The 288,358-nt window shown below is 39.4% G+C and overlaps 1 protein-coding gene and 4 pseudogenes across 1 annotated transcript; 2 read left to right on the plus strand and 3 right to left on the minus strand.

Annotated features, from left to right (window-relative positions):
• Nucleotides 1–4,043: 4,043 nt before the first annotated feature.
• On the plus strand, nucleotides 4,044–4,168 carry LOC133768683 (small nucleolar RNA SNORA51; annotated as a pseudogene).
• A 9,575-nt stretch (nucleotides 4,169–13,743) lies between these two features.
• On the minus strand, nucleotides 13,744–14,531 carry LOC133765851 (small ribosomal subunit protein eS1-like; annotated as a pseudogene).
• Nucleotides 14,532–57,829: 43,298 nt separating this feature from the next.
• LOC133765860 (U1 small nuclear ribonucleoprotein C-like) lies at nucleotides 57,830–58,349 on the plus strand (annotated as a pseudogene).
• Nucleotides 58,350–92,997: 34,648 nt separating this feature from the next.
• Nucleotides 92,998–219,627, minus strand: NXPH2 (neurexophilin 2). Its single transcript, XM_062199433.1, has 2 exons — nucleotides 219,564–219,627; nucleotides 92,998–93,785 (listed from the first exon to the last, which is right to left on the minus strand). The coding sequence occupies exons 1-2, from the start codon at nucleotides 219,612–219,614 to the stop codon at nucleotides 93,042–93,044; spliced, it is 795 nt and encodes a 264-aa protein (XP_062055417.1). The 5' UTR covers nucleotides 219,615–219,627; the 3' UTR covers nucleotides 92,998–93,041.
• On the minus strand, nucleotides 193,939–194,124 carry LOC133768764 (U1 spliceosomal RNA; annotated as a pseudogene).
• Nucleotides 219,628–288,358: the final 68,731 nt, after the last annotated feature.

Genomic DNA, 288,358 nt, shown 5'->3' on the forward strand with positions numbered 1-288,358 from the left:
AAGACTTGGAATAATATATCTCTCCATTCTCTCCTAGCCTGTACGGTTTCTGATGAGAAGTCCACTGTGAGTCTAATTGGAGATCCTCTGAAAGTAATCCTCTGTTTCTCTTGAGCATATTTTATAATCTTTTCTTTATGTGTTATTGTAGAGAGTTTGACTACAATATGTGTGGTGAAGATCTTTTCGGGTCATGTCTATTAGGAGTTTTTGGTGCTTCCTGTACTTGACATCCCTTTCTTTCTCCAAATTAGGGAAGTTTCCTATAATTATTTCACTAAAAATGCTTTCTAATCCATTCTCTCTTTCCATGCCTTTTAGGAACTCCTCTAAGACCTGTATGTTAGCTTGCCTGATGGTATTCCATATATCTGCGACACTGTTTTGTAGTTTTTTAATTTCTTTTTTTGGTTTGACAATAAAATTTCCTAGATTTGTCTTCTAACTTGCGTATTCTTTGTTTTGCTGTTGTTAAGGCTTTCCACCACATTTTATTTTCTATTGAATTCTTCACTTCCAATATTTCATTTTGATTTCTGTTTATGGTAATTTTATTTTCTTTTTATCTATTTGCATGCATTTCATAAATACAACCTTAGGAACACAGTAATTCTTCCCACTGTACCTACACTCCTACCCCTCCTCTTCCCTCTCCTGTTCCCAGTCTTGTTTTAACTTCATTTAACTTTATACACATAAGATTAACTCTATTCTGGGTAAAGAGCTCAGCACTTTTATGAGGGAGGAAAAAGAAAAGAAAGAAAGAAAAAAAAGAAAAAAAAAACTAAAAACATAAAAAACATAAAAAAAAAAAAAACCACCGCAGCTCACTAGGCTAATCCTCCGCCTGTGGGGCCGGCACCCCAGGTTCTAGTCCCGGTCAGGGCGCCGGATTCTATCCCTGTTGCTCCTTTTCCAGTCCAGCTCTCTGCTATGGCCCGGGAGTGCAGTGGAGGATGGCCCAAGTGCTTGGGCCCTGCACCCGCATGGGAGACCAGGAGAAGCACCTGGCTACTGGCTTTTGATCGGCGCAGCATGCTGGCCGCAGTGTGCAGGCCGCAGCAGCCATTTTGGGGGTGAACCAACAGACAGAAAGACCTTTCTGTCTCTTTCTCACTGCCTAAATCTGCCTGTCAAAAAAAAAAAAAAAGAACAAAAGCTGTTCCTCAGCAGTCCAGACAAGGGCTGTTCAAAGTCTTTGCATCTCAATAATCATTTTGCTTTTTTTTTTTTTTTAAACTTTATTATCTTTAAAGAGGAACTCAAGAATGATACATCTTTTGGGAGCACTTAGACATAACTATAATTTGTGAGACATAAGAATATGTCTTCCACTTAATACACTAAAATGAAGTAATTCTTTGAGAATGAGTTTTACTATTAAGTCTCAATACAACTCTTTGAGGACAGAGGTCCTGCATGGTAAGTTGTTGCACAGTGACTCCTGTTGTTTATTTAACAATTAACACTCATGACATCAGTGATCACCCGAGACTCTTGACAAGAACTGTCTAGGCTATGGAATCCTTTTGAATCCACAAACTCCAGTATTTTCACAAGCCCATAGGCAAAGTGGAAGCTCTTTCCTCCCTTCAGAGGATTTCTCCTTAAGATCTCAATTTCATGGCAAAAATGTTCATTCATGTCATATATGAATGTCTTAAATTTGTGAATTTGCATCTGATTACTTCTAAGTAATTCTGTGATCAATTTTTCAAATTCTGTTTCCTGCATTTCTTTATCTCTTCATTTTCACATTCTAATATTGAAGTGTGATTGTGTTCCTTTAGAGGTATCATGTTGTCTTCCTTACTTTTGTTTCTTGAGTTGCTGTGTTTATTTTGGGGGCATTTGTGGAAATACTTGTTGTCCCCCACCCCCCCCCACCCCCGTGATGGCTTTTATTTTGAGACTAACTATGCCTCTGTGGATTAGTGGTCTGTTTGCTCTTTCAGTAAATACCCTGAGGCATGCCAAGGAGTGGCAAGGAAGCTCTGTTCAGTGCTCCACGGGGTAAGGGGAGTGTCCAAGGTGATACCCAACATGGGCATAGTAAATCTCTTCTTTTTTTTTTTTTTTCTTTCGTTTAATCAGAGGGGAGGATTAATCAGCTCTTTCGGCATAGTCTCTTGCCCCCCCCCCCCCCAAGGAGACCAATACCTGGTTGCTAGCTCCAGTGAGTATAATATTCGTTTACAGTGCCACAAGAACCACACAAAGGATCTGTGCAGTCCTCAGTGTGAGCATGACTCTGGCAGCAATGACCCTCACCAGGGAATCAGGGAGCCCCAGCGTGTGGAGCTGCCCGTGATGACAGCCCAAAGACCCAGCCGCACCCTGTGCCCTCACATGCAGGCACCGTGCATTCACAGTCAGGAGTGCCCAACCCCGGTCAGATCTCCCAGCCAGATTCAGGCATCTCTGCTCAGCTGGTTGCAGGGCACATGAACACAACCTGGCGCCTACCCTCTCTTGGCTAGTTCCAGGACAGAGGTGCTGGGTAAAGAATGAAATATGCTCCCTTTTGTTTTCCCTCTAAGTTGTCAGGTACACTGTCCGTCACAGGGCTGCAAGTGCGACTCACACCAGGCTGTTCTGCAGCTTTATCGCCAGTGGCTTGTGCTGCTGCAGCCTGGTCTCACCTCATTCTCCAAAGCTGTTGCTGAGGCTCTTGGCTGCTGGGGTCCTGAGTTGTGTGTGTCCAGACCCTTCATGTAGATCCACAGTGTCCCTCTAATCTTCCATTTTCTAACTCTTCCCTGAGATTGAACTGTCTCCATTTTTTTTGTTTGTTTGTTGATTTTTTTTTTTTAACTATCTTTCCCTAGACTAGAGCAGAAAGCTCCCTCCCTATTCTGCCATCCTGGTGTTTCCCACTGATCTCAAGCAGTATCTTAACTGCATTGACAGTACTTTTCTCTAAAGGAAATAAAAATTTTTTTAACTTAAGGAGCCATAGCTATTTAGCACTTCATTTCTAAAGTTAACATTGAAATTATAGGGAAGTAATTTTTAAGTATATTAACCAGAAAGCATAAGGAATCATATCAATTGAAGCTTAGGAGGTTGAAAGCTTGACACTGAAAATGAAACTGTTAGAAGGCAGTGTAATTTATTATAACATTGTTTATACATACAAATGTAAAAAACAACATGGTCATCTGTTGCATGTAAAAGAGGGGATCTGAGTTAGGGAAGTAAAAGTGCAGATTCTTCCTCAACCATAAATTAAAATTTTTTAAAAATTTCTTCCTGTTTTTTAAACACTGAGTCATAAATAATTATCAGATTACCTCCATAAGAGGCCTTAAAGTAGGATGGCTTTATATCAGAAGTGTTTTGAATGTTCTAGGCACCAATAATTGCCATGATGAGTTAAATAAGGATGTTTAATCTGGTATTTTTAATCATGCTAGTATAAGCCATGTAACCTTTAAAACTCAAAAATCATATATGTAAGATACTACATATATGGAAGATACTACTGCAGTTCCTTAGGGGGAAGCAATCACTTGGAAGTACCAGTTGCCAGTCCCTTTCCTGAATTTAAGTTTATAATACCAAAACAGTGAAACTCACAGATCTGAATGTTAAAACTTTAACTAACAGGCTAATCCTCTGCCTTGCGGCGCCGGCACACCGGGTTCTAGTCCAGGTTGGGGCACCAGATTCTATCCCGGTTGCCCCTCTTCCAGGCCAGCTCTCTGCTATGGCCTGGGAAGGCAGTAGAGGATGGCCCAAGTGCTTGGGCCCTGCACCCACATGGGAGACCAGGAGAAGCACCTGGCTCCTGGCTTCGGATCAGCGAGATGCGCCGGCCGCAGCGGCCATTGGAGGGTGAACCAATGGCAGAAAGGAAGACCTTTCTCTGTCTCTCTCTCACTATCCACTCTGCCTGTCAAAAAAAAAAAAAAAATCTAAAAAAAAAAAACTTTAACTAAAATGCTAATAGCTGGGCTTCAGCAAAGGAAAGAAAAGCCAGGTGACCAAAAGGTTAACCTAGGAACCTGAGGATACTTCAATATTAAGAATATTGGCTTCAGGGCCTCCTTGTGCTTAGCACAGGCTGTGTTCTTAACACTGTATGTAGAAAGAGGAAGCAGAGTAGACCTTCCCCATATACACCTCAGCTCAGCTCTCATTCCTGCTTGTGAATGGGGGGACATGGAGTTTAGGAAAAGGGGGGGGGGGCTTTAAAACACTATCAAAAGATAAACTATAAGCTGTGGTGATCTGATTCCCTTCTACTGAATTCCATATCCGCTTAAAGTATGGGAAGAAATTCTTCATATATCATAGAAGTTATCACTCTAATCTCAGTAACTGAAAATGTCATAATTGTAACAAACTAGAGGTGGTTCCATTCAAATCAAGACTAAGGAGAACTTGTGGCTCGGTGGGTTAATCTACCCCTGGAGACAACTGCATCCCAGAGTACCTGGTTCAAGTTCTGGTCACTCCATTTCTGATCCAGCTTCCTACTAAGGCACATCCTTGGATGTAGCATGTTATAATTCAAGAATTTGGCATCTGGGGCTGGTGTTGTGGCATAGTGAGTAAAGGTGCTGCCTGCAATGCCAGCATCCTATATGGGTACCGGTTTGACTCCCGCCTGCTCCACTTCCAGTCCAGCTCCTTACTAATGCACCTGGAAAAGCAGCAGAAGGTGGTTCAAGTGCTGGGCCTCTGCACACACATGGGAGACCCAGAAGAAACTCCTGACTCTTGGATTCGGTTTGACCCAGCCCTAACCATTGCAGCCATTTGGGGAGTGAACCAGTGGATGGAAGATCTCTCTGTGTCTCTCCTTCTCTCCTTCTGTAACTGCCTTTCAAAGAAGTAAAATAAATCTTTTATAAAAAGAACTTGAATCCCTGTCACCTACGTGAGAGATCCAGATGGAGTTCCAAACTCTTGCCTTCAGCCTGGCCCAGTCCTGTCTGTTTTGGGTATTTGAGGAGTGAACCAGTGGATGGAAGATTTCTCTATCCTTCCCTCCCTTGCCCTTTCAAGTAAATTAAACATTTATTTCAAAAATACTAAGTCAAGACCAAAACACAAGGAGGTTGATAATGTGCTTATTATTTAAATTAGTCTAGAAATTTTAATCTATGAAATATATATGAAGCAAGTAACATAAATATGGGAAAGGAACATTTGGAAATTATATATGTTTATTTCCCTAGGAGACTCAAATTAAATTTAGAATTAATGCTAGTTTGGTGTAATGACTAGGAAAATCTGGATACAGTTTACAAGGTAAATGTACTGGCAGAAACTTTTTATGGGAGATAAGATCCCAATTGCTATATCAAATAATAAAATGGAAAATGTGTAGGGAATGCTCTTGGATTGAGATGTATGGAATCTGCAGGGGAAGCCTACAAAATTATACTAAAAGCAAAATGATTTCTACATACAATAGAAAGATAAAACATATTATGTACCAATATTTAATTAAAAATATGCATGAGGAAATTAACATTGGCAGGTGTTTGGCCTAATGTTTAGAATACTGGTCAGGACACTGGCATCCCATATCAGAGTGCCTGAGTTCAAATCCCAGTACATCTTCCAATTTCAGCTTCCTGCTAGTGTGCATCCAACAAGTGATAACATCCTTCAGGTAGTAGCACAAGTAGTTAAGTCCCTATCACCCATGTGGGAGTGCTGGATTCAGTTCCCTGCTCCCAGCATCTTTGGCCTGACCCAGTGCTGGTCATTGGTGACATTTGGAGAGTGAACCAACAGATGGGAGCTCTAAGTCTCTCAAATAAGATTTTTTTTAAAAAAATTGTCTTCAGCTTATGTACAGAGGATCATTTATTCTAATGTTCTGCATTTTACAAGATTTTCAGAAAAAAGGTATTACATTAAACAAGAAAAAATATTTTAAAACAAATACTAAGAAAATCAAATTTTTAAAAAATACTTATTTTAAAATAAATTATTTATTTGAAAAACAGAGTTAGAGGGAGAGACAGAGAACTTCCATACGCTGGTTTATTCCCCAAATGGCTGGGGGGGGGGGGAGGAGTGGGGGACGGGCAGGCCAAAGCCAGGAGCTTCCTCCAGGTCTCCCACATGGTTGCAGGGGCCCAAGCACTTGGGCCATCGTCCACTGCTTTCCCAGACACATTAGCAGGGAGCTGGATTTGGAGTGGAATAGCCAGGACTTGAACCAGTGACTGTATGGGATGCAGGAGACTACACTGCTCTCAACTACTGCTTCACTCCCCAAATTCCCACGACAGCCAGGGCTGGGCAAAATCAAAGCCAAAAGCCAGAAACTGAATCCAGATCTACACAGGAAGCTGGGATCAGGGTGGAGCCCAACTCAAACCCTCACTCTTTGATGTGTATATGGGCATAGGAAACACTAGACCAATCTCCTGCCCCAGTACATTAATTTTTGAAAGTACAGGATTGATGATGGTGATAAAATTGAGAACAATAAATTAGACATGGCTATCCAGCTTGGGGAAGGTTTTATTTATTTATTTTTCTCAAAGAAACCTTTTATTTAAGGAATACAAATTTCATAAGTACAACTTTGAGAATATAGTGATTCTTCCCACCATACCTGCCCTCCCACACCCACTTTCACCGCACCTCCTCCTCCCTCTCCCATGGGAAGGTTTTAATAAAGGCCATGTCGTTGATTTGCTAGTTTGTAGTTCACTATCAGCAGACCATCATTATAGATGAGACATCATCATTTGGAAGTAAAGTGACATGTAATTGCTAGGATAAATGTACATTCTTATTATAAGACATTTTCCATAAAATGAATGATAGTTAAATGTCATATGTTTGTCCCAGTAATACCTAAGTTTAAAAGAACGTGGCATATGCAAATCTTGATCTGATCCATTCCTCTTGGGATTTAAGATTTTAGATTGAATAGGCCAGTGTTTTATTTTAGTTACAATTATACTATTGAGCCCTTCATGACTGATTTTTGTATATTGTATCCTGCAATTTTAATCAATTTGTTTATTCTGACAGCGTTTTGGTGGAGTCTTTAGGGTTTTCTATATATAAGATCATGTCATCTGTAAACAGTGACAGTTTGACTTCCTCCTTTACAATGTAGTTGCCTTTCTTTCTGTTGCCTAATTTTTCTAGATGGGACTTCCACTACTATGTTGAATAGTGGCAAGAGTGGCTTCCTTGTCTTATTCCAGATCTTGGAAAGCTTTCAGCTTTTCTCCATTCAGTATGATGTTAGCTGTTCACTTGTTTTATATGGTCTTAATTATGTTGAGGTAATTTCTGCTATACCTAATTTGATCAGAGTTTCTTGTGAAGTCCCCTACTATTACTGTGTTGGAGTCCATTTTGATTGACATTTACTTGATATATTTGGGTACTCCAACATTGGGTGTATATGCATTTATAAGTATTATTTCCTCGTGCTGAAGTGAGCTCTCTGTCATTTATAATGACCTTCCTGGTCCTTCTTTACTACTTTTGATTTTTATCTGATAGAGGTCTTCCACTTCTTGTTCTCTTTTGGGTTCTGTTTGCATAGAATATCATGTTCCATCCTTTTGCTTTAAATCTGTATGTGGCCTTAGAGGTGAAGTGAGTTTCCTATAAGCAGCATATAGTTGAGTCTTTCTAAAAGAATCAATTTAGTCATGTCTTTTCATTTTAGTCCACTGACATTTAAGTAAATTAGTAATAGCCAAGGTCTTACTTCCATTTTGATGCTTGTTTTGTATTTTATTGTAATCCCTTTCTCCCTTTATCACAATCTTCATTAAGTGAATTTCTTTAGTGGTATACTTTGATTCTTGCCTACTATTTTTGGTAAATCTATAGGTTTTTGATTTGTGGTTACCATGAGGATTATAAAAATTTGTTTTGGCTATGACAACATATAATGAAATGATAACAATGAAGTTGGGAAGAGGGGCAAAAACCATAAGAAATTCTACACTTGCACTCCATTACTCCTCACATTTTTAATTTATGATGTTATAATTGATCTCTGATATTATATATTTTAATATTTTAATGTGTTGATTATAATTTTTATAGTCTTCATACTAAAGATAAATTATTCATACACCATGTTCACAATATGAGGACATTCTAAATTTGTATAGTTACTCTTGTGAGTTTTCTACCTTTTGATATTCTTACTCCAAAGCATCTTTCAGGTTTTTGTTTTTTTTTTTTTTTTTGACAGGCAGAGTGGACAGTGAGAGAGAGAGAGACAGAGAGAAAGGTCTTCCTTTGCCATTGGTGCACCCTCCAATGGCCGCCACCGCTGGTGCGCTGCGGCTGCGCATCGCGCTGATCCGAAGCCAGGAGCCAGGTGCTTCTCATGGTCTCCCATGCGGGTGCAGGGCCCAAGGACTTGGGCCATCCTCCACTGCACTCCTGGGCCATAGCAGAGAGCTGGCCTGGAAGAGGGGCAACCGGGACAGGATCGGTGCCCCGACCGGGACTAGAACCCGGTGTGCCTGCGCCGCTAGGCAGAGGATTAGCCTGTTGAGCCGTGGCGCTGGCCATCTTTCAGTTTTAAGAACTACCTTCAGCATTTGTTACAAGATAGATCTAGTAGTGATAAATTCTCCAAGCTTTTGTTTGTCTGGGAATGTCATTATTTTTGACTCATTTCTGAAAAATAGCTTTACTAGATACAGTATTCTTGGCTGGAATTTAATTTTTCCTTCAGTGGGGCAAAAGTCTCTCTCCTGCCCTGTAAGGATTCATCTGAAAAGTTTCCAGTCAGGTGAATTGGGACCCCTCTTTGTGGTATTTTCCTCTCTTGCAGTGTTGAGAATCCTCCCTTTAACTCTGGAAAGGTTGATTATAGTATATCTTGGAGTAGACTTTTTTGGGTTAAGTCTGGTGATCTTTGACCTTCCTAGACTTGAGTAGCTGTATCTTTCTCTAGGTTTGGGAAGCTTTCTGTCATTATCTCTTTGAATATGCTTCCTACCCTTTTGACATTCTGAAGTCCTTCCTGAATCCTAGTAGCTCAGCTACTTTCTCTTTTCGTACTATCCTGCATTTTCCACCAGCTTTCTTCATTCCTCTCCTTTTTTCTCTCCCAACTGTGTATTTTCACAGTTGGAGTTCAATGATTCCTTCTTCTGTTTGATCTATTCTATTATTGATGTCTTTTAAAGCATTTTTTATTTCATTTAGTATACTTTTCAATTTCTGCTCAATTTTGTTTCATTACTTCCATCTCTCTATCCAATCTCTGTGTTTGCTTGAATTTTATTCAGTTTCCTTTAACAGCTATTTTTAAATCTTCATCAGAGTATTTGGAAATTTCAAATCCTAAAGGGTTAGTTTCTGGCACCTTATTTTACTCTTTAGATTCCCAGGAAGTTCTTGATGCCTGTTGGTGTATGGTGCCTGCACATTGAAGGACTACTTATAAACTGGCTTTGTTTTGGGATCTTCTAGAAATTCTAAGAAATCTGTGATTATTTGCTGTCTGTTCTAGGTTATAAGACACATGATAGGGGAAGCCCATCAGCTACACATGTATGTGCTTGATGGGTCACACCTGGGTCTCACAGTCACCAGACTGCAATCTTAGCTGTGCACACAACATCAAGAGGCTGGTGGTGATATACACCAAAAGAAATGTGTCTCACCAAAGAACAGTTCTCTGCTTGATCCTGGAGCAGGTCCAGAGACTTAGTCCACAGGACTGTGTAGGGACAGAAACCATTCAGATCTGCCAAATGTTGGGCTTTACCAGCCCAATTCTGAGTCCAAGATACAGTTCTGGGGTTCCTTGCTGTCCACTCAGAGTTGGAGGAGGGTGATAAATGCAGTCTTCTTGGTGTCCAGACTGGCCCCAGGCTGGTCACAACTGGGTCTCACAGTCATTGGTACCCACAAAATCTCAGGGGTGTTCACCAAACCCACTGAGGCCAGCAGTGACACACTCCATAGTAAGTCTGAGTCGCTGGAGCATGAGTCTATGCCTGATGCCAGGAAAGTCTGCAGACGAAGTCTGTGAGCACCAGGCAGGGGCAAGACGTCTTTGTGCTTTATCAGGAGCTGGGTCTTGGTGGGTAGACCCAACTCCAGGCTTTAAGGCATGGTCCTAGGCTTCCTTTCTTGGCCTCTCTGCATGACTGGAGTTTCACTCTGTTGGTGGGTGGGTGAAGGGTGGCAGAATCCTCATGACTGTGGGACTCCACATAGTCCACAAGAACAGGGCTGGGGGTAGAGGTGCGTGGGGGTCTCTGTTCAGTGAGACTCTTTTTTGCAAAGGCTTGGCAGTGGACATGAATCCCAGTAGGGATTCAGTTTGCTCCCTCTCTGCTGAGTGGGTAGCAACTCTGCATGTCGCTGTACTCGGAGCTGCAAGAAGGCGGATGGGTAACTTTTTCCTGCTTGCTATCTTCAATACTTTTCTCAGAACAAAGCAAAGCACTGTGATCTCTCACGTGGCTTCTGCAGCTTTTATGAAGGTAATTTGGTGTGTAAGTAGCTGTTCAAATTGGTATCTCTGTGGAGAGATGTTTGCTGGAGCATCTTAGCTGCCTTTTTGGATCCTGTTTGCTAGAGTTTCCTTCATTTAGGTGTTTTGGGTTTGGTTTGGTTTGGTTTTGGTATCCTCAGTATTCTGATGGGTTTAGAAAATTATAGTACCCTACCTTGACTGGCTGATTTAGGTTGTTAGGAAGAAAGTAATGGGCTCTTGCTACAATCTAAATACTAGCTGGAAGTGGAAATTTTGGTATTTTATTTTACATTGTTTGCTTCTAAGATATGGATATCTAATTTTTATATTGATCTCATTACCTTAGCATTTATTTAACTTTAGCAGTGTGGGTTTTTTTTTTTTTAAGATTTATTTATTTGAAAGAGCCACACAAAGAGAGAAGGAGAGGCAGAGAGAGACAGAGGTCTTCCATCCGATGGTTCACTCTCCAAGTAGCCGCAACGGCCGGAGCTGCGCCAATGGAAAGTCAGGAACCAGGAGCTTCTTCCGGGTCTCCCATGTGGGTGCAGGGGCCCAAGGACTCGAGCCATCTTGTACTGCTTTCCCAGGCCATAGCAGAGAGCTGGATCGGAAGTGGAGCAGCCAGGTCTCAAACCGATGCCCATATGGGATGCCAGCGCTTCAGGCCAGGGCGTTAACCCACTGCCCCACAGCGCCGGCCCCCACCAGTGTAGTTTTCTTCTTTTGTTTCATTTTCTTTTCAAAAACCTTTTTTCCTCCTCAAGAATGTTTGTTTTATTGTTTAGGATCTCTAGTGCAATGTGGACATTATTTCTTTGTCGATGTCTTAAGTAGGAAAACATTTACAATTGTGTGGTTAAGCATGATGTTAGCTGTAATTTATCACAGATTTTTTTTTAACAGACAATTTCTAGCCCTTCTTTCTAAACCTACTTTGCTGTTTTCTCATGAATTGGTGTTGAATTTAGTTAAATGCTCTATATTTATACATTGAGAAATGTTTTTCTCATTTACTCTTTTAATGTGGGAAATTACATTGAGTATTTTTAAACCAACCTTTCATTTCTGGAATAAACTCAACCTCACTTTGATGTAGTTACTCATTCTCTGTGTTGCTAGATTAGATTAGCTAATTTGTTTAAGGAATTTTGTGTGTACGTGTGTTCATGAAGTGCAGTGTGTGTCCTGTAATGGCTATATTAGGTTTTGGTATTCTGATTATCTGGAATCATAAAATGGTTGGGATACATTCCCTCTCCTCTATTTTCTGGAGGAGTTTGTGTCACATGCTAATATTTCCATCTTCATTATCGAGAGAGCTCATTGAAGTCCGAGCCAGAAATTTTCCATTGCAGGGCTGTTTTTATTACAATGTGATAATACCTCTAAAGCTGTAAGGTTATTCAGATTTTATACTTTTTTGTTTTCATTTTGATTAGTTGTGTTTTTTACTGGCATAAAAATCTTCATTATATTCCCTTCCTATCCTTTTACTGCTTATAGAATCTGCAGTGATAGAATGTTTTGGTTGCTAATTTTGGCATTTTCCCCCCTTTATTTTCCTGATTGGTCTTGCTAAAAAGTTCTCAGGTTTAAATATTTTCAATAGTTAAAATATGTTCTCAAAAATCTTTCACATTTTCCGCCGGCGCCGCGGCTCACTAGGCTAATCCTCCACCTGTGGCGCCGGTACTCTTTGCTCTAGTCCCTGTTGTGGCGCCGGTTCTGTCCCAGTTGCTCCTCTTCCAGTCCAGCTCTCTGCTGTGGCCCGGGAAGGCAGTGGAGGATGGCCCAGGTCCTTGGGCCCTGCACCCACATGGGAGACCAGGAGGAGGCACCTGGCTCCTGGCTTCAGATCTATGTGGCGCGCCGGCTGTGATGGCCATTTGGGGGGTGAACCAACGGAAGGAAGACCTTTCTCTGTCTCTCTCTCACTGTCTAACTCTGCCTGTCAAAAAAAAAAAAAAAAAAACTTTCGCATTTTCTTTTTCTATTACTTATTTTTATTTCATTTATTTTCAACTTATTATTTTCCTTCTTTTTAGTTATAAACTGTAGACTTAATTTGCTCATCTTTATTCAGTTTTTTAAGGCAGAAACTTAGTTCTTAGATTTTACACCTTTATTCTTTTCTGACATAAGCATTTAAAGTTGTAACTTTTCCTCTCAAAAAATCTTGTAACTGCTTCTTGCATATTAATTTTTATTGTTTTCATGTTATTCTATTTTAAAGATTTTTTAATTTCCTTGTGATTGTTTTCCACTTACCAGTGAGTTGCTTAGGTGTGTTTTACCTGGATTTCCAAATAGTGGGGATACTTTTCATGTATCTTGCTTTTATTTTTAATCTAATTCTGTTGTGGTGAGAGAAAATACTCTGGCCATTCATATTTATTGATACTTGCTTTATCATTCATGTCATCTATTGATGTTAATGTTTCATATATGTTGTAAATAATGTATAGGCAACTGACTTGTATAAACCTATTAATATCTATTCAAATCATAAACCTTTACTAATTTTTGTCTTGTTTTTCCATTCAGTTACTGAGAGAGGAATGTTAATATCACTAATCAAAATTATGGAGTTGTTTGTTTCTTCTTTTAGTCCTATCCATTTTATTTCTTTATTTGAAGTTCTTTTGATAAGCACACATTGATGGTTTTTATGTTGTTCTAATGAATTGATCTTTTCATTTTATAAAACATTCCTCTTTATCTCTGCTAACACCCTTTGAATTGAACTGTTCTGAGTAATATGAATATAACCACACCAGCTTTTTAACTTATTTTTGCATAGTGCATGTTTTCCTATCCTTTCATTTTCAGCCTATTAGTGTTTTTATATCTACAGTGCATCAAGAGTAGATAACATACATGTGGGTCTTGCATTTTTATTCTGTCTAATAAGTTCTGCCCTTTTTTCCCCAATAATTATACTCTTTATTTATTTATATTTCTTGTCATTGCATTGGCCAGACAATTCATATCAGTGTTAAATAATTAGGATCATTGTGGGCATACTTGTTTTGTTTCAGTTTTTTTTCAATTTCCTTTCTTATTCTTTTAATTTTTACAATGACATATTTTCATTTTATTCTATAATCATAAGCTTAACCCTCCACTAAGTAAAGAATTCAACATATAGTAGGAAAAAGCATTGTTCCCCAACAGTAGAGACAAGGGCTATAAACAATAATCAAATATCAAAATGTCAGTATCACTCATATACATTACCTTTTTTTTTTTCCCACAAATAGGATATTTTATTTGTCATTATTAAAGTCTAAATTTTAAACAGATTCTTGGACGGGTGGCTCATAGCCATCAGCTCATTCGACTTTAGCACCCGTCTTATCCTCAGTGGCTTTTCCAGAACTACTACCTTCTCTGTGAAGCTCCATGAGTTTTCCCAATTCAAACTTGGGCTTCTTCAGCATCTTCACTTTTCTAATGAAGACATCATGGAGAGGATAAATAGATTGGCAAGCCTTCTCTATGTCTTTTCCAATGCTGTCTGGGATCAATTTATTGACTACTTCTTTCAAGTCATCTGTTTGCACCTCCTGTGTCATGATTTCCATCATCTTCCGGATCTGGCGGACCTGCTGGTGCTGAGCATAGGAAGTCTTCCATATATGATTGTTGCGTTTTTTGGTAAAACCAACACAGAACAGAGGAAGCAAATAGCCATCGGTAGTCTTGACATCAACATGAGCTTCAATCATGGTCTGCCATTTTTTGACCATGGAGCACAGTTTGTCACAGGTAAGATCCATGCTGTGGAAGTTAGGCAGTTTTTGCCCTGAACATCCTCAGTAATCAGTTTGAATTTTCTAAATGCAACTTCATCGTTCTGCAGGTCAGCAAGACTCCAAAAACACGACCCTTGAGACCATCAGACGCAATTTTGGTTCCTTGGGTCCTCGTGACCAGTGTTTTCCCAATATTTCGTATGTTGAACATAGCAGGTGCTTTCACATCATACCAATCTTTCTTAGAAAATGGGTCCACCACTTTCTTCTTGGCTCCCTTTTTGCCACCTTTCGTAAGGCGCTTGTTCTTGCTGACCGCCACGGTGATGCTCAGAGAGCCAAAAGGGCGGAAGTCCATTACCTTTTTTTGTACTCTGTTACCACAGATCAGGGAAAACATGATATTTATCTTTTAACTGGTATGTGTTAAGTATAAATATATTACAAAATTGCATAGGTTATTATCAGTATGTTTGAATTTGCATATATCTTGACTTTTTTTAAAGATTTATTTATTTATTTGAAAGGCAGAGTTACAGAGATGGGGGAGAGAGAAAGAGAGAGAGAGAGAGAGATCTTCCATACTGGTTCACTCCCCTAGTGGCTGCAACAACCAGGACGGGTAAGGACGAAGCCAGGAATCAGGACCTCCATCTGGATCTCCCATGTACTTGGGTCATCTTCTGCTGCTTTCCCAGGTGCATTAGCAAGGAGCTGGACTGGAAGTGGAGCAGCCGGGACTTGAACTGATGCTCCTATTGAGTGTTGGCATCGCAGGCAGCTTAACCTGCTGTGCCACAATGCCAAACCCATTGATATTTCTTCTCTATATTTTCATTCTTGTTCCTTTCCTCCTCTGTTTTGTGTGTGTTCGTATTTAAAAGTCAAGAGTTACAGAGAGCGAGGGAGACAGTGAGATGTTCAATTCATTGGTTCAAACAACTGGGGCTTCGCCAGGCTGAAGCTAGGGGCCAGGAGCTTCTTGTGAGTCTCCCATGTGGGTGGCAGGATCCCAAACATTTGAGCCATCTGCTTTTCCCAGGCCATTAACAGGGAGCTAAAACAGAAAAGGAGCAGCCAGGACATGAACTGTGGCCCATATGGGAAGCCAGTGTTACAGGTGATGGCTTTACCCACTGTGCCACAATGCCAGCCCCAGTTTTGTATTTATTAGAAAATATTTTTAATATTCTAATTTCTTTTGTTTGCTTTTTATATGTACCTTTTTGCCTTTTTTTCAAGGCTATGCTAAACATTACAAGATGTACTATTAGCAAAAAAAGTTCACGGTCTACTGAGATGTCGCATCATTCCACATCAGCTAGAAAAAGCATACAACTGTTTAATTTCATTATTTCCTTCTCCATCCTTCGTGTGACTGCTGTCATACACTTGATTTCTAAATACATTATAAGATGTACAATATCAAGTTATAGTTACTGTTTTAAACAGTGTATATCTTTCTTAAAAACTGAGAAGAAAAATGAAAGACAATGTTTACTATTTACCCTGAAAGAGGGTAAATACATACTTAGTATTTCAATGCTGTTATTCTCTTAGGTGTGAGTTTTTAATCTAATATTCTTGCATGTATTGAGAGAACTCTGGCAGCAAGTCTGTGGATAGCTTAATGATTAATAATAACCAGAAACCTCAACAAATATCCAGACAAAATCATTTGCTAATTCCAAAGGACCAACAAAGTTAAACAGAGAATATGCAATCAGAACACATTATGTAGCTCAGGTGGGAATAATGTTCTTAAATTAACATTAATGTAAATACTAAATATCACCATAACCAGAGGTTGTGATTTCATACTCCTAAACTTTCTTAGTGGGAAATCCATAGATAATGTCTGAAATTAAGAAAATAAATATGTAGGTCGGCACCGTGGCTCACTAGGCTAATCCTCCGCCTGTGGTGCCGGCACCCCAGGTTTTAGTCCCGGTCAGGGCGCCAGATTCTGTCCCGGTTGCTCCTCTTCCAGTCCAGCTCTCTGCTATGGCCCGGGAAGGCAGTGGAGGATGGCCCAAGTGCTTAGGCCCTGCACCCGCATGGAAGACCAGGAGGAAGCACCTGGCTCCTGGCTTTGGATCGGCACAGCGCGCCGGCCGTAGCGGCCATTTGGGGGGTGAACCAACGGAAAAGGAAGACCTTTCTTTCTGTCTCTCTCTCACTGTCTAACTCTGCCTGTCAAAAATAAATAAATAAGTATGTAAAACATCAAGAAATACCCACATCAGCAAGTTTGGAGTTTGGAAAGAGGAAGGCAAGTTCCAAAAGGAAGATCTGCAGCATTTGCCTCTGGGAAGCAGGAAGTGGCAGTCATGTAGGGGGCTACTCTCTCTCTCAAAAAAGTCTGCTTTTACTGCTTGACTTTTCATACTTTGTACATGCACTCCCATGATAACAAGCAAAAACTGTTAGGCTAATGGAATATCGCAGTGAGGGAAAGCATGAGGATTTATCTAAGAAGCAAGCTAGTGGGTTGTGTAAGATTTCTGAATACACATATTGGGATGGTATTCAATAAAGTGGTTGCACTTATGCAGACAACAGGACAGTTACTCTACTCTATTTTAACAAGAGAAAAGAAGGGTATGATCAAAGCCATGGTAGGTTTTATATTTTGGAAGTAGGAAACCGACGGTGTTCTAGTTCTATTATCTCTGTGAAGGAGTCAGCAGAAGAGTGAAATGAAAACACAAAGAATAAATTATTTTAATCCAAGGCCAGTGATGAAGGGATTTCTTTATCACTTAAAAATTTTCCATTAATTTATTTTAGCTGTTTTTGTTATGTTCATCCTTGTAGAGTGATTTGTTATTTTTTCGTTTGTTTTATCTGTATTTCCTTTCATGGTGTCTCTTTTTCTTCCACTTAGTCTGAGGCTCACTCCTCTGAAAGGCGTCTGTAGGCCTTTGAAGGTGTGTTCCTTTTATGCTCTCTGAATAACCCAAATCAGCTTTATTTCTGAATATCTTAGGGCTATTAGCATCTGAGAAAAAAAGGCATAAAAGTCCATGACATCTTCTATAATTTCTGAACTCTTTCTGTGCTTTGTATATTGTCAAGATTCTAAACAAGCTTGGTATCTAGTGGGAGGATAGAATACAGTCTTCTATGCGTAAATTCTGTCTTATTAAAGAGCTAGATTTGCTTAGGGCTTGAAGGAAGAATTTATTCAACCTGAGAGTAGTGACTGCAGAGAGCTGCATTGATGTTGAAGGGGTTCTCAATCTTAGGCAAATGATCTAGGACATGAAGTGACCAACCAGCTCTGTTTTCCTGCTCTAGTTTTGATCAAAGCTACTGAAAGTGTCACTGCAATTGAATGTTCCGCTACTTACTAAGTGTGTGCTCTTGGGCACCTCATCTTTAAAAATGTTGATAATTACCTCCTAGGAATGTTGTGGGAACTGAATGACAGTGGATATGAATACAGCTGGCATAACTGGCATTCATACAGGCACATTCTGTGTGTAGGAGAAAACACTCTCAGACCCCTCCGTCACCATCAGTTGATCAATTAGTAGTTTATGGAAACACCAGATCTTCTGAATTGAAGGAAAGTTACTACTTAAAGAGTCAAGAGTTTTCATTTTTCATTGAGGCTACTGTCAATCAGTTTAAGGGTCTGATGCATGGAATGTGGAGGTAAAAAAGTTGAGACCAACCTGTAAAATCAGGAAAAGGGAGAGGTTGGAGTTGGAAACAGAAAATGGATGAGAGCAATTGCAGGACAATACATGTTGAGGTCATAACATGAGTTAATCACTGTGAGCATGGATGTAGGGGGAGATCCAATATTTCCCAAACTGTGCTAATGTGGCTAGTATGTAAATGTGGATTTACCATGAGCCTAATAAAACTTCAGCACAGGTGAATATCCTTCAAAGGCTCTAGGAGAGACTATCATAATACAATTATATATTTACATGTTTAATAAAATTTGCAAAATAAAATATTTTGACTGCAGTTGATTAAGATTGCTGCCTCTTCTCACTCCAACATTCTCTCACTCTTCCCCTAGTGTTGGGGGATATTGGAGCGGCCACAAGGATTTTGAGGTTCCAACTAAGGAAACTGAGTTGAGAACAGACTTATATCTTGTAGGATCTATGTATATGGGTCATAGAAACATTTATGTATACTTACTGTCAGCTCTTCTGGTGTAAGCATGGCTTCTGGGAATAATCCTGCCTCCCGTGCCAACTTCCTGAAGCCATGTTGAAAAAGGTGCATGGCCAGATGTTGTACCATGATATATGCATGTCCTATGGTATGTGGCATTGAAGTAGTTGGAATTGATGGAGAAGCAATATTTGAAATATCTTGAGCCAAATGACCTATGGAAAAGTCTTCTAACTCTCAGATATGTAAAATTTTAAGAGGGAAGTTCAGTTCTCAGTAATACCTTGACAAAATGGAAGTTGAAAAAAATGGATATTGTGTTTTATAAGAGTATATACCATATACAATTACCAGTGCATGTTCATTTTTTTCCTTTTTCATGAAATTTGTGTGAAATTCATCAAACATTTTGTGTGTGTAAGACACAAAACCTGCAGAAATACTACTGGAAGCAGTTTATCTGGGTGTGAAGTCATGTTTTATGCATCCTGACATACCGCATATCATTACCAATAATAAGTTGTGAAGCGACAAGTTTTTTAAATCTGTCCATGCTATAACATAAATTTCATCAGCCGTGTTTCAGGCTGAATTTTGTTCCTGTTACCTTCTTAGAGATAATACATTACAAAACGGTCAATATGAAGAAATATTTAAAAGTTATACAGATAAAGCAAATTATAGGGAAGAAAGTATAGTGTATGGCAGACAATAAAAATATCGTATTGTTTACATTGGTCTTGCGATGTCTATTTTTCAGCTTTTAAAAGTTTGTAATTTATTGTAATTCCTTTTATCATATGAAATAAATATTCACTTTTCTAAAAAATTTTGTATTAATTTAGTTTTTTTATTCCTAAAGAGACCCTCTCAAATTGCACATTCTGCAAACCTCACAAAGCTTTTAACAACTCATGAGATAATGTAAGATAGAACAGTTTTCCTGGGAAGCGACATTCATTCACTTCTTAGGCTACTGACAGTCACTAAACTGGATTGAATTATTCCCCAGATGAGACTACTCAGAAATTGACTTCTTTGCCTTTAGTACCTACCTATGGACTCTTTTGTTGTTGTTGTTGTTGTTTAAGCTATGGACTCTTAATTCCCCATAAGGTATCAACTGTCTCCTAGAGCAGATGTTAGCAAAAGCCTTTGGGCATCCTTGTGCTAAATGACTTTCTCCCAAATGTTCATGAGACGTCTCAAACCCTCCTGTTCCCTCCTAGCAATACGTGGCAGTCAGGACATCAGACCTTGAGATACCAAAAAGAGTTTGTGATGCTCTTGTTGCTGTTGCTCCAAGGAAACACTTTACCTTAGTTGTGGTTTTTTTTTTCCCCCAAAATAGAGTGTACACCTAGGAAATCCCATTTATGTATTACTAATCAGAAATTCAGTTTGAAATGTTTCTGAGATAAAGCTAAGTACATTTGGCAGCAATGACTACAAGTGAAATATTGATATGTTTATTCACAAGGTAATGTTTTAAGTGCAGACATCTAATAAGAAATTTGTTTGACTCATGATACTACTCCTCAAGAATTTTTGTAACTTATTTTGTTGTTAATTACACGTTGAAAATTGAAAGCAAGGAGAAACTAGGTTTCTACTCTGGTATTTTTTTTTTCCTCATGGAATTGTAAAGAGCAAGCCGGCCCAAATAGATTGCTTCACTATAAGATCAGTTCTCATTTAAGGAGTGGTTGTTATCCTACATTAGAGAGTTTCCTATGATCTTGATTCAGAGTTTTTTCCTGTTATCAATCTCATACTTTCCAAAGATAGGACTTTGATAATTCCCTGGGAGAAAAAAAAATTACTTTTAATACATAGATAGTGAAGAAAATTATGGAGATGATCAAATTCATTTAAAGAAAGACTTGACTTTTAAAAATTTGTCTTGCAACTATTTTATTCAGCTAAAATAGTCTATCACTCTATTTTAAAAAAGATTTACTGGGGCTGCCGCTGTGGCGTAGTAGGTAAAGCTGCCGCCTGCAGTGCCGGCATCCCATATGGGTGCCGGTTTGAGTCCCAGCTGCTCCATTTCCAATCCAGCTCTCTACTATGACTGGGAAAGCAGTAGAAGATGTCCCAGGTCCTTGAGCCTCTGCAACCCATGTGGGAGACCTTGAAGAAGCTCCTGGCTCCTGGCTTCGGATCAGCTCAACTCTGGCCGTTTCGGTCATTTGGGGCATGAACCAGCAGAATAGAAGACCTCTCTCTCTCTCTCTCTCTCTCTCTGGCTATACATCTCTCTGTAAACTCTGCCTTTCAAATATATAAAATAGGCCGGCGCCACGGCTCACTAGGCTAATCCTCCGCCTGCAGCGCCGGCACCCCAGGTTCTAGTCCTGGTCGGGGCGCCGGATTCTGTCCCGGTTGCCACTCTTCCAGGCCAGCTCTCTGCTGTGGCCCGGAAGTGCAGTGGAGGATGGCCCAAGTGCTTGGGCCCTTTCCTGCATGGGAGACCAGGAGAAGCACCTGGCTCCTGCCTTCGGATCAGCACGGTGTGCCAGTAGCAGTGCACCAGCCGCAGTGGCCATTGGAGGGTGAACCAACGGCAAAGGAAGACCTTTCTCTCTGTCTCTCTCTCTCTCTCATTGTCCACTCTTCCTGTCTCTCTCTCTCTCTCTCTCTCTCTCTCTATATATATATATATATATATTTTAAACTTTGCCTTTCAAATAAATAAAATTTTTTAATATTTATTTTATTTATTTGAAAGGCAGAGTTTATAGAGAGAGAGAGAGGAAGGACAAAAAAAGATCTTCTGTCTGCTGGTTCATTCCAAAAATAGCCATAACAGCAGGACCTGGACTGGTCCAAAGCCAAGAGCCAGGAGCTTCTCCATGTCTCCCACATGGGTTGCAGAGGCCCAAGGACCTGGGACATCTTCTACTGCTTTCGCAGGCACATTAGTAGGGAGCTGGATTGGAAGTGGAGCATCCAGGACTCGAACCAGTGTCCATACGGGATGCCAGCATTACAGGCTATGGCTTTACCCACTATGTCACAACATTGACTCCCAGTCTATCACTTTCATATGAAGAAGTATGCTTGTTTCTCAAGTCTCTAAAAAGCATGTTGAACCAACTTGTTGAGCCAGAAGCCACAGGAATGAAAGGGCAGTGGAGCAAACAGACGAGGTTGCAGCATCTTGGAAATCTGTAAGTTTATTGTTCCTCACTTGATCTGTGTACCTTCTGCCTGCATCTGACATCTGTTTGTTTGCATGTTCCATTTAGGCAGCATTTAATTCTTTCTCTTTCCCTCCAAATTGTGGCCTGAATGTTGGCTGAGCACATAATGCCTCCTGAACTGAGAAGAACGCCTAAGACTGAAGAATGAAAACGGAATCTAATCTCCCTGTAAGAATAGGAGTTTATTAGGGCAAGTTACATCCAGCACTCACTTTCTTGTTTCTCTTTGTTTTCCAATTTGTGGTTCAAAAAGGGCTTTTTAATTAGCACCATGTTCACTACCGTATGTATGTGGTTTCTGAGGAACATTTTGTAACATAAAATAATTCAAATACATATACACACATGCATGTGTATCACACAGGAAATTTGACATTTCTTCTTCACATTGGCAACCAGAGGACATTGAAAGAATCGTTGGGGCCAGCACTGTGGCGCAGCTGGTTAATGCCCTGGCCTGAAGTACCAGCATCCCATATGGGCACTGGTTCGAGACCCGGCTGCTCCACTTCCGATCCAACTCTCTGCTATGGCCTGAAAAGCAGTAGAAGATGGCCCAAGTCCTTGGGCCACTGCACCTGCGTGGGAGACCCGGAAGAGGCTCCTGGCTCCTGGCTTCAGATCGGCGCAGCTTGGCCGTTGCGGCCAACTGGGGAGTGAACCAGCAGATGGAAGACTCTCTCTCTGCTTCTCCTCTCTCTGTGTAACTCTGACTTTCAAGTAAATAAATAAATCTTAAAAAAAAAAGAATTGTTAAACTTTAATTTATAAAAAATGTAATTAAAATTAATACATGAAAAATAGCTTTTTAGAATAAATTAAAAGATTGCCTGTGAGAAACCTATAATAATAATGCTTATATGATTGGTAAAGGAAAACGTACATGAATCAAAAATTTGCCCCAAACCCACTTTAGTACTTGATATTCCTTTGTGTAATATATCTGTACTTACTGGTGGGAGGTGTGGTATTCACTGCACCTTTATCAATGACATTCTTTGGAAGGGTACATAGCTCATTTGTAATATTTTCTGGTTCTCAAAATTTAGAATATTTTGATGAAATCTTAAAGCTACTCTTAGACATATAAGGGGATACAAGGTGCAAAAGAGCCTCAAAGAGAAAATCACAGTTGTCAAAGAAAATAAAACTAATTCATAATTTAGTCACAATTATTTTGTGTAAATGAACATGCTATTAACATTGCTAACGAAAGCTTACAAAACCCCAAAAAGATCTAGTTTTATTTTTTAAAGATTTAACATATATATGTGTATAGTAGTATTTAAATTAGAGAATGCATTTTTACAATGAAACTGCATGTGAATTATGCAAAAAAGTGACATGTCAAAAAATATCTGAAAATTAGAAGTTGGAAACAAAAAACACTCTTAAAGAGAAGTAAATAACCCTGAAACTAGTTTTTAAAGAAGATTCTCTTCTGGCTAGTATAGATTAAGTACAATTTTGGTTAAGCAATTATTTCAATAAATTTTACAAATACTATTTTCAGCTTACCTTGTAACCATGCCAATAATGAAATACTTGAAATAAGAACTCAAGAAGTGTGAAATCACTGTTAATCACTTTAAATAATGGTCCAAACTATGATGCAAGTGACAGCAATTTTTGTGTTGAAATTCGATATAACTTTTTTCTATGAGAATGATAAATCTGCATATGTAAATGCACTATAATATTTTTAACATGATCTATAAAATTCATGATTCACATCTGAATTTAGATATTGTCCTAGAGCATTTTGTTGAAATACCATTGCTCTTGCTTCAGCAAAGCAATGTTTCTTAAAGTTCAAATGCATCAAACTACCTCAGAACAATAAGCATTTGAGAAATTGGGACTGACTTGGCAGTCCTGTTAGTAAAACACAAATTATATGAAAAACTTGATAACAAAATAATATGTTTTCTGAAATTAAGACAAGAAAAATAAATTCTATGCAATAAGTATACAACTTCTGAATTATATATGTCTTTTTATTTTTTATTTTTTTGACAGGCAGAGTGGACAGTGAGAGAGAGAGACAGAGAGAAAGGTCTTCCTTTCCGTTGGTTCACCCCCTAATGGCCGCTACGGCCGGCGCACTGTGCCAATCTGAAGCCCAGAGCCAGGTGCTTCCTCCTGGTCTCCCATGCAGGTGCAGGGCACAAGCACTTGGGGCATCCTCCACTGCCTTCCCAGGCCACAGCAGAGAGTTGGACTGGAAGAGGAGCAACCAGGACAGAATCCAGCACTCCGACCGTGACTAGAACCCGAGTGCTGGCACTGCAGGCAGAGGATTAACCTAGTGAGCCACGGTGCCAGCCATATGTCTTTATATTATTACTCATTCCAACATCATCAGCCCTTCAATAGAACACCCAGGCAGATCATCTTTGATGTTTTCCTGACTTTCAGTAAATCAAAACCATTGCTTTCCAGTTTCTTTAAAAACTTTGTAGTAAATGAAGGTGTATTCATCAAAACAGGAGAGTAGAACGTGTTTTATTTAACAACTGTGGTATGAAATATAACTTTGTACTATGTTTCTCCATTTGTTTTCTTTCTTTTTTAAGCTTTATTTATCGAAAGGCAGAGTTAGAGAGAGAAGGAGAGACAGAGATCTTCCATCCACTGGCTCACTCTCCACATGGCTGTAATGGTCAGGGCTGTTTCAGGTGGAAGACATTCTGGTCTCTCATGTGGGTGGCAGGGGCCCAAACACTTGGGCCATCTTCCACTGCTTTTCCCAGGTCATTCACAGGGAGCTGTATTGGAAGTGGAACAGCTGGGACACAGAGCAGCACCCATATGAGATGCCTGGGTCATAGGCAGCAACTTCACCTGCCATACCACAATGCTGGGTCCTCCATTTGTATTCTTATCATGAGCCCTGTGTGTGTTAAGGGTGGGCTGGAATATTGTGATTACACCAGTGACCTCTCTACACATGTAATAAACAAGCAATCTTAGTGGCACAGTTCAGACCATGGAAGCAAGGCATCTTTTGGGAGTAAAGGGGTTGAGGAAACCAAATGACTGCATTACTGCTTTCTTTCTGAACAAGCTTTTTTTTTAAACTGTACATCTGTTTTTTTTTTTTTTTTTTTCCCCAAAGACTTATTTGAGGGGCAGAGTTACAGAGAGACAAAGGCAGGGATGGCGGGGTGGGGTGGGGGAGGTCTTCCATCCACTCCCCAGATGGCCGAAATGGCCAGAACTGCGCCAATCCGAAGCCAGGAGCCAGGAACTTCTTCAGGGTCTCCCACACGAGTGCAGGGGCTCAAGTACTTGGGTCATCTTCTAGTGCCTTTCTAGGCCATAGTAGAGAGCTGTATCGGAAGTGGAGCAGCTGGTACTTGAACTGGAGCCCATATGGGATGCCAGCACTGCGGGCTGTGAATTTACCTGGTATACCACAGCGCCAGCCCCCCTCATGATGTTTTAAGACCCTAGGCCTAAATCATGATATTCTTTCTATCTAAGAATAGAGAAATACCCTCTAAATTCCATAAGACACTTCCTATTCATTCTTCACTTGCCAATATTATGGGCTTAACTGTCTCTTCTAAAAAGATAAATATGTTGAAATTCTAACCCTTGTATCTATGAATGTGACCTTATTTAGAAATTTCATAATTACAACTTTAGTAACAGTAATTCTTTCCACCATACCCACACTCCCACCCTTCTTCCTCCTCCCTCTCCTATTCCCATTCTTATTTTTTATTTATTTATTTTTTTGACAGGCAGAGTGGACAGTGTGAGAGAGAGACAGAGAGAAAGGTCTTCCTTTGCCGTTGGTTCACCCTCCAATGGCCACCACGGCCGGCGCGCTGCAGCCAGCACACCGCGTTGATCCGAAGGCAGGAGCCAGGTGCTTCTCCTGGTCTCCCATGTGGGTGCAGGGCCCAAGGACTTGGGCCATCCTCCACTGCACTCCCGGGCCATAGCAGAGAGCTGGACTGGAAGAGGGGCAACCGGGACAGAATCCGGCACCCCAACTGGGACTAGCACCCAGTGTGCCGGTGCCACTAGGCAGAGGATTAGCCTGTTGAGCCACGGTGCCGGCCTATTTTTTTTTTTTTACTAAGATCAATTTTAAATTAAATTTATACACATAATATTAACTCTATACTAAGGTAAAGAGTTCAACAAATAGTATGAGAAAATAAAAACTGTTCCTCAACAGTTTTAAATCATTTTTAAAAGGAATTTACTAATACATTAGATTTGCAGGGTCACAGCAGTACAACATAATTCTCATGTTAATGTGATATGAGTATAAAGAGAACTGATTCAATTAGACATAATTCTAAGTATATGGAAGTAGAGTCTTTACAGGTGTAACAAAGTGAAAATCATTCTAGAGAAGGGTATGTTCAAAATCCAATGACTGCCACCCTTATAAGAATGCCCTGAAAAACACAGAGACACAGAGAGACATGAGAGGAAAGGCCATATTGGATGATGGAGGCGGAGATTGGAAATTTGCTGTCACAGGCCAAGGGATACCTGGAGCTACCAGAAGCCGGCAGAGGCAAGGAAGGGTTCTTCCTGGCAGGCTGCAGAGGAAGCATGGGTCTGATGCCTCACTGACTGCAGAATTTTAGCCTCCAGAAACATGAGAGCATACATTTGACTGGCTTTAACCCAGCCAATTTGTAGTTGTTTGTTATAGCAGCCCTAAGAAACGAATACAGCAAAAATCAGTATTTTCAGCCTATGGGCCTAACTCTGTCAGAACTACCCTTTCCTCTGTATTCACTTAGATGGTTTATCATTTATCCTGAACATTCTGTGCGTGGTTTCCAGGAAGACTTGGCAGGCCAGGACTAAACTACTGTCAGAGGGACTAGGCTAAGTATAGCATAGGGCCAGGCAGATGGTGATGCTTTTTCTTCTAGCCCTGTTTCCTATTGCTTTTCCACTACAGTTTGGAAGCATCATGTGTAGGCTTATGGTAGTTGCAAGTTTTTCTGATATGTTCCTGGTATCAAGCTGCTTAACTAAGAAGACAAGTATAGCAGTGCTTGATTCCTGTTTTCTTTCAACACCCTCTTGGAAGGCAGCAACCTTGGGCAGCAGCTACTGATGGTCTAGGAAGGACAGCCATCTTAACATTGATTCATTTGCAGAAGGAAACAGCTTTTTGGCTCAGCGGATGGTTCCACCAGATGCAGTGGCTCAGCTTCTCTGTGAGCCCTGGAGTCTGAAATCTCCAGTGCCACCTATCTGGCATTTTCAAAAGGACCCTGATGTCAGCAGCTGCTTGTGTGGTAGCACTGGGTGTAATCATCCACTTATGCTCTCAGATTAAGAGTTGATTAGGCCAATTGTATCCAGATCATTTTTCCTTTATGAACAATGGCAGCTGCAGCACATGTTATTCAAAGTTTTAGTCTAAAATGTGAGAAGATTTTTTTTTCTTTCACTTGGAAATGGGAATATAGATTTGGACTCAGCTCCTGAATTATATTTTATCGGCCCCTGAGTTTCAATAGCAAGCCTAATGTAGCAAGTGTGTAGAAAAGAAGCATTTTACTCCGGAGGGAAAGAGTTTGCCCTCACAACAAATCAGCATTCTCTTCTCCGCAAAGCACTTGAGCTTGAATATGCAAATAATCCCCTGGTAGGAATTATCATTAGTCATTCTTTCACAAAGAAATAATTGATGAACATTGTAGTATATGGCAGACAGCGTTAAGATTCATCAGGTCTCAATTCTCTGGATCTCTCAGCTTGTCAAAAAGCAGATGTCTGATTTTGTGGCCCTGCTGGTAAAACATTGGACTCTTTCTTATGGTGCACAATTTAGTCACCTCATATAATTTGCTTTGAAATGAACAAGATCTGGCACAGTACATCTTCTGTGTAATGGGCAATATTACAAATGAGGTTAAAAGAAATGGCTCTGAAGCTGTTGTCTTTGCAAATTGAATTTGGCAAGATAATATTATGAACAACTATTGAACTTACTAGATACATTATCAGAACTGATCATTAAATTCAGGAATGGCACAATGCTCTTTACAAACCTTAGTAAATGTATGAGAACTTGTCATTCAAATATTAACAATTATAGAGATTCTAGTATGCATTCCAATAAGATCATGTGATTCAATTTTAGATGCAAATATAAGGAGCTCATTATTCAGCATTACTTTTATTATTAACTAACCTTTGGGATAAAGTTAACAGAGATAGGAATTTGTAAACTTAAAATTTTATTCTTTATTGTTATTATCTTGATCTGTTTGGGCTTATTTTTATAAGATTTATTTATTTGAAAAGCAGAGTGACAGAGAGAGAGAGAGAGAGAGAGAGAGAGAATACCACCTACCACTTCACTTCCAAATGGCTGCAACAGCCAGGTCTGGGTCAGATCTCAGTTCATGTCTCCCATGTGACTGGTTGGGATCCAAGTGCTTGGGCCATTGTCCGCTGCCTTCCCAGGTGCATTGGCAGGGACCTGGATCTGAAGAAGAGCAACTGGGACTCAAACTGGCATTCCCATATGGGGGAAGCAGCTTAACTCACTGCCTCACAGTGCTGGCCCCTGTTTGGGCTTCTGTATCAAATACACCATGTACTGAATGGCTTTAATAACAAAAATATTTATTTTCCACAGTTCTGGAGATCAGAGGTCTAAGATCAATATGCTAGAAAATCTGGTATCTGGTGAGGTTTGCTTCTTGGTTCAGAGATGGCTGTCACCTTGTTCTGTCTCCGGAATGGGTGAGTGACTTCTCTGGGGCCTCTTTTATGGAGATACTAGTTCCATTCAAGAGGGCTCCACTTTCATGGCTTAACCATGCCTGTATGCCTGCCCCCAGACAAGATGATACTGGGGATTAGGTTTCAACATGAATGCCTTAAAAAAAGAGTTATTTATTTGAGAGAGCAACAGGGAGAGAGACAGACAGACAGACAGAGATCTTCCATCTGTTGGTTCACTTGCCAAATGGCCGCAGAAGCCAGGTCTGGCCCAGGCTTGGCCCAGGCCTAAGCCAGAAACCAGGAACTGCATCCTAGTCTCCCACAAGGATGGCAGTTCCATTTTTTACTTCTGTCTCAGGTACATTAATGGCATTTGGATTAGAAGTGGAGTGGGGCTGGTGCTGTGGCATAGAGGTTAAGCTTCCACCTGCCGTGCCAGCATCCCATATGGACACTGGTTTGAGTCCGAGCTGCTCCTCTTCTGATCTAGCTCTCTGCTATGGCCTGGGAAAGCAGTAGAAGATGCCCAAGTGCTTAAGTCCCTGGCTATCCACATGGGAGACCTGGAAAAAGCAACTGGCTCCTAGCTTCAGCCTGGCCCATTCCAACTGCTGTTGTGGCTATTTGGGGAATGAAGCAGCGGATGGAAGGTTCTCTCTCTTTCTCTCTCTCTCTCTCTCTCTCTCTCTCTCTCTGTATCTGCCTTTCAAATAAACAAATCTTAAAAAAAAAGAAGTGGAGCAGCCAGTACTCTCATTTGGCATGTAGATGTTGCAAATGATCGCTCAACTTACTGTGCTACAATGCCAGGCCCCTATTCCTCAAGATGAATTTTAAGGAGAAATAAACATTTAGTTTATAGCTACTACTAAGGTTAATGCTAACAGTTACCATTTACTGCATAATACTATATGGCAGATATTCTATTTAGTACTTTCTTTTTAATCTTCACTGTGAAACAAGCAAGTAATTAATGCTGTTATTCTCATTTCTAAATGGGTAACATGAGGGTTTTAAACATTAACTTGCTCAAGATGAACAGTTAAAAAGAGCAAAGTCGGAATTCCACTATGCTCACATGACTCTAGAGCCTGCACAGTCACTGGGTTAAATACCTCAGAGTCCAAGAGGAGCACCCTGTGTTGAGAATATCCATTTACAGAGCCAACTGAGTCGCTGGACTCCTTGGACCCATAACCTAGAAATAGGGAAGACAGCCTCAAGGAAGAGGCATGGATATGCACTTGACTTTTTTTTAAAGATTTATTTATTTATTTGAAAATAAGAGTTACAGAAAGGCAGAGACAGAGAGAGAGAGAGACAGAGAGAGACAGACAGATGGAAAGACAGAAAGGTGTCTTCCATCTACTAATTCACTCCTCAAATGGCCATAACCAATCCAAAGCCAGGAGCCTGGAGTTTATTCCGGGCCTCCCACGTGGGTACAGGGGCTTATAGACTTGGGAGATCTTCTATTGCTTTCCCAAGCCAGAGCAGGGAGCTGGATCTGAAGTGGAGCAGCCAGACTCAAACCTGCACCTATATGGGATGCTGGCACTGCAGGCAGCGGCTTTACCCGCTACACCATAGCGCTGGCCCTTGCACTTGACTTTCTATTCCAGTTTCTACTTTCTCTGAACAAATAGAAGTTTGGCATCTCTGGAAGCACTGTATCTTCACTAAAGGAAGTCTTAGATATGTTGATTCATGTGATTTTAATTAAAACATTTCTATGGCAGAGAATTCTAAATGATTCTCTCCCAAATATTCCCAGTTCATTGCAGTCTCCCTCAAGTGAGGTGTGGCCATATGACCCACATAATGAGAAACAGGTGCAAGTTTGTGGAAACGTGTTTTGGTAAAGATTCTGCTCTCCTGATGAAAGAAGAAGACACTCTTGGTCCCCTGAACCAATCTAGTAATTGCCTAACTTAGTCTTGGTCCATGAGAGAAACAAAACTAATGGTTACTGTGAGTAGATCCATTTGTTTCTGTTGCCCAAGTACATTCCTAACAGTTACAGCTCTTGATATTTAACCATATTTTTTTTTATTCAGCTTGATTAAGCTATCAATCACGTACACTAACAAGCATGTCATTAAAGGAAGAGAAAACTATCTTGCTTCCCAATACATGAACTGGAGTTGAAATCAGGACTTGCAACTCCTGCATAGGTGCCCTTTAAAACCCACAGTGAAGAATCCTGATGGTAATGATGGGATTGTTGTGATGTTTCTCCTGATTTTTGCCCTGAGGACCACATGGGACTCAAATACCACTGCAGGTTGATCAAAAACTTAGAGGGACAAACATTCATTGGAAACATTCCTCTGAAAGGGAGTCATTAATGGGATAGAGTGAATTAGATTACCCAGTATGAGGAATATGAGAGAATTCTTCAAACACAAAGAACAGAAGAGTGGAGGAAAATGGATATAAGTTTTACTATGGTAGTGACTAAGCTAAGGAAACAGCAGAGGGAAAAGTAAAAAGGAGTTACCGAATGTTCCAACGTGCTCCCTTTATTCAAATCTAAGTAATTAAAGCTTTAATTCATGAGTGGAGTCTGAGTGGATAAAGAGAAAAGAAATGAGAAACACAGAAAGAAAAATAACACAACAAGAGTGGATGAGTTAAGAGTAGGAGAATATGAGATAGTTTTGAAGGGTGTGAATCCTTTAATTTGAGGAACTGTAAATCAACATACATAGTACAAATATCACCTTTTATTCCTCCCATCAAGAAATTTAAATTGAGGATTCCAAAGGATCCTGTTTCAAGTCATCTAATAGGCATTTGGAGAAAATTGAATATAGGCAGTATTCCTTGGGATGTGGACAGACTTCCTTTAGCAAGATGTCATCTCCAAGTAGCCTGATATTATGTTTGCTTCTAGACCAAGGCATTGAAGATTCCATTGAAATTGAAAATGTTTTATAAGTCATTGATATATAAAGACAAATCAAGTCCAAGTGCATTGTTGGCATGTAAACCCAAAGATTTGTAGAGAATAAAGGGATTGGGTAGGAAGAAGTGACACACATTTGGAGCCTGAGGTCCTGATTAACAGGCCTTGTTGGAGTGCTTGCTTTGGAAGAGAAAGCTAAAGATATTAAAATGTACAACCTGGGCTACATGACTATGGGATGCTCAAAGAAAGCCTGGTCCAGCTTTACTGAAGTGAAGATATCTGAAAATTCCATAATTAACAAGATTCTTGTGACTGTGGTTACTATCTACATGCCAGTGACTTTCATGTGCATTATCTGTTGTCTGGTGCTTTCCTTGGAGCTACATTTTTCTGTAAAACAAACAACTTCAAAAGCTCAATGATTTAAGACAATGCTCACAGGTCTGCAGTTTGGATAGGCTAGGTCATGGTTAGCTGGGTCAGGATGGACCTGGACTTCATATTGTGTTTGGATCACTCCTATAAGTCTTCATTCTGAGCTTAAACTAGAGGCAAAGTGGCTACTAAAACATGCTCATCCCAAGGAAGATCACAAAAGCACTAAAAGAATAAGACAAACGTAAAAGTATGTTTGACATCTTGGCTTGAATTATATCCAGTAGTATTCTGTCAACCAAAGCAAGTTATATGAACAAACCCAAGATCAACGGAGTGAGGAAATATGCTCGTCCCACTAGTAATAGGCACTGCAAAGTTACATGGCAAAGGGTGTAGTTATAAAATCCTATTACAAGAATTGGGAACAATAATTCAAACTGCCACAGAGCCCTAGCCCTATCTGTCTAGGTGCCTACTAGAAACAAATGTATTTGGGTATGTCTAAGTCACTTTTTTTTTTTTTTTCAGACAGAGTGGACAGTGAGAGAGAGAGAGAGAGACAGACAGAGAGAAAGGTCTTCCTTTACCATTGGTTCACCCCCCAATGGCCGCTGCGGCCGGCACACTGCAGCCGGCGCACTGCGCTGATCCGAAGCCAGGAGCCAGGTGCTTCTCCTGGTCTCCCATGGGGTGCAGGGCCCAAGCACTTGGGCCATCCTCCTCTGCACTCCTGGGCCACAGCAGAGAGCTGGCCTGGAAGAGGGCCAACCGGGACAGAATCCGGCGCCCCGACCGGGACTAGAACCCAGTGTGCCGGCGCCACTAGGCGGAGGATTAGCCTGTTGAGCCACGGCGTCGGCCTAAGCCACTTTAAATTCAATATGAGCAAAGCTAAACATATGATCCATCTCCTGTTTTTCATGCACACATAACCCATTTCTCCTTCAGTGTTTCCTGTCTTGGTGAATGGCACCACCATCCATCCACCTATCTGTGATATCCAGACTACAAAGTTCAATGCTGACATCCCTCTTGTCATCACTCTTCCTAACCAACCAATCACTAAGTCCTGTTGATTTATCTCCTAAATATCTCTTGAGTCCATCCATTTCGAATACCATTCTTTGCTCAAGTTCCCATCTCCTTTTGCCTGAATGATTGCAATACACCCTAACTGGTCTCTTTAAATCCCTTCTTACCCACTTTTACTATATCCTTTGCACTATATAAAAAGTGATTACTTTAGAATGCATATATACCATACTATCCATTTATATATCCTATACTATCCAAAAATATATATATCCATATATATCCTATACTATCCAAAAATGGATAGTATAGGGGACAGTATTATGGAGTAGTGAGTAAAGCTGCTGCTTGTGTCATAGGCATCCTATATGGGCGCTGGTTCAAGTCCCAGCTGCTCCGCTTCCAATCCAGCTCCTGGCTAATGGCCTAGGAAAAACAGTGAAAGATGGCCCAAGTACTTGGGACCCTGCCACCCAAGTGGGAAACGCTTATGAAGCCCCTAGTTACTGACTTCAGCCTGGTCCAGCCTGGTCCAGCCTGGTCCATTGTAGCTGGCCTTCTGGGGAGTGAACCAGCAGATGGAAGAGCTCTCTCTCTGTAACTCTCACTTTCAAATAAATAAATAAATCTTTAAAAAATAAACAAAACCTCTTCAGTTGCTTCCTGTTGTCCTCATGATGCTACTAAAATCTTAAAAATCGCCCATAGGGCCTGCATCACTCACTCTGTTTCTCATTCTGCTGCCTCTTTGTGTGACACTCTCCTTGCTTCCTGCTCTAACCCAGCCCTTGCCCATGCTGTTTTCTCTTTTAGGAACCTTTTAACCACAGTCTCCACCTTTTAACTTTGATTCATCCCTCCTATCCAAACTTACATGTCCTGTCCTCAGAGAAGCTTCCTTGGATCACGAAGGCTCTGACAGGGCCTCCCTGTGTTCTCCTGGTACAATATACTTCACTTCTTTGGCCATCCTCACCGTTTTTACTGTTATGTGACTGCCCAGGAAGGAAACCCATGCCAGAGGGAACTTGATGAAGGGAACTGGTTACAGAAATTTGGACAACATGGGCAACAACTCTTGGGAGCCACTGGCATCTTTAGGACTGGAGCCACTGAGAGGAGTTATCTGAGATCAAGCACTGAGAAATGCCTGGTGGGTGCTGGAATCTTGGGGATGAAGTCACGCGGTGGGTGCTAGACTCAACCTGGGGCCGTCTGGAGAAGTACTCGTCGGGGAAACACCCTGCGGCTTCCCCCTCCTTCCACCCTCCAATCTCCTGCCAACCCCTTCTGTCAATGGAACCTAGCAGAAGGGCAGAGGTAGCAGAACTGCCACAGAGCAGAGGACAAGCAGTAAGTAATTAGAGAACAAATTAGCATAGATCCATGGATAGCAAATTCTGTATTTCTTTATGTGGTTATTTGCATACTATTTTGTCTCCCACACTAGAGTGGGCTACTTGAGTAAGGACCATGCTAATTTTACTCATCACTGCTTCATTAGTGTCTTCCCTAGGGATTAATATGGATACTTAGTGTTTGTTGAATGAATAAGTGAATGAATGTGAGACATACAAGAATGCTTAAGACTGAAGAAAAAAATTATTAAAGATTTGGCTGGCACTATCCCAATAATGGGCATACTTTGTCCTTTAGCCACTTTCTTTCCCCCAATCCTTCCTTTTCCAGAGGTTTACAGTTAGGGCCTGCCACCTGCAGTTGTGTTGCTGGAGAAATTAACAAAAGTAAATAATACTGTTGTTCCCATTCTCACACACACACACACACAAATGCACAAGCACAAACGCTTCTTTCTTTCCTCAGCCACAGGAGCAAGACCCTTAGCAGAATCTTCTGTTGTATGCAGAACCTGTTCATGTCACAGCAGACTGCAAAACTGGGAGGATGCCAAGTTCCTGTCTCTAAGATGAGTATGAAATAGTGACAATAGATCTGAACAACATGCAAAATAAAATAAATATCAAAATGCTTAAATTTATAACTATGTTACAAAATGTACCATGTTATTTACAAACATGTTTTCTTTAAACTTTTATTTAGTTAATATAAATTTCCAAAGTACAGCTTATGGATTACAATGGCTTTTCCCCCCCATAACTTCCCTCCCACCCACAACCATCCCAACTCCCACTCCCTCTCCCATTCCATTCACATCAAGATTCATTTTCAATTATCTTTATATACAGAAGATCAATCTAGAATATATTAAGTAAAGATTTCAACAGTTTGCACCCACACAGAACATAAAGTGTAAAATATTGTTTGAGTATTAGTTATAGCATTAATTCACATTGAACAACACATTAAGGACAGAGATCCTACATGGGGAGTAAGTGCACAGTGACTCCTGTTGTTGACTTAACAAATTGACACTCTTGTTTATGGCGTCAGTAATCTCCCTAGGCTCTTGTCATGAGTTGCCAAGGCAATGGAAACCTTTTGAGTTCGCGGACACTGATCTTATTTAGACAAGGTCATAGTCAAAGTGGAAGTTCACTCCTCCCTTCAGAGAAAGGTACCTCCTTCTTTGATGACCCAACAAACATGTTTTTGGCTCTATTTCCAGAACTTGTCATGAAAATCTTTTAAACTGCTTTGGGGAAGCATTATTGTAACCACAATCACAGATGAAGGGGTGGTGGCAGAATCTAGGGAAAAGTGAGAGAAGACTTCATGTATTCTTTCCAACTATCTGCTTTGTAAGACTGTGTAAGAACCTCCCAGAACCTACATCTTGGTGTAGGTAGAATACCACACGCAAAGACCAGGACTGTGGGCCCAGGAACTCCCCTTGCTTCCTGTGTTCTTTGTTTGATTCCCTTAGTGACAAATATATGACAAACTGTGGTGTGCCTCAAAAAATTTAATTGCTTCCCTACATTTCCCAGAATTATTTTTTATTTTATTTTATTATTATTTATTTATTTATTTATTTATCTGACAGATAGAGTTAGACAGTGAGAGAGAGAGACAGAGAGAAAGGTCCTCCTTCCATTGGTTCACCCCCTCAAATGGCTGCTACTGATGGAGCTGTGCCGATCCGAAGCCAGGAGCCAGGTGCTTCTTCCTGGTCTCCCATGCGGGTGCAGGACCAAGCACTCGGGCCATCCTCCACTGCTCTCCCGGGCCATAGCAGAGAGCTGGACTGGAAAAGGAGCAACCGGGACTAGAACCTGGCGCCCATATGGGATGCTGGCGCCGCAGGTGGAGAATTAACCAAGTGAGCCACGGCGCCAGCCCCACCCAGAATTCTTACTGGTGGGCAGGATTATAAAATAGGTTCTGGCTTAGGGGCAGTAGTAAGGAATGATGTGTGTCATCTCCAGGCCAGGCTTACACAAGCCACTGCAGCTCATAAATTGGACCGATGTTGAGATGCACAATGTGATGCTGAGTAATACAATAGGGAGAGCTTTGTCCTAGAGAATTATCTGGACCCACAACAGACTTTATATGAGCAGGATGAAACCTCTGTTATGTCAGGCTACTGAGATTTTGGGATTATTTGTTACTCAGCATGAGATAGCCTATTCTAAACAATAATGTGTGGAAATAATAAGAGGAAGAAAATATCTGAAACCCCTGTCTGGCTGTATTGCTTTGCTTTATATTCTATCTCTTTCCTTTGAGAATGTAAGGAGTATATTGGGGGTAAAAATTAAAAAGTCTAGAGGGTACATTCAGTGTGATGGCCCTTATTCCAAATATAATTCGGAATATAATTATAACTGGGTATAATAATAATAATAATAAATGACCTCCTCATTAAGGTGGACAGACAAAATTCTTCCTCCAAAGCCAATGACCTTTATTGTAGGACACCTCCTATGGAACAATTTAGACAGACATCCCTGGGCGTCCAGTGATATGTATGTGTTTTGGGGTGGGGTGGGGGTAATGTTGAGGTTTCTTTACCTCAGTGGCCTCCTGCCAGTTCTCAAGAAGATCCGTTGTTGGACTAAGACCTTGTCTCTTATTAAAATGCACCCGCATGGGAGACCAGGAGAAGCACCTGGCTCCTGGCTTCGGATCAGCGCGCCGGCCGCAGCGGCCATTGGGGAGTGAACCAACGGTAAAGGAAGACCTTTCTCTCTGTCTCTCTCTCTCACTGTCCACTCTGCCTGTAAAAATAAAAAAAAAAAATTCAACACTTAATACTTAAGTAAGCCCTTAGGAAGACACTGAGAATGCAAAGATGAAAGAACTCTTTAATGCTCTAACGAATCTCACAGGGCAATACTGTTAGAGTTGTAGCAAAGCATTAAAATCACAGTCAACCATGGATGAATGTCAGATTCCTAGAGCATACAGACTGACCCTATTCCATTTTATTTCTCTTGTGTTCCATGTCACAACCTGAAATTTTTTATGAGCTTACCTGTTTCTACTATCTGTCCCCTCTATTAGTTATCTACAGACATTGTCGAATTTCAGAGCCGCAGTGAGTGTTTGGCACAGAAGAGATGCTCAACAATACATTTGACGAATGAATGAATGGCAAGACAGTAGTGTTACTGTCTGCACACATGGGCTCAGAATCTGGGGAAGCCAAGGATGGATTGAAATGGAGCAGCATGAGAACTTTGGTAGCCCAGGGGTCTGGCTGATTGAGAAGGTGGAAGAATCATTCTCAAAGACAAAATTTTCTGTCAGAATGGCTATTATCAAAAGACAGAGAGCAACGAATGCTGGCAAGGATATGGAGAAAGGGAAACAATCACACACTGTTAGTATGAATGTAAATTTGCGCAGCCACAGTGGAAAACGGTATGGAGATTTCTTTAAAAACCTAGAAATATGCTTGCCATATGATCCAGAAATCCCACTACTGGGTATGTACCTAAAAGACCTGAACTCACCCTATCAGAGAGATTCCTGCACCACTGTGTTTACATCAGCACTGTTCACACAGCCAAAATGTGGATTCAATCAAGGTGTCCATCATCAGATGAATGGATAAAGAAAATGTGGCACATATACACAGTGGAATAGTATTCAGCTATAAAACAATTAAATTCTATCATTTGCCACAAATGGTTGGATCTGCAGGACATCATCTTTAGTGAAATAAACCAGAAACAGAAAGGCAAATACTGTATGTTCTCCCTTATATGTAGAAACTAAAATTTTAAAAAAAGGAAAATGAAAGAGAAAGGAAAAATTGGGAATGGAAAAGGAAAGACCATTCTAAGTTTTGCCTTAGAGCCAATCCTAGAAGTTTGACCACAGTTAAGTAGTAAGTGCTAAAGAAATGTCTAAAGCTGCTAGTTATCACTCTGTACCAGGTCACCTATCCTGATGGAGGCACACAAGACCAGTGGATGTGGAGAATAAGCAGAGGAAGTTCCACTTTAAAGGTGGCAGGAAACATGTCCCCTGAGGCTCTGCAATATTTCTGAAACCATATGGGTTTCTGTGTGTTCTATGTTCATAGAAGATATAAAAATTCTTCAGTCACTTTGATAAACTACTTATTGGCAACCTTCTTATGAAGAATGATAGAGAAAAAATACATACAAATTGGCTATGTTAAGGCAAATAAAATAATCCCGGGAGTAAATATTAAGAATGTCATGAGCTGAGATCTCTTAAGCACCATTTATGATCCTGGAAGCCTTGCCTTCTACGGAGGCTCTTTGGCAGTTGTTGGGTCCCAGTGAGTGTGGCAGCTCTGCCTGAATTCACAAAGGTCCTACCTTACAGTGCTTAGCTTAGCCCATCACTTTCTTGTTGAAAAAGGTCCTACCTTATAGCGCTTAGCTTAGCCCATGACCTTTTTGTTGAAGAGTTGGTAGATGCTTGGACTATCCAGGGAGTTGCCACCTGGATAGGATGGAAGAGTTAACAGAAACCTGGGAGACAAATCTTTGACCACTGAGAGACAGGAGCAGAGAAAAAAATGCACCCCTCCTTTCTTTCCTGGATAGTGACTGGACCCAAGTATTAGTCATTTAGAAGTCCACACAGAAGAATGTCCCTAAAGATATACGAAGTGACAGGCAACTTACTGGCTGTTCCTTCCCTGCCTCACTCCCTTCTTCCTGCTTCTTTGGCATTATTGTTCACTAACAAATGTTAGCAAGTACATTTTGCATCAGGCTCAAACTCATGGGAACATAGGATAAAACCCTGTCTAGATATTGCCCCTAAGATTATGGTAAACATCACAAGAAAAGCAAACCTTGAAAGTTGAATATTTATTTTTGCATTTCTAATACTTACAAACTAATATAAAGTCCAACTACTTTCAGAACAATTGTGGGGATTCAGTTGAAATAAAGTCCAAATTCTTGCCCTCAGAAGCATTCTTAGGGATTACAGTAAACAGTGAAAGACCATATGAAGAGAATCAGCATCTTCCATTAGTAAGCGTTTAATGTTTTCAACATTATTTTTTACTTTATAATATCTTAAACCTTTGTAACAGCACTACCTTTAAGCTGAAAATAGAGATTTAACTGAAATGTTCAAAGTCAGACAACACGAAGGTATGAGCAAGGGCATAAAGTCCAGATTTTCTGATCTTCAACCAAAGTTTCTTTCACTATAGGTCTCAGCTTGCTTCTCTATACCTAACTGTTAAAAAGTACACAGAGATACACACAGGGGTACATGGCTGTGAAAAGAACATTGGCTAAAATGGGTAGAAAAGCCCAAATGATTTTTAACTTAATAATTCTAATTTAAGTATGCCTGAAATTTAAAATACAATCCTGCTGCCTGGAAGATAACTTCAGTGCTCCATCTGAGCAGTTTCTATTCTGGATGCTTTGTCCTATGACACTATGTTAATAGCTTGGCTTGAAACTTGTGGGTATAACAAAATAGTCCAACTATTTTGTCAGATTATTGAGTGTAAAGCATGAGAACCAAGAAAAAGGAAAAAATACTAATTTAGAACAAAAAGAGAAGAAAGAACTGGTAATCTTGAGTTATTTTAGGATAAGGAGTCATGAGTCTATAATTTTTCTCCATTTAAAATGTTGCTCAAATGATAGTATTTTCAAGTATGTTCCTTACTAGGATGCCTGGCTGGCATCGACTCTGAAACAGAGGGAGTGATTTAGGGATCACTGTTGAAGGTTAAGAATGGCTGGACTGGGCTGGGCTGGGCTGGGCTGGAGGGTGCTTGGATATCCCTTCCCAGGGACTCAATATCTCAACTCAGAGTCCTTAGAAGGACATGTTGGAATCATGGCAGAGGTTTATTGACTGCTTTCCTTGTGTGAAATACTAAGGTCCCAGGGGGCATCAATTGGAGAGATTGGGGACAGAGGTTCTCTGCACAAAGGAGGCAGGGCTTCCACTGCCCGCATTAGCATGAGCCAGAGAAAGGCACAACCCCTTCCCAGGGGCTCCTATTGCTGCTACCCCCATGTAATGGATACTCTGCTTGTCACATCTCTTCTCTAATAGAGACCACAGCTGAAATTCTAGTAGTTTTATGGGAACAGACAATATCCTTGGTAATTGTCCCAACACAATTGAGGCATACCTTAATGTGATTTCTAAATGGACTTGACTGTAAACTTGGGGAGAGCAGAAATACAAGAAGAACTAAACTTATACAGATTAGTCTAATTGCAGTGCCCTTTGAGACAACCTTTGTCAGCTAGGGCCTAACCTGCAGCCATGAGATAGGGACCACTCAAAATTCCTATCTCCCAAGAATGTGCCAAATAATCCACTTCCCTTGGCATGTAGGTCAAACAATCCTCTTTCCTGCTTCCAAAATACAGTATAAGGAAGAGAAAGAGGACTTCCCTCACCTTGTTCATGTCAAAGGATGAGCATTTGTAAAGGATGTTCGACAGTGGGACAACGTGCTCCCCTTGAGGTGGAAGACTCACACCCCCACTCTCAGGATGGGATGTCATCTATGATTTCTTTCCTAATATTCTTTCAACTTTGAAGTGGCACATGCAGAGACCAACAGTCCCATTTCAGAAGCAATGTGCCAAACACCCCCATAATCTCCACCCTCTTTCTTTCTTTTCTTTTCTTTTTTTTTTTTTTTTTTTTTTTTGACATGCAGAGTGGACAGTGAGAGAGAGAGAGACAGAGAGAAAGGTCTTCCTTTACCGTTGGTTCACCCCCCAGTGGCTGCTGCGGTCGGTGCTCTGTGGCCGGCGCACCGCGCTGATCCGAAGCCAGGAGCCAGGTGCTTCTCCTGGTCTCCCATGAGGGTGCAGGACCCAAGGACTTGGGCCATCCTCCACTGCACTCCAGGGCCACAGCAGAGAGCTGGCCTGGAAGAGGAGCAACCGGGACAGAATCTGGCGCCCCAACCAGGACTAGAACCCGGGATTAGCCTATTGAGCCGTGGTGCCGGCCCTCCACCCTCTTTCTTCTAGCACCAAGGATAGACAGCAAGTTCATGTTCATCTTCTGAGATTGACTGGTCTTGGTACTTATCCCTCATAGGTAACTGTTAATTGAGAATTCACCTGTATGTCTCAATAAGAAGCCACAATTTTTAAGCACAGGACAATCTAACCTTCTTTTAGGGTGAAGAATTTTTTTTAATACTTCAGTAACACATGTTTCTAAAATGTCCAACTTAACATTACTATTCATTTTCCTTAATAATTTGGTCCTAAGTATTTATATTTGCTATATTCAAGCCTTCCCTCGGGCAATATATGAGTACTTACCTTATATTTGCATGACTGGAAAAGGTTCTTCTCAAAACAAAGTGAGAGGGGATGGAGGTGTTCAGGGAGTTTATCTGCCACCTGCAAATGCTGGCATCCCCAGTCAGTAGGAGAGTTCAGTTTCCAGCTGCTCTGCTTTTGGTCCAATTCCCAGTTAATACACCTGGGAAGGCCCAGTAAGATGGCCCAAGTACTTGGGCCCCTGCCAACCATGTGGGAGATCCAGATGGCGCTCTGCCCTCTGGCTTTGGTCTGGCCCAGCTCTGGCTATGGTAGCCATTTGGGGAGTGAACCAGTTGACAGAATATGCCTTTCTCTGTCTCACCTGCTCTCTGTCTCACTTTGCCTTTCAAATAAATAATCACATCTTAAACACACACACAGAGCAAGGATAGACTAGAAAATCAAATTTGAATTGTGGCTCAGAACCCCAGAAACTGCATAGATCTGCAAAGTGACAGATTTCCAACATTAAAGAACAAACAAACAAACAAAAACTGAGTCTCTTCTGGCAGTAACACATTCATTCTAATAAGGGTGTTAGGGACAACCTTCATTATGGCTGACACAAAAGGATTGTACCCTCTCTGTCTTGTCAGATGCTCACTCAGGCTCTGTATTTGATTTCATTTTCAGTGTCCACCTGGTCTATATTTCACACTGTTAGCCACTCAGGTATTAACTTCTTTGTATTGGAACTAAAATTGGACATGTAGAGAATTTCCCCCTACCTCTGACACTAAGTACAGAGTATATATCAATTCTTGATGTCTCCCTACTTATTTCTGCCCTCTAGCTACGGTGCAGATCCACACAATTATCAAAAATAAAGATGCTCACTATCCTCTAACACATGCTGGGTAAAATGTCTCATCCAAATACCTATTACTGAATGATTCTTGACAGGAAAAGTGTAACTTCCAAATTCAGTATCTCCTGAGGAACCTCCTCTGGGTACAGGAACAGCCCACTGAATTACTTCCTGGTTTATCCAACTGGACATTTTCCTCCGGCTTTAGCACTTTAGACTTCATTATTTGACCATTTTAAGCTAATCTATACATGAGATATAACATCTGATACTTCACATCAATGAAAAGCCTACACAAACACGGTTTACCATACTTCCATCCCTCGCTTTTCTTTCCTGGATTCCAAGCTTTCCAAATTTTTTCAAGGCTCTTTAAAGGTATTTCAAACCCAAATGTCCAGAACCATGCTTACCACCTGCCATAATAAATAATATTTTTCTGGGTATGGTGTCATGGCATAGCTGATAAAGCTGTTGCCTGCAATGCTGGCATCCTATATAGATGCTGCTGATTAGTGTCTCAGCTGCTCCACTTCCAATTCAGCTTCCTGCCAATGTGCTTGGGAAAAACAGCAGAAGATGGCCCAAGTAGTTGGGCCCCTGCCACCTGTGGGAAACCTGGAAGAAGCTCCCAGTTCCTGGCTTCAGCCTGGCACAGCCCTGGCTACTGAGGAGTAAACCAGCAAAAGGAAGATTCTCTCTCTCTCTCTCTCTCTCTGCCTTTCAAATAAATAAATAATATTTAAAAAATAAATAGCAAATAGTCTTCTTCTGAATCACTTAAAAATTTACTTAAACTAGTCACTGATTTGTCATGTTTCCCAACTCATTGTAGATGTCCCTGTTATCACTATGCATATTTCCTCTATAATCAGGCCCTGATATATCTGCTTGCTAACTATCTTTTGATATTCTTTGCTCATCTCTATTGCTCAGGTCTTCCTTGTGCCTCCTGAGGACTACTTCAGTTGAGTTATGGTTTACCATGAAAGATCTACACATGCAGCCTGGGAGTGACACTGCCTGGATTCAGGTTGGCTCTGTTCTGACACATTCTGGCTGGTTTGGGTCAAATTATTTTATCTCACTAAGCCTCAGTTTGCTATTGTATAAGCTAGATATTAATATCAGTTTGAGAATATATGAGACAATGCATATAGAAATGTTTATAATATTAGCCTAAAGTGCCACGAAGCCAAAGAACTTGTTTGTTTTATCTACCACTTGGAGGATGAGCTCAGCAGATTGTATGCTATATAAAAATTACTCATTATTGTGTTATGACAAATAATACTTTATTATTACTATGATATCCCTCCAACCTATTCGTTTCAAGGCAGCCAGAGTGTGGTGAATTGTATTTTTTTTTTGCTTTTTTAACTTTTATTTAATAAATATAGATTTCCAAAGTACAGCTTATGGATTACAATGTTTTTCCCCCCATAAAAAGGAGAGAATTGTATTATTATTTAAAAATGTTTCTGTCCATCCCTCTGGAAGGATTACTGTTCCTTGTTCCATGGTGTCAGGCTGGGCTGTGTATTTCTTTGGTCAGTGAAATGGGACTGGGATATCCTGTGATATATGCAAGCAGAAGTTTTAAGGCCCTGCGTGTGTTTTTCAGTCTGTTCGATCAGCAAGTCCTGCAGTGAAGTCCAGTGGAACTGGGCCAGGATCTAATCTTATCAGACATGTAGGATGCATGGGAAATAAACCTACACTGCTACTCACCACTGAGAATTCTTGGTCTGTCCTAATCCCAGCTTATCTTGGATAATTATTCAGAAGCACATATATGAATAGGTTGCTCTCCATCAGCCACAAAATAAGGGTTTAAAGTCCTTAGCATGATACACAGGGTCCTTATAATTTGTCCACAAATCATCTTCTCAACCTACTTCTCCTGCCAGTGTGTTCTTAGACACTGTGTTCTGTATACACAGAACTTTTTTTAAAAACATATCCTAAACATTCATCTGAAGATCTGCTCCCTTGTATCTGAAGTCCTCTGTCTCCTTGACACCTGCACTTTAGAAAAACAGAAATATCTTCTGATTCAAGTTTGTTTACAACCTTGAGAGCAGAGTGTTGACTAGTTTACACAATTTTTTGGAATACCAAGGAAATTAACTGCAGACTAAACTTCCAGGAATGACCCCGAAGCCACACAACAGTCCCAGGCTGATGAGAAAGCTGCTGCTCCCACTGCCATAACAAAGCTGCCTCTATAGCTGCCAGCCCCCAAACCAGCAAAGCCAGGGCTCTTCCCTTCATCCACTTCTGTACTCAAATATTTCTTGCTTGTTATTCTTCCTTCTTTCCTCCCTCTCACTCTCCCTTTCTTCTTTCATTCTTCCTTACTTTCTAAAAAGATTTTTATATTTATTTGAAAGGCAGAGTTACTGAAATATAGTAAGAGAGAGAGACAGGGGAAGAGATAGATAGATAGATAGATAGATAGATAGATAGATAGATAGATAATAGCTATCAATCTTCCATCCTCTGGTTCACTCCCCAAATGTCTGCAACAGCCTGGTCAAAGCCAAGAGCCAGGAATTCCATCTGGGTCTCCTACATGGGTGGCAGGGGCCCAAGTACTTGGGCCTTCTCTGGTGCTTTCCAAGGAGCATTGGCAGGGAGCTGGGTTAGAAGTTAAGGAGCTGAGATGCTGGTATCACAGGAGGTGGATTAGCCTTCTGTGTCACAATGCCAGCCCCTATTCTGTTCTCAAATCTTTCATAAAAATGTGTGCTCAAGTCTTTTGGCAAAAACTGAATCACATCCAGAACACCAGTTGAAGAATTACCTGAGAAACATTTTTTGACTGTCTAGGCTTTGCAACACAACACAGAGAGGTATCTGCTATAATTGAAAATGTCTTGTCCCCATTGAAACTCCTACTGAAATTTATTCTTGAGGGCCAGCCTTGTGGCATGGTGGGTAAAGCCCCAGCCTGAGATGCCGGCATCCCATATGGCTGCTCCACTTCTGATCCAGTTCGCTGCTAATGGCCTGGGAAAAGCAGCAGAGGATGGCCCACGTGCTAGGGGCCCCTGCCACCCACATGGAAGAACTGGATGAAGCTTCTGGCTTCTAACTTCAGCCCAACGAGCCCTGACTGTTGTGGCCATCTGGGAAGTGAACCAGTGGATGGAAGATCTGTGCGTGTGTGTATGTGTGTCCCTCTCCCTGTAATTCTAACTTTCAAATAAATGAATAAATCATTTTTTTAAAAAAAAGAAAGAAAATTGGGGATGGCGCTGTGGTGTAGTGGGTAAAGCTGCCACCTGAGGGGCTGGCATTCCATAGGGGTACCAATTCCAGTCTTGGCTGTTCCACTTCCAATCCAGCTCTCTGCTATTGCCCGAGAAAGCAGTAGAAGATGGCTCAAGTCCTTGGGCCCCTGCACTCACGTGGGAGACCCAGAAGAAGCTCCTGGCTCCTGGCTTCAGATCAGCCCAGCTCCAGCTGTTGCGGCCATTTGGGGAGTGAACCAGCAGATGGAAGACCTTTCTCTCTCTCTCTCTGCCTCTGCCTCTCTGTAATTCTGCCTTCAAAATCTTTAAAATAAAAAAAGAAAGTAAACTAATCTCCATTATCATGTGTTAAGAGGTGAACTACCAAGGCTCTTCCCTCAAGAATGAATTAATCCACTTTTGTGATTAATGGATTGGTGAATTAATGGGTCATTTTGAGAACAGATGTGCTATAAAGAGTGTGTCTGGTTAGATCTCTCTAACACTGTTTCTCTTGCCAGGTGATGCCCTGTACCACTTGAGGCTCTGTCAAGCAAGACGCTCATCACCAGATATTGCCCCTTAACCTTGGACCAGAACCAGGAGCCAATATATGCCTCTTTTATTGATAACTCATCTTGTCTGTGGTATTATGTTATTGGCAAAAGAAAATGTAATAAAATGGTACTCAAAAAGTATTGGAATAAATGTCAAATAGATCATTTTCTGTTCCCATATCAAATTTATTGATTTTCATAGCACTCTATGGCCATTGAAGACTCTTCATGCATCTTTTGAAGGTGATTTGGGAATTGTAGAACAAAGATCATCATTCCTATCTTTAAGATAAGAATCTGAGACTCAGGCAGGACACACAGTGAAGCCAAGACTAGAACTCAATTGTCCTAAATCCTAGCCCAGTGTCTTTTCCATTGCATGCAGGACTCTAAGTTTTACTAAGTCCGTAGTGCACCAGCTGTAGTGGCCATTTGGGGGGGTGAACCAACTGAAGGAAGATCTTTCTCTCTGTCTCTCTCTCTCTCTCTCTCTCTAACTCTGCCTGTCAAAAAAAAAAAAAAAAACGAAACAAAAGAAATGATTCTGTTCTTGGTCAAAGAAGAAATGAAGTTTTAAAATTCAAGCATCTAGAGTATTAATTTCATAGCTTTTAAGTCTAGATATTGAATCCTATAATGTTTGAGCTGGAGGAAATTATCTTCTAGTGGATTTAGCCAAAGTTACAGAAAGAAAACTTTTGTTTCAAATAAGATGCTATGGCAAAATGCCAACCAGAAAGGCAAACATGTTCTAAATGGAAGGGAGTAAGATGGTCAAGGTGGCCAGTCTTTCACAATGCTCCCTCTCACTCCACATCCCCAAGGAATCAGGGTTCCAAAAACCACAGTTTAAAGGCCAAAAGGATTGGCCAATTGAAGGCCATATTGATAGTGCCAGCCTTGGGATTGAAGCCTGGTCTTCTGACTTTCATGTTTCCCCCTTGAAAAATTCCTTGGACAAATTCTCCTTCCCAACTTTTGTAGGTCTCCCTTGATCTCATCCTAATCACCCACACCTTCTATTCCATTCTTGTGGGTCTTCTTTCCAGGCCCAGCCACCTGGTTAGGCATTAAGGATATTATATTGAGGAAACATTGTCCCTAACTTTAAGAAAGAACAGAGTACAGTGGGTTGTTAAATAAAGAAAACCAGAGACTTCCAGAAAAATGAAAACATGACTTTTAGAGCAAATCCTAATTAACTTTGGACAACTCCTGTACAACTTTTGTACTCTCCTTCCAGGGTCTGGCTATCTAAAGGAATGGAACCAGCAACTCTACTGCTTTCTGTCTTCTCTACCCAAGCACTGCTCTTAACCCTTCCAGGCAATGGTTTTCAAACTAGTCCTAAGGTTAAATGTTAATAGTAGCATGCATTTGCATAGAAATTAAGTTAATTGATAGAATTTTTCCAAACTAAAGTTTATCTCCCAAAGTGTTTTTTTAACCTTTGGTGTCTACTACCACTGTCTGTCATTGAGAGCTAACAGATGGCAAAATTAATGAACATACAGCAGAGAAATATTTATTCAAAATTTAGAAGCAACTAATCCTGCCTGGGTTGGCAACTTGTTTCTTTGAGGACCCGTGGTCTCACAGATTGATGTTGCATCCAACAGTGCAAGGTTTTCAAATGTTTGGTGGGGGTAATTTTTCACAATTCATATGTTAACAATAAAAATATCAATTTTATATGTGCTTAGAATATCTCCACATTATTATCAAGAATCTGACAATAATGATAGCATCCGAGAAAGATAAACTATCAAACAATAAGAAGTAATATAGATATTACTCCTCATTGTATATCCTTATTTATGCACTGCAATTTTTACCATGTTCGGTTTTTCAGTTTTCAAAGAAATTAAAACTGAAGTACATGTGCTTTAAATACATTGATGCTGGCATATCACTCCATGCAGTCTGATTTACTTGGTCTGGAATATGATCTGGACATTGAGGCTTTAAGAATTCCTCAGGGAATTAGAATGTATAGCCTTGAAAGAGAACGATTGCTCAAGACTATTACCAGAAACTTTCACTATCTTTTTTTTTTCTTTTTCTTTTTTTTTCCATAATACTTTAATATTTTCCACTTTTAAATACTGGTTTTAATTTTGTGATTGTAACATGGAAGATCCCACTTTATTATTTTAAAAAATCATCAGAATGGTAAAGCTATTTAGAAGTTACACTCCACACTCCCAAGGTACTTTAGCGATTAGGTTTCGAGCCTGCAGATGAACAACGATGACCCCAATACAGTCTGTACAACCTGGCTGATGGCGGTGAAGACGCTAGACTGGACAAGCAACTGAGAAGCCCAGGGACCCACAGAGCCAGCGGAGCCCAACCACGCTGTTTGGCTGACTGCACAGGTGGGAAGCCCAGCCCCTCCCCCTCCTGGCTTCTCACACCTCCCTTCCAGACCTCGTGTCCCAGTCAAGGGTCCTGAATTCTGAGTGATCTTTGTGCTCTCCTGGCCTGTCCAGCAGGCACACAGGGACAAAACCTCTACATGATCAATGAGTTTCAAATTTCCAACAGCACAAAAGAGTAGAAAAGAGAATAAAAGGACAATATTTTTTCTTTTTTCCTGGGGATGAGAAAGCATCGTGAACACTCTACGCAGCAATGAGCCGCCAGGCTCTGAGTGCCGTCTGCAGGGCCAGGCCCTCCCAGCCCTGACCTCTGTGGACTCTTTCCGTGTCCCTGAATCACTTCCAAATCTGACCGGGTGGGATTAACACCGTGAGAACCGGTACAGTTCTCTCCGGGTAGGATGCGTCTTTCCTTTTCTTTTTTAATGCAAATATTTTTAGTATAATCATTTCATTTACAGAATAAATTGCAAAGTGTATCATCATATTTAACGCAAAGACAACTAACGATACTGGGTTCTGGGCACTGTTTTGTAAATTTCCACACTTCTGGAAAACACTTCTAGAAAACTGATTCAGGCAAGAGTTCCTGTGTGTGCACACGAGCTACCAGAAACGGCATGGAGACATTCACAGTGAGCAAAGTGCTTCTGGGATTCCCGACAGCGGCTCTGCAAACTCTCCCCACCCCACCCCCATCCTCCCATCCCACCCACAGCTGATTGTAAAATAAAATACACTTTGAGGTATAAATTTTTTTTTAAACATCACAATATAAAATGCTGCCTGGGGATGTAGTAACTGATAGATCACTTGTCTTGTCTGCCCAACTGGCACTCCCACCGCAGAGGCACTTCTCTATGTAGTCATGAGTAACGATTCTCTGTAAGGCATATTCCATGCACATCATGTAAAGTAAATTAAAAAATAGAAAAGATTTGAGTGTGAGATCTGCGTGCATGTAATGTAAGCATCTGAGAAACTTTCACTATCATATACTGATAATTGTAAATTTTTTAATGTAAGCATTTGCATCATTTTTGAGCAGGAAAGGGCCTGTTTCATGTAAAAATCTTTTGTGATCTCTCATACCACACTTGACATATTTCCAGTGTATGTTGATTGAGAGAATATCAAAGTGACCATGAGAGGTGGACATCCAGTGCAGCAGATAAGGCACTGCCTGGAATGCTTGCATTCCATATCACAGTGCCTGAGTTTGAGATCTGGCTCTGCACCTGATTCTAGCTTCCTGCTGATGTGCACTCTGAGAGACAGCAGGTGGTAGCTCAAGTAGGTGGGTCCCTGCCACACACATGGGAGACCCGATTGAGTTGCTCTGGGTTTCTGGCTTTGGCCTGACCCAGCCCTGACTGTTGGGGGGCATTTGAGAAGTGAATCAGCAGATGGAAGACATTTCTTTCAATCTTTCTGTGTCTCCTACTCTCTTTTCCTTTCAATAAGTTTAAAAAATAAATAAAAATTAAGAAAGTTACTATAAATTAATCACAACACAATTGCTTTGCATTTTAAAAAATAGTGTATGTTTGTAAATGTAAGTGAGAAACAATATCAAACCTTACCAAGTAGTATTGTTCATTTTTTAAATATTTCTTTTATTTATTTGAAAGAGTCACAGAGAGAGGTAGAGACAGAGAGAGGTCTTCCATCTGCTGGTTCACTCCCCAGATGGCCGCAACAGCTGGAGCTTCTTCCTGGTGTCCCATACGGGTGCAGGGGCCCAAGGATTTGGGCCACCCTCCACTGCAATCCCAGGCCATAGTAGAGAGCTGGATTGGAAGAGGAGCAGCCGGGACTAGAACTGGCTCCCGTATGGGATGTCAGCGCTTCAGTTCAGGGCATTAACCTACTGTGCCACAGCGCTGGCCTTATAGTATTGTTCATTTTTGTAACTTCTTATATAATATTTGTGTTTCTATAGATATAAGAGCCCCTGACAAAATCTCTGGATCCCTAGAAGTCCACAGCCCACAAAGTAGGAAGCCTTAAATTTAAGAATTAATTTCCTGAACAATAGACAGCATACAGCAAGTATTTCTATAATATTGACTTGAGTTCTACTTGCTTTGTTTGTGACTGCTTTGTTTAATGTACTATACCTGTCCAAATATTCTCAAGAATATAAACCCTGCCACTTGCCAATCTTACTACGTGTGCCAGGCCTTTCTCCCTAGGTGACTAGGACCATTTGCTTTGTTTTGAATGAGGGCAGAGTGCGACCTTCCTTCTCTCTGACCTGTACCTCCTCCCTCACGATGATGTCCCTGCTCAACTGAGCTGTTGGGGAAAATCCCTCTCTGCACCCTTTGTTAACGTTGTGAGGCAACCAGCCCTTTACCTACCTGAAACCAGCCTGACTTTTTTCTTTGAAGATAAAGATAGTGTCCTGATTCCCTTTCATTGCAGGTCCACGGAGAAGGACTTATGAAGAGGGACTCTGATGATTCTTCAAGATTGCCGGCTGATGCTGGAAGTCCAGGGAGCTGTTCACCCTCTTTTGCAAAATGGTAGTTTGAATATGAGACCTTCATCAGAAGTTCATTAAGGCAGTGACATTGCCAATCCTGAATGCTCTGTGCTGTGCCATCCTCGACTTTTGTGGGCATGGATTATGTTTACTCCTTTTCACCTTCAATCAACTCAAATTTCATTCAAGCAAAATTAGCATACATTGGTCTAAGGAGCACTACTCAACATATATTTTTTTTTCTTCCTCAAAATGTTATCAGATTGTGGTCCTTGGCATGATTGCCACAAGCCTTATACATTTTTTTTTTTTTTGGTCAGTTCTGAAAACTATGGATTTTTCCTCCCTTGTGACTATCTGACTCTAAATTTAAAAATCATTAAGGAAACAGAGAAGCATTTCACTCCTTGAATGTGTGATAAATACATAGTGCAAGTTTTACCCATTTTGCAAACAAGCGAGATTCCAGCTATCAATCAACCTGTAGTACTTTCATTTAGTTGTATTTTAAAGGCCTATGAGGTAACTGAAAATAGTCTTTCTTCCCACACAGCCACATCATAGCTAACTAACAATGCCAAATGACTCACCTGCATTTTCCTCTAAGTCCTCAAGGAGGATGGTTTGTTTTTCACATTTTCCTTTGTGGCCATTCCTCATTCACCCTTGTGAAATTCTGAATTTATGTTAATAAAGTTTCTCCTGTCTGTTTTTGTATTCTACGCTATATTATGTATATTCTACTCTTTGTCTATATTATATGTTACAAATCTAATACATATTCACTTAGAGCATTTTAGAATAAAAATACATTTTTAAAAAAACCCTTGATTCACTTGTACTATACAGAGATAATTACTTTTTAAAAACTATTTATGTATTTGAAAGTCAGAGTTACAGAGTAAGAGGGAGAGAGATCTTCCATCCACTGGTTCACTCCTCATATGGCCACAACAGCCAGGATTGGGCTTGTTGGAAGCCAAAAGCCTAGAATTACATCTGAGTCTCCTGTGTGGGTGGCAGGGGTCCAAGAGCTTGGGCCATTTCCTGCCACCTTCTCAGGTACACTAGTAGTCAGCTGAGTTGGAAGTGTAGTAGCTGGGATACAAACCAGCATCCAAATGGGATGCTGATGTCACAAGTGGTTGCTGTGCCACAATGCTTGACACGGAGAAATAATTATTTTTAATATTGGGTTTTCCTTGTTAATGTATGTGTATATATATATATATACATACATAAATCTACAAGTGAAATAAAACCATTATATACATATAGATTTTTGTGTTCTGCTTTTTTCTTAAATTCTGCCATTAACATTTGTTTTCTCACTCCCTGTACCCCCTTGTCTCTGCACTAGCATTCATTGTCCATAGTCCAGCTTTTATTTCCTCTCTTCTGACTTGTTACAGCAGCCTCCCTATTGCTAGTTTCTGGTCCTCGCTTCCTACTCCCCTAGTGCCTCCTCAGAGCAGCAGTCAGGAGCATCCTTCTATATCATGCTCATAAGCACAGCACTTCCCAGTGTATTGCAAGAGCCAGGCTGAAGTAAGGAGCCAAGGACTTCACTTGGGTTGCCCATGTGGGCAGCAGTAGCCAAGTGCTTGTGCCATTTCCACTCCCCTCTCAGATGTATCAGCAGGGAGCTGGATCAAAAGCAGAGCAGCTATGACTCTTTAAGGGATGATGCCATTGCAAGCAGCGACTTAACCTGCACCAAAACTCTGGCCCTCACTCCCAAGGTTTTTCTCCCTTTTTTTCTTTGAATATTTCTTTATTTATTTGAAAGGCAGAGTTGCAGAAAAACAAGGAGAGGGAGAGAGAGAGAGAGAGAGAGAGAGATTTTCCATCCACTGGTTCACTCCCCACATGGCTACAACAACTGGGGCTAGCTAAAACTGGGATCCCAGAACTTCTTCCAGGACTCCCATGTGCGTGCAGGGGCCCAAGCAACGTGGGCCCATCTTCCACTGCTTTCCCAGGCCATTAGCAGGGAGCTGGATTGGAAGTGGAGCAGCCGGGACTCCAACCAGCACCCATATGGGATGCTGGCACTGCAGACGGCAGCTTAACTTACTCTACCATAGCACTGGCCCCAATTCCCCAGTTTTTAAATGCTGTTGGTTCCCTCTGCCCACAGAGTAAAACTAAATTGCCCTTAGTTTACTGTAGAATCTTCACACATGATTACTAGGCCTTTCAGTCACATCTACCCACTCCGTCTCTCCCCACCTCGGTCTCTTCATAGATTCTCTGCTATTGCAGCAATTCTTAAAGTATTGTCCATGGTCTACCTGCTTAAGAATCACAGGGGAACTTTTGAATTATGCAGAGTCTTAGGTCCCATTCCAGGCATCCTGAGCCAGAAACTTTAAGGCACAGGTCTCAGAACTCTGTATGTTTCATAAACTCCCATGTTGAATACATTAAATCATGGGAACTTGTAATAGAAAAAGCTAAAGTCACCTGCTGAAAGGCATTTATCATCAATCATATATCTCATTTAATCATCAGTGAATTGCTCTGATATCAGTGTTGTTATTATTCCACTTATTACAGAGTTGAGGAAACACATAAATGACATTAAGAGATTTGTCCAAGCCGCACAATCAAAAAGTCTGGAGATGATTTTAAGTCTGGGAGCAGCTGTTGTGGCACAGTGGATTAAGCCGCTGCTCGGAACACCTGTATCTAATATCAGAGTGTCTGTGTAAGTCTCAGCTACTCTATTTCTCATCCATCCTCCTGCAAATGCTCCTGGGAAGGCAGCAAATGATAGTCCAAGCACTTGGGGCCCTGCCATCCTTGTGGGAGACCAGGATTTTGTTCCCTGCTCCTGACTTCAGCCTGGCCCTGTCCAGGTTGTTGTGAGCATTTGGGGGGTGAACAAGTGGATGAAAGATGTCTCTGTTTCTCCCTCCCTGCTCCCCCTTACTCTGTCTTTCAAATAAATAAATAAAACTTTTTCTGAAAAAAAAATTCATGTCTGCTCTTTCCAAATCCAAATCTATGAGCTTTCTACTCTACAAGACCTGCCTCTCACATCTCTCTGTAACGACAGTGACTTTGTGTATGTGCCTTTGGAAAATGTCTGATCATCCTGGAAGGCAGATATCGTAGGGGCTACCATGCCCATCCCCTGGCACTCAGTTTTCCAGTACCTAACAGCACATCTTTGTCACAGCTCTAGTGAGGGGACGCCTAGAGGAGCCAGAGAGTCAGTGCCAATGACAGCTGAGAGCTGGAGGGTCGATATTCCAGCTCCCTCACCTGGGCAGGGTTAGGGGACTGGAGGTATCTTCTACACTGCTCCTGAGTCCCTTGGCACAGTTCACCCTGAGGAGCCACTTTATAAACATTCATTTTATCTTATCCCTTCCTCTCCATCTCACAATCCTACTTTGTTCCCATACCTCCTGGGATCATCTCTCAAGTACACGACTTGAACTCACAGCCATGGTCTCACAGAATCTACTTCAGCATTGAAGACAAACTCCCAGCTTAAACTTGGCCTTTGAATTTCAAAGTACAGAAACACAAATCACAAGGATGACAACAACAACAACATAAATGAGTGCTCACAATGGTGATAAGCACCTACAGGTTTGGCTTCTGATAAGGCCAGCAGCACACATGCCAAGAATATTATCGAGCCTTTCTGTGTTTCTCTGACTCTGCTTCTCCCATCCCACCCCGGATCATTCTGTTTTGTTTTCTTTGTGTGGAGTTATTCTCAGGAAGTAGTGTTGTTTTGAGTCATGGTAGAGGCTGAGACACAGGGAAAAGTGAGCCCTCCTTAGAGGTTTTTATACATTTTAATGATCATTTTTTCCAGAGTTATATTTTTAAAATATTATTAATGAACTTATTTCCATTAAAGTCAAATTTTAATAAATTTTGTTTTGAGTTTAAATAAAATATTTGTACTTAAAATGTGAGTTGGGCTAATGCTGTGTCATAGCTAGTTAAGCTGTCATCTGCAGCCCAGCATCCCATGTGGGCACCGGTTCGAGTCCCAGCTGCTCCACCTCGATCCAGCTCCGTGTTGGTGCACCTGGGAAGATAGTGGAGGATGGTCTGAATCCTTGGGATCCTGCACCTTCATGGGAGGCACAGTGGGTCTCCTGGCTTCAGTCTAGCCCACCCCTGACAATTGTGACCATTTGGGGAGTGAATCAACAGATGGAAGAGCATGCTCTCTCCCTCTCTCCCTCTCTCTATATCTCTCTCTCTCTGTCTCTGTCTCTCTCTCCGTCTCTGTCTCTGTCTCTCCTTGCAATTCTGACTTTCAAATAGATAAATAAATCTTTTAAAAAATGTTGGGGGGGTGGCCCGTGCTATGTAGTGGGCTAAGCCTCTACCTGTGGCACCAACATCCCATATGGGTTCCAGTTCGAGTCCCAGCTGCTCCACTTATGATCCAGCTTTCTGCTTTGGCCTGGGAAAGCAGTTGAAGATTTTCCAGGTGCTTGGGCCCCTGTATCCATGTGGGAGACCTGGAAAAACTCCTGGCTCCTGGCTTTGGATTGGCCCAGTTCCAGCTGTTGCTACCATCTAGGGAGTGAACTAGCAGATGGAAGACTTTTTCTCTGTCTCTCCCTCTCTCTTTCTGTAACTCTGCCTCTCAAATAAATAATAAAAAATCTTTTAAAAATGTTGTGAGCTTTAATATACCTACTTTTCAATTTTTAAATATTTTTCAATTACATTAGTATTCAGAGAAAATATTTGTTAACATGGCCTAGACTTCTCTTCTTGGGAGCCAGAACTACTCACATGGTCTTGTCCCTCCAGATGTGACTGTCTACCTCCTCCCTTCCTTTTGAGTTCAGTATTCACTCCAGAACTCAGAATGCTCAGCCCTGGATTTGTTAGCAGATAATCACTAACACATTAGAATAAACCAAATTTCTCAGTGGAATTGGGCATACTGCATTCTTGGGGTTACTCCTAAATATCCAGGGTTGCCAGGCAGCCAATGCCCAAGGCTATACTCTGGGGTGCAGGGAGAAGACAGTCAAAGGTTGTCCTTGAACAGTCCTGCCAACCATCTTCTTTCTCCAAGGTGGTTGTAGTTTCTAGAACTTGCCATACCTGGGAAACTCCATTTATTTAGTTTTCTTAGATGTAATTGTGTATTTCTCTATGCTAGCATCCAATGATCAGAACTTAAGTTTAAAAAATTTCATTTACAATAACATGGAAAATATTTTATCCTTAGGGATAACTCTAATAAGAGACATGATATTAACTGTAAATAATAACATTAATCACGAGGCGAAGCAGGAATTTAAACCTATATTTCTAGACCCTGTAGTCTGTATATTCTATGCTTTTAGTATGCTCATCATCTCAATTGTGGTAATAGTTTCACCACTGTATTCTTAGGCCAAGAGATATCATATTGTGTATTTTAAACATGTACAGTTACTTAATTTGATCTTGGCAAAACTACTTAAATAAACAAAAACATGTACATAGAATATCATAAACCAGATTACTCTGTGCTTTCCAAAGGTTTTGATAGATCATAATATTATTTGCATACCAATTAGCTCATTTGGTTAATTTCTCTTCTGTTTATAGCAGGACTAAACACTAAGTAGTGCATTAATTTTGAATATATGTTCCAGGAGGTCTCGGAAAAGTGATATACTCAGGGATCACTGGAGTGGGTATTTCTCATAGTAATTAAGATAGTGCTTCAGATGCCTGCTTTCCACATCAGAGTGTCTGGATTTAAGTTCCTGTTCCACTTCCGATTCCTGCTTCCTGCTAATGCGCACCCTGGGAGGTAGCAGGTGATGACTACAACCCTTGTGTGAGACCTTCCTGGCTTCTGGCTTCAACCTGCTCAGCCACAGCTGAGGAGTGAAATGGAGTAAATGTCTGTCTCTCTGCTTTTCAAATGAATGAAATAAATAAGCAAAAGCCTTTTTGGAAAATTGGGGGATCACTCTTGTTTCTTACTTAAAACATAAGAAAAGCTACAGTTTCCTTGCTATATCCAAATGCTACAGCTGCCCTCTTTTCTCAGAGGTAACATCTCATATTCATAGAATGCTTTCCATGTTTTCTCCAAGTTCTTTTAAAAGATCTATTCAATCCAGTAGTTCTCACAGCTTTGAAGAGAATCTAAAGCAGTGCCCCCCAAATATGGTCTGCAAACATTTGCCAATGCACAAGATAAGCAGGAAAACTGAAAAGAAGAGCATGAGAATGATTACAGCATATTAGGAGCAATTTTACATCTGCTGAATCTAATAACAAAAAACAGGGACTTTATGTCTTTGTATTTTGCTTTTTTCCCTAAGTTCTAAATTATTTTAATGAGGAATACATTGCTTTCTATTTTGTAGAATAGTTAAACTGAATATTGACAGTGGGAAACATTCATTGCTCCAAAATGAAAAGATTATCCACCGACACCCCTCCCTTTTTTTTAAACACATAGGCTCCTGAACTCTGCATAGAAAAAATCTGTTTGCCGATCCAGACAGGAGCAGTTTCAGAATAATTGAAAGGGTTTAGGATACTAGGTCAGATCCCAGATTACTACCTATTCTATACCTTATTATTAGCTACTAAATAATAATAAAATAATTATCACTATCAAGCCTGCCTTATAAAATTTCTGTGAGTATATGAAAATGGCTTAGAAGAGGATGTGGCACATAGTAGGTGCTCAACAAAGGGGTTACTAGTTACTTTTTTATTGAAAGAAATGGTGTTAATAGATATATTGATCTATTTAAGTTCATATGCCTGTATCAGACCATATTTTAAATAATATCAATGATAAAAATAAAAATGGAATGTTTGAGCTCCTAATTGTGTACTTCCAGTGAGTGTATACTTCTTTTTTTATCCATTAAGTAGCTACTATTTTTATTTCAGTTTTACAGATGAAGATGTATATAAATTTGTATGTATATTGAGTTACCTGGCTCAAAAAATTGTTTTTAATATTGCAATAAAGTGTAATGCCTGTTTGTGCTTTGCTTTGCATTACATTGTTGCCATACCCTTTTTTTTTTTTTTTTTACAATAAGAAAAAAAAGTTGTCATTTCTGGGCGGCAGGGAATGGAGTGGCCAATGGCCTGCAGAGCAACATGCCCAAGTTTTATTGCGACTACTGCGATACGTACCTCACCCATGACTCACCATCTGTGAGAAAAACGCACTGCAGTGGTAGGAAACACAGAGAGAATGTGAAAGACTACTATTAGAAATGGATGGAAGAGCAGGCTCAGAGCCTGATCGACAAAACAACGGCTGCATTTCAACAAGGAAAGATACCGCCTACTCCATTCTCTGCTCCTCCTCCTGCAGGAGCGATGATCCCACCTCCCCCCAGTCTCCCGGGTCCTCCCTCGCCCTGGTATGATGTCTGCACCTCATATGGGAAGCTCTCCCATGATGCCAATGATGGGCCCTCCTCCTCCTGGAATGATGCCAGTGGGACCTGCTCCTGGAATGAGGCCATGGGAGGCCATATGCCAATGATGCCAGGGCCCCCAATGATGAGACCTCCTGCCTGTCCCATGATGGTGCCCACTCGTCCAGGAATGACTTGGCCGGACAGATAAGTAGAGAGGGGAGGTCTCTTCCTAGCAGTTCTGTATTGTTTGTTCTGCTTCACCAGGAGATCATGGTGCTGTGACTCTGGGTGTTTTCTAACAGCATGACAAAGAAGACTTGCTCCCCCTTCTTATCAAAGAAAGAATAGTTTTGGGGGGAAGTGGGATTTCAAAAAGTGCAGTTTTCATTTGTATTGTGAAATGTGAGAATAAAATTGTCAACTCTTTTAGTTAAAAAAAAAAGAAAAGAAAAAAGTATTTTTGATTCAATAAAAAGTAAATCTTTCTGAGGTTTAATTTATATATTATATATATATATATATTTCTTGAGAAACTTAATTAACTTTGAATAAGAACCCAAGAATGGTACTTCTTTTGCAAGCACTTAGACGTAACCATAGCTTATGAGACATAAAAAAAAAACTTCCACTTATACATGAAAACAAATTAAATCTTTGTGAACAAGTGGAAATGAAATCATCATATGAAAGAGTTATCTGTACCCCCATGTTTATTGCAGCTCAATTCACAATAGCTAAGACCTGGAATCAATCCAAATGCCCGTCAACTTAAGACTGGATAAAGAAATTATGGGATATTACACCATGGAATACTACTCAGTGGTTAATAAAAAACAAACCCGGTCATTTGCAACAAAATAGATGAAACAGGAACACACCATACTTAGTGAAATAAGCCAGTCCTCTGTGATAACTAATAGAGCACCTAAAAGGCAATCTGTAGAAGTGAAATTGACACTTTGAGAAGCAATGACTCTAAACAGCCCTTGTCTTGACTGTTGAGGAGCAGGTTTTTTGTTTTGTTTTTTTTTTAAATTTTTTTCATACTATCTGTTGAACTCTTACTTAACATAGAGATAATCATGTGGATAAAGTTAGTTGAAAATAGATCTTAGAAAAAAATAAGAGTGGGAACAAGAGAGGGAGGAGGAAGGGGAATGAGAGGGTGGGTGGGAGTGTGAGCACCGTGGGAAATCAGCATGTTCCTAAAGTTAATTTGTTTTTTTTTTACAAGCAGAGTAGACAGTGAGAGAGAGAGAGAGAGAGAGAGAGAGAGAGAGAAAGGTCTTCCTTTACCGTTGGTTCACCCTCCAACGGCCGCTGCGGCAGGGGCAGTTAAGTCACTGTTTGGGATGCCTGCATCCCATATTGGAGTGTCCGATTCAAGTCCTGGTTATTCTGCTTCTGATTCAGCTTCTTGCTAAAGCACACCCAAGGAGGTAGCAAATGATGGTCAAGTACTTGGATCCCTACTACCCATGTCAGCTGCCTGAATTGAATGCTTGGCTCCTGACTTCAGCCTATACCAGCCCTGACTGTTATGTGCATATGGGGAGAGAACTAGCCAATGAAACATCTGTTTTTCAAGTAACATGAAAATGAAAATAAATACATAAAAATTTAAAAATAAAGCAGTTGTCAAATCATGAGGTCAACAAAATGACCTGATTCCCTTAAGTTAAAATATTCCAATTATTTGTGACTATTAATTTTTAAAAGACATCCTCAGAACCATGGGCTATGCCACATCAACCTATGCAGTCTTGGTATCTTCAAAAGTGCCTGGCATGCAGCCACCCAGAAAATATACCTGGACTTCCCATCCCCAAGAAAGTATGCCTGAATCTTCACCACCCAAAGTCCTGGAATCAGAGACCCCTTTGGGGACCACCCTGTTCAAAGCAGCTTCACATTCTTCAATGTTCTCGTCCATTGCCTGCCTTATTTCTTCAAAGCTCTCATTACTGCTTCCCCTACATGTTCTTTTCCTTATTTGTTGACTCATTTACTATCTTTTTCTTCCCAGTAGAATACAAGGGGCATGGGTTTGGGGACCTTGCTTGCAGTCTCATTTGCTGTATCATCACATGAGTGCCCAAAATTCTATCAGGAACATAGTAGCTTCTTTTCATTTTTAAGTTACCTTTTAAAATAAAGTATCCATTCACAACTAATTGAAAACTTTTAGGGAAAAAAAAACAGTAAAAGGCACATCTAGTCCTTCAATAAAGACAGTCTGAGGGACACTGGCTTAATGGGGCTTATTTACTGTTTCCAAATGTTTATAAACTGAACCATAGGGACATTCGATGACTTATCCAAAGGCTGATAAGTGGTTCTATCACAGGACCTGAATAAAATCCAGGTCTTATGTTCTCCTGATGCTTTTTCTCTGCTCTCTGCTTGTTGCTAAATCCCTTGTTTTAGCAAGAGATTCTCAGGGCATAGAGGTGAGTTGTTTCACTTTTTGCTTGCAGGTGATTGGTTCCTCTACTCTTTAAATGTTTCTTGATACTAGGGGAAAAACTGATATCTGTAAGGTTGTGCCCAAACCATGGGAGTTCAATGCCTGGCTCTCCAGAGCAAGACCGCAATTTTCATTACTACTGGATTTGCCTTACTTAGTAAACATGCTTATTTGGTTTTAATATATTAAGCTGTCCTATGCAGAACTAGATTAAATTGTCAATCATCTCGCTCATATTTCATATTGTTTCCTCCGGCCAGGGGCATGTGTGGTGTTATGCATGTCTCACCAATAAAACAGCCCTCTGGATGGAAATCTGTTCAAGACGTATAGCAAGATGTCAAATTAATTGTACCGAAATAATGAGTTAGCACCAAATGCTAATTAAATATTGATGAAAGTCATACTTTCAATTATCTTCATTATGTCACCATGTTTTATGTTGGCATTAAATGCTGGCAGGATGGGTATGTCTGGTAATTAGCTGTGCACTATGGAAAAAAAGGCTCAAATTATTGCCCTCCATATTAAAAGTGCTTAGCAACCACTTGAAAAAATGACACTCTGAAAAGAAATGGTGTTTTCTTCTGAGGATACTTAAAATCTTCTAAATTCAGTATTTCATATTTGTAGTAGTGTATATTTATTTATTTTAAACTGAGTGGCTTAGGAGTCAGAAGACCATTGAAATTCCTGGTGAGCGGTTGTGATTCACGACATTTTATGCCCAGGTTAGCTTCTGGAATCTTCTTAAGTGCCGCTGACACTGTATTTACCCTTTTCCTGTCTGTTGGCCAAATGGCTGACTTTGGCTAATATAATTGTTATTGACATCTGTGGAATTGTGATTCTAATGGTTCTCAAACTGTTGTTCCTCTCTAGCACTGGCCTTAGAGCCACCTGTGTATTTAATATGCAGATTTCTGGGCTCCCTACAAGTGAAGCAACAAAGGAGGAAGTGGCCAGAGACATGGACAATGAAGTTTGAGAATTAGTATATAATTCAGCATTTTCAGTCCTGGCTGTGTGCTAGAATAGACCTGAGATCTTTTCAAACATAACTATTCAATTGGTCTTACGTGGGGTCTTTAATTAATCCATTTGATAGGCAGAGTCATCCTCCCACCATACACACATCTTCCATCTACTAGTTCACTTCTCCAGATGCCTGCACCAACCGGTTTTGGCCAGGCTGAAGCCAGGAGCCTAGAAACTCCACCTGGGTCTCCCACATAGGTGGCAGGGATGCAAGCACTTGAGCCATCACTTGCTGCCTCTCAGGTGTGCATTAGCAGGAAGCTTGTTTGGAAGTGGAGCAGAGACTAAAACCTACACACTGATATGGGATGTGAGTGTCCCAAATCACATCGTAACTGCTGAACCACAATACCTGCTCCCACCACATACATTCTTAGTAATTCTAATCTGAAGCTGTGGTAGGGAATCACTATGATAGATCCTTTAACAGTATGAGGTTAATTCAAAGAGTCCTTGGAAAAATGGAATGAAATGATAAATTTAGGGGAAAGCAGTTGGCATAGCAGTTAGGACATCCGAGTCCCACATTCGAGTACCTGGGTTGGATTCCCAGCTCCAGCGCTTAGCTCCACCTTCCTGCTACTGTGTACCCTGGGAGGCAATGGTCAGGGTGTGCTGCTTCTTTGAACTCTCAATCACTTCTTCATTTGGCTGATACCGAGGTTCTCAAGGGAGCTGGGCTGGCTGATCAGCCAAGTGCTGTGGTTTGAGGGATTACCAGATGTGCTATGACCAGGAATAATTTCTTCCTTTTATACCAGAAATGTTCATGACCTGCCAAAGGCCTTTTACTTTCTAATAGGCTCAAATATCTTCTCTAAAAACACAGCTATGAGATGGGACTTGATCCACAGAATTTGTATGAGTATGAGAAATAATATGGGCTTGTTATCAGTGAGAATTAATGCTAAGAAGGTTATTCATTTAGATTGAGTTACAGATGAAAACAGGGATCAGACTAGACGATTTCTCAAGATAGTGTTCTTGAGTCATCTGAGGAATCAGAACCTTGTCCCACCCAGCCATATATCAGTTTGCACACACACTAGAGTTGGATTTCTGGGTATGAGTCAATTTCCATCACACTCTGAAAGAACATGCTTGCTTGATTTTGTCCATGTTTCTCCAATTGCTGGCAAGTTGTATCAGGATGCAAAACAAAGAAACAAGCAAAACAAGAATAACAGCAGCAACAACCTATCTCATTAAGGAGGACCCTCCCCCCCCAATTTGCTACCTATAGAATGAGGTCATTAACAACTATATTACATAAAGGATTGTTTGAGGTCATTTCAAAGTGTAGGGGCAGTGACTGACATTATTCAAAGAAACCAGGCCAGGGGTCACAGAGTCTGCCATTCAAGTGTCCAATTCTCTTACCCTCAAACATCTCAAGGCCAGAAATTCTACTCTTGAGTTTTTGTTCTTTCAGGTCAGGTGTTGCTCTCAAAGTCTCCATGTTTCAAAACAATTCTATCATAGCCAAGAGAGTCACTTATTCATATCTTTAGGAGTGAAGGGCAGGAGTTAAAAAGGTCATTGAGATGGTATCTGAATAGGAGAGCCTCTGCTATAAGGGGAGGCAGGGAAGGGGAGGAGCAGTCAGAGCAAAGGACACAGACTTAAGTTATTTGTCAACTTCTATGCAGAGCTATAATTAATTGTCAAATAAATGAAATGACACCATCTGGGGATTAGGCCAAGCTGATACCTACAGCAATGAAACTAGTCACCTGTTTGATGGGAGAAATAATAAGGGAGATGAAAAGTGTGCCAGACATACTTGATTCAGAATAGCTGAGTGCCTTTGAAAAGATATTTAGCTTTTTTTTTCTGCCTTAATTTATTCATTTGTAAAAGTGAGAAAATGAAGTATATTTTCTTTCAGTAATGAGAAAGAAAGGGACGGTATATAAAAAGTGATCAGAACATAGGACACATGGTCAATCCATATTTGGCAGACGCTGCTGTGGTCATTTTATCCCAAGGAAAGCCATGAGAATTTAAAAAATAAAGATGTTTCACTCAGGGGAATTCAGAGTTGCTGATTTTTTTCTTCATTACGAATCATGGAAAAGGAGTGTGGAAGCCACGGTCAGGAATCCCAGTTGTGCCACTGTGGAGTTTGCTGTGTGACTTTGCACAAATTTCTTCCTTTTTTTTTTTTTTTTTTTTTTTGACAGGCAGAGCGGACAATGAGAGAGAGAGAGAGAGACAAAGAGAAAGGTCTTCCTTTACCTCCTTTACCTTTGGTTCACCCTCCAATGGACCGGCTGGTGCACTGCGCCCATCCAAAGCCAGGAGCCAGATGCTTCTCCCGGTCTCCCATGCGGGTGCAGGGCCCAAGGACTTGGGCCATCCTCCTCTGCCTTCTCGGGCCATAGAAGAGAGCTGGCCTGGAAGAGGGGCAACCGGGACAGAATCCGGCGCCCCGACCGGGACTAGAACCCGGGGTGCTGGTGCTGCAGGCTGAGGATTAGCCTAGTGAGCCGTGGCGCCAGCCAACAAATTTCTTAACTTCTTTGAGTCTCAGTTTCCTTATCTATATAATGGAGGTAATAAAATCCACTTCCTAGGTTATTCTGAATGAAAGCATGCTACTAGCACTGTGGCTGAACTGATTTCCAGCAAAGGTGCAATGTTAAGAGGCCATTATTGGAATCACTTGTAACATGTGAATGGCTCTGGTACATACTCTTCATAAATGCTCGATAAATGTAAGTTTTTAAAAAAATCCTATAGCTATTTTATATTCACTCGCTGAGTTTGGACAGAAATAGAAGAAAGCATTAGAGTTGGTTTTGTCAGTTCAGGCTTCTGGCTTTTTGCATAGACTAAAACCCTCATCAATTGTCTCTCCCTTGTTCCTGTCATTCTTCTACTCATTCTCCAGTGGCTTCCACCTCACTCCGAGTAAAAGGCAAAATCCTTACCTTGCACTGCAACGCTTCATAACCTATATCTGCCTACTTCTTCGACATCAACTCCTACTTCATTCCACTTGCTCAATGAGCTCCAGGCACTTTAGTCTTTGTACTATTTCTAGAACAAAGTAAACAAGAGGCACCCAAGGGTTGTTACAATTTTAAGTGCCTTCTGCCTGGAGTACTCTTTCTCATCCCCATCTTTATGGCTGGCTTCCTCACTTCATGCATTCCTATACTGAAGCACCACCTCCAGAAAGATTTCCCTTGATCGCTCTATAGCAAAGAGAAAGCCATCCTTGCATTTCTCTCTCTCCTCCTCTTCATGCTCAATACATCCTCCCAATATATAGCTAGAGTTCAGATCTGCTGATTTTATCAGCTGTCTAAACCTGTTGGAAAGGACATTCTGCAAGAGCAGAAACTTTGTGGGTTCACTCATGTATTTAGAAGAATACTTGACACATAGGAGAAAATTGATAATATATGTTGAATGAATTAATGAATTGAGACACGAGGTAAGAAGAAAAAGGGAAGTGACAGTGTGGAGTGCTTGCTCTTTGCTTGACAATGCACCAGGCTTCAAGCCCACTCTTCAGGAGAGGCATGTTCTCACTGTTACCCATATGGACTCAAGACTCACAGAAAATAAATAACTGCCACTGAAAAGCCAAAAAAGCCAAAATGTCCAAATTCACAGTCATCTTCCCTTGAATCTGCATTGTTTCCAGTGTAGACTAACATAGGTGCTCCAATCAGACATCTAGCAGTCTTTCCATGTGGACTCATTTCTCTCACTTGACTACATCCAACACATCACCAAGTATTACTGATTTTCCTTCCCCCTTTCTCAAGTCATCTCCTACTCTATGGCTTCACTGCTAACAATCCAGTCCAGGAAATAATCATTTTTCACTGGGATCTTTCAAAAGCTTTCTAATTGACATCCTATTTCTGTGATTGTCCTTGTACTAATCAATTCTTTTTGATGACACTGGAGCATTTATTAAAGAATATCAAATTGATTATACTCTGTCCTCCGTCTCTTGCTTAAACATTTCAGTGATTTCCCATTGTTCTTAGCATAACACCAACATCCTAGATTTGGTCCACCAGGCTTTGTACCATCCTACCATTACCGGCTTTCTGCCAGTTTCCACTCTGCTCATTATGTGCTGGCCACGGCGGCTTTGTACTGTACCTCTAAATACACTTGGCACCTTCCCAGTTTAACCACTGCACTCTCATGGCCCTCTTTTTGCACAGCTTTTGTTAGTTAACCTCATCTTTTAGCTTTCAGTACAATTATATATTTTAAATGTTTCCTGATCCCACAGAGTAGATTGTTATGAACCACCACAAAAAAGTGATTTCTCTGTTGAGAAATTTATTACCACTGTAACCAGGAGACTATGAAGTAAATGCCTATGTTTACCACTGGGATATTAGCTCCTTGAGGTAGCATCTTCTACATTTTTAAAAATAGTTTTCAGAGTACTTTTGTATAGTGTTTCACCCAGAAAGCAGTCCAGTAGTGTTGAATCAATTAAAAGTTCTAATGGAAGACCAGATGGGGTTAGACACTAAGTTTGAACCTAAGACTGGTACCCAGGTACCACAGGTACCCAGGTCAAAAGACAGCCAAGGGGCCAGAAAAGCGAAGGACTTGAAGTTCTGGCTGGCTGCCAAGTTGAACCTGAGAGCAGTGACTAGGAAACACCTTCACATGGGGCCAATTTCCAACTAGGCTCTTGGAGATGCTCGGTTCTCTCCTTGCCACTTTCACAAGTAGTTTAAATTCTCCGTATTGGGGTAAGTGTTTGGATTAGCAGTTAGGATGCCCACTTGCCATATCAGAGTGCCTAGATTTGATACCTGTGTCTGGCATCTGACTCCAGCTCACTGATGATGCAGATCCTGGGAGGCAGCAGGTGATGGCTCAAGTAGTTGGGTTTCTATCACCTAAATAGGAGACCTGAGTTGAGTTCCTTCCAGCTATTGCCTGGCCCAGTTGAGCTTCTGGGGAGTGGACCAGTGGATGGGAGCTCTCTGTGTCTATGTCTGCCTGCCTCTCCAATAAATAAATAAAATTTTTAAGAGATTCTCAAGGTTGGAGTTTACTTTTTTTTTTTTTTTTTGCTTCTTTCAACTTCCGATGCTGTGACAAAATATCCCCTTACAGGAGGTATGCTGCCTCATTTGGAGCTGTTAATATAAGGGAAGTGAAACTTATGGGTTGAGAGTGATGAGATAGGTGCCAGTATGCATCTGAAAATGGGGAAAACTAGATTTGTGATGGGAGCAGCTGAAACAGGTCCAAGCTGCTAAAGAGCAGTTATACCCACTCATTCATTCATTCATTCTTCCATTGATAGGGTCCCTACTCTGTACTAAGCACTGATCCAGCAAGAAATATACAAGAAGGGACAGGGAGAGAAATATATGACACTATCCTCATGGGTCTTTTATGTTAGTGTGACAGAGACAAACAATTACCAATGAAATACATAACAGTATTAGGTCATAACAAATACTTTGAAGAAAAATAGTATTAGACAAGGGGGATAATAGACAGGAACATACATGGAGGTAAATTATTTTAGATGAGATTATATACAAAAGAAATGATGTGCTTGGACTTAGACTTTTAAAATTACTTGAAAGCTCTTTGGAAACTATGTAATAGAGAATGAGACTGCAATAATAATTCAAGGGAGAGATAATGGTAGCTTGGAGAGGTTATCACTGTGGCAAATGGCCAAGAAGCAGTCTGATTTGTGTTAAATAGAATAAAGTTTGGCTCAAAGCTGTGTCTGTACATACGTTTTAAGTTTGATATAAATGTCTCTTGCACATAGTGAACTGTAACCAAACTTGATGTGTGAACAAACTAATCTACTCTTTTTTAAAAAAATAAAGATTTATTTATTTATTTGAAATTCAAAGTTACACAGAGAGAGGAAGGGGGAGAGAGAGAGAGAGAGAATCTTCCATCCACTGGGTCACTCCACAAACAGCCACAATAATCAGGGCTGGGCCAGGCAGAATCCAGGGGCCAGAATCCAGGTCTCCCTTGGGGGTGCAGGAGCTTGGGCCATCTTCTGTTGCTTTCCTAGGCACATTAGCAGGGAGCTGGATCAGAAGTAGAACAGCTGGGACTTGAACCGGTGCCCATGTAAGATGGCAGCATTGCAGGCAGTGGCTTTACCCCCTCTGCCGCAACGTTGGCCCTTGGAACCTACTCTTGTGACAAGCATCTGAGTCTCAGCCAATCACAAGTAGCCAATGCTCAAATAAGACAGATAAGACCTGGAACCACTTGAGCTGTTTCTGTGCCTAATGTCCATTTTCTGTATGTTGCCTCTTTTTCTCTGGCTGTAAATATAACCTGCCTGTGTGGAGACATGGAACTATCTGAACCATTTTTGGTTCAGACTGCTGACCTACTCTCATATAACCAATAAAATTAATTATGATCTGAAAGACAACATTTGTTGGAATTCTCTGTTAAAATTTGAGAGGTATTTTTGAAGGAAAAACCAACTGGAGCTTTGGCTAATTTGGGGGTAGCGAGTAAACAAAAGAGAGAATCAATGAAGTCTGCTGAGGAACTAGATAAATTGTATCATTTACTGAGATGGGGAAGACTTGAGAAAGTACAGGGGCCATATGAAAAGTTCTATTAATTGTGGGACATGTACTCTATAGAATACTATACAGCAGTCAAAAACAATGAAATCCAGTCATTTGCAACAAAATGGAGGAATCTGGAAAACATCACGCTGAGTGAATTAAGCCAGTCCCAAAGGGACAAATATCATATATTCTCCCTGATCGGTGACAACTAACCAAGCACCAAAAAGGAAACCTGTTGAAGTGAAATGGACACTATGAGAAACAGTGACTTGATCAGCCCTTGTCCTGACTGTTGATGATCAACTTAATACTTTATCCCTTTTAGTATTTTTTTTTGTTCTACTTAATACTATTGGTTGAACTCTTTAATTAACACACAATTATACTTAGGTGTTTAAATTTAGCTAAAAAGTGATCCCTGTTAAATATAAGAGTGGGAATAAGAGAGGGAAGAGATGTACAATTTGGGACATGCTCAATCGGACTTGCCCCAAATGGTCGTCAGAAACGTGCCAAGGGATTCCAATACAATCCCATCAAGGTGGCATGTACCAATGCCATCTCACTAGTCCAAGTGATCAATTTCAGTTCACAATTGATCACACTGATAGGTCTAAGAGTCAAAGGGATCACACAAACAAGACAAGTGTCTGCTAATACTAACTGATAGAATCAAAAAGGGAGAGAATGATCCAACATGGGAAGTGGGATACACAGCAGACTCATAGAATGGCAGATGTCCTAAATAGCACTCTGGCCTCAGAATCAGCCCTTAAGGCATTCAGATCTGGCTGAAGAGCCCATGAGATTATTTTAGGCATGGAAAGCCAAGATACTCTGGGAAAAAAAAAAAGATCTAAATGAAAGATCTCTGCAAGTGAGATCCCAGTGGAAAGAATGGGCCAACAAAGAAGGAGGTACCTTTCTCTGAAGGGAGGAGAGAACTTTCACTTTGACTATGACCTTGTCTGAATAAGATTGAAGTCGATGAACTCACAAGGCTTCCATAGCCTTGGCAACTCATGACTAGAGCCTAGGGAGATTACTGACGTCATAAACAAGAGTGTCAAATTGTTAACAACAGGAGTCACTGTGTACTTACTCCTCATGTGGGATCTCTGTCTTTAATGTGTTGTTCAATGTGAATTAATGCTATAATTAGTACTGAAACAGTATTTTACACTTCATGTTCTGTGTGGGTGTAAACTGATGAAATATTTACTTAATATATACTAAATTGATCTTCTGTATATAAAGATAATTGAAAATGAATCTTGATGTGAATGGAAGGGGAGAGGTAGCAGGAGATGGGAGGGTTGCGAGTGGCAGGGAAGTTATGGGGGGAAAGCCATTGTAATCCGTAAACTGTACTTTGGAAATTTATATTTACTAAATAAAAGTTTAAAAAAATTAAAAAAAAAGAAAAGTTCTATCCTTGATGTTAAGTTTTCAACCCATTTGATAACCAAATGATGTAATCAAGTGGGCAACTGATGATGAGAAACTTTTGGTGAGAGGAAAGGAAAAACTGGGCCTGGATTTTAAATGTGTAGTTATTGGTGTTATGTTATAAGAAACCAAGAAACTTCATGAGATCACCTGGCGTCAGAAAAGAAGAGAATCTGAGGACCATGTCCAGGAGTATTCCCATATTAAAAACTGAAATCCCAGGTCCTAGACTCAGAGACTCGGAAACAAAAAGGTTATAACTGGTTATTGGGTCCAAGTCTTTATTTTTTCAATGAAGGAATTAAAGCCCAAATGATTAAGTTGCTCATGTGAGGTCACATAAATTGTATTGGCAGCAATTCAGATCTTTGGGCTACTTGTCTACTTCTGCACCTAATAATTAAAACATTAATTACAAGGTGAAGGATAAGAGAGGGGTATCAAAGGGGATGAAAGAAAAAGCAAGGAAAACACATTGCCCTGGATACTCTAGTTGCCCCTCCATCTCTGCGCTTCATCTTTGTAACAGGTGCAGAGCACATAAGGAGTAGGAAAGTCCTTAACAGTAGCTCATCCTGCAAAAACATTAGGAGAAACACAGTTCAGATTAAGTGGCATGAAGGCAGAGGAGAATATGATGAGCTGCTGAAAGAAAAAGAAGAGAAAATGACACCCACTTTCCTCATCTTATGAAGCAGAAGTTTGCTTTTGCCCAGTCTGAGGGCTCTAGATATGGGGTGTGGTTGGAGGTGAGAGAAAGTGAGGCATAGCAGAGACATGATGTAGGCAGTGAGCTGAGAAGAAAAAGGAAGTATGGACTCGAGGTGCAGTCCCACTTTATCAAGCTGGAAGGAGGTCAAAATCAGGCACCAAAAAATTACTGCAGAAAGTGATACCATAAATAATATGCCAAGAAAATATTCAGAATGATGAACAAGTGCGTGTGGTAAAGAGGAAGGTGAACCTCACCAGGGGAGAGTGGGAGAGTATTATCTGCTGTCTCTGTTGGCCACATGGTTGAAACCAGGAAAAGTCCAATGATATTTTTATCTCCATCATTTCTTCTGGATTTATTAAATAGCAGTCTATTTCAGGAAGCTCCCCTCCCATTTATTTATTCATTATTTCAGTGTGCCCTCATGGATTCCTATTTTACTCAAGGGGTTACAATAATTTATTTTTACACTTACACTGTCCTGCACTTCACAAATGGAAGTCTATTTAAGCAGATTCTGAGTCCCTCTGAGGTTCCCATCATTCTTAAATGTTTATTACTTTTTAACACACACAAAAAGAAGGTTTTATTCTCATTATGAATTTTTCTTGTCCGAGCCCTGAGGAGAGCCATTTCTCCAGGAAGCCTTAGTTCTTTTTGATAGAGAAAGATATTCAAGGGACCAAGTTCAGACCTTGGATATTGTTGCTTCTAGAGTCTCTTTATAGGGTAGAAGTAGGAAATCTATGCATGTCTGCTCATGTAGGCAGCTCTATCTACTACTATCTATCTATAATCTATCTTATTTACCTATCTACTATCTATAATCAATCTATCTGCAATCTATTATCTGTCTGTCTGTTTCCCTCTCTCTCTTGCCTTTTTAATCCTGTACCATAAGGTTTATTAGTATTTCCCATTTAATTTCATCTTAACTTCCTTATCTGACAGTGAAAAACTCAATTCTCGTTATTTTCAAAGCACTTGTTAAATTATTCAACTCTTGACCCTTCAAGCTAAAAACAGGACCCTGGGCACAGAGGTCCCTCCCATCACGCTCCAGTCTCACTCTCACTCCCTCCCATCACAACTCCAGTACACTAGCCAAGGGCTTGGATCCACTGAAGGGGAAGGGGCAGTGACAAGGGAAGCCCCTGTTATCTTTAGGGTATCACTGAGGACCCAGCACCTCACTCTCACTTTTCTGTCTCTGTTTACCACTTAGCTCCAAGGCCATAACCCTGAACTTGGAGGCGCAGGGTTCCGTTAGTCTCTGGCTCTCACCCTGCTCTGATGCCTCTAAAACTTTCATTAAATAACAAGCACACCAACAAAAACTGTTTCATCTGTTTCTGCTTACATTTTTAGTCCTAGAGAGTCACAAGAGTCCCCTTGGTTGAATAGGAGGTGATGTCTTTATGCTCCCACAGGGCTTCCTCATCCACCCACCACTCTACCCTGAATAGCTTTCAAACTTCCTCCTCTTCTCTGCATAACACAGCACGTGCCAAGCATCCTGATGGATGCAAATAGATCCTGGAGGAAAGAGGGTACAGTGACATCTGGTCTCCTACTCAGCCAACCTCAGGTCCCAGCTTCTCCAGTCTGATGATCTCTTGCTGCTTTTAATAATACTTCAAGAATGGACTGAGACCCCTCTAGCAAAGCACTGTGGTTCTCTCCAGACAAACAGACAACAAAACTGGGGACTGAAGGGATCCCTTGGATCATACTATCAGGGTAGTCAGCTTCCATGTCTCTTGAACTTAAAGCACAGTTCTATATTCTTGTACTTCAGATAACGTGCTGGGTAGTGATGTTATAGGCTGGAATATTAATAGTAAATAGTCCCTTTCCTCAAATAATTCACTGTCTAGTTTCACAGGCAAACAAATGAGGGAATAATTGTAACGCATTACAGTTGGTGGGCTTTTGGGAAGCTTGCAGGGATGGTGAGGAAATGCTTTCAATACCAGGTCATAAGCACTGAAATGGGAGTAGAAATTACCCAGACTGTGAAATACAAAACGGCCTATTTGACAATGGTGGTGGTGGGGGTTTGTGTCAAATAGCAAGAATATCAAGCAGCACAGTTATATACTGAAGGTGGCTGTATAGGATGGACTGAGTCTTTTTGGGGAGACGATTTATGTTTCAGAAGTCCTAACCTTTGATTCATTAATTCTACCTTTATGCAAGTATGCTAATGCACTAGTCAGAAAAAACTTTATGCATAAAAAACGTTTAGGTCAGGATTATTTATAAGTCAAAACATTGGGAATAACATCTTTGCCTAAATAACAAAATCAGGGTGGCATACTGATGTGGTGGAATGCAACCACACAGTGACTGTGACAACATTAAGTGTAGTGTTTTATTTTTTATTTATTTTCTTAAAACACTCACTATCATCATAGATTAGACAGAGGGTATAGAGAAGATCTCTCTCTCTCTCTTTTTTTATTTGACAGGTAGAGTTATAGACAGTGAGAGAGAGAGACAGAGAGAAAGGTCTTCCCTCCATTGGTTCACCCCCCAAATGGCCGCTACGGCCAGTGCGTGCCAATCCTAAGCCAGGAGCCAGGTGCTTTCTCCTGGTCTCCAGGCCACAGCAGAGAGCTGGACTGGAAGAGGAGCAATGGGGAGGAGAATCCGGCGCCCATATGGGATGCCGGCGCCACAGGTGGAGGATTAACCAAGTGAACCACAGTGCCAGCCCCAAGTGAGTGTAGTGTTTTAGCACACAATTAGATAAGATAGGGAAATTACACTGTGATGCACAGTTGGTTGTTTTACTTCATCCAAGCTTCTGCTCCTTCTGCAAATGTGGTCTGATCTTCCATGTCAGAAATTCAGGAATAGGCATTTGACTTGCATCTCACATCAGAATATGAGTACTCAAGGTTAATTCCCTATTTTGGCAGCTGATTCCAGTTTCCTGCTAATGCAGTCTCTAGGAGGCAGTAGTGATGGCTCAAGTAATTGGGCTCTTGCCACCGATATGGGAGACTTGGATTGCATTCTTAGCTTCCAGCTTTGGCCTTAGCCCAGCTTCAGTCTTTGAGGGAAGCTGGAGACGACACCAGTGGATGGGAGTTCGTCTCTCTTCCCTCAAATAAATAAAGTAAAATAATAAATTAAATCCTGCACCTAGTGAAGCAGCTATAGAATTAGGAGAGAAGAGAACTCACCTCCCTGTCCCCAGTTGCCCACTGCAAGGTGGGTTCTGATGTAGATTTAAGGCTCAGCTCACCCTCGTGTGTACTGGGGAGGGGCACCTCACCTAATTGGCCTGTGAGAATGAAGCCAATGGATTCTTTCTGGTGATTTAGAAGGAACTCTTTTTTGACTCCCTTCTGGATGGAGTGTCATTTAGGCAGAAAGCCTGAAACTAAGGTGGCTGTTTCTGCTGCTACAAAAAATGAAGTCAGCCCATGTGAGAAAGGCAGAGCTGACAGAATTGCAGCAACTGGACTCCTGAAAAAAACCCTACTTCTGGAATTTTTTGTTTTGTGAATTAAGAGATTTCTTTGATAGTTAAAACCTACATGATTTGCAAGTTTGGTTACTCACATAAGAAACATCCTACCCAATAAAATTAAATGAAAAGAGAAGTAAATGAAACTATAAACATACATGTTAATTTTCTAATTTTGCATGTTATGATCCTCAAAATGTTTATAAAAGTTAAATAATGGGATGAAGTGCTAATTTTTTAAAAAATTTTATTTAAGTTATACAAATTTCATGTATTTCCTATATACAGATCTAGGAAGATAGTGATACTTCTCACCCTACCCTTCCTCCCACTCAAGCTGCAATCCATCCTCCTCCTACCTCTCACATTCCCACTGTTAATTTTTACAAAGATCTATTTTCAGTTTACTTAATTGTTGTATAGTTAACCCTACACTAAATAAATAGTTCAACAAATAGTATAAAGAGAAAGAAAACAAAACACTGGTCCTCAAAAGTAGAGACAAGGGCTGTAAACAATCATTGAATCTCAAAATGTCTGTTTCACTCCAATACATTACATTTCAAGTAATCTATTAGTTAACTCAGATCAGGAAAAACATGATATCTGTCTTTTTGGGACTAGCTTATTACGTTAAGCATAATGGTTTCCAGTTGAGTAGATTTTTTTTTTTTTTGCAAAAGACAGAAATTTATTCTTTTTATAGCTGAGTAGTACTCCACAGTGTATATATACAGTAATTTCTTTATCCAGTAAAGAGTTGATAGACAGCTGGGTTAATTTCATATCTTAGCTATTGTGAACTGTGCTGCAATGAACATGGAAGTACAGATAACTTTCATGCACTGATGTCTTTTGGTTTGGGTAAATTCCCAGGTGTGGGATGGCTGTGTCATATGGTATTTCTATATTCAGATTTCTGAGATATCTCCACACTGTCTTCCACAGTGGCCGCACCAGTTTACGTTCTCACCAAGAGTGGACCAAGAATTTTATTTAAGATATACAAGTTTCATGTATTTCATATACACAGATTTAGGAACATAGTGATACTTCCTACCCTACCCTCCCTCCCGCCCATGCTCCCGCCCTTCTTCCTCCTCCATCTCCTGATTGAACTGTAGCAGGAAGGTTTAACATGAGCTAATGAAGGGAAAATCAGAGGGAGGAGTGAGAAGGCAGCAATGGGAACAGGAGGGAGGCCTCTGGTAGGACGCAGCTTGGTGAGTAGACACTAAAACAACTGGGAGATGAGCAAGCCAAAATGACAGGAACGAGGGGGAGGGTGGGGCAAGTAGAGCTAGGAAAGTTGGGAAGATTTGACCAGAAACACACTGTCTTTTACGTCAGTTAATTCTTTTTTTTTAAAAGTAATGGCAGTATTTAAACAGGAACCTCTGGACTGCTTGCCCCACTTCTCCCCCCGCAAAAAAAGACTGGGAAGGTATGGAGAGATGATCAGATCTACATTTTGAGAGAAAGAGATTACTCCTTCTGAAAAGTCAAGAATAAATTCAAGGGGAAGGTCAAGAGGAAATGCGGTAGATACTTAGGGCCCATGTCCCAATACATAGAAGTGGGCAATGGTTAGGCAACATGTGGCTGGTGGAGAGTGAAGAGGTATGAATGATTTGAGAGTAAAATCAACAAGACCCCCCGCTAATAGGGAAATGAGAGAGAGCCCTTGGTCTGTACTCTGAAAGACTTCAACTTTTATTCAATAATTAAGGAGAAAGCTATGGAACATGAAACTGTGTGGCAAGCTTCCTAGAGGCTGGAGAGAGCTGGGGCATGGGGTGTGCTTTTAGCTGTATGAGCAGAGTGGCCTCAGGGGAGGACTAGGGCCTCATAGGAATGGTAGAATTTGAACAAAGGGTGGAGTTATACGATTAAAATATTGTTGTGAACTTCCTGCTATTTTAAACTAAGTGTTTTTTTTTTTTTTTTTTAATCTGAGAGCGACTAACAAAGCTAAGATTCTATCCAGGAGAAAGAAAAGAAAACATAGTTCATAGAACAGGCTAGATGGCAGTGAAAGAAAGAATGAAGCAGATATCTACTTGCATCCTATTGATTCTATCATATTAAAAAATTAACTGCCTGTGAATCTTTTAGAAGAGCTAGTAATTTGTGGGAATTCATATCCCAGGATTTGCAACCAGTCTGCTGGGATTTCAACTGAAGAGGGGTTGGGAAATCAAGGTCCAAAGGCCACATATGGTCTGTGACCTGCCCTTATAAATAGAATTTTACTGAATCACGGCCACATCTCTTCATTTAGTATTGGCTTCTGCTGCTTTAGTGCCTTCTGCGGCTTTAGAGTTGAGTATTTGCAGCAGAGACCCTCTGGTCTGCTGCTCCCTGTCACCCCAAAATCATGCCTCTATGGAAATAGTTGCTGATCCTTAATCTAGAGAAACTTCAGAATGAGAAGTTCCTAGTGGGACATAATTTTAGAAAAAAATGTACTAATTAAAGTGAAACAAGATACAAATATGTTTTATTGAACAGAATTTGAGAAGTCAAATAACCAGTATAGGGGAAAAATGAATATTTGACACAAACCTTTCTATAGCAGTTAAGTCTACTATTTACTCAAACTTTCCTTCATTAAGTGATTATTTATTGATTACATACTATGTGCCAGGTACACAGCTAGTTGCAAAGGGTTGGCTAGGAAAACAAGACATAGCTTCTTTTCCATTGGGACTTTATTCTTGGCACTGGGGGACAGAAACAACAAAAAAGAAAGTAAAAATGTAGACTGTTGATAGTGTGGCAAGCTATGGAGAATAGATTGGAAAGGCAGAGATAGTGAAGGTGAAGATGGCTGTTTACATTCAGGTGGCTAGGGACAGCCTCACTTGATAAGAGGACTTTTGAGCAGAGACTTCCTGGAAGTGAGGGAGAGAGTGATTGGTTTACTGGGTCAGATGTCTTCCCCAGAGGGGAGAGGAAGACCAATGTCCTAAGGCAGGAGCATGCCTATTAAATTTGTAGAACAGGTGAAGGTGCTCGTAGCTGCAGTGGAAGCACAAGGAAGTGAGGTTAAAGAAGTAAGGGGCTGGCTTCAGATGATGAGAGGTGACTTTAGGCACTTTGGCTTTTTCTCTGAAAAAGCAGGTCCTGAAAAATTTGGAGCAGAGGAAGGGTGTGAGCTTAGACCTTAAAGGATCACTCTACATGCTGCTCAGAACTAAGAGGCCTGGATAGATGAAGGTGAACCAGATAGGATGGCGTCATCCAAGCCAAAGTGATGTGGTTAGGAACACGGTGGTTCAGTTGAAGTGACAGCTCCCACAAGACTTGCACTAGGACTGGTTATGAGGTATGAAAGAGAAAGATGTCAAGTAAGACTCCCAGGTTTGAGAACTGGGCAACTGGAAAGGCAGTAGGAGTAGCAGACTTTGAATGGAAGCTCAAAAGTTTGAGCTGAGATCTGTGATGATTTGAGATGTCTGCTGGGCATCCACGTGGAGACGATGAGGGGGCAGTGGGGTTCAGGGTTGAGATTCCCTATATTTGAACCATAGGCATAACTGTTCTCCTGAGAAAGTTGAGGTACCGTTGAACATGATGGACTTAAAAGGCTTCCAAACTTAAGGACCACATAATAACTTCTCAGGTACCTGGAGGCTTCCTTTCCTTTAGAGGAACAGAATATTGGAAAGAACTTAAAAACTAATTTTATGTAATTATTAAAACTATCCCAGCAAATATAGCCTCCATATCTTCGTATCTGCTCATTTTGGAAAGGCCTGTAGCTTTATTGTTTATTGTTAAGTAGAATCCCTAGTTATTGGAAGTAATCTCATTTTGAGTGATGATTATAAGAATTATCACTTGTTGGAAATTAAAGAGTCTCATTAGTAGTCAACTGCTTTCTTACACAGGGGTACTCTTCCAGGTTCACCTCAAGTAACATTTTAGAAAAGGATAGCTTAGAAAGGTAGTAAAGTTAGAGTAAAACAAACAAACAAACAAAACGCACAGACCAAGAGGCCAAGAAATTGTAGCTTATCAAAAGCCATCATGGAAGGTCTTGCAAAGTTTAAAGCATATTATAAATTGCTGTAAAAAATTGGAATAAAACCTCCTGGGGAACTTGAGTTTGGATTAATCTATATTGACTGCTACCTTGCCCCAAACCAGTCCAATCTTTGCTCTTCTTTGCCTTGTTTTGCACAATGAGAATCTGACTTCTATACACTGTAACCTGTGTTCTACACTGCTCTTTGGCTTATGGCTGGGTTGATCAATGGGAGGTACCAGCAGGAGACTGGAAGATGGAAGGAGAGGAAGGACGGGGTATTTCTTCCTCAATTTTCTCCCTGCTCCAAGCTAAGGTCCTGATAGTGTAGGGTGTGTTTTGCACACCCTTTCTGGCTGTATCTCTTGTTGAGCATGTCATCTTCCACAATTCTAGCTCCCCTGTCTTCTCTAACACATTTTCTACTCCCAACCCTTCACACCTGGGACTATCAGGGCTTCCCACTAGAGCTCCTCCTAGTGCCTCAGTGCCCTTTGGTAGTTCTTCTATTCCTGCATTACCCCTATAAGTAGTCCCTTTATTAATTTTCTTCAAAATACCTATTCAAGGTATATTTTGTTTCCTGTTGGGATACTGAATATCATCTAAGCTTTTTTTTTTCTTTAAGATTTTTAGAATTACAGACAGAGAGAGGGAGAGATAGAGAAAAAGGACTTCCATCCACTGGTTCACTCTCCAAATGGCCGCAATTGCTGGATTGGGCCCATCCAAAGCCAGGAGCCAGGAGCTTCTTTCAGGTCTCCCATGTGGGTGCAGGGGCCCAAGCACTCAAGTCATCTTCTACTGCTTTCCCAGGCCACAGCAGAGAGTTGGATTGGAAGTGGAAAGCTGGGACTAGACCCAGTGCCAATACGGGATGCCAGCACCCCAGGCAGAGGCTTAGCCCACTATGCCACAGGGCTCGCCCATCTCAGCTTTTTTTAAAGAACCATTTTGATGGGAAATTTCAGTAATTCTACAGTTAGGGTCTTGAATGCATGCACCTAGAATGTAGTACCTCATATTTTCAACTGAATTAGATACATATTGTTGACTGTACTAGGGATCACTTTGCTAAACGCCAGAAAAAAAATAAAATAGTTAACAAGAATTGTGGACAGAAAATAGTGGCTGTCAAGACTAAAGGAGCTAACAGCCTAGTTAAAAGGTCAACCCTGGAGCTGGAGCCATGGTGTACTAGGTTAATCCTCTGCCTGAGGTGCCGGCATCCCATATGGGCGCCGGTTCTAGTCCCGGTTGCTCCTCTTCCAATCCAGCTCTCTGCTGCGGCCTGGGAAAGCAGTAGAAGATGGCACAAGTCCTTGGGCCCCTGCACCCACATGGGAGACCAGAAAGAAGCACCTGGCTCCTGGCTTCGGATCGGCACAGCTCCAGCCATTGCAGCCATTTTGGGAGTGAAGCAATGGAAGGAAAACTTCTCTCTGTCTCTCCCTCCCACTGTCTGTAATTCTACCTGTCAAATAAATAAATAAATAAAATATTTTTTTTTAAAAAAAGGTCAGCCCTTTGCTTATATACAGATTGTATACCCATTATTTATCAGTGTACCATGAATAGCTATCCTGTAATTAAGATTGTATCTCATGGAAACATCTATGAGGTAGCACATGGTCTTTAGACACACTATTTCTGCCATTCATTATCATCTTTAAAGAAAATCAAGTTAAAACAATAGTTGATTATTTGTGGTGTTATTGACTTGTCCTTAGACTAAGGTGCTGACACTCAGTGTGGAGCCCTCTGTATTGATACTTAAACAGGATCTGGATACCAGGCAATTTGGGAAGGCTTGGAGATGAAAGAGTTAAAATTTCCCAGTTGGATGTGTTGTGAAGTGTTCTGTCCTTCCCTCATTTCTTACATACTTATATTATTCTTGAGCAAGTTAATTGCATCTTGCACCCCTCACTACTGTGAAGCGAAAGATAATCATTCTTTTATTTGTGGTCAATAGGGTTTTATTATACTGAGTTAGGAAAGACCTGAACAAACAACTTCTTCCTGATTTTTGCCAGGAAGAAATGTGACAATCTTATTTTTTTAGTTGAAGTCATTATTTTTGGTGAATGTCCTCAATGAATAAGTTGTTTTATTCCAAAATAACTTTATTTACTTTGGCATACATTTTGGAAATAGTTGATTTTGTAGAGTACATCAGAAAATGGCCTTGCTGAAAGTTGGACAATTGATAGGTGCTTTACTGAGCACTTGACTGGGGAGGGACGCTGTCTAAATTCCTTTGCCTTAAAACAGTTTTCAGGTTCAAACTATTACAGCTATGCTTTATGCAATAAAATGCTGAGGACACCAAAGCTCACTATTCTATGTGTTGGTGTGAGCAACTTCTGTTAGGTGTTGCTCATCTGCCTTCAAGTGACTTGTCCCAACAAATTCTCTTTCACATCATCATCTTATATAATCGCACAAGATTCTATTGTATAGATGTGACTCACTATTCTCAATCTTCTGTCTGAAAGTTCCAGTTGTTTCTAATACTTCCATATTAATGCTGATGCTCCAGTGGAAATCTTTATCACCAATCATTATGCACATCTATGATCAACTCCTTAGATGTGCTGTAGCCAAGTCAAGAATCAGCAGTCTGTAAGGCTTTTGGTAGTATTACCAAATTGTCCTTGAGAAAGGCAAATGAGAAAGTTTGCCTTCCTGCATCTCTCTCAATTTAACTTTTTTCTTAAGTTTCCAGCTTAAGTGAAAAACAATACCTTAATTTGACTAATTATAAGGATGAAAACTCTTTTCAAATATTTATTAGGCATTTATCTTTCTTCATCCCTCCCTCCTGCCCTTTGTTTAACAGGTGCATGATGATGGAGGAAAGTAACTTACTACCCCAAAATCCTTTCTCATTTTTAGTGACAAAACTTCAACTAAACCCAGAGCCATCATCTGCCAAATTAAATGGCAACAGTAACAACCGCATTTCTCAGTTCACCATGCAGCAAGAGTTGGCCATGTCATACCACAGTGCAGGCTAATGAGAAGTTATTAGAAGTTTGTTAAGAGGCCCTTGGGGAAACCCCTCTAAAATGAAGTAGCTAATCCAGGTTGTTTCTCTTTTTACTTTTTCCTGTGTCTTTTCTCTTCATTCTTCTTGATATAAGACTGCATTGCAGCAGATCTTGTCACCTTCAAGTGAGAATGGCATAAAAGCCAGCTACTAAGGATGGCACAGCGGGAAGAGCCTGGTCTCTACTAGCAAGATGGTATCATGATGATCCATAGCAGACCAGACACCTTACCTCCAGAAATCTCTTGCACAAAAATGTAAAACCTTCTTTACTTAAGTCATTCTAAGTTGGGTGATCTCTTAGGTGAAGCTGATTAAATGTTCTCTATACATAATTAACTGTGGAGGCTATATTTTGGTTATTTACCCAAAAGCAGTCTTTTAAAGTGCACAAACACTTTATTTAAAGAGTGTTGGCAAATAATTCCATTTTCATTTCCTTTTACTTTGTTTATGGTCTGCTTTGATATTTTAAAATTATTATCAAACTTATCAGTCTTTTGTTGTATAGCTTCTACCTCAGTGTAAAATTCGTGAAGACCTTTTCCAGTATATGATTAACCACATATAGTCATTAAAACCTTGGTTTCCTTTTTTTTTTTTTTTTTTTTACATTAAACTGGAATGGCATATCCACTATTTTCCCCTCACATATTCACGGCAGACACTGCTAATTGATTATGGCACTCAGTGTGCACCCATGTAAGCTAAAAATTCCTTTTTGCTAGATACCTTAAACACTTTCTTGGGCAAGACGGAGCACAAGTAAATAAATAAAGAAACTGATCTGCTAACTTTAATAATATGGTGAACATCACTGACAACAGATAACCTAAATCAATGTTTCATATGCTAGAAAAGAAGCTGAGAGGAAAAATTGTGTAGTTCCAGTCTAAAGGGAAAGTCAGTATAATTCCAATGATGATATCCCTCAAATGACAAAACCCCTGACTTACCATCAGCAACACTTATTCAGATAGACACATAAGCTTTATTTTGGTCTCTTAGTTCCATGATATAGGATAGTGACTGGACAATCTAGGTAGTTGTGGAGTACCTGGGATATTCACAACCAGATCAATTTAATTGACAGAACTTGATATGAGTTTCTACGAAAAATACCTCAGAGATAAGCAATAGTTATCTATGAAAATATTTAAGGAGCAGAATCTTCTTCAGCATGATTTAAAGATTAAGGTTTAAATAAGGTAAGGGTCAGTAGTGAATCCTATAAATAAGTGATCAACAGCACATTTGAGAGTAATATAGATTTTTTCTTGACCTTCAACTTAGCCCATTCCTTTCAGTATCCCTCTTATGACCTGCCAACCTACTCTTTAATATACAATATGCTGATTTCTGCTATCATTGTCCTTCTAGCCCTCTGCTTGGAATGGCACAAGGCGAACTGGAGGTGAAACTGCACATAACTTTAAATTAGATATTTTTAAAAACTATACATCCTATAGTTGCTTTCAAGATTTAATTTATATTTTGAATCCTGAGAGGAAATGCCTAGACAACTTCTCAAAGCTTCCCTCCAGCTGGTGTCTGCCACTTTGCCACTAACTGAAGATGAGTGGCTGGCTGCTCTGATGTTATCGATGGTGATACCGCAGCATAAAGTAGGAAGAAATAAATGGGACTGGGCTTCATTGGTTTAACCTCTAGAAGAATCATGGAGCTAAGAAGAGAGGTTGTGGGAGGGGATCAATAGTTGACAAATGAAAAGAGTCTCAGTCAGTTGGAAAGGCATTTATTTTCCTGTGACGTAGCAGAATAAATCACTTGTAGAATCCAACTCTGGATTGTCTTTTGCAAAATAACATGCTCTGGTTTTCTTTGTTCAAAATCTCTGAGAACTACAGTACAGTTTTTTCCCTACATTGTATAATTGGAAAAGTAGAAATGCAACTATCGAACTTGATTTTGGATGAATAGCAAATCTATTGTTATCATCCTTATCCTAATTATTTATTGTACCACTTAGAATATGTGGCACAATGTTACATATCATGAAGTCTATTAAAAATGATTCTTGTTCCCATAAAGTTTTACTCCCAGTACAAAAGTTTATAGCCTACTAGTAGTACAAGCTCTCCATGCTCTTTTTTAGTGGAGAGACTAAAATCCTTATGTTTTCCTCACTAATATTTTATTTATCTATGACTTTTGGTTGCTTAAACACTTGAAATGTTTTGGGATTACTTCACATTTCCCCTCCTCCTCCTCTTCTTCCTTTCCAGCCATTCTCTACAATATTGGCTATGGACAGGAGCTGAGAACAACAGGCATTTGTGTTAACATGAAAGATTTGGGCTATGGGTTGGCTCTGGCTCAGGTTCCAAGTGTCTCTTCCTTCTGGACCCCAGGCTGAAGGCATATGGTATTCTTATTTTGCAGGGAAGAAACACAAGAGAGCTAACACAAACCCCACAATTACATGTTAAATTTCTCCTCAGATACGGCAAAATCCAAGTGCCTAACACATATCATGATCAAACCTCAAGTCAAACAAGTGGGGAAATGTACACTTCACAGGATTCTCAGAGCTTCTGTGTGGTCTTAATCTCCTGCTAGGTCTCTACATGACTAATACAGTTATCTAAAGGAAAAACATTTACATAAAGGAAAGTTTGTTGTATTGATCCATAGAACTGTGTCACTGAGTCCTAGGGCAGGGATTGTGGCCAGTCTTCAGGAATGAACCAAGTGAGAGATCTAAGTACTTTCAAGACTTGCCTTTTCTTATCTCTGCTCCTTTGTGAGTGCTTACTTCCTTTTTTTTTTTTTTTTTTTTTGACAGGCAGAGTTAGACAGTGAGAGAGAGACAGAGAGAAAGGTCTTCCTTTTCCGTTGGTTAACCCCCAAAGTGGCACTGATCCAAAACCAGGAGCCAGGTGCTTCCTCCTAGTCTCCCATGCGGGTGCAGGGCCCAAGGACCTGGGCCATCCTCCACTGCCTTCCCGGCCACAGCAGAGAGCTGGACTGGAAGAGGAGCAACCGGGACAGAATCTGGCGCCCCGACCAGGACTAGAACTCGGGGTGCCAGCACTGCAGGAGGAGGATTAGCCTAGTGAGCCACGGAGCCGGCCCTGTTGCTCTTCTTACCAATGAGTTGGAAAACATCATGGGCAATAACCCCTAAGGGTAATGTCCCAAGATGAACTGTCTGTTGGCTTTAACTCTTAAACTCTCAGAGAAAGCTTCTGACTATTTAGTGTGGGTAATATGCTCATTCCCAGTGCTGTGGACAGAGCACACTGGGCAAGGTCTTACTGTACAAACAATATGCTGGGATACAGCAATGTAACTATATCAGTTATGCCAAGGTAAAATTAACAACAAAGAGCAAGACCGTCTGCCAGGTGCCAACCATCTAGATATCATGGTGCTCATTATTTTAATAAATAGCTTAGGGGCCGGAACCATGGTGCAGTAGGTTAATCCTCCACCTGCGGTGCCAGCATCCCATATGGCTGCCAGTTCTAGTCCCAGCTGTTCCTCTTCCTAACAAGTTCTCTGTTGTGGCCTGGGAAAGCAGTAGAAGATGGGCCAAGTCCTTGGGCTCCTGCACCCACATGGGAGACCGGGAAGAAGCCTTTCTCTCTGTCTCTCCCTCTCACTGTCTATAACTCTATCTCTCAAATAAATAAATAAAATCTTCTTTAAAAAAAACAAAAACAAAAAAATAGCTTATATTAAAAGTAAAATTAGCTTTGTTTAAAAAAGTAAAAAAAGTAATATTAGTTTTCTTTTGTTCTTTTTATATTTAGTGAAGTACTTATTTTCTACTTAAATCTGCTATATCATATATATATTTTTAAAATCTTTGGTTTCTTCTGTACAGGTCGTTATGTCTGCATTCTCAATTTCTTCTAAATACAGATAGAGAGAAAACAACTTAGACAGCCATCTCTCTGAAGATGACTGAGAATTCTCACTGCCTATCTAAAAATATGGCTTTTTGAGCCCAGTAATATATATTTTTACAAAATTCCAGGTGATTTCAGAGAGAGTTATTCTGAATACAAACAGTGAACTCTATTTATACTGGTGTTGGTGGGTTTATGCTGTATAAAAGTATTGCTAGCAAAAAATAACCGAGTATTTTACTTCAAATTTCTTACCATCCTTTATTGCTCCTGACTTACGTGATATTGTCACCTTAACAGCAGCATGAGGTAGGGATTATTACTCCATTTTGCAGATGAGAAAACTGAAGCTCAGAGAGGGTAACTGGCTAAGATCACACTGCTGTTAAATGACAGATTAAAGACTTACGTATGGGCTGAACTATTCCAGTACCTGTGTTTATCTGTAAGGTATCCAGGAGGGTGATGAACAGAGTAGGCATCAATTAGCAATAGCTCCTTTTCCCTGTAAAGATTCTTTCATATCTGTAATGTTAAGACTTGGATGGCTCTTTCGTAAATGGAGTGGAGTGGGATTATGATAACAATAAACTCCATTTACTACAGTGGATGCCACAGGGGCATTGAGAATGAATTGGTTTCCCACACTCTATCGAGAGTGATATCAGAGTTTATGTCTGTTAAACAGAATTTATAATTTCTGTTTGGCTCCAAGTTCGGCAAAATTACTCTGTTTCAGCGGCTATTCTATTGGGCCTCTACTGGTCATAGGGTGGATGACAAGAAAGACAGAAGGTAGAAGGCATCCCATTACTCATAGAACCTGAAGGCATCCATTACTCATAGAACCACTGCAGCATTCCATGCAGGACTTCATATTGAGCCTCTAATTATTTACCATATGATTTGCTTAGGTGATATTCTTGGCATCTTTTTTGTGCCAAATGTTTTACATATCAGATATAATGGTGTATTTATTTTATGACCATTCTGCACATGATTCCAACTCCATAAAATGATATATGCCTGTGTTTGTGGGTATGTACACACATTTATACAAATGTCTTTATATATTTGGATAAAGATGAGAAGAAAAACATACACTAAATATACTTAATTTATTAGTGATGGGATTTTGGGTAGTATTTTTAAATTAAAATTTTATTTTTATGACACTTTAAAATGATTTACTAAATTTAAGAATGAGAAACTAACAAATGATTGCATTGTTTCAGTTAAGCAGAATACTCAAATAATAGAGTATTCATTATGAAGAAAATATCCTTAAGCATTCAATATATTTCAATGACAGAAATTTGCTAATATGCCAATTAAGACACCTGTGTCCCATATCAGAGTTCCTGGGCTCAATAACCAGCTCTGGCTCCTGATTCCAGCTTTCAGATAATTCAGATCCTGGGGCAGCAGCCAACGGCTCAAGCTGTTGGGATCCTGCTACCCATGTAGGAGACTTGGATTGAATTCCTGGCCCAACCCAGGGATACTGCAGGTTATCTGGGGAGTGAATCAGAAGATGGGAGCTTATTCTGTCTCCATCTCTCTGCCTTTCAGATAAATTTGAAAAATACTTTAAAAACATATTAATTTACCTCTGCCAGAATACACAAGAAATTTATACTATGATTTATCTCTGGACACAGAAACAGAACTGCTATACAGAAAGAGAGAGAGAGAGAGAGATCTATCATACACTATGTCAGTACCATTTGAATTATGAACTCGTGTGAGTGCATTTCCAAAAAACAAAGATAAAAAAATTAATACTTTTTAGTGAAGTTGAACTACCATGATTCTTGATTTTTGGTTTTCTTTTTTTGTTTGTTTTAAGAATTCTCTATTTTGTATGGGTAATGTGTAAAATAATGTTATTATTAAAAATAATTTTCAAAGGCAGAGAGATAGGGAAAGTGGGACATAGAAAGAGTGAGGTAGACAGAAAAGTAGAGAGACAGAGAGCTCCCATGCTGATTCACTTTCCAAATGCCCAAAATGACCCCAAGCTAGGGCTGAAGCCAAGTCTCCTAATGTGGGTGGCCAAATCCCTATTACTTGAGCTATCATTGCTGGTTCCTAGAGGTCACATTAGCAGGAAGCTGGAATCAAAGAGTGAAGCTGGGCACGAACTCCAGGCACACCAATATGGGACATGGGCATCTTAAGGGATATCTTAACCATTAGACAAAATGTCTTAACAAAATAATGTTTTTAAGGAAATAACTTCCCCTATTATCTTTAATTTTTTAAAGTTTAATTATTTTTACTTATTTGAAAGGCAGAGAGAGGGAGAGAGACAGACAGAGAGAGGGACCCTATTCACTAGTTTACTTCCTAAATGTCCTCAACAGCCAGGGATTGGCCAGATTCAAATAAGGAGCCAGGAACTCCATCATCTAGGTTTCCTTGGCAGGGATCCAAGATCTTGAGTCATTTCCTGCTTCCTCCAAGGGTGTGCATTAGTATAGGGAGCTGGATAAGAAATGGAGGTGATGCTTGATGTTAGGCACTCTGATATGGGATGGGTGAATCCTAAATGGTGGCTTACCTCACTGTGCCACAAAGCCCAATCCATTTTGCAACTTAGCACTGTGTATACATTACTTAAAAGACAATAGCTTTAGCCTGACATCGAGGGGCATTAAAAAATGTGAAGTGTGATCTCTGGCTTTGTGAATCTGTATCATTTTTGTTGACAGAGCACATGAAACGTTCAATGATAAAGCAAGATAAAAGTGCAAGTGAAATTGTTACTCCAATGTCATACACTAAAAGTAACAATTCAAAAAGACAAAGATGAGAGTGGGCTAGAGTACATATGAAACATCTCTATTAGTTAGGTCATCACAATCTGTAGTGACAAATTCATCCCAACAATTCAAGGATTTAATGAACAATGTACAAGCATTTTCTTCTCTCTCATTGAGCAATCCAGGTTGGGTTTTGGGTTAGTTGAGTAACTCTTTTCCATAATCAGAAAACCACTCCAGCATCTGTCTTGCTTTGTGTCTTTCAATTTGTGCCTCTGAGCATCTGTCAGAGTCAGTTGTAGGGAAAGCGGCATGAGCACACCTATGTATGTTTCCTCCTGGAAGTGTACACGTATCTTCCCCTCACATTCCATTAAAGGAAGCTCATCAACAAGGCCAACCCTCACTGCATGAGTGAAGAGGCATTCAATCTAGTTGGCCAGCTTTGTACTTGATACTATAGTTTGGATAAGCCAATAAATAGGGGGCCTGGACTGTACAGTCTAATGCAAATGGATTAAGTGTTGAGACAATCTAATTATGGCATCTAGGAGGTAGGCTCCATGAGTTTTCTCGGCTACCTGGGGCTTTAGAAGGCAGTTATCAGGAGCAGGAGTTCTCACAGATCAGCTTCCACGGCTGCTTTCTGACCTTCCATGTGATCATCCCTCGGCCATCCTCTGGCCACAGAGGGCGCCTGAACCAATGGGGTTGACTGATCTCGCACTGAAACTCCCAAATTGTAAGCTGAAATAAACCTTCCAAAGAACTTCCTTTTGGGCACTTGTTATTAGAATAATGAGAATCTACCTAATACACTGACCCTTCCACTGCAATGGGAGAAGCAGCATACATTTTGGTGGACAGCTGGGATTTCTGTTGCAAATATGGAATATCAGTGATTTGGAGGAGTAAGGAACAGAAAGAATGGCTTTAATCAGGGCAGTAAGAACAATTAGGCTGTTGAGCCATGTCAAACTTGCATTTGTTTAGCTGATAAATAAAATGTACCCTAGATGATTTCTAAAATCGTTTTTAGCTTCTAAGGTTTTGTGTTTCCAGGAGTTAATATTCAATGGGCAATATGTTTAGCTGGGGCATGGTGTTCATGGTGGGAACAGTTTAAGATACTGTCATATTATGTGAGTAGAGTGGGTTTTGAATAATCATCTATTGCACTGGAGATTTTAATAATTCAACTGACAGATTTTGATCAGGTACCTGCTTGTGACAGTTAATTTTATGTGTCAACTTAGTGGAGCTAAGGGATACCCAGATGGCTGATAAAACATTTCTGGGTGTGTCTCTGAGGATGTTTTTGGAACAGATTAACAATTGAACCAACAGACTAATGTAAAGGAGATCTGCTCTGGTCAACATGAAAGTGCATGATTCAACCCACTGAGGGCCTGGATATCGCACAAAGGCAGAGAAAGGGCAAATTCACTCGCTCTCTCTTTAAGCTGGGGCATCTATCTTCTCTTGCTCTTAGACATCAAATTTCTTACAACTTTAACTTTGACCTCATCAGGTTTCCTGGTTCTCCAGCTTATGCATGGGAGATCCTGGGACTTTTGGCCTCTGTACTCATGGAAGCCAATTCCCATAATAAATCTTTATCTCTCTCTCTATCATCTCTATCCCTTCTACTGATTCTTTTCTTTGAAGAAACCTTACTGACTATTACAGACCAGATTCTTTGCCAGGTGCTTTGGTGGGAACAAAGAAATCAACTCACTCTTTTACAGAATATATGAAATATTATTTATGGGGGAGTTGACTTGGCTGAAGAAAGGGGAAGATTAAAAATGAAGCAGAATAGGATATGCTCCCAGATTTCCACCTCTCACAATAAGGGGTAGGAGGCTGGGTGAATATGAAATCATCCTTGAATATATGCTATAAGATTTCCTGAAAAAAAAAAAAAACAAAAAACAAAAAACAATTCCTATTAGGAGCTTGTTTTCCTGTGACTTGCCTTTTACAATTTGTGATACTAAACGAACATTCATTGAAAGTTCTGACTGACTGACTTTGAGTTAACTACAGTTTTACTGCAAGTAATAATGCATGATTCCATTCTCTATTTTACAGACTAGTTAACTAATTTAATATTCTTTATGGGGTAAAATAAGAGTTTAGACAGTCAAGGAACTCCATATAATTTACCAATTTCTTTGAAAATATTTTCTCAAGTGCTATAATCACTTGAAAACTGCAAATCTTGTTCTGTGGTTAATTTGTAGCCAGTCATATCTCGAATATATAACAGCATGCATTTCTTTGGCTCTAACAGCTTTACCCTGACTTTATTTCTCTATAGTTTTAGTTCTTTAAAAACTCTCTGGTCATGAGAAATTACAACCCTGAAGATTTCAGAGGGAGAGCATCTCCCAAATTTCACATTTAGTTTTGGCTTTTGGGTCATGCCTTGCTATAAACTCACAACAATTATTTCTATTGTCTTGATTACCTCGTTCAGTTTTCCTTTGTTATGTGGTACAAGATCTGGTATTGGGAGTCCTGAGAAACACATTTCAGCTGGGTTTGCCACTGACTAGTGGACAGATCTTTTGCCCTCATGGAGACTTGTCTGTCCAATGAGGGAGACTGAGACAGTAGTGTAGTTTGTATTCTCTTTGAAATATTGCTCTATGTTAATGGTGGGCTGATAATTTTTTGCAATCAATCTGCTTATTAAATATTTAAATATTTACCAAGTGAATTGAGAATTATATACTACTGTAATATTAATGATTTTATGACTTCATTAAAATTTACTTTATATACTTTATACTTTATATACTTATATATACTTGTATATATATAAGTATATGTATATACAAATATATATACTTATATTTATACTTATATACTTGTATATATATACTTATACTTTACATACTTTATAATGTTGAATATCATTTCCTTTGATTATTGTTTATAGCCTTGCCTATTTTCCTGATGGAATATTGTCTTTCTACTTGTTGAATTCTTTATTTAGTAAAGTCATTAAGCATTTTACTATAATTTAAGTTAAAAATACATTATCTCAAAAACAATACAGTTAAAAATAATTTTAAAATTTAAAAAGGGGTGTTCCTTTATCTTCTGAACTTGTGACTGTATACAAAATTAGCTTCCATAAAAGTCCTTTTCCTCAACTACAGTACTAAAAGGCAAAACTCATTTTGTATAAATGTGTGCATTTGCATGTTTAAATGGGGTCTGATTTATGTTGTGCCAAGTACCACTACTGACAATTATGTAGGCTTTGAAATGAAATTATGACTTAGGAATATATGTGACATATGTTCTACTCCAAATTAAAAATATGCCTATGGGAAACTTTAAAAAAATCCACCAACACTGCTAAAACCTAAGAATTTTATAAATCGATTTACAGTATTTTTACTTTGCATGGGAACAATATTTCTGCCTCTCGGCTTTTGAACATCAGATAGTTTTAAATCTCATTTCCAGTTGTAACAATAACAGCAACCATATCGGCAGTTCACATTTACAGAGTTCTTCCCTGATGCCATGCTACATACCAGATGTTTTATGTGAATTATCTTTTACTTTACTTTTTAATCTTCACAGCCAAGCTGCTGTATTTAATATGCACATAGGGAAAGTCTTAATGCTCAGCTGGTATTACACAGAAGCCTACCCACCTACCTACCCACGCACACACACACAAAATAAGCACCCTGAAGTCATGGGACAGATCTAGCAAATTCTTTTTATTTACATAGAAATGTGTACACATACTTTCTCTGTACACAGAAAACTCGCTAAGTGTATATACATATATGGGTCCCACATATTTTACAATAAATAGTCTTTTACTCTTGTGTCTAGATGAAAATAAAAACATGTCTCAAAATGTTACTCACCAACCACAGAAAATACAAAAACACCCGATGAACTCAGAGAAAATATTTCAAGCCTGCACTACCACACACTAAGCCTAGTACAATTTTACAAAGGACAAAATCAAACACTGTGCAGATTTCACCAGTAAAAAGAAAGGAATCGAGAGGTAAAATAGAGAACAGAGCTGCTTGCTGTTTGAACAAGGTGGAAAATGCTTTTTTGTTGGTTAGGACTTAGCTTGCTTTAGTCTTCAATTTAATATTTTACCTTAGTTGGTATTTTACAGATAAGAGAAGGGAAAAAAGTTAACATGTATTATAAAATGAGTAACCACTCCATGACTCTCCTGGGTTCTAGCAGCCTCTTTCCTGCCAACCACATCTTCATTCTGTGTTAATTCAAGGATCATCCAGTTGCACCATACAGGATTGCCATTTACTCCCACAGAGATGATGAGAGGGGCTTGGGAAGTGACCTTAATTTGAAAGTAATTCCAAAAGCCTGGCAAAGTAAGCCAGGTATCAGGGTTGTTAGCACTTAATTAGAAATGTTTAAATATACCTATATTTCCTTACAGAAGTTGATCCCTCATTCAAATAGTTAAATGCAATGAGAACTTAGTCTGAGATGCTAAATACAACAAATCCAGCCAGAATCCTGGAATTTTTCCTGTCTCCACTTCCAATTTTTGTTCCCAATCTCAGCAAGGAAGCAATTACTTCCTCCAAATTTCAGAATTACTGTACACATGTATATAAAACCACACTATAAGACAAATAGAATGAGGTTTTAACAGTGAGGGTGAACACAAGCTTTGTCATTTTTGGTAACCCCACAGCACTGAATTTGACAGAAGAATCTAAAAACTACTGAGCTTCATTACTGTGGAACTGACTTATACCCAGATGTGCTTTCCCAATAACACACCAGGATTATCACTCAGATGAGAATACTAAGGATTGCGATTAACTCGCAGCTAAGTGCTTAGATCACATTCCACTCACATCCAGCTCAGATGATGCACTCAGTTCCACTGTGACACTGTAACTCCACACGTGGATTTGGAGACAAATTGTACCCTTTCACTTCTGGTATCAATGCTGGTACATATGTGGGGAGAGAGTTAGGAATAAAAAGGAATTCAATGTCAGAAACACAATTCATTTATCAAATACAACATTTTTGGTTACTACTGAATCTCCTAGTTTCAAGGTAACTTTTCAAAACATATGTCAGATTCAAGCTCATTTTCAGAGCAACATGAATCACATGCATCATTCGATTCCTTCTTGTCACATGTGGCTGTGCACCCTTGATGCTTCTTTTAGAGAAACAATGATACTTCTAGAACTTGTTCATCTTACACAAAACTGATGGTTCCATCAACAGTTTGACTCCTTAGTTAAAAGTACTTATAATCAAAACAAAACAAACACATTCCACATTTGAAGATGTTTCTTTTTCTTTTTTTAATTAGAAAACTTGATAGAGAACTATGGTTCACTGCCAGAAACAGAAGGGATCCTTTACCATGAAGAACTTATCATGTTTTGTGGTCATTCTACTTAAATATCTATATATCTATGTCCCTCATTTCCATAGCTGCAGAAAGATTCAGCCAGAAGATAAGTAGGGGGTCTCACTATGGTAATTGTAGTCAGGACAGACCTTCTGCACAAGTTTGTAATCAACACTGTAAAAGGCAATGTAGATGCAAATGACCTTGAACGGCTTGGAGCACAGCCAAGACACATGGCTCTGAGTCTGCTCCTGGTAGCAGATCTTGGACGGGTCAAAGTTGCACAGGGCAGTCTTCTTCGCCCTATCTGTTTTTTCATACTCAATGCGACAATTGAAAGACTTGGATTCCTTGGTCTCCAAGGTAGACTGGGGAGAAACTTCAAATTCCACTACTTTGGAGGGGGGTACCAAGCTCACTGAAACATTGCCCAGGCCTGTTGAATTATGTCGGAAATAAACACTGAATGTTCCATTCCCATGGTCGACAATTTTCCCTGTGATAAGGAGGTTGAGTTTGACAGTTTTAATGTTGGAATGGAAGTCACCCCATCCAAACATTTTTTTAAATTTTCCTGTTTTTACTATTGGCCTCCGTTTAGTTCTGGCCAATGGCTCCTGAACCTCTGTGATGTTGGCCAGCCAATCCCAAAAGTTTTCCATGCTGTCTGCATACGTCACGGGGCCTGGCTTTGGCACTGGGGATTGCTTAACAAACAGGCGCAGGGGGCTGATGATCCGTGAGTGAACCACGTTTCCAACCAATGTCCCCGGAGCATCTTTGTCTTCCCAGTCTAGTCCCTCTGCGACAGGCACCACTTCTTTACTGTCACAGAAGAGCTGTTTGAAAGAAGGAAGAGAAACAAACTTCAGGTTAGGCTTTCAGCATGCACGCAGATTGAAGTCAAAGCAGAAGGGGAATTCTTTCAAAATTATTCAAATTCTTGCGAAGTAGCATTTCACACACACACAGTTGGGCCCCACAGTGTAATAAGATGAGCGTTTAATTCAAGTAACACAAAACTGAGTACAAAAATTAGATGGTGAGATAAAGAAGATTGTATTTCATTTTGACACACTAATGTAGTTTTAGTCTCTGTTTCCTAATTTTTACAATTCTGTTTTTCTAGATTGGTGAATGTAGTGCTTTGGCCTCTCATTTAAAATCATAAAATTTGTGAAGTCTTTTCCTTCAAGAGGAAGAAAACTCTGAAATGCTTAAAGTTTCTACCAAGGAGGTAAAAACCGTATGAATCTGAGATACTGATAAGTCTCTTAAATATATTTGGAAATATTCAGGGTATTATTATATTCAAAGGCTTATGACATAATTTCATAGCTTTTAATATAAATCCATCTCACACTGTAAAATAAGAGGCCTAATCAGTTTTAGAAAGTTCTATAAAAATTTCAGTTGAAAAAATATAATTACATATTTAATTGCCTTCATAGAAATAAAAATTAACACTGAAAAGTAGATTTTGACTTAATTAATAGACTGCCTGTGATTTAATAAATGTGTTACAACTGAATTATTCCCAGAAAGACAGCATTCTTAAGTAACAGTTACATGCATGTGTTTTACAGATTCTGCATATTTTGGGCTGAATAATAGCCACTGAAACATAGCACTTTATTTACACTTGATTTTGCTTCTTATTCTTTTTGTAGTATAAGATTCTTTGTGATATAGAAAAGTCATTTAATTAGGTTAATATGGATTCTGAGGGATATAATCATTATATATGAAACTGTCGACATAAGTGAATATTTATAGATGAATTAGCGAAATGAAGGTTCTAGTGGAAACACAGATAGCCTCTTATCTTTATTGGCACAAACCACTCATGCAATCATTCCACAGAAAGCTTTGTCAGCATGATGGAAAGGGTGAGAAAAGAAGTGAGGCTATGTTTATGCACTGGTTCTCTGGCCCTTTCAAATTTGGCAAAGCTCTTGGTGAAACTGGCCTCAGATTATTCCAAAAATTATAGCTTTCAATCCAATCTTGAAAAAGAAAAAAAAAGAGACATAAGCTGGATTATAAATTTTTTGTTTACCTATATGATACAGTTTGATAATCTGAGGTTCTCTTCCATTGGTTCACAAAACTTTAGACGTCAGTGCTAATAGAATTTTGTGGAGTGTTTTCAAGTCTCAGGATTACTTTAGAGCAGGAATCCAACGACCCAAAATGCATGGGTTGGGGTCCTTTTTGCTTTGAATGGGGGGGTCTTACATAATCTATTTCTCCCTTTGATTAATTTCCTTAGAGCTTTTTTTATTTCTGGAGTTTAAAAAAAGGTATTTTCTCTTCACTAAGATTATGAGGTTGGTGGAACACATAATGTGATAGAATACACATTCCTTTTTTGAGAACCTAAATCCATATACCTCTTCTTAGAGGCCTTCACATCCTGAATTCATATTTCTTTCTCCTGCTGTGGAAAGACTGGCATGTTCAACAGGGGAAGAGAAAGTCATTACTTTTGATTCCTGACTCAAAATGTTTCTGATACTTAAATGTCCACAAACTTCATTCTCATCCACTGGTACTTGTCCCTGGAGTACAGTATGCTGGTCTAATTCTCCCACCACCACCCTCCTGCCCCAAATTTATTTTATTTATTTGAAAGGTAGAGAGACAGAGAGACATACAGAGGGAAGGCTCAGAGAAGGCTCTCATCTGCTGGCCTACACCCAAAACGCCTGCAGTAGCCACAGCTGGGCTAGGCCAAAGCCAGGAGACTAGAACTCAATCCAGGTCTCCCACATGGTGGCAGGGACCCAAATACTTGAATCATCACCTGCTGCCTCCCATGGTACACATTCACAAGAAGCTAGAATCAGGAGTAGTCAGACCTCAAACCCAGGCCCTCCAATATGCGATGCAGGCATTTCAAACAGCATCTTAACTGCTGCATCACATGGCCAGCCCCAGGTCCAGCTGAGACTTGAGATCTGGAGCGCTGGCATAGCCTGGCCCCTTCTCCAAAGAGAGGGACAAACACTGATGAACAGATCAGACACCCTTGCTGATCAAGGTCCAATTTCTCCTCTCTGTGATCATGATCCTTGCAGCCCAGAGTCTGTGACCTGTTTTTTCACCTGTTTCCGGTATTTCACAAGGACTCCCTTGCTTGGTAAATGTTGATGGGACACACCTTGGCTTTGAGGAATGTCTGGTGTAATACAAATGCTCACTTACTCCCTCACCCCTGTTCTGATTCCGCACAGCTTCCGCAGATCTTCCTTCACTCCTGCCTGCCTTGTTCTCTTTTGTAAATTTATCCATTCTGGCATCTTCCCCTTCAACTGGCTTCTCTTAAAAAGAAAATCTTAATTCTTACCTTTATACTACATGCTACTGATTAATACTTTATTAACAGGACTAAGCTGTATTTTCCATTGAAAAATAATTTTTTCTTTTTTCTTTCTTTCTTTCTTTCTTTTTTTTTTTTTTTGACAGGCAGAGTGGATAGTGAGAGAGAGAGACAGAGAGAAAGGTCTTCCTTTGCCGTTGGTTCACCCTCCGATGGCCGCTGCGGCCAGCGTGCTGTGGCTGATCCGAAGGCAGAAGCCAGGTGCTTCTCCTGGTCTCCCATGCGGGTGCAGGGCCCAAGGACTTGGGCCATCCTCCATTGCCTTCCCAGGCCTTAGCAGAGAGCTGGACTGGAAGAGGAGCAACTGGGACAGAATCTGGCGCCTCGACTGGGACTAGAACCCGGAATGCTGGCACCGCAGGTGGAGGATTAGCCTATTGAGCCGCGGCACTGGCCCAAAAATAATTTTTTCAACTGCAAGTATGAAACACTCTTTGCTACCAGTAGCAACATGCTCTATCTTTTCTTAAAATGTTTGCTTTACATTATATATTTTTCTGATTCAGTTACTTGTTCTGTTCTCTACTCTCTTCTCAATTACTGAAAACTTACTGAACTCATTATTCAATGATGAGGAAATTTTGTGACGTTAACTCTCAGCTGATCTTGGTTCATTTTTTATTATTTTTATTTATTTATTATTGTTTTTATTATTTTTTATTTATTTGGGGGAGGGAGGGAAGGAGAAAAGAGGGAGTGATGGAGGAGTGGGAGAGAGATATCACATTAGTGAGTTATCTCCCCAAATGTCCAAACAGAAGGCTAACCTAATTCAGGTCTCCTCCGTGGGTGGAGGCATCACCTGCTTCCTCCCGGATGCACATTAGCAGAATTCTGAAGGCGCCAGGAATGTGACCCAGGCACTCTGATGTGGGGCACAGGCATCTTCAATGTTATGCTAAACACCCACTCCCTGGCACATTTTAGAATACATGATAGACTCAATGATGAGATCCTTCTCTTATTTCTTAGACTTCCATTGTGATGGTCCCGAGATTCTCAATAAAATAATATCATATCATAAATGGCTTGTTACTAAAACTTCTTTTTAAGATCTGTGGATTTTCCTGGTAGTAATTTATGTTGTAATGGAACTTGACCAAACATACATGACTCACCTAAGAAATATGAGTGAAAAAAAAAAAAACAAAACAAAACCTTGAAGCTTATCAAACAGATGAATTGGATGGAATTATTTGATTTTTTTTTTTTTGACAGGCAGAGTGGACAGTGAGAGAGAGACAGAGAGAAAGGTCTTCCTTTTGCCGTTGGTTCACCCTCCAATGGCCGCCGCGGTAGGCGCGCTGCGGCCAGCGCACCGTGCTGTTCAGATGGCAGGAGCCAGGTGCTTCTCCTGGTTTCCCATGGGGTGCAGGGCCCAAGGACTTGGGCCATCCTCCACTGCACTCCCTGGCCACAGCAGAGAGCTGGCCTGGAAGAGGAATTATTTGCTTTTACAAAGGCTTCTTAACTCTTCAGAAAATATTCTCCATATAAGAATTTAGAATACAATTTGGTTTCTAGAAAACTCATTCTAGTAAACTATACTTCAGGTCCAAACCTGCTTAAGCAGCCCTTAATTTAAAGGTTCATCTATGTAAAACATAATAAACTTGGCTAACATCATTGATCTATGTTTCTGTCACCCAGTGAAAATACTCACAGATGGTTTCTTAGATAAAAGGTGTGATATGTGCACTAATTTTGTTTGGTTTCCCCATACTATCATATTTCCCACTAGCATTGATGACAATATTAGCCAAGTAGAGAAATAGATACATGGACAAGGATGAGCATTGGCCCAGCAGCTAAGCGATCACGTGGGATGCCCACATCCGATATCAGGATGCCTGGGTTTGATTCTCGGTTCTGCTTTCAGTTTCAACTTCCTGCTGATCCACGTCCTGGGAGGCCTTCGGGTGATGGCCCAAGTACCCGGTCCCTGACACACACATGAAAAACCTAGATTGAGCCTCTGGCTTTGCCCTGGCTCAGCCCCTGCAAGCATTTATAGAGTGACCCAGTGGATGAAAGATCTATGTCTCTCTCTCTCATTCTGCCTTTCAAATGAAATGAAACAAAACAGTCCTTCTATGTACTGATTTCTCTATCAAAGCCAAAATTTCACAAAGTTATCAGTAAGGACTGCTTGACTAGCATAGTAGTATAATTAAAAGGATGAATATATTTCTTGGTGTCTTTAAAAGCTGAAACCTGCACCCCCTTTTTCCACTTCCTCTCCCAGCACTGTACTTGTTCAGCCTTCCTCTGGTCATAAATCGCCACATGGTAGCCTCCCGGCTGAGAGGGCAGCCATACCAGATGGTTGTGTGACCTAGGTCCCCAAGACTCATGCTCAACCTCAGGAGACCTAATCAGGGAAGGCTGGGGACCAATTAGCCACAACCCTGTCCCCCAGTTATCTATCACTGCCAAAAGGGAAGCAGTAGAATACGGAGGGAAAACCATGTATCAGGGGGCCTGATGATGTCATTATCCCTTGCTAACATGTAAAACCTGAACCCGTTTTCACACCTGTCTCTCCCTGGCTGGGGGCTTGTGAGGATTAAATAAAAGGATGGAAATTAGTGAGCTTGTCCATTCCCAAAAAGCATTCAATGGCTGATCGACTGCTCTTTGGTCCAATGGACAGCCTTGGTACCTTCTGCTAAAGAATCACCTCCGAAGGGTTCTCAAGCCTCCAGAAAACTGAATAATGGTTGGTTGAGCAACTTACTTAATGCAATGTGATAAATTAGTGACCAAGTGGCAGTCAGCCTTCTCAACTTCACAACTTCCACCACATGTTTCCTTGTGTTTCCTCTCTCACTGCCTTCTGAGTCACATCCAGATCAGACACAGGTGAGCTCTCTATGCCAACAAAGTATCTGTGATCTTTGATTCCAACGTACCAAGTGAGTCAGCAGTGGGAACTAAAAGTACAATACATCTGCCCAGTGTTCTCATCTCTGAACAGTTTCTGTGATACAAAGTGCCAGGAAATGACTGCAGGTGGTTCAGAATCTGTGGGCAAACCACTCATTCCAAGGCAGAATTGTTAGATGTAATTCACAAAACACAGGGCTAGATGCCCTGCTTACTTTTGTCCCTGCTGGGCCCTTCATGCTAATTTCAGTGTTACAGCTGTTTTTGTCCCATTATATTACAATAATAATGCAAAAACATTTAACCACCTTAACTACCCCAAGCACAAAATGGAGTTTTAAAAATAAAAAGAGAGGAATTGCTGTGCTTTATCTGTTTGAACATTCCCTGATTTGGACACATTTATCAAAGCTTAAGTAATTTATGTCTTGGCAGGGTGTATCAATTTCACAAAGCACACACATTAGCTAGATACAATGATATCATATTAGCTTTTTCTGCATTTTACAGAAGAGCTCAAAAAGATTAATAAAAGCTCAAACCTTCATCAATTAAAAGAAGCAGGTGGAAGGAAGAGTGTAGAGGAATAAGACTGTATTTCATCTCTGTTCTTTTGTTTTTGAGGGGGGAAAGCTGACAGGTTCAAATCATTCATCATAACAAGCTGAAGTTGAATTTCACTGATAATTAAATGCATTTTTTCCCAAGAGGCAGAGAAGCTGCAATGAATTTTATAGTAGCAGATGTGAGAACTGTCACGAATTATGAAAATAATCTATAAACTAAAAGCATCTTCCTCTGCAAACATTATATCAGAAGAGGCTTTTTCAGCTGTATCCGTAGCTGCCATATATTTTAATAAACATTTTATTTTGAAATAATTTTAGTTTATAGAGAAGCTGCATTGTACAAAGTTCCCATACACCCTGTATGCAGTGTCTTCCGTTGTGACCATCAAATACACAACAATTTGTCACATCTAATGAAGCAATATTGACACATTAACCAAAAATCACACTTTACCAGATGTCCTTAATTTTGCTTCAATGGCCTTTATCCGTTCCAGAATTCCATTCAAGATCCTACAGTACATTTGGTCACTGTTGGCCCTTAGGCTTGTCTTGAGCACCAGAATTTCTGACTTCCTTTGTTTTGGACCAATGACTGTCAGTGTTGTCAGGAGTACTGGTCAGATATTTTGTTACATGCCCCTCAGTGTGGGTTTGCCTGACATTTTTCTCATGATTAGACTGTCTTAAGAGTTTTTAGGGGGAAGAACACCTAGGTAAAGTGTCTGTATCCTTATTTCATCTTGAGGGTACATGCCAACAACATGACTTGTCACGGTTGGCATTGACTTGATTTCCTGGCTTAGGTAGAAAAGATTTTTCTTAAAATCTTGCTTCCACAATTCTTTTAAGACTTCTAGACTTTTGCTATAATAAACTTAGTTAAAAATGCATTTAGTTCAGCAGCACTTGGTTTGGGACTGTTTATTTTATTTTTTAAAGATTATTTTATTTATTTGACAGAGTTAGAGAGAGAGGTAGAGACAAAGAGAGAGAGGTCTCCCATCCAGTGGTTCACTCCCCAGATGGCCGCAACAGTCGGAGCTGCACCGATCCAAAGCCAGGAGCCAGGAGCTTCTTTTGGGTCTCCCATGTGGGTGCAGGGGCCCAAGCACTTGGGCCATCTTCCACTGCTTTCCCAGGCCATAGCAGAGAGCTAGATCAGAAGAGGAGCAGCTGGGACTAGAACCGGTGCCCATATGGGATGCTGGGGCTGCAGGCAGAGGATTAACCTACTATACCACGGTATCAGCCCCAGAATTGTTTATTTTTGTGTTTTGTTTAGATTTCTTTTTTTTATCTTTCTTTTTAGAGGATAGAAAGAGAAAGAGTAATCTCCCAACTGCTGGTTTACCTCTAACCCCCTACTGCTGCAGGAACAGAGTTTGGGTTCTGAGAACTCAATATAGGTCTACCATATGCGTGACAGGAACCCAAATACTGGAGCCATCACTGTGGTTTCCTAGGATCTGCGTTAGTAGAAAGCTAGTCAAGAGCTGGAGCTTGGGGCCAGCAGTGTGACACAGCAGGTAAAGTGATTGCTGGCAGTGCCTGCATCCCATATGGGCACAGGTTCGAGTCCCAGCTGCTCCACTTCAGGTCTAGCTCTCTGCTATGCCCTGGGAAAGCAGTGGAAGATGGCCAAAGTCCTTGGACTCCTGCACCCATGTGGGAGACCCAGAGGAAGCTCCTGGCTTCGAATCGGCGTAGCTTCACCCAATGCAGCCACCTAGGGAGTGAACCAGCAGATACAAGATCCTCTCTCTGCCTCAGCCTCTCTGTAACTCTGCCTTTCAGATAAAATAAATAAATCTTAAAAAAGCTGGAGCTGAAAATTATAGCCAGATAATCCAATATTGGATGTGAGAATCTTAACTGCTAGGCCAAATGCCTGCCCCTGATTATTATCTTTTTTAAGTCAGAAACTCTCAAATATTCCAATTTATAACTACAGCATCATTGGATTATCTAAAATAACCTCAGAGTTGTTCAGGTGTTCACAGACTATTTTTAAATTATCCTGGAAATTTTACATGCTGTAGAGCCCACCATCATCATTAGCAGTGTTGCTCCTCTCTTTGTATTTAATACTGGTTCCTTAAAAATTCAACCCCATTTCATACCTGATAGCTCAATAAAGAAAAACTTATTCTATAAATGTCTTATATAGAATTAGAATTACTGATAGCCTACATTAGAATTAAATGCCCCTTCTCAATTTAGAAGCCATTCCATTGTACTTGGTTCTACACATCCAATGGGAACCTATCAACTATTAGATGGGCTTTTTATGCAGGTTATCCTATTTACCAAAGTGAATGGAGCTAGTGAAAGAAACCTCACAAAGAATGATTCTATGTGTATAGTGTGCCCTGGATGGGGCAGCACAAGGAATGCTGCTTGGTTTTCTTTGGTTTCTGTTACAATCCCATTTTTGTCATAATTTTAGGATACCTCTCTTCTTTATGACCATTGTTGTGCTAGCTTTGCTCCTTTGCTATAGCTACATGTTGGGGTGGGTCCTAGACTTCAAGGGGAAAAGATTTCTCTGAACTCAGGGAGTGATGAAAAGGAAATGAAGAACATTTAAAACAGAATTTCTGGACTTCAGATTCCATTCCACATACATGAGGAGTCTTCAAAGAACTCACGAAAAATGTGTATAATGAAAAAAAGTATGCATGGGTTTCATTTTTTGTACCAAAATAAACTTATCTTTTAATTCAGTTTTTCAATGAGCTTTTTGAAGTCCCTCCTATCATGCCATGATCTGTATATGTAGTGCTCTCCTACAGCCATCCTAACAGATGGTATTTTTCTTGAAGAGACACCAAGGGAAGAGATGTCACCCTTGTTGTCTCAGGTTGGTGTTTAACAATTCTAATTGACATGTTGATTTACCATCTATTGTCTCTTCACTTACAAGGTATCAGGAGAGGATACACCTGGATTTCCTAAGTAATTCAAGCTGAACCTGGTAAGCCAGTTGCCTCTAAATATGCTTCTCTTAGCCATGAAAGAATAAATAGTGTTAACACATCCTGTTTAAGAAAACAGGAAGCCTTAAACAGTTTAGTAATAGTTGCACAAAGATGGTATTTTATTTTTCCATATTATGTTTACTGCTCCATTGACTTTTGCCTACATCTACAATCATCGGAATGATACTGTACTCACACACTGTATTTGCGAATCATTGAACTGGGAAGAGAAGTGGAGTGTTCCAATCAAGTATGTGCATTACAGAAAAGGATCTGCTGCTACATCCTCCAGTGGCTAAATTTGCCCAATAAGAAAACTGGTAGCAAAGTGAAGGAATTAATGAAAGAAGCAGGGGAAATGAACACAGGTCAGATAAAGTCCAAAGCAGAGAAACTGCTTTGATTTATTGGAAGGTCTTAGGGTCAGGACAATAGGAATGAATGTCTGGCAGAGTCACTTAACCATCCCAGCAAACTGTGCAAGCCATGTCCCCTCTCTGAGTCTAATTTTCTTAACAAAGTAGTAAAAAGCACTAGGTAGAATTTCACCTCAAGAAGGCTTTGGAGCAGAAAGTGAATTCTAACGAGGCAGGTGTGCAGGCAGGAACAATTTTAAGGAGGTGGATTCTGCAGTGTGGAGTAAGACTGAGGAGACCCTGAACCTTGCTCACACAGGCAGGCATTCATTTTCTCTGTCATTTATTCAGAACGCACTTTTCAAACACATTGCAGGTGCAGCACAAATGCCCCTAGAATTGAGAGTACACTGCTGAACAGCACATAGTTCCTGCCTTCATGCAATCTGCATAAGAATAGTGAAAGAAACATTAAAGAAATAATCATACATAAGTAGTGATTCACTCATCTATAGTTGTTACATATTTACACTCCTATGTACACATCTATAGAAGGGGACTTTAAAAAGTTCAGAGAAGAGATAGGCATTTAGCCTAGCAGATAAAACTCTACATCCATACCAGAGTGCCTGAGTTCCATCCCAGTTCCAGCTCTTGATTCCAGCTTGCTGTCAATGCAGACTGTTGGATGCATCGGGTATTGGCTCAGTAACTATTCCTGGCACCCACACGGGGGCCTGAGTTGACTTTCTGGCTTCCGGCTTCAGCCATCGCCCAGCCCTGGCTGTTGTGGGCATTTGAGGAATGAACCAACAGATAGGAGCTTTCTCTGTCTTTCTCAAATAAATATATAACAACTTAAGAATAACCAACCTGACAGTTTCTGTTATTTTTTAAAAAGATTTATTTATTTATGTAGAAGTCAGAGTTACACAAAGAGAGAAGGAGAGGCAAGGAGAGAGGTCTTCCACCTGCCGGTTCACTCTGCAACTGGCCACAATGGCTGGAGCTGAGCTGATCTGAAGCCAGGAGCCAGGAGCATCTTCTGGGTCTCCCACAAGGGTGCAGAAGCCCAAGGACTTGGGCCATCTTCTACTGCTTTCCCAGGGCATACACAGAGCAAGATTGGACGTGGAGCAACAGGGACTTGAACCGGTGCCCATATGGGATTCTGGCACTGCAGACAGGGCAGCGGCTTTACCTGCTACACCACAGTGCCAGCCCTGGTTTCTGTTATTTTTTTTTTTTTAAAAAGAAGTTTATTTTGGTGGAAAAAGATTTTTGAAATCCATGAACAAAAGGGATATTCAAAAAGTTCATGAAAATGTGTATTGTGAAACACAGGCACACACACACATATACACAGATGCCCTTTCCTGGTTTACTTCCCACATGTCTGTAACATCTGGGGCAGGGCCAGGCCCCAAGTATGAGCTGCAAATTCAATTTAGGTCTCCAGTGTGGGTGGCCAGAATCCAACTATTTGAGACATTGCAGCCGCTTCACAGGATCTGCAACGGCAGAAGTTGGAGTCAGGAGCTGGAGCTAGAAATCAAACCCCTGTATGTCAATGTAGGATGTGAGTTCCCTGGTGTGTGTGTGTGTGTGTGTATGGGCACATGTGCAGAATGAGAAATGGTAGCACTAACAGGAGGAAGGAAACAGGGTAAGCAACAGGGCAACAATGAAAAGAATTGAGCAATAAATCTCTATTCAGATGAGAGCAATGAAATCCAAGATTTACCAGTTGATAGCTGATAAATAATGAATTAGTCGCAAGAAAACAAATCGATCGTGGTATTTATATTTCTTTATCACCTGTTCCAAATTGTATATTGATTTGTTTGTAAACTACTAATGAGAGTGGGATAACATTATAACACAGCATAGTTTTTCTAGTGCAAGGCTAATTTAGTGATTTTTTTCCAGAACCATAAGCAGACTCTGATGGTGAATCTGTGCTGAGTTTCTGTTAGATGTAGTGTTGGAAAATGATGACCTCCACAGGCCTTGTCTTCACCCTTAAACCTCCAAAGAGCTCGGTTCTGGGACAGTGAAAACTTTGCTACTATTACAATATAGCCCTCTCCTATAATTCTATATAATGAATATAATATAGGTTAATGCTACTTGACAATGGACTAAGTGTGCCATAGATAAATAAGAATATTCTGAAATGATATAGGTTTGACTTTATATTTATAGATGTGGGGAAAGTATGCTAAAAGGCAACAAATTTAGCTAATGTCCCTGATTTTCACAGTGACTGAGAAACATTTTTCCCTCTACAGTCACAACATTGAGGAGACATCTATACTTCAGGTAGATGTTTTTTGTGTTTACAATAAACAAAATATTTACAGTTTATATTGGCTGACTATGTAACACTTACTGTAACCTACACATATATAACATGCAATGCATCAATTGCATAGATCACTCACCATTAAGAAGGAAGACCATGACTAATTTATAATATATAAAAGAACTGTAGTCTTCTACTCTTCAAAGAAAAAAAAAATTAACTTTCCAGCATCAGGCAGAATGAGTTGAACAACCAGCACATGTGGATTTCTAACAAGCTGAGTCTTGCCTTAATAACAACCTGTATATGCAACAAGAGATAAACTGATACAGATCTATACAAATTTTTTTAAAGGCAGTTGGCTTGTCCCTCTTGAATTTCCTGGACGAATTTAATAAGGGAAGCACTTATTAATTTATTAATGACTAAGTGACAACCTTTGCTATGTGACAGTTTGGAAGAATACCTGGCTTGCTTTGTGGATTTGCTCATGGTGTTAATGTAGAATCTATATAGCCAGTCATTAATTATTTCAAAGGGGTATTAATTTAAGCCATGAACCACAAAATAACCAATGTTCTTCAATTTAGAGGTAGTCTGAAGATCCCTTTACAGATGAACTACAGAACCAGCAATGAAGGGTGGTCTTAAGCCTTGCTTTTGTTGCTTGCATAGAATTTATATATAATTGGGTGTTATAACAGCTCTGTCCTGTATGCTGCAGGTAAAACTAAAGCAACCTGTTCATCAGCAAAACAAAACAAAAAACTGTGTCATGATCACCAATCTCAGCAAGCCATTAAATTTTTGGCTGTAAATGAATCTTTTTTTTTTTTTTTTTTTTGACAGGCAGAGTGGACAGTGAGAGAGAGAGACAGAGAGAAAGGTCTTCCTTTACCGTTGGTTCACCCTCCAATGGCTGCTGCGACCAGTGTGCTGTGGCTGGTGCACCGTGCTGATCTGAAGGCAGGAGCCAGGTGCTTCCTCCTGGTCTCCCGTGCGGGTGCAGGGCCCAAGCACTTGGGCCATCCTCCACTGCACTCCCGGGCCACAGCAGAGAGCTGGACTGGAAGAGGAGCAACCGGGACAGAATCCGGCACCCCGACCGGGATTAGAACCTGGTGTGCTGGCGCCGCAGGCGGAGGATTAGCCTATTGAGCCCCGGCGCCGGCCTGTAAATGAATCTTAGAAAGCATTTTTCCTCGGTAGAAATTCTACAGAATACCATCCTTGCTGACAAAATAGGAACACGTATTTGCTGGACAACATGCAATACTTTATTGATGATTAGTCGTGTGGCTTGCCCTAGAGTCATATTTCTGAGGCTCCATTACAGAGCTGTCACAGCAGATTAAAAGAAGAACGACAAGAAAAAGGAATGAAGAATGACAGAATCAAACATATATCAATGTATTAATTGTACCTATTAATATTTTGTGGCATAATGCGGCATTGCTTCAAAACACATTTTGCAAGTTGTAAAACAAATGATTGCTTAGGAAAAGAGAGAAAGCTAAACACTGGACTACATCCTTTCTGCTGAGAGCGGCAAATTCATTTTACCTTCCAGATATCTTTTAATAGCTACCCTTTACATTTTTCTAAATTGATACAGGAACTAACAGGAAACATAAATGTGAAGACAGAACTCTTAGCAGAAAGAGCCAAAAAGCTAGATTGCAATGCTTGGCAGAGTTTTATTGCTAAGGTTAAATATGGCAATCCTTATTTTATCTTGATGACAGTGATATGGAAAGTCAGCGACACAAGCCTCTGCAAAAGAAAAAATCAGTGCACATATACTTGCACAAAATACATGATGACACACAGAAATATTGTGTGTAAACACACGTGTGCATGCACATGCCCATAGTTCTATTAGCACTTAGGGAGAATGTCAAAGAAAATTTAGATCATTGGAGTTAGAAAGCTAAATAAAAGGGGCTCTTTTTGAAATTATGAACAGATTGGAAACAAATGTTACAAATGTCTTGTGGTAAGGGGCTGCTAAATAAAACAGGCCATGTTTCCTTACAACAAGGTCAGATGCAGTCTCATTTTAATGCAAGTTTTACAAAGTCAAACAAGGTGCTTTTTTGATACTCTAATACAGTGGATTGAAATTGTCCTTTCTTCGCTGAGAAGTAAATGACTCAGCATGTTAAGTAGCACTGTGTTGTCTTCACAAATCCCATGCCGATTTTCAGTGAGATGACCCTTACATGATAGGAACACATAAATATTTAGGAAATACTCTGGCCTGGGAGGGAGACAAGAATCTGGGTCTTGACCACTCAAAATTCGCATTTAAAAAGGAAAGCTGCCACAGAGGGAAGAGCAGTTAAGTGAATGGAAACGCCAGATTATTCCATTTCCACTTCCGTGCAGGCAGGGTTTCTATAAGGGGTGAGAAAATACATGGGGGGAAATGTGGAGGCAGGAGTTGGGGAACAGGGGATGTGCACATGTGTAGGGCTTTGTATTTTACCACCAAGTCCAGCTGACTTTCAATCTTCAGGTGTCATTGATTTGGCAATTAGCATACTGTGGCTGTGACAGGCAACTTCAAGAGTCAGTTTGACTAGGCTGTAGCTCTCAGTTATTCAAACACTTATCTAGGTGTTGTGGTAAAGACATTTTGTAGTGTTAACATCTATGATTAGTGGGCTGCTTTTTAGTTATTTATTTTTTTGTTCACTATTAGCATTTATTGGTTACACTCTTTTACCAAACATGACATTGGTAAGGTAAAATATTTTTTTCAAGTTGTTTTATAGACATTACAGAGTATTTCACTTTAAATGTAAATATTCACAGTCTACTGGAGATTTCCACAACCTAAATGTGCTGTTTGATACTCATTCAACACAAATATGTTTTATAACTTTGCTGCCAGAAAATACCTATCCTATAAAAAGTGTAAATGCATTTAACTGGTGAATATGAAACTAATAATTCTGTTAGAATTATTCTGGTAACCATCATTCCTGGACATTTATACTATGAATTATAGAGTTCTCATAAATAACCACATTTGAATCTGATATCTACTTTGTGAGAGATGTAGGACAGGAAATAGCTTGGCGAGGTTAAGAGGCTTGTCCACAGTCCAAGTATTGAAAGGTAGCAATAAATCCAAAAGTTAGGTTTTTGTATAAGGTCAAGATGCTCTTTCCTCACTAATATGCCAATGGGCTTGACACCAAAAAATGTAACACAACAAGACAAAGCACTTTGATGAATTTAATGTATATTTGCCTAATAAACCAAAAATGAGGTTTATTCTAAAAAAAAGAAATTAGTAAAACTAAAATTCTCCCTATTAATATTTAAATATTTAATTCATGTTGCTGTGTAATGTAAACACTATATATTTTATATTTTTATTTTAAGATGCCTTTATATTTGTATTTTATTTTTTGTATTACCTTCATTTTTAAAGAACATATATTGCCTTTAGTTGTATAATAGTTTAAATTCTCTGGAAGAATAAAGCTTTGCACTGCAAAAGGAAACACTCAGCAAAGTGAAGCAACCAACAGAATGGGAGGAAATATTTGCAAACTATGTAACTGACAAAGGGTTAATATCCAGAATCTATAAAGAGCTCAAGAAATTCAATAACGACAAAACAAACAACCCAGTTAAGAAATGGGCAAAGGATAGGGGCCAGGGCTGTGGCTCACTAGGTTAATCCTCCGCCTGCGGTGCCGACATCCCATGTGGGCACCGGTTCTAGTCCTAGTTGCTGGTCTTCCAGTACAGCTCTCTGCCATGGCCTGAAAAGGCAGTGGAGGATGGCCCTGGTGCTTGGCCCCTGCATCTGCATGGGAAACCAGGAAGAAGCACCTGGCTCCCGGTTTCGGATCGGCACGGCTCCGGCCATTGCAGCCATTTGGGGAGTGAGCCAACGGTGGGAAGACCTTTCTCTCTCTCTCTCTCTCTCTCTCTCTCTCTCTCTCTCTCACTGTTTATAACTCTACCTGTCAAATAAATAAATAAAATCTTAAAAATAAAGGAAATGAGCAAAGGACTAGAACTAGGCTTTTTTCAAGAGAAGAAATTCAAATGGCCAACAGACACTTGAAAAAATGCTCAGGATCACTAGCCATCAAGGAAATGCAAATCAAAACCACAATGTGGTTTCACCTCATCCCCATTAGAATGGCTTTTATTCAGAAATCAACAAACAACAAATGCTGGTGAGGATGTGGGGGGAAAAAGGTACTAATCCACTGTTGCTGGGAATGTACAACTGGTGCAGCCACTGTGGAAGACAGTATGGAGATACCTTAGAAATCTGAATATAGACCTAACATAGGATCCAGCCATCCCACTCCTGGGAATTTACACAAATGAAAAGAAATCAGCTATGAAAGAGTGATCTATACCCCTCATGTTTATTGCAGCTCAATTCACAATAGTTAAGATATAGAATCAGCCCAGATATCCAGCAACTAATGAATGGATAAATAAATTATGGTATATATATATATATATATATATATACACTATGGAATACTACTCAGCTGTAAAAAAAATGAAATCACTCTTTGTGTAACTCTGACTTTCAAATAAATAAATAAGGCTTTTAAAAAAGAGACAGAAACAGGGGAGAGGAAGACAGGGGAGGGGGAAAGAAGTGGGATGAACTTAGACTTAAAAACAAAAGAAACTTGTATATCTTAAATACAATTAGAAAGAAAAATAAAACTTTCAATTTTATGAAGAGTAAAATCTAAATCCAAACCAATACTCATTCTCTCTAGATTTCCCCCCTGCATTTTGAAGAGTACTTTCCTGTTCCCTCATCTGTACTCAGAGTCCCAACTGCAAGGCCTGGAATGGTCCTTGCTTCAGCAAGCCGCTGTTCTTTGCTGTCCCCCCTCAGCCCCAGGAGGTCCCATCACCTTTGTATCCCTGGCTTTGCCTACCAAGGCATACTTTCTTCATCTCTTCCCTTCTTTGTCTCTTTCAGTCTGGACTGGCAATATTTCTGGTGACTCACATGGGTCTTCCACATACCCTTTCTAGATAGCTGCATCTCAGCTCCAGAGTTCTGCTGAGACACTGGATGACATGCATGAGCCACACACCTAACGTGTTGACCATAAGTTGTCCAACCTAACCTTTTTTTTTTTTCTTCTTATTTCACCAGAGCCATTTTCTGTCCCTAAGATTCTTGATAATGAGGGTGGGCCTCATTCAATCACGGGAAGATCTTAAAAGCAATACTGAGATTCCCAGAGGAAGGCGTAATTCTGTCTCCAGACTGCAGCACTCACTACTGTTGGAGAGCTCCAGCTTGCTTGCCTACCTGCTGGAATTTGGACTTGCCAGCCCCCAGTCACAGGAGCCAGTTTCTTGAAATGTAGCTCTTCAGTGCCGATCTCTATCCTACTGGTCTCTATCCCTAGAGAATGCCAATGATTTTAATAAATTGGATTCAGGTGTGAAAATCTAATTTCCATGCCTCAGTTATGCCTCCTCGTTTCTTGTATCTTACACAGAACATACGACAGTGTAGAGATAGCTGATGGTAAACTAACCATAAGTTTAGATTTACGTCAAGTGCCTCTCCATGTCACATGCCAGAGTGCCCCATGAAAGCACAGGTTAGCATACTGGCTACATACTTTAATATTGCCATTTTTGTGTTTTTTTTTTTTTTTAAATCTGGCACTTCTCCTTATAAACTCCTTTTGTCATATTCTTTTTATGTCTCCAATCTCTTTCACACTGCTTGAATCACAATAAACCACTGATAAAAAAACCGAAAACCTAAACTCACTTGTGGTATGAAACTTCCAGGACTTTTCAAAGTTTTTGCTTCCCTAGATTTTACCTTTAGGCCACTTTGGGAAATATTTTAAATCTTAATTAAAGTTTGTCAATAAAGCAGTCAAGTAAGGAAAATAATGGAGAAGGGGTAAGGGGAGCTAAGTCAGAAGTTGGAAGAATGGAATAGAGTAATAAATAATGATAATTTAATAGAAGAATAATGAAGACTAAATCAAAACATTTAAAAAATAATATTAGGAAATGTTGGTCATAACCATTAAATGGATTAGTTTATAGGGTGTTATAAAATAATGAATTCTGTTACTTTCAATGGATAATCACCCACCACTTACACCTAAGAACTCAGATTTCTGACTTCAGCCCGGACACACTAGGATTCAAGATCTGTGAATCTAGTTTGCTATAGACAGGTTCATTTTAACTGAACCACGGAAAGTTACACAATACCAGTTTTGTACCTTGTAAAACACAATGTAGGTACTCTATGATTGTGTAACCAGTAGTTAAAAATGAAGATAAAAATTTTTAAAAGGAGAGGGAGGTACTGTGAACACTTTGTTGTAACTCAACTGACCGTAACACTTCCTCACACAATCTCCACCAGGCTGACAACTCTGTTTCCACAGCTGCACAAACTTTTTCACCTGGCTGACAACTGACAGGGCCAGGTGTACATATGGGGAGCTCTCTTTCAGTCATCTGATACTTGGCTCACATAGCTTGTGGATTCCTTATTTATAAATGCAATTATTTGCAAATGAGATCAAAATCTCTTCTGTCTCTCTGGAAATCTAAGGAAATTCTCTCACCCAAAAGTTCTCCCTGCACTTAGCGCAAAAGTAGCAGGAAAGGTCAAACTGTACTTTTCCAGGATTAGAAGATGGCTCAGGACCACAACCCAAGGTGCAGGCTCTGCCTTGCCGGTATTTTATATCAAACCACATGTACTGGGCATCTGGCCCAGCAACTTTTCTTGTTGCTTGTTCAAGCCCTTAAATAGCCACCTATTACCTACACCAGTGTTTTTATATTCTCAGAGCAATGGAACTACCCGCCCCATATAAGCTTTTGTAAAATTCCAGTATATACAAGAGACACCAGTGTTATTCATTAATGAACAATTATATGTGAGTTCAAATGTGTAACATTATTATTATAAGTTACATGAATGACAATAAGGATGCTATAGCAAATAAGAAAAACGTGAAATCAGAGGTTACAGATTGCAGTCACATCAGTCTCACACAGCTAATGAGAGCATCTCTTCTCTAACGTGTGCTTTGAAACCCGAGGCACTTGGTCTTTCCCCGAGTTTTGGGCCTCCACCATTATACTTATTGTCTGAGCTGATTTAGTTCCCTTCGTCAGGCTGAATTCCTTGAAAATTCAGACATTTTCATATCTTGCAGCATTCGCAAGGTCAAATAAAAAGCACACGCCTTTAGGAAATGTACTTGGCTAAAAGGAGTGCAATCCTCCTCACAAAGCTCCAATATTGCTTTCATACTAAATGACTTGGTTAAATGTTCCCCCAAGATTTCCCTTGAGATTTTATAGGAAGTGGTCAGAGTAGGTAATGCTCAGAGAAACCATCCTAGAGTATAAACTTCTTTTTAACAATGCCTGAACCTCGTGCAGTGACAGGGTCTCTTGTTCTTGTTTCCTGATTTCCCCCTTGCAAACACTTTCTCCTTTTCCATATAGCACATCTCCATCTACCAGTCATACAACCTAGCACCTGAGGTTTTCTTGTGCCCTTCCTTGTGTTTATCCTCTTTCTATCTAATTCATCATTAATTCCAGTATGCTATTCCCATGCCTATTCTCTTTCCACCTCCACTGTCCCCTCCATCATCAATGTAATTGCATTCCTGAATGCCTTCTGAAACTCCTGCAGCCTAGCTTTATGTGTACATTTCTATATATTCTCCATGGACTAGTGGCATCAGGTAGCCGTGTGACTTCTGGATTCTTGAGTGTGGCCATTTCCTGATTGTTTTCATCAAAATGTGATGATCCCTGAGACACAACTGGAAGGCCATGCACAGACAGACACACAGATGAAATCTCAGAAGACAGTGGCAGAGACTGCAGACAGGCTGCCAGTGCAAGGAAGCCATGGGGCTACCAGAAGCTGGAAGACACAAGAAAGGATCCTCCTGTCCAGGCTTTGGATGATGCATCAACATCTTGACCTCAAACTGACAGCCTGAAAACCGTAAGAGAATAAATTCTTCTATTGTGTAGTATAGTTCTCCCTTTATCTGTGGTTTCATGTACCCACAACCATCTGCAGTCCAAAAATACCAATCTCCATCTTTTCTTAGAATTTTTAAAAGATTATTAATTTTCTTATTTATTAAAAAGGGGGGGAGAGAGAGAGAGAGAGAGAGAGAGAGAGAGAGAATCTTCCACCTACTGGTTCACTCCCCAAATGCCTGCAAGAGTCGGGACTGGGCCAGGCAGAAGCCAAGAGTCAGGAAAACCATTCCGGTTTCCCACACAGGTGTCAGGGACCCAAGTATTTGAATCATCTTCCACTGCTTTCCATGTGCATTAACAGGAGGCTGGATGGGAAATGGAGTAGCTGGGACTTGAACTGGCACCCCAATATGGGTTGCCAGTATTGCAAGCGATGGCTTAACCCACTGTGCCATAATGCCAGCCCCTAATACTATCCTGATTCTTTCAACAAAAAGAATGGGTGAGAAAGAGAAAGAGAGAGAGAGAGAGAGAGAGAGAAGAGAAGAGAAGAGAAGAGAAGAGAAGAGAAGAGAAGAGAGATCATATTTATATAACTTTCAGGATAGAAAACTTATAATTTTTGACTTATTATTAGTTATTATTGCTGTATGTATAGGAAAAATGGTTTGGTACTATGTAGTTTTCAGGCATCCTCTGTATTCTTGGAACTTATCCCCGATAGATAAAGGGGGCCATTGTACTTGTTACAGCAGCCCTAAGAAACTGATACCAACAGTGAACTTTCCTTTGTCATCACTCAAGATGTTAAAGCACAGCCTCTGAAATTATAAGAGAAATTTATAAATTCATGAGGAGTGAATTTAGATAATTTCTATTTTTTTCACTTCCATGTAGTCTTCATTTTAAATACAGTTGTGTATGACCTGTAAATGATATTTGAATTTGGAGATCATGTAAATACTATCACCTTTATTATTTTCAATTTCTGTAGAAGTTCTGGCCTATTCAATACAAATAAAACAACTGAAAAAACATGTGGCAATAAAATGGCTACATTATTACCACCTACTAAGAAAAATAAGTTGTAACTAGGAAACCCAAAGATATCAAATGAAAAGGATTACAAATTAATACCAGTGCAGTAAAGTAGCTAGGTAAAAGAGCAACAAGTGAAAACAAAAGTGGAACCAGAGGCGTGGGTGTTTGGCACAGAAGTTAAGATGCTGCTTGGAACACCAAGACCCTACACTGGATCACCTGGTTTGAGTTCCGGCCCCTCCCCTCCCAATCCAGCTTCCTGCTAATTACATTCTGGGAAACTACACTCAAGTGGTTGGGTCACTTCTACCCATGTGGGGAGACACATATTGAGCTTTGGGCATTTGGCCTTAGCATTGCCCAGCCTCAGCTGCTGCTGACATTTGGGGAGCAAACAAGCTGATAAAGACCTCTCTCTGTCTCTGTCTCTTTTTCTCTCTCTTGTTGTTTCTTTGCTTTTCTAATAAAGTGAAAATAAATAATTAAAAAATTAAAAAGATGTTAACAGGATTTTCATAAAACATTAAAAATATTTATCAAATCTGTTAAAAATAAAATATGAAATACCATTTGGTATCAAGACTCTAATGAAATTAAAATACAAGTTGATAAATTATTTGATATACATATGGTAGTAAAAAGTTTCATATCCTAATCATATGAAGAGATTTTACAGGTCATTAAGAAGTAAAAATAAATATTGATACATAAGGATGAAAACACATAATTAACAAGAAAAGACATACAAATAGCCAATGAATAGTTATATAGATAATTATTTAATATAATGGAAAAATTAAGCTGATTATTTTTTTTCAAGTAAACCAACATTGAAGGTTGAGAAACCAACATTGAAGGTTGAGAAAGTGTTGGGAAGAATAAATCGATGCAATCCTTCCCAAGAGAGTTTTGGGCATATGAATCAGTAGCTGTAATATTTCAACAGTAGCCCAATACCCCATGTCAGGAATTTACCATAAAGTAAACTGATGCTCAATGGTACTGGCATCTGTGGAGACTGATATATCAATGGACTGAATAGAGAGGGCAGTGATAAACACACATATTTCAATACATTTTCGATACAACTGACAAAGCAACTAAGAGGGGAAGAATACTTGTTTCAACAAATAGTGTTGAAACATCTGGATTTCTACACAGAACCAACTCTTCTATACTATACACACTAATTAGCTTTAAATGGATCACAGACCTAAATGTGACCTCATGATAAGCCATCACTTCTTACACAAGATACAAAAAGAAACCAGAAAAGAAAAAAAAAAAATGATAAAATTGTATGTCATCAAAATGAGCTGTGTCTGCTTGTTGAAAAGCACTTTTAAGAATAGTAAAAGGGGCAGGCACTGTGGCGCAGCGGGTTAAAGCCCTGGCCTGAAGAACTGGCATCACATATAGGCGCCAGTTCTAGTCCCGGCTGCTCCTCCTCCGATCCAGCTCTCTGCTGAGGCCTGGGAAAGCAGTGGAGGGTGGCCCAAATCCTTGGGCCCCTGCACCCACGTGGGAGACCCGGAAGAAGCTCCTGGCTTTGGATCTGCAGCTCTGGCCATTGTGGCCATCTGGGGAGTGAACCAGCGGATGGAAGACCTCTCCCTCTGTCTCTACCTCTCTGTGTAACTCTGTATTTCAAATAAATAAAATAAATCTTAAAAAAAAAAGAAATAAAAAAAAGAATAGTAAAAGCAGGGCCAGCATTGTGGTGTAGCAAGTAAAGCCACCTCCTGTGACATTAGCATCCCATATGGGTGCCGGCTCCAGTCCTGACTGCTCCACTTCCAATCCAGCTCCCTGCTAATGTGCTTGGAAAAGCAGCAGAACAGATGGTCAAAAACCTTGGGTCCCTACAACCCACATGGGAGACCTTGAAGAAGTTCCTAGCCACTGGCTTCGGTATGCCCAGCCCCAGCCATTGCAGCTATTTGGGGAGTGGACCATTTGGGGAGTGGGCCAGTGGATGGAATATCTCTGTCTCTCCCCCTCTCTCTCTGTAAACTCTGCCTTTCAAATAAATAGATAAATATTAAAAAAAAAAAGGAAAAACAATCCATAGGCTACAAAAGCATATTCACAACACATTTATCCAACAAAGAACTTGTATCCAGAATAAAATAAAGACTTCACTCGCTCACTATTAAGAAGACAAACAATCCTTAAAAATGAGAAAATACTTCCGCGCCGGCACACCGGGTTCTAGTCCAGGTCGGGGCACCGATCCTGTCCCGGTTGCCCCTCTTCCAGGCCAGCTCTCTGCTGTGGCCAGGGAGTGCAGTGGAGGATGGCCCAAGTGCTTGGGCCCTGCACCCCATGGGAGACCAGGAGAAGCACCTGGCTCCTGCCATCGGATCAGCACGGTGCGCTGGCCGCAGCGCGCCTACCGCGGCGGCCATTGGAGGGTGAAGCAACGGCAAAAAGGAAGACCTTTCTCTCTCTCTCTCTCTCACTGTCCACTCTGCCTGTCAAAAATTAAAAAAAAAAATGAGAAAATACTTGAGTAAAAGAAGATGCTTGTTGCATCTTCAAAAAGGCCATGGAAGTGAGTATTATGAAAAAATTATTTTCACAGAGAATAGTTTTATCTTTTAATTCCATTGTTCCATGAACTTCTTGAAGTACCTTTTTATGTCACAAAATCTACACAAGTGGCTAATATGCTCATTATAAAATGTTTCACCTTATTAGTCATCAGGGAAATGAAAATTGAAACCACATGGGATAGCACTACAGATCCACTAGACTGGCTAAAGTTAAAAAGACTACCAAGATCAAATTGTGGTGAAGATATAGATTAAGTGTAACTTTAGATAATTATGAGTGAGGAAAGTAAGAAATAAAAAGCAATTTAGCAAAAACAATTTGGCAGTTTCATATAAAGTTAAAAAGATATATCGCCAGTTAGACTCAGCTATTTACTCCTAGGTATTCATCCAAGAGAAGTGTGTAAAATATGTTTTAATGAAGGCTTTTATATAATTATGGATAGCAGTTTTCTTCATATTAGTCTCTAAATGAAAATAATGCAAATATCCTAATAACGAACCATCAACTAGCAAAAATTAAATAATGGATAAACAATTAGAGAATAATGGGTAATTAAACTGAAAACAAAAATGATAAAACTATTTGATCAAAAAGTAATTATAGAACAATTATAAATAGATCATTTCATATAATGGAATAGTAGCATAAAAGGCAACAAGCAATTGATAACATGCAACAACACAAATGAATCTCAAAATATAAAAGAATAAACTGTATGATTTTTTATATATTATACTATTCCCAGAAAGTTCACGAAAAAAGTTCATGAAAATGAGTCTTATGGAAATACTGCATGTATTTCAAAGATCTTCGACACCAAAATTAGCTTCTTCTAATTCCATTTTCCCTGAGCTTTTTAAATTGACTTTGCATTGCATGATTGCACTGGTATGTGATTCTAGAACAGGAAAAAACTCATTCCAGGAAGGCCAGTCATTGCCTTTGACCAAGGATTGAGGTGGTACTGAATATACTAGGACTTAGAACTTTTTGAGGACACAGAAAGTCATATATTTTGATTACATATATGTATACAGTTGTCAAAACCCTTGGAACTATATTCTTAAAATATCTTAATTCTATAATATGTAAATTATACTTCCTGAAATTTGCCTTAAAGTTTTTATATGCCTTAAAGTTTTATATGTTGAAACAATTATAGCATTATTCATAATGGCAAAAAAGTATAGAATATATATTTAATGAAAACATTCAAATATAATTTATTAGGATTCATTAAAATAATGCAAATAAAGATTATTTAATATGAAAGATGAAATACTGCTAAGTGGAGAAAAGTGATAAACTTTGGTAAGAAAAAATTTATATACACATTACAAATTACTGGCTGGACATAAACCAAAACATGAACTAGCTGTGAAAGGATGCTTGGTGATTCTTACTTTCCTCTTTACACTGGGATGGGAGCATCCTTTTCCACATTATATTTTCATTCCTTTTCTAATTTGAAAAAAAATAAATAATGCAAGCTGTTGGAGAAAAGCAAAACAAAAATCATTAATAGATAAATAAAGTAAAGTAATTCTCTTCAGAGGAAATATAAATGGATAATGTTAACATTCAATAAAAAGCTCAATCACTGCTAATCAACTAAATACAAATAAAACAATACTTTGTGACTAAGAAATCAGCAAATATGAGATGTGTGAGACAACAAATTTGTTTCAGAATTAAATGAGAACATCAACACTGTAAAAGAAATTGGATATTTCCCCCTAATTTATTATAGCAATGGAAGTTAGTAGAACATTTCTGGGAAGCAATTTATAATGTGCACAAGAGGCTTTAAGATTATTTCTTTTGATGTAATAATTGCCCTTCTGGAGTATTTTCCTTAGGAAATTTTCTACAGTGCCCACTGCAATGTATGCAAGTGTTCATTACAGTGTTACTTATACTATGATACTGTGAAAGCAACCAAAATCTCCAAAAAATTGATGAATACTATTGTGATTTTTATGAATTTACTTAAAAAGCTTATTATTCAGTATTTTAAAATTATATGGGTTTTAATACATAGGGAATATTTATTTCCATATTGCTTGGGTAAAATAGTTACACAATTGTATATAAGATATTATTACAACTACACTGTATACTAAAAGTGAATCGAGGCCGGCACCACAGCTCAATAGGCTAAACCTCCGCCTGCGGCGCCAGCACACCGGGTTCTAGTCTCGGTCAGGGCTCTGGATTCTGTCCCGGTTGCCCCTCTTCCAGGCCAGCTCTCTGCTGTGGCCCAGGAGTGCAGTGGAGGATGGCCCAAGTCTTTGGGCCCTGCACCCCATGGGAGACCAGGAGAGGCAACTGGCTCCAGGATTCAGATCAGTGTGGTGCGCTGGCCGCAGCATGCAGGCCACAGCAGCCATTGGAGGGTGAACCAACGGCAAAAAGGAAGACCTTTCTCTCTGTCTCTCTCTCTCACTGTCCACTCTGTCTGTCAAAAAAAAAAAAAAAAAGTGAATCGAGGGGCCGCCACTGTGGCGTAGCAGGTAAAGCCATTGCCTACAATGCCGACATCCCATTTGGGCACTGGTTCGAGTTCCGGCTGCTCTACTTCCTATCCAGCTCTCTGCTGTGGCCTGGGAAAGCAGTAGAAGATGGCCCAAGGCCATGGGCCCCTGCATCCGCATAAGATACCTGGAAGAAGCTTCTGGATCCTAGCTTTGGATGGGCGCAACTCTGGCCATTGAGGCCAACTGGGGAGTGAACCAGCTCATGGAAGACTTCTCTCTCTCTGCCTCTCCTTCTCTCTGTGTGTGACTCTGACTTTCAAGTAAAATAAATAAATCTTTAAAAAAAAAGTGAATCGAAAATGTTAGAATTAATATCACAAAATGCTAGCAGGTTACAATTAGGCAGAAAGATCACTGATAATTCTCCTCCTACTTTTAGTGCATTTCTATATTTTGAAAAAAGCCAACAATCTCTCAAGTTCGATTCTGAAACTAAAATTTGCCCAAACCAAGGTTAACAGACTCAGGTAACTATCTACTGCAGAATCATTTAGTCGTCTAGCTTTGGAGAAATTGAGAAGGTAATGAATTCTGGCACTTAAACAATGAAGCATTTAATAAGCTTGGATTTGTATATATGATGTTCAGCATAATATCTGTGGCATGATATGTAATAAATGTTTATTATACTGAACAGAAATGTAAAAAACATTGAAAATGTACATGAATGTGTGTTTGCACATAGACATACAAGTACAACATACACATAAAATTTAAAGCAATCTCCCAAATAATTCAACAATATGTAACAAAGTTTCAACTACCTAAAGCAATAAAATTGGAATGAATACAAACCCATTTTGTAGTTGTCAAGGAAGTACAAATCTTAATCTTTTGTGGACAGAAGGAAGAAAAATTATCTGCTGAAATGAAAGTGCTGCCCTATGCCCTGAGAGGAAAAAGAGCTGTTGTTTTTTTTCCCCCTTATCCAATCACGTTTGGCCCCAGGGTGGAGCTGTGAAAATACAGAAAGTAAAGAAACAATACAACCTAGGTTACCAGTTGATTCCTCGTGAGTAAATCACTAAGAATCACTGGTAATAGAGTAGGGAAAGAGAAGGCAAGAGATTTCTCTCTATGCATGGTCTAACAGCAGCATCCAGTGCCAGTAATGGTAGAAGTGGCCTAGGGGCAGCAGGGAGAACAGATGAACAGTTAAAGATGTAAGTATGTAAACAGGTCAGGGTGGCATAAGGGCAGAGATCCTGGGCCAGACCTCTGAGACAGAGAAATGCTAGCACAGGGTGAGCATTTTCTGCAGGGATAGGCCAAGTAAGAACCCTGGGTGAGCAACTTCTCTGTCTAATCCCAACCAGTTTCTTGCTGAATGGCAAAGCACCAGTGGTGGAAATATTTCATGTGTATTTTCTTGATAATAGCAGGCTTTAATTCAAAATTTTGCAGGAGGCCAAACTATGTGAAGATAGAAATCGAGGCTTGTATGCTCCTACATGGCAGAGCTTCCTCAGTGCACACACTATGTAATAAAACATTGTTCCATGCACATCCCAATATATTCTTGTGCTGGCCTGTGCAGTTTACAGGCATCACCAAGTTCTGTTTCCCTGTTTCCCAGTAAGCCAAATAAGGCAAATTGTAATAACCTCGTTTTGTAGATGAGAGATCAGGGCACAGAGGGCTTAAGCAACTAATCCAAGTTCCCCAAGCAAGTGAGCCCTGCAAAATAAACAGAGCCAGGTTCCCACTGTTACCCTAACATCTAACAGTCCATCTTAATCCAGCATTCAAACCATTTTTAACCTTATCCATGTTTTTTTTTTTAATTGAACCCTTTGTATAATAACAGAGCCTTTAGTGAAATACATACTTAGCTCTATAAACATTTGAAAAATAAGCCTCAACAATTTTCCAATCTTTCCACCTACCAATACCTAGCTTGTAAAATTTCTGCTTTGCGGCAAGTTTATGGCATTATAACAATTACTGCTGGGTATCAGGCCACATAAATATTTAATTATACCATTAATTTCTGAAAGGGAAAAGGGGAGCCTTGATGGTAGGTTTAAATGAACAAGGAATTTATTTCCCCATATTTTGCACTGATATTTAATTTGCGATTCTGAGATTGAAGCTCTCATTTCTGATTGATTAGAATTTGCCACAGCTGTAGACGTTTCTGCCCACCTTTAAATATGGGATTCCCTCCCCCTAGTGCAGGACATGCAATGTGCAGCACTCAACCCTATCAGCCCCACACCTGCTGACCACAGCTTCTTAGTTAATGTCCTCCCTCCTGCTTGTTCCTTGAATGCCTGCGAGGTTTCACTTTATATTTGCTAAGACTGGTTCATTAAAATACTAATTTTAAACTGTAATTATCTGTTGGTTCATATCGGTGGTTGAACCACAGTGGCGCTGATATCTTCTAACTGCAGGAGAATTTCACATCTGTTCTCATCCCCTGGAGCCTCAAGCAAGAGTTACCGTGCACAGTTTGAAAGAGATGCAGAAGACTGTGTTTCAAGAAAGGCAACAAAGGCAGGCAAGAAGAATTGTAAATATGGTAAATAGATGCAATTGTAAAACTATTCACGATAATACCTTCTGGGAAAAAAAGCAAAAGCAATCAAATAGGAAGCATGCCAGGTAATAGTTCTGTTGTCAGGTGGAGAGGATTTTTACTATGCAATCACTAATCTAATTCCAGGAGAATTTGCAATCTGCTGGGCCAGTGGGTGGGAAGTGGAGAGGGGTAAATTATTCCTTGTTTTACGGTAAAGGTCAATGGTTTCAGTACCTTTGGCACTCAGTGTCATCATCAGCCCGGGAAATGTCCATGGGTTGGCAGAATTAAGTAGTGTTCTCAGATTTAAGGCATAATTATGAAAGAAAGCAGAAAAAAAGGCAGACTAGGGAAGACAGAAAGGGTTCTAAATGGGACTAGGAAAAAAAGATGGATGAGGAAGATGAAGCGAACAGGGGAAGGGAAAACATATTCTGGTGAGAAATAGCTGCATCTCTTCAGCATCCACCCCACACAAGGCATTGTAAAAGGAAGGCTGAATATAAGTGTCCTTACTGAATGTTTATTGCAAGCCTGATGACTTGGAACTTTGGCTCAGGTGACTATTATTTGCATTGTATAGAAGAAAAAACAATTGGAGAACTGAGTTTGGCATTTGGGGCACTTTACTAGATGAGATTTCACTGCTTTTTAAAGTCTCTGGGGGCAAGCACTGTGGCATAGCAGATTAAAGCCCTGGCCTGAAGCACTGGCATCCCATATGTGTGCCGGTTCTAGTCCCGGCTGCTCCTCTTCCGATCCTACTCTCTGCTGTGGCCTGGGAAATCAGTAGAAGATGGTCCAAGTCCTTGGTCCCCTGCATCCATGTGGGAGACCTGGAAGAAGCTCCTGGTTCCTGGCTTTGAATTGTCACAGCTCCGAATGTTGTGGCCATTTGGGGAGTGAACCAGCAGATAGAAGACCGTTCTCTCCACATTTCCCTCTCACTGTCTGTAACTGTACTTCTCAAATAAATAAAATCTTAAAAAAATTTAAAAACTAAACAAATTAAAAAATAAAATATACTTGTATTTATTTTATTTGAAAGGCAGAGTGTGTGTGTGTGTGTGTGTGGAGAAAGAGAGAAAGAGAGAGAGAGAGAGAGAGAGAGAGAGAGATCTTCCATTTGCTGGTTCACTTCCCAAAGCCAGTGCCCACAATAGCCAGGCTGAAATCAAGAGCTTGGAACTCAATCCAGGTCTCCCACATGGGTACAGGGGTCCATCTTCTATGCTTTCCCAGGCACATTAGCAGGGAGCTGAATCAAAAGTAGAGCAGCCAGGACTCGAACCAGTACTCATATATGATGCTGGCATTGCAGGCGCTGGCTTAACCAGCTCTACCACAATACTGGACCATGATTAAAACTTTTTAGTAAGGTATCTCTTTCTATCTGTGGAAGTTTGATTTCAATCCCCATAGATAATAAAATCTGCAGATGTTCAAATATCATAGAAGAAATGATGTAGTATTTATATTTAGTATCCCAATAAATTTTATATTATCTCTAGATTACCAAAAATACCTAATACAATTTGAATGCTATATAAATTGCTCCTGTGCTGTATTTTTAGGGAATAATGGCCACCAAAATACTATACATGTTCAGTTCAAATGCAGATATCTGTATTGTATTTTATTTATTTATTTGAAAGACAGAATTGGAGAAAGAGAGAGCGTTTCCCTGCTCTGCTTCACACCCCAAATGCCTACAACAGCCAGGACTAGACCAGGCCAAAGCTAGCGACTGGGAATCCAATCTACATTACTTCCCACAGTACACCCTAGCAGGAAGCTGGAATCAGAAGCCAGGACGCAGACTCAGGCACTACGACATGGAATGCAGACATCTTAAGCACTGCACCAAAATGCCTGCCCTGATACCATTTCACTGCTCTGTAAACACCACACATAGGGGCGCAGGGTAGCTGTTGCAGGGAGCAGACCTGGATAGGCTGCCTGTCATAAGACAGGAGAGGAGAAGGAACATCATGCTACTCTGGTATGGGGCACGGTTTGGGGCAAATCAAGTGAGAAAGAATATTGAGAGAGTTCTCTGCAACACTGAGGCCATTTATCATTTTCTAGAGACTATTTGTCCTTTCATGTTCGGATACTTAGCTCCTAGTTTAAGATCACAAAATTGGTCCATAGCATCTTACTACCTCATAGCTCCCAATGTGGCCCAGCCGCGTCCAGGAACAATCTCAGAAGTCTCAAATTTTTTCTTGAGTTAATTCTCTATCTCTACCCTCCCCACCTCCATATAACATGAATAACTTAGTCTGAAGAAAACCAATTAATGATAGAAGCACATGAACACATGAGGCCAGAGAGGCAGATGATTTCTTTGAAAATGTTCAAGATTTCAATGCTATATAAAATGTTTTAAAATTTTTATTTATAAAGAGAACAAATTTTATTTCATAGATACCATTCTAAGATTACTACAGTTTCCACCTTCCCTCCCTCCCTTGACACCCTTTCTTTCTTTTATTCCTTTAATTTTTGCAGTCACAAATTTTAATTTACTTTATAATCCAAGGCTTAATATACCACTAACCATAATGTTCAACAAGTAAAATGTAGAAAGACCACTGTCTCACGGGAACATAGACAAGGGCTATAAACAATAATCAAATCAGAAGATCTGAGTTTCATTCTTACCAATTTTTTGAATCTGTTTTATATTAATTAGCACATATCAGAGAAAACATAATATTTGTCTTTTTAGAACTGCTTATTTTACTAAGCATAACTTTGTCTATATATGAGAAGTAAATTGTCAGGTGTTAATAAAAACATGAGAACTACCTTTAAGCTTGTGAGCAATAAGAGCTTTAGCAATGGCCAAAGCAAAGGGAATGCAAAGAAGTTAAGGAAGGAGAAAGGGCAAAAGAACATCTCTATTCTGAGTGTGGAAAGAGGTAAAGCAAATGAGAGCCAAATCAAGCTTAATGAGAACTAAATCAAGGAATGTTATATTGACAAATTAATTTAGAAATCTTTTAAGGAACAGTGTGCTCCAGCTCTTATTTATCTCTACTGGAGTGAATGGGCCATGTTTTCTCTCCTGTGTTAAATAACAAGTATTTAACCCAAGAACTTAAAGTCCATTTTTCTTTTAAATCTCCAGAACCTGAGGCCTGGATTGTTAATAATTTAGCTAATTGAGTAAAATCTAATGCTTCAAGTCTTGAAGTAGGGAAATACAAATTCAAGATTTCCTGTAGATATTGGATGCACAATATTTAATGCTTCAGAGATCATCAGTAAAAGAAAACATTACAGCCATACACACCCTCTGAGAGTCTAACTAATGAATGTCTCCAGCTGCTATTGAAAAATCGGCAGTAGTATCAGCACCAATTTCAAGACAAAGCACAGCTGACAGATGTTTGAAGGGATAAATCAAGCTGCACAAGGATGAAATTAATAAGTCCCCAGTGCCTTTTAAAAGTAGAGGTGCCACAGCAAACTATTACAACTGAAGGATGGATCCTGGGTGTCATCACTGAGCAGCCCAGCAGGTGTCTGAGTGGTGCATTACTAGGACCTAGCCTAGGTTCTAACCACAAAGCATCTTACGTATGAAGAGCTTTTCTTGTTACCTGTCTTAAAAGGACTTCATGGTTTCCACTCCAGGTTGAATGTTTGGGACATGACATAACTTCACGTGAACTGAAGCGAGTGAAACTCAATGACAATGAACCTTTACACACATTTTAATGGATGCTGGCATGATGCAACTTAGAAGTATGGCAAACCACCTTCTAATTTTGAATGATATACTTGTTGAGAATCCAGCATATGTCTACTTTTAACTATTCTTTTTAAAAGTGGTATAGAGAGACTTTTTAAAAATAAACAAATAGGGGGCTGGCGCCGTGGTGTAGAAAGTTAATCCTCCAGCTGAAGTGCCGGCATCCCATATGAGCACTGGTTCTAGTCCCGGCTGCCCCTCTTCCAATCCAGCTCTCTGCTATGGCCTGGGAGAACAGAAGATGGCCCAAGTCCTTGGGCCCCTGCACCTGTGTGGGAGAGCAGGAAGAAGCACCTGGCTCCTGGCTTTGGACCGGCACAGCTCTAGCAATTGCGGCTATCTGGGGAGTAAACCAACAGAAGGAAGACCTTTCTCTCTGTTTCTCCCTCTCACTGTCTGTAACTCTACCTCTCAAATAAATAAAATCTTAAAAAAATATACAAATGGTCAGGTTTCATTTAAACCTATGGTACCTCTGGGAGTCACAGGCCTTTCCTATACCACCTCACTGTATTTGATTTTATTGCATCACTTACCAGTGTATGGTCAATAATGGTTGGAACATACGCTTGCTAAATCTCCCTCATTCATACTTCAGTTTGAGTCTAATAAGGGTATTACCTGAATTTGAGCAATCTTTTGTCCTTTGGAGTCTTAGTGCCCAGGATACAGCACACTTGACAAAAGTCTAGCATCTTCTTATGTGCTTTGGGTACACTCAATGTGCATGTACATGGACCTGGGTGAAATGTGTCCTCTGGTTATTGAAGTATGAAATATCCACACAAGGAGATGCGTACAAAGTCACACAGAAGGCAATGACTGACGCAACCCAGGCTCCCTAAGCACACAGTTTATTATTCTGGTTTTGCATTAGAAACAATTCTCCTTAAAGTACAATCCACAGGCTATCACCAGCCCAAGATAAATACTTCTGGGTTTAAAAACCTTTGTAGCAATTTGACATTGCAACAACATCCAATCATGTGGCCCTACATTTTTCCTATTTTTTTTCATTTATTAAACTTTTATTTAATGAATATAAATTTCCAAAGTACAGCTTATGGGTTACAATGGCTTCCCCCCTCCCATAACTTCCCTCCCGCCCGCAACCCTCCCCTTTCCCGCTCCCTCTCCCCTTCCATTCACATTTGACATTGCAACAACATCCAATCATGTGGCCCTACATTTTTCAAAAAAATATCAAACTGAAGCTTAAAGCTAATACAAATTCCAGTTGGTTATTTATAGATGGTTGAAAAACATCATTCTAGAAAGTGTGTGTCACTTCAGACCAATCAAATCAGAAGGAGGGAGATGGAAAACTTGAGCACTTCAGCTTCTCAGAGGATTCCAATATAGTTATATTGTATTATATTGAGCATGGGTATTAACCAGCCAGCATAGAAGCTGGCCAGCACCAACCAATCAGGATGGAAGCAGGATAATTAATATGGTGTCAGTACTGGTTTTCATGTCACAGTCCAAATGGTATGAATCACTTAATGAAAAAGTCTAATCTAATTTGGATAGGTGCACCTACATGTAAAAGGGAAGATACTTTTTCCTTTTTATAGATTACTTTAAAGACATTGTAAATTGGAAATCTATCAGTATACAATCGTCATGAGTAGAGTAAGACTCCAATATGGAATGTCAAAGATACACTGGTGGAACTCAAATTATATCCTTCAATATGTAACAACTTTCTATGTCTCTAAAAACCACTGTATTGCAACTACTGTGCCTTGCCCCTGAAAAATGAAAGGATGTCTATGCTTTTAGAACTATGTACTCTGAGAGCTACACTTACAGCAGTGGATTTTATCCAGTAGGGTAAGACCTATTAACTTATTTTTTATGTTTTCAAGGTAAGTACTATTAAACATAATCAAGATTATGAAGGGTCTTGTTCAGGAAACAATTTCAATGTTTTTTGCATCAAAAGACACTTAGCTTTTAGTTCTGTTTTTCACTAACTTTTTGAAGTACTATGGTAAGCTCCATTCAAACTTATGAGTCTTTGAAATTCATGTAGTTGAGATGAAAATAATACCACTGCAGAAAATAATACCATTATTAATAATAATAAGATCTTTGCTTCTCTCTTTGAGATATGGATTTCTCACAGTAAGTACAAATGTATATTTTAAATCATATTTCAGACACCTTGAGACAATAAACAGTTATTCTTTTGAAGAGAAAATATGGTTTTAACATTAAGCAGCATGGCTGGCGCTGTGGTGCAGCGGGTTAAAGCCCTGGCCTGAAGCACCGGCATCCCATATGGGTGCTGGTTCTAGTCCCAGCTGCTCCTCTTCTGGGTCCAGCTCTCTGCTATGGCCTGGAATAGCAGTAGAAGATGGCCCAATTCCTTGGGCCCCTGCATCCACGTGGGAGACCCAGAAGAAGCTCCTGGCTCCTGGCTCTTGGCTTAGGATTGGTGCAGCTCTGGCTGTTGCAGCCATCTGGGGAGTGAACCAGCAGCAGACGGAAGACCTCTTTCTCTGTAATTCTGTTTTTCAAATAAATAAAGTCTTTAAAAAAATAAAACAAACAAAAAGCATTAAGCAGTGACATTTAGCACTACTCTTAACGGCAGCTGTCTAAAGGCTCTGTAACTGTCTTCTGTCTAGTCCTTCTTGGTAGATTTCTCTCAATAACTGACTTCCTTGCATTGCCATTACAATTCTAGAGAAATCACATTTTCTGACTTCCCACAACACATCTGGAATGTCTTTCACATAATCACTACAGCTGGCCGTCCTACCCATGTGTCAACATGTCTGGTGACAGAGCTAACTATCTCCCAAGGAAGTCTATGTCACCTTTAAACTCTATTAAATTCATATTCCTACTATGCTGAAGTTTGTCTGCTTATAATTGTATTTAGTGGTCCTAGTTCTTAATCTCTTTCTGGGGTCTTAGAGAACAAGTTCCGTAATTCTTCCATACAACGAACTTTCATATAGACAAAAAAGTTCCTATCACTGATTCTGCCTCATTTTAGACCAAATGCTTCCACTTTCTTCAATTGTAAACCATCCTTCAATTCTCCAAACTGTCCTGGTGAATTCATTCTTATTGTGAACCTGCTTCCTTACATTCCTTATGAAAAAGTAATGCCATTAATTATTTCTGGAAACATTTGTTATAACTTACTATATAGACAGGATGCAAAGTTGAAGACCAGGATTCCTGCTCTTGAGGTTTACTCTTATGAGTCAGAGTCAGGTAAAATGTGTTTTAAGGGAAAAGAAGTTATTCCTTGCATCACCATGACAGAAGAGGTAATGTCTATTACTAAAATAATAATAAACTTTTACTGAAGTTTCCCTTATTATCTCATCTGGATCTCACAACAACTCTGTGAGATAGGTATTACTAGTCTACTCATATTGTACGTATTTCATAGATGAGAGAACCAAGACTGAAGGGAATAAGTGTCTGGTGTCTGTACTCAGATGACATGCTGTGGAACAGACCATGATGGAGTTCCTGGCTCCTGGTTTTGCTCTGTCCCAGACTTGGCTGTTGCTGTTATTTGGGGAATGAGCCAGCAGGTAGAAGATCTCTCTCAGTCCTCTTCTCTCTCTGTGGCTCTGCCTTTCAAATAAATGAATATTAAGAAATAAATGAGAAAATGAAAAACTCCAGTTAGGAGACCCACACTCAAGAAAGATGATATTCCAAATCCTGTTATAATCAATCAGAAGACACGCCAAGTGAAGGAGAAAAGAAGACAGTCACAAACCACAGATCAAACCATGTGATGAAGATCAACCACACTCTCAAAGAAAAAGGTTTTATCCTACACCAAAAGATCTGTGCAAGAATGAACACTCAGAGTTTTAGTTAAGAAATCTGTTGTACACTGGATGCTGTTCCGAGTGACTTATGATCCTGATCTGGTGTGAGGAAAGCTTCTACTGAACCATGACCTGGAGCCGGTATCTGAAACATGGTGTTCTGACCCCAAAGGGTATGTGCTTGACATCTGTGTCTACAACCTCCAAATGCTGTATGTATGCTATCAATTTCCTCTTACTAAATACCATAGTCTATTAATACAGTCTGGGGTTGCATAAGCATTCTGGAGAGCTTAGCATAGCTTTCGCCATATTGATGATTCACAACTTTAGTTTATTTTCAACTAAAAGTTTTCCATGCTTGCTAACCATACATCCTTTTCCTCTGATGGTTGTGTTCTTTTTGTATCCAAGTCTCAGACCTTAAAATTATCTCTTCTAACTTGCTTCTTTCTGGATTCAGCCCATCATTGCAGCCTGCTGAGATTCTTTTGAATCTTGTCAGCCAACACACCTCTTCTCTCTCTGTCTCATGTCATCAGATAATTTAATAAGTAAGACTTGTGTCTGCCCTTTCAAAATCTGACCTTGTCAGAAGTCTCCCTGGGCAGTCAAGCTGATTACTATAGATATGTCCTCTGTACCTTTCTTACTGGAGTAATTTGGGATGACAGTCACAAATCTAACTGTCTCAAGATGCCAGGGCTGTCTTCTAAGAGCTTCATGCATGGCACTATCTATCTTGTCCAAAACTGCAGGAGCCCAATGCACAGGGTATTAACAAATCATTTAAAACTGAGAATTTCAACCATTTTCAGGCATAGAACAAGGAAACTGCATCTGAAAAACACTAATGAAAAGCAGCCACAACTTTCCTCGGTCCTCAAATCCTCTAACCACCTCACAACTATCACCAAGGCCACACAACCAAACTTGAGAGAAGCGTCAACATAGAATAAGTAAGATGTTTCAGAAAGTTTCTGCACATAGAATTGAACCAGCAGTACATCTTACACCAGGAATTGAAAATTGCAAAAAAGATTGTATTGATTGTCGAAATCCCAAAATAACTTCATCAATGAAGGCAGATGTAATGTGATTTAACATGCAAAGTAACGCTGCATTCATTAAAAATATTAAACCAGCCCACTTAGCAATTTGACTGAAAATTGCTAATACATTTCTAGGCAATTCTTTTATTCCTCCATAGTCTTATTGAAAGCTCTTGAAAGACAATAAATTTCTTTTAGTTTGGAGTATTCTACATAGCAGGCTAGAAATAGGGCAAAACTGATGTGAAGCATACTGCTTATTATACTTCGAATGTTGTTCTAAATTAAGGAGACAAGTTGCTGAAAAGTTAACTACTGTGAACTGGAAAACCTCCAGTTAAGTAGTTGGATTCCAACCTCTCCTTGACTCAAAGGCTGGAGGACATTGATCAAAGCACAGGGAATTCAAGACTGAAAACAAGGGCTGGTTTAGACAACAAAAAACTCTGATTCACTCTCTCCGTGTTGACAAAATATACTCTGTGCCCACAAACCTAAGCTGTGTCCATACACACACAAGCCAGTTTAAAACAAAAACAAGTGAGCATTTATATTTAGATCAATTTTGACAGCGAAAGCTGTGTTCTTTGGCATCCTACCAACAAAAAGCTTCAGAAACTGGCACGTCACATATTCTCCTGGTCCACATGTGCATTCTAGCAGCAGGGATTGGCAGAGGAACTAGTTCCAATCAAGAAGGAAGCTATTTAGGTCCCCCATGACTGACTCTGAAAGTCCTGGCGGGTGCTGGGATGCAGCTCCTGTTGGGAGGATGCTGAGCCCCTTCCCTGCTCTCAGGACAACATGGGCGGCTGCCTGGAGGAGCAGAGGGCAGGCTCTCATCAACCACTAGGCTCAGCTGCACTTTGTCTTTCATTCTTAACCCTACAACGTTTTTGCAACTTTCTTTCTTTCTTTTTTTTTAAAATGCATTCATTGTACTAAAATATATATGACAAAATGTGATTTTAACCATTTTTAATAGACACTTTTGAAAGCAGTTTTAGGTTCATAACAAAATCAAGTGGAAAGTGTAGTGATTTCCCCTATAATCCAGTTCGCACACATGCATAACCTCCCACATGATCAGCATCCCTTATCAGAGGTGCATGTGTTACCACTGAAGAACCTATATCAACACATCAATGTCCAAAGTCCCCAGTCTACCTTATGATTCATTCTTGATTTTTATAGATTTTATGGGTTTTGAAAAAATGTATAAGGGTGATTCAAAAAGTTTATGGAAAAATGAAAATAAAAGGTTAGGTTATTGGGTCCAGCGCTGTGGCGCAGCAGGTTAACGCCCTGGCCTGAAGCGCCAGCATCCTGTATGGGCACCGGTTCAAGACTCGGCTGCTCCACTTCCGATCCAGCTCTCTGCTATGGCCTGGGAAAGCAAAGATGGCCCAAGTCCTTGGGTCCCTGCACCTGTGTGGGAGACTTGGAGGAAGCTCCTGGCTCCTGGCTTTGGACCGGCACAGCTCCAGGCATTGCACCCAATTGGGGAGAGAACCATCGGGTGGAAGACCTCTCTCTCTCTCTGCCTCGCCTCTCTCTGTGTAACTCTGACTTTCAAAAATAAATGAATAATTTTTTTTTTGAAAAAGGTTAGGTTAAAAACCTAAGCATTTTTATGAGCTGTCTTTCCCACAACCTTTTTGAAGTACCCCTATAAAATGACATGTACCCACCTTTATAGTACCATAGAATGGTTTTATGGCCCTAAATATCCTCTGTGCTGCATTGCACCTATTTATCCACCCCCAGCTCCTGGCAACCATGGATCTTTTCACTGTGTCAGTAGTTTTGCCTTTTCCATGTCATGTGGTTGGAATTATACAGTGTGTAGCTTTCTAGACTGACTTCTTTTACTCTGTAATATGCACTTAAATTTACTCCATGTCTTTTCATGACTTTATAGGTCATTTCTTTTTTAGTGCTGTATAATATTCCATTATCTGTGCCATATTATGCATTCATCTGTTGAAAGATATCTCTTTCAAAGGTAGCTATCAAAGATTACTTGGGTCATGTTAGGAGGCGATCTGAGTAAGTTTCCACTAGTCAAAGATGAAAAATTCAGGAATCAGTAACAACAAAAATGACATTGGATTGAGTAACATTAAATATGTGTAAATTCATGGGTTTATACTAGTATTAAAAACTCATTGATGATGTTTTATTCATTTTTTAAAGATTTATTTATTTCAAAGTCAGAATTACAGAGAGAGAGAGAGAGAGAAAGGGGGGGTTTCTTTATTTTTTAAAAAACTTAGAAAGAAAAAGAATTACGCACTTGTCCTTCATTCGTATATAATTTATATCAAAGTAATAAAATAATTGAAGGAAAATTTCCCTATATAGAAGTGCTTTAGCTAATAAAAGGGATGACATATATTATTATTTTGCAAGCTGTAATGAAATAATACCTCTAAAATGTATTACCGATAGTTGGTAACATCAAAAGGTACAGACAATTATGTGTCAGCCGGTGGGAATATGAAATATTACATGTAAAGAAAATTTTACAAGAAAAGAATAATCTGAATCTTATCAAGCAACAAGATTTATCTATCAATTTATAGAAAATACAGGTCACAAAGGAACTCAATAAATTACATTGTATGAATGGAATTAGCATGATAAACTTTTGAAAACTCTTCAGGTTAAATGACCTAGATTCTTCAGCAACAACAAAATAAAGGCAGGGAACAAAAATAGAGGGAAAAGGCCTTAAAAGACCTTAAAAACAGATTGTGATGTATGAACATTATTTGGACCATCACTTAAATGAATAATCTATTAAAAATTTTTAAGTGATTTCACACTGGTAAACATTATTTTTCTGCAGGTTATACAGATTTCATTATGGACAAAATAAATGGGACGAAGAAAAATGGACTATTTGTATATACACCGAAGTGTTGGAAGATGGCACTGGAGTGGGCATGAAGGCTCTGTGGCCCCCTCAACCGCCTCAAACTCTGTCTTGGGCATTTCTTGCATTTGGCTGCTCCTGAGTTGTATCTTTAAGAATGAACTGGTTAACATAAGTAAAAAAAATTCAACTATTTCAACATGTATAAGTCAACAGGATTAATTATATTCAGAAAGTTATGCAACTATCATTACAATCTATTTCCCAAACTTTTCCATCACTCCAAACAGAAATTATCAAGCAACAACTCCCTATTACCCCCAATCCTGGCAGCATACCTTTTCTATATGAATTTGCTTATTATTGATGTTTCATATAACTGGAAATACACATTTTCCTTTGGTATCTGGCTTATAGTGCTTAGCACAATGCTTTCAGGATCTGTCCATGTTGTAGGTATCTCAGCACATCATTCCTTTTTACGGCTGAATAATATTCAATTGTATGACTACAGCATGCTTTGCTTATCCATTCTTCTGTTGATGAATACTTGACTTGTGGTCATATCTGGCAATTGTGAATCATACTGTAATAATGACTGGTGTACAAGTAAGTATCTGCTTGAGTCCTTGTTTGAAATGCTTTCGGGTATATATCCAGGAGAGGAATTGTTGAATCATATGGTAATTCTATGTTTAGCTTTTAGAGGAACTGCCAAACTTTTCCACAGTGATTATACCATTTTACATTCCCAGCAACAATATACAAGGGTTCCAATTTGCAGTTTCTCTTGAGACCTAAGCAGACTTGTTATTTGGGCTAAGAGGTACCTTGACATTACCTGGCCTATTGATAAACTGATATCCTTATTCCATCCTAGGTTCCATAAGATAAATTTTACTGAAAGCTATTATAATTTACTAACTTACACTTCTCCATGGGAATTTGCCTCACTAAATCTTTTGTTTCTATGCTGTGGATCTCACTACTTTCCTATGAATACAACCTTTACTCACTGGTCCTATTTTCTTCTCTGCTTAAGTAATCCAACCTCTGACTCCCAAATTTACCTCAATCACCCCTTACCCAAGTTAGTATCACACCCTGCAACTACCTCAGTCTCCTTCTGACCTTCCTTGGGCCACTTGGCATCTCTGGCTGGTTATGATCCTCTCTATGCTTCTTATTTAATATTCACCTTCCTGTCCTCTTCCTAGGATCAACTCCTCACTTATTAAAGTGAGGTAAGTTGCTCCTCATAACTCTGATAACACACAATGTTATCACTGGCACAATTCTATCAAAAAATCTTAGCAGAGAAAGAAAGTTGAACAATTAATCCATTAATCTATTTATCTATTCATTTGGAAGGCAGAAAGAGAGATAGAGATGGAGATAGATATAGAGAGATTTTCTATTCGTTGTTTCACTCTCCAAATTTCCACAAGAGCTGGGGATGAACTAGGCTGAAGCCAGGAGCCAGAAACTCCATCCTGGTCTCCCACAAGGCAAGGACCAAGTCCTTGAGCCATCTTTCACTCCTCAGGAAGTTAGATCAGAAGTGAAGTAGTCAGGACTTGAACTGGCACTCTGGTATGAGATGCCATGTCCCAAGCAGTGGCTCAACTGGCTGACTGACTGCAATGATCTCTGCTATTAATGGACACTTTAATATACATTTACTGTCTTTTTCTACACTGATACGTTCCTTTCATTCATCCATCTGCCTCCACCCTGCTCGAGGTCAGTTATCTGAAGGTAATAGCATCCAAATATACCTTTGCTTTTAAATTTGCATTTCAGTTGAATCCATCATGTTGGCTGCATAGTATATCAGTCACAGTGATGACTTTTTTTCTTTTACTCAAACCTATCCTTGAGTTCTTTTTTTTTAAAGATTTATTTATTTATTTGAAAGTCAGAGTTACACAGAGAGAGGAGAGGCAGAGAGAGAAAGAGGTCTTCCATCTGATGGTTCACTCCCCCAGATGGCCGCAATGGCCGGAGCTGTGCCAATCCAAAGCCAGGGGCCAGGAGCTTCTTTCGGGTCTCCCACGCAGGTGCAGGGGCCATCTTCTACTGCTTTCCCAGGCCATTGCAGAGAGCTGGATTGGAAGAGGGGCAGATGGGACCAGAACCGGCACCCATATGAGATGCTGGCGCTTCAGGCCAGGGCATTAACCTGCTGTGCCACAGTATCGTCCTCTATCCTTGAGTTCTTTTAAAAATGTTTCAAAAGCCTGATTCTTGCAGTGCAGGCCTCTCACAATGGTTCAACCTACCTTTCCCACATTCTCCCACTATTCCTAACAGGAGTCTCCCATCCGGCTTCTGCCTGCCCATGCTGGGTACATGCCCTGTGCCTCTAATTCACCACAGTCCTTTGCCTACTAAATTTTTACATTTTGTTCTAGGATAGTTTCCAAGATGACTTTGGATAGAAGTATATATTCTTTGCTGGTATCACATAGTTTGCAACGTTTGACATACAAACAGCTTGATCTGATAAACATCCAGGGACCCAGAAGTGTCACTATAAGAGGGCAGATGGCTGACTGACAAATGGTTTCACATCAGGGCTTTTGGGCAGTCACCAAGATTAGGGCCTCATCCTCAGTCTCCTGGAATGGAGAATGCAACTTTGAATGCCACATTCTGAACAGAATTCTCTCAGGGATGGATACATATTACCTGTGCTCACAGGACTGATGTGTGCGTACTGAAGAATATCATTAAATTAATTAATTGACAATGTCAGTTATGATCTACATGATGGAAGCCTGCATGATACATGAGTAGAAGAGTCTCTCCCCAGTGCATACACTTACACTAGAGCCCAATTTACAGTCAGAATACATGTAGACTGTGGAATCAAAACAAGCTGCTGGCTTGAAAACATTCATCTCTCACAGGGCTGGAATGCTCATGTCCTTGGGCCCACTGGTCCACTGGTGCATTCCAGTGGCTCATAGCTCAGGGGGCCATGGCCTCTTTCCATTTCTGGACTTTATGTGCCTTCTTCTCTGGGCAGACCACCTTCTGTTGGAGCAGGTTTACTCTAAAGAGACAGTGTAATTCACCACAAAAATACTCCTACTTTGAGACTTGGGAACTTTACTTTTCTTTAGTTCTGCAGCAGTGTGCCATCTTTAGTTTATCCCCAGACTCACTTCAACTACTGTATGTATGTATGTACGCATATCTTCCTGTTTAACTCTCAGAATACAAAGTGGTTCACTTTTCTATGCTGCTGGGAGCTACTTTATCATTCCTTCTGTCCCACTGACCACAGATTCTACTATACTCTAAACACACTGGGGCTCAACTCTTGGTTCCATGTGTGAATGGAAAACTGTATGAGGAGTATGCCAATATCTTATATGGCTGTCCAAAGTTAATATTCAGGCAATATTGAGAGAAGAAGCAACCAGAGGCTAAGCTAATAAATATTCTGTGACAAATTCCCTCTAATTCTTCTCTTTGCTGTATTTACCATCAGTGATTGTCTTGAGATGACTATTTGTTAATGTTCATTTATTTGAAATAAAGAACATGCGCACTTGTGAGAGTGAGCGAGTGAGAGAGAGAGATTGTCCATCTGCTGGTTCATTTCCCAATTGGCTGCCACAGTTAGGTATGGACCAGGCAAAATCCAAGAGCCATGAGCTCCACCCAGGTCTCCCATCTTCTGCTGGTTTCCTAGGCACTTTAGCAGGGAGTAGATTAGAACCAGAGTAGCTGGGACTCATACTGGCACTCACATATGGGATGCCAGTGCTGCAAGCACCAGCTAACCCACTATGACACGATGACTGTCCAAGGAAATTTTAAATATTAGTTACTGAAGAAAGTGTTCCCCCTAAAAATCATTAATTATGCAATGCTTCCCCATATTCAACAGTTGACTATAGAGAAACAGTTTCTGCGGAGTGCAAAGAGGCTTCCTCCTGGGAGAAAACTGAATTGGGAGATCATTCAGCCACTGTGCCACCCTGCCAGGAAGCTCTTCTTATTGGGAGTTGAAACTTGGCCATTCTGATTTGGGCCTGGGCTCCCTAGATTCAAGCAGCAAGTCTCAAACATAATAGAGGAATGTGCCAGGTTTTCTCAGATTTCTTTCTGTTTCAAATGATCTGAAGAGGGATCCTTGCCCATATTAGGAGCAAAGATTCTATAGAAGTTTCCAAAGGAAGGGAGACAAAATAAAACTTGAGCGAGCTTCCCTAACAGCTTTGCTGTTTTGTGTTGGGTTAGCTGTTGTGCTCAGTACTCAGTTTCGTCTTTTTGATTTTTAATTTCAGTGAGGGAAATAGAATAAAGACATAAGAAATATAATCCCCTTTCTAAAGGCTGGCTTTAACATCACTTAAAGTTAACTGTAGAAAACTTATGCTGACATCCCATACAGATGCTGGTTTGAGTCTCAGCTATTCCACATCTTTTTTTTTTTTAACGTTTTTATTTAATGAGTAGAAATTTTCATATGTACAGCTTTTAGGGATATCGTGTTTCTTACCCCCATTCCCACCCTCCTACCCGCACTCCCATCCCACCTCCCACTCCCTCTCCCATTCCATTTTTCATTAAGATTCATTTTTAATTGACTTGATAAACAGAAGATCAACTCTTTACTAAGGAGAGATTTCAACTATTTGCACCCACACAGACACACAAGGTATAAAGTACAGTTTGAAGACAAGTTTTACCATTAATTCTCACAGTACAACTCATTAAGGACAGAGGTCCAGCATGGGGAGCAAGTGCCCAGTGACTCCTGTTGCTGATTTAACAAATGACACTCTTATTTATGATATCAGTGATCACCCAAGGCTCTTGACACGAGCTACTCCACTTCTGATCCAGCTCCCTGCTAATGGCCTAGGAAAAGCAGCAGCAGATGGCCCATGTGCTTAGGCCTGTGCCACCCATGTGGGAGACCTAGAAGAAGCTCTTGGCTCCTGGCTTTGGTTTGGCCCAGCTCTGGCCATTGTGGCCATAGAGCAGTGAACTAGCAGGTGGAAGATCTCTGTCTCTCTGTCTCTCTCTATAACTCAGAAGATCTCTGTCTCTCCATCTACCTCTATAACTCTTGACTTTCAAATGAATAAATAAACCTAAAAAAACTCTGCAAAACCAATGCAGACAAAATCTCCATTTGCCCAGGATCCCAAGAGAATATGCTCATGCTGTGTGTTCTGTGATGAGGCCACTGGCCCAGGCAACAGGACCGGGACAGGAGAGGGACACAGGGGAACCTCCATCTTTTGTTTCACACTGAGTCACAGTGCACCCACCAGGGGAATCCAATGTGTTTCTTATCAAACCTTTCTGTTTTCAGTGTGAATTACTGAACAATCCTCCAGATAACTGATTTTTATCTCCTCACAAGATAAATTTTTAGTTTCTATTGGCATTTCCGTATTCACTGACCTATTTTCAAATTATGTTACCAAAAAAAAAAAAAAAAAACCCACTGCAGTTAGTGAAATAAAACAGGCCAGAAATATCAGAGAAACTTCTTTCTTTTCTCTTATTGCTGTGAAAGTGTAAAAGCTTGAATATGCCTTAATGCAACAAATCATTCATTTATACTGCATTTATTAGTTACGTAGGCTTTAAAATTCACATTGGAATAAAATAAATAAATTGATTTTCTCTCCCTGCTTCTCTTTCTTGCTATGTATATGTGTGTATGCTGGGGTAGAATGCTATGTAATTAAACAAATAAAGTATCAAAATTAGGTCACTACTAGTATGATTTTTTAAAATTATTCATTATTTTTTAAAATATTTACTTCAGGGGCCGGCGCTGTGGCTCAGCAGGTTAATGCCCTGGCCTGAGGCGCTGGCATCCCATATGGGTGCTGGTTTGAGACCTGGCTGATCTACTTCTGATCCAGCTCTCTGCTATGGCCTGGGAAAGCAGTAGAAGACAGACCAAGTTCTTGGGCTCCTGCACCCACATGGGAGACCTGGAAGAAGCTCCTGGCTCCTGGCTTTGGATAGGCTCAGCTCCAGCCATTATGGCCAACTGGGGAGTGAACCAGTGGATGGAAGACCTCTCTGTCTCTGTCTCTCTCTCTCTCTCTCTCTCTCTCTCTCTCTCTCTCTCTGCCTCTCCTTTCTCTGTGTAACTCTGACTTTCAAATAAACAAATAAATGTTTAAAAAGTTTAATTCATTCTTTCATTCAACAAATAATAATTAAGTACCTGTCATATACCCAACCCTGATGTTAAATATATCATCATTTAGCTGCTGTTTGTATCCTGAATTCCTGGAAATAGTTTAACACTTTTCATATAACCAGCACCTTAAGAAGAACCTTGAAACATTTTTGATGTATAGGGAGAAACTGCTGGACTCTTCTAATACAAAGAAAGGAAGCAAGGTACGTTCACTTATCTAGAAATTGCAAATAACCCACTTTTCTGCTACTTGACTGACAAAAAAATAATGTGTAAAGAATTAAAGAACCAAGTCAACCTTCTAGGATAATAACATTAATACAATAAAATTACTTTTCTTCCATTATGGTCTCCCACCAAATTATCTACCTTGTTTCAATAAATTCAAGTAAAAGAACCACAGAAGGGAAGTCCAGTTCCTGAAAAAAATCAGACTATTTATGAAAACAACCTGATTGCATATTATAAGCTAAATATTACAATGCCTAAAGGATAAGTATGTGTATATATGCATATATCTGCTTTTATTCAAATTATTGCTGCTCATAAGCGTCAGCTCTGTGATTCCTTTGAGAAACAGAAAACAGGAGAATCATTACATATGTACAATAGAACCATAAACTTACTTGCAAAGTTAATCAAGAAGCTTATTAGCACATTTTTCTCACACTTTTAAATGAAAATTATAAAACACTGAAGTCAAATTAATTTGGAAGTTAATTTGTGATGTCAGAAAAGAGATGTTGGATTAATAGAAAAGAGACCAGAGAGTAATTTTCACTGTATTTACATGACAGCTGCCTGATTCTAGTTTATCCTAACATACCAAACAAATTATTTCATCTTATGCTCATTTACTTTTGATATAATCACTCATGGCTTCCCAGAACATTGCTAAAAGTATCTCATCAAGGTAATGGCATCAAGCAATATGCTGGACCTGGTGTTGTTCTGAGAAATTCATTTGCTCTAGGAAAGATCCTATTGGGTCTGGTGTTGTGGCACAGTGCATAAAGCCACCACCTGCAGTGCCGGCATCCCTTTTGGGCACTGGTTCGAGATTTGGCTGCTCCAGTTCCATGTGGGAGACCTGGAGGAGGCTCCTGGTTCTGGATCGGCAAGCTCCGGCCGTTGCGGCCAACTAGGGAGTGAACCAGAGGATGGAAGACCTCTCTCTCCCTTTCTGCCCTCACTTCTCTCTGTGTGTAACTCTGACTTTCAAATAAATAAGTAATTAAAAAAAAAAGATCCTAGTTAAGGCATACTTTATAACGATCACAAAAGCCCAAACCATGAACTGTGCAGAGCTGAACTAGCTGGCAAAAGTCTGAGGGAAGGAGCAGTGCTTTCCTGAGATCTTTTGCCATAGTGGTACAAGGACAAGAGCAACAGAGATAAACTGGACCTGGGAGTATTGTGTTTAATTGTGATTCTCAAAGGGGCCAAATGGTCCCAGAGTGGTGGAGATCCTTGGTTCACAGAAGAAACAGACACAAATACTCTCTTGTGGCAAATATTCCTTTAGACAAAGAACAAATAACTTACAAAGGTCACCAGGCACAAGAGAAAGCCCCATGTGGAGAGTGAGAATAAATGACAAGGAACTGATCTGAACTCTCAAGGACTGGGGTTGTCAGATATAGAATACAGAATGAATTTGTGTGAACTAAAGAAATAATATAATAATCAAAAGGACAAACAAGGAACAAGAAATTAGAAATTATAATTAGAAAATTAGATATGACCGTGGAGGCTTGTCAAAGAATCAAATAGAAACTAATAAAAAGATGCATTTGGAAAGAAAAAGCAAAAGTTCCAGTTGGATATAGCTAAATAGAGAATAAGTAGACAGGAAGTGAGATTTGTATAAGCAGATGAGAAGATGGAAAACACGAAAGGAAAGTTAAAAAACCTGAAGTTAATAAAAAGTTGTAGCATATAGCTAATAAGAACCACAGAAAGGACAGAGAATGGAGGATAAGAAGTATTTGAAGAGGTAGTCTATAAAGAATTTTCCACAACTGATGAATGATACGAATCTACAAACAATAATACAATGAGAATGAGTAAAACAATTCTAGGAGTAAACATATTATAGTGAAATTCCTGAATATCAGTGACAAACAGGAGACACAAAATCTGGAAGTAAAATTTAGGTCAAAATATGTTTTCGTCATTAGTGATGAAGATACTGGTGATCTGTCCACTCTAAGTACAATAACCAAATGTGTTTTAAAAAATCCTGTGTCATAGAGGGTCCACTACAGTCACTTTGGTTTTTACTTGAATCTCTATTTACTATAATTGATTAGAAGAAGGTCTTTTGGCACAGGAGCTGTGGTTTTAGGATTTGATATTTCACTCTCAACTCAATTTTATTTATTTATTTATTTATTTATTTATTTAATTTATTTTGACAGGCAGAGTGGACAGTGAGAGAGAGAGACAGAGAGAAAGGTCTTCCTTTGCCGTTGGTTCACCCTCCAATGGCCACCGCGGCCGGCGTGCTGCGGCTGGCGCACCACACTGATCCAAAGGCAGGAGCCTTTGGGGTGCAGGGCCCAAACACTTGGGCCATCCTCCACTGCACTCCCGGGCCACAGCAGAGAGCTGGCCTGGAAGAGGGGCAACTGGACAGAATCCGGTGCCCCGACCGGGACTAGAACCCGGTGTGCCGGCGCCGCAAGGCGGAGGATTAGCCTATTGAGCCGCGGCACCGGCCTCAACTCAATTTTAAAAGTAGAGATTATTTTATGCTAGATACATAAAACTATTAATTTCAGTTGTTCACAGCAGTTCTTCTCAATCCTGACTGCAACTTCAATTACTAAGGAATTTTCAGTCATTACATGAGTCCATACATCAGTATTTAATAAAATGCATTAAATAAAATACAACAATATTGCAATACAAGAACAAATTTACTAAAGTGAACACAGACCTTGTGTAGGTTTGTTTATTGGACACCTTCTCTCTTGAACTGGAGGGCAGATGAGTCTGTCAGTGGTCAGTCATGCTGACAGTTGGCTTTCTGGGAGGTATTTCGGCTTGCACTGGACAGGAGCCTGGGAATCCCCAGTAGTCAGAAAAGGAGGGCCTTATCTTGCCTGCAGATGGCCTTCCTGTTTGTAGTTTTGGATGCAGCTGCTTACACTTAAACAGTCCACACTCTATATTTGTGGGTTCTACATCCACAGATGCAGTCCACCTAGGATGGGAAGTATTACACACAAATGTACTGAACAGACTGTGCTTTGGTCATTATTCCCTAAACAATACATTGCTCATTTACATTGAATTAGGTACTAGAAGTAATGTAGAAATGCTTTAAAGTATATAGGAATATGTGGATTAGTTGTTCGCACATACAGAATCATTCTATAAAAGGGACTTGAGCATTCATGGGTTTTGGTGTCCATAGAAGTACTGGAACCAGTGCCCCACAGACACTCGGGAATGGCTGTTTTTCTTTAAAGAGTTCTACTTACAGTCACCTGAATCTCCAATTCTTTTCTCTCTCAAGTCCAGTAATTTACTAGAGCCCTCTCCAATCTGATCAGCTACCTATTCAATAAGGAACAGACCTTGAAATTATACAAAAGGCAGAAATTTTCCATGCCATCTATGAGGTAACCTCAGAATACTGGGGTGAGATGAGGCCTTGAGAAGTAGCTGGACTGTGTGTTCTAAAGTCAGTTCTTAATTTAAATTTCTTCCTGTGTGCCTGCTAATCTACTTTTGCATTTGTCCTTATCGACTTTGTAGTTGGAATTTCTTTGGAAGATATCTTGAGAACTGCTATTATCTCTGGGGCTTCTGGAGTTAGTTTTTCCTATTCTGCTTTCTCTCTCCAAAATTTCCTTAAACTTTCTGGCCTACTTCTATCTCTACTCTTTATAAATAGCAATTGAGTATACTTAGAAAGTTTGTGGAAAATGTATGTAATAGAAAACTACTAATGGATCTCAAAATTTTTTGCATCACAATAAACTTACCTTTTAATTCCATTTTCCACAAATGTTTTGAAGTATGCTCATATCGTGCTGCATTATCTTTGTATGGATTTATCTTTAATTATTTCGGTTATATATATATATGTCATATGGTTAATGACAGGTAAGCTGGTATAATGAATTGCATATTTGTGTACTCCCCAAATCCATTATTTTGTAACCCACAATGGTATGGTACTAGGAGATGGGGCATTTGGCAGGTGCTTACATTTAGATGAGGTAATGAGAGTGCATTAGTATCCTTACAAGAAAAGAAAGACTAGAGCTCACCCTCCCAGTCATGTGAGCATTCACTGAGGGGACATCAAAGCAACAGCACCTTCAACAGCTACCAGATCTTATATTCCCCAGCCTTCAAACTGTGAGAAATAAATGTCTGATATAGCCACCTAAATCTATATTATTCCTGTTATAGCAGCCTGAAGATGACTAAGTCAGCAGGTATTTTCCCAAATACTGTTTCATGTAATGTTGAACAGCCTCTTATGAACAGCTCTAAATTAACTAAATTAACTGGCAGAGAACACAGTGAAAGGCAGTGTGACATAGTGAAAGAAATACTGGACTGAAAGTCATCCCCAGAAAAAAACTTTTTTTTTTTTTTTTGACAGGCAGAGTAGACAGTGAGAGAGAGAGACAGAGAGAAAGGTCTTCCTTTTTGCCGTTGGTTTACCTACAATGGCCGCTGCGGCCAGTGCACCACGCTGATCCAAAGCCAGGAGCCAGGTGCTTCTCCTGGTCTCCCATGCGGGTGCAGGGCCCAAGGACTTGGGCCATCCTCCACTGCACTCCAGGACCATAGCAGAGAGCTGGCCTGGAAGAGGGGCAACCGGGACAGAATCCAGCGCCCCGACAGGGACTAGAGCCTGGTGTGCTGGCGCCGCAGGCGGAGGATTAGCCTATTGAGCCGTGGCGCCAGCCAGAAAAAATTTATTTAACTATGACCAAATCACTTCTTTTCAGGGTTGTTTAAAACTGAAGAACAATTATTAATATTTATCAAAATTAAAAATTCATTTAACTTTTTGAGTCAGCAATCTTCCAAGAATTTATCTTGTAAGCCTAACTGTCTGTATATAAAATGAGAGTGGATGGATTACATTATTCATTGAAGTGTTAGAGGAAAAAAATTCCTTGTTCTGGTATTTGAAACAACCCAAGTTTTTCAAATCAATAGGAAAATAGTTTAATAACTATGGTACATTCTCATAATACAATACAATGAGGCTGTAAGAAGGAAGTTTTTAATATACTGATAAGGAAAAACCTACAGGACACATTATTACATGAAAACAGACAAGATGCAGAATCTATGCAACCATGCATCCAATCCAATGACCCAACAGTGACATTTCTAAGTCTTTTTCCATATGAGAATCACTTGAACAACTTTTAATACTGATAGCATAGCGCCTCAAGGCCACCCATACAATTTAGAAAAATGAACAGAGATTAAAAGATAAACAGAAATGTGAGGAAGTAATATCCAAAGCAACAGTAGACATTCTAAATATTATCCCTAGAAAAATCACAAATACTATTGTACCTATAAAACTAGTCAATAAACAGTTTTGGAAATTAAAATATGGTTGCAAAACTAAAAATGTCAATAGACTACCATGTTACTAGGGAATTAAACATCAAGTAATTGATTCGGAAATTTAAGCAAGGAAATTTCCTATAATCAGAAAGGAAAACAAACAGGAAGATGCAAGAAACAAAAGATAAAGTTAAAAAATATGGAGAATGGATTCAAGAGGTTTAATAATTGACTCAAAGAAGTTTCAAGAGATTACAGACAGACAGAAAAGGGGAAGGGAGAAGGAAACAGACAGAAAAGGGGGAGCAGAAAAGGAATATAATAAAATAAATAGTGGAATAAAATATCCTAGGCTAAAGAATAATAATGTCCTTTACACTGAAGGTCTCAGCAGGACTAAGAAAGGGAGATGAGAGAAAAAGACCCATACTTAAAGATGTCCTGTTCTAAAAAGACAAATTCAAAAACTCTAGAAAGGGAAAAAACATGAAAAAACTTAAAAAGGAAGGACAATCAGGTGAATTTTGTATTTCCTATCAGCAGCAATGGACCATATAGGAGTCATGACTCAAAAACAACTAGCTGAAGGAATGTCTATATTAAATATCCATATTTAAACCATTATTTTATGTAGCATCTTCAGTCATACAAGTTCTCTGCAAGTTTACCACCCTCATAAGTTCTCCAAAACCATTATTCAGTTCGGCTCTAGAGCAGCATGAACAAAAAAGAGCTCTATATTGCCAGCCACAAGAGTAGCAACTGAATATGATTTTAGAAAACTCAGGAGAAATTAAAACAGAATCCACTTGAACCTTGATGGTTAGGAAGCCATCCTTTGAATGGCTGGAGTTTAGTATCTTAACAGTGTACTGATTTCCCTATAAACATAATAGCATAACTTGATTCTGTAGTAAATATTAATAAGGGTATAATCTCATTAGTGGCTTTTATATTTGGTTGAAAAGCTTTGAGTTAACCTACAGATTACACATGGATGCATAAACATAGTGACAGAACAAAAGAACAGATGATGAGAGGTAGTGGGGATGAAAGATGCAGTTTAAACTCATTACATTGTATAGTTGGCAAATCAAAGTCAATAGCTATTCTCAAAAGTTGAAATAAGAAAAACAGACAAGTATAATTTAAGCTATAATGGTAACCACAGAAGAGCTAAAACATAGGAACATTTTTCCCCTGTGGAGAGAACTGGAGAGTCAGATAGAGATAGCCAGACTTTTCATTTTGATCATTCTGTTTACAAATTATATTAAAGGGGCCTTCATTGTGGCATAGTGGGTAAGGCCGCTGCCTGCAGTGCCAGCATTCCATATAGACACTGGTTTAAGTCCTGGCTGCTCCACTTCTGATCCAGCTCTCTGCTATGGCCTGGGAAAGCAGTAGAAAATGGCCCAAGTCGGCCGGCGCCGCGGCTCACTAGGCTAATCCTCCGCCTTGCGGCGCCAGCACACCGGGTTCTAGTCCCGGTCGGGGCACCGATCCTGTCCCGGTTGCCCCTCTTCCAGGCCAGCTCTCTGCTGTGGCCAGGGAGTGCAGTGGAGGATGGCCCAGGCCCTTGGGCCCTGCACCCCATGGGAGACCAGGAGAAGCACCTGGCTCCTGCCATCGGATCAGCGCGGTGCGCTGGCCGCAGCGCGCCTACCGCGGCAGCCATTGGAGGGTGAACCAATGGCAAAAGGAAGGCCTTTCTCTCTGTCTCTCTCTCTCTCTCTCACTGTCCACTCTGCCTGTCAAAAAAAAAAAAAAAAAAAAAAAAGAAAAAGAAAAAAGAAAAAAAAAGAAAATGGCCCAAGTCCTTGGGCCTCTGCACCCACGTGGGAGACCTGGAAGAAGCTCCTGGCTCCTGGCTTTGGATCGGCGCAGCTCTGGCTGCTGGGGCCAACTGGGGAGTGAACCAGCGGATAGAAGACCTCTCTGTCTCTCTCTGCCTCTCCTCTTTCTGTGTAACTCTGACTTTCGAATAAATAAATAAATATTTTAAAAAATTATATTAAAGACCTCCCTTATTAATAAAGGATTACTTAATTTAACTAAGTAGGAGTCAAATAATGGAATACTGTGTAGTCTTTGGAAAGATGAGCTATATCTCTATTTTTTTGGAAAGTTGTCTACAATTAAATGCTTAATGTACAATTTTGTAAATATTTTTGTGCATATGCACATAAAAATGCACATTAAAAACATCAGGAAGGGGTGGATATAGTAGGGAGGCTAAGCCACCATTTATGATGCCTGTATCCCACATTGGAGTGCCAGTTCTAGTCCCACTTAATCCACTTCTTATCCTGCTTCCTTTGGTAATGCATTGAGAGGTAGCAGATAATGGCTCAAGTACTTGGACCCCTATTACCCTTGTGGGTGACCTCAAGGATTTCTGGGTTCCTAGCTTCAACCTGGTATAGCCCTGGCTATTGTGGGCATTTGAGGAATGAACCAACGATGGAAGACCTTGCTCTGTCTCTCTCTGAGTCACTGTGCCTTTCAAGTAGATTAAAATAAATAAGTAGACATTATTTGAAAAAGCCAAGAAACAGAAACCACATACTGAGGGTCCTGGGAATGAAGGAGACTTTGGGTATTTATTTTGAAAACTTCTGAGTTTTGAAGTTTATACTATATAACATATAAATATGACTCTGAAATCCAATAATTCTTAAATTATAAAGGCAATGTGTTACAACAAGACGGAGCATCCCTAAGTATACACATGTGTAGTGATATTTTCTTTTTCTGAAACTTTGAATGTTTAAATACATCAATAAAATTTGAACTTTATTTTTTGTTCTAATAGCCAAATAATGCCAACATTATTTATGAAATAAACTGTATTTCCCATGGGATGGAAATGCTCTCATTATCATATAATAACTTCCCACAGATACTTACATATGTCTCCTGGTTTGATTCTATTCCATTGCTCTATTTGCTTTTTCTTGTGCAAATACCACTTTTTTTATTACATTAGCTTTAAAGTAAATTTCAGTATCTGGTACTACATGGAACACATTATTCTTTCTCCTGCATATATTCTTGGGGATTCTTACATTTATTTATTTTTTCCCTTTGAACTTTCAAATCATTCAATCCAGTACAAAAAATAAATCTACTTGGGCAGATGTTGTGGCACAGTGAGTTGAGCCAGTGCTTGGAATGCTCCCATCCCATATTGGAGTTCCATCTTAAGTCCTGGCTCCTCCACTTCCCATCCAGTTTCCTGCTACTGCATCCTGGGAGTGATGATGGCTCAAATACCTGAGACTCTGTCACCCAAAATGGGAGACCAGGATGGAGTTCCAAGTCCTTGGCTTCAATCTGGCCCAGTCATGGTTGTTATGGGCATTTAGGAAATGAACCAGCAGGTGGAAGATCTCTCTCTCTCTCTCAATGTCTCTCCCTCTCTCTCTCATTGATTTTCAAATAAATAATAAATAACATTTAAAAATTTTTAAAAAACCTTAATTTTCCTGATTACGTGAATGCATTACCATAATGTAAAAAAAAAATTTAATGTTATATAGTTACATCAACGGAGATCAATTCCCATCATTGGAAGGACAATTCAAAGCTGACTTCCAACTAACAGGATGAAAAACATAAGCAATGAGTGGAGAATACCCCACTTCTCACACACACAAGACACAATCTACAATGACAAAAAATAAGTATGTTGTGGACTTCCTCATAGGCAGATCACAACAAAGCATAGGTGTTCATGGATGGCTGTATTCATCATAAACCAAAAGGGGTCATCATAAACCAAAGGGACACACTTCAGTGAAGCTCAGGCGTTGGCTAGATGTCTTTGAAGGGGTGGTGAGAGGCAAGGCCACAGAGCCAATATTGGGGGCTGACAGCCACAGGACTGCTGGTATGAAGACATAATTCCCATTCATGTTCTTTTCCACAATTAAACCTACACATGCAACTGTAAAACTGATGGTCCAGATTACTGAGGCAGTGCAGTTACAGAAAAAGAAAAGGCTCTGCCACGGAGGAGCCTGCAGTTCTTGGGAGCAAGTGGCATCCTAGGGGTATGCAGCACAGTGGGAAGATGGCACACACTGGCACTGAACTCTCCCCCACATTATAATTATGGGAACTTGGGCTCTTTGAAATTCAATTCCTTTATCTGCAAAATATGGACAAAAATGCTTTTGAGCAGCATTATTGTGAGCACTAAACAATACAGAAAGCACCTCCAACAAAGCCTAACACACAGGGTCTCTGGTGTTACTAGATATTAATGATAATCACACAGGTAGAACTGAGGCAGAGAACACAGCAATTAGAGTGGAATAAAAAAGTGTTAAACAAAAGTGAATGATGGGGCCCAGCACTGTGGCACAGCGGGTAAAGCCGCCACCTGCAGTGCTGGTATCCCATATGGGTGCCAGTTTGAGTCCCAGCTGCTCCACTTCCAATCCAGCTCTCTGTTTTGGCCTGGGAAAGCAACAGAAGATGGCCCAAGTCCTTGGGCCCCTGCACCCACATGGGAGACCCAGAAGTTCCTGGCTCTTGGCTTCGGACTGGTGTAGCTCCAGCCATAGTGGCCAATTGAGGAGTGAACCAGCAGAAGGAAGACCTTTCTCTCTCTCTCTGTTCTCTCTGCCTCTCCTTCTTTCTCTGTGTAACTCTGACTTTCAAATAAAAAAAAATAAATCTTTAAAAAAAGTGAATGATGTATGCAGGGCATTATTAAATATTTTTGCTTTGCACAACTAAAAGTTACCAGAAGAGGGATGGCCAAGTAGAAGGCTAGGAGGGGTACAAGAATTCACTCAGAAAGGGCATTATGTGCTAGGTCAAGGAATTCTGGTTTTATTGTCAGCCATAGTCTTCTTTGAACAAAATGGAGTAAACTAGTATGTATCTTAAAAAAGCCCCTCCTGACAACAGTAAAGAGGGTGTACTGGAGGTATCTGGAGGCTGTGCATTAATAACTGCAGTCAGGAAGATTCTTTTATTTTGAAAGAAGCATTAGACTATTTTTTAAAAGTCACAATGGGAAAGAGATGATTTGTGCAGGGAAAAATGAATAAAAAGAGTATGTTTAATAGCTACAGAGGTGACACAAACTATGGGAGTTAAAGAATCCCGTTAGGCTTAGTTTTGCTTTCTTACCTTTCTTCTCCCTCCTGGCAAATCTGAGATGGAAAAAGGCTTAAACTTCCCCAGGCTGAGTAACTTTGACAGCAGATACCTGTAAATTCGCAGGATTTAGATTTACTTATTACAGTATGCTTTGAGTATTCTGCCTTTACTGAATCTGCAAACCTACCATAGCAATTAGCTCCTCCTCTTATACTTTAGGGCCATAAATTAATTTTTCTCAGAAAGTCAATTTCATCTGTCAGTGCCTTTCTCAAGAGATTAACATACTAGTGGAGTTAGATGGACATCAATGAACAAATATATGTGAAAGAATGACACATGTGGTAGAGAAGAACAAGTGAGCAAGGAGATAGAACGGAGAATGCTTTTTTAATGTAAGGTGATCAAGGAAGAGATTGTATTTGAGCACACAGTTGCAGAAAGTGAGGAAATATATTTCTGATGATACTTGGGAATAAGACAGAAGTACAAACATCCTGAGGCAGAAGAAAGCTGAGCTTGGGGATGGAGTACCAAGTTGGCACATGTAGTTGGGGTGGAATCAGGGAGGAAAAAGTGGTGGCAATGATAGTGAGGAGGTGGTACAGACCAGACCACAGTGGGATTTGCTGGCAGAGGGAAGATTCACTCTGCAAGCATGGGCAGGCATCCAGGCCAGAAGCTTCTTTGACTGATCAGAGTGTTGGGAAGCCACCATCTGACTTGCTTGAGAATTGCTAGGGCTGCAGTGTTGAGTTTGGACGGTAGTGGGCATCAGAAGAGATCATTCTAATCATTAGGAGATAACTACAATGATCCAGTAGAGCAACAAAGAAGGCCTTGTCCAGTCTAGAGCTGGAAGTGTGCAGCAGCTATGCTCTGAGGTGGCTATATTCTGGTTTGAGTTAGAAGGTGGCCTGGGCAGCATTTGCTGACATATTGCCAAAGAGAGATCTTTGGTTCAGGAATTTCAGGTGGTCTTTAAGAATAAAACAAAATAATTACAGTGCCCGCAAGTGCTCAGAATCATTAGTTCCTTCCCACTCTCCTTTTAGGTCCTGCAGTCTTTGCAGCTCCAGGCCTTTTCAGGTATTTGGCATACACGGAAAACAGTCAAGAGTGGCACCAATGCTTTCTCAGCGATTGTTTGCTGCCTCCTGTGTCCTTGACTACTTGCCTTCTCAGTGAACAAAAACAGAAAGGTTAAGCACCGCATTATTTTCTATCAACAGGGCAAGCACCAGCAAGAACAGCTTGCAACAGTTTCTTCCCCAAAACAGAACTGAGGAGAATCACTGTAGGGTTTCAAATTAAAGGAAAGCTAAGCAACACAAGAGACAAGTAAGCAAGCAAACCAACTTTGTTTCTCAAGGCTCAAAGCTTTAATCTAAGTAGCTTTAATGAAGCTTTGAGAAGCAACCACCAGTGGTGGCAGAGGATTTAGATCCAAAAGGGAGTGACGAAAATGAGAAATTCATTGAAGAGTAAGAATGATGGAACATGGATAGAAGCATCATGATGAAGCATACTTAGCAGAGTAGTTGGTATCTGAAGAAAAATCAACCTATTTTGTTCAAACCTGTCACTGAAAACTGGTTTTCAATGATTACGCCATGAGGCCCCTCTTCTCCATATGAGGTTCAAGGCCAACTGTTATGGGAATGACTTTGGTTTTCCTCAGCACCCTGCTTTTCGGAGTTGTATTTCCACATGTAATACTGAGCTTTGCCCCATCTTAGTATTAGGCATCTCAAAGACCCTGAGGTTTAACATCACAAGGGAAAACTAACATCTCTTTGGACTCCAGATCTTGTCAGGGCCTTGGTAATCAGTTTAAATTGAACAGTTCCATATAATAATGATGAATAATAATGAGAATCATTATTTCTACTTTGGAAATAACGGTGATATTGGAGACCAAGAGAAGCCAATTTGCTCATCCCAAGCCTCAACACTGTTACGCCCTGCAGCTGGAATGCAGCTGAGCTGAGGTGGATCCCAAGGCCCTGCTTCCCTGTCCTAAGCTGTCCTTCCCAGTACCTTCTCCATTACTGCCTGGTACTTCACATTCTCTGACCCCTTGGGTTATTTCATCATTACTCCTCAGCCATCCATTTCTTGGTTTATGATTCCTTGTACTAGGATCAGTTTTAGGCAGATTATAATATTTTATCAACTTTAGCTAGTGTTGCATCCATGCAGTACCACTCCATTTTCCACCAATCACAGCCATGCCCTCAGAGTTGGCGGTATGTGACAAAAAGCATGAATTCATGTCAACTCTAACTTCACAGAACCACTGCTGTTGAATGGGGGTGATTACGTATGTGTGCTTAACAACTATTGTATTATGCTGTCTCAGTCTGTGCTGCTATAACACAAATTATAGACAGAAATTATTTTTTCAAAATTCTGGAGGCTGACAAGTCCGAGACTAAGGCACCATCAAGTTCAGTTGTCTGATGAGAACTGCTCTCTGTAATATGTGGGCATCTTAGTTTTCCATCTTCCAGAGGGAAGAAAGTGCCCTCAGATGGCAGAAGGCAGAAGGGCAAGTGAATCTAATGCTGATTGAAGCCTTTTTCTGTAAAAGACTAATTCTTTCTAATAAGGGAGAAACCCTCATGGACTAATCAGTTCTTAAAGACCTCCCCTCTTATTATTATCAAATTGCCAATACTTGCATTTTGGAAGGATCCATTCAACCCACAACAATGTCTCTCTGTGAGGCAGAGTTCAGCACATCAATTGTTCACTGTTGGACATCTGAGCCTTCATCATAACCACTTTTCTCCTTTAATTATTCAGTTATTTTTAGCTTTAAGTAAGCATTAGCCTCACAGTTGGTGAGGACACCAGGTAGCTCATAATATTTTTAGTGACACAATGTATATGTGTGTATGTGTGTTTCTTGTTAAAATCAGTCTGAATAGAATGCCACTAATTAGCTAATTAATTAAATAGCAATCTAATGCTTATTCAACACTAAGCATGATAGTACATGCTCTCTTTAAAAGTAGGCACTCACCCACAATAAATAGCATTACACACAGTTGAAAAGCAATCTGTGAATGGAAGAGACTACACTGGTGGCAGCAGTCACCACTGTTACTGCGCTCACCCTTCTGGGGCTGCAGAATTCTGGACAGCTCACTGTAGCAAATGGTAGCAACTGGGAACAGTGGGAAAGATGAATTAGGATTGGTATGATAAAAACAGTTTATGTTTGCTTTAGGACATAGTCACAAATACAAATACAGAGTATGTCTCTTACACAGCAAAGTAATTGAAAAGTTAGTTAATTACCAGAATATCTTACTTTATTTTAAACTCCTTCAAGTTTATAAATGTGCAATTACTGAGATGATGTGCCATAAGTATTTACAAAATGGCCAATATTCAAATTTTTCATCTGATACTTTGTATTGAATGGATACTGAATCAGCACACCAAAACAGATCATACAGACTTATCTATTTACCTATCCTCTCTAAACTTAACTATTTACTCATCTCTGAATTCAGATTCTATTTTTATTACATCTTACTAATATCTATCCCAATCTGGGATAAGTGTGGACTCCTTTGTGGGGGTCAAGGTGGATGGAGAAAGGAGATTAATCCACAAAATTCTCATTTCTTGAGTGGCTGATTTGGTAAAAAATTGTTGACTTGAAGGCAAATAATTCATTAATACATGCTAAAATTGTGACTCTGCTTTGGGGTAAATTCATGAACAAAAATTTTTTCATATATAGCTTTAACTCAAGTTGGAACAAAATAATGTTTTAGGCTCATGGTATATAATTCTTGGCATTGTAGATACATTGCTTTGTTTTTTCATCCTTTTTTTAAAACTTTTATTTAATGAATATAAATTTCCAATGTACAGCTTATGGATTACAATGGCTTCCCCCTCCCATAACTTCCCTCCCACCAACAACCCTCCCTGTTCCCGCTCCCTCTCCCCTTCCATTCACATCAAGATTCATTTTCAATTCTCTTTATATATAGAAGATCAATTAAGTAAAGATTTCAACAGTTTGCACCCACATAGAAACACAAAGTGAAACATACTGTTTGAGTACTAGTTATAGCATTAAATCAAAATGTACAGCACATTAAGGACAGAAATCCCACATGAGGAGCAAGTGCACAGTGACTCCTGTTGTTGACCCAACAAATTGACACTCTAGTTTATGGTGCCAGTAACCACCCTAGGCTCGCGTCATGAGTTGCCAGGGCTATGGAAGCCTTCCAAGTTCGCCGACTCTGCTCATATTTAGACAAGGTCATAAAAGACAGGGTGAGGATAGTAACCAATGATCATAAGAGTGGCATCAACCAGGTCTGAACAATTATACAGCATTAAGTGGGGAAGAGGACCATCAGTACACACAGGTTGGGAGTAGAGCCATTGGAGGTAGAGTAGAGGTTATGATTACGAAGGAATGAGTCCCAAGTACAATAGACAGGGTCTAGAACAAAGGACAGAGTCATTATTAGTGGAGCTAAGAAAGGTGCTGTCTAAGCTACAATTAAGTTTTCTGATTGAGAGGCAAATAGAACCTGACAGAAGGGGCTTGATAATAATCTGGTGGGCTTTAGGCCTTGTAAGTTAAGAGGCCCAGACCTATCTATCTCTTCCCATGAGGTACATCCTAAGGGAGGTGTGAACCTCCTAGGGCAAGGCACTCTGTTGACTTTCATTACTTGGCTGGCCTGGGAGGAGAGCTGGCCAGGTAAAGGCAGGTGGCATCTCTAACAAGAAATTTACAGTTCTGCCTGCAATGTTGCTGACCCTACTTGGCCATCCCCTCAGCTGCAGTGGTCACTTTGGAAGCTGGGCTGAGTGAAGGGCTTTTCAGCTTAGAGCCACTAAGATCTGTGGCTCTGACTTGGGCATCCTTCGACTCCAGGGCAGGTCCATTTCCAGTGATCCAACTCTTGGCAGAGCTGCCAGGGCTCTTCACAAGTTGACTTCTGCCGAAGCCCAGGCTTACCACATTGAAAGCCACTGCAGTGGACTGGCCTGTTGGGTCTCCCCGAGGGCAGATCACTGTACAGATCAGCCATTAATAGGCCTGCCACCCATTGCTTCTGATGCCTAGCTTTCTTTTCCTCCTGGTTTGTGTTCAAGCAGACCAGAGGATGCAAGTCAAGGGAGTGCCCAAGTCCCATCTCTAATCTTCGGTGGCCTGAACTACAAGTCTATAGTCACAGGCATGTTCTGTAGTAGTTCTTCTAAGGTAGACAATGCCCATGAGGAAAATTATATTCTCACTTTAAAACTTTCTTTCCCTTTGGTCTGAAAGGGAGGTTTTTTCTACTTATTGTATACTTTGCTGATGGCGAAGTAAATCTAGCTATGAAATTATTATTTAAGCTCTTATTTTGGCTATGCTATTACAGAAAAATGTTAGCCATCTCTTTTATAAGGTCTAAAGATTAAATTGTGCATCCTACAGATTCCTTCATAATAGAATTAGTTTCCTACCTTGAGGAGAATAGAGAAATGAAAGAACAAGTTGGGCTTAGAATAGAGAAATGAGGGAGCAAGTCCTAGATCGCTTGCTGACAATAGCAATATTACATGAATACTTAGCAAATAGTTTCAACCATTAGATAACAACTTAAGAAAACATGTACCAGAAAGTCCAATGCCTTCTATAAATTTTAAGAATCATGTATTTGGAAACACTTCTTAAATATATAACATGGTGTAGCTTGTTTAACCAGTAAATTTAAGCACAACCATATAAAATGTTTTTAGTTTCTTTCTACCAACAAGTTTAAAACATATGATGCAGAGATTCAGGTCACACAAATTAAAATGTATCTTTGATTGATTTTAGCAGCTTAAATTTATGGACAATCTTATCTATAAGCCATTTAAAATAAAACTCTTAATAAAATTTCCCCATGTGGACATACAATATGTACACACATGTAACATAGCATAATAGACCAATATAGCAATTTTAATAATAGCTCTTAAAATCTTTAACTCTTTTTGTAGATTGCCCATTGCTTTTTGTTTTTAGTGACGTCAGTTAACCATACTTTCTCTCAGCTGGTACTGTTAATACATTATTGGCTTCATCTGTTTACAGAGCCATCCCAAAGTACTGAATACAAGAGAAGTAGCTGGAAAAAGTCCATAGGAACCTAGAGGAGGACAGCTAAACACAGAACCAACAACGCTTTAGTTTTATGAGCAGCAAATCATATATAACTGTGGATGACAAAAGACTTTTAAGTTCCCATGTTTAAAATTATAAACTCATCAACCAACAAGAGGCACTTGCTTACTTCACAGTATTTTTGAAAGCACCTGTAGGATTTTACAAGTATTTAACCCTTTAGGCCTCTGGGGCTTTCTCATTAAGATAACTATCATGTCTAGTAACACAAGATCATTAGACTTTTTAATTCTCAAACATTTGTATTAATAGCATTTTCCATTATACAAACTTAAAATTTAGTACCACGTCACATCTTGACAGTACTTCTAATATAATCCAAATAGCCTGATTAGTTGGTGTCTCTATAAGATGAGAGACAAATGTCCTTCGATTTTTTCAGTTGGGCCCAAACTGGAAAAACCAAAGTCCAGGATTTACTGGAAATTTTAGAGTCCAGATTGTTTGAAACTTTGATTTTTTGAATGCCTGTCAAGCATGCCAAGAAGGCTCAAAATCCAAAATATCTGGTTGAAATAAGATTCCTTAAAATCATGACATAACATAGACCAAATTTGATCATTGTTACAAGGTGATTATTCAAATCTTTGAAAATAAGCACCTATTTAAATAACCCGTAGCTCTTAATAAAAATTCAACTGTTTTTGAACAATTAGAATTTAACAGACATCAAGAGAACATAATAGATTACTTTAACACATTGCTTTAACAGAGCATCAGAGTTTAATTCTATGTCAAAGAGAAATTGAGCTTCCTGTGATCTTTTGCTGTGAGGTTTCCTTCCTTTACCTTCTTTCATATTGATGACCATGTTTCTGTGTTTCTGTGTGTAACACATCTTTAAGCATCTTTTGCAGGGCTGGATGAGTGGCGACAAATTCTTTCAATTTCTGTTTGCTGTGAAAGGTCTTTATTTCACCTTCATTCACAAATGAGAGCTTTGCAGGATATAATATTCTGGGCTGGCAGTTTTTCTCTCTTAGTACCTGGGCTATGTCTCACCATTCCCTTATAGCTTGTAGGGTTTCTGATGAGAAGTCTGCTGTGAGTCTAATTGGAGATCCTCTGAGAGTAATCTGACGTTTCTCTCTTGCACATTTTAGAATCTTTTCTTTCTGTTTCACTGTGGTGAGTTTGATTACAACGTGTCGTGGTGAGGATCTCTTTTGGTCATGTTTATTAGGGGTTCTATAAGCTTCCTGTACTAAGATGCCTCTGTCCTTCTCCAAACCTGGGAAATTTTCTGCTAGTATCTCACTGAAAATGCCTTCTAATCCTTTCTTCCTCTCTATGCCTTCAGGAACTCCTAGAACCCGAATGTTAGGTTTTTTAATAGTATCCTGTAGATTCCCGACAATATTTTTTATATTTCTAATTTCCTCTTCTTTTCTTTGGTTTGCCTGTTTCCTTTCCTGTTCACTGTCTTCTAAGTCCGATATTCTCTCTTCTGCTTCACCCATTCTGTTTTTAAGGCTCTCTAATGTGTTTGTCATTTGATCTATTGAATTCTTCATTTCATTATGATTTCTCGTCACTATCACAGTTTCTTGTTCTACTAGTTGTTTCATTTCATTTTGATTCCTCCTTAATATTTCATTTTCACAAGAGAGATTTTCTATCTTGTCCATTAAGGATTTCTGTAGTTCAAGAATTTGTTTTTGAGAACTTCTTAATGTTCTTATCAATTTTTTGGGATCTGCTTCTTGCATTTCTTCTACCTCATCATCTTCATAATCTTGAATTGAGGTGTCTTTTTCATTTGGGGGCGTCATAGTGTCTTCCTTGTTCTTGTTACCTCGGTTTTTGCGTTTGTTGTTTGGCATTTTGGAGATAATTTGGTTTCCTCACTGTGGTGTTTTTTCTTGTTATACTATGGCTCTAGATTAAGTGGACTGTCTGCTTTTGGTGGAGCCTTAGAGGCTTGAGATGTGTGTGGCCTGAGAGCTGTGTTTGGTTCCTCAGGGTTGAGGGTGTGTCAAAGGTGACACTCCCTGGTTAGGCGTGGTAAATCTCTCTTTCATTCTTTTTTTTTTTTTGATTCAAAAGGGAAGTAATTCCGAACAGCTGAAGACACAGCTGAACGTAATTGGATGTAGTTAGCAGGCAAATGATATACCCAAAGGAATCAGAGATTTGAAGCTCTTTCCCAAGGACCACACAGGGAATCTCTGCTGCCCTCGGTGTGGGCTCCAGTTCTCCTGCAGTCTCCCACTGGGTTGCCAAGTTATATGCTAATCTCCTGTTATTTCACCCCTCCCCCCAGAGTCAGGTTTTTCTGCTAGGCTCAGGGCCGGTGCAGACCTGAGGTCGCCCTGCTTATGACGTATGTCCAAAATGGCGCCTGCTCTTTCTCTTGCTCGCGTTTGAGGGGTGATCGGAGAGAAGCTCGTGTCCATATCGGTCACTTTTTTTCCCCTCTCTCTCTTCTAGTTAGCCTGGTGAACTTTTCCCCATGGAGTTTCAAGCCTCGTTCCCTCTAGTCTCCTCTTTCCGTTTGCCCGCTGGTGTCTCGGGCTATTGAGGTTTGGCTCACCTTGCGTTCCAGCACTGGTGTGTTGAGTCTGCTGCTGGTGTCCCGAACTTGGGCTCCCACGCTCTCCACGCAGGTCCACTGTGAATCGCTAGTTCCAGAAGAGTTTCCTCTGCTGTTTCTTCCCCTACTCTTCCCTGAACCTGCAGTATCTCCACTTTTATCAAACTGTCTCTTCCCGACTATCAGTGTGCTCCCTTCCTATTCCGCCATCTTGCCGCTCTCTGATACATTGCTTTTTGTCCTTGACTTTATCTCAAATTAATCCTTCAATCTATGTATATAGTTGTTCTCTGTATTTCAAAATAGTCTTCTAACAATGAACTGTATTTTTTTAACTTCAATGATCAGTGGCTTTCTCTGACAGCTTCTCTGTACTTTATTTTCCTACATAAAAAACTCATTTACTGTGTGCAAAAATTTTCTAATGCACAGGTAAGAAGTATTATCATTGTTTCAGCATGCTTGCTTCTAGTATTTATTGTCATTCACATTATCTCCATTTTATATTCTTGTTTCAGGATGTATGAATTTGTCTCATCTGTGCTGTGATTTTCTGACTGTATCTTGATATTTCTGCATATTGGCTTTTTCTCAAGAGGATTCATAACACCTCCCAAAGTATAGCCAACTCAGAGTTTAATTAACATAACGTTGATTTATTTCCCTCTAGATTATTAACCAAGATGTAGAAACTGAGTTACTAAATTTGACTATTACTATACTGCTGTACTTTCATTAAGATTCTAGAGATTAAGAACACTCAATCTATAGTGAACTAAATTGCTTAATTTGTGTCCTTTTGAAAATACGCACACACAGACACACACACACAGATGCCCCTCCAACACTGCAGTGAAGACCAAATTTTGTATATTTTACTTTTTAGAAAAGTTTTAAATTCACAGCAAAATTAAGCTCTAACTATAGAGATTTCTCATACAATGCCTGCCTACCTCATGCATAGCCTCCCCTATTACTTAGATCCCAGTCTAATGTGGCATCTTTTGTTACAGTTAGTGAACCAGCACTGATACATCATCAACTAGAGACCCTAGAACACAAATTTCTGTATATTCGGTGGGCTTGTACAAATAGATAATGATATGTATCCATGGTCATGAGATCAGACACAGTAGTTTCACCACCCTAAAAATCCTGTGCTCTACCTATGCATCCTTCACTGACCTTTTTACTCACCTTTTCCAGAATGTCATGTAATTGGAATCACGCAGTATGGAGACTTTTCAGTTTGGCTCTTCCACTTATTAATATGCATTTAAAATTCTTCCATTTATTTTCATAGTTTGATATCTCATCTACTTCTGGCATTAAATAATATTCCAAGTATGATACCCACAATTTATCCATTCATAAACTGAAGTGTCTTGAGTACTTCTAAGTTTTGGCAAATATGGATAAAGTTGCTATAAACATTCATGTGCAGATTTTTGCATGTACCTAAGTTTTTAATTCATTTGAGTACCTAAGGGCATAATGAACAAATGTTCTTCAAAGCAGCTGTGTCATTTTACATTCTCAGCAGCAATGAACGAGACATTCCTGTTTGTCCACACCCACACCAGCATTGGGTGTTGTCAGTGTTCTTTATCATCATCACCTTGATCCAAGCCAACAGTTTTGCTTACCTATTAGTTAGTCTGTCCATCAGAAATTACACTTCCTTTGTCTCTTTTTCCCACAACAATTTCCATGCCTTTTTTTCTTAAGATTTATTTATTTATTTGAAAGGCAGAGTTACAAAGAGGCAGAGGCAGCGAGAGAGAGAGGTCTTTGATCTGCCAGGTGGCTGCAACTGCTGGAGCTGTGCCAAACTGAAGTCAGGAGCCAAGAGCTTCTTCCTGGTCTCCCACACAGGTGCAGGAGCCCAAGGACTTGGGCTATCTTCCACTGCTTTCCCAGGCCATAGCAGAGAGCCAGATGGGAAGTGGAGCAGCCTGGACTCAAACCGGCGCCCATACAGGATGCCAACATTACAGGTGGTGGCATCACCTACTATGCCACAGTGCTGGCCCTTCCATGCCTTTTAAAAATATAAATCAAAATGTTACTCTACTGTTTAATGTTCCAAAATTATCCCTGTTGCATTTAGAACAAAATCTGAGTTCTTTGCTGTGGCCTATAATGTTCTCAAGTAGTTGACCCTTGCCTACTTTCTGTCATTAGGTCTTCCCATGTCATGCCTTACCCATCATGTCAGAACCACACCACTGCTTTTACTTTTTCAAACAGTCAAGCTTCTTCCACCATGCTGCCACTTCAAAAACACACGCACATATTTTCAGACACTCTTTTCGTGAAAAGTTGGGATTTGTGTCTCTCCTATCTGGATACGGGTGGATTTGTGACTGCTCTAAGCAATCGAGTATATCAGAAGTGATGTGTGTTATGTGATGTACGAATGTACTTCGGTTGCTGTTGCAAATATCACAGACTAGGTGACTTAAACAATAGTAATTTATTTTCTTACAATTGTGGAAGCTGGAAGTCTTGGTGACCCCAAGAAGTTTGGTTTCTTTTTCTTTTTTTTTTTTTTTTTTTGACAGGCAGAGTGGACAGTGAGAGAGAAAGGTCTTCCTTTTGCCGTTGGTTCACCCTCCAATGGCCGCCACGGTAGTGCGCTGCGGCCGGCGCACCGCCCTGATCCGATGGCAGGAGCCAGCTGCTTCCCCTGGTCTCCCGTGGGGTGCAGGGCCCAAGGACTTGGGCCATCCTCCACTGCACTCCCTGGCCACAGCAGAGAGCTGGCCTGGAAGAGGGGCAACCGGGACAGGATCGGTGCCCCAACTGGGACTAGAACCCGGTGTGCCGGCGCCGCAATGCGGAGGATTAGCCTAGTGAGCTGCGGCGCCGGCTTGAAGTTTGGTTTCTTTTAGGCCTCTCTCCTTGGCCTGATAGCCATCTTTTTTATTCTCCCATATCCTCATATGGTTATCCCACTGTTGTTGTGTAATATCTTGATTTCCTCTTCTCTCTCTCTTAAAGTTTATTTATTTCAAAAGTCAGTTACAGACAGAGAGATTCTTTAAAAATAGTTTATTTATTTACTTGAGAGGTAGAGTTACAGACACAGAGAGAGGGAGAGACAGTGAAAAAGGTCTTCCATCAGCTGGTTCACTCCCTAGATGGCCACAACCTCCAAAGCTGAGCTGATCTGAAGCCAGGAACCAGGAGCTTCTTTTGGGTCTCCCATGCAGGTGCAGGGATCCAAGCACTTGGGCCATCTTCTACTGCTTTTCCAGGCCACAGCAAAGAGCTGGATCAGAAGAGGAGAAGCCGGGATACAAACCAGTGCCCATATGTGATGCTGGTGCTGCAAGCAGAGACTTATCCTACTATTCCATTGTGCCAGCCCCAGAGAGAAAGAGAGAGAGAGACCTTCTATCTACTGGTTCACTCCGCAGATTGCTGCAATGGCTGGTGCTGGGCCAGGCCGAAGCAAGGAGACTGAAGCTTTATTCAGGTTTCCCACGTGGGTGGCTGGGGGCCATCTTCTGCTGCTTTATTCAGGCCATTATCAGGGAGCTGCATGGGAAGTGGAGCTGGAACATGAACTGGCACCCATGTGGGATGTCAGCATCGCAGGCGGTGACTTTACCCACCACACCACAACACAAGCCCCAATTTCCTGTTCTTGTAAGAACAGCACTTATGTTGGATTAGGCTCCATCCATTGGATTCCTTTTTACCTATTAGATCTGCAAAGGCCCAGTTTCCAAACCTAGTCATACTAGGAGGTCCTCAAGATTAAGACTTCAGTATATAAATTTTAGGTGGCACAATTCAGCCCAAATACTTCTGAGGCCAGGTTATAAAAGGCTAGACGTCATCTGTGAAGCTGTAAGAATTATGACTACTGTAAGGCACCATGTTAAGAGGAAACCCAGACCAGTGGAGAGGCCAGGCATGGATGCTCAGGTGATACTCAGGTGGCTAAGCCTAGTCTTCAGTCTCGATAACATAAAATTCAAGCATGTAAGTGAAGTCTGATAACTCCAGATGATGTTAGCTCCTGAAATTCCAAGTTTTATTGATGTTATGAGTCTTCATACAACAGAGAGAAGAGAAAAATCACTCCTTCTCTATCCTGTCCAAATTCCTGACCCACAGAATCCATGAGTCCAATAAGTTGCTTACTAATTTGTGTTGCTAGGTAGTTGGGATTGTTTGCTACACAGCAATAGATAAGAGGAGCATCATATCCAGGTCCCAACAAGTGCTTTTTTCTCTCTCCGAGACATTCTTCCTTCTGTTCTTTAATGTTTCTCTTTGGGTCCCACCTTCATTTCCTCAGAGGGCTCCCTTATGATTAACAATTTAAATTGTCTCCTTTTATTGTCTTACAACTCCCTGTTCTCCTTCAGAGCTTCCAGAAATATTTATCATCAACAATTCCTTTTTATTCGTTCAGTTTCTGCCTCCTCCTTGGTATACCTGGCTTTCTAAGAACAAGAAGCACTTTTTTCTTTTGTTCACTCTATATAGGATGTGCTCTACATGCTCACAATAGGAAGCTGTGAAATGTCTGTTGAATAAATCAGTGACTCTGGGTTCAGCATTGTTCTGTTCTTGTTTAAAAAAAAAAAAGCACTGAAAGTAACCTGATCAGATGTAAGAGATCTGATTAAATTTAAGCAGTACATTTCTTATTGAGTACCTGCTCTTGCCAACTCTAATCTAGGAGCTGACGATGCAATGACGATCAAGGAAACCCAAATGTATAAATACATCCTCCAGAGGAGAACACTGTGGCAACTCACAAATAATCTGCCTTTGAGTATTGTATCTCCAGGGTTTTGACAAATGAAGGTAAGGGTCAAGATGAATGAAAGGACTGGACTAAAAATGCTAACTACTGCCCACATCTGATGGTTAGAGCTGAGTTTCAAGTTCTCTGGTAAATTCCTCATTGAGCTTTAAGTGTATGGACACCAAAGATTACAGATTTTTGTAAACATGTAGATAGACCTGCTAAAAACCAAAAGTCAACACGCAGAGAAGACAGGAAGACCCAAGATCAGCATTCTCCTATGTAGAACTAAGACCATAAGACCATCACTAGGAAGAGAGGACAGCATGGCCATAGTCAAGTCAAGCTTTACGGTTCCCAATAGTCACTTCCTTTTGAATTAGTACTGCTTTTTTATAACCCAAACTTTTATCATTTCTAGTTAAATCTCTTATTATTTACAAGGTATCCATTGTCTCAATCTATGATCCACATGGATGCACCTTTGCCAAAATCTGAACACAATCTCTGAGCAAGTCTCTGCAGATGGCCAGGTGTGAATGGATATGTGGATGAAGAGGAAACAAAAATAAGAAAGGTCTCACTAAGGTGGCAAAATAGATCACAAAACTGGCTGATTGCTCCTAGAAATCTGTTTACACTCAGAGTATGTCAAACTGGAAATAAGAAAGCATGGGGAAACATTGCTCTCTGCAGGTTTGCTGTTCTCATACATACAGTGTGAAAAGGAGGGCTCTGTGATTAGGATGTAAACATCTCAGGGAACCAATGTCTTTTGAGTCCTTAGAGAAATATGGAGAAGAGAACGTTGGGCAATTATCTGGTGACCTGTCATACATAGAGCCCCAGAAGAGAGACTAATAGGCATCTGGACCTTGTAGCACCTGCATGGCTAGGTAAGGAGAAAAAACAGAAGCAAAGATGTTTTCAATTGTGAAGAAAGAGATTCTCTTTGGGTGATGATCACATCTGAAAGTCTGGCAGTGTCTCAGGGGAGGCTGTAGGTTTCTCTCTGAATGAGTCGTGAGTTCAGGCTCTCTTTAATACACTGACTGACCTTCCTGTCTGTGTGCCTCACAGCTTCCTTATGCTGGACGTTGCTCTGGTCTTGACTTGCACCTTGCCAGCAGGAGCCCATGTTGCAGACTTTTTTACTTTAATTTTTGAGTCTCAGGTCTTTCAATTACTTCTCCCACTATAGTCTCATTCTAATCTGTGGCCTTGACCTCTTATTATGAAGTCTGGAAAACTAGTTCTTGTAATTCTTAGTGAAATGGCTTGTCATGGTTCCACTGCACATTCTCTTTATTCTACTTTTAGATGATTGATCACTTCTATTAATTATGCACGGTATGGCATATTTGACTTAAAACTCAAATATCAGATTAGAAATAATAGTTCTGAGACAAATGAGAAATATATGATACTGTATAAAATAAACTAAGCAATTAACTACATTTCTCCATTTTCATGCAGTGTCTGTGACTTCTTGCTCTTCAGTCATCTCTTGCCCTCTTAACATTCACAAATCCCTCAAATACCTTAAATATGTCTTTTCTCTTGGCAAGAGGAGGGGCACTTGAAGAAAGTGAACCTACTCTAGTAACCTGTGTTGTATGTTCTTTCTGATACATCCATATTTACATGTTCTATAATGAAATGATTTGAAAGAGAAATTCCCTTGAAGATACCTTTTCTCACTTTCAATAAGATTCTTTAGTATAAATGATCCAATGATAAGTGTATTTAAAGAATTAAGAGTTCCTAGATTGAATTAAAAGCTCCCAGATTTGACTATGGGCTAGTCCTGGCTTTTGCAGATATCTGGGGAGTAACCCAGAGGCTAGGAGCTTCCCCCCCACCTTACTTCTCTCTTTTTTTCACAAATAAATAAATAACTTCCTTTTTTAAAAAAAAATCAAGATTAACAGAAGACCACTGTGTTAACTGGAGAGAACTCAGAAAAAAGGGATGGGGACTTACAGATATTTAGAAAGAACATTTGACTTTAATCAAGGATCAACCATCTGGATATCTTATTTCTGTATAAATATAGAGGGAAACTATTAATCAAACCTTCAGGTGACTCAAAGTTGGGAGACAATGTTAATTTTCCAGATGACAGACCAAGAATCAAAAAGATTTTGAAAGGCACAAAAGGAAGAGCTGAAAAGAACAGAGAGAAATGGGAAGTCCAGCACTTAAACTTTGAAAAATATTTAAGCAGAAAACATGTGCAAAAGTATCTGGATATTCAATTTTCCTCTAGCTACAGTTAACATATGACATATGACATATAAGAAAGCTCTCATAATGTTTGGATACAATTGAAGTACAGATCCTGTACAAAGCTATCAAAGGAAGTTACTGTACCTTGTGGCTTTGACCACATTTTGATATTCATACTTGATTCCAAAAGGGGCATTAAGCAATGAGTTTATCCAGAACATAGTGACCAGCATCTGGAAGTGCAATGAAAATATAGCCAGAAATAGTGAGATAATTTGCTGGTGACATCAGGAAAAGAGAAGACTTACAGGAAATTAAGAGTGCTCTTTGGCTATTAGAAGAGATGTCAGGTAAAAGAAGAATGAGACATCCCATGTAGTTGTAAAGGAAGGTCGAGAACGTATGGAAGTTACTGAGAAGAGAAATTTGGGTTCAATAAATGTTTGATTGCCTATCATGTTCTAAACATTGGGAATGAGGTGTGCAGGATCAGAGAAGGCTGCATAGAATTTAGTGCTGGGTAAACTGAGCTTGCCGTAGGTCACAAACATCTTGAAAAAGATGTATAATGAGGAGATGGGAATAAGAAAAATGGTCAAGGGCAGAAATGTAGTTCTGGGTGTCATCAGTTTATAAGTGGTAAAGTCCTAATTTAGGATGTGGTAGCAAAGAACACCAAGTGAGAAAAAGGACAAGAATAAAATTGTGATAAAGTCAGTAGTTTGGGGTCAGGCAGAAAGAAAGTTACGTCAGGTAATAAGCACAAGCATGGTACTATTCTGGCAAATCAATGACAATGGTTGCCTGGACCTGGAAATGCTGGCTTTTATGAGATTATCAATCTCCTATGATTCTGAGAATATGAAAAGAACTGAAGATTGAGAATGATTCGTGTAGGAGGTTTTATAGTTGGTATCCTATTATGGTGTCCCTGCTTCTCACTTCTTGTGTTTCCATTCTCTACACATTCTAATATGTATTTCAAAGTCAATCTTTCTCTTTAATGCTGCAGTCTCTCTGGGACAATCCTTCCCAAGTCAAAAGCAGTGTGTTCAAATTACTCAGAACTGAAGGCTCCCTCCCACCTTTTCAATTGCTGGTATTCTCATCAGTAGTAACCATAAAATATATGATTTTCAGTCTAAACTGTGGAGAGCTTCTTTATCTCATTATGTAGTGTGTCATTCTTTGAAAGACACTGCTAGTCTGACTCGTGGTTAATTACCCAGTGCTCAACACAAAGGAGCTGTTCGATTGCCTTATTAAGCAGAACATCTTCAATTCCATATGCATATACAGTCCAGTATTGCAGAAAGACATTAGGATTAGGATCTGGGTTCTCAGTCTGACCTTATTGCATTCTGATTTTCTCTACCTATAAAATGAGTGATATGTAGCTTGTGGGACTGTTCTGGTAATTAATAAAATAATGAAGAAGAAACACTTGGGATAATGCATGATACTTAGTGGATTCACTCAAATGATAATTAATATTTCTAACTTTATTTTGGAAAACATATTTTCATCTCCTCTCATTGTGTGGAAAAATCTTTATCTAGCCCTTAGAGAAATACCTATTACATCAGTCCACAAGGATAAAAGACTTTAAAGAAAAAAGGTACTGTGGATATTCAAAGGATTTTCATGGCACTGATAAATGGGTCTTTTGTCCAATATAGATTTCCTTGATCACTTCAATGCTCATTATAGAAGCACCTCTGTTCTATTCTCTCTCTTGCAGTTTTGTTCCTACAACAAAGGAAATCAAAGCACCCAAGTTCAATGCAATGCAGTGCAACTCTGATCTAACTACACTGAAACAAAGAGTCAGAACTGAGGGGACTGTCTGAATTCACACCCCCCCCCTTGTTCTAAGGCTAGTGCCGCATGCAGAAACTATGTTATTGCCCATGCCACATATGCCACAGCATCAAGGGTACAGATTAGGGTGAATTGACAATGTCGCCTCTCATCAGCTTTTTTGCAGATGGACAGACCTTTAACACCGCCTTCAGAGACATCATCTGTTTGCAACTTTCACAGACTCAACAGACAGTACCCCGGAAGTCAGCAAGCCCTGAAGACATGTGAGCTCCATTAATTAATGGACTCCTGGGAAACAAAATCTATTGTTTTAAGAGAGGAAACTTAAACAACAGGTTAAAGCCCACAATGCATGTAGGATGGTGAATATGTTTGCATATTATTGCTTCCATGGGCAATGTTTTTCTGCCTGAAGGAGAGAAACTACAAAGCACTGCATGAATAATACAAATAAAATGACAAAAATAATACCATTCACAAGCACTGAAATAATAATACAGAGCTTTCACTCAACCAGTAAGTAATCCCTGCATTCCACATTAGATTACTGAACTAGGAGACACAAGGAGAGAAAGAGGGCAACAGTCTTAGAATAAATGAAACTATTAGATGGCTATAAAGAAGCACAGTATCTGACACAAAATTATGTACATGTGCACATACAGTATACACAGATCATACACATACTCAGAAAAGAGAGAAATAATTACCAGCTGGGTTGATGAGAAGGGTTTCATATGGAAAACGGCAATGAAATTCAGTGAAGAACTATACTGGAAATAGAATATTGGATGAGCCAAGGGATGAAGGGCCCAAAAAAGGAAAAAAAATGGTTGAGGGAAGAAATGGCAGGTAATCTGATGAGCCTGCCACACAGGGTCCCCACAGTAGGATCCCAGGAGGCAAGGCCGGAGGAATATGGTGGGAAATGGGTTACTGAGAGACTCAGATGCCATACTGAGGAGGTGTGACTCTCCTCTGCAGTCAATGGGAAGCCATCTGCTCTCATGTAGGGAAATAACATATGATCAAATGGAGTGGTGCAAGATTAACCTAGCGGTAGTGAGGCTTTATCGGGTCCTTTTTTGGAATTAGACAGGATCCATATGTATCTTTGAAGAGGCAAAAAATATATATAAGCAAATAAAAAATAGTGGCATTGTGCAGAATGTACAAGAACAAGAAGAGGAAAAAGTAACAGAAGCAGGGAGAACAGATAGGAAGTGGGAGGGAAGAAGTACTTCTTGCTCCTGGAATTATTTGGATGTATGGGCTGTGAGTGTTTCTGGAATCTTTGTGATAATTTCACCCTAATGCATCTATCTGTGCTTTGGTCCACAATAGCACATATTTGTACCATGACATTCTCTTATCTATAGAAAAGCAGCAAGAAGACTGGTCCCAACTGCAGGGTCCTGGGACCAGCAATGACCTGGCCAGCTGAATAACATGATTGCAATGCAGTGGTGGAGTAGAAAAGGATGAGGCGAGGATGGATTTCAGTAACTAGATCTCAGTCATTAGCTTAGGATGAGACAGGGATCTCAAACTATTTATGTCTGTCTTTTTGAAAAAAAGTTAATAATGAAGTAAAGTATTATTTTCAACTTTCTGGCTGGAGGTGTTTTGGAATGGTACTTTATTTTTTCTGTTTCCTGTTTTAATCAGTATGCCACACAAGTATCCAACTGGTCTTGAACTTTGCTTGTTTGCTTGCACACCTTTTCAGATTACCAAAATGTGATGAGGGGTTCTAGTCATCCTGAAATGAATTCGCTAATTAAATTAATTTTATCTCGGGTATATTGCTCAGTCCAATTAAGTTTCTAAGCCAATCACACCAGAATAAATCAACCATATTGTTACATAATTCTTTTTAATAAACAGAGTTATAATTATATGAAGGCAATTTTGAGGATACCATATGCTACAAAGCAGGGAACCTAATTTACTTCATTGATTTGGAGAGACAAACTCACTCATGTGTAATAACTTTTATCATCCAAAATTTTAATTCTTATTGCATAATAAAGTTTAAAGTCTCTTGCTTGCCTTATATATCAAGCAAGAATTAGACTGCAATGGGGCTTGAGGGAGAAAGAAGCATGTTTTAGATCTGAAATTGTGCATGAGGCCATGCTGTAAACTCTTGCTGTAGCAGTGCTGGAAAGAAGCATGGCTCCCACCTGCACTTTTGAAAAGCCAATGTAAGTGGAGGTGTGAGTGGGGGGTGAGTGGGAAAAACAGCCCTTGAAATAGATCCTTATAGCAGAGAACTATGTTGGGACAATCCTCTTGCTTTCCACCTCCCCTCCATATTTCCTGGCAAGTAATAAGTGCTATGTCAACTCCTGGTGGAAATGACCTGTTTTGAAATAGAACAGAACAAAAGTCCACTGGGAGAGGCAATGAAAACAGCTTGGTTTGACAACTTGGCCAGATTCTCCATGAATTCTGTTGACTTTTCAGCTCTGCTGTGGATGGGACCACTGAAGCCTGTGGAGGGTATCAGTTCATGGTAGAGTGATGCTCAGAGGCAGCTATTGTTTCTGGCCAAGACAGCACTGGCAGATCCAAAGACATCACTAGCCCAATAGCTGGAGGCCTGCATAGCCACATGTGCACTCACTCACTCAACCACTCAGATGGGTTCAGAAATAGTGCTGGGGGATAGTTAGACCAGTGTCATTCAGAGTTACCTTGCCTTTCATGGCTCTTTGAAGTGAGGTTAGAGAATGCTAGAAAAACAGAAAATCACCCTGACTTGTCTTTCCTCACATTTGTCACTAATGAAATTCTGAAGATGTTTGTCCTAAAAATCTCAATGACTTTAGGAAGAGATATACAAACTGATCTCAGTTGAAGATGGCATCCCTTGTCATTTAATTTCTGTCTACAAAAGTAATATCACTCATAAACCTTAATATAAAGTACCTAGAAGTGAATGTTCTAACTTAACCAGAAAAAAAAGATTAATGCAGCAAAAAATGACATGAGTGCAAGGTACTTAGTGGATTGGGTACTTCTGCAGTGATCACATCTAATCCTTTTCTGGATGACTGCTAGCAATAACTGAGTACCACCTGTATTCTATTTCCTTCTTGCCCTCACATAATTAATTAGATGCAGAAGTAGAGGATCTCCAAAGGGAGGGGGAAGAGGGAGAAAATGCTTTACCGATTTTGATTTGGGCATTGATGGGGAGAATATTACCAAGGTTGCTAATTCATGGATGCACCTTCCACAAAATGGAGCACATACTCTCTATTTAGTGGGCTTGCACAGTCAGCCCCATGCCATCATTAGCATATCACTCTAGCCAACTGTCAGCATTCCAAATGAAAGAGATCAACACAGAATTTGGCTCAAATCGAACGAATTCATTACTGAGGTATTAATTCCAGGGATAATGAATCCCAGGTTGTGTAATTGACTCTCAACAGCTCCAGATCTGGGTGTCTAATGGATATCAGGTGCCTCTGAGCTAACACTTGTTCCTATCTTTAAGGCACAAGGCTGGAGCTGTGAAGATGTGGAACTCACATGACTTCAAATATTGAGGAATGCTGGGATGAAGTGAAGGCTTTTTAATACAGTATGCTGGAAAAAAAACGGGTTGCTTTTGAGTAATGAAGAGATGAACTTGAGTCTTAATGGAAACCTATCAGAATGTGTTTTTGAAAGAAATTTTCTAATACTCATTCTTCTGCTAAATATTCATTCCATAAACTGCAGCAGGATTGTAGAATCAGACAGGATGAGATTAAAGGTGTCTTCCTACGATTTCCAAACACTTGATGAGTGTTCATTGGCAGCAGTGGATCCCACAGATATGAATACACAGGTCCATCAGATACAAGCAGGTCAAATGAGTGAATAGCAAGAATCTTTTAGTTGTCTGAAATTATATCCATTCTAGCAAGCAGGCATCTGACTGTGCTGTTGGGAACACAGCAATTCAATTTTATTTGACAAACCCAAGTAGAAAGAAATAGTGGCCTCATTTAAATCCTGGCTCAAGATTTCGAGGATCAACAGAAGTGTTTTTGAAACTTAGGTTCCAAAGATACCCAGGTGGCCTAGAGATTGACCTTGAAAACAATGGATTACATCACAATACATATGGAAGTGATTAAAAATAACAGCAAATATTGATTGGTCTCGGATATGGTAACCACAAGAGCAACAATATTTTTACTTCTAAATCCATGTGTATTGGTATAATTTAGTGACATCATTTCTTACATGAAAAACTATTCCCTGTGGTAAACTTTGTAACTCACACTTCAGAAAAACCTCCCCACAAAACTGTAACAGAAAGCAATCACAAAATGTGTCTCAAGTTAGGATAGTCTCAAAGTAGTCCTTGTGATTGCTCATGACAAAATGTTATCCACATTGATTAGCCTGAATTAATTAGATCCTGCAAGTTAGTCTGCATTGATTAGATGAAGTTACTAACACAAGGAGAAATGGACCTACATATGCTATGAAGTATATCTTTGATGCTGTAATCACATAGAAAAGACCCACTTCTAGTTAAAAAAGAATGTCCATCAACTGGTAAATGGATAAACAAAATGTGGTATATCCATACTCTGGAATGCCATTCAGTTATAACAAAGAATGAAGGGGCCGGCGCCACAGCTCAATAGGCTAATCCTCTGCCTGCGGCACTGGCATACCGGGCTCTAGTCCCGGTTGGGGTGCCGGATTCTGTCCCGGTTGCCCCTCTTCCAGTCCAGCTCTCTGCTATGGCCCAGGAGTGCAGTGGAGGATGGCCCAAGTCCTTGGGTCCTGCACCCGCACAGGAGACGAGGAGAAGCACCTGGCTCCTGGATTTGGATCAGTGTGGTATGCCGGCCGCAGCGCGCTGGCCACGGCGGCCACTGAAGGGTGAATCAATGGCAAAAGGAAGACCTTTCTCTCTGTCTCTCTCTCACTGTCCACTCTGCCTGTCCAAAAAAAAAAAAAAAAAACAAGAATGAAGGGTTGACACAAGGTTCAACACGGATGAGCCTTGAGAACATCATGCTAAGTGAAAGAACATAAACAAGCACATACCATAGGGTGCTGTTTATATGAAATACCCAAAACAGGAAAATCAACAGAAAAGTAAGTTAGAGTTGATAGAGTTAGGGAGAAGTTGGGGATGAGATGGAGAGTGACTGCCAATGGGTGTGGGATTTCTTTTAGGAGGTGACGAAATGTTTTAAATTAGAAGCAGTGATAATTGTACTACTCTGAATATACTAAAGCCCAAAAATCATATACTTTGAAAGAATGAATTTTATGGTCTGCAAATTATATTTCAATGAAACTATTATAAAAATGAGGCTATCCTGTTATTTTTTATCATGTCTTTAAATATTCTTCTCTCTTTATGGATATTATTAGCATAGGAGTTACTCTGTCACAATAAAAACTGTGTATTTCCAGTAGGCATAATGTTATGGATTTGTTATAGTTATTACAACATAAACATTTTTTTCTCCATACATAAATATTTTTCCTCTAACTAGTACAATAGTCTTTGAATTGATGATTGATTGCATGATGGGTCTCTTTTCAGCCAGAAGAAATAGAAGTGAAAATGAAAAGGACAAGGCCTTTTCAGAGGGAAAGAGTGAAGAAGAGTGACTCATTGATATCTTTGGTTCTGCTCCTACTATTCCACATCATACCTTACAGGCTTGTATGGAATGCCTATTCCACCAATACCCACAACCACTCAACAATCCTTTCACTGATTAGTTCAAAGTTCTAGCATTGCATAGGTGTCCATGTGATACCTGTCTTCCTGCAGTGACTGTGCTTTTAATCTGCTGCTCCTTAGATTTTCTTCCCAGTTCTCCCTCCTCCAAGTGCCCTAGCCTTCCTTTTCTTTCTTAAGCCTCCCCTGCTGTTCAGACCTGCTGGAACATGCTTCCCATGTACTCCCTTGGGCTCTGGTTCTTACAATTTGGCTTCCACCATTGTGGAAGGGATACTACAATTTCTGGCTCCAGCTCCACCAAATGAGGACCAGTAAGTCAGGCTCACTTCTTCCGTGGCTGGGCATCACATCTCAGAGGGCAGGTGGCTGCTTCCAGAGACTCTTCCAGGATCCATACTTCCTGTGCCATGTGAAATGACATGGTCAGACATACCTGGAGAGTCCAGGACTCTGAGCCAGGCAGGCTTCAGGGCACAAGTGGAGAAATGCGTGCCCAGCTGTCAGGTTTCCATGTGAGGTTTGCCAAGCTATAGAAACAGCCACAGTGGCTGCACTTATGAAAATATGAGTCCCTTGCCCACAATACCTCTGCGTCTACTGCCCTGAAGACCAATGGAGCAGCTTCTCAGGTTGTCCTTCTTGTTTTGGTTGCAGTTGTAGTGCGGCATCCTAGACATCAGTTTACGGGGAAAATGGAATGAATTATGATTCTTGTCTTAAGTAGAGGGCTGGCACAGCAGGTTAAAGCCCTAGACAGCAGTGCCAGCATCCCATATGGGTGCCGGTTGGAGTCTCAGCTACTCTGCTTCTGATCCAGCTCTCTGCTATGGCCTGGGAAAAGAGTAGAAGACAGCCAAAATCCTTGGTCCCCTGCAACCATGTGGAAGACCCAGAAGAAGCTCCTGGCTCCTGGCTTTGGACTGGCCCAGATCCGGCTGTTGCGGCCTTCTGGGGAGTGAACTAGTGAATGGAAGGTCGATCTCTTTCTTTCTCTGCCTCTCTGTAATTTTGCCTTTCAAATAAATAAATAATCTTTAAAAAAAGAAAGAAAGAAATGAGAAGTAGGATGAAGTGTCATTCCTGGAAACAGGACCAGGAAGCTGTTGAGAGTTACTTCTAAAGTGGCTGTACCAGCAGCAATGCATAACAGAGTCAAGTTACCTAAATTCTCCTACACACCATAAATATGCTACGGAATCTTTATTCAACTGACTATTAAAGAGGTCATTAAGCAAGTTTTCAAATGTTCCTTGGCCACAGAAGTTTCCACTTTCAGTTACTGTGTATGTCCCTCCCTCCCTCCCTTCCTTTCTCTTTCGGAAACTGGGTTATTTGCACTTTTTCCTTATGCATTTGAATTCTTACACAAGGGGTTAATTATGTCATACTGTCTAGTGAAAAATAGAAAAATGTGAAAGTATGCCAAAAAGAAAAGTGAATAGACTGTAGTCTATTTATATACTACAGTAGTAAAAATGAAAGACATTATATGTTTCAAAGTAGAATGATCCTGCAAACATATGGTTGGGTTACACAGTTGCAAATGGATGTTCAAAGTGTGATCTGGCTTATATAAATTTTAAAAACATAAAAAAGTCCTAGATATATTTTTAAAGCAGCCTCTCAGAACTAATTGTGACCAGAATTACTGGTTTTATTGTTATTTTATTTATTTAAGAAGTAGAGGGGAAGAGAGAGGGAGAAAGATAGAGGAAAAGAGAGAGACAGAATGAACTCATCTGCTGGTTCATTCCTCAAATACCTGCAGCATCTGGGGCTAGGCCACTCAGTCCTCATCTATAGAGGCAGGAACTGATGTACTTGAGCCACCTCCTGCTGCCCTCCAGAGGGCACAATAGCAGGAAGCTGAAATCAGAAGAGGAGTTGGAAATCAAACCCAGGAACTCTGATATGGCATGCAGACACTCCAAATCAGAGTCTTAAATGCCAGGCCAAACGCCCACCGCAGCCTGAGACATTATAATAAATGTGCTTATGTGTATTTCAGTATGTAACTTTTCAGGTAAAGCTACTCTATCATTTCAGAATATTTATTACCTGCAGGGTGGGAAAGAAAGAATTGGATTACAGGACAGACGTGGCTGGTAGGACAGCAAGAAGGTACTTAAATTGTATGTGATGCCTCAACAATTAAATTTGATGTATCCCATAATTATAAAACGACTAAAGGCTGTTACTGCACTTGATAACATAGAGACATTCTACTCTTATGGGACAACACAGCTAGTGGTCTAGTCCACCAACAGATCGTCAAAATCTCCATCTATGGATTCCAATATCCTGGTGGCAGTGTTAACAGTCATGGGAACAGGAGGCAAGAGAGTTGGCGGCTCAGGAGGGAATTTGTGTTTCTGTGGTTATCTAAATGAATTGAGTCAGCACATTGTGTACTTTCTAGGAACTTGTAAACGGACACAGCACGTTGAGCCTAGAGCAGCAGAACAGACTGCCAAATTTCACATTTTTATAAATTTTGACATAATACTAGAGATACCACTAGGTATCTATGGAGGTCTCTTCCTGGACTCCATTAACCTGATATTTGCCTGTGTTTGTTCCCCTTCTGTAACCACAAGAAAGGAGAAGCTAACTGGCACAAGAAACACTTGCATACATACTACTGCAGCACAGTTCACTCTGCTGGCATGTACCTGGAGATATAATTTCCACAATTGAGAATCCTGCTTGGAGAGAGACTGGAAGGATTTTCAATGCCAGTCTGATGTCAGCCATAAGAACTAAAAATACCTATATCTGATTTTAGGGTCAATCTATGATGGCTCTAAAGGCAACAGGAAGCTTTGGTGGCACTACCCTGCCCTGTATGCCCAGCATCCCACCTGACCAAAGCTGCTCAGGTAGATAAAGATATTACTAACCTTCATGAAGCAATATTTGTAAATGAAAATGTGAACTAAGCATATGAAAAGACAACAAATGACCATTGATCTGTGTTGTTCACATCCTACTCACTCTTGGCCTCTCTTACTTGATCTCATCATCACTAAAAAAACTTACCCTCGATTATTTCATATTAGAATTCTGTTGCGAGAGCAGTATTTGCTCCTGAAGAAGGTATCAGGGCCACTTTATCATTTCTTCTCCAGTTTGATTGCCTACAAGAAAGTGTAATTTGAGAGCAAGATGAAGCAAAAAACAAATGGCTTTATGATTAACCTGGTACCAGGCCCTGATCCTAAATGGGCATCCGTTTTTTCTTCCTAAACCTTTCACGAAGCTTCTTCCTAAATGTGTAGATGCCAACCTAACTCAGGGCCCACTGAATACAATATATTCCTATTCCATTTAAGGCTAACTACTCTGCTGTGAAGATAAATCTTGTTATTTGCACATTCTCTTGTTGATGGACTTTTCAGTTGTTCTTCATCATTTGCAATCATAAACAGGGATTGAAGACCATTCCTGCACACTTAGCATACATCCTCAGGTTCAACAAGGTTATGACAACTCAGAACCTATTAAGCTTGAAGGAACTCTGATAGGGAGAGAAAACTGATGCTGTTGCCTAATGAACCTCACAGCAATGTCAGGTGTTTCTGCATTGGTTGTTGTTGAATAGAGTCCACCAGAGAGGCACATGCTTTACTTTTGCACCTGTGCTTTAATATCAATTGTCTGGACCACTGGAAAGGTCTACTGACAGTCCAACTGAGATGCTGAAGGCAACCTCAAAGGCTGCCAAGGGGACTCACATGGTGCACATGGCCTCTGATTGTGCCCTGTCCCCTCTCATGGTCGTGAGATCATCATGGTATTAATGGACCTTCTCTGAAATGTGCCACAATTGCAATGCTAGAGCTCTGCTGTACCCTGGGTAGCTTCGAGAAAAGCAGGGGTCAGGAAAGTGACTGTAAATCTTGGCATGAGCTTAAGGACCTTTTATCTGAAATCAAGCACATGCTGGCTGTGCCCACCTGTCCTGGGACAGGGGCCGGAGAAGGAGGACTGGGAGAGTACCTTCCCTTCTTGAGTCAACTCAGCAACATCACAAAAACAAAAGTCAGTAACTCATTAACCTACTTATGGATATCACCTGCCTCTCCAGAATTTGTCTAAATTTTCTCCCTTTCCTCCAGTTTTAGCTGCCTTCCTTCATTTAGCCTATGTTGGACTGGTTATTATATCAATCTACCTCTGAGATTTTAACCTTCACCTTCAGGCCCTCCTTGCTCTGATCATCATTCCTGGACTTATTTCTCTAACATGATTTTAAGATCTTCCCTCTGAAATGAAGCTTGAGGTTGAACAAGAGGTTTGGAGTCAGATGAGATGGATTCCTTTATCAGCTGTGCCATTTTCCAGGTGAGTCATTTCATGTACTCATTTATCCAGTGTTCTATAAGCCTTGTCAAGTGGCAGGCGCTGTGCTAAGCACTAGTGACACTGCAGTGTGTCAGCAAGGAAGAGAGAGAACAAACAATTAAAGTTTACTTACCTCTCTAGCCTCCATTTCCTCATCTGGAACACAGAAATAAAATGATTCTATCCATCTCAGAGGACTATGTAAGGACTGCTGCTAAGCTCTCAGTACAGTGTTTCAGAGTGAAGCTCATTAAATGTTAACTTGGTAGCATCCTTTACAACCTCTCCATGCTAGCACTATAATGGGCCATCCTGATGCCAAACAAGGAGAGTTTCTGGGCTGCCTCCCATCATGGTCTAATCTTTGGACAAGAAAGGCAGTTTAAACCAAAGAGGTGTCCAAAAACTATGCACCAACTGGAAAGATGTATTACTAAAGTGGATAGAAATAGAAAATGCCAGCAATGGGGACTTACACACACACACACACATACACACACAGAATAATATGTCACGAAAAACATATATACCACCAGAGGAAGAAGAAACTGCCATATCTAAATAGCAGGAATAGAAATTTGTATTTATTATTGGATTAACTTTTGGAACTCAATGATGGCATGTTACTGCAAACCTACGAATAAGATATAAGAACAGAACAATTGAAATTAGACTAAGTATGACATGTTTTATAAAAAGAAAATTATTCAAATTATTCAGGTGGTCAGCAAGCTTAAGGATTACTCTGTGGTGATATAATAAAGTAGAATAAACAAAGTTTGGATTTTTGCTTCTTTTGACTTCTATCACCAAAAAGTTACAATTTTCTTATGACTTAGTTCATCTAATTGTTAGGTTTGATTAGTAAAGTTATTATTAATAATAAGCCCTCACATATTTCTTTATATTTATGAAATTGTTTTCATATGTTATATTATTGGTGTTTTTAAACTTCTTTTATAATGGACCCAGAAAGTATAAAATATTCAAAACAAATAAACAAATAAAAAAACTCAGAAAATTTGGGGCAGGCACTTGGCTTAGTTGTTCAGAGAGCAATAGGGATGCATACCTGGGTTTGAGCACCTGATCTGCTCCTGGTCCCAGCTTCTCACTGATGCATGCCCTGGGTGGAAGCATGAGATGGTTCATGTAGTTAAGTCCCTGTCACCATCATGGGAGACCTGAACTGAGTTTTCAGCTCCTGTTTCAGCCTGGCCCAGCACCAGATGTTGGGGGCATTTATGGAGTGAACCAACAGACAGGGAGCTCTCTGTCTGTCTCTCAATCTCTTTCTGTCTATTGATAAATAAATGAAATAAATAAGTGAAATAGAAAATTTAATACAAGTTCAAGAATCTGACATTTTCCTGTACTTTATCTTATCATCTGATTATGCATTCCAAGTAGAATTCTTAATTTAAAAAAATATTGAACTGCGGAAGCATTCAAGGTTTGGGGGACATTTTCATGTACTATAGAAATGAGAGGCCAGCATTGTAGTTCAACAGGTTAAGTCACTAACTGTGTCACTAGAGGCCCATATCAGGATGCTGGTTGCTGTGCTTCCAATCCAGTTTCCTGCTATTGTGCCTGGCAGAGCAGAGGATGGACCCTTGACACTCATGTGGGAGACCTGGGTGGAGTTCCAGGCTCCTGGCTTTAGAGTACAATTTACAATGTCAGAATAAAATAATAGGAGGCTGGTGCTGTGGTGTAGCAGATAAAGCTACTGCCTGCAGTGCCAGCATTCCATATGGAAGGCAGTTTGAGACCTGGTTGCTCCACTTCCAATCCAGCTCTCTCTATGGCCTGAGAATGCAGTAGAAGATGGCTCATGTTAATGGGCCTGTGCACCTGTGTGGGAGACCTGGAAGAAGCTCCTGGCTCCTGGCTTTGGATCAGCCTAGCTCAGACCATTGTGGGAGTTTGGGGAGTGAACCAATAGATGGAAGACCTCTCTCTCTTTGCCTCGGCCTCTCTGTAACTCCGCCTTTCAAATAAATAAATAAATCTTTAACAAAAAAGAAAAAAGTAATAAATTTCACTGACATGACATATTTCCTTTATGAAAACACCACAGTCTAAGTTTTGTTCCTCATATGGGATGAATTTAAATGAGAAAACATTCCTCTGCAAACTTAATTTAACAACAACACAAGCATTTCCTGGTATCTACATCAATTTGATGGCAGAGATCTGCTTATATAAATGGCTTGTTTTATTTTTCATCTCAAATTATGCTTAGAAATCAGACTGACTCTAGGGACACAGGTAACCATCACCCGTGAGGCTGAGAAGATAGGGCATAGTAGGCATTTCACTTATTAGGATTCATTCCACTTTAAACTTTTTCCCTCCTGGTCTTAAACAGACAATATGCAAGTGATATGCAGTGACATCTAGGGTGACATGAGGCTCCTACAGGATGACAATAATAATACACTTTTGTTGCTTCAGGTATTTTTATTTTGTTCCCTGCTACGGTGAAGACTGAAATGATGTTGCATTTTATAGTTACCATTTACTAAGTTCAAAAGAAGCTTTTTGTGAATGTGGAAGTTGTCATTTGTTCTGTTCCTAGTGTTTCAGAATAAAAAAAAATGACTTGGAATATATATGCAAACAATTTAGTTCTAAACATGAATATACAACCCAAATATACCCTGTGGCATAGGCAAATGAAGAATAAATAAAAGAAGCTCACAGAATGAGGGGAAAAAAGTCTACATAGTAAACAGAAAATTTAGAGTCACAAACATCATGGATTAGTCCAGTGAATAGATCTATAAATGTGAGCAGCTGCACCCATGGTCTTTCATTCACTCATCTACTCACTCACTCATTCAGCAGGCAGGCATTTACTGAGTAGGTAATACAGGCCAGAAACTATGTTAGGGTTTTAGAGACACAAAGGTAAACAAGATGCAGTACTTAACATAAGAAGACCTTACAGACGAACAATGATAAATCTGCTGAGAGTAATACCACTTTAAGGATTACATTTTTGGGAAGCCTCAAGAACTTTAAGACAATTCTTGCCACTCTCAAGTCCCCAGAATTTCTAAATATTACAAGCTGTAGTTGGTTGTGCATTTTAGCAACATTAGTGAGTTCTATTGTCTTGCACTTTGTAGCTTCTCACATACTGTGGCATAGGACAGATCTTTTGTCTGGAAACCTGGAAAGCCTGATTGAGTGAGAACATTTTATGTTCAACCAAATACACATCCCAAAATGATTAAAATAACTGAAACTTTTTTTAAAAAATCAGATTGTTTATGAAGACGACAGAGGAAACCAACCCATAGCTAGTGGACTGCAATGAGGTAAAATAAACAAGTTTATTTCATTAAACATTTTCTAAAAAATGCTTTGTGACTTTGAAAAGTATAAAATAAAGCCCTGGGGGAGGCACTTAGCTGTTAGAACTGTGGCCAGTCTGGGAATGTATTTGCTTGGTGAGTGGTGCCTGCCGTAATTATGGAGAAGTAACATAAAGCTTCCTTGTTCTAGGAAATAATGCTTCAAAATCTGTGGTCCTCAGCTTCTCGCTACAGAAGGCAAGAGGATCTCTTTAAACACTCTCTGCCCATCTGAGTCTCACCACTGCTCATTTACAGATTTTTTTCATTTCAACACTTCATTTCAAAGACAAATTAAACTTACAACAATTAAAATTACCATATATTTTTACAATAGTGAGCCCATTAATTTACTAGGTTTTCTCAACACTGCATTTTATTATCATTCCTAACTTTGAAAGTTTTTATTTTTAATATTCAGCAAATTTATATCATTCAATCCACTTGTTTTAGTAGAAGCGATGAGGCTGATGCTGGGTGCAGTGGGTTAAGTCGCTGTCTGGAGCGCCGGCAACCATACGGGTACCTGTTCGAGTCCCAGCTGTTCCACTTCCGACCCAGTTCCTTGCTGATGGGAAAATAGCAGAGAATGACCCAAGTGTTCAGACTCCATTTCCCACTCATGTGGGAGACCCAGATAAAGCTCCCGGCTCTTGGCTTCAGCCTGGTGCAGCTCTGTCAGTTGCAGCCATTTAGGGAGTGAACTAGCAGATGGTTCTCTCTCTCTCTCTCTCTCTCTCTCTCTCTCTCTCTCTCTCTTTTTCTCCCTCTCCCTCTAACTCTGACTTTCAATAAATAAATAAATCTAAAAAACAAAACAAATATAAGAAGTGAGGCTGTTTTCATCTTTCCCATCTTATGGAAACATATTCCAAGAAAACTGTAAGTCTATTGACATCTTTCAGGGCACTGCCTCCTATCTTACTAAACCTCTCACGAAACTTGCATTATAACAACACCAACTTTACCAGGGAGGCAATGTTAGGGAGTATACCATTAGGATGGACCTTGGCATCCTTACTTGGAAATTCATTCTTCACTATTTCAACACTGCTATTATTCCAACTATTACACCTCCAAATAGGAAACAAACGGCCACCACACATCTTCTGTTCCCCCTCCCTGGGAACAGAAGACCTTCCTTCACATATCCCCATCAGGTTTCATTTCACCTTGGTCTCAGCTCAAGCATCACATCATATAGTGCTTCTCTTACCACCTCTAGAAACCCATGGCCCCTCGCTCAACACTATATCCCACCCACCTTTCATTATCCTAGATTTTATTTTCCAGATGGCATGCTTTAACCACTCAACAGTTTCCTGATAATCTAATTTGTGTCATTTTCCATCTTTTCCAGTAAAGTACGCACTCATGAGAGCAAGATATCTGGTTCTCAAATGATTCAGGATATCTTGGGACAAAGACGGTACTTGGAAGAAATATTTATGCAAATAAATGCTTATTTAAAAATAAAAAAACTTCCACATGAGAGAGAATATGCTGTATTTGTCTTCTGTGCTTGGCTCATTTCACTTAACATGATGATCTCCACTGGCATCCATTTTTCTGGGGGTAACTATATTTTATAATAATGTATTATATACTGTACAAAGAATTGGAAAGGGAGCAGATATTTGGTGCAGTGGTTAAGATACAACTTGGGATGCCCACAGCCCATATCAGAGTTCCTGGGTTTTGAGTCACAGCTTGGCTCCCCATCCTTATTTCCTGCTAATGCACATTCCGGGAACCAGCAGTGATGTCTCAAGTAGTTGGGTCCCTGGGTTACTGGCTCCCAACTTTGGTCTAGCCAAAGCAGTTGGGCAGTGACTCAGTTGATGGGCGATCTCTTTCTTTTTCCCTGTGTGTGTATGTGTGTGTGTGTCTGTTTGCTCTTCTCTGTATGTTTCTCTCCCTTTCAAATAAATAAAAAATTTTTAAATTTATTTTTAAAAAGTTTTAAGAAAAAAAAAGAACTGAGAGGGAAGAACCAGTAAGTCCCAAATACAAAGAAAGAAAGTTGCCTGGTTTGATTGCTTCATCTGTGTGTTTGCATTGAATTATTATACTGTACTCCATAAAAAGGTAGAAGTATAACATGCCAGTCAATATTTTTTTTTGACATGCAGAGTTAGACAGTGAGAGAGAGACAGAGAGAAAGGTCTTCCTTCTGTTGGTTCACCCCCCAAATGGCCGCTACGGCTGGTGTGATGTGCCAATCCAAAGCCAGGAGCCAAGTGCTTCTTCCTGGTCTCCCATGCGGGTACAGGGCCCCAGTATTTGGGCCATCCTCCACTACACTCCCAGGCCACAGCAGAGAGCTAGACTGGAAGAGGAGCAACTGGGACAGGACCGGCGCCCCAACTGAGACTAGAACCCAGGGTGCCGGCGCCACAGGCGGAGGATTAGCCTAGTGAGCAACAGTGCCAGCCATCAGTCAACATTTTTAAAAAAAATAAAAAGGAATTGAAAAAGGGATCCACAATACCACATGACACACACACACATACACACACACAGACAAAAACTCAGTGAGAAAACAGATCAAATTTTAGAGAAAAATCGATGTTTTCTCAGAGACCCAGCAACTCATAGAAACTCAGATGAGAAAGTTAATATTTACAGGAGACAATTTTAGAAACAAGCAAGTTATATACTTCTCTTGGTTGTCCAATATATCCTCAAAGTGAATTAAAATTTGGAATTTACTACAATACACAGTGACTATATTACAATATCATCTCAAATAACCATGTGCGTTGAATTGCCTTTTATTATTATTATGTCTTCAATCTGTTAGTCATGTTTTATGAGAAAAACCATATAAAGTTTATTTCCATATTGGCTATGAAAGTATTGTGAACAATTCTTTTATGTTACTTCTTTAAAGTATTCTAACTAATAGATTTTTTTCAGAATCTGGAACGAGGCAAAGTTTCATGTCTCTGAGAAATTGGTATATTCCCTCCTCAGAGGAGACATATAACTTAATCACATTTCCTTGTTTTTCTTGGCCATGATATAAAATTGACAGCTTTCCTAATAAATTATACAATTGTATGAACCTTATGGTTAAAGTATTTGTTCATCCCCTCATAATTCTGCTTAATCTAAAATTTTAATTTTACTGTGCTTTTTTTTCCAGAGTATCTTAAATTGTATTTGAAAGGTTGTAAGGAGCACTGAATTTAAATCATATTATTAAGCCTTAAATTTATAAATTTAATAATAAAATTAAATAACAGGCATTATTGAGATTGTGGGGAAATAAATCTAGGAATGCTTGAAATATAGGAATTCTTTGAGTTTGAACTCAAAAACACATGGAAAGATGAAATGGAAGCTCAAAGGGATGAAAAATAAATTTTGAGAATAGAACAATAAAGAATGATTTAATTCTAGCTAGCAACATGGCTTTAAAACCTCCTAGATCTAACAATGTGATAAAGAAATGTAAAGAGAAAAAGTCCACATATGATTTATTTTCCACCACAACCTTATTTACTAGATACAGGAGCAAATACCCCATTTTCTCTCAGTGTCAAAACACTGCTCCTATGGGGTCATGGTGGGTAATGGATGAGATGATAAAAGTAAGGCATCCAGTAGAGCTCCTGGCCCCTGGACATTTTAAAGTAAACTTTAATTTTAGAACAGTTTTAAATTTACAGAAAGTTGTGAACATGGTTTGGCATCCCCCAAAACCCACACCCATCTCCTATTATTAATATCTCACATCAGTGTGACATATCTGTTATCATTTTTTAAGGGAACTTGTTTTCTTTTCATTTTTTTAAAAGATTTATTGATTTATTTGAAAGTCAGAGCTACAGAGTAGCAGAGGGAGGGAGGGAGGGAGGGAGAGAGAGAGAGAGAGGGAAAGAGAAGAGAGAGAATGAATCTTCCATTGGCTAGTTCACTCCCCAAATGACCGCAATGCTGGAGTTGGGCTGATCTGTAGCCAGGAGCTTCTTCTTCAGGGTCTTCCACATGGGTGCAGGGTCCCAGGGACTTGAGCCTTCTTCTACTGCTTTCCTAGGCCATAGCAGAGAGCTGGATAGGAAGTAGAGCAGCTGGGACTTGAACTGAAAGCCATATAGTATGCCAACACGGCAGGCGGCAGCCGTAACCTTTACATCACAGGACCAACCCCTGTTATCATTATTAAACTAGAATCGATATTTTTTTTTCCTCGAGTTTCAAAGTAAGGCATTATTTATTTTCATCTTCGAAGTGAAAATCTAGTGGGAAAAACTATTTGGTCAGTTTGTGCAAGATTAAAAATTTAGTTGTCTTCTTTCAGTGTTCTTTTTAATGAAAGCCCACACCATGCTCTGATGGGCTGTTTTTTCCTGGTACCCTTTTCCATTTCCAGGATCTCATCCGACACACACTGCATTTAGCAGCCATGCCTCTTCATCTGAGTTTCTCAGACTATCTTTTTTTGATAACATCAACAGTTTGAGGAGTACTGGACAGATAATTTTTGTAGAATGCCTCCTAAGTGGGAATTTTTTTTTTATGTTTTTCTCATCATCAGATGGGGGTGACATAGCAGGTAGATGCCAACCGCAGTGCCGGCATCCCAGTGCCAGTTCAAGTCCCAGTTGTTCTACTTCCGTTCTAGCTCTCTGCTATGGCCTGAGATAGCAGTAGAAGATGGCCCAAATTCTTGGACCCCTGCACCCACATGGGAGACCCGGAAGAAGCTCCTGGCTCCTGGCTTCAGATCGACGCAGTTCCAGCCATTAGGGGCCTCTGGGGAGTGAACCAGCCTCTCTGCCTCTGCCTCTCTGTAACTCTGCCTTTCAAACAAATAAGTAAATCTTTTTTTTTTTTTTTTAAAAAGACATCATGGTGAACTTTAACACTGTTCATCTGAGGTTGTCTCTGTCAGGTTTCTCTACCATAAATATATTTTTCCTGCTTTCTATATGTTATCCTTTGGAAGAAAGTCACTAAGCACTGCCCATACTTAAAGGAGAGTTACACTTTGCTCACCCTCCTATATCATAGAGCTTTATGTACATTATCTTGAATTCTGCTTGGGAGAGCTTTCTATTCTCCCCTACTCATGTATTCAATGATTTATATCAATAAGGACTTTAGGGTATCTAAAACATCTCTTGGGCTTCACCATCCTAATTCTCCCCTGGTCCCGGTCCCTGAAGCCTCGGCAAACAGTGATCATGTTAGTGTCTTCATGATTGTCTCCTTTCAGGATGTCACATAATTGGACTCACAAAGTACCCATGTGAACTTAGACTGGCTTCTTCCATTTAGGAATATGTACTTAAAATTTATCTGCATATTTGCCTACCTTGATAGCTCAATTATTTAAATCACTAGGTATTAGTCTATCACATGAATATACCACGGTTTGTCTGTTCACCTATTTGAAAGACATCTTGGGTGCTCACAGTTTTGGGTGATTACAAATGAAGCCATTGTACCACCAGCATGCAAGTTTTTGTATGGAGATAAGTTTTCAGATCTGTTGGACACAGATCACATGTGTCCAACAATTATGTTTAGCTTTGTAAGAAGCTACCAAACTTGTCTCCCAAAGGGGCTGTAATACTTTGCTTACCCATCAGCAACAAAACAGAGTTCCTATTGCTCTGCAAGCTCACCAGCAGTTGGTACTGTCAGTTTATATTTTGGGTATTCTAATAGATATGTAAGTGTGTATATTAATTGTTTTCATTTTTAATTCCCTAATGAAATAAGATTTGGAGCATCTTTTTATACATTCACTTGCAATAGCTATGCCTTCTGGGATAGGCACATCATTCACTTCATTTTCTTATTTTATTTCACTGACTGTAACTTCAAATACATTTTTTTACTTTGATCAAAACACAAAGACATGTTAGTCTTTCATTGTCAAGCCAAGACCTTTTCTCTGAGAATGGGCCCCATTAATGGAGTTATGTGTCATATTTATTTAGAAAATAATACCACACTTATCTCTAAGATTCCCAGTACTAGGTCCTTGAATTATCCCCAAAATGAACAGATTTGCAAAGCAATCTGGGGGTACAATATTAGAGCTGTAGCACTTTTTACCCTTTTTTTTTCTTTCTATTGCTTTGCCCACAGTTAATTTTCAAGTAATTTTTAAAAAAAGATTTATTTATTTATTTGAGAGGTAGAGTTACAGAGAGGGATAGACAGAGAGAGAGGTCTTCCATCTGCTCGTTCACACTTGAAATGGCCACAATGGCCAGAACTGGGCCCATCTGAAGCCAGAAACCAGGAGCTTCTCTCAGGTCTCCCACGTGGGTACAGGAGCCCAAGCTCTTGGGCCATCTTCTACTGCCTTCCCAGGCCATTAGAGAACTGGATCAGAAGAGAAGCAGCTGGAACACAAAGCAGAGCTTATATGGGATGCTGGTGCCTCAGATGGAGGCCTAACCTACTACACCACAGAGCCGGCCTCTCGAGTAATTTTTAATAGTAATCAGCTACCTTTTATTTAAGCTCTCAAAGATGTTTAACTGAATTTTATCAATGAAAGTTCTTCTTTAGAATCAATTTTTAAGCAGTCCACAGTAATAAATTATAAAATCACAAGAACAATTAAAGGTGGCATAAATAAGTTATATAAAAATGTGACCGGACTACAGAACTCTATTGGCAAGAGCAGAAGTGTTCAGAAATGTATCTGACAATAGTTAGACATACAGCCAATAGTTAGGCTGGAAGATTATATCCTTAACTTTGGTCCACAGAACAAATGAAGCAACATTCAGCAAATCTGACCCAGTCATTTTAATAGCTAAACTCTCACACCCTAAGCAGTGATATAAAACATAGTATTCTTTTTCATTTTGTAGAGGTGTCATTGTCTACACAATCTGAAGCAATATGACTTTAATAGAAAAGGCTAAACGTGAGTTTAAATCTCCTACTATACAAGGCTACTTGGGAAAGTGACTAGCAGTTTCAAAGAATTATGTCGAGTACTTTACAAAGATCTCCATTAATTTAAGCAAGCTATAAAGTTCTATGGGGCAAGAAATATGTTTTATGCTTCCTTATATTCCCCACTGTGATGGCTTTGTAATAGGTCAATTTGGCTAGGCTGAACTGCATTTCTTGAAATTTTCTTTCCTGCAGGTGAGGTTAGAAGGCCCACAAGACAGACTGTTTTGAAATGCAGAAAGCAGAAGGAAGTAAAACACCACTGGGCAGCTCACACAGGTTGTTTCTAATCTGTAGAAATGACATGAAACAGCAGCTGGATCTGCAAGTGTGCCATATTCTCTTGGATCTGCCTTATCTTCAGATAAAGCTTGCTCCTGAGCCAGGTATGTGTGTTTAACCTCCTAACGATCAAAGTCAGAGTTAATGAGAGCTAACATAGGTTCCTGTTCATCCTTGTGGGGTTCTAGCCTGCTGATGATCTCCCGGTTCCTGAATGCCTGTCCTGTGGACTTCAAACTCTAGCATCACACACAGAGATAACAGCCTTACAGAGACTGTGTAATCTGCATAATGCTAAATCCATATTAAAAATCCATTTGTGCTCATAGAAGACCTTGGTAAAATGGCAAAATATAAAATAAATACACAAAAATCAACAGCCTTTGTATACACAGACAATGCCATGGCTGAAAAAGAACTTCTAAGAATGATTCTATTCACAATAGCTACCAAAAAAATCAAATACCAGCCAGAGAGCGGCAAGATGGCAGAATAGGAAGGGAGCACATTGATAGTTCGGCAACACAGGTTAATAAAAGTGGAGATACTGCAGGGTCAAGGAAGAGTAGGGGAAGAAACAGCAGAGGAAACTCTTCCGGAACTAGTGATTCACAGTGGACCTGCGTGGAGAGCGTGGGAGCCCAAGTTCGGGACACCAGCGGCAGACTCAACACAGGAGCGCTGGAGCGCAAGGTGAGCCGAACCTCAATAGCCCGAGACACCAGCGGGCAAGCGGAAAGAGGAGACCAGAGGGAACGAGGCTTGAAATTCCGTGGGGAAAAGTTCACCAGGCTAACTAGAAGAGAGAGAGGGGAAAAAAAAGTGACCGATACGGACACGAGTTTCTCGCTCTCCGCTCACTCCTCAAAGGCGAGCAAGAGAAAGAGCAGGCGCCATTTTGGTCACACGTCATAAGCAGGGCGACCTCAGGTCTGCACCGGCCATGAGCCTAGCAGAAAAACCTGACTCTGGGGGGAGGGGTGAAATAACAGGAGATTAGCATCTAACTTGGCAACCCAGTGGGAGACTGCAGGAGAACTGGAGCCCACACCAAGGGCAGCAGAGATTCCCTGTGTGGTCCTTGGGAAAGATCTTCCGATCTCTGGCTCCTGTGGGTATATCATTCGCCTGCTAACTACCTCCAATTATGTTCAGCTGTGTGGAAATACTTCCCTTTTGAATAAGAAAGAAAGAAAGGAAGGAAGGAAGGAAGGAAGGAAGGAAGGAAGGAAGGAAGGAAGGAAGAAAGAAAGAAAGAAAGAAAGAAAGAAAGAAAGAAAGAAAGAAAGAAAGAAAGAAAGAAAGAAAGAAAGAGATTTACCACACCTAACCTGGGAGTGTCATCTTTGACATACCATCAACCCTGAGGAACCAAACACAGCTCTCAGTCCACACTCATCTCAAGCCTCTAAGGCTCCACCAAAAGCAGACAGTCCACTTAATCTAGAGCCATAGTGTAACAAGAAAAAACACCACAGTGAAGAAACCAAATATCTCCAACATGCCATACAACAAACGCAAAAACCGAGGTAACAAGAACAAGGTAGACACTATGACGCCCCCAAATGAAAAAGACACCTCAATTCAAGATTATGAAGATGATGAGATAGAAGAAATGCAAGAAGTGGATCTCAAAAAATTGATAAGAACATTAAGAAGTTCTCAAAAACAAATTCTTGAACTACAGAAATCCTTAATGGACAAGATAGAAAATCTCTCTTGTGAAAATGAAATATTAAGGAGGAATCAAAATGAAATGAAACAACTAGTGGAACAAGAAACTCTGATAGTGACAAAAAACCACAATGAAATGAAGAACTCAATAGATCAAATGACAAACACATTAGAGAGCCTTAAAAACAGAATGGGTGAAGCAGAAGAGAGAATATCGGACTTAGAAGACAGAGCACAGGAAAGGAAACAGGCAAACCAAAGAAAAGAAGAAGAAATTAGAAATATAAAAAATATTGTCGGGAATCTACAGGATACTATTAAAAAACCTAACATTCGGGTTCTAGGAGTTCCTGAAGGCATGGAGAGGGAGAAAGGATTAGAAGGCATTTTCAGTGAGATACTAGCAGAAAATTTCCCAGGTTTGGAGAAGGACAGAGGCATCTTAGTACAGGAAGCTTATAGAACCCCTAATAAACATGACCAAAAGAGATCCTCACCATGACATGTTGTAATCAAACTCACCACAGTGAAACATAAAGAAAATATTCTAAAATGTGCAAGAGAGAAACGTCAGATTACTCTCAGAAGATCTCCAATTAGACTCACAGCAGACTTCTCATCAGAAACCCTACAAGCTAGTAAAGAATGGCGAGACATAGACAGGTACTAAGAGAGAAAAACTGCCAGCCCAGAATATTATATCCTGCAAAGCTCTCATTTATGAATGAAGGTGAAATTAAGACTTTTCATAGCAAACAGAAATTGAAAGAATTTGTTGCCACTCATCCTGCCCTGCAAAAGATGCTTAAAGATGTGTTACACACAGAAACACAGAAACATGGTCACCAATATGAAAGAAGGTAAAGGAAGGAAACCTCACAGCAAAAGATCACAGGAAGCTCAATTTCTCTTTGACATGGAATTAAACTCTGATGCTCTGTTAAAGCAATGTGTTAAAGTAATCTATTATGTTCTCTTGATGTCTGTTAAATTCTAATTGTTCAAAAACAGCTGAATTTTTATTAACAGCTATGGGTTATGTAAATATGTGCTTATTTTCAAAGATTTGAATAATCACCTTGTAACAATGATCAAATTTGGTCTATGTTATGTCATGATTTTAAGGAATCTTATTTCAACCAGATATTTTGGATTTTGAGCCTTCTTGGCATTCTTGACAGGCATTCAAAAAATCAAAGTTTCAAACAATCTGGACTCTAAAATTTCCAGTAAATCCTGGACTTTGGTTTTTCCAGTTTGGGCCCAACTGAAAAAAATCGAAGGACCTATGTCTCTCATCTTATAGAGACACTAACTAATCAGGCTATTTGGATTATATTAGAAGTACTGTCAAGATGTGGTGTGGTACTAAATTTTAAGTTTGTATAATGGAAAATGCTATTAATACAAATGTTTGAGAATTAAAAAGTCTAATGATCTTGTGTTACTAGACATGATAGTTATCTTAATGAGAAAGCCCCAGAGGCCTAAAGGGTTAAATACTTGTAAAATCCTACAGGTGCTTTCAAAAACACTGTGAAGTAAGCACTGCCTCTTGTTGGTTGATGAGTTTATAATTTGAAACATGGCGACTTAAAATCTTTTGTCATCCATAGTTATATATGATTTGCTGCTCATAAAACTAAAGCGTTGTTGGTTCTTTGTTTAGCTGCCCTCCTCTAGGTTCCTATGGACTTTTTCCAGCCACTTTCATTGTATTCAGTACTTTGGGATGGCGCTGTAAACAGATGAAGCCAATAATGTATTAACAGTACCAACTGAGAGAAAGTATGGTTAACTGAGGTTACTAAAAACAAAAAGCAATTCAAATCAATTGGCAATCTACAAAAAGAGTTAAAGATTTTAAAAGCTATTATTAAAATTGCTATATTGGTCTATTATGCTATGTTACATGTGTGTACATATTGTATGTCCACATGGGGAAATTTTATTGAGTTTTATTTTAAATGGCTTATAGATAAGATTGTCCATAAATTTAAGCTGCTAAAATCAATCAAAGATACATTTTAATTTGTGTGACCTGAATCTGTGTATCATATGTTTTAAACGTGTTGGTAGAAAGAAACTAAAAACATTTTAGATAGTTGTGCTTAAATTTACTGGCTAAACAAACTACACCATGTTAGATATATAAGAGGTGTTTTCAAATACATGATTCTTAAAATTTATAGAAGGCTTTGGACCTTCTGGTAAATGTTTTCTTAAGTTGTTATCTAATGGTTGAAACGGTTTGTTAAGTATTCATGTGATATTGCTATTGTCAGCAAGCGATCTAGGACTTGCTCCCTCATTTCTCTATTCTAAGCCCAACTTGTTCTTTCATTTCTCTATTCTCCTCAAGGTAGGAAACTAATTCTATTATGAAGGAATCTGTAGGACGCACAATTTATTCTTTAGACCTTATAAAAAGAGATGGCTAACATTTTTCTGTAATAGCATAGCCAAAATAAGATCTTAAATAATAATCTCAGAGCTAGATTTACTTCGCTCTGAGAGGGGAGGGTTGTGGGTGGGAGGGAAGTTATGGGAGGGGGAAGCCATTGTAATCCATAAGCTGTACATTGGATATTTATATTCATTAAATAAAAGTTTAAAAAAACAAAAGCCGATATCCTTTTAAGACAGAGAACTACAGAAAAATTAAAATCATTATTGAATGATATTTCACCTCTTTTGAAAAAGCTGGTTACTTTTTAAAATATTTTTACCTGATTTCAAGTACTATTACCTGAGTTCTAAATATAGTGGTACCAAATAGTAGCACTAAAGAGCTATACAGGATCCTAGGAGGTCTCTGCTTGAATTCAGCTCTGGCACCAAACATCACATTTCTCTATCCTTGTAAAATTACAGTAGAATCATGGAATTTTAGATGTGAATTCACTTTAGCATTCATATAAAATCTCCTTATTTACAGGGAAGAAAATTGAGGTACAGTAATATTATCCCCTGCTTAGGATCTCCAGCTAGTCAACAGGGCAGAGTCAAGACTGAAGTTCAATTCCCTGCCCCCAGTCTTGAGTTCTTTACACAATACCGTTTCTGTGTCTGACTCACCTCTCCACTTGATTGAGCCTGTGACCTCCTGATAAGCCTTTGGGTTGAAATATGTCTTGCCTAACTATCTCATGTCCCAGTTTTTCAAATCATATAGAGACCATGGACTTCTACAACTATTCTCCTGCCTGATTTATACGTCTGCTTCTGGCTTCATTGCAGTCATTTGGGGAGTGAGCCAGTGGACTGTAGACCTCCCTCTCTCTGCTTGTGCCTCTCTGAGGCTCTGCCTTTCAAATAAATGGATAAATTAAAAAAATTATGTCTGGAGAACTCTGAAGTTGTCAGACTATGCTTATACTAGTTGGTCCTCACCAGCAACCACAGCAAAAGTTCACTCAGCATTGGTTCGAGGTCATTCCATTCTCAGTCTCTCATTCCGAGGGGATAAAACTTGGTCCAATCTTTATATCACAATTTGCTCATGTCACAAAAAATGTTTTCTCTGCCTGTCTGGCAGATAGAAAATTCACCACCTCAGGTCTTGAGACACTTGGTCATAACCACCTCAAGGGCTAAACTAATCTATAGGGGAGGGGGCATGGGGAAGAAATACATTGATATGTTTTTTTTTTTTTCATGAATGCAGTCCCCCACTACCACAAATTATGCAGTCCAGTTTCCCACATTTGGGGAAATCACAGAGGTCAGCACATCCGAAGTGCAATGGCTAAGCCTCACCCTGGGAAAACCACCTTCACGACCATGGTATCTCCCCTGCCAGGTAAGAATACATTGATATTTGAACACTCCGTGTAACTCTTTTTGAACTCCATGAGATCCTTGTGCAGGCTTGTAAACAACATGCTTCCACTCCTTTGTTTATTTCAAAACCAACATATTCTTTTTACAATGTTTCACAACCCTCTTTGATAAGGAAGTGTTTTTCTTAAGGTGGGACAGTCAACAAAATGTTTTAGACTCCTGTATCAAGAGAATGTGTGGTTTCAAATGACAAAAGCTTACCATATTGCTTAGGTAGGCACGGACTCAAGGAAGAAGTCCTGAGACAGCCAGGCCAGTGTTGGTAAAGAGGCTTGCAGTGCCATAAACAGACCCATGTTTTGTCTGTCATTCCTCTGCCAATTTTAAAGCGACGTTCTCTGTCCATGCTTGCCTCCTCAGATACACAGATGGCTGCTGTACCCCTAGCTACAAGTCTAAATTCTAGGTAAGAAGGTGGAAAAGGAGTAAAATGCTGGACCAAAGACAAAAGACTGGAGATTATGAAAACCAGTCAATGGTATTTGTCACACACTCTTATGTACGTACTCTTCTATGAAGTGTTTCTGAATAAGGCTTCAACTCAAAACCTAATTCTCAAAATTTTTTTTCCAAATCAAAGACTTAAAACTCATTATATTTGTTCATTCCAAAATACTGAATAAAGCAACAAACCCAACCCTATATTAAACTAATGCCCTTATATCTAGGGTGGCACAGCAATGCAACAAACAGGCTCTCTCCTTAATTATGTGCAGTAATAAACTCATGCACACACCATTCTCCTCTGTCACCTGATGTATACTTCATCTTTCTCCATATGCAATGTCTGCTTAAGTTTTAAGATCCGTCAGTTTGATTCTTCAAAACAGAAAGGATTGTGTGTTAGAAACATACTCACGAATGGTGAAACCTCAAGAAGTTAACCTTAAGAATTTACTTTGGGTCTAGGGAATCGTAGCTCATTCACTATACAAAGGTTCCTGCTTTGTTAGATAAAATGCTGTCAGGATCCTTCAGTTAAAACTATAATGTTTCTCAAGGACTAATTTCTCAAGCTAAGTATAATCAGGCCTGCAGATTTTGGCTGATGTTTCTCAAAGAGTCCGCTCCAAACTCTGCTTAGAAGTCCTGTAGATACTGCTTAATATTCCAGTTCCAGGTCCCTCCTCAGAGCTCAAGTGTTTATCTCCCATACGGATAGACTTTCCCAGGCCATTGCACACTCAAAGTTGAGAACACTGTCTGAAATTACTATATCAAGCTCAGGGATCGAGTACACAGGCAGGCAGAGCTCCAAGTCAGGGCAGACATGGACCTTCTTTCTGAAGACAAATACCAATGGGAGAACAATCACTTCACTTTTTTACAGAAACCCAGCCCAAGACAAAGGCCTGAGCTTCCTGGGGAAGTGTGTATCCAGGACGGGGGCAGTCACTTAACAACCCAAGCTCTTCATGTACAAATCTTGAACAAATTAATAACTCTTCCAGTTAATATCTATTCTAAGAGGACTTTCAGGGTGCATGAGTTTAGCTGTGCCTGAAGCCCAGAGATCCACAAAAGTCCAAAGTATATGTTCAAACCTACTCCCTGCCATCTGCCCCAACCCTCATCCCAATTTGAGCTTATTCAGTCGACTCTAGTCTTCCCTCCTTGGGCTCTAACTTCAACTTCTTATCTCACTAATGCATTTCCTACAATGTTCCTTGGCTGCCCTAGCTAACACTTATATCAGATGCTTTTGTTTTTTTCTGATCTGCATTACACAATCTCTCCAATTACTTATGTATTTAAATTGCTCCAGCAATGGGCAGACTTAATGCTCAGTTCCTTGGCCAGGTCCCCAGCAGTCAGGGACCATGGCTGACTCCCAGACATATTTATATATCAGAGCTTTTCAGCGTTATTTGGCTGCATTTCTTTATGGTTTTGGAATTTCCTTGGTTTACTAATACATCCGTTGTGCCTCCTGTGGGTTTTAAGCAAGGAGCTGAAGCGTGTTTGGTGGCACAGAAAAGAGTGCTATTCTGGGAGTCTGCTGGGAATCTGATGGGGGTTTCCTGTGCCATTTGAAGCTGAGAAAGGAGGATCCTGGCTCAGGCTCTAAGGACCAAGTGCATCTTCCTCCACCCCCAAAGTTCACTAAAATAAAGTTGGGAAAGTGGTTTTCCGGCCCATGTAGGCATCAGAATATTTAACTTTGAAAGATTCTGATTGAAGTACAAATCTACAATAAAATACGCTTCATCTCATACATCCAAATGTGTGTATTTTCTGAAGATAAAAGAAACACTGGCAGGTTCAGCTAAAGAGAAACTCAGAGACCGAGATTTAGAAAATTGAAGGAATAGGTCGGCAGCTAATCATGTAAAGTGCTGGTAGGTGTTCAGAGAGGATGTTGGAGAACAGTGCCGAATGCCCAAAAACTCATTGCATTTCAGATTGCAGGGTGGAGAAGATGGAAATCCTGGATTAGGCTGGTTAAAATATGGGAGGGGGAAGCCATTGTAATCCATAAGCTGTACACTGGAAATTTATATTCATTAAATAAAAGTTAAAAAAAATGGAAAAAAAAATCCCAAGTAGAATGAGTGTCAGGCACAAATGAAACTCACAGAATTTCTTTCCCAGATTAGAGAATCATAGTATAGTATATACAGAGCTGGGAAGTAGCCAGAACAACACTGATTCTCAGAGAAAGAACTCAGCAGGAACTTCTGTTGGAAAACATATCCAGCAGATTCAGAAGTAAGTGTGAGAGGGATGAGAAAGCAAATGTGAGGACAAAAATTACAGCTTTTTGTCTTCTATGATATACCTCCTAGTTTATTCCTGGCATATCCAGAGATGATAACCTTGAACAATATTCGATTATCATCAACAAGGGTCAACGTGATACCACAAAAACACACAATTAGGACATGTGTTTTATGCTTAGATTTCACACCCATACTGGCCTATCACTTGCCATGGCCACAATTCACACATTATCCAGAAGCCTCTACCATTCGCAACTGTTTTTAAAATAAAAATATTCAAATCTCTCACAAATAACATTCAAAGACGATAGCCTTTGCTCACTGCAGGCATTAATAAAATAGTTCCAATTGTATACTATGAATACTTAGTAATAAAATACTGCTCTTTCAGAAGAGCATTTCATTTAATAACTTGGAGACAAATAGCTTTGGCTCTGCATCCTTATAAATCCAAAGACAAACAAATCAAAACCACACTATTGTGGAAGGAATTTGCTGGATTACTTGGTCACCTGCCTTTTGCAAATCAACTCTGGCCTGCTAACTTCAATGTGGTACAATACAGAAAATGTGTTTATTAAACGCCAATATTTTTCTTGTTCACAACCCCAAAATAGGGTTGTTTCTAGAAACAAGTCCCATCTCCAACAGCCTAGGCTGGGGAGCTATGTATAATGAGAGAATGCCTTCAGCAAATAGAGCTGTCCTCTGGGTCCCATTAAACCACAACAGTTTGCAGAGGTTGTCTTTCCACTGAAAGGTTGTCCCTGATCTATTGGAAACATGCTTATTTAATATGAAGCGAAGACCCTACTCCTTACAGACTTATGCTTGACTCTTCAAATCAAGCTCCCCACTCCCTGAGTTAAATTGTACCTATTTTCATACAGGATGGAAGAGTTTAGGGATGTCTCATTGTCATAAGAAAGTTACAGTGTTTATTTGTCAGTCAAGTGATGACTTACAATTGTATCTGGTCTTTGAAAATTGTCAACATTTCAATCATGAAACCACCTTCATTATCATTGAATAAAAATCTGATAATAAGGTGACTGGAATTTGAAAAGATAGCAATTTGAGTTAAGACAGTGTACTTAATATATAAAAACAACAATAACTTAAATCTATTTCCTCACCAAAATTCCCATAAGGAAATAAAACATTAATACAAAAAAGCACTGAAACATCAAGATATTGTATTAGAATTATGTGAGGAAATAATAAGAGGAAAATATTATAAGGCATTATAGAGTAGGTGTTGGTGAATGAACATCAAATCTTATTTTTGTGGCTATCTCTATCTACTTCTAAAAGAGTAAACAATGGAATTAACCAGTTTTATGGCTACTGAGAATACACTTTCTTTGTCCCAGCAAAAGAAAACAGAGTTGGGTTTAAGAGAGACAGGCAGAGAAAATAATAGTCCATTTTATTTAGTATAGCACTTTACTCAAGGCTCAGAAGTGCTATCTCAAACATCCTAATAATTACACTGCTAAGGGTAAGACACGTTTGCCACACAAACTCAGAGCTCCAAAACAAAGGAGCTTCAGGTACCAGCTGAAGATCAGTGACACTAAACAAGCTAAGGGTTTAGACATACTATGCCACCCAAATTTCTTCCCTATAATCTGTCACAGGTAGCACTTCTCTGATGCCTACTACGCAGCTGGCTGTGGTGTTACAGAGAGTGACATGCACGTTCCCGGAGTTCATGGATTTCATTTGAGTTAAGTGGAATATAGGTACACAGATGTGTACCCACAGTTACAATGCCCTGCAATCTATGCTCTAACGGAGGTGTGGCAAGCGTAAAATGGAGCATAGAGACAGGAACACTTAATATACCTTTGGGGGAAACATCTGCAAAAACTGGAAAGCCCCCTCCAGACCTGAGGCATTTCTCTTCCTGAGTCACTGGTAGGGTAATCAGAACATCTGCAGCTCTTTCCCTGGGGTCTGGCTTATAGTCCACACACCAGAAGCCAGGGTTCCAAAAGCATCATAAATTTATAAAGGCAAAGAACATCTAAGACACCATCTGGTACAGGGGTTCCCAAGCCTGGCTGGGCTCCAGCATCACCTGGTGCCTTGGCAGCAGCCACAGACATGGATGTGACATGCCTGAAGGTTCTGGAAGTGCTCTTTTGCTATGGCTTGTCTACGAACAAGTATTTGGGATTCCTTGATTCCAACCACTCCCATCTTCAGAAGGAAGAGTTTAGAGGAAATTCATGCCCACAAATTTCAAGTGAATTCACCAAATTAATGCAATAGGTACTTTAGGACAACAAGGATGAAACATCTAGCAAAGGTATTTTTAGCCCAAATATTTTCAAAATATATTTCCAATGCACATGACATAAACCATATAACACAGGACTATTCATACACACACAAAAAAATACAAGGTCAAGGAGAAGATGAAAGAGAAAACTTCCAGAGAATTAAATTTAGTAAAGATACTTGTTGCAATTTAGCTGTAAATTAGTTCTGTTCTTCCTAGAAAAAATTTTTAAGTGGAAACACTGAGTCAAAATTCTCATCCTTTCAAGAAGGGTATCTGATTTATCAGGAGGAAATATCTGTGTTCCTGGTAGTATATTTTAAAGAAAAGCTTAGTGTACTGCCAAGGCTACAACAAACAGTTAAACTATTGAATGAAACCAAAAAATGTTTTCCAATTGACATTAACCTTTGATAGAAGCTAAGAGTAATCAGTAAATACTGGCTTGTTTAGATATTTGCACAGAGAATGGCAGTAGCACAATTTAGGTCTGTAACTTTGAAGACAGACACAAGATATCCTCTGTCAATGAAAAGTTATAAACTTTTATATGATGGGAAAGGTCGATAGAAAAGTTTTGTCTGTATTTATAACTGCATACTTGTATAAAAACAGGTGCAGGAATAAGAGAATCTGCCCTGGGGTTGCCCTTTACACACACATGCACATTTAGGGCTCCTGCATCTTCTTTGGAGGCTCTTTCTATATATATATATATATATATATATATATATATATATATATATATTAAGGCTCTTTCTACATATATATATATATATATATATATATATATATATATATATATATATAAAGGCATACAGGCAATATCAGGGAAGAGTTAGGGAGAAAATGGCAGAGGAAATGCCATGCAAATTAGAGGGACATTGTGGATCTATGTGAACGGTGTGGATGTGCACAACTCAGGACCCCAGCAGCTGAGCACCTCAGGCACCAGTTTTGCAGAGTGAGGTGAGACCAGACTTCAGCAGACCAAGCCACTGGAAATATAGCTGAGGGAAGAGCTTGGCAAAAGTCCAGTTTGGAGTCCTGTGGAGTAGAGTACACCTGGCAACCTAGAGGGAAAAAAAGGGACCAGGTTTCTCTCTCCCTGACTACCTGGCACTGGAGTCCTATAGGTAGCCAAGACAGTGTGAGTGCCATTTTGGACATACATAACAGCTGTTCCAGCTTGTGTCCATGTGCCCAGCAACCAGCCAACATGAGATGCCTGAGTCTGACTGGGAGAACTGACAAGGGGCTGAGTGCTCATGACTTCAGGATACTTGTGTGCTGGGACTGCAAAAACACTGCAGCTGCGTGTGAAGGCACAGGGTGTGGCAGGATCTTCAGGTAGTCACTGTGGGCAGTTCCACATACTCAGGGCTCCCTGATTCCCTGGTGAGGGTCACTGCTGTGGGATCTGTGCCTAACACCAAGGACAACATGGATCTTTCTTGTGGTTCTTTCAGCAGTGAACAAGCATTGGTTTCCCTGGAGGAGAGGAGATAAGCATGAGACTGCCAACAGAGCAGTGGTGGGCAGGAGGGAGAGGGGTGGAGAAGGAAGAGGATATTTACCACGCTCAACTTTGGTGTCACCTTGGACAGTCCCTCACCATGCAGCGATGAACAGAGCTCTCTGGCTACACTCAGCATACACCTCAGGGAATACCACTGAAAGAGCAGACATTCCATTAATCCACAGAAGCACAGTCCAAAGACAAAAGCCATCACAGGGGAAAACAACAAAACAAAACACCAACAAGTATCTCCAGAAATGCCTAAAAATAAATGCAGCAATTAAAAAAACAAGACTAAGAAAGACAACATGGGCCGGCGCCGTGGCTCACTAGGCTAATCCTCCACCTTGCGGCGCCGGCACTCTGGGTTCTAGTCCCGGTCGGGGCACCGATCCTGTCCCGGTTGCCCCTCTTCCAGGCCAGCTCTCTGCTGTGGCCCGGGAGTGCAGTGGAGGATGGCCCAAGTGCTTGGGCCCTGCACCCCATGGGAGACCAGGATAAGCACCTGGCTCCTGCCATCGGATCAGCGCAGTGCGCCGGCCGCAGCGCGCTACCGCGGCGGCCATTGGAGGGTGAACCAACGGCCTCTCTCTCTGTCTCTCTCTCTGTCTCTCTCTCACTGTCCACTCTGCTTGTCAAAAAAAAAAAAAAAGACAACATGATACCTCCAAAGGAACACAACACTTCAATACTAGAATGTGAAAATGAAGAGATTGAAGAAATGCCAGAAACAGAATTCAAAAAATTGATCAAAGGATAACTCAGAAGTAATTAGAAGCAAATTCATGAATTAAAGAAATCCATAAGTGACATGAAAGAACATTTTTCCAATGAAATTGAGGTGTTAAAGAGAAATCAAAATGAAATATTAGAAATGAAGAATTCAATAAATCAAATAAAAAATGTGGTGGAAAGTCTTAAAAACAGACTTGGTGAGGCAGAAGAAAGAAAATCTGCGTTAGAAGACAAATCTCTGGAAATTTTATAGTCAGACCAAAAACAGAGAAGAAATTAGAATACTAAAAAAACAGTGTTGGAGATCGATGGGATATGATCAAACGACCCAACATATAGGTCTTAAGATTTCCTAAAGGTGTGGAAAGAGAGAATGGTTTAGAAGGCCTTTTTCATGAAATAATTACAGAAAATTCCCCAATTTGGAGAGAAAAAGGGACAGCAAAGTACAGGGAGCACATGGAACTCCTAATAGACATGACCAGAAAAGATATTTACCACAACATATTGTAGTCAAACTCTCCACAATAAAACATATAGAAAATTTCTAAAATATGCACGAGAGAAATGTCAGATTACTTTCAGAGAATCTACAATTAGACTCACAGAAAACTTCTCATCAGAAACCCTATAGGCTAGGAGAATGGCGAGATATATTCCAAGTCTTAAGAGAAAAAAACTGTCAACCTAGAATAATGTACCATGCAAAGCTCACATTTATGAATTAAGGTGAAATAAAGACCTTTCAGTACAAACAGAAATTGAAAGAAACTGTCACCACTCATGCAGTCTTTCAAAAGATGCTTAAGGATGTGCTACACACAGAAACACAGAAACTATGAAAGATGGTGAAGGCAAAAAATCTCCCAGTAAAAGTACAAAGGGAATCCAGAGTAAACAGTAGGAATATTTATGGAAAACTAGCAGGGTAAAGTCATTACTTATCAATAGTCACCTTGAATGTAAATGGCCTCAAAGCTGGTTAAAATATACAGTCTGGCTGAATGGATTAAAAAGCAAAACCCATATATTTGGTGCCACAAGAAACACATCTCACAACAAAGATACTTGCAAACTGAAAAGTGAAAGGATGGAAAAAGATATCCCATGCTAACAGTAACCAAAAAAAAAAGCTGATGCAGCCATCTTAATATCAGACTGAATAGATTTTTTTTTTTTTTGACAGGCAGAGTGGACAGTGAAAGAGAGAGAGACAGAGAGAAAGGTCTTCCTTTGCCGTTGGTTCACCCTCCAATGGCCGCCATGGCCGGCGCACTGCAGCCGGCACATCACACTGCTCCGAAGCCAGGAGCCAGGTGCTTCCACCTGGTCTCCCATGCGGGTGCAGGGCCCAAGGACTTGGGCCATCCTCCACTGCACTCCCGGGCCACAGCAGAGAGCTGGCCTGGAAGAGGGGCAACTGGGACAGAATCCGGTGCCCTGACTGGGACTAGAACCCGGAGTGCCGGCGCTGCAGGCAGAGGATTAGCCTATTGAGCCACGGCGCTGGCCTGAATAGATTTTTATCACAAAAACTCCTATAAGAGACAAAGAAGAGTACTATGTAATGATTAAGGGATCAATCCAACAGGAAGATGTGGCTATAATAAATATAAACACAGCTAATTACAGGGCATCTAGCTATTTAAAAGAAATGTTAATAGATCTAAAAGGCGACATAGACTCCCAAACAATAGTAATGGGGGGACTTCGATACTCCACTTTCAGCAATGGACAGATCAACTAGAAAAATCAGCAAGGAATAACAGCTAATTGATACCATAGAAAAAATGGACCTAATGGATCTCTACAGAACTTTTTATCCTACAGTTGCAGAATACACATTCTTCTCACCAGTGATGGAACTTTCTCTAGGATAGACCACAGGTAGATCATAAAGCAAGTCTCAGCAAATTAAAAAAAAAAATCAAAATCACACCATGCATCTTCTCTGAACACAATGGAATTAAGCTGGAAACCAACAACTTATGAATCTCTAGAACATATGCAAACACATGGAGACTGAATAACATGCTCCTGAATGAACAGTGGGTCACTGAAGAAATCAAAAGAGAAATAAAAAACTGGTGAGGAATAGTTGTTTTTTTCATACTATTTGTTGAAGCCTTTAATTAGCATAGAGTTAATCTTGTTTATAAAGTTAATGGAAAATAGTTATTAGTAAAAAATAAGAATGGAAATAGGAGAGGGAGGAGGAAGAAAGGTAGAATAGGAGTGTTGGAGGGAGGGTGGGTACAGTGGGAAGAATCACTATATTCCTAAAGTTGTATTCATGAAAGTTTGTATAACGTAAATAAAAGGTTTCTGGGAGAAAAAAATGAAGGCATGTAATAGCTACCCAGCTACAGTGCACTGGGATTCTCAGGCTTTATCCAGGTAAGTAAGGCTGTTATTTATACACAGCTCTAATTTCATAAAAATATATTATCTTTCAAGTTGTATCACCAGCTGTGATTTTATCACCATGCTTATTTTAAAGGGATGAGACACAGCTCTCATAGGGATCTTCATAGATACATTTTTTTTTTTAGAAATGAGAATTTCCTTAAAAGGAAAACTCAATTAAAACTGCATGCCAATATAAAAGAAAGTTGGTGCATATCTTATTAAAATCAAGTAATTCATAGTTGACAGTTCCATAATCACAAAAATTCCAAATTTTTTTGACAAAAAGGAACTGCAATCTAGTTCCTTAGCAGTAACATTAATAATTTTAAGCCACTTGCAAAAATCTCAAAAACTGAATAAAATTTTATACTCAAAACTACTTCCCCTTGTTTTGTTATTAAAAATATAAAAATCTGGGTTTGTGATTAACTAAAGAATATTATCCTGGTACATCTTAATTTTAACAAATATGCCACTAATGTGGGATTTAGGTCATATGTTTATTAGCCAACCAGTGTTTATGACTGTCATTTTCAGTTTTATTTACTGTCTTCTACAAAGTAATTTTCCTCATTACCATACTTTAAAACATGGAAATTAGAAGGTTTTACTAAAACTTTTTGAGCCAGCCCTAACAACTGTACCTGAGGCAAAATGAATGTGTGACAATTTCTACTAGGGAATTCCTTATCCAGACAAGGAATATCAGGGGGCTCATTCATCATTTATTTCCCTTAAAATGGAAAATTTGTCAAAAAGAGATGTGTGCACTGGGCACAGAGCCTGAAATAGTTGGCACCCGAAAATACTGGTTGAATTGAAGTAAAGTGAAGGAAATTTGCCTTAGTTAGAAAAACAAAAGTATTAAGAAAGAAATCATCTCGATATAAAATGCTAATCCCTTTCCCAACAGTTCAAGGACAAAGCATACAATTGAGAAGGGCCAAAGGGTCTCTTGGTTCAGCTTCGCACACAGCCAGAAATGACCCACTGAAGTGACCAGGGCCATTCTTCCCCCAGGGTACTCTTGGCAATGTCTGCAGCCATTTTTTGGTTGTCACAGTGAGAGAGTGTGTCACCAGCATCTAGTGCTGAGAGGCCAGGGATGACATTTCACATCCTGCAATGCACTGGTCGATCCCTTCCCTCATTTCACATCCTACAATGCACTGGTCGATCCCTTCCCTCAACAAGCAATTATTTGGGCCAAAATGAACAATGGTGCGGAGACTGATAAACCTATCTCACTGGTAATGGAGGAGAACCCATAGCATCATGTGCTTGTCTTCACCCCACTGGATAGCCAGCCCCACTAAAAAGATCACTTTTATTGGGCCGGCGCTGTGACTCAGTGGGTTGATTCTCCGCCTGCAGCACCAGCATCCCATATGGGCACCGGTTCTAGTCCCGGCTGCTCCTCTTCCAATCCAGCTCTCTGCTATGGCCTGGGAAAGCAGTGGAAGATGGCCCAAGTCCTTGGGCCCCTGCACCAGCATGGGAGAATGGGAAGAAGCACCTGGGTCCTGGCTTCGGATCAGTGCAGCTCTGGCCATTGCAGCCACTGGGGAGTGAACCAACGGATGGAATACATTTCTCTCTTTCTCCCTCTCACTATCTATAACTCTACCTCTCAAATAAATAAAAAACCTTTTAAAAAAAAGATCACTTTTATTTTCAAATTGCAGAGTAATAACCATTTGTCAGAAATATTAGAGAAAATAGAAATGCATTTTGAGATCAAAGTCACATTTTAAGGGAAAAAATGTGTCATTTTAGATGATAATTTAAACTTATTTTCTAATACATATAAATTACAGAATATATGAAAACAATCAAGTTTAGAGGGGATGTGAGGGAGGGAAGGGAATATCATTATGTTCTTCGAATTGGATCTACAAACCATATTGAATTTGTTAAAAGCTAATTTTAAAAAACAATAAAAAATCAAATTTTTATATACAGAAGGCTTGCTGTATTACTTTGAATTCTTTTAGTGATTGGTAATTTTAAGATGACATTTTTCTTAAAATTTATTAATATTAGTGAGTTCTAATAGCTTCTTAATACACAAGATAAAGAACTTGGTATGCTCACCTCCCTTCACCCCTTGTATTATCTTTACCTCCAAATTTCTATTAGTTCATCAGTATTTTTATATTATACTCCACTTTTGAACTATATCTGAATTATTCATGCTTTGTGTAAAAATCCACTTCAAACATAGCACACTAATAAATACATTCATAACAGTGAGCTTATTTAAATGGAACATTCTGTAGAGCCACATATGACTGTGCCACAGGAGAAAATGGAACCCCTGCCTTCTGAGCATCACAGGCTAAACTGCAAATGAATCCCACACCATCCCTCTGTCTTGCATCCCTTTCTTGCATTGAAGTATCTTTGAGGATTTTTCCAGCAGTAACCTCCCTGGGAGTCCTGTGTGGCCCAAATGTCATTTTGCCTTCTCTGAATTTCTCCCCCTCTTCATTCTCTTCCTTTCCCTTCATATTTGGTTGGCAATTTGGCTGTCAGTTCAGTATCCCTTTTCTGTAAGAACTTTGAAGGCACTCAACTGCTTCTAACATCCAGTGTGTTTAATGAGAGGTGTTTGCTTTGTCTGTAATCTATCCTGTTTCTCTGAAAACTACTAGGATCTTTGAATTTTTTCCATTTGAGTGCAGAAATTTCATCATGAATTTTTTTTTATATCTTCTCTCTCATTGCCTCTGTCATCTTTCCTGGAGCTCTCCATTGGTCTCCCTGCTTTATCTTCTGTGTTTTCAATTCTTCTAACATATTTCTCGTTTTGGTCTTTTCATTATATATTATAGGAAATTCCTGAGTTCACCAACCTGGGCTTTATCCCCATTCATTTTAGCGTTCCTCTGGACTTTTTATTTTGCTGGTTCCACATTTGATTTCAAAGAATTCTTTCTTGTTCCCCAGTTGATCTTTATTCATAAGAACCTGTTCTTATTTTCAAGACACAGTTTCCTACTGACTATGAGAAAACTAACTGGAATTTTTAAAATTACAGTCTCTTTCTTGTATTATTAGTTTCTTTTAAAGTAGGCTGTTCTGTTTTCTCTTTGTTCCTTGTTTCTGATGGTGTCTTTGAAGTGTCTGATAATCTCTAGTTGTCTATGTCCATTTACGAGTGAAAGGTCATATTGATTAGAGTAGAAAGTTGGAAAAAGTCTTCTCTGTAGTTGTTTAGGTTTTTTTTCTAACAGAGCTCCTTCTTTAGCAAAAGTGCTGATCACAAGTTCTCTCATAGGAAATGCTAGCACTGATTCCACAGGATGTCTAGAATATCCATCAAAATATCATGCCCCTCTCAAGCCAAGGCCAATTACTGAGGTCAACCAGGCTCACTCAAGTAGGACTCGGCATCTTCAGCATTGTGAAGCAAGGATTAGAGAAGGAAAAAGAACAGTTGGCATTTATTCACTATTTTGGCTAATTGACAATTTCCTGATATCTAGACCGTGGATTCTGTTGTAGACACATGCTGGAGTCTCCAGTCTTTCCTGTGCACTGATTCATTTTAATGAATTTGTTCATTAAATCAGTAAGAGCCAGTTCCTGTTGCTTGTATACAAAGAATCTAAGCTTATACAGGTGGAGAGGAAAATGGGACACTTGTTAAGCTAATGATGTATGTCAGGCAATTTACATTTTTGCGTGTAATTCTATGAGACAGTTATAATCGCCATTCTCTTAGGAGGAAAGAAATCAAGATGAGTAGATTTATTAGCTTGTCCACCATGCCAGAGAAAGCTGCAGAATCCAAGTCAGTCTGACATCAAAACCTATGCTTTTTCCTTCACTCTCAAGTATTCACAGAAAATTTAAGGACACAGGCCTGGCTGCAGTTAAGAGTACATAATGAATACGGGATGAGAAATTTTAGTCTGGGAAAGCCAGGAAGAGGAATTTAGAGTCAATGTGTTAAGAAAAAAAAGAATCACAATCTCGCTCTTGATAGTGGAGTGGCATAATAAATCAAAGAATTTAAGAAAGATGCTTCTGTAGGATATGGAATGAATTTAGAGGGCTCATGATGGAAGAAGACCAGCTAGGAGGCTGTGGTAATGATGAAATGACTGGGGATGGAGAGGAAAAGCCAGTTTACAGGGGGATTTGGAAGAAAATGTCACAGGATTTTGTGACTGAATGGATATTATAGGGGATGAGGAAAGATGAGCCAAAAATGACTACAAGATTTCCAGTTGCAATGAGGACAGAGAAGTGAATGCCTTCAGCTTTCCTCTCTCCCTAAATCTCAAGGAAATGAAACAGAAATGCAGAAATAAACATGAATGCAAAGGGTACTAGAAAGAGGAAAGGATGCCAGAAGAGTCTACAAAATTTGAGAATCTCTGCAAAATATAAAAAAATGAGTGACTCAGAATGATTGAAAAGCCAAGCATGCTAATTAGGCTGTAAGCAAACACAAGCTAAAGAGAATAGCACCTGAGTAAGAAGCTGAGGTTTAACACTACCACCTACCCCTTCCCACTACCAAGCTTAGAGCTGCAGGAGCTGGGTAGCTCCCAGGAAATTGCAATGGCACCTGCTGAGCAGAAAGTGGCCAGGGCTTAGGACGCTCACCTCTTAACCTGAGAACTACTCTGGAACTTCGGCGTAGAATGTGCCGCAGAGGCCTTCTATTACAGTCCTAGACTTAGAGAATGAAGGTGGTATTCTAGCCACTGGTGTCCTAAAACAATTCGTATAAACTTGGGGGAAATGCATGTCATAAATTCATAGATATATAATATGTTTTTTAAAATTCAGGTAGTAGTATATATAATCTTATGGTGAATAAATATGAAGGTTCACAAACATGTACCAAATTTTAAATAAATAAAATTTAAGACTTAAGAAAAAAATCTGAATGTGTAAGTAGTCATACAGTACATAAAAGATTTATAAAAGATGTCATCTCTCAAAACAAAAAGGCTCAAATGGATTATGATGATTCTCAACAAACTTCAAGTGAAAAATAATTCTCAACTATTTTAACTTCTCCTATAACTGAGGGGAAAAATACATGACTTTCTAATTACGATCTTGGCACAATCCTGATGCAAAAACCTGTTCTGTTTCAGTTTAGCTATATTTCACTAATGAATATAGACACAAAATTCATAAATAAAATATTAATAACATAAAAACACATATATATTCATATCACTATACTAAGATAAGACAATTCCAGCTTAATATTAAGGGTCCTATTTATAAGTAAGAAAGATAAACAGATTAAGTTTTAAAAATTAAATGATTACTATGAGAGATGCTAAAATGTATCTGAAATCAATTTCAACTCTGGATGTAAATTTACTGTGGAATATAAAAGCATATTCTTGATTTGATAGATTTTTCAGAAACTAAAAGCACAGTTGATATCTAGTAAAATTTACATCAAAGTTTAAAACATGAAAAACTGCCCAACTTCAGTTTTATTCAACGATATTTTGAAGGTTTTATCCAGTATACTAGGAGAATAAATTTAACATGAGACAGAATATTCAATAGAAAGAGCCAAATATAAGATTATTACAAGATAATATGATTGTCTAGACATAAAATCCAGCATAATCAAATAAAAATTATTAGAATTAATAGTATAGTTCAGAAACAGAACAGACGTAAATATGCAAAAATAAATAGTTTTCCTTATAATCCAGCAAAAACCAATTTTAAAATGTCAGGCATAAAAAAGATATCCATAAAAACCTCATAATGTATAAAATATCTTGGAATAATAAAATAACAATTGTGCCAGAACAATACTAAAAGGAAACTGTAAAAGTTTAAAGGTTATAAAAATAGACAATTGAAAAATTAGGAAATTTTTGAAAGGGCAATTTATAAAATGAAAAATACAAAGAGTTACTAGATATGAAAGCATATTTTACATTCTTAGTAAGTAACATATATCACATTTTACAAACAGAGGTGTTTTCATGTAATAGGTTAACAACATTTAAAAAAAATGGCCCTTAGGAATATGGCATGCACAGATACTGAGAGTAATACTACCGCATACTGACACTTTTAAGGAAAAATTATTTTTATCAAATTTCAAATTTTATATTTACAGCAAGGAACTAGCATTCATAACTCTAGGAATTTATTTTACAGATATACTTACAAATTACCAAAGAAATCAAAATGTAAGAGGATTAAGTAATATATTACAGCTCAGCAATGCTATAAAATACTGTGAACCTTCAAAAATACAACTGCTCTGTATCGTGTAAAAATGGCTAGAATATATAACTTTTTAAAATATTTATTTATTTGAAAGGCAGAGTTATACACACCCACACAGAGAGAGAGAGAGAGAGAGGTCTTCCATTGGTTGGTTCACTCCCCAACTGGTCGCAACAGCTGAAGCTGCACTGATCTGAAGGCAGGAGCCAAGAGCCAGGAGCTTCCTCCAGGTCTTCCCCGTGGGTGCAGAGGCCCAGGGTCTTGGGCCATCTTCTACTGCTTTCCCAGGCCATAGCAGAGAGCTGGATTGGAAGTGGAGCAGCCAGGACTTGAACCGGTGCACATATGGGATGCCAGCACTGCAGGTGGCGGTTTACCTGCTACACCACAGCGCTGGTCCCAAGAATAATTATTTTTAAAAAACACATGAGAGAACATATGTTGTCCATGACATCATCATGATAAAAACACACATATCCATACTATCTGGAAGGATAGACATTAAACCACTGAGAGTGATGATCTCTCAGTGTCAGCATGAAGTGCCAGAAAGTAGGTAAGGATGAGGATAATTATTTTAAACTTTACTGAATATCAAAAACAAAACAAAACAAACAAACAAACAAACAAACAAAAACAGAGAGCTTAGGTTCCCCAGAAGAGGACACTAAGACAAGTATTTGAGTGAACGTGATTTCTAATGAAAAGGCATCCAGGGAAGCCTGGCAAGGGAGTGGGGCAGCAAGAGAGAATGGGAGAAAGCTGTGGAAGTGTGGGATCTGAGGCAAAGTCCTGCAGAGGATGGCTTCAGCTGCTCTTGCAGGGACACTCCAGAGTCTCAGTCACAACTCAGAGTTGCTAGAATGCCTGACAATGGAGTTGGACTTTTCACATTCTGGCATCTATCAGTCATTGGTTGAGAGCTCCTCAAGAGAAATGAATGGTATTGTACAGCTTTGAGTGTATTCTTGCAAAGCCAGTTCCTCCAAAAGGATATAGGCAGAAAAACAATAACATCCACCACAATGTGTTACCTTTACAATGAAATTTATATTTTCATATTAAGTGAGAAAGATGGGCCAGCACTGTTGCAGAGTTGGTTAAACTGCACCTGTGACACGTGCATCCCATATGGGCATCGGTTTGAGTCCTGACTAATCAATCCTCTTCCATCCTAGCTCTCCGATATTGCATCTGGGCAGGCAGCAGAGGATAGGTCAAGTGCTTATGTCCCTGCCACCCTCATGGGAGACACAGATGGAGTTCCAGACTTCGGACTTCAGCCTGGCCCCCTGTCGAGCCATTGCAGCCATTTGGGAAGTGACTGTAAGATATTCATATTCTCTCTCTCTCCCTCTCTGTAAATCTATTTTTTCAAATAAATAAATAATTTTTAAGTGAGAAAGAGAAAAAAGCAAGAGCAAGTATGCTACTAGTAAAACTAAATTGCATTTTTATGTTCTCAAATTCTACACAAATGTGGGCACCTCCTACCTACACAGCCTCACATGCACAGCAGCTCTTTCTCATAATCCCTCTTGTCCACTAGAAAAGCAGGATTAAGTGGCCCTCAAACCCCATTCTTTCCTACTTATCTTTTCAATCTGAGTGATTAAGATGAGATCCTGGGAAATGGAAGGAATTCTCAAATCCTTGGCTGATTCTAACTGGAGCCACATTACTTGGACATCAGTTTAATATAAAAATTGCATTAAAAACTGAAATGCTGTGCAACTTGACTCTATGAGGTTACATTCTAAATTGAACTACAGATTAAGGAACACACCAAGAACCCATTTGTTCTATTTAACTTGTTTCATGTTATGGCAAAACTTACTTAAAATATCCCTGAGATGAGCAGCCAGTTAGTCTACTGTTAATATGCCTGTGTTTCCTATCATCAAACCTGAGTTCAATTCCCAGCTCCACTCCTGATTCCAGCTTCTTGCAAATGCAGACCCTGGGAGGCAGCAGTGACGATTCAAGTAACTGGGCCCCTGCTACCCATGTGGGAGACATGGACTGAATTTCTGGCTCTAGGCTTTGTTCCCTACTATTGTGGGCATTTCAAGAGTCAACTAGAGAATGGAGGCTGTCTTTCTATTTGTCTCTAAGCTGCTCAAATAAATAATTTTTTAAATAACCCTAAGAAAAAATGGGCTGACATTCTACTTAAGAGAAGTTGCTGTGTAGAGTGAGATGTTTCAAAAAATGCCCCCAAAATCCATCATTCTGGGTGTCAATGATGAGTGTCTAAAAAGATGGTATTCATTATGCATGCCTCAGTATGCTGCACATGGTTGTTGCTATGAAGAAAGAGCTAGACTGGGTGTGGAAAATTCAAGTTTTACCATTTGTGCAGCCTACAGTCTGTCTCTGAAACCTTTGGTGAGTCTGTTTTTTTTCACCTGTAAAGAGGATGCAGCCAACTATGGCTTGCCTTACCTCTCAGAGCTGACATGAAGATGAACCATAAAATCTTATAGCAAAGAATTTTGTAAACTATGCAGTGTTTTATATAAGCCACTAGTCTTAGCACAAACACTCCAGGCATACAAAAGAGTGAGATGGTGACTTCAAGATCTGACTCCCTGAATAGTGGAAGGCATCTGTTCAGGAAAGGGGTGTGTGTGTGTGTGTGTGTGTGTGTGTGTGGCTTTGGGTATGCATGGGTAGTAAAATGTCCAAGTCAAAATGGACAGCAAATTATAGAGAGACGGGCTTGGATTCTGCAGAGTGGGGTAGGAATTGAGGGACAAATAGGAGAGTCTCCAATATGGAAACAACAGGTAACTTCAAAACTATGGAACTATGCCTTTGAAAACTTCACTTCTCCTTCCATTTTCATAGCCTTATTCCTTAAATTACTCCAATCATGTCTTGTTTGGGCTGATGAAATGCAAACCTTCTTAATAAATATTATTGTTATCATTACTACAAGATGGTAAAGAGTTCTCTACAGTTCCTACTTACTTATTGTATACTTTATCCACTCAAAATATACAGATTCTTTCACTTATCAACTTCTTTCACTAGTTAAGCCCACACACACTTGAGGAATAGAATTCTGGAACAGAAATCATGGTTTAACTGCCATAGAAACTACCATGTGTTTTATTTCCTTTGAATAATCTGCACTATTTCTAGTGTTACAGTTTTAAGAGAATAAATATCCATGTTACATAACTTTAGGTAAAACTGATGAGACTTAAAAACTGTCATTATATATGACAATGCTTGAAAATCTTAATTGTACATATTCTTATATGAAAAGACTTACACATGTATTTTTAATGACCTTAGAATCACTGTTTGGCAAATTAAAAAATAGCAATATCACAACATCATGATCTCTTTGTAGAGACATTTGCAGTGTTTACAGTTAAACTGAACCCTGGGACCAGTCAAGTCTTTCTGTTTCACTCGGGTTATCCCCAAAGTTACAATCCTTGGAGATTTTTCTCCATCTCTGACAGGTCTCACTTGTCAGTTTCTTGTTGGTTTTATTTTAAACCTTTGTAAATGAACTCCTGAGATTTTTGAAGTTAATTAAAAGTATTTCTGATTAAAATAGATTATATTCTACTGAGTCATACAAAAGTCACAGGCCAGTTTGCTGGCTAAGTAGCACTATTATTCTATAATGTTGCTTATCTTAATAATTAGAATTTAACTGAGAGTCAATTTGCTTTTTATTTAAATTGAAGCAATGACTATATGTTAGTAGTCTGCAATTTAAAAACAGTATAAAGAGGGGTAAACCTGGAATGTACCATTTTAATTTAAATTTTATTGATTTTGCTGATTACATGTGTTAAGTGTTCATCAATTCCCTTTGCATAGTTTCACTACATTTTCCTTTCCCATAAGCAAAGATAAGAGTAATAAGTCTCTCTGTGTTTTGATTCTACTTCTAAGTGAATTTATCATTTGTGATATGGTTAACTTTTCCCCTATAGGAAATTTATATTTCAAACAATTATGTTTGTATGTAAGATATATTTTAAGTTGTAAATAACTAAAGATGTGAACATAAGAAGGAAAATCCATAAATACTGTATGTTATATTTAAAAAAGAAAAGAGATAAGAGTGTCATTAATGACTTCATTTTATAGATGAGGGCTCTGAGGCTGTAGGATGACCCATCAAGGCACACAACACACAAACACTCTCAACTGTGACCAGATCTATTTTGTTTCCTGTTATGTCCTCACTGTTTGATCCAGTCTCAGTAGAAAGTTTAGGTCAAAGCAAATAGTAAATTATCTGTTGAATGTTTGATTTACTTAGAAACAGAACACAAGCCTTTTGGAAGGCAGCTATCTTTACCACTATTCCACAATGTTATACAAACCCAAGTCTTTCGATATCAAATTATTTGTTCTACCTAATCTATGAATGGAAACATTTAAAAATGCCCTTCTCTATCTTCTAGTCTTGTTGAGAGAAAAGAATATCATCAATTATGTGAAATACACTTGAAAATGGGTATGTATATACAAATCTAACACAGCATTGTCACTGCAGTTGAAGTTTCTGAAATGTCTTAATATAAATCCATTTATCTAAGAAAAGAAAAATTGACAAGAATGGTAAATTGCAGGACAACTATGTGAATTTCTTAGATGATTTGACTAGAGAAAAGAAAAACATTTCCTGTAGCACTTGGGTTTAAACAATAAAACTTTCATTTTTAAGAGGTTCTATAAAGAGACAGTTGCTTATTGAATACCGACCTTATAGCATAATGAACCAAACAACTGTCTGAGAATTTTTAATCTAGATTTTCACAAATTAAAATGAATATGAAATAAAAATGTTCAATCATCTTATAATTTTTCTATAACGGGAAAATCTATACTGTAAATTCTTAGATTCCTTTGATTCTGAAAAGGATTTTGAAATAATGAATGGAACTGTCAACTACACCATTGGTCATGTCACAAACAATAAAACATTTAAATAGACTGTTAGTAAATAAAGACTCATAAAAACAATGACTAGGGAGCCTGAAATTGAAATAATCAAAAATACAAATGATTTAATCACGCTACAAAATCTTATGGCAGTAAAATATTTGATTAGGAAAAGATAATCAAAATACTTCAAACATGTAACAATTTTAGTTATATCCTTCATGCAAGTAAAAACTAAAGGATTTTGCCTGTTAATTGAGCCACCAAGACAATACTATACAAATCAGTGTGTTAAGTCACCATCTTGAATACTGAAGAAATGCCTAGAGAGGAACCTCACACGGGTGAGCACACAAAATCACTTGGACCAATTCTTTAAGGCAGTTTCAAAATAACTGACTCCCAAATCAAGATATTAAATGCCAGCTTCTAACCCACAATAATGCTTATGGCTAAGACAGAAATGAGATTCTTTACAGAAATGCTGACACAGCCTTAACTGAAGGCACTTGAGTGTGTGGCTATAATTCTTCTCTCAAATCTCACCCAGCACAGCTTCAGGTAAAGGAGTACAGAGAATATGTAAACACTAAGAGACAGCCCTGCAGCTTTTACAAAATCACAAACCTGTGACACGTTTATATTCCTCATTGATTGCTACTGCTAAATGATGAAATCATTGAAGATGTATTGATTATCTTTTGAACAGATAAAAGGTGGGCAATGCATTAAACAAATATACATCATCACATCAGATTGTAAATAATAAAAATCAATACTTCTTAATTCATTCGATTTGCAAGAACTATACATTTTAAGCTAACAATGTAAACCTGTGAAAGGTTTTTCAAAAATGCTTTCTCTTTATTTAAAATTCTGTTAATCAAAAACAACAAAAAATGGAAGTTAAGAAAAATATAGAACAAAGATTACGGAAGTTTTTTGTTTCCACTCAGAAATCTGTTAGGCAATAAAACAATTTGCCACGAGGAGTCCATTCCCTATATCGATGGCATTTAAAGCAAGACCAGATGACATAAACTAATAGGCCAGTGGCGGCCAATGGGAGGTAGGCGGTTGGAACCAAGGATTTTATTGTCTAATCCTAATTCTCACTTTTAAAACATCTAAAAAAATGATGCTTACAATGAGGAGTTAATTTTAAAGCCTGGCCATGACCATGACATGGTGGTGATTCTCTCTCTTCTGTGTTGTCGTATGACCAACAGATGATATTAATCTTACAATGGGAAATGATTGTTTTGATGTTTATTGATCAAGGCTGTATGAGGGAAATTGTGATTTTTGAATGGAAGAGTCATTCTAATAAATACAGAACAGAGAATAAACATGAATATCATATTAAGCAGATACTGAAATTATTAATTTATTAAGGTAAACATAAATATATGAGATATCATATAACAAGGATGAATTTGAAAATGTACTATCTTGCATCACAGGTATTCTCATTTTATAGAATTCTAAAAATGTGATAATTTCTATCACTTTAAACTTCTGTTTTATTTAGTATTTTATCACAGAAAAAGTTGAAATGTACAACAAATTTAGTTTTTAAACCAATGCTAAATTTTATTAAATTGAGCTAATCATTTAAATTCAAATTTAACCTTTTTATAATCTCCATTTTATTTAAGAGCAAAAATCACACTTACAGTGAGTTACCCAATAATATGAAAGAAGTTGACATCTGGTGAAGTTTTTAGCTTGTGTGGTGAAGTAAAACTCACTTTTTTAAAATATTAACTTCAAATGCTATTTTTTCTTTGTTAGATAACAGGAAAAGAAAAATAATGTGCCCTAAATAGTCTTATGAAGAATATGTTGCTTAGTAAGGACTTCAAAGAAAAGAATACATTTTAGATGGGTATGCAAATTTTGTAAATATCAAGTAATCCTTTAAAATAGGTATAGCAATCTGTTAGAAACACTGGACACAGGCCAGGAAAACTGGCCAACGACAGGTACCATATACACATATTCCTCATAAACTACCTGCAATATATAACTCAACTTGTTTCCTTCAAAGTTTTAAATAGCATAAAAATAAGGAAAAAGGTTTCAGTTATTGTAAACATTAGTATATGGTTAGTGCCTTATTTGGACCCAACTCCCATGACTGTGGACAAAACAGGCCGTTTTCACATAATTATATTTTCAATATGCTCAATGGAATCCACTATTCAATGAAAGCATTTAGCATTTTAAAAAGTATATTGTTCAGGCTGGCAGAGCAGCTGAAAAAGTAAAATCCAATTCCAACAATAATGCAAATCAGCCCCTCTCTGCCTCCAACAAATATTTTTACAGATTTTTTTCCCCTCTACATCAGCAGAAGGCATTGTCTTTTGTGTAGGTATGATTCCAAAAAAATTAAAAGCTCAGTTTTCAAATCTAGAAAATATGTCATCCACTTGCTGTTAAAATGTGTCCAAGAAGTTCAATATCAGCTGAGAAAGGTAGAACAACAGTAGAAGTCCTCCAAAGGAGCAAATGAGGACCCGTCCATTGTGATACCTGCAGGGGTGGGGTGGGTGGTGGGAGTCCAGAGTGTTTCAATTTAGATCTACCCACTCAGCCATTCTGTTTTCCTTTCACAGCCTATCCCCCTTGTATTACAAGGCTGGAAACAGCTCTAAGAATGCCGAGAATGTAAACAGCCTTTTATTGTCCAAAAGGATGGCAGCATAAGGAAATGTGTGCTTATCACTGGGCTGCAGCTCCCCACCACACTTACCTGATAAAGTGCTCCCCCCCCCAAAAAAAAAACATTACAACCCCAGCACAATCCAAAGGAAGATTAGAATGTGACATAAGCTTCCTTAAAAAGTAATCAATCAACCCATGTTGCAATATTAGAATCTAGCTCTTAAGGAGGGTGTGTAATCCCTTCAAGTAGTATTTCTATTCCCTATGGACCAGAGTGGGGTGGGTGAAAATTTCCAGTATTGTAGCTGATGGGAGAACTTTTCCCCAACACAGGCCCAAATACATTTTCTCGTCTTTAAGAGCCTAACACATGCTTATAAGGCAAATTCTCAGTTCCTGATCACTGAATGCAAAATTAATGAACTAAGATTCATGAAAATATTCAAAAGAGCCCACAGAAGGACCTGATTTCCCCACGCATTTCCTTATTCTCGCCATTCAAATGCTGCTCTGTTAAGGCACCTTTTATTGGAATCTAGATTTTAAACATTTTTAAGCAAGTTATACTAAAGATAAATGTGGCATATATTTTGGATGCATAATGCCTTATATGTAAAATGTATTTTAACATGCAGGATTGTATATAGCCAGGCTGTGCTGGCTCCTTCAAGGGCACTTGAAAATGTCGTTGCATTTTCTTGATGTTTTTGGAGAATTTTTGTTAGCACTAGAAGACGAGACAGGTAATCTCTGTGAGGGCAGGGAAGGAGGTCGGACCATTCAGGTGGCCTCATTCACCTTCTAAAGTTACAAAGAGCCTCTGCCTGCACAGTGTCACAGATCCCACAAAGAAACTTTCCTAAGTGACTTGATTTTCCCTCTAACAGGAACATGAAGAGAGTCTGTCATGCTTGGGCTCTTGAACCTGGTTTTAACTGGGTAAAATCTTAAGGCTGAGGGCCAAGGAAACCGCGGCGTCAGGAGAAAACCCTCTCTCATTAAGCTCCTCATCAACACAGGTGCCCTGGGATGAGAACCCCATCACCGCGGCGGGTGAGTCGAAGCGGTCCTCCTCTCTGACCTTACTTTACTCAAAGTTTCCTCCCGAAGGCTTTACTTTGGACCTCTCTTACAGAAAATGAACCAGCAGTATATACAGTCCACACAGGTACGCACTGGCACGAGGAGCGCGCGGAATCACCCCCACGCGCACTGGCGCCCAGAGTCGCTGGCGAACCCGGATCCACCTTTTAAATCCCTTCCTAGCCTTCAGGCGGAAGCGGCCTCCGAGGCTAGAAGACCGCTTAGAGGAGGCTGGGAGCGGCTCCGGCGTGCGGCCGGGCGTGGAAGTTACCTCTTGCCATCCCCGCAGGCAGAAAACCCCAGCTCAGAGCCCAGAGCCTTTCGGAAAACCAGGAGAAACCCCAAGTCGGTCTTTAGCCCAAGTTGCCCCCAACCCCCCGCCCCCCGGTCAAGGAGCCGCTCTGGCTCCGCGGAAGAGGCCGCGGGATGCTCTCTGCCTGGGAAGAAGTGTCTGCGGGCGTTTGGACAAAACACCACGTGAGAAACAAGCCCCACCAGCCTGGGTTTTCTCAAACTCCGTCTGTCAAACCGTTCTCACCATTTGCGCCTACTCCCGTCCCCTCACTAACGGCTCCTCGGTAACCCTCTTCCTTCGCCCGCACCTTCTTTCCGGCCACTTTCAACCTACTTCACCCCAGCCCGGAGTCGCACTGCCCACTTGGCTCCTCAGCTGTCTAATGTCCCTTCTAGCCCAGTCCCCAGTTCTTCCCCTTCAACCTCTGAGGCAACCAACAACTCCCTGCACCCCGGGCGCCCCCGGTCCCGCTTCCGAGGGGGCCCCGGCGCGGTTTTCCCGCCGAAACGCGTGGCCTGCGCGCGGCGAGGCGGGCGCACTCACCAGCTGCAGCAAGCCGGGGACCACGACGAGGGGCAGCGGCCGCAGGCGCATGGTGCCGGCTGGCGCGGCGTCTCACGAGCTGCGCGCCCTCGCCTGCCTCTCGCGCATCTCCACTTCGCGGGGCAGGACTGACGACGCGGGGGGACACCGCGCCTCACTCGCTCCCGGAAAACGAGCGAGCGCCGCGCGGCGCGGGCCGGGTGGGCGGGCCGGCGGGAGGTGCCTCTCCGGGCCCCCGCGCGCCCCACAGCGGAGGGGGCTGCGAGGAGCGCGCTGGGCGCCTGGAGCTTCGGCACGCCGAGGCCCGCACTCAGGCTTGGCGGGGGTCGCAGCGCTCCGGGGCCGGTTCCCGCGCGAGGCTGCTCTTGGGATCCGGGCAGCTGCCTGGCAGAGCTAAGCGCGTCCGGCCACTGGCGCCCGGGAGCCCCGCGAGGCCGAGAGCCTCCCCCGCCCAGCAGAGGGCCGGTCCGCACGGCGCGGCAGTACCAGGCGCCCAGCCCACTGACTGGCTCCCGCTTTGGCTGGGGAGGATGGGGGCGGGCTGTGGGGATGGGGATGGGATGGGGTGGGCAGAAGGGTTCTCCCGGGGTGGATGCGCTGGAAGAGCACCCCGGGATCTGGGGGGGGGGGAGGGCGGCAGCGTCCCGGGGCGGGGCGTGGGGTCTGTGAACCCAAAAGGCTGGGACGGGGAGGTGGGGCTGGAGCGAGGACGCCCCGGGAGAGCGCCCTGACTCCTCTACCGCGCTTGGCTCGAAGAACCGTGGACAAGGATGCTGGCGCGGCTGGGAAGACTTTTGGGGGTTGAGAAGTAATGGGGACCCCGCGGGATCTCCAGAGAAGGGTAGCGGCAGGGCTGTGAGAAACGGAGCGAGGAGTAGTGGTCCAGGCTTACTCTAGTTTGGGGTGGCATAAACAGCTCGGTGTCCAGGACAGCAGCAGAGCTGTGCTGCGGAGACCTTCTGCTGCGTGGGAGAGGAGTGGAATAAAGAGGAGAACCCGGTGCAGCCGCCCTCTATGCTGGACTTGGAGAGGCGGGTAGGTTGGAGGCCCGTGAGGTTGCAAACCCGATGCCCAGGAGCCTCCACCTCCGTGTTAACAAAGCTCTGTTGGAGGCATCCTTAACCTTTCACTGCATTTGTGCTGTTCCCTCAAGTGGAAAAGTCACAGGCAAGGGGACTCGCAGACTCCCACAACGTAGATGGTGGATGAGAATTTGAGGTACCATCCATCAACCCCGGTATTTAACAGATGGGAAATTTAAGGTCCACAGAGGTAAATTTACTTCTCCAGGGATGAGACACCAGGCGGCTGTTTTAACAGGATAGGAAAGGCAAGGCTAGTTCTTACACCTGAGACGTAAAGCTCTTTAACAAGAGAAATATATTGAGGCAAGGGAGTTGAATTGCAATTGATTTCTAGACTTTAAAAAATGAAACACAACAACAACAAAACATTACGGTTGTAATTTTGGGACTGAAAAGTTCCCTTCTCTTCGAGAACTATCTCTCCATCCCCTCCAAAGCAGAAATGAGGGAGGTTAGTTAAATCTTTCAGTAGTCCAGCGCCACGTTTGAAGCAGGGCAGCTTAGGTCTAGGTCTCAAAAGCAGGAGGGTTGTTTTAAGGAAGGCAAGTGCTATAAAGCCTCAAAAAGTTCATGGAAAAATGGAAGATAAATTGATTTTAGAGCAAAATAATTTGAAATGTGCGCATGTGTGGGGGTCATGGAAAACAAGTGCTGTGAAAAAAGCTCAGCGTGTATTTCCAAAATTTTGTACCTTAAAAACATCTTTTCAAAGTGACACTGTGGCTTAGTAGGCTAAGCCTCAGCCTGTAGTGCCAGCATCACATATGGGTACCAGTTCATATCCCGGCTGCTCCATTTTTGATCCAGCTCTCTGCTTATGGCCTGAGCAAGCAGTGAAGGATTGTCCAAGTGCTTAGCACCCGCACCCTGTGGGAGACCCTGAAGAAGCTCCTGGCTTCAGCTTGTTGGAGCTCCGTGTTGCGGCCATTTGGAGAGTGAACCAGCGGGTGGAAGACCTTTCTCTCTTTCTGTAACTCTGCCTCTCAAATAAATAAATAAATCTTTTATAAAAAATCTTTTCCTTCCATTTTCCATGACCTGTTTGAAGTATCCCCATACTTGTGCTTTCATGGTGTGTGCCAAGTTAGTGCAGATGGGGAGGGAGGTTATTGTAGGATCCCAGTGTGACTTTTAAAGTACCTTGTCTCTGAGGCTGCAGGGGAGGGGGATCTTTTCCATACCACTCTATTCTTTGTGTGGAGGGGGAGAGATGAACAAGGACCACATACCCTTCCTCACCCTTTTAGGTGCTCTATCCCACTTTTGCTTGCCATGAGATTATTCCTTTTCCTTGCAGCAGAATCCCAAACAAAACCACTAATCATATATCCATGCCCCCACCCCAGATCCTCTTTAGCAACTCTGCTAAGCTATTTCTACTTCTTCTAGAATATTCCTTCACCCTAGAAATAAAAAAATAATTTCAGAAATCACAAAGGATCTCTCTTGGTTGTTCTTTTGCCCAGCTTTGGGTTCCTGGTTAGGACTACATTTATTTATAGGTGACATTTTGGAAATAAAATGAACCTAATGAGAAGGTTTGGCAGAAACTGAGGAACAATTCTTTTGAATAGATGCAGCTAGAAGGGGAAGGAGGGCAGGTGGTTTTTCAAGGCAAGTAGGTCATTTAGACTCGGTGTCTCTGTCTGAGCCTCAACTGACTCTGGTAGAAAACCAGAAAGTGAGATCCCTTCTTCATTTGGTTGCAGTTCCATTATCACCGTCTCTCTAAATCAAAGGTGCGTGACTTAAACACATCATCAACACAAAGAATGAAGTGGTTTAATTACTGGAATACTTCCCTGTTTTCTTTCAATTTGTTCATATTTCTTAGATCAATTCCATGCTTGGGGGAAATACATATAAACTGTTTATATAAAGTTTAAATAGAAGTTGTTTATATAAAACTTGAAATATAGGAGTAGGCATTGTGACACAGCAGATTAAGCCACCTCTTGGGATGTCAGCATCCCATATTGGAGTTCAAGGCCTGACTTCTCCACTTCGAATCCAGCTTCTAGCTAATAAACCATGTGATGGCTCAAGTACTTGGCTTCCTGACACCCATGTGAATGACTTAGAGTTCCTGACTCCTGCCTTTGGTCTGGCACCACCCTTAGTTGTTGTGGGCATTTGAGGTGAGGAGGGGACCAGTGGATGGAAGATCTCTCTCCTCTTTTCTCTCCTTTTCTCCCTCCCCTCCCCTACTCCCCTCTTCCCCTACCATTCCTCTTTTCTGCTATTAGGCCTTTCTAGTAAATGAGTATTTTTTTAAAAAAACCTGGATATGTGTATTTGTAACAGTATTATTATAAGGGCCCAGGATGGGCAGTTGGGGATGTTAAATTCTAAGGTAAAAGCTAAGGGTTATGTGTGATAACTTGCATGTTCCAGTAATCAGGCTGTATCAAACAGAAGCTCCAGGGACCTCACTGACTTAAGTCTGATATTACTGTGTTACTTGTTAAGTGATGTTTTATTATTTACCGATTTCACCAAATTCTGCTGTACAAACTATAGGAAAGTGAAAGGGAGGGGGGATGGAGGAAGAAGTATTTAATACATGTTATCTATTCTCTAGAAGCATGAAGTCTAACCAGGAAACATGAAATAAATGTAGCACAATAGATAATACAGGTAAATGTTCATGCTGCTTATTACAGTGAGAGGAAGGAAAGGCCAGTCAGCAGGAGGGCTTCACAGAAGAGATGAAATACGTGGTGGCTGAACTTTCAAGAATGGTCAAGATTAGTCCAGGGGGAAAAAAGAGGAAAGCCATTGCAAACGGGAGGAACAGCATGAACAAAGGATGGGTGGAGAGACATCAGATGGGGAAGGGTAGGATATGGACAAGACTATAGATATCTGGGACTGCCAAGTCATACAGTTCAGACTATGCAGAAATAAGAAGTTACACAAAGCTTTGTCAAAAATATATTCAGTGTTAACATCTAGGATGATCTTGAGGAAGCAGTGGCATGAAGAGATGGCCATGGTAGCTGGAAAAGAACGGGATGTAGATATGTAAGTGTAAGAGTCACTGGAAAGGAACAATTAACTGAATTTGGGATTTGAATATCTTAGAACTTACTTGGCAAATTAAAGGGCTCTTTTTAAAAAAAAAACACATTTTTTCAGGGTCAATTTAAAAAACTAGAGAGTCAGGTCATTACCTTCTCATTTTGCAAGAATGATTTTTCCAATGTTAGGGTAGTGAGAATAGTCTTCATGTAGACCAAAAGCAGAAAGCAGTATCTACCAAATGTCACTACCGTATGATTCTATCGCAACCCATAAGGATATGTTCAGTGCTTTGAAAGCAGATTAGTTAACTTGTGACTTATCTGGACCCTTCTTATTGTGCTTCTCTCTTGTACTTGATTTCCTACTCTTTACTATTTGTTAGCATCATTATCAGAAAGTTGATAAGAAAATAGTATGCAGTGTGGCATTCAGGGTGGTAGTGGGTATAATTTTCACCTTGTATTTAAGGAAATGGAGTCTCCAAAGGTTACCTGTCATTTGATTCAAGGCCTTGAAATTCTCAATATACTGCTCTTTCCAATTCATCACTCTGCCTTAGGTCTTTTTCAACTTGCCACCAGTTATAAAGTTTTGATGTAGTGAACGAATGAACCTTTAGCTAATAAGAGATGTGGGAATGATCTATGGATGCTAAAAGCCAGAGTCTGTCTTATTATCGGGAAGAGAGGTTTAACTAAAACAAGCCTGAAGCATTGACCTGGCAATAATTTCAGAATGATGATAGGGAGGGAGAATGATATGGGGATACTGTGCAGCTCTCAGAGAAGTGGAATTCAGGATTTGGGGACATATCAGCACCAACCCCAAGGATAGGAGGAATTCCTGGGGAGGCTTTTGATATCTTAGACCTCAGTATTAAGAAACTGATGGGATTTGGGAGAGCAGTTTTTCTTAACAGAAATCCTTTTGAGTGCCACTCTTAGGTAATTGCTTATATTTTGAGTCACTTAGTGAAATATGACTCTGCATTACATTGAGTCTCAACTCCAATTGCCCAAAGAATTTCTGGAGGCTTTAAATATATATATGAAGGTAGGCTTGAACATTGATATTTTTCACTCAGATGATAACACAAAAGCATGCTTGAAAACTATTACCTTACCAGAAACTTAAGTTTATTCCCTCTCCTTCCTTCCTTCCCTCCTTCCTGCCCTCCTTCCTTCCTCTCTCCCTCCCTCTCTCTCTCCTTCCTCCCTCCCTTTCCTTCCTTCCTCCCTCCCCTTCCTTCCTTCCCTTCCTTCCTTCCTTCCTTCCTTCCTTCCTTCCTTCCTTCCTTCCTTCCTTCCTTCCTTCCTTCCTTCCTCTACAGAGTTGTAGCCCCAATAGTTGAAAATACAGTGAAGCTTTAACAGAATACCACCAGGAACTATTTGTATTCTTGATTCTATTGTACTGCTTTGGATGTTGCTTCATATATGGTGAGAGAATGGGGGAATAGGACCACAGTTAGTACTGGAACATGTTGCTCAATTTATAAAGAAACTGAAGCCCAGAGCAGGAAAGTGATGTTCCCAAGATCACAGTCAGGTCATAGCAGATCAAGAATGGAGCCAAGGGGAGTGGCTCTTTTTCTTATGCAAGGCTTACTCTGTGGGTAGGTTGGAGCTGTGGAGTGCCAACTGCCTATACTACAATGATAATGAAAGGGACAAGGAAACGAAAACATTTATAAAGCACAGTCTTAGCTAATCAAATAGAAATTTCTCAATCTGAAAATACTCACGGTTCATAGGAGAGGGAAGACAGAAACCTGTGATGAACAGAGATTGGAGTGATGCTTACCTCCTACCCTCACCTCTGGTACCAATTCTCCACCATGTATTATTGATAGGCCTTTTAGGTTGCAAGTGAACACAACTCAAGTCAGACAGCTACAATAGAAAAGAGTTTGGAAGTTCACATGAATAAGAAATTCAAAGACTCTCTCAGCTTTCTGTGTCTATTAAGATGGCACTTTAGCATTCATCACCTTTTTAAACACTATACCTTTTTAAAGACCCATGAACTGAAGTTACAATGTGAAGATGATGGTTCAAAATCACTAAAGCAGCTCTTTACCATTTCTTACCTCCAAAGAAACATGAGTTACTCCTTACATACCAAGAAAGTCATCACTTGTCAAAACATAGCAGTAGCAACACCAAACTAGTAGGTTTAACCCTGCCAAGGTGCTATCCACCTGCTTTATGTAATTATGATTGATCTTTTTTGGTTTATGGCCAGGTTCTTTATTATTTAAGCATTGTATCTTGAAATGCATATGATTTTTTAACTGTCCTTTTGCAGGATCAATGAGCACTACAAAGTGTTACATTTTGTGTCTTCATTCTTTCTATGAAACAGGACTGGTCTGTTCCACTCTGTGTCCTCTGGATCTCATCATCATCATCATTCATATGCTACTCTCGTGTTTTACTTGTCAGGGTGAAATATGTGGGACCTTCCCACCTTCTGACAGAAATTGTGTTAGGAAACACACTTCTCAGCTAATTCTCCTATTCTAACAAAGTACAAGTTTACATTAAGAGGCCATAGGGATTTTATTTTTAAAAATCCTAATCTCTAAACATTTAGGAGTTTGTATTCCCCTGCTCTGCTGATCTGAAATGAACTAGTCTGATGCTTTCCTTGCAGAGTAATAAGCTGATTCCTCTCTCCATTTATTGGAATATCTTGAGTGCTATCTACTGGCCAAATGTGGCACTGCCTCATAAATGGTGAATTCAAGCCCTCTTAAAGATAACTGTGAGGCTGAATACATATCATATGTTTTAGCACCTATGGGAGATGCCTTCTTACAAGGATGATGTTGCTTCTGGAGATTAATCATTGCCTTCTAGACTGAGGCTCCTTATATTAGGAGTTATACACTTATAATGTAAGTGAAGTGCAATGGGTGGGGAGGTGCCACTTGTCTTTCCCTGCAATAGTCAACAACAAATAGCTTAAATATGATTTGCATTTTTCTGAGTGACATGAATGGATAAAAATAAACCACTAATTTAAAATGAAACCTAGCTAGACAGAATCAATCAATAATCTGTCTTTATGTGTACATAAAGGAAGAATAGAGAATTAAAAAAAAAACCCTTTCTGATTAATTTACACTCAATATGAGGAAAAATGTACATGCCCATTTAGTATTGGTCAGCATACTTGAAACAGATAGTATTAAGCTAAATATATCGAATTTATGCTGGTGAAATTCTACTCCTCTCCCAATATCTCTTCTTTTTAAGTAGCACATAAAATATCCAGAGAAGTATATTATGCTTTATTCAAATTTGTAGGAAACAGTACATCAGTAGAGAGTGCAAAGTGGGGGCAATTGGGAGCCAATGGAAAGTGATGGGAAGGCACACTCAAGGAGCACTGGGATCTACTTATTATAGCAAAATGAGTGCTTTTCTCATTTAGGACAAATACCTACACAGGAAGAGTAAGGGCAAGAGATCTTTATTGATTATTGGGAAGTAGTAAAGAGCAGGGCCTAATGTGCTGACATTAACTTAAGCAAAAATCCAGATTGTGAAGCTATACTTAGCAGGAATTTCATGCAAGCAAATAGATTTAACAACGTATGGGGAAATAAAATGTCCTATCTAAAACTTTAAGTTATTAAGATACAATTTTGCCTTTAATTCAATTATTTTTAAGTTGTTTGCTCAATTATTTGGACTTATTTTATGTGAGTTCATACCTATTTCAGATTGTATTCTATTTCAGATTACGTGTTTTTTTTTGTTTTGTTTTTGTTTTTTTTTATTTTACTTATTTATTTGAGAGGTAGAGTTACAGACAGTGAGAGAGAGACAGAGAGAAAGGTCTTCCATCCATTGGTTCACTTTCCAAATGGCCGCAAAGGCTGGAGCTGCACCAATCCAAAGCCAGAAGCCAGGTGCCTCCTCCTGGTTTCCCATGTGGGTGCAGGGGCTACAGGACTTGGGCCATCTTCCACTGCTTTCCCAGGCCACAGCAGAGAGCTGGATCAGAAGAGGAGCAGCCGGGGCTAGAACCAGTGCCTATATGGGATGCCAGTGCCACAGGTGGAGGATGAACCTACCGCACCATTACAATTTTTAAAACTAAATAATCTAATTCTGGAACTCTGTGATGCATTTATTGTTATTTGTATAATGATAGACCAAGCATCTTGACTGATATGGAAGAGAGAGAAAGTAAATTAAAAATATACAACTATAATTTTAAAGATTTATTTATTTATTTGAAAGTCAGAGTTACACACAGAGAGAATGTGAGGCTGAGAGAGAGAGAGAGAGAGAGAGAGATCTTGCATCTGCTGGTTTACTCCCTAGTTGGCCACAATGGAGAAGGGAGGAGAGAATTTCTCCTTTGCTAATTGGTCTTGTTGAGTTAGTGGATCCAAGAGGCCTCCACAGACTAGGCAGTTCATGTCAAGAGCCTTGAGTGATCACTGATGTCATACATAAGAGTGTTAATTGTTAAATAATAAACAAGAGTCACTGTGGGACCGGTACCGTGGCTCACTAGGCTAATCCTCCACCTGTGGCGCTGGCACCCTGGGTTCTAGTCCCAGTTGGTGTGCCAGATTCTGTCCCAGTTGCTCCTCTTCCAGTCCAGCTCTCTGCTCTGGCCTGGGAAGGCAGTGGAGGATGGCCCAGGTGCTTGGGCTCTGCAACCGCGTGGGAGACCAGGAGGAAGCACCTGGCTCCTGGCTTTGGATTGGCGCAGCGCACCAGCCGCAACTCGTCGGCTGTAGTGGACACTTGGGGGGTGAACCAACGTAAAAAGGAAGACCTTTCTCTCTGCCTCTCTCTCTCTCTCTCTCTCTCTCTCACTGTCTAACTGCCTGTCAAAAAAAAAAAAAAAAAAAAAAAAGAATCACTGTGCACTGACTTCCCAAGCAGGACCTTTGTCTTCAAAGAGTTGTATCATGAGACTTAATAGTAAAATTTCTCAAGAATCACTTTCTTTTAGTGTATTAAGTGGAGGATATTCTTATTTCTCATAAGTTATAGATATACCTAAGTGTTTGCAAAAGATTTATCATTTTTGGGTTCTTCTTTAAAGATAATTAAGTTTCTAAAAGGAAAGGAGGAAGGAAGGGAAAAAAAGGGGGAAAAAAAGCAAAATCACCTTCAAGATGCAATAACTTTGAATAGCCCTTGTCTGGACTGTTGAGGAACAGTTTTTGTTATTATTGTTTTGTTATTTTTCTTTTTTTTTTCTTTTTCATTCTCATACAAAGTGTTGAACTCTTTACCTAGAGTAGAGTTATTCCTCTGCATATAAAGTTAAATGAAAATTGATCTTAGTGAAAAACAGAATAGGGAACAGGAGAGGGAAAAGGAAGAGGGGTGGGAGAGTGGGTGGAAGGTCGGGTACGGTGGGAAGAATTACTAGGTTCCTAATGTTGTATTTATGAAATGCATGCAAATAAATTTAAAAAAGAGATAAGCCTGGGAAAATGGATTGTAGGTAAATAAAAGAAAACTGAGAGTTAGACTAGTGTATTTGAATTTTATCTCCTAATAGGAAAGAGTTATTAAGGTTTGAGTTTTGCTTGCTTATTTATTGTTTTACTCAAAATATGATTACAACTCCATTCCCCATTGTTTCTCCCTATTTTGATCCATAGATTCAAAAAGCAGTCCCAATATAAATTCTAGAAAATTTTTTTAAGATATTGATATACTGATCCTTAAATTTATGAGCAAAAACAAGGGATCCAGAGTAGCCAATTCTGAAACTCTTAAAAAAAAAAGTCAGAAGCCTCACGTTATCCATTAATAAGACTTCCTTTAAAGCTTCCATAATCAAGGTAATGTTGTATTTCCAAAAGATAGACACACAGATTAATCAAATGGAGTACAGTCCAGAAATAGACCTGCACAAATGTAATGAACTCATTTTGACAAAGTTTTAAAGGCAGTTCAATGGAGACAGTCTTTTCAACAAATGATGAGAGAATAACTGAACAAATCTGGGGGGAGTTTAGGGAGGGGGGAATAACTTAGACTCATACTTTACAGTGTTTTTTTTTTTTTTAAATAATGATAATAAGCCCAGGTGGCTAGTGTGTGTTCTAAGAATTATGATGTCCATATCCCTTTTTGGAATGCTTGGGTTCGATTCTCAAAAATTCCAGTTTCTGACTCCAGCTTCCTCCAAGTGGGGATACTGTGAGGCAGTAATGAAGTTTCCAGGAATTGGGCCATTGAGAAGCCAGCACTGAGTTCCCTTCTCTTGGCTTCAGTCCTAGCACAGCTCTAGACATGCATGCATTTGGGAAATGAACCAGCAGAAGAGCACATTTTCTTTCCCTCAACCCCTTCTCTCTCTCTCTCTTTTTCTCTCTCTCTCTAAGGTTAAAAAAAAATTATCCTCTAAATAAGTACACTTTTATATGTCTGTTAAAATATTAAAATAAATTCTGCAAATCCACTTCAACACACAGTCTTTGCTCCCTTTATTCCTTCCCCATGATCAACGCAGAGTCAAAAATTCAGACATATTTGACTTTGCCAGGACCTCACTTAATTTCTCCTATGTTCAGGAAGACATGACTGTACTCCTCAAAGTATATCTTGGATCTCTTTTTGAAAGTTCTAATGGTAGGTGCTCCAAAACCACACACACACACAAAAAGAATTTTAAATAGCTCTAGAGTAACCATAAGACCATAAGCAGGACCGGCGCCGTGGCTCAATAGGTTAATCCTCCACCTGCGGCGCCGGCACCCCGGTTCTAGTGCCGGTTGGGGCGCTGGATTCTGTCCCGGTTGCCCCTCTTCCAGGCCAGCTCTCTGCTGTGGCCCGGGAGTGCAGTGGAGGATGGTCGAAGTCCTTGGGCCCTGCACCCGCATGGGAGACCAGGAAAAGCACCTGACTCCTGGCTTCGGATCAGCGTGGTGCACCGGCTGCAGCGCGCCAGCTGTGGCAGCCATTGGAGGGTGAACCAATGGTAAAGGAAGACCTTTCTCTCTCTGTCTCTCTCTCTCTCACTGTCCACTCTACCTGTCAAAAAAAAAAAAAAAAAAAAAGACTGTAAGCAAAGGAGTTCTCTCTTCCCTTTGAAGAAAACTACATCCTTCTTCAGTGGTAGCTTCTTTCCACTGGGGTCTCACTCCATAGGTCCTTTATTTAGAACAGTTTTTGCCACAGTGTCTTGGCTTTCCATGCCTGAAATGCTCCCTTGGGCTTTTCAGCCAGACCAGAATGCCTTAAGAACTAATTCTGAGGTCAGAGTGCTACTTTAAGTGATTGTCATTCTATTAGTCTGCTGTATGGACTGCTTCCCAGTTTGGAGTATTCACTTCTTTTTACTTCTATTATTATTACCAAACGCTTAGTTTTATTTAGATGATCACTTTAACACTTGATCCTATCTATATGATTACTTTACTACTTAATCCTATCCATATGATCTCTGTAACACTTAACTACTATTTTTACCAGCCAGCTTAAGGGAATTTGGGGTCCCATGGCAAGTTTTTAAGCTGTACCCTTAGAAGTAAGAATGTACACAGAACTGTACTGCTTTGCAGTCACAAACTTCATACATTTCACAATTATAACTCTAGGATCTTGGTAATTCTTTCCACCCCTCTTCCTCTTCCCTTTCTTATTCTCACTCTTATTTTTTACTAAGATCTACTTTCAATTAACTTTATATACATATGGTTAACTCTATGTTAAGTAACGAGTTCAATGATTAGTATGAAAGAAAAAAGATAAATAAAATATGATAAAGGAAAAGCAAAGGGGAAAACAAAAATAAAATAAAAAAAGCTGTTACTCAACAGTCAAGAGAAGGGTTGACTTTGAGGGAAGTCAATGCTTCTCAAAGTGTCAATTCATTTCTACAGGTTGCCTTTTAGGTGCTCTATTAGTTATCACAGGTCAAGGAGAACATATAGAATTTGTTTTGTTCCTTTAGGACTGGCTTTTTTCACGAAGTGTTCTGTTTTCTAGTTTCACATATTTTGTTGCAAATAACCAGATTACATTTTTAACTGCTGTATAATATTCCGTGGTGTATATATCCCATAATTTCTTTACGCAGACTTCAATTGACAGGCATTTGGGTTGATTCCATGTCTTTGCTATTGTGAATTGAGCTGTGATAAACATGTAGGTACAGATAGTTCTTTCATATGCTGATTTCATTTCCCTTGGGTAGATTCCCAGGAGTGGGTTGGCTGGGTCATATGGTACGTCTACATTCAGATATATGAGGTATCTCCATACTGTTTTTCATAGCAGCTTTACCAATTTACATTCCCACCAACAACAGATTTTTCCTCACATCCTCACCAGCATTTGCTGTTTGTTGATTTCTGTATGAAAGCCATTCTAACTGGGGTGAGGTGAAATCTCATTGTGAAGGACCCTTATGGGGGAGAGGGACAAGAAACTAGGCCTGGGCAGATATCAGGGGCTTCTTAAGAGGTTAGATGTTCCCCAGGGTCCAGCGGGCACGTTCTCTGGGAAGGAAAAGTCTATCCCCTTTAGAGAACCTCTAGGCATGCCCAGAGCAGAGCTGCCACTCCCCTTCGGAGAGTCTCAGTACTCTCCTCAGCATTCTCCTCAGCTGGTTCCCTCAGCACTCTCCTCAGCATTCTCTTCAGCTGGTTCCCTCAGCACTCTCCTCAGCATTCTCCTCAGCTGGTTCCCTCAGCACTCTCCTCAGCACTCTCCGGTATGCTAATTGTCCCTCCGAACCGGCCAATCCCATATGCTAATTTGTTGACTATATAACCTGTGTGAAACTGCCGCTCAGGGCTCCTCACCGCCTTAGGTGGGGGCCCGTTTGCGCAAACGTACAATAAATACCTCATGCTTTTTGCATCAACTGGTCTGGAGTCTGGATTTTTGGGCGTCCTCTCGAGCAAGTGGGCATCTCTACAACTGAGAGGTCCAACAATTGTGATTTTGATTTGCATTTCTCCGATGGCTAGTGATCCTGAGCATTTTTTCATGTGTCTGTTGGCCATTTGGATTTCGTCTTTTGAAAGATGTCTGTTTATGTCCTTTGCCTATTTTTGTTTGTTTTGTTGTTGAGTTTCTTGATGTTTTTATATATTCTGGTTATTAATCCTTTATCAGTTATATAGCTTAAAAATATTTTTTCCCATTCTGTTGGTTGCCTCTTCACTTTCCCAGGCTTACCTTTTATAACTTCTGAACCTAAATTTTCATCTCCATTTAAAGCAAATCATTGTTCCTCCAGCATGCTTTGACATTCCCAAGCTCATGAATTCACTCCTTCATGTTCTCTAAAATCCTGCCACCCCGTTTATTTCTGCACTGCTCTATTTATTTTATTTTAAAATATTTAATTGACAAATAATAATCATGTATGTTCAAAGTATATGATCTGATATACAAAATATGTGCAATGATTACCAAAATCAAATCACTTAACATATCCATCACTATTAATGCTGCAAATTAGGTGAATAAAACTTGTTCATATTGTAACTCAAAGTTTTGTTCTTTCACCATTCCCACCTCCAAACCCAACCTCTGTCAACCATCTTTCTATTCCATTTCTATGTTTGAATCAAATCCATTTTCAAGGATTAACTCAATTGAAACTTTTCCTGGTTTATCCGATTGCAGTCAAACCCAGCTTTCTGAGTTCCTCCCACAGATGTTGTGAGCACTGCACATTAGATGCTTTTTGTACAGTTCTTTAGTTTATTAGAGTCTTTAATGTTTTGACAGTGTCTTATTAGAGGCATTACTGGTAAACACCTTGAAGATAGAGGCTGCATTTACATTATTTTCTGCCTCGATAGGACATAAGAATATGAAGCTTCTTTGGCTGATATCCCAGTGTATTTGTTACTTAGAATAACTTTCAATGTTTGAAACATTAATAATAAAATATCACAACTTTTGATATGGCTACAAACTTAAATATTTGGCTTGTGGAGGGTTTGGATTTGGACAGAGCCCTTATGTAGTTCATTTTCATAATTCTAAATGAGCTCTTTTATTTTTCTTTATCATCCCCACTCTTTTTGCATCTGGGTGGGCACTCTTGTATTCACCTGTTATTTGGGGGTTCCCTATGTTAGATCCTCTACGTACAGACAAGTTTCCTGGGACCTTGCTTATTTAACTCTTTTGATCAAAGATTTTCCGTCAGCTACACCACCATGTCCTCAAAGGACTCTTTCTTTCTAAGTGATATGTGGAGATGAGACAGAGAGCAGATATTTTGATCTGATGGATTAATCTTAGATGATGCAGTAATGGAATTCATGATAGGAATCTTTAGTGAAAAAGCACATGGTCTTTAATGTCAGATAGGTCTATATTCAAATCCAAACTCTACCAGTTGTCATTTTGTGGTGAATTGTGAAGTTTAAATAAAAGCACATTTAGCATTTCTAGAACACAGAGACATGCAGGGGTAGCAGAAAGCATAGCATATGTTAGTTCATTTGCATTGGTTTTGTATCATCCTTCCCTGAGAATTCAGCGATAGCTATGATTTATTTTAATTTCTCAAAATCTTCAAAGCCATCTGACTTTTTGCAATTATTATATTATTTTTCACAAGAACAAACACAGTATTTTTTGTTTGTATTAGCATTTATTATTTTTTTATTAAACTTTTATTTAATGAATATAAATTTCCAAAGTACAGCTTATGGGTTATAATGGCTTCCCCCCTCCCATAACTTCCCTCCTGCCCGCAACCCTCCCCTTTCCCGCTCCCTTTCCCCTTCCATTCACATAAAGATTCATTTTCAATTCTCTTTATATACAGAAGATCAGTTTAGTATATATTAGGTAAAGATTTCAACAGTTTGCCCGTCTAGCAACATAAAGTGAAAAAACTACCATTGGATTACTAATTATAGCATTAAATAGCAATGTACAGCACATTAAAGACAGAGATCCTACATAATATTTTTTAAAATTAATTAATTTTCTATGCCATTTCCAATTTAACACCAGGTTGTTTTTTTTCATTTCCAATTCTCTTTATAAACAGAAGATCAATTCAGTATATAATTAGTAAAGACCTCATCAGTTTGTACCCACACAGAAACACAAAGTGTAAAAATACTGTTTCAGTACTACTTATAGCATCACTTCGCTTTAGACAACACATTAAGGACAGATCCCACATGGGGTGTAAGTACACAGTGACTCCTGTTGCTGACTTAACAATTTGACACTCCTGTTCATGGCGTCAGTAATCTCCCTAGGCTCTAGTCATGAGTTGCCAGGGCTATGGAAGCCTTTAGAGTTCGCTGACTTTGATCTTATTCCGATAGGGTCATAGTCAAAGTGGAAGTTCTCTCCTCCCTTCGGAGAAAGGTACCTCCTTCTTTGATGGCCCCGTTCTTTCCACTGGGATCTCACTCACAAAGATCATTCATTTAGGTCAAGAACAAACACAGTATTAAAATATTTTTTAAAAATTTTATTCATTCTCTTTATGAGAAGGTTTGAGAGAGAGAAAGAGCAAGCTTACCCATTTGCTGTCTCTATCCCTAAAAAACTGCAACTTAGGACCCAAAGCAGGAGCCTGTAACTCAGTCCCTGTCACCTGAAGGAGTCTCAGAACTCAAGTACTTGAGCCATTACTGCAGCTTCCAAGGATCTGCATTAGCTGGAATCTGGAGTAGAGCCAAGACTTGAACCCAGGCACTTTGACATAGGATACAGGGGTTTCAAGTGGCATCTTTAACTACTGTGACAAGTGCCTGCCCCTAAGAACATTTTGTAAGTTCATAAAATAAGAAAGTAGTGAAGCTGACATTTGAACCACAGTCTGATTACTTTTAAGACTTGAACTCTTGGGGTGGTGCTGTGGCGTATCTGCTAGAGCCGTGGCCTGCCTTGCTGGCATCCCATATGGGTGCTGGTTCAAGTCCTGGCTGCTCCAATTCTGATCCAGCTCTCTGCTATGGCTTGGGAAGTCAGTAGAAGATGGCCCAATTCCTTGGGCCTCTGTACCTGTGGGAAGACCCGGAGGAGGCTCCTAACTCCTGGCTTCAGATCTGTGCAACTCTGGCCACTGTGGCCAGTTGGGGAATGAAACAGGGGGTGAAAGACCTCTCTGTTACTCTGCCTCTCCTTCTCCCTCTGTGTAACTCCAACTTTCAAATAAATAAATAAATGTTTAAAAAAATAACTTGAACTCTCAGTTACATAACAGCTATGTTTTGTAAAACTTAAAGGAGATATATTTTTAGTTGCAGACATTCTTCATGTAGTCCTTCAGCCTACACTACAAGAGGCAGTTACATTTAACACCCTTTTGTGATTTATTAAACCTATTTTAGTTGGACAAAATATATGTGTATATTCATAGCACTCTGTTGGACTTTTCTATAGTGACTCCTTGTAGTCAATTAATCAGGAAACACTGTGAAGTGAGTTCAAACATTGTAGGTGATGTTATTTCCATTGACACTTTAAATACTGTTCAGCTTGATTAGCAAGAATTCCAGCCTTCATTTTTGATCCAAAGTGATTCTCTGTGGGATTCTGTAATTGGGGAGGAATTAGAGGTTGTTGGAAAGAACTTGGCAATTCTCAATCCTAGCTCCTGCCTGCAGTCTTGTAGTTGTCCTTTTCTGGATTCTGTTGCTTTCAGTTTTGCTGTTCTATGAATGTGCTTTCCACGGTAGTGCTTTCCTTACAGTTGGCTGAGTGATCAGCCTTCTCTGAAGTCGTCCTGAAGTGTGGTGAGGATCCTTCTCTGTCCTGCAGAGAAATAAATGCCTTTGGTTCTTGTGAGTAACCTGTACTAGAAATTTCCAGAGAAGTGATTTTGATGGCCAAATGGCAAGACTTCTTCCTTCTCTTCTATTTTTGCCTCCTCCTGCTTCTTAACTTAATTTTATTTTCCTTTAACATAGTGAAAGACAATAGTCCTGTGTTTAACATATATATATATACATACATATATATATATATATATATATATATATATATATATATATATATATATATCTGGATCCCCATAGTCAAGCACTTTTTAATTTTATTTTATCTCTTTGGTACTTATTCCTATTTTTAAATTTTCTGTTTTTATTTTTAACTTTTCTCTGTTTCTATTCTTCTATTTCAGTTTTTACCATTCCAATTTTCCTACTTTTCTAAATATAGTGATTGTGCTTCTCTTCAGCAATATTTCTGAGATAGCCATCTTCTATCAACTTTCTGCTATTGACCATAAAGCTGTAACATTCTTTTATTATTTCCCATCTTCTTACCTTTTTGATATAGTCACATCAAAATCATGGTTAAATATCCAATGTTTAGCTGGGAACACTCACTACTCACATGCAGAAGAATGAAAATAGACTACCATCTCTCAACATGTACAAAAATCAACTCAAAATCGATTAAAGACCTAAATATAAGATCTGAAACTTTGAAACAACCAGAAGAAAATGTAAGGAAAACATTTCAAGACATTAGAATTGGCAAGGGATTTTTAAAATTAGACCCAGGTACACAGGAAACAAAACCAAAAAATAGACAAACAGGATTTCATCAAACTAAAGGGTTTCTGTACAACAAATGAAACAATCAACACAGTGAAGAGACAACCTAAAAACTTGGAGAAAATGTTTGAAGTTTTATATTTGACAAGAGGTAATAACCAGGATGTTAACTTAAACAACTCAATCACAAAAACGCAAATAATCCAATTTTAAAATGTGCAATAGACCTTAACAGACATTTCTCATTTAAAGGCATGCAAATGGTCAACAGGTACATGAAAAAATGCTCAACATTACTAGTACTCAGGGAACACAAATCAAAATCTCAATGAGATAACACCTCACTCCTGTTAGATTGGCTTTTATCAAAATAATGAAAGATAACAGTGCTGGTAAGGATGTGGAGAAAAGCGATCCGTTACACACTTTTGGTAGGAGTCTAGGTTAATATAGTCATTGTGGAAAACAGTGTGGATGTTCCTCAAAAAATGAAAAAATAGAACAACTATTTGATCTATCAGTCCCACTACTGGGTATATTTGTAAAGGAAATGAAATCAGTCTGTCAAACAAACATATTTGCATTCCATGTTTGTTGCAGCACTGTTCAGAGTAGCCAAGAAACGGAAACAACCTAAGTGTACATCCACTGACGAATGGATGAAAATGAAGAAAATGTGATCCATATACATAACGAAATACTCTGTCACAACAAGGAAAAAAACTTATTTGCAACAGCATGGATGGAACTGGAAGGCATTATGTCAAGTGAAATAAGTGAAGTGCAGAAAGACAAGCATCATATGATTTAATTCATATGTGCAGTCTTAAAAGGTTGATCTCATGGAAGTTAACACTACAGTGCTGGCTGCTAGAGGCTGGGGAATGCAGAGGGGAGAGAGGGATGTGTAAAGGTTGATTCAAGGGTACTAAATTATAGTTAGTTAAGAGTAAGAAGCTTTGGGGTTTTATTGCATGATAGGGTGACTGTAGGTATTCTGTTTATTTCTCCATGCTTTCACTATTAAAAAATGTTAAATATTTGAGGAGATACATATATTTACCCTGATTTTTTCCCTTCTCTGATAGGTTTAATATTCGGATCATGGTCTTCCTGGACTATATTCTTATTTTTTCAATACTATATTTCACCTCCCTATGTTTTTTCCTTGACTCACTGAAATGTCTTCCAAATCTTCAATTGAATTTTTAATTTGTGTTATACTTCTGTTTTTACAAAAGCTATTACCTACTTGAAATATGTGTCCCATCTTTCTTAGAATATTAGTTCATTTCCAGAATTACTTCCTCTCTGTAGTATCTCTGTCCTCCTCCCACAATTGTTTTGTTTTTGAATACTTTAGTCTCATTTTTTCATGTTAAGAGATTTCCTAATGGCAAAGGGGTCCTTGCCTATTTGCTGATATTGAAAATGGGCTACCAAAAAGCTGATTGTACCACCCTGTGGAGACATGTGTCAACTCTGAGTGTCACCAAAGTTGCTTTTCCTGGACTATTTCCTCAGAGGACGCAAGCAGCAACTCGTTTAGCACCGCTCCCCTGTCCTGATAGAAATGATCAGAGAAGACTCTTCCCTTCCCCATCAGGAGCTCTGCCTATATTATAAGTCCTGTTTCAAGTAGAGTTGACCAGTGATGCAAGCCTGGGAGGAATGACGTGAACATTCAATATGTGAACTATCACTGAATCTCTGTGTTTGTTACACATTTCCAAACTTTTAGGATGTCACATGTCCAGATGTTTCAAGATGTCCAGTCCAGAAACTCTCTTTTTTATAATTTCTGGTAGTGAAGAAGGGGAATTCACCCATCTATATGGAGCTGGGGAGAGGACTTTGGGAATATCTATTTATTAATCAGAACTTCAATTGATTTTTTTTCTGGTTACATGTTTTGAGAAGGGTGCCGTAGTTGCAAGCATCTGCTGGTTGCATTTTTAAGAGATATCCAAAACCATCTTTTCCTGAAGCTTTTTTGGAAACTACAAATTGGTTTCCTTCCAGGTTGGACACACTGGCTTAGGATTCAGTTTTCTCAGGTCTGTTAAAACAGATATTAGACGTCCTTCTGCTTGTTCTGATTTGTATATTTCTTTGGAAATTCTTATTTATGTATTTATTTCAGAGGGGTGGGGGGAGAGAGAGAGCAACAATGAAGGAGGAAGCAGGAGAGAGAGAGAGAGAGAGAGAGAGTGTGTGTGTGTGTGTGTGTGTGAGAGAGAGAGAGAGAATGAATATGCTTCTCCCATCTACTAGTTCATTTCCCAAATGCCTGCAATGGTCAGGGCTGGGTCAGGTGGAAGCTGGGATCTTGGAGATTAATCCAGCCATCTGTGGTGCATGGCAGGAACTCAACTACTTGAGTCCTCATTTGTTGCATCCCAGGAAGCTGCAATCAGGAGTCAGAGATAGGTATTGGAGCCAGAGTTGGGTATTGAACCCAGCTACTCCAGTGTGGGACACAGGCATCTTAACCAGTAGACTAAATATCCACCTTGATTTTTATTTTTAGTCCTTTCATTTCCCAATATTTTTGACACTGAGACTTTAGCATTTAAAATAAAAAATAATAATACATTGCATTTATTGTTGTCCTAATGGAGCCATTTTAAACTAGAACTCACTTTTTTTTTTTTTTTGACAGGCAGAGTGGACAGTGAGAGAGAGAGAGACAGAGAGAAAGGTCTTCCTTTGCTGTTGGTTCACCCTCCAACGGCTGCCGTGGCTGGCACGCTGCGGCCGGCACACCACGCTGATCCAAAGGCAGGAGCCAGGTTCTTCTTTCTTCTTGACTCAAACTTTCTTCTTCAGCTGAACCTGGTTGTTGTCTTCCCTCAATTCCAGATTAGGTGCTTAGTGTTGCTCCCTCTGCCAGACCCCTTCACCCCTTCACTGTCTGAAGGGCTCTGTTATTTAAGCCCATCCATCTTGGACCCTGGAGAAGCAGTGGGTTCCTTCCTTTTCATTTGAGGTTCCTGAGTCCATATAACATGGCTGACCTTGGTTTCCAGTTCTTTAAGCATTCCTTGATCTATAAATTCTCCCAGAAATTCCTTGCCCAGAGGCTCCCAGAACAGCAAATGTAGTCTTTCCAGGACACACAGAAGATGAGCCAGCCCTCCCTACCCCGCCTCTCATCTTTTCCCAGTCAAATACTACTGGTTTAGTAATTTTCATATGTGATATCTTTATAATTATTGTAGTTACCATTTGCAATTCTAGAATGTGCTTCTCACTTGACCAGGTTTCCTCCTTTAATTTTTTTTTCTTTTTTACATATGTCTTTTTAGGGAAAATATTTTTATAGCAGCCATTTCATTTCTGGTCAATAGCCCATATTTCAAATGGTTACACTATAATTCTAGTACCTCACCATGTGTTATATGCTATTTTAACGATAGGTATGCTCTTTACCTTTGAGAATACAGTTTTATTACATAAAGCATCGTTTTCAGTTTTAAGTTTATTAATATTTTTCTCATTATATAACTGATATGTGTTCGCTATGAAGCATGAAGTTCAGTGAGCTTATCTGTAGTCAGCCATTTAACCATCCATTTAATTACCTACCTATTGCCATCCATCTAGCTAATGTCAAACCCAGTGTTCTCAATCACAACCATGCCTTTAACTACTCTGCCACACTACATTTTATTAACCTAAACTTCCTTTTTCAACCAAGAACTATTTAAGTGATAATTTTATACAGTTTTTATAAATGTCTTCCTAAATTAATTTTGTAGGTCCTGCTGATATACAAGTTCCGAGTTTATTATAGTATGAGTTAACATTTTCTTATAAGTAGCTAATTTACTTATGAATTGATAAAAAATTCAACAAAAAGTATGCAAGTATTACCATGTTCCAGAATTTGAGCTCAATATTGCAAAATCATGGGTTAAAAAGAAAGAGATTTTTGATTTTCTGTTTTTGGTTTTGCAGGTTGATTCACCTTTTCTTCCCAGCTTGGGAAAGGGATTCTTAAATGCTAGGAGCTTAATTTTAAGTTTTCTTACTGTTTTAAGTTCCTTTTACTGTGACATTGAGAGGCAATTAGTTTTTTGGTCTACTCAGTCTTGCAAGCTCAGATTGGCATTCTCTCAGCAGGCACTGTTATAAATTACCAGCTGGTTTGGTTTATGAAATCAGATACCTTAAATAAATAAGTTTTGGCTGATTTCCAGCAGTAACAGTGCTTGTTCCAAATCATCCTCTGTAGTTATTGGTGAAAAATCAATGAGCAGCTAACTAAGATATGTAACAAGGAAAAAAATCATAAATCAAAGATAAAGAGTTAAGAAATTTCATATGAAAGACAGCCAATCACTTACAATACTATTTATATGGCTAAATCTATGCACTATCTTAATAATTAGTATGTTACCTCTCCTTTAAAAACTAAGATAACAAAATACTTTCTGAGTTCCATAAATTTTGGCCTGAAGCTAAGAGAAATTGGGCTTAGTCTGTGCGGTTATCTTGACTCTTTCACCACCATGTGTATGAGTTCCTCCAGTGGTAAACACACTCTCTCTTCTATTACCTATGAAGGAATAGCACCAAAGTGGATGACTATAAGTTGTTTTCCAATTGAAAAACTGTGTTACCACTATATTTCACTCAAAGTCAACGTTTGGAGAAATTGGCTTTGAAGCAGTACTGTGTAACTCTGGCTGCACCTTGGACTGAAAACCACAGGTGCCGAGGCTCCACCACTGCACATAAAAGCTCTGTCTGTGGGTGATTCTGCTGGGCAGTCAGTCCTGAGGAGCCCTGGGCAACGTGAACCTGACTGGAGGGAGCTACATTAGGGCTTTCAGGGAGCATTGAGAGTTGGGGGAAGGCTGTACTAGGCACAATGCTCATATTAATAGGATAAAAATTAGATCTCAGTTCATGGTGAGAATGCAGAGAAGAGGATACAATGCCTTTGGCAAATGCTCAAACACAATACTGGTTTAGTATTATTAAAAAATGGATTAAGGCTGGTGCTGTCTAATAAACGTGAGCGACACATATGCCACTTTAATTTTCCAGTAGATACGTTAAAAAAGCAATGAGATACAGGCACAGAATTCATTTTAATAATAACTTCTTTTTTTAGAAGATTTATTTTATTTATTTGAAAGGCAGAGTTACAGATAGAGGTAGAGCCAGACACACAGAGAGAGGTCTTCCACTTGCTGGTTCACTCCCCAAATGGTTGCAATGGCCAGAGCTGAGCTGATCTGAAGCCAGGAGCTTCTTCTGAGTCTCTCACTCGGGTGCAGGCATCCAAGAACTTAGGCCATCTTCTGCTGCTTTCCCAGGCCATAGCAGAGAGCTGGATTGGAAGTGGAGCAGCCAGGACTCGAACCAGCTCCCATATAGGATGCTGACACTGCAAGCTGGAGCTTTAACTTGCTGCACCACAGTGCTGGCCCCAATAATTTTTCTTAACCTAATATATCACAAATATTATCATTTACATAATTGGAATGAAATATTTTGCTTTCTTCCTTCATGCTAAGACTTAAATATCCAGGCTGGACCTTAATATAAACAACACATCTCTGTTTGGACTCACTTGATTTTGGGGACTTAGTGGTGAGATGTCTCGAATGGACTTCATATTGAACTGTTCCAGTCTTAGTGGATAATTGTTCTAAATACATTAACAAGAATTTGACTGAGTCCCAGTAGAAACAATAATCAGAGCTAGGAATTTGACTTCTCTATGGTGATCTACGTCTTAATAAAAATGTTTTAGAAAGCCATGGCTTCCAAATCAAATGAAATTGCTAAGAAAATTAGATGATGAATGAGACATCCAGTCATTATGGAAGCATGTAATAGAGAAGAAACAGAGAAAAAAATTTTGAAAACAGATATTCAGAGAAGAAAATAGCAGTTTTTGAGCGTTTAGTATGTACTAGGTGCTGTTCTACAAACTTAATACACTTTCTTGTTAGTTATATGATCCCTAGGAGGTAGGTTGTGGTGTGAATGGGGAGTGTCCTCTAGAATTCTGCAGTGTAATGTTCTTGAGGTTAGTATTATTATTACCCTCACTTTACAGATGAGGAAAACAAGGGCTTTCCTCTCATTCCCCTCAGTTTGGTATACTCACTCACCTCTTCTTCTGTTCTCAGTTATTCGTTGACTTGCCTTTGTTCTCATTTCACTCTGATTTAATTTTAATTTCTTGGGTAGAGGAACAAGAAGGCAGTAGAATCTTAGATACCTTAGCCTCACATCCCGCTTCCTGCCCTTACTCTATTGATGCTTTCCACTTTGACTTTATCTGCTGATGTTGCATCTTTCTGCATCACCCTAAGATAGAGCTTATTACTAAACCAGCTAGCAATTCATGACCTTTAAGCTTCCAAATCCCAAAAAAGCAAATATTGACAAAATCCCTAAATAAATATAAAAATATCTCGACATGATGTCGTAAAGAATTGACTTTTTTGTTCTGAATTTGTTATGTCTCAAGCACAACGGGATTTCAGGATTCTCCCTTTAAGCACTGTAGGAGGTTAACACACATCAAACTACAGCATAAAGGGAAAGATGGATGCTGTTCTCTAAGATAAGATTTGGAAATGTGTTAATAGAAAGTATTTTAGTGCCAGTGTATTCTTTTATGCTAATTCCTAAGTAGTTCTTAGACTCTGATTTAAAGATGAAAGAATGGAATCCCTCTGCACAGCCTTGCACTGCCAGATGATACGCAATGCGTGTTTTGAAGGGCATATCACAATCATTTCCACTAAACCTATTCTTGTGGGTCAGAAGGATCTCTTGAAATGCATTCTGTGCTCCTAAGGTATTGCACCCAATAAGTGGACTTCACCAAATTCTGTTGGGAAAATACAGTGAGAAGGAATAGAAGTGAGTATTTGTGCGCTAAAGAATAGAGAACTTAAAGATAAGAATTTTAAGTCTTTAAAAACACTGTAGTGAGCAGAGGAAAAATAAGAATCTCCTCTGATTGTGTACTGTTTGCTCTTATTGTTTAAGATTTAACCAATATGTGTTTTAAAATTTTCATTGGGTTAGAATACTAATTCCGATCTCAATCAATTCATTCATTCAAATAATGCTTAGGAAGTACATGCTTCTGGGCTGGCACAAGGAGACAGTGGATGATCAAGACATGGGCCAGTCACTGATTTTCCTGTGACATGAATCTCCAATGTGCAAAGGATGCATCTGCCCATTCAACCAACTAGTTTGAAAATATTCAAAAAAAGAAATTGTGCCTGCACTGAACACATGCAGAGTTTTAAAATGTATTCTTTAAATAATATAGTATAACAAGTCTTTATCTAGTATGTATTTTATGTTAGATAATATAAGTAAGTCTAGAGATGATTTAGAGTATATGAGAGGATGTATGTAGATTCTATGCAATATGAACCCATTTTACATAAAGACTTGAGAGCATGCCCAGATTTTTGTATCCATGGGGACTTCTGGAAGCAATTCCCCATTAGATACTCAGGTACAGCTGTAGCAAAACTTAGAAACAACACGTGTTAGTAGCATGTTCTGAATTACATTAGTAAACACAATAGTACACACTGCTGCAGTTTGAGTATCTCTCTAAACTCATCCTGAAATCTAGTTTTCAATGCAATGGTATTGGGAAGTTGGGTATATAAGAGGTGTTTGGGTCATGAGAGCTCTATCTTCATTATGTATTAATGGGGCTGTCCTAGAAGTGTTCCTAAGGTATTACACCTCAGAATATGTGTGGTGGATGTGGGTTGTTAGAAAGGCAAGTTGAAATTCCTCAGCTTTCTCTTGCCCCTGCCCTCTCACAGGTTTTCTTGTATTCTTTCATATTACAGTACAGAGAGCTGGCCCTAACCAGATGTAATCCCTCTATTTTGGACTTCCTAGCTTCCAGAACTGTAAGAAACATTTTTGTTTTCTATATAAGTTTCCCAGTCTAAAGTATTCTCATATAGCACCAGAAAACAAACTAAGACAATCTCAGTACTTGGAATGAAACAATGGGAGGATGTGTTGGTTTTTTCTTTCATATAAAAATTAGGGAGAGTAAACAAATGTACAAAAGATAAAAATATAATCAATACTAGGTGTAAAATGAGAGGCACCACTAAAAATTGAGAGGGGGAGAAAGCAATGACTTGGTTTGGTGGTGTCTATCTCCTGGGTTAGTCTGGGAGCTCTACGCAGGTGGGCTCATGCTCTGTATTTGCTCACTCTCAACACCCAACACAGAGCCTGGCTCATGGTTGATGTTCAGAACACACATTTTGATGATAATGCAAAGTGATAACTCATAAAGTAGTGGTTATTTACTACCTCCTTTCAGGGCCTTGGGACTGCAAACAGAGCAAGAGAGACTCAGGAAACCCAGGGAAGTTCATAGAGAAAAACCTTGGAAACTGGGATAGAGTATGAACGGTCAGCCTGATGAGAGCTGGACATTCCATGCATGAAGAAGAGTGAAAAATATAGAGGAGTATCATTTGTGAAAGTGATACTGAATACATCATTTTTGCCTGGAAGAGATTTCTGTGAATATTGTGAAAAGACTGATAACATTTCAGGGAGCCATAGGTGCCGGGCATTTTTTTCTTCCCAAGCTAAGTGCAATGGATAACAATAATTCACTTTGAAACTCCACTAATCAACAACCTCTCCAAACTTTAAAAACCAAAAATACACAGGAGTCTCATCTCCCAGGCTTTTCCTATCCTCATCTACTTTGTGAAACAATTGATGAAGGAGTCTGAGCACAGAAGTAGAGATGCTGCCTGTTTTGCATGGCGTAAGGCCAGGAAATCTCTCAGCCCAGCTGGGGAGTTCTCCTCAGAACAGATCGCCTTTAAATGCACAATCAAAGCCAGGTCAAATGTGTTCCAGAACAGACTGGGCAGTGTGAAGCCAAATTTGATAAATTGTGCTGAATAGTTGCCTATAAATTTGGCTCTGTCTGCTTCCCCACACAATGTTCTGGGAGTGGTTTGCTTGTTGATTTTTGGGTGCATTTTAAAAGCAGAATTCTGGCTCATCCTACAAATATGGTCAATAATGCTTTCCTATATGCTGTGTAATTCCCCGGCTGCAAGGAGGTGGCAATTAACATAAGAACTTGGTATTGTCTGGATGGCCACAATTGGGTGCAATCCAATTTTTGTGATATTATCTGAAAATAACTCAATTACCCCTTCACCTCCTCTAATTGACTTTTTCAATTTCCTTTTTATCTCTATGCTGTGATTTGAGATCCTGAATTTTCTCCTAGATACTATATGGATCCAAATTCTCTTCATTCTAACCCACTTAAAATTTGTTTAAATCATAACTTCATTCATGTGTATCAGTACCTGGAGTAACTACCTACATGAGTTGCAGAATCTGAATTTTTTTTTTTATGTTTTTGAGAGGCAGAGTAAGAGAGAGAGAGAGGGAGGGAGGGAGAAAGAGAGAGAAAGAGGGAAACCATGTTAGTTAACTCCTCAAATGCCCACAGTGATTGGGATCAGGCCATACTGAAGCCAGATCAAAATCAGGAACTCAATCCAGGTCTCCTACATGGGTGGCATGAGCCCAGTTACTTCAGCCATCACCACTGCCTTCCAGAATCTGCATTGGCAGGAAGCTGGAGTCAGGAACCAAAGCCATGAATTGAACCCAGGTACTCCAACAGGGATATGGGATTTCAACCAGCATCTTAACCGTTAGGCCAAACTCCTACTCCCAGAACCATATCTCTATGTAGAATATTCTGAGTTTCTATTATTTCTAGATAATAGAAACTTGATTATGTTTGCATGTAAACATTAAGGAACATAATATGTTTAAAATCCAAACACTACAGCTCCAATGATACATGTCAGAGTGTATCCAGAAGAATGGTATTTTATTTTATGAAAATAATTCTTTACTCAGAATTAGTTGATCTGGGATAGATGAATTCATAAACCTGGCTTGCACCTTTCCTAACAGCTGGAAGACTCTGGCAGGCCTGCTTTTGGATCATTAGAAGTATTTAAATACACAGTGTTGCTAGATCCTGGCTGTGTTTTTCTTCCCCCATGCTAATAAGTTGATATTTTGGACAGCTGCTACTCTTTTGATTGTAGCATTTAAAAAACTACACCAATTATAAAGGCAGAGAGTATGCTAGGGATGCATTGTAAAAATAAGAAAGTTTTCTTAAAAAGAAGAGAAACCATATTAAAGTCATAACAGAGAGCAAATAGCCCCCAAACAATATTTAGAATATTTGGGTTTTTAAAAGCATGAGTAGGATTTTACTCATAGTTTTTTTTTTAACATTTGTGATTATTCTTAAGAATGACTTTTATTCTCATCTACATATACTTCTAGATTTTTTTTTTTACATTCTCTACAACATACTTATATTTCAAAATCAGAACCATGCAGTATTATGTAAACCTTTAGATCTGTGAAACTTCTGTTAGGTTTGGCAATGTTATATTAGCACTATTCCTTACCCAAAATGTTAGGAACTGAGAACCAGAGTATGACTAGTCATAGTTAATGTCTTGGAGCAAGTCACTTAAACTTTCTGAACTGGAGATTAATCGTGTAGAATCAACGAGGCTGAGCAGTCCAGTACGGTAGGTGCTGATCACATGAGGCCATTAAACACTCAAAATGTGCCCAATCTGATCTGAGATGCTTTGCAAATTTAAAAAGCACATTAGATTTTGGAGACTTAATATAAAGAATGTAAAATATTTTATTGATAATCATTTTTGTATTGCTTTTATGATAATATTTTGGATATAATAGATTAATTGTATCATAAATTAATTCTGCTATTTCTTTTAAACTTTTTAATATGACTGCTAGAAAATTTAACTGTCTCGTGTAATTCACATTTGACTTTTATAGACAGAATAATTTAGAGAATTCAGATGTTCAACTTAATGATTTCTCTTTTTTAAAAGATTTATTTATTTACTTGAAAGTCTGAATTACACACACACACACACAGAGATAGAGAGAGAGAGAGGTGTTTTCCATCCGATGGTTCATGCCCAAATTGGCTGCAATGGCTGGAGCTGTGCTGATCTGAAGTCAGGATCCAGGAGCGTCTTCCAGGTCTCCCACACTGGTGCAGAGGCCCAAGGACTTAGGCCGTCTTCTATTGCTTTCCCAGGTCATAACAGAGAGCTGGATCTGAAGTGGAGCAGCTGGGTCTCAAACTGGCACCAAGATGGGATGCTGGTACTTCAGGCCAGGGCGTTAACCCACTGCACCACAGCACTGGCCTCCGACTTAATGATTTCTAAAATCGTTTCCACACACTGTTCTGTGAATCTAGAAGTGCATATAAATAATGTGCCAAGATATGAAATGGGATCTGGATGAAGCACATTGTTTTAGGGTTAATGTGAAGAAAATCCATGGATTAACTTTTGTTCAATAGGAGGAACATTAACTTTACATAGGTACTTGGAACTATTTGAGAAAAATGTTTGAAAATAAATTTAAGGAAAATAATGGGAACAAAAAGATAGGAAAATAAAGGAATAGTCCTGGAGGAGATTATGCTAAGTGAGGTAAGCCAGACTCCAAACAATAAATAATACATGGTCTCATTTATATGTAGAAAATAAAATGTTGAACTCCTAGAAGCAGAGAGTTAAATAGTATTTTCCAGGGTCCAGGGCAGAAAGGGAGGAATGGGGAGAGGTTCATCAAAGGTACACAGTTACAGTTAAATTGAGTAAGTTCTGAAAGTCTATTGTACAGTCTGGTGACAATAGTTAATAATAATGTGTTATGACCTTGAATGTTCCTAAAAGGGTTGATAATAAGTGTTCTTATGACAAAACATTGTATTATGTGAGGTGATAAATAGGTTGACTAGCTTGATTTAATTATTTTACAGTGTATACATCAAACGTCATATTTTATGCTATAACATATAATTTTATTTTTCAATTATACTTTACTAAAGAAAACTAAAATATTTGAAAAAAATGAATGTTGATATTTCACATCAAAAATAGTAGATGCTCTCTTACATGTCTCTCACATAACTGATTAATTTGGTTAACTGACAGTCTACTTTTTCTACAAGACCTAGTGATAGAGTCCCACAAAGACACTACTAATTTCTTTCATGGCTAATCAAGTGCCCAAGCAATTATGACCTCATCAACTGAAACATCTAGGCACCAGAGATCATTTATGTTGGTTCCCAAACCTGTTTATTTCAGTCTTACATATTGTGTTGATACACCTTAATAGATACTAAATGGTGGTGAAATATAAGTGTGAAAAGCCACTGGTTTCCATGAAAAGTCAGTTTAATGCTTTGAAGTCAGTAAAGTCAAGTTGTTAAACTATGCTACCATATTATGTTTAGTTTTTGGTAGAACTGCAAAACATCTACAAGGAATTTGTTCTTAGCTTGCTTCACAGTGTCACTAAGACCTAAGAAAAAAATGGAAATTGTGAAGTGTGCAGGATGAGATGTGTTATATAAGAAAAACAATGAAGAATTTAGTGGCTGTTTATCCCATCTACAATACTGAATCATTTATTTATGTTTATCCGTATTAAGACTTTGTTTTTTAAATGTATTTATTTATTTATATAAAAAGTACAGATTTCTTTTATTTCATATATACAATTTGAAAAAAGTAACCATACTTCACTCTTCCTTTCTCCTACTCTCATTCCTCGTTTCTTTATTATTTTTCTTTTATTTTTTGTGATAATATACTTTAATATTACTTTAAAACCACAACCTTATTCCTCCACTAAATAGTTTGATGAATACATGTGCCATGTCACATCTGATTATTGTTTTTTTAAAAAATTTATTGGCCGGCGCCACGGCTCAGTAGGCTAATCCTCTGCCTTGCGGCACCGGCACACCGGGTTCTAGTCCCGGTCGGGGCACCGATCCTGTCCCGGTTGCCCCTCTTCCAGGCCAGCTCTCTGCTGTGGCCAGGGAGTGCAGTGGAGGATGGCCCAAGTTCTTGGGCCCTGCACCCCATGGGAGACCAGGAGAAGCACCTGGCTTCTGCCATCGGAACAGCGTGGTGCGCCGGCCGCAGCGCGCCTACCGCGGCGGCCATTGGAAGGTGAACCAATGGCAAAAAGAAAGACCTTTCTCTCTGTCTCCCTCTACTGTCCACTCTGCCTGTCTAAAAAACAAAAACAAAAACAAATTTATTTATTTATTTATTTATTTTTGACAGGCAGAGTGGACAGTGAGAGAGAGAGAGAGAGAGAAAGGTCTTCCTTTGCCGTTGGTTCACCCTCCAATGGCCTCTGCAGCTGGCGCACCGCGATGATCCAAAACCAGGAGCCAGGTGCTTCTCCTGGTCTCCCATGGGGTGCAGGGCCCAAGGACTTGGGCCATCCTCCACTGCACTCCCGGGCCACAGCAGAGAGCTGGCCTGGAAGAGGGGCAACCAGGACAGGATCGGTGCCCCGACCAGGACTAGAACCTGGTGTGCCGGCACCGCAAGGTGGAGGATTGGCCTATTGAGCCGCGGCGCCGGCCATCTGATTATTCTTAAGACTTTTGTTCTCACCTAAATACATTTTCAGATTTTCATAATTTCCTGCTATGAGTCCTTTTTAAAAATGTAATTAAGTATCGTGTCTGTTACCAACCTGAGATTATTTGTCTCACTTGCAAATGGAAATTGACGAAAGACCACTGTGCAACACAAAAAAGGCTTATTGGGGACTTATGATTGAGAACAAGGGAGACAGCATAATGGGAAGAGATTAATCTGACTGTTCAATGAGGGCAGCTAGACAGGGGTTTTTACTGGGTGTGGATGCATTTGCACCTTGCTTTGTGTTCCTTCTTTACATACAGAATCCTCAAAAATGTGATATTGATACCTATTGCCCACCCCAGGAAGGTCATATACCTGTTACATTGGGGTATTCTGGAAATGCATGCAAATAAGGGAAGGCCCTAATAGGGCAGTCGGAGTCTTTTTCAGTTAGCATCTGGACACTCCTGATTGTCTTGGAGCAAGAGATGTACACATAGGTGAGGAGCTGGATACATTGTCAGATGTGTGTGTGGTGGGAGATAGGTGTTGAATTTTTGAGTCTGCTATTCTCATGATCATGATGGATAAGATATCTTCTAAATTATTCTAGAGTTGCACTCATTTCCTCAACTATCAGTTTTTATAGCAGTTTTATAAAGGACAACACATCCACCCTAATCTCTTACTCTTCCAGGCAGCAATCTATGGTGTTTTCCATTATTTCAATTTGTTTTAGACTAAACTTGTAATTCTTGAGACTGGCATGGATCCTATTTGTGAGCCAGGCTAACTCCACAGTCTGACTCCTACTGCCCTCTTCAGGATCTCTGTGCACCAGGCAAACTGAACTGATCACTGTTGAGGTACATAACCTGCAATTTCCTATTCTGACTCCTCATGCTTCTTTTGTTCAGAATATTTGTTAGCAGACATAGGGCAACCATTTGTTTGGGTGTCATCAAATCACCGGCCACAAGTGGAATTTGCTCAGAGAAAAGCTTTATTTATGATAAGCAAAGGAGACTAGAAAGTTACAGTTTCCCAAAGTAGGTGACTCCTTGAGAAACAGTTTGGCCAGGGTTTTGATAGCAAGGGTTAGGGGAGTGCTCAAGATATAGAAAAGAGGAAGTGGGAGGACACTTCCTGCTCAAGCACATATATTCCCATACATTGTATGTTCAAAAATGAACATACATTGAACATACATTGAGTGTTCAAAACAGTCCCACTGGGCTGTTGTAGCTTTCCTTGTCTGTGGTGGTCTGCCCTCCTCTGAACAGAAGTTTGCAAGAAAAGCTTCCCTGGAACATCTTCTGAAAAACAAGCTCAAGCCAGTGAAATTTCAGATTATCTTTCTTTTTTTTTAAACTTTTATTTAATGAATATAAATTTCCAAAGTACAGCTTATGGATTACAATGGCTTCCCCCCACCATAACTTCCCTCACAACCACAACCCTCCCCTTTCCCACTCCCTCTCCCCTTCCATTCACATCAAGATTAATTTTCAATTCTCCTTATATACAGAGGATCAGTTTAGTATATATTAAGTAACGATTTCAACAGTTTGCACCCACATAGCAACACAAAGTGAAAAAATACTGTTGGAGTACTAATTATAGCACTAAATAACAGTGCACAGCACATTAAAGACAGAGATCCTACATGATATTTTTTAAAAAATTAATTAATTTTCTATGCAATTTCCAATTTAACACCAGGTTTTTTTATTATTTTCAATTATCATTATATACAGAAGGTAATTCAGTATATACTAAGTAAAGATTTCATCAGTTTGCACCCACACAGAAACACAAATTGTAAAAATACTGTTTTAGTACTAGTTATAGCATCACTTCACATTAGACAACACATTTAGGACAGATCCCACATGAGATGTAAGTACACAGTGACTCCTGTTGTTGACTTAACAATTTGACACTCTTGTTTATGGCGTCAGTAATCTCCCTAGGCTCTAGTCATGAGTTGCCAAGGCTATGGAAGCCTTTAGGGTTCGCCGACTTTGATCTTATTCCGATAGGATCATAGTCAAAGTGGAAGTTCTCTACTCCCTTCAGAGAAAGGTACCTCCTTCTTTGATGGCCCCGTTCTTTCCACTGGGATCTCACTCGCAGAGATCTTTCATTTAGGTCTTCTTTTTTTTTTCTTTTCCAGGGTGTCTTGGCTTTCCATGCCTACAATACTCTCATGGGCTCTTCAGCAGATCCAAATGCCTTAAGGGCTGATTCTGAGGCCAGAGTGCTATTTAGGACATCTGCCATTCTATGAGTCTGCTGTGTATCCTGCTTCCCATGTTGGATCATTCTCTCCCTTTTTGATTCTATCAGTTAGTATTAGCAGACACTAGTCTTGTTTGTGTGATCCCTTTGACTCTTAGTCCTATCAGAGTCATCAATTGTGAACTGAAATTGATCACATGGACTAGTGAGATGGCATTGGCACATGCACCTTGATGGGATTGTATTGGAATCCCCTGGCACATTTCTAACTCCACCATTTGGGGCAAGTCCGATTGAGCATGTCCCAAATTGTCTCTACCCCTGTTCCTGTGCACACTCCTGTCTAAATCTTACATTCTTGGTTGCATGACTTTCAATTGTGAAGACTTTACATATCCTGTGTGGAACTACTGTCATGGGAAAGAATGAGATAATGCATGGCAGATGACCTGAACAATACCTTGGTGTGGTTGAGTACAAGTCTTACAATTTTTCTCTTTTTCATGAAAATTTCTCATCAGAATGAATTATCTCCTTAACTCTCTTAAGTATTTTATATCAACTTCTTTTATGGTATTTAGATTACAGTCTTGTTTCATTTGTTAAAGTATGATTTGTATATCCCTTAATGTTACAGAGATTGCTATATTTTTTTAAAATCGTAGCTTTTATCCTCCTCCTTCCTTTTTGGTAATAGACACTATTCCAAAAGCAGTGCTTTCAATGAAGGGATATTTCAAAGCTCCTTTTTTGCTGTAAGCTGTCATTTAATCAAGTTCTATCTAAAGACACCTGAGCAGAGATATTGGGTGAGACATCTGGGATTCTTCACAAAAACTCAGAGACAACACATTCTTTGCTCCACCCTCATTTGTGCTGCTGGGCATGTAGATCACAGATGAAATACATGAGTCACTTTTGGGTCAAGAAATGATCAAAGAATTGATCAAAGCACAATTATTTAGATTTTCCTCATACACAAATGAACTTCATTTAAATTGGTAGATCTATCAGACTTTCTTGCAGGATAATTCTTGGTCCAGCTCACCTTTGTATATCTAATAGCAGTGTTTCCCCAACTATTCATGGGAAAGCACTAGCTCTGCCCTGCTACTCTATTATAGTTGGAGTCCTTTTGGAAAATAAACTAACAGATAAGACAGACAAAATACAATTTCCAATTTTTATTACTATATTTAACAGGCAAAATTGAAGTTCAATAAACACAATGAAAAGAAAAAATTTTAAATTTTATTAAAACACTCATATATGTAAGATATAAGATGATTAATATAGAGAATCATGATTATACACTTACTTTTGTTCATTCTGCAATATGATTAACAAAAGATATGAGGAAAAACAGTGATTCCATACATTAACCTCTTATTCTTCCATTTCTAACATCATTTTTATCAATATACCAAGTGCTTAATATGATAAATACTCTTGCTGGTCAATTTAGTATAGGTTTGATTGATGGCATCGCTAAGTTCAAGGTATAAGGCGCAGAGGACAACTGATGGAAATGGAAAAAGGGATCTATTAAAGTACTTTTTTCACTCGTATTCCCAGTGTACTTTATCTGTACGTAAGGGAATTTTACTGTTGTCAGTTCCTTGGTGTTGTTAAGAACATGGGCTCCCAAACCAGTGTCTGGGTTGGCACTTCATTCATTGTCTAGTAAATATCATGTACTGTGTATGTTGCTTAAATGATCTGTGTCTTATTTTCTTTGTGAATGAGTTAAAATTGATAAACCTTCATATGGTAGTTGTGAACATTAAGTTAAAACATAGAAAGGGTTTCATAAGGGTCCCCAAATTGTTAGCTAAATGATCAGATACTGAATGCAGAAACCAGTGTTACAGCATCAGAAAAAGGCAGGCAGTAGCAAAGAACTGTAGGGAAAGAGGACTGCTGGGGCAGGCTTAGAAAAAAAGAGTAGACCTTGGGGTAAATTCTGGGATATTCTACCTCTCTGTGGGGAATCCAATTACCCACTCCTTCTGTCCATTCCTTGGGGCTTGGATGGCCCACTCTTGAAAAGTTTTCCAGATCCAGTTGCTTTTGGTGTTGCCTCTGGCCTTTGTCACTTGTTTAACATCTAGCATATGAATATGTATGTCTTAAAATATTTATTTTAGTTTAGTTTATTTGAAAGGCAGGGTGGGGGCCGGCGCCATGGCTCACTTGGTTAATCCTCCGCCTGTGGCACCAGCATCCCATATGGGCACCGGGTGCTAGTCCAGGTTGCCCCTTTTCCAGTCCAGCTCTCTGCTGTGGCCTGGGAAGGCAGTGGAGGATGGCCCAAGTGCTTGGGCCCCTGCACCTGCATGGGAGACCTGGAGGAAGCACCTGGCTCCTGGCTTCGGATAGGCGTAGCTCTGGCTGTAGCGGCCATTTGGAGGTGAATCAATAGAAGGAAGACCTTTCTCTCTGTCTCTCTCTCACTGTCTGACTGTAAAATAAAAAAAAAGGGGGCAGGGTGGCAGAGAGAGAGAGAGAGAGAGAGAGATCTTCCATCTCAGATGCTTTCAATAGCTTGGGAGGGCCAGGCCAAAGCCAGGAGCTGGGAATCCAGTCTAGGTCTCCCACATGGGACCCAATGAATTGAATCATCTTTGCTGCCTTTGCTGGAATTGGGAGTATAGCTTTGACTTGAACTCAGGCACTCTAATGAGGGATGCAGACATCCCAAGCCAGTGCCTTAACAGCTGTGCCAAACACCTGCTGCTATGAATGTTTTGAGTTGTTTGAGCTGTAAATACAGACCATGTGACAGCTGTCTGATAGACTCATCTTCCAAACTTGGCCACTTTCATGAAGTGACTGAGTCCCTCTAATTCCTCCAGATTTCCATTTAGTAAAAAGACTTCTCATTTCTTATGGTAGTTTCAATTTGTAAATAGCTGAGACTTTGAGAGGTTGTGTGATTTACTCAAGTCTATACAGATGGCTAATGGCAAGTTCATGGCAAAGCTTATTTCTGAATAACAGCATAATGCAGTGAGCAGAGAAAACAGATGAAATATGTTCTGGTCTCATAAACTAGTTCTTATCATCATGCCTGTATGATAATGGAGAGGAGGCATAGAGAGCTTGAGTAATTTGGCCAACATTAAATGGTAAAGTGTGGGGATTGGGATCCAAATGCTCATCAGTGGCTTGCAGCGCCCACCTTTGTCACCAGATGCTGCAGCCCGAATCTGTCCCGTGATACCTCATGCGGTGCACTCACCTTCCTGTGATCCCCAGCACAGTCCTATCAAGGAGGCAGTGAAAGACCCACTATTGCTATTTTACACTGGGGAAAGTGAAGTAGAGTCTAGAAGCTGCTCCCAGATATCCTGGCAGCAGGATGCTAGGGCTCTTACTACTTGCAGAAGAAGAAATGAGATTCAGTTCCAACCATGGTAAGGGAGGCAAGAGCTGGGGGCTCTGAGTCTTCCTGGCAGTTAACTGCTTTCAGCATCGCTCCTGGTAACAAATAATGAGGTAAGCACTTAGGCCTCGAGTTTCTTTCACATAATTGACCTATAAACAGTATTCAAATCCATAAATGTTCTTTTTATTGCCTTTGAAATGTCAGTGGATCAGTCAGTGTGTAAGAGTACATGTATTTTGCTCTTGTTTGCTATTTTCAATATTATAGTTTTAGCTCTGAGTTTCCATTGGCTGCTGCACAGGAACATTTGGAGATGTTTTATTTGTCAGTTGGTCTGGACTTGGCTTACATATCCAGCTTAGATTGTGTATCAGAACTTTATTTGTATTGACTCTGCTCTGCAGAAGAGACAGACCATCCTGGCCAGAACAATAGCTGTATGCTGCCATCTACTGGAATTCTAGAGAAGATGCTTTTCCCAGTGTGCGTATATTAGAAAAGTGCTATAAAATGAAACTTACAGGGGCCTGGAAAAAATAGAAAAACTATCCAAAACATAATACAATGTTTGTACACTAGATAAATAAACCTTAAAAATATTATTTCAAAGCCAGAGTGTCTGGAAATAAAAGTAATAACTTAATACTTTTCTTTTTCTTTCCAATGCTTACTACATTTGCTGTTAGAAATTTGGGAATGAAATCAAACACCTGCTGTAATATCAAGTCAGATATAAGTTGACCATTATCTTCTGGAGATATGCAATTTTCTTCTGGGCTAAAACCAATTTAGGATAAAAAAAAGATAACAGGGAAAAATTCTCCTTAGATTTGCAGGTAAAGATTACAGTAAAAGGGAATTCTTGAGATAAAATGATGATTTTATCCCTTAGGAATGGCTCAGAAAGCTAGTGTTCTTGCTACAGATCATAGTTCCTTAACATTCCACCTCCTAAATCTACAGCTCCCTTTTTTCAAGTCTAATACACCAAGAATATGAAGTATTTTAGGGGCCCTTATATCTTGAGTTTCAAACCTCAGATAACTAAAGACAAAGAAGCTCAGATTTTAATATTTTATTGTTTAATTTCAAGTAGAATAAAATGATACTTAAAAACTCAGAAAGTTCGCTGTCAAAATAATTGTAAGTGTTATTTCTTCTGCTGAGTTTTGGGTTAAATGTCAGCTGCCCACATATGCCTCCTCCAGTGACCAGCAGAGGACAGGCCTCTTGTACTTGGTCAATTGCCATCTGCTTTTATAGCAATGAACACAGCTGTCTGTGATTAAACATTTATTTGTACAATATTTTGTCTATTTCACCCTCAGATGTGTTTCTTCTCCATGACAGAGAGTATCTATCTAATAATTATTTGCTTAATGAATTAATGGCCTTTTGGTATAACTATAAGCCCTGTGGTCATTACTACTGAGTTCCACTCCCTCATAACTTCCTCATATATACCTTTTGACAATTCTAGCAACCAAAAGTCAGTGAACTTATTCTCCAGGTAATTTGGATTTTATGATCATTACGTGAATACTTCACCATATGCTCAATAAAATGACAAATCAGGGTGTTAGATGGCTATAACCTCCCGGAAGAATTGTTTGTGTCTTCACTTGTTTATGGTGCTGTTTTCTCCTAGTTTGTCAACCTGTCATGAAGAATTTTTACTATTTGATAAAGAGGTTTCTTAAAACAGCATTCAAAGACCCTCTGAAAATTCACAGGATAATGAAAAGACACAATTGCACATGTTAAAGCCAGGGCAATTAGTGTTCTTATCAGAATTAGTATCATGGGCCGCCAAAAAGCTTCATCCCCCTTCTGCATGGCTTGTGCCTTGTTAGTTATGAAAACTCGGCCCCTACTTGGGGACATGCCCAGGTCACTGTTGCTGAGAGGGCTATTTGTGGGTCACTTCTCATTCAGCTTCTGAATGCACTGCCACTGCTGAATGAGAAGTCATTGCTTGCTGTAGAGTGTCAGTGCTTACTTATGCTTCTGAATAGCAAGATGTAGGTATTTGAAACCAAGGGCACAGTAGATCTAGAAGCCCTTTAATGTTGGTATTTCTCTTGTTTTTCTACTTCATTTGAAGGTGTTTATTGAAGTAAACTGGTTGGATTATTATTTGAGTCTCCGGCAGGAATAATAAAGTGGAGTTACTCTCTAAACAAACTTTGCTCCATGGACAGGCATCAAAATTTTTACCCTTGATGTCCCCTACAGTTAACACATTCTGTCCTACTGATGTGGTGCTATTCTCTGAGTATTCAGAACTTAAAGGACACCAGATAGTAAAGACCACTTTGAAGTCCAAATACAAGAGGAGGTTAGGCTATGATTTTATAAATCTGTGCTGAAAACACTGCCTAAGAGAAGAATAAAAGAGCAATGCAGGCAAAGTAGGATAGTGTTTCTTAAGGTCTCTGTGCTGTGTGTTCACTCAGTTTGGTTTAGTTTTGCTTTTTTGTTCTCTACTTAAAACCACACAAATGTATTATGAATTTATTATCTTACAGTTCTGAAAGGCTGAGGTACAAAAATATGTCTTATGGGCCAAAATCAAGGTGTCAGTAGGATGACATTCCTACTAGAGGCTCTTTTGAAGAAGAAAATCACTCCGTTTGTCCTAAGTGTTATGAGGTTGTTATTTACTAAGTTCCATCCCACCAGATACTTGCTTCTCCAATGTAGTTAATGTAGTTTAGATTTTGGAGGTTTGATTCTCTTCTGACAGTTTAGCAAAAGCTATCAATTACCTTATCAGGACCTATACTTTTAATTGTTTATTTTTCTATGGGCTATCTTCAGTCTCTAATCAAATATTGTTTGATCAAGGGAGAACTGAAGACAGATGTCATAAGAGAAATAGAATACTTACCTCTATAACAGAAAACTGGAATTTACAAGTTTGAAGTTCTTGTTCTTGGAAACTGTGATACTGGTAAATTTTTCATTATTGAAAACATATCTGCCCATGACAGTAAATGCCTGGCAGAGAACACAAAGAGATTAAGATTGATCAAGGGAAACTGAGTGGAATGAGCTTAGGCTAGAAAGAGCAAATCCCTTTATGTGAAATAAAGGCATACCCCACATTAGGTAAACCAAAGATGAACAGTAAATTGTGATTAATGTAAAATGAGCTAAATTCATGGGTATTGTAATGGATCATTAGGAGAAAAAACTCAATGCCCATGCAAACACAATTGCAGTGGGCTATAAGTGCAGAGCACAGAAAGCATCAGGGTGTTTATACCAATGTCCAAGACACAACATGCTCTGAATCTTGACTTCTTGGTTGTTGGACAGAAATAAGCCTGGGCAGTGTGAAATCCACTAGAGATTTTCCCCTTCTCTAGTTTTAATATAATATTAGCTAAGCACATGCCATCTTCAATTAAAAACACATTTACAATATCTCTTGCAACTAGTTGTGCTATGTGAACAAATACTGGTTAGTGGAACAGTAGAAGTATGGGTATATTTACGGTTAAACATGTAAAAGTATAGCACCTACTTCTTGTCCATTTTCCCTCTTCTCCCCTACAGAGATGCAGGTGTGTTGGGGGGAGTTATGTAAATATACATGTACAGAAGTGTAGCTATGGGACTGCCATGTCAGTCCTAGCCTACCTACCTCAACTCTTATACAACTGAGAAATACAATAGCACTGAAAATCATCACAATCTCAGATATTGTTGCTCTCTATTATAATAATACCTTAATCAATACAAAGAGAGAATATTTGATCACAGTATTTCATCTTACTTTGAAACAGTACTAGTGCTTACAAAGGTAGGATTGTATAAAGGTTAATAGTCTGGAAAATACCTATTCAATTCTTGGCTCCATCAATTACTTCTTCAAACTTGAGTGAAGTACTGACTCTCTCTGTGCCTTAATTTATTTCATCTATGATATGGGCATAATAGTAGTGCCTAATTCACAGGATTGATATTGGGTCCATGAGATAATGTGAGAAAACTGCTCTACACATAGTAACTATCCAATTGACATTTACTGTTATTAATATTTTCCAACTGTCTTTGTGATGGTTATCAAACCATGCTGAATATATAATTTGATCTCTTAAGCACAGTAATGCCCTTTCTCTATGACCAGTTTCCACTTATATGAAAAGAAAAATACTTCAGCATTTGAATCAGTCACTTGTTATTTTCAATAGTGTGGAACAATAAAGCTTCAGAATTTTCTTCAAGGATGAGGATCATCAGGTCATGAATTAGGTGTTTTTTTATGTGAACTAATAATTTTGTGGAATAAAAATATGATAATAATAATAAACATAATAATATATAAAATTGATTGAGGACATTTATTCACCACGTTTACACTAAGTTTGTAAAATGTGTTGTCTCCCATCACCTTCACCATAACCATATATAAACTGCATAGCACATTTTAAAGGTGAGAGAAGAGGCTGGCAGTGTGGCATAGCAGGTAAAGCCACTGTCTAATGGAGCCGACATCCCATATGGGTGAAAGTTCAGGTCCAGGCTGCTCCACTTCTGATCCAGCTCCCTTCTTATGTGCCTGGAAAAGCAGTGGAAGATGGCCCAAGTGCTTGGGCTCCTGCACACACATAGGAGACCCAGAAGAAGCTCCTGGATCCTGCTTTCAGCCTGACTCAACCCTGGCTGTTGTGGCCATTTTAACCAGTGGAGGGAAGAACTCTTTCTCACTTACTCTCTCTCTCTCTCTCTCTCTCTCTCCCTGCCTTTTAAATAAATAAATAAATCTTTTCTATAAAAGGGGATGAGAGAGACAGAATACAAGTTACTTATATTTCTTGGCCCATAACACATATTCATTAAGGATTATATGTGACATTCAAGTTTAATTATTATTGTCATTATTTAATTCCAAAATCTATTTGTTTTCCATTATTTTGCCATGCCTCTTTGGACTTTGGTCTAAGGCAGCATTCATATATCTATATCTATGGATTCTGTCCAATATATTTGGATAAATACATCAATAGCTTACTTTCAGAATACAGATATTGACTCCATTAAATATCCCATTTATTAAATATAACTAGTTTTTATTTTACAAGAATGAAAGTGCTTGGGATTCCAGTAAGATGAATAGGGTCTCTGCTTGTTTCAGATCTAGGAGATGACAGATTGATTCTTTTTTTGGCCGTGGTAATATCTATTCAATGAAGCAGGTAATGTCTGAATAGCAAACTGAAGCATAAGGGAAGTGCAAGCTACTTCTAAATTCAAGACCTCAGTTTCCCCACTTAGAACAATAATTGTGGTTGAGTCAGATCACTACCAGTTCTTCTTGTCATAAATATCATTATTTAAATGGAACCCTTTCTGTGTGACTCTCTCCTTCCTCTCCACTTTTTAGATTTCCTCCCCACTTCCTTCCTTCCTTCTCTCCCTGAATCAGTTGTATTAGAATACTTTACTTAGCTCTAATCATCCTGGATGGGCCATCTGCTTCTGTTTTTCATCAAAAAGCAAAATTTGATCATGACTGCTGTAGAACATTTGCATTACTTATATTATAAGCAAACGAATCTGACATTTATACCACTGTGGCCTAAATTCTCCTAAATCTTGTCTTATATGTGAAATATGTATAATGTTTAAAGTCTTAGAAAGCTCTTAAGAAGGTTTGCGCTGTTAAACAAGTCTCTTTGATCTTCTCAAGACTTCAAAGCTAAAAATGAGGAAATGAATATTTTTGAAGTTCTGAAAATGATTCACAGGTAATTCAAATTTAGTCTCAGGATTTTAGTTTGATCAATGAGTGATATGTATATCAAGTTGATTCCATGTAGACATTAATGCAAAACACCACATCTACCTTAATCTTACAAATATTTACTTCTTGGATAGGATTAGAAAAAGACTTACCTTGTAGTGTCAAACTTGAAAAATATTATAAGTATAAATCTAACTTTTAACTATTCAGCAACTCTTGAACAATGATTGTTTCTTTTAAAGGCAGCTATTCTATTATGTTTACATATTTTTACAGGTTAGGTGTAATTATGCTTAGTTTACTTAATGCCCTTTATTTAGAAAATAGGACACTACCAAGCAAAGTCCTATTCTGAGCTGAATCTTTTACCAGATTCTACACTCATTTTGGTGACAACAGTGGATAGCCGGTGGAAAAGAAGGAAGGAAATTATGTAAGGGAAAAGAATTTGTCCAACCTATCTTCCAAGGACTTATAAGAGGTAGTAAGAAAATCATATGACTGAAAAATATTTCAGAGAAATATATATATGAGTAAATACAAGTATTTTATAGATATAAATGAATTCACTCTCATATGTAATTTGAATTTTCAAAGAATAAAGAAAGAAACAGAGGAAGAGAGTGAGAAAGAGGAATGGACAGAGGAAGTAAGGGGGAAGACGTAAGGCAGTCAGGAAGGCAGGAAGGGAAGCCAGATCATTCCTGTGGTTGGTCCCACTACTCATGCTGTAGTCTACAGTTGATGGGGTTCCCCAGGAAAACATTTGCGTATGAGTTCCTCTTCTAAATGTTAACCAAAGACAACTTGCTCAGTGAACAGTGTCTGCCTTTTGATCTATCTTCTTTTTTCCTTCTTCTTTTTCTCCCATTTCTTTCCCCTTAGGGTGATTTTTTTATTTTTGTTGCAATTTAAAAATACATTACTTTCAAGCATCTTTGGATGTTAGATAATCAAGGCCTAAATCATTCTTGATGAGTTGAAAAATATTTGTGAAACCAGGTTGGTGAAGAATCTAACAGACCTTTAATACAATGTTAACTAAATGAATATGCTGGTGATTCATTGTTTTGGTTTTCTGTGGGAATCTATGTGATAACAAACACAGAATTTCTGAATGTACTTCTGCAGTTTGATGCTCTGTTCTTTAGCTTAGTATGAAAAGAGGGGTAGGGACATTGCCTCTGTGTGTGTGTGTGGTGTGTGTGCACCTGTACCAGGATTAGTAATATGAACAACTAATGACATTAATCAAAGGAGACAGGACAATGTAAGTTGGTAGTTAAGGAGGAACTTGTGGACTCATTTTTGAAAGGTTAGTCATATTTTCCACCATATATATCTTTCTCATTTTTTTGCAACCACTATTATAGACTATTCTTGATTTCTTCATATATTTTAGATATTTTTTTAAAAGATTTATTTATTGATTTTAAAGAGTTACATAGAAAGAGGAGAGGCAGAGAGAGAGAGAGATCTTCCATCCACTGGTTCACTCCCAATTGGCCACAATGGCTGGAGCCGAGCCGCTCCGAAGCCAAGAGCTTCTTCCGGGTCTCCTATGTGGGTGCAGGGGCCCAAGGACTTGGCCATCTTCCACCGTTTTTCAGGCCATAGCAGAGAGCAGATTGGAAATAAAGCAGCTGGGACTCGAAATGACACCCATCTAGGAGGCTGGCACTGCAGGTGGTGGCTTTACCTGCTATGCCACAGCACCTGCCCCTAAACATTAAGTCTTTTTTTTTTGTTATTGTTGACAGGCAGAGTGGACAGTGAGAGAGAGAGACAGAGAGAAAGGTCTTCCTTTTACCGTTGGTTCACCCTCCAATGGCTGCTGTGGCTGGTGCACTGTGGCCGGCGCACCATGCTGATCCGAAGCCAGGAGCCATGTGCTTCTCCTGGTCTCCCATGCGGGTGCAGGGCCCAAGGACTTGGGCCATCCTCCATTGCACTCTCGGGCCACAGCAGAGAGATGGCCTGGAAGAGGGGCAACCGGGACAGAATCCGGTGCCCTGACCGGGACTAGAACCCGGTGTGCCGGCGCCACAGGCGGAGGATTAGCCTATTGAGCCTTATGTGTTGGAGAAACCCTTGCCTACCACAATATCATAATATTAATTTTATGTTTTCTTCTAGAATTGTAATCTTAAATGTTACATATATAACTGTGACCTATTTAATTAAGTTCAAGTGTAGAATGAGGTCATTGTTGAAGTTATTTTTATAGTTATTCCTAGGTAATTTATGGAGAAGGTATTCCTTCCCTCCATTGGCAGTATGTGAAAAATTAATTTGTGGGTCTATTTCTCCTCTTTGTAGTATCTCTATGGAAGATGGACTTCTTCAGGACACTTGCATGGGGCATTCTTTCCCAATATGGGTCTGCTCCTTTATGAAGAGGGCCCCCTTGACATGCTACAGCCCACATTTTCCTCCTAGACACCTTGACCTTTCACAGCCAGGAGGGGAGAGATTGTTCCCTGCTAACTTCAGGTTGAAGGATGAGTCTCTTCCTCAGGAAGGTGAGATAGTGAATGGCATTCCCTCTGGTCTGAAGTCTGCACAGATTCTCATAGTGGTACTCAATCCTGGTGGACCCCAGATCTTTTCTATTCTCCACAGCTCTTGTTTTTACATAATAATTGATATGCACTGCAAATGGCACAGCTCTCATTTTCAATTTGATAATCAATTCTTGAATGGAATTTGTTGTTTTTTTATACATAGGACAATTCAATTTTGTTTATTCATTTACTGGTAGGTAGAAGGCATAATATGGATAAGAATTATTGAGGTAACTACCAAAATTGAGCCATGAGGACATAGAAAACCTAAACATACCCATAACCAAGACAAAAATTGAATCAGTAATGAAGACCCTCCCAACAAAGAAAAACCCAGGACTGGATGGCTTCCTTGCTGAATTCTACCAAACATTTAAAGAAGAGCTAATCCAATTATTCTCAAGCTATTCAAAATAATTGAAAGGGAGGGAATCTTCCCAAATTCTTCCTGTGAAACCAGAATCACCTTAATTCCATAACCTGAAAAAGATACAACAGAGAAAGAGAACTACAGACCAGTTTCTCTGATGAACATAGATGCAAAAATACTCAGCAAAATACTAGCCAATCGAATCCAACAACATTCACTCTGACCAAGTGGGATTTATCCCTGATATGCAGGGATGGTACAACAATGGCAAATCAATCAATGTGTTACAACACATTAAAAAACTGAGGAACAAAAACCATACAATTATCTCAATAGATGCAGAGAAGGAATTTGATAAAATATAACACCCTTTCATGATGAAAACTCTAAGCAAATTGGGTGTAGAAGGAACATTCCTCAACATAATCAAGGTAGTTTATGACAGACCCATAGCCAGCATCTGATTGAATGGGGAAAAATTGGAAGCATTCCTCTTGTCTGGAATCAGACAAGGATGCCCACCATCACCACTGCTATTAAATACAGCCTAGAAGATTTAGCCAGAGCCATTAAGCAATAAAATAAATTCAAGGGATACAAATTGGGAAGGAGGAAATCAAATTATCCCTATTTGCAGATGACATGATTCTATATATAGGGGATCCAAAATACACCACTAAGAGACTATTGGAACTCAGAAGAGTTTGGTAAAGTGGCAGGATATAAAATCAACAACAACAACAAAAACCTCAGCAGCCTTTGTATACACAGACAATGCCATGGCTGAGAAGGAACTACTAAAATCAATCTCATTCATAATAGCTACAAAAAAACCTCTTTGAATAAATTTAACCAAGGATGTCAAAGATCTCTATGATGAGAATTACAAAACATTAAAAAAAAGTAATAGAAGAAGATATAAAAAAATGGAAAAATCTTCCATGTTCATGGATTGTAAGCATCAATATCATTAAAATGTCCATACTACTGCAAGCAATTTACAGATTCAATGCAATAGCAATCAAAATTGCAAGGGCATTCTCCTCAGATATAGAAAAAAATGATACTAAAATTCATATGGAAACACACGAGACCATGAATAGCTAAGGCAATCTTATACAACAAAAACAAAGCCAGAGGCATCACAATAGCATATTTCAAGACATGCTATAAGGCAATCAAAACAACCTGGTACTGGTACAAAAACAGATGGATAGACCAATGGGACAGAGTAGAAATGCTAGAAATCAAACCGTGCATCTACAACCAATTTATCTTTGACAAAGAAGCTAAAATCAATCCCTGGAGAGAGGACAGTCTCTTCAACAAATGGTGCTGGGAAAACTGGATCTCCACATGCAGAAGTATGAAGCAAGACCCCTGCCTTACACCTTACACTAAAATCCACTAAAAATGAATTAAAGACCTAAATCTATAACCTGATACCATCAAATTATTAGAGAACATTGGGGAAAACATCTGAGACTTTGGCACAGGCAAAGAGTTCTTGGAAAAGACCACAGAGACACAGGCAATCAAAGCCAAAATTATTAAATGAGACATCAAATTGAAAAGCTTCTGTACTGAAAAATAAACACACAGCAAAATGAAGAGGCAACTGACAGAATGGGAGATATTATTTACAAACTATGCAACTGATAAAGGGTTACTAACCAGAATGTATAAACAGATCAAGAAACTCAACAACAGCAAAGCAAAAAGCCTAGTGAAGAAATGGGCAAAGAAATTTTTTGAAAGAGGAACTGAAAATGGCCAACAGACACATAAAAAAAAATGCCTAGGATCACTAGCTGTCAGAGAAATGCAAGTGAAAACCACAATGAGATTTCACCTCACCTAGTTAGAGTGACTTTCATACAGAAATCAACAAATAACAAATACTAGTGAGGATGCAGGGAAAAAGATACCCTAATCCACTGTTGATGGGAATGTAAACTGGTACAGTCACTGTGGAGGGAAATGTGCAGATACCTTAGAAATCTGAATATAAAGCTATCATCAGATGTGGCCATCCTACTCCTGGGAATTTACCCAGGGGAAATGAAATCAGCATATGAAAGAAATATCTGTACCCATATTTATTTCTGCTCAATTCACAATAGCTAAGATATGGAATCAACCCAAATGCCTTTCAACAGAAGACTGAATAAAGAAATTATGGGCTCTGTACATGATGGAATACTAGACAGTGATAAAAAATGAAGTCCAATCATTTGTAATAAAATAGATGAAGCTGGAAAATATCATACTTAGTGAAATAAGCCAGTCCCAAAGGGAAAAATACCATATGTTCTCCCTGACCTGTGATGACTAATAGAGCACCCAAAGGCAATCTGTAGAATTGAACTTGACACTTTGAGAAGCAATGACTTTGAACAGTCCTTGTCTCAACTATTGTTGAACTCTTTACTTAACATAGAGTTAATCATATGTATATGATGTTAATTGAAAATAGATCTTAGAAAAAAAATAAGAGTGAGTATAATAGAGGGAGGAAGAAAGGGGGTAGGAGTATGGGTGGCATGGTGGGCATGGTGGAAAGAATTGCCATGTTTCTAAAGTTGTAACAGTGAAATGTAGGAAGTTTGTAACTGTAAAACTGTATAATTCTGAATACAATCCCATGGACTTTCCTCTAAGGGTACAATTTAAAAACTTGTCATGGGACCCTAAAACCCTTTAAGCTGGGTGGTAAAAATAGCATTTTAAGTGTTAAAGTGAGCATATAGATTGGATTAAGTGTTTAAGTGGTCACATAAATAGGATTAAATGTTTGGTAATAATGATAGAATTAAAAAGGAGTGAATGCTCCAATATGGGAAACAGTCCATACAGCAGACTCATACAATGACAATCACTTTAAATAGCACTCTGGCTTCAGAATCAGCCTGTAAGACATTCTGGACTGGCTGAAAAGCCCATGAGAGCATTTCAGGCAGGGAAAACCAAGACACTGTGGCAGAAAGTGTCCTACATGAAGGAACTCTGTGGGTGAAACCCCGCTGGAAAGAAGTGGTCATCAACAAAAGATGTACTTTTCTCTGAAGGGAGGAGAGAACTTCTACTTTGCTCATGACTTTGTCTAAATATTGAAGGAGTTGCGCTTTCAAAAGGCTTTCATAGCCCATGTAGCTCATGTCAAGAGCCTTAGGTGATCACTGACATCATACATAATAATGTTAATTGTTAAATTAACAACAGGAATTGCTGTGCAATAACTTCCCATGCAGGACCTCTGTCCTCAAAGAATTGGATTATGAGAGTTAATAGTAAAAATTGCTCTCAAAGATTTACTCCCTTTTAGTGTATTAAGTAGAGGGTATTCTTATGCTTCATAAGCTATAGTTATGTCTAAGTGCTCACAAATGTATCATTCTTGGGTTCTCTTCAAAGTTAAGTTTCTCAAAAAATGCTTAAAAATAAAAATAATTTAAATCTCAGAAAGGTTTAATTTTATTAAATTAAAAGTAATTTTTTCCTTATTGTGAAAAAAAGACTAAGGCTAAATATTGCACCCTTTAGATCCATTGGAAATGCTGTTTTATTCATGCTGTTCTATACTATGCTGTATAAACTAGACCATAAGCGAATAATGGGAAATTTTACAAAGCAATGTTCATAGACCATTGGCCCAGGGCAAGAGAGTGTATTTCATTTATATTCAGAGTTTTATTAATCATAGTAAGAAGCAAAATGCTGACTTATTATCATATTAGTGCTAATCACTACAGTAATCAAAATGGTGTTCACTTAAAAGGTTAGAGATCATGAAAATACAAGTATACACCTCTGGGTGACATGTAGACCCTTAGAATAAAGGAGTTTTATTTATTTTTAATAAATTTTATTAAAATATAAAATACATATAAAAATTGATAAAAAAGAAATTATGGGATATGTACACCATGGAATACTATGCAGCAGTTAACAAGAAACAAAATCTGGTCATTTGCAACAAAATAGATGAAACTGGAAAACATCATACTTAGTGAAATAAGCCAGTCCTAAAAGAATCAATACCATATGTTCTCCTTGAACTGTGATAACTAATAAGCACCTAAAAGACAATCTATAGACGTGAAATTGACACTTTGAGAAGCAATGACTTTGAACAGCCCTTGTCTTGACTGTTGAAGAATAGTTTTTTTATGTAACACTTTACTTAACATAGTTAATCATATGTGTATAAAGTTAATTGAAAATAGATCTTAGTAAAAAATAAGAATGGGAGTAGGAGAGGGAAGAGGAAGAAGGGTGGGAGAGTGAGTAGGAAGGCAGGTATGGTGGGAAGAATCACCATATTCCTGAAGTTGTAATTATGAAATGTATGAAGTTCATATTCCTTAAAAAGTTTCTGGAGAAAAAAGAATTATTGTGTTAATTTTTTTCTCCCTCAGTGAGGAGTGGAGATGAATAGACAAGTGTCCTTGGAATACAGCAAAACAGACAAAGCAAATGCATGTTGTCATTTCCTGTAAGAGATTTGTTCTCATGGGTAAGGCCTTTAGAGAACCTTGATGACTCAATTCTTTCAAATATGGTAAAAATCAAGCCCACTTTGTACCATTTTTGCTTTTTGTTATTTGCTTTAGCATGTGGCTGTCTAATGCTCTATTTGTATATAGGCACCATCAGTTTAAATTTGAGAAAAGTAAATATTTAATAACTCCAAAAATATTAATACATTTATAAATTAACTCAGTAAGAAAAAAATTCTATGTTTGTAAAAATAAAAAAAAAAAGTTGCAAGGGAATAACTTAGACAGGCTTCAATAAAGCAACTCACAGATTATTCCTAGCCAGATCTGGCTCCTATTTTGTTCTGAGTTTATTTATCTCACTTAGATCTGAGACTAATCCAGCATGTCTAAAGGTTTGAATGACTCCTATGTAATATTTCTCTATATTAAGATAAGACCTGTGGCCATCTATGGTTGCATCAGCTTCTGGATAGCAGCAAGCACAGAACAGTTCACAAGAATGAGTTTTTGGAAAGGAACGTTAGTCAAGTCTGTTCAGCTGCTTCACGAATGACGCTTACCTCTTTAAATATTATCTTTCTAAAGCTGTTGCTCCAGGACTCTTGATTTACATGAATTTTCTCTGAATCTTAATAATTTTCATAATGAATAACATTGAGTATTACCTGAGTCCTAGGCATTTTAAATGAGTTACTTATTTATTCCTTAGAGCAATCCTATTAAGAATGTACCTGGCTATTCTTACTTTAATCAAAAGATAAAATCACAATAAATTTAGTTATGGATATAATTGGTTTTTATTTGTGTGTCTGGGTAGTCTTCATCCTACAAAATACAATGAAAACTCCCACAAGCAATGCAGAAGAGTGGATTTCACAAGGTGGAAGCAAAACAACAGCAAAAAGGCAAAAAAAATTGGAGAACATTAGGTTACTTTTTAGTGAATGTTAAAACAGAGAGGATTTTTTAAAAATTGAATCAGATGGGCTAGAATCTCCTATTTCAGGAAAATCTGGTATAACTGATGAGCCCAGGATTTGCATCCACTGTCCAGCACCAGACCTTGCACACATTTTTTTTTTTAAGATTTATTTATTTTACTTGCAAACAGTTACAGAGATGGAAAGACAGAGGCTGGATCATCCTCCACTGTTTTCCCAGGCCATCATCAGTAAGCTGGACTGGAAGTGGAGCAGCCAGGTCTTGAACCGCTACCCACATGGGATGCTGGTGCTGCAGGCAGCGACTTAACCCACTATACCACAGCCCCAGCCCCAGCCCCAGCCCCTGCACTCTTAACTGTGATTTCACACTGTGTGTGCTGATCAAATGGGTCCTGAAATTCCCACTTCACCCACAATCAGAATTATTTTCAAATTACTGTAGAAAATTCATGGAATTATGATGTTAAAATACATGGTGTCATAAGGCTGCACATGAAGTAAACATATCCAACAATGTCTCTGCATAGACAGGAATCTGTGTCATGAATTTAATTTGTTCTGTGTTTGGGTGATTCTCTCTTATACCGATACTGGGTTCAGGTTGAGTACTCTTTAAACATGGGAAGGTAAGATAAGTACAGGAGGCTCTTTTCTCTAATACATAAAATGTTTAAAATTAATCAGTTTTGAAGTTTGAACATGGACATCAAGGTCTTAAATCCGAGGCTCATTAAAAGATGAGATGATACCTCCTGCTCATTCTCATATCTCTCCACCACTTCTTGTTTCTTATGGGTTTGGCAGTAGTGAAAGCAGCCGGACCAGTCGTCCTATCTGAGGAAACAATTTTTAAAGACTTATTTATTTGAAAGGCAGAGTTACAGAGAGAGAGAGAGAGAGAGGAGAGAGAGAGAGAGAGAGAGAGAGAGAGAGAGAGAGAGAGAGAATCTCCCATCCATGCTAGTTCACTCTCCAATTCCCAACTCCTCAGTGCCAGGGTGGGGCCAGGCTGAAGCCAGGAACTTGGAACCTGGAGCATCTTCCCTGTCTGCCACTTGGGTACAGGGGCCCAAGCACTTAGGCCATCCTCTACTGCTATCCCAGGCCATAGCAGTGAGCTAGATTGGGAGAGGAACAACCAGGACTTGAACCAGTGCCCATATGGGCTGCCAGTGCTTCAGGCCAGGGCTTTAACCCACTGCGCCACAGCGCTGGCCCCATGAGCAACATTTTTAAAAATAATATTTTTAAGGCAGAGGTTGTGTATAAATATAGCCAAAGGGCAGCATAGTTTTTTGAAGTGCTCACTCCCTCTAGTGGTAAACTTGGCAATGTTCCTAGATGGTGATGTGTACAATAAACTTTGAAATCAGGCTTGAGTAGAATTTTGATTCTTTTGAAATAGACCTTGTGCATCTAGAATTCATCTGAGATCCTACCTATCACTAGGCTATTTTAAAATTGATATTATGACAGAAATTAGGAAGTACATCTAGAAGGAAATGGGTAAATTGGTCCTGGAAAATACTTTAAAATATTACATGGGGCTGTTCTTAACAATGCAGCTTTTGGGATTCTGTTTACTCGTATACCAGCTCTACGTTTCCTGTGAGCATCCTTTTGGATTAGTTAGGGTTGTCCAGAGAAACAGAGTCCAAAGCATGTATGTGTGTATATTTATTTACTTACATATTTCTTTTTTTTTTTTTTAAGATTTATTTATTTGTTTGAGAGGTAGAGTTACAGACCGAGAGAGGGAGAGACAAAGAGATAAGTTCTTCAATCTGCTGGTTCACTCCCCAAATGGTTGCAGCAGGTGAAATTGGGTAAAACTGAAGCCAGGAGCCTGGAACTTCCTCCCGGTCTCCCATGCTGGTGCAAGCACTTGGGCCACCTTCCACTGCTTTCCCAGGCCATAAACAGAGAGCTGGATTGAAAGAGGAGCTGCCAGGACATGAACTGGCATGCATATGGGATGCTGGCAATGCAGGCAGAGACTTAGCCTTAAACTTAACCTTAAACTACCGTGCTGCCCCGACTTACATATTTCTTGTAAAGAATTGGCTTATAGAACTATAGAGGCTGGTGAATCTGCAATGTGTAGGCTGGAGACCAGGAGAGCCACTGATGCAATTTGAGATCAAATGCTGGCTGTTTGCTGGACAACCAGGAAGTGCTGCTGGGAAGGTAGAATCTGGGAGCTGTTGGCTGGGAAATAATTTCTGGTTCAGGGGAAGGGAAGCCAGAGTGTCTTGTTCTGTTTAGACCTTCAGTTGATGGGATGAGCCCCACCCATACTATGGAGTGCAATCTGCTTTACTAAAAGTTTACACATTTAAATGTGATTCCCTTCTAGACACACCCTTGTAGAAACATCTTGAATCTTGTTTGACAAGTATCTGAACACCCTGTGTCTGGGGTAAGTGGGCATAAAATTAACCACTTCATCTTCTAAGGCAGAGGAGTCCACTTAGCATCTGACAGTATCTAGAGTACTCGGCCAAACATACATGTGTGTTCACGCATTATCTCAAAAAGAAAGCCTTCATCCAGCTCTACCTGCTCTATTCTCTCTAGGCTTATTTGATATTCATCCTGTCTTCCTTGCCATGTGCAGGGTAATTAATTGGATTATGTTGGTTTGCTCCCAGGAACTCCCTTCTTTATCCTGTTGTTCTGTAGGTCTTTGAAGTCCTAAAAAACCAGATGTTTATATTCGAATTTTCCTGATTAAGGCAGGAATGAAGAACATGAAATGTACTGTTGTTGCAGAGGGATTTGCAGATGATTTATAAGATAACTTCCCAGGGCCAAAATTCTGCATCATGAGAAGATGAGCTGTGGGAGTTTTGGATCTAACTTCCTTGGACCCCTGCTATTATCACCACCTCCTCTACCACCACTACTCAGCCAGCATTATGGAGTCTGCTAGAGGACTGTTTATTCAGTGGAACTTCAAACAATTTGTTGAAAGAAGAATTAAAAGATATATTTATTTCAATGCAAAATAAATATATTTGGTGCAACTGAAAGTGCTGTCATGTCCTGTTTCCATTTTTACACACTTGCAAATGCAGTTCTGTATCCTACCACATCCCTCTTGTGCAGTCTATGGCTTACCCCTAACATGACTTATGGCAGCTTCCAGACATACCTCTTGCTTTGTCCTCATTAACATATGTTTGTCCTGTCTCATTTCTTTAGGGTACTGTCTGCAGCTGGGCGACTGACAGATTGATTCAAAATGCAGTGTTAATAGCATATAACAGCTCTGTTACCCTTCTTAAGTAATGCTCACATTTTTCTTCAACGTGGCTGTGCTCATTAACATCTATATTCCTTTTCTTAAGTTAGAAAGTGGATGACTTTTGAAGTTGGATAAAATCTCTACCATTTCCCCTTTCATTTAATATAATTTAGCATACATCTTTGGAGTGTTGAAAGCATGTCAGCCACCACGTTACTGAAGGGTGTTTGAATTCTGAAGGTGAGAACACAAAACCAGGCCATCAAGAAGCTTTCAATAGAAGGGGAAAGGCAGATGTGTATACACAAATCTATAATCCAAGGGAGGGTTTAGTGCCATATTAAGTTACAAATTGCTTTGAGAGCCCTGAGGAAGTAGTAATTAATTCCAGCTGGGATGAAAGCTCCAGTTTAACATGTTCAATTTATTAGTGCTTAAAGTATGAAAAAAAATCTGCCAGATAAAGATAGGCCTTTTGCACAACTGCTCCGTTTCATACACTTAATATGCAATTGCACTGCTCAGTAGTTTGGAAGAAGACACAGCCTCTGTCTGCAGTGACTGAAAGTCTCCCAACTTCCTCAGTAATTCAGATTAGGTTTTCAAGCCATCCTTCCTGTTAGAACAATGCCAACAACAAAAGGCAATGTCACAGCCAACAAAAGCAAAACCAGTGTCTTTAAAACATTGACAAGCTATGGGCAGGTGTTGTGGTACAGCTGGTTGAGCTTCCTCTTGGAACACCTGTAGCCCATATTGAAATGCATGGGATAGAGCCCCAGCTACACTTCCAATCCAGCTTCCGGCTAGTGGATCTGAGAGGCTCAGAGTCTCTCTCATCTATGTAGATATCCCCAATGGAGTACTGGGCTCCTGTCTTTGTCCTGGCTCAACTCCAGTTGTTGTGAGCACTTGGTGAGTGAACCAACTGGTGAAAGATCTGTCTCTTTCTCTTTGTTCCAAATAAATAATTTTTTTTAAAAGCACTAACAGGCTAAAATGATAGTTGATAGCTCCACAGAGGTTTTGGGAAGATAACCTGAATCAGATATGTAAGGCAACCATAAAAGCACCAAAGTCATTTTTCTTGGGGGCATTTGTCTGTGCTGCATATCTGGGCTTTATTTGTGGTTTGTAGGAAAAGAGGGACAGAAATTAAAGCCCAAGGTCTGTCCATGGGGATATTCTTAAAAAAAAATATTTCTTGCATTTACCTGGGGTCACTAAATCTTATACCATTTAAGAGCAAGAACTAACCTATTACTAATATTGCCATAAAAATTTCGGATACACTGTTAAATTTGAATTTCAGTTAAACAATAAGTAGTTTTAGAATAATAATGCTCCAGGAAGTATTTGGGATATACTATTATCATTTAAAATTATACATTTATTTTATAGATTAATGTACCCATTATCTGAATGTAAACCTTAAATGTAAAAAAGGCTGCCTACTTTGAGTAGAGCAGACGAAAAGCAAAAGGGACAAAATTACCCCTAGGATTTTGTGGTCACAGCTACAGTGCTGGAGCTGGTCAGGAAACTGCTACTTTTGAACTTGGGTACTATTCCAAGATACCCAGGCACCTTGAAGAAGCAGACACAATATCTCACCTGGGAGGGTACATAGTTAATCCTGGTAACAGAGAATCTTTATAAATAATTATTCAAGAGTAGTATTCAACAAACTGTCAAATATAACTAGGCATATGAGTTAAGAAGGCAATATGACCAAGAACTGGTAGAATAACAGGTGTTAGCAATAGCTTCCTACAGAATTCAAATATTGGAATTAACACACACAGACATAAAACAATTCAACTCACCATAGTTAAGTAAATACTTAAAATCTTTACATATTTTAAGGTGAATCAGAAGATTTGAAAAAAAGAACAAAACACAACTTCTATAAATGAAAAATGGAGTAACTAAAATTAGAAGCTGTTGAAGAGCAGATTGGAAACTTGTTAGAAAAGATAATTAGTAAGATTGAAATCAACTTTAGCACAAACCCCACACTAATCCTCATTTATCTATTAATATGGCTTTGAAAAATTGGGACAAATGGAAACAGAGTCATCCCTCTCACATAATAATGTCTTAAACACAATTTTAATTATAAAATGGGTATCCAGTTGAGTAGTTTCAACATGAAAGAGGAAAAAAAAATATAGAAGGCAAAATTTTTAGCAAGTTGCAAGTAAAATTATTATTTTTGTGAGGTGCATTCCTTGGCCTAAAAACACCAAGGGAATCTACTGAAACCCATTGTACATAATATGATTGATTGCAACTGAACTATTCTAAAAATAAAAAAAAATTCATACATCCAAAGCAATAAATTAGGAAAAATTATATAAAATGTATATTAATAATTAATACAGTAATTATGAGTACTACTTACATCAGAAATTTCATGTTTTTGGATGGGAAGAATAAATAATGTGAATACTAGTTTTCTATAAATGAATTTATTTCCATATACAGTCTTGATCAAAATTCCAACTGTAATTAAAATTAAATATCCTTATTTAATAATATTTAATCCTGAATAAAATATATGCTTATATATAGGTATATAAATGCATGGATCCCAGTTTCAGGAATAAATGGAATTCAGTACATAATAAAGAAATCTTTCACACCAGTCGAGAAAGATTTAGCTTGTCACTAAATTGAGTTGACACAATTGACAAATCATTTGTAAAAAAAATTGTTTCCATTGTTACATAAGTGGACAAAAAATGACTTACTTTTTAAAAAAGTTGTTTTGTGCTTTTATTGTTTTTCGTATATATTAAATATTTTTATAACCTTGGGGTTAGGAGTGACTTTCTAAACATAATTTAAAAAAGGGGAAAAATTTAAAAGGTTTATAGATGTTATTATGTAACAATTTGAAAAGTCAGAAACAAGCGAAAAGATAAAAAAATCTTTGGCACATATATAACTAACAATCAAAAGATTACTATTAGTAATCTGTGAAAACTTTTCTTTAGTGATGAGAAAAAGACAATTATGTCAGTAGGATTTTAAAAAATTCTATAAAAAGTTATTTGATAAATAAAAATAGTATTCAAATTTGCTAGTAATCAAGGGGAATTAAAACATCCTATATATTAGCAAAACAGAAAGGGTTGATTGAGGTCTGTGTTGGGATTTGGCTGTTCTCATTTCTGTGGTGACAGGTTTTATGTATTTTTATTTTTTATGCTTTATTATATGATTCTATTTTTTAAACCTACACTAAGCACATCTTGCTTTCATAGTTGGTGGAAATAATTTTCAGTTAAATAACAAAGCAGAAGATTAGAATCAGGACTGTAGGAGGTAAGCTATAGTTTTCTGGGCCATTCCTGTACTGAAACTATTGTACACTGAGAATGGTTAAATCAATAGAGCATTACTGTATCATTAATTTACAAAATCATTTGCTGCAATCAAAATAATGTGCATACAAGGAGTATCTTCAAGTAAATATCAGGTTAACACCCAATATTTCTTTCCTTTCATTTCCTTTTAATAGGAGAATCACTTCAGTTAAGAACCTTTCACTTCCTTTAACATATTTTCCTCAAGTTTATATAATTATCTGGTTCTACCATGGTTAATTTTGTCTCTCAGCTTATCAAAATATCTCCTCACTTAATAAAGGAATAAACCATAACATATATATATATATATATATATATATATAGAGAGAGAGAGAGAGAGAGAGAGAGAGAGTCTACTGCACCCCTTCTATGTTAAGGCATGCTTTTTTGAAGCTGACATATAAAGGGTATTTTAAAGAGTTCAGGGTAAAATGGAATTAAAAATAAGTTTATTTTACTGCAAAAACAGCTTTGAAATTCAAACATAGTTTTTTCATAATACACATTTTCCAAAAACTTTTAAAAAGACCCTATGTGTTGTTCAGGGGAATGAACAGACTCCACTGAGAATAAATCAGTCTCCTTAGTCTTTGAGTGTCAAAGCAGAGCTTTTAAAGTTTTAAATTCTGTAGCTAGATAAGAGTTTAAAATCAATGCTTTTGATTTGCAGCAGCTAGATTTCCTGGGAAGCTTGGGTTTATACACTGAAAAACAAGCTGGAAGCAGCAGAATTTAGAAATTTTCTATTTGTTATAGTATAGGCCAAGTAATATTAGGTATAAAACTTTTTTTTTTTAATTTTTAAATTTTTTTTATTATTTTTGACAGGCAGAGTGGACAGTGAGAGAGAGAGAGACAGAGAAAGATCTTCCTTTGACGTTGGTTCACCCTTCAATGGCCGCCTCGGCCGGCGCGCTGAGGCCAGCGCACCGCGCTGATCCGAAGGCAGGAGCCAGGTGCTTCTTCTGGTCTCCCATGGGGTGCAGGGCCCAAGCACTTGGGCCATCCTCCACTGCACTCCCGGGCCACAGCAGAGAGCTGACCTGGAAGAGGGGCAACCGGGACAGAATCCGGCGCCCCGACTGGGACTAGAACCCGGTGTGGCAGAGCCGCTAGGCAGAAGATTAGCCTGTTGAGCCATGGTGCCGGCCAAACGTTTTTAATGTTTGGTATAAACTATTAAATATTGAATTATTCTTAATTGAAAGGATAAGTCATTTCCAAGATTGAAGAGGAAAGGGAAACTAATTAGTATTCAATGTCCTGCCTCTCTGATTGAGCTTTTGTGGCATGGGATAGCACACTTCTTCCAAGTTAAAATGCCTGTCACAAGATTTCCTCCTTTTTCTTGAATGGGTTACAGGTGAGCTAGGGTCCTGATTCCCTCAGCTCTTGGGGGCTGCTCAGTAGGAACAGTGTCTAGAGATCCCTAAGTCTGTAGCCTCTGGCTATAAAAAAACTCTTCCTTTTACTAATGCATTTTATAAATATAAGTGTGCTTCAAAAGCTTTGTAGAAAATGCATAAAGTGAAAAAGCCATGCATGTATTTCAAAATTTTTTTGCACCAAAATAAACATATCTTTCAATTCCATTTTTTTCAATGAACTTTTTGAGAACCCTAATATTATTTTTAAAGAGGCTCATAGCTTCAGGAAAATTGGAAAACATTCTCCTATAGGAAAATAAATGTGAAGCAGCATAATTATTTGGTTTAAATTCTTTAAGGTTGATCTCTCAGCCCAAGGCTGCACTGGCTAATATCTGAATCATGCGGGTAAATTATAAAAATTTACAGACTCTTGTTTCTATCCAAGGAGGAAAGACTGAGTTTTAGAATTCTTTGTTTTAAAAAAAGAAAACTAAATGTCAGGAGATGAGATGCCCTACAAAGCTGAGTACTCTTGACTTTAACTACTTAGAAATGATTTTCTATTTGGTCTTACCTGAGAGTGGGATTAATTCCATTTTAAGTCTGAAAAAAGAAAGAGATATTAAGAAGGGCATTTTCCAGAGAAGTCAAGTGACCATTTCATTCGAAAGAGTCGTTAAAGGAGTTCCTCTTCTTTGTCATAGTACTGTTCAGAAATAGGTCAAACATTGTATTTATGTTTTACAAATGAAATCCCTGGGCTCTAGTGTCTTATCGGTAAGACTGGAGCCCCATTGGTGGCAATGTCATATTCGCAGCTGTATTCAGGGTATCTCAGGAAGTGTAATTACCACCATGCTTCCTCTACATATGTTCATTCTCTTACAAGTGGGTAATTTTCAAGTGCAACAAAAGAGCTTCTGCAATTTGGTTACTGCCACTCTCTGAAGGAGCTTTTGTGGCATGGGATAACACACTCCCATGTAGTTCTTTTTTAATGTTTATTTTTAATATTTATATTAATGTTTATTTATTTGAGAGAGAAATTTTATCATCTGGTTCACTTTCCAAATGTCATCAACAACGAGGACTGGGCCAGGCCAATGCCAGGAGTCTGAGAATCAATCCAGGTTTCCCACATGGGTGACAAGGACCCAAGTACTTGAGCCTTCACCTGCTGCCTTCCAGAGTGCTAGTTAGCAGGAAGATGGGTTCAGATGCAGAACTGGGACTCAAACTGAAGTGCTACACATATGGGATGCAGGAATCCCAAACAGCATCTTAACCACTGTGCTAAATGTCCTTTCTGGATTTCTCATGAAAAGATTGAAAATTATTTATGTTTGCAGGCCTGGCAGGATATGGGGATCAATATTGAAGGTATGGTTTACTGTTTTCTGAAAATAGACACCTATCTTAATGCAATGAGAACTTAATCTAAAATCCATAAGACACAAGATTTGACTCTTTCTCTACTTTGCCTAACATGTTAACAGCTTAACCCCAAAACTATTTACATAAGTAATATCTCTGACCTCATCCTATACTTGTTTCTCCTTATTTTAAGTACAGTTGATTGTGGGTGGGTTATACCCTGGCATACTTCTAGGGGGTGCAAGTTGCATCATATATTTTGTACATGATACCTGAATATTTAATACACACACATTATAAATGATAGTAAGGTGTTCTATAGAAAGGGTGAAATATTCTAATTAGCATGACTGGAATGTGGTCTAGAAGTGGTCTGAGTATGATCTTTCATATACTTACAGTGTGACTAACAGGATGCTATAATACTTGTACATTGTTTATTTAAAGTCAGAATATTTGACATGTGTGATCTGCCCATATTTTTCAGAAGCATACATTACACATAAATTTTTTCTTCCAGCATAAATAAAAGGTGAGGACATTAAATAGTCTCAATAAGAGAATGTTAAACCGAGTCACAGATGTATAGATTATTAATGGTAGAAGAGCCATTTGCAATGATGAGCCATCTGGTTGAGGACCTTCTAATTGAGATTCAGCAAATGAGAATTTTTTAGAGTATTTTTACTTCATTCACTTTGAATTATTCTTGTGAGACAATATAAATTTAATTTTTGGACTTTGATTTCTCCTTGGGAATTTAATGATAAGCAATAGATTTTGGAGCGTTTATAGGCTGACACATCATTTAGGGATTGTTTTGGTCCTGTGAAGAAGAAATACCACCTCAATGACTTCATAAAACATGGGTCTCTTTTTCTTATAAGGGCTAGAGGGTAAACAGTATATGGGTGGTTAGCTCCTTTTCTGTTCCTGCCCTGCCGTATTTAGTGTGGCTTTTGTCCTGATGGTTGCAATATGGCAACCACAACAGCAGGTATCATGACACAATCCATACAGGACAATGATAAAGGAAAAAAATAAAATGAGTTGATCCTTTTTGTAAAAGTATTGCTGAAATTCTCTCTCAAAATTTTTCCCTAAATTTCATTGACCAAGATTGTCATATAATCAGCCATTTGTAAGAGTCTGGGAAGTGAGTATTTTAATTCCTTATTGGGAGGGTAGAAAAGGAAAATGATATTGAGGAGGCATTGACCTTTCATGTAAGACATTTTAGTTTTTGTGTATTTTTGTGGTGTAATTTGGACTTATCTTTCCAAACACATTTAAATGTTGGTCAGGATGGAGACCTGTTCACAGAGGATTTGAATGACAGAAAGGTAACAGAGCTACAATTATAGGAAAAAGTGAGCCAAATCATAGGAGTTTGGATGTCCTGATGTAGGTAGGGGGAGCCCACAGCAGGCTAGTTCAGACAACTCTCAGAAAGCACGGTAACATAACTCCACTGCTTCGTTCGTTGATGGGATGGTCCATACCTGAGGGCAGTTTCCCATGTCCTGCTAGCATTTCAACCTCAGCCAAAAAGGGCACAGGATTTCAGCTGATCATGGGATTTTAGCTGGTCAGTGGAAATCAAGACAGCGTGAGACTGGCTCTCCTAGTCATGAAACAGGTTCAACTTTTAATCTACAGATCCTCTCTCTCTCTCTCTCTCTCTCTCTCTCTTTTTTTTTTTTTTAATTTCAAGCTTATTTGCTGAAAACCCCAGGTTGGATAGCATTATAGCATTTCCCACATTCTGCATCTGGCTGCTTGCATCTTTGTGATGGTTTTGAACATGATTCTCTGTATCTTGTGTATTCTGCAAGCTAATTATTAGAACTAAAGACTTAATCAAATTTTGTTTCAAATTGAATTATTTTTGTTTTTAAGGGAATGGAATCATTTATCATGCTAAATTTAACCACTTAAAGTAAAATTTTCATTGCAAATAACACTTTCATAACAACGTCAAAGAAAAAAAATACTTTGAAGGACATCTGAGTTCTCAAGCAGTTTGGAACTTAAAGCCCATGCAGTCTGACTCATTTATTGATTTTAATCTTATTTTGTGTCATGCTTACCAGATATTTTCTAAACAAAACAAATACTATTATGATAAAGCATTTTTCCAGCCCTAAATTTAGGGATTCTTGACTCACTATGATCACTAATATCAGAAAGTTCTAATTTTGTGTGTATGATTTCATTATAATTAGCTATATGCATTTTCTATTAACTAACTTAGCCCATATTTGGTTATAGTTAATTAAAATTGAATTGAAAGAAGATTACTCTCAGAAAGTTGAAAAAATCCTACATTAGATACTACTGGCACATTATTTAATTTTATATAAGCCAATTCTAAAATATGTCTTTTTACAGACAGCACATCAGAACTCACCTCGCTTGCTTTAATCAGTATCACTTATAAGCGTAACAATCACTTATATGCAAAGCTATCTTTAAATTGGGTCACTGTCTTAAACGATCCCTCGTGAGTACTCAGTTCTTTTCTTTGCTGACCTATATTTTCCTCCATACATAGTGAAAAGGTCAATGTGATCATGATTTAGGTTTAAATTTCCATAAATTATCAATTTATGAGTTCAGAATTCATCCAAGTTACCTATATTTAGATATCTTAAAATGACACATACTTCTAATTTTTGTCCTACTTATAATTTGGGCCATTTTATAGCAATAGTCTATAAACTTTGTTAAACTTTTTTTTAACCCTCTGTAGTTACTGGGCATCTCAAATAATTTCTAAAGCTTGATGGATACAAGAAAAAATGCCCTGACAGGTCCTGGCACCATATTTCTTCTTTATGTGTGGAGGACTACTGTGCTGAATATGAAAATGAATGAGTAGTGCAGTTGGAAGGGCTGGTACTGAGGCTAACCAATACAAGTTAAATGCTTAAGGTATTTTCTCCTGAGTTCATCTCAGGCCTGCCCTTCTTTCCAAAGGCTTCATTCACAGGAGTAAGTAAATCTCATCATGATATCTGTTTTCCTAACCTCAGCTCTAGAGTTAGTTATGAAGTGTAAATTTGAGCTGGTAAATCTGAGGTATTTTGTGTAAATTTTAAAATTAGTTGTGATTCAAAAGTTCTTTGTTTCATGAATTTTTTTTTTTAAGATTTTATTTACTAATTTGAGGCAGAGTTATAGACAGAGAAAGAAAGACAAAAGTCTTCCATCCGCTGGCTTACTCCCCAAATGGGAGTAACAGCTGGAACTGGGCCAATCTGAAGCCAAGAGCCAGGAGCTCCTTCTGGGTCTCCCAGGCAGGTGCAGGGACCCAAGCACTTGGGCCGTTTTCCACTGCTTTCCCAGGCCATAAGCAGAGAGTTGGATCAGAAGAGGAGCAGCTGGAACATGAACCTGTGCCCATATGGGATGCTGGCATCACAGCAGAAGCTTAGCCTACTATGCCACAGCACTGGCCTTATGTGTTGAATGTTTTTAAAAATATTTTTATTTACTTGGAAAGGAGAGAGATACAGAAAGAGAAATAGATTCCATCTGTTGATTCATTCTGTACTCAGAATTGAGTCAGGCCAAAGAAGGAGCCTGGACCTAAATTCATGTCTCCAATCTGAGTGTAAGGAACTCAAGTTCTTGACCCATCACCTGCTGCTTCCCAGAGTACACATTATCTGGAAGCTGTAGTCAGATGCAGAACTAGAACTTGAACCCTGGCATTCCAATATGGGATGCTAGTATTCCAAGTGGCGTGTTAATCACTAAGCCAAATGGTTGACCCTGAATATTCCTTAGTAACTTCATCTTGTAATACTGTAGAGAAAACCTACAAGCCTGCTTGTCATGGTGCATTGTGAATTTAAATACCTCTCAAGGCGTCTTTTGGTCAACTGGCCCAAATGAAATTGAATAATCTTTCTAATTAAGACAGAAATGCAAAGCACTACATGTAATCAATGAAATGCAACTGAGAAAGGATAATTAAATTTGGAGCTCATCATTTAAAATTGACCCGATAAACATGCATTCTGTACAATTTGGATTTTACATATTTTAGATGCAAACCTTCATTCTTTTGACAGCTCCTACCCTCTTCATTTTGGATTTCTTATCTGTCAGAATAAAAATTTCTAATGAATCTTACTTTTAGCTTGCTGTGTTTTTACATAGGATTCATTTGGACTTTCTGTACACAATTAGATAAAAAATAAACTCTTCAGGCCAGCATCTGGCGCTATATACATATCTTTTCTGACCTTATCATGGACCTAGATGTATAGCAATGTTATTTGGGTAAAACATGGCTCTGTAGCTGTTTTCTTTTCTTTCTTTTTTTTTTTAAGTTTTTTTTTTATTTTTTTTATTTTTTGACAGGCAGAGTGGACAGTGAGAGAGAGAGAGAGACAGAGAGAAAGGTCTTCCTTTTGCCGTTGGTTCACCCTCCAATGGCCGCCGCGGTAGGCGCGCTGCGGCCGGCGCACCGCGCTGATCCGATGGCAGGAGCCAGGTGCTTATCCTGGTCTCCCATGGGGTGCAGGGCCCAAGCACTTGAGCCATCCTCCACTGCACTCCCTGGCCACAGCAGAGAGCTGGCCTGGAAGAGGGGCAGCCGGGACAGAACCGGCGCCCCGACCGGGACTAGAACCCGGTGTGCCGGCGCCGCAAGGCGGAGGATTAGCCTAGTGAGCCGCGGCGCCGGCCTAAAGATTTTTATTTATTTATTTGATAGGCAGAGTTTCACACAGAGAGAAGGAGAGGCAGTGAGAGAGAAAGAGAGAGAGAGAGAGAGAGAGAGAGAGGTCTTCCATCCGCTGGTTCACTCGTTCACTCCCCAATTGGCTGCAACGGCTGGAGCTGTTCTGATCTGAGGCCAGGAGCCAGGAGCTTCTTCTAGGTCTCCCACATGAGTGCAGGGTCCCAAGGACTCGGGCCATCTTCTACTGCTTTCCTAGGCCACAGTAGAGGGCTGGATCAGATTTGGAGCAGCCGGATATCAAACTGGCACCTATATGGGATGCTGGAGCTTCAGGCCAGGGCGTTAACCCACTGCGCCACAGCGCCGGCCCTTGTACCTGTTTTCAACATAATGAGTAGTGTGAAAAATAAGTGCTCAATTAATATTTGTTGAACAGACAATTCAGTTCTCTTCAAATGAAGCATCTTTACATCAAACTGGCCTCCTGTGTGTTGCTTGCTGACAATTGTCTCTCTGCTGTTTCTTTAATTTTATGATAATAGTAGACCATTTAAGACATGGATAGATGTGGTTATGCATAGCAGTTGGTGCTATTTGGTGTAATCAATCACTCTATTCCTGTGACAATTTCTACTGATTTTTGGGAGAACCAACAAATTCAAAGTCTTAGCCTACTCACATTAGGTTTTGTACATTCTGTAATTTTGAGTAAGTGTGTATATTCTGAAAGAAGTCTTCATTGGCATTATCAATGTTCTCTTCTTCCTAATGTGAAAAAATAGAGTAAAATCTGGCTGTGTTTGAAAAAAACAGATTGATATTATCTAAGTTAGGATCTTGTCTGGAGGACCTGGTCTTTGTGGGATATCATGAGGGAAGATTCTGAGCAACTGGGTAACAGCAGAGAATATCAAGTTTCTTCAAGTCAGGGAAAAGAGTAAAAGAGGAAAGAATAGCGCTGCAAACATAAGACACTTATCAGTTTGCTAGAGGATAGCCAAGAGCACGAGTATAGATTGACTCAATAAGGGAATCAGAAAAATAGGAATATGAGATCCAGTCCTGGACAAGTAAATGTCATCAGGCCAACTTCATGAGCTTGTGACCTGTGTCGTCACATGGGACCCTGACTTGTGAGATCCTCACACTCAGAAGGGCTCAATGCTCAGGACTGTGTTGATTTAATGTCTGTTTGTCATCATCTTAACATTCTTAATAATTTTTAACTAGGAGACTCACATTTTCATTTTGAGCTAGGCCCTGCCAATTATGTAGGCCATCTTGGATGTATTATAGCACCAGCTCTACCCTGGAAATGAATGACAATCCCACCACAGCCACAGTCACCCCCAGCTCACATTCAGACATCTGTTTATACACCAATTTTAGGCACACTCAGGGACCTGGACTATTTCCCACCAAGGGACTATTGTTACAACTTAACTCAAATTCTTTATCAGAAAAATGAGATGAAAAATTGCAGAATGCTTAGCTTGTCTTTGTTTTAAGATGCCAAGGCAAACAAGTAAAGCTTTCAGCCTTATTTTCAAAACACAGAACAAAATTTCTGTTTCTTTTCTTTAAACAGAAAATACACATTTCTTCTGGGATATGGCCAAATAGCATTGTTTTTCACAATCAAAGGCACAATATGTTAAGCTTACCCTATTTTGTTTCTTTTTCTCAGATTCTGAAGGCAACTTTTTACCTCCTCTTGGTTGCACTGGGTTATGGGGACACTGTGCTGTTCAGGGATACTGCTGGCTCTCTGGAGGACATGTCTTGCTTGGGTTGTTCTGGCATATCTGTGCCCACAATGTGACTTTATAATACTTCAGTCCTTTCTAGTAGCACTTCAGGTTTACAAAATGTTTTCACACTACCTAATAAATACTTCTTGAATTGAATTGGAACATGTTCATAAACATTTTAGAGTCTGAACTTTCAGGAGAAACTCATCTAAGTTCTGCTCAAATTACAGCCAAGGACTATAAAGCAGCAAAATTTTCAGACTCTGAAATCATTTATGATTTGCTATCAACCCATGAAGTGGTTTTTGGATGATTTAAAGCCCGTCTGTCTCCTATTCCTCAGGGCTTTTGAACTTCTAACAAATGCCTGGAGTTTCTGTTCCATGACTTTGCACTTCAGTATGAAAAGGGCACTTTTCAGTTTAGGCCCTAAGCAGAAGGGAGAGACTCTACTTTCATTTGGGTAAATTGCCCTGGCTTCTTCATTTGAATTATTATCTTTCCTGTTGAAGTGACTGGAGAATATGATCTTTTCTCATCTGATGAGGTGATGTCTTCTGAGAAGCAGCTTGGCTATTTGATAATCAAAGTAAGGTGTTAAAGACCTTTCTTTAAATAACACAAATGGCATGTGCCATTACAGAAACTTGGAAATAAAGAAAAGTAGGACAAAAATATTTACTTGTAGTTTGCTCCCCTAGCTATCAGTGTTTTTGCTTCTAGTCCTTTTTCCTCTAGGCACAGCTCTTTGTGGTGTCTATTCATCATTATGCTATCTGTATATGATTTTTGTGTCCTATTTTTCATTTTTCATCAAAGCATGAATATTTCCATATTATAAATCATTTATAAATATATTTTATGTGGTTACATAAAATCCTTTAGGTTGATCTACTGAGGTTATTATGCACATCTCCATTGTTGGACAGTTAAATTATTCCAAAATTTTGCCATTATAAATAATTCTTCAATAATACACTTTTTTCCTTTTCCACACGTTTCAAGTAACTGGCTAAGTATAGATTTCGCAAAACAGTAGTTAGTGTGACAAAGAACATTGTTATTTTAATTGTTTAGTAACTTTATATTCAGTGTCCCATTGTTGTCTTGCTGATTTATATTCCTAACTATAAAATATAAAAATGTCTCCTTCATCTCACACTTTTCAATTTGGAATACACTTTTTAAATTTTGTGATTTGGAATGCGAAAAAATCAATAATCAAATAACCAAAAAACATAAAAATCTCACAAAAAGCAGTATTATATTTTAATTTGCAACAAAAACAACCTTTAATAGCATTGTATACCCCAGTCTTTTTTTTTTTTTAAGAGCTAACCAGTGAGTGGTTTTTTTTTTAACTTTTATTTAATGAATATAAATTTCCAATGTACAGCTTCTGGATTACAATGGCTTCCCCCTCCCATAACTTCCCTCCCACCCGCAACCCTCCCCTCTCCCGCTCCCTCTCCCCTTCCATTCACATCAAGATTCATTTTCAATTCTCTTTATATACAGAAGATCAATTTAGTATACATTAAAGATTTCAACAATTTGCACTCACATAGAAACACAAAGTGAAACATACTGTTTGAGTACTAGTTATAGCATTAAATCAAAATGTGCAGCACATTAAGGACAGAGATCCCACATGAGGAGCAAGTGCACAGTGGCTCCTCTTGTTGACCCAACAAATTGACACTCTAGTTTATGGCGCCAGTAACCACCCTAGGCTGTCGTCATGAGTTGCCAAGGCTATGGAAGCCTTCCAAGTTCGCCGACTCTGATCATATTTAGACAAGGTCATAAAAGACAGGGTGAGGATAGTAACCAATGATCCTAAGAGTGGCATTTACCAGGTCTGAACAATTATACAGCATTAAATAGGGAAGAGGACCATCAGTACACGCAGGTTGGGAGTAGAGCCATTGGTGGTAGAGTAGAGGTTATGATTACAAATGAATGAGGCCCAAGTACACTAGACAGGGTCTAGAACAAAGGACAGAGTCATTATTAGAGGAGCTAAGAAAGGTGCTGTCTAAGCTACAATTAAGTTTTCTGCTTGAGAGGCAAATAGAACCTGACAGAAGGGGCTTGA

This window comes from Lepus europaeus, chromosome 1, assembly GCF_033115175.1.
Source record: "Lepus europaeus isolate LE1 chromosome 1, mLepTim1.pri, whole genome shotgun sequence".
NCBI classification, from domain to species: domain Eukaryota; kingdom Metazoa; phylum Chordata; class Mammalia; order Lagomorpha; family Leporidae; genus Lepus; species Lepus europaeus.

Bases quoted from the DNA above. Each gene is read 5' to 3' on its own strand.
- NXPH2 (XM_062199433.1), bottom strand. From the start codon at position 219,614: ATGCGCCTGCGGCCGCTGCCCCTCGTCGTGGTCCCCGGCTTGCTGCAG. The intron at 93,786-219,563 runs GTGAGTGCGCCC...TCTTTCAAACAG, and splicing joins TCCCCGGCTTGCTGCAGCTG to CTCTTCTGTGACAGTAAAGA.